At 46.5% G+C, this 288358-nt stretch overlaps 1 protein-coding gene across 1 annotated transcript; it reads right to left on the reverse strand.

Moving 5' to 3' along the window:
* Positions 1–68236: 68236 nt before the first annotated feature.
* On the reverse strand, positions 68237–213060 carry LOC142302558 (tetratricopeptide repeat protein 24-like). Its single transcript, XM_075343664.1, has 8 exons — positions 212412–213060; positions 177543–177758; positions 140334–140462; positions 129901–130022; positions 103222–103341; positions 71888–71952; positions 71676–71797; positions 68237–68277 (listed from the first exon to the last, which is right to left on the reverse strand). Exons 1-8 carry the CDS (start codon positions 213058–213060, stop codon positions 68237–68239), a joined length of 1464 nt encoding a protein of 487 aa, XP_075199779.1.
* Positions 213061–288358: the final 75298 nt, after the last annotated feature.

Raw genomic sequence — 288358 nt, forward strand, 5'->3', positions numbered from 1 at the left:
GGGTACGGATTACGGGTCCTACAGAAGTCTGTATGGGAGGTGATTATTAGTCCAACGGGAACTGTATGCAGGGCGGATGACTGGAACCAGGTACAGGTGCCAGGTAGTAACAGCAGACGGGGTCCGGATCCAGCCGTGCAGACTGAAGTAGCCAGGTGGAATCCAGGATCGGTGATGGGAACAAGCTGACGGAAGATGGCGGAAACCACAGCAGACAGTCACTGGGGCAACTCCTGGGAAACTGGCAGGCTGGGCACACTCAGGATGGCAAACGGGCACTGCGGAAGAGACAGGGTTAATCTGGGTACACAAGACAGAGGGACCTGAACACCTAGCTACAGGAACACGTTGAACAGGCACAGCCCACATGGAAAAGGAAGCCTTATATACCCTATACCTGTAATCAGATATATCCTGTTCCCGGGACACTGGCCCTTTAAGAAGAGGTGAGTGAGCGCGCCCGCGCCCCAATGCGCATGCGCGAGGCCCGAGTGCCGGAGACCAGTACAGGAAGCAGAGAGGAAGGTGAAGGAAATGAAGGGGAGCCAGGCACAGAGTCCTGGGTCGCAGCGGGATGCCGGGACTGGCGGACGGGAAGCACGGAGGACACACAGGAGGGGGAGTGAGAGGGGCAGCCATGGGCAGGAGGACCGGGGACCGGAGCGGTGAGTGACAGGCGGCGCCGGGATCCGGGGAGCGTGACAAATACAGTGATCATTAGTGACATTATACACAGGAGCTCTGTATATAGTGTATGTGCACATGTAATACGCTGACATACAGATGAAAACCCTTGGTTTTGTACTTTCAGTGGCAGAAGTGTACCTTTCCCAACTGCATATGCTTTCTCTCATCAAATCATCTTTGCTACACACTTGAGCAACAGTGGTCAGTGATGAGTATTGGGGTTGGCATAGATCCTACAGTTATAGAAGATATATTTTTAGCATCATGACAGAATGGCGAATAACATATTTTTTTCATAATTGTGCCACCTGAGCATCAGTCCTAAATTAATATCGGCCAGCTGGATGTTGCTATCCATGCCATGTTTCATATCTACAGAAAGGTAAAATCGCTTACGTCCACCTGCGACCTCCAGGGGGCAAAAATATCCTGAAATTTTGAGATCTCCTAAAATTGTGAAGGGCCGAGCACATCCCATAAACAGCCCCTACATGAGCTCATCAAGCAGAGGTATGTGAGTGTAATTTTGATCTAATAAAAAGTTGAAATTGAGTTTACTCCTTTGTCACTCTTGGTAAGGTTCAGTTTGCTGCGGGTTCTGTCCTTATTTTTCCTAACAAGTATCTCTCTCCTCTAAGCTCTGAAACCATTGCAGTGACATCATGTTTAATACTTTTAATATTTTTTTTATATCCTTATATATTGTATTATTCCCCTTCACTACATATTTTGTATAATTTTAAACATACTGCCTACTTTTCTGGATTAAATATATAAAATGTAATAGCTTTGTTCCTCTTGCTCTATAAACCTTATCCCTGAAGCCATTGGTGGTGGCACCTATTAGTTTTTCCAGACTTATTGTGGAGCTTGGAAGCAACTGTAAAGAGGTGTGTGTATATACTCGTTCCTTAGTTGTCAGTCAATTGGGTATTGTCATAACGATTGGAGGCAGTGTAGTGTTGTTCATTACAAACTGGTGGCAGCGGTGAGATATCTGCGTGATTTCCCAGGCTGTTCATGACACAATGCCTCTGTGAGTAAAAAATATATACTTGTTAATTCTTTACTGCTCTATGTCAATGTTTATATGTTTTGAGTTTCTTTTATATGCCATAAACATAAAAAGTATAGCGGATATACTAAATGAAGACACTAGTAATTAATAATCTCCTTGTCCTGTCAAAGACAAATTCACAGCTTAAAGTGAATCTTTATTTCAAACTTTGAGTTGAAGAGCTGTGATTGAGAGCAAAGCAAAATGATATTCCAGAAAAATAGCTTGAAATCTTTAATTGAATTTCATGGTCGCAGGCTCCATTGATTAGAGCTGGATTGGAAATATCATAAGAGCAAGAGGAAAAAAAAAATGAAAAATCCTCATATGCTTAACGCTTTGTTGTTGGTATTTACTTTCAAGGATGGTGTCTACATTCTCCTGCTAGCATAACGAAAAAATGAAAAATCTTCCTATAGAGATTATGCATAGTAATGTTGACCATACATGAAATAAGTAATAGTGGTAGTCATTTAAGTAGTTATTCTACGCACTTTGAGTATTTCTCCTCCAGTCTCAGTTGTGGAAATGAAAGAAATGCTGTCATTAGTATGCAGCTGAACACAGCTCAAACTAATTGTACGAAAACCCGCAGGAAGCTTCATGCTCCATGCACACAGTCTAGCGGAAGGGTTTTTTTTGCCCATTAATTCTTTTCCAAATGTGAATGTTCAAATACTGTGTAACCAGTAGAATAGAGGGAAAATATATTTATTTTATAATTAAAGGAGAATACAACTGATGCCACTGTTAGTAGCCTTTATTAAAAGTAATTGTATTATTCACCTGACCCAGTACCATTTCCATATCTTTCTCTTGCAGACACTTATCTCAACCTCTACCATGCCTACGAACTAGTATTGTTACTAGAGATGAGTGTATACCGAAATATTCGTAATCGCTATACTCGTAACGAGTCCTTTGTAATACTTGTGCATTCTTTCCGAATGGCGGGTACAATGCAAGTCAATGGGAAAAGCGAGTATTTTTCTGCTGGACCCAACAAAGATGTCTGGGGGTCTAAGGAAAAGGGCGCATGCCGTGTTATTAGGTGTGTGTTGTGTATTTTAATGGTTTTTAACTTTTACTACAAATAAAGGTTGTCTTTATTAATTATTGTTGTTGTGCTCCCCATTATGTGCGGTACTTTTCTCCTCTTGCCTGCATAGTGGGCGCATGCCGTGTTATTAGGTGTGTGTTTTGTATTTTAATGGTTTTTAACTTTTACTACAAATAAAGGTTGTCTTTATTAATTATTGTTGTTGTGCTCCCCATTATGTGCGGTACTTTTCTCCTCTTGTCTGCATAGTGGGCGCATGCCGTGTTATTAGGTGTGTGTTGTGTATTTTAATGGTTTTTAACTTTTACTACAAATAAAGGTTGTCTTTATTAATTATTGTTGTTGTGCTCCCCATTATGTGCGGTACTTTTCTCCTTTTGTCTGCATAGTGGGCGCATGCCGTGTTATTAGGTGTGTGTTGTGTATTTTAATGGTTTTTAACTTTTACTACAAATAAAGGTTGTCTTTATTAATTATTGTTGTTGTGCTCCCCATTATATGCGGTACTTTTCTCCTCTTGTCTGCATAGTTCCCCTAGAGGGACCTATGGTTTGTACATGAGCTTAGGCATAGTGCCACATTAGGCTATTTGACCCTGGTTAGCAGTTTGCAAGCCATATAATTCTAACTATATTCTGGTATTATTGGGCCGTTTTTGCCTTGTGGCTTCACGAGGGTATATGCTCATGCTATGCACTTCCCTTGGGTTGTTACGGCTGTATATAGGCTGTTTATTGCTACTATAAATATTGCAATGTACCATTAATGTTTGTATCTTACGATTCGTAATATGCATAACATTGTTTTGGAGCTGGACGGTGGGCGCATGCCGTGTTATTAGGTGTGTGTTGTGTATTTTAATGGTTTTTAACTTTTACTACAAATAAAGGTTGTCTTTATTAATTATTGTTGTTGTGCTCCCCATTATATGCGGTACTTTTCTCCTCTTGTCTGCATAGTTCCCCTAGAGGGACCTATGGTTTGTACATGAGCTTAGGCATAGTGCCACATTAGGCTATTTGACCCTGGTTAGCAGTTTGCAAGCCATATAATTCTAACTATATTCTGGTATTATTGGGCCGTTTTTGCCTTGTGGCTTCACGAGGGTATATGCTCATGCTATGCACTTCCCTTGGGTTGTTACGGCTGTATATAGGCTGTTTATTGCTACTATAAATATTGCAATGTACCATTAATGTTTGTATCTTACGATTCGTAATATGCATAACATTGTTTTGGAGCTGGACGGTGGGCGCATGCCGTGTTATTAGGTGTGTGTTGTGTATTTTAATGGTTTTTAACTTTTACTACAAATAAAGGTTGTCTTTATTAATTATTGTTGTTGTGCTCCCCATTATGTGCGGTACTTTTCTCCTCTTGTCTGCAGGGGTCTAAGGAAAAGGCTGAAATGGATGGGAAAGTGATGAAACTGAATGGGTATAGCCTGGAGAATATGCCTGCATGCATTTCTGACTCACATATGGTTTCTGGGAATGAGGATATCACAGTATTATGCCACTTTTACAGATGCGTAAAAACACCTACCAAACCTAACTTAAATTGCATTTTACAGGTGAAAAAGGTTGAGAAACAGTTTTTCCTGCATAATCAATTTTATATAAGGCTAAATAAACTAGAGAAAAAAAATATCCCTTTTAGCGTTTGTTAACACATAGTGTTTTGACTTTTGTTTTTACTTTTATAATTGGGACGACCCTGAATTATACATTTTGTAGGTCTCTCTGTCTTACATAATTTCTAGTTAGCTATTCCCCAGCACTTTTCAAGGTCAGCTAGAACGTGCCCATTGGTATGTTGATCTTTGATCTGAGGGGCTAAAAGTGGTACTGTACTTGGAGGACTGCTGTGCTATACTTTTTGGAGGAACTACTGTTACTTATACTTTTGGGCGGTCCCTCCCTCATTGAGAATCAGATGGTGGAATACATATTCCATAGCAGTTTTCAATGTACCTCAATTCAAGTTTTCAGAGGGGCTGCAGATGTCAGGACACCTGAGTTTGGTGAGCACCCAGAGGTGGCCCAGTAACATACGTTTGGGAGGGACTGCTCTTACTTATACATTTGTGCGGTCCCCCCCATATTGCCACTCACATAGGGGAATACATATTCCATAGCAGTATACAATGTGCCCATTGTAGCATTGGGCTTTACCCTCCTCCTCCTCCTCCACGTCATTCCGCGGTCCTAAATTCAAATTTTTAGAGGGCCTGCAATAGTCAGGAAACCTGGGTTTGGTAAGGGCCCTGAGGTGGCCCAGTAACATACGTTTTGGAGGGGTTGCTCTTATTTATACATTTGGCAGTCCCTCTCTCATTGAGACTCAGATAGTGGAATACATATTCCACAGCAGTTTACAATGTGCCCATTGGCTTTACCCTCCTCCACCTCCATGTCATGCTAAGGCCCTAAATTCAAGTTTTCAGAGGGCCTGAAGGTGTCAGGAAACCTGATTTTGGTGAGGACCCAGAGGTGGCGCAGTAACATACATTTGGGAGGGCCCTTGTCTATACATTTGGGAGGACCCTCCCTCCATCAGACTCAGATAATGGAATACAATTTCTGTAGCAGTTTACAATGGGCCCAGTGTGGCATTGGGTTTTACCCTCCTCTTCCTTCTCCATGTCATACTGAGGCTCTCAATTCAAGTTTTCAGAGGGCCTGCAGGTGTAAAGAAACCTGAGTTTGGTGAGCACCCAGAGGTGGCCCAGTAACATACATTTGGGAGGGACTGCTCTTACTAATACATTTGGGTGGTCCCTCCCTCATTGAGACTCAGATAGTGGAATACATATTCCATAGCAGTTTACAATGCGCCCATTGTAGCATTGGGCTTTACCCGCCTTCTCCTCTATATCATTCTGTGGCTCTAAATTCAAATTTTCAGAGGACCTGCAATAGTCAGGAAACGTGAGTTTGGTGAGGGCCCTGAGCTGGCCCAGTAACATATGTTTGAGAGGGATTGCTCTTATACATTTGGGCGGCCCTTCCCTCATTGAGACTCAGGGATATACATATTCATTAGCGTGTACAAAGCACCCATTGTGGCGTTGGTCTTTACCCTCTTATTCCATGTAATTCTGCAGCCCTAAATTCAAGTTTTCAGAGGGCTTGAAGGTGTCAGGAAACCTGACTTTGGTGGGAGCCCTGAGATGGTGCAGTAACATACGTTTGGGAGGGCCCTTGTCCATACATTTGGGATGGGCCTCCAAGCATGAGACTCAGATAGTGGAATACATATTCCATAGCAGTTTACAATGCACCCATTGTGTCATTGGGCTTTACCGTCCTCTTCCATGTCATTCTGCCACCCTCAATTCAAATTTTCAGAGAGCTTGCAGGTGTCAGGAAACCTAACTTTGGTAACAGCCCTGAGGTGGCCCTGTAACATACATTTGTAAGCTCCCTCCTCTATAAATTTTTGAGAGCCCTCTTTTGTACATTTGAGAGTGCCCTCACTTATTTATATCGTAGAGCCCTCACTCACTCATTTAACTCATTTAAGGGCATAGACTACAGAGAAGAAGGACATGTGACATAGGGTACAAAAAGGGAGCAGTGACTGCAGCCTGTGAGGCTCAGGTTTGGATGAACTCTGCCAGCAGAAAAAAATAAAGCTGCACTAGTCAACTGGATGATGAGCTCAAATATATCACTTGTGCAAGTCAATGGACAAAGGATATATAGTACCCCCCCCTTCCAGGATGTGCTGGAGAGGCTCCTCCAAATGACTCATAGTTATTTATTGGCAATATTCCCCAGATTATATAGAAAGAGATACTTGATACTCTAGTGCTTGGTCCAGTGCAGAATATGCATTGGATTTCTAAAAAATATACCTGGGGGTTGTGTCATAGATGCAGGAAGACAGCATGACAGGGGCATCCCATGACAAACATTATCTTCGTAGGACTAGTTTAGCAGTTGTGGCCCTCTATTCAAGTTTTCAAAGGACCATCAGTTGTTCATCAATAGTCATTGTAAATTGCTATCAAATATGTATTCCCTAAATCAGTCACAATGTGGCACAACCCATGACAAGGGTCTCCAATGACAAATATTAGTTTGGTAGGATTACTTCCCCGGTTTGTCAAGTGCACATTGTGAATTGTTTACAAAAATTAGCCCTATGGCCTATGGCCTGAGTCATGGTTTTCGCAGGGAGTCACCATCACAAGGGCCTCCAATGACAAATAGTAGTAACGTTAGAGTAGAAGTGATGTGCTGGTTTGTCTAACACTGCACAATGTGCATAGTATTTATAAAAACTAGCGCTATGGACTGAGTTATTGTTGACGCAAGCAGGAAACGGCTTTATATGGGAAAAGGTGGACGTTAACAGCAGTAGTCAAAATCAACATTTTGGGGGAATTTAGTTTGGCTTGCTTTCATCTGGAGGAATTACAAACTGTGGAAAAATCCAGTCCTTGTTGCATATAATCAGAGTAAGTCTGTCTGCATTTTGTATGGAAAGGTGTGTGCGCCTATATCAGTGATTATTGCCCAGGCAGAACTGAAAACATGCTCTGACATCACACTTGTAGTCAGGCAGGCTAGCACCTCCAAGGCGTATAAGGAGAAGTCAGGCCAAGTGTTCAGCTTGGACACCCAATAATTCAAGGGAAATGAAACATCAAAAAGGACTCAGGTATGGTCACTCAAGTACCCCTTCACCATGTTGTGCATCATCACCCTTCTTGGCATTGTTACAGGCACAGATAGCCCTTGCTGATGTACTGATTTATTGAAAATGGCCCAGTTTGCGTTCATTTTCACCCACCTCTGTTGGACCTGGTGTTCGTGTCTCTCCCCATTAATCCTTGGTGTTGAAAAGAGTCGGTTACTCTGCCGACAGTGTTGTCTGAGGGTGATGTTTTCATCAACTGATCTACAATGACCCTCTTAAAGGATTCCATTGTGTAACCCTTTGGTGACTCCAAAAGGAGAAAAGGAAATTTCTCCTTGTACCATGGGTTGACATAAGCGAACTGGTCGTGGTTCGGCTCGAGTTCGGTTCATCGAACGGAGGTCTCGTTCGAGTTCGGTTCGTCGAACGTTCGACGAACCGAACCAAACCGCATAGGAAACAATGGCAGGCATTCACAAACACATAAAAACACCTAGAAAACACCCTCAAAGGTGTCCAAAAGGTGACAAACAACTCACAACACAGCACAAACACATGGGAAAGTGACAAGGACATATACTCACGCGAAAACAAAAGAGCTAGACAAGGAAAAAGAGGAGGACACACAGATATATGAGTATATGCAAGGAAACGTCGATGCCATTATTGTGCAACTTGAGCCCTGCTCATTTTAGGCTTCCAATCTGGATAAATTGCCTGAGCTTGCCACGTACGCCTTGGGGATCTTGTCGTGTCCTGCAGCCAGCGTTCTCTCGGAACCTGTCTTCAGTGCTGCTGGGGGTCTGCTGGCAGATAAGCACACGTGTCTGTCCACTGACAATGTGGACATGGCTCTCACAGGACTTTTCTTCCTTGGGTCATCCAGGGGAGGCGAAAGGCACGCGTATTTTTGAGAGTGCTTCATGCAAAGCATCTGTTTCATTTTGAAAAGGGGGATCAAGTGATGCCAGTCAAGTGGGGTGTGTGTGGCCCAATTAGTGGAAACGAGGGAGACTGTGGTTGGAGTCCCCTCGCTGTGTTTGTAAAAGAACCAAGATGAACAAGTCATGGCTCTCAGAGGACTTTTCTTCCCCTGGGTCATCCAGGGGAGGCGAAAGGCACGCGTATTTTTGAGAGTGCTTCATGCAAAGCATCTGTTTCATTTTGAAAAGGGGGATTAAGTGATGCCAGTCAAGTGTGGTGTGTGTGGCCCAATTAGTGGAAACGAGGGAGACTGTGGTTGGAGTCCCCTCGCTGTGTTTGTAAAAGAACCAAGATGAACAAGTCATGGCTCTCAGAGGACTTTTCTTCCCCTGGGTCATCCAAGGGAGGCGAAAGGCACGCGTATTTTTGAGAGTGCTTCATGCAAAGCATCTATTTCATTTTGAAAAGGGGGATCAAGTGATGCCAGTCAAGTGGGGTGTGTGTGGCCCAATTAGTGGAAACGAGGGAGACTGTGGTTGGAGTCCCCTCGCTGTGTTTGTAAAAGAACCAAGATGAACAAGTCATGGCTCTCAGAGGACTTTTCTTCCCCTGGGTCATCCAGGGGAGGCGAAAGGCATGCGTATTTTTGAGAGTGCTTCATGCAAAGCATCTGTTTCATTTTGAAAAGGGGGATCAAGTGATGCCAGTCAAGTGGGGTGTGTGTGGCTTAATTAGTGGAAACGAGGGAGACTGTGGTTGGAGTCCCCTCGCTGTGTTTGTAAAAGAACCAAGATGAACAAGTCATGGCTCTCAGAGGACTTTTCTTCCCCTGGGTCATCCAGGGGAGGCGAAAGGCACGCGTATTTTTGAGAGTGCTTCATGCAAAGCATCTGTTTCATTTTGAAAAGGGGGTTCAAGTGATGCCAGTCAAGTGGGGTCTGTGTGGCTTAATTAGTGGAAACGAGGGAGACTGTGGTTGGAGTCCCCTCGCTGTGTTTGTAAAAGAACCAAGATGAACAAGTCATGGCTCTTAGAGGACTTTTTTTCCCCTGGGTCATCCAGGGGAGGCGAAAGGCACGCGTATTTTTGAGAGTGCTTCATGCAAAGCATCTCTTTCATTTTGAAAAGGGGGATCAAGTGATGCCAGTCAAGTGGGGTGTGTGTGGCCCAATTAGTGGAAATGAGGGAGACTGTGGTTGGAGTCCCCTTGCTGTGTTTTACATGATTTTCGAAGGGCATGACATGCCTAAGAGGTTGAGTTTCATCATCTGCAACTTGTTGGCAACAGAAAGGCTGCCTTTACACCCTTTTGAGACCGAGGATTTTCGAGACCTTATGCCCATTGCAGTGCCCCAAGAGCCGGTGGCCAGTCGTCACTCCTTCTCCAAGAAAGGCGTGCCCGCGCTACCACAGCAGGTCGCACACAACCTCACCGATTCCTTGAGAAACTCTGTGTGTGACAGGGTGCATTTCACCACAGATACTTGGACCAGTAAGCATGGACAGGGGGGTTACATGTTGCTGACTGGGCACTGGGTAACTATGGTGAGAGATGGAGAAGGGTTTGCTGTACAAGTCTGGCCGTCCCCACGACTTGTGTGTCAATCCTTCCTCTGTATGTACAAGTTCCTCCACTGCTTCTGCCTCCTCAACCTCGTGTGGGTCCTCCACCTCGACCCAAACCCTGTGTGGTCAGGCCACCCGCATTGTAACTGCGCCCAAGGAATCCCACACACTTCCTTACTATGCTGGCAGCAGAGCTCAAGGCCATCAGGCGGTCAAATGTTTACTTTGAAATGTAGGGGAAATGTGAGACACTGCTGAGGAATTGTGGATGGTTAGCTCTGGAGAGTGAGACCGAGTTTCATCAATGGTTATCTACACTCAACCAGCAGTCAGGGAAGGTCGGGTGCGACAATGATGCAAACCAGTCTGCGACCCTTCTTCAGGGCAATGTGACACACGTGCCTTGTATGGCTCACGTGTTGAACCTGGTTGACCAGCAATTTTTAAATCACTATCCCGGCCTACATGGCCTTCTGCAGAGGGCACGGTGTAACGCCTGCCTGGATCGACACACTCAGATGGGCTGTAAAGGATAGGCTAGAGGCCAGCCACTCACCAAGCTGGACACCCAGAACCCTGAAACCCTTTAACCCCTATACAGTGAATTGGGATTACACAGGGCCCAAGTTGATCAATACCTGTGGAAGGCTGCAGTTCCAGAGAATAGTAGTCATACAGGGTCAAAAACATTAATTGAGGAAGAGGAACAGAATGGGATGGCCAGGACTTAATCAGAAAACAAGCAGAGGTGAAATGCGGATCGGCCAACGAGGTACATAAATAGCAAGCAGGAAAAGTAGTCAGGTAACAAGCACACAAACTCATAAAACTGAACTGGGGGTAACAGTAACCAGAGGTTCATAGCTTTGTCTGGCAGTGGTCTGCAGACAGGAGGGGCCTAAAAAAGGGTGTGGTGTCTTCCCATTGGTTGTAGCTGAATGATGGTACTTCATCTGTGAGATACCCACCACCTACATTCAGCCTGTGGTTCTGTATCTGTCAAGGTAACGCAACCCAGTGGGTGACCATAACCTGCGTCCACCTGCGCCGCAGGCATCGACTCCTTTCCCGACATCAGCACTATGCAGGAAATGAACACGTTGTTACCTGGCGACCGGAGTACAAATTGATTGAGTGGACTACGTTGGTGACTTAACAGCCGTTTGCGGCAATGATGCAAACCTGTCTGCGGCCCTTCGTCAGGGCAATGTGACACACGTGCCTTGTATGGCTCACGTGTTGAATCTGATTCTCCAGCAATTTTTAAAATACCATCCCGGCCTACATGGCCTTGTGCAGCGGGCACGCTGCTATGTGCTCACTTTCATCCTTCGCACCCAGCAGCTCAACAACTTTCATCGTTCCGGAAATCTTAGGGTCTGGCGGTTAAACGCCGGAAATGCGATGTTCCGACGCGCAGGAATTGGAATCTGCACATGTTGCAGCGTGTGTGGCAGCACCGCAGAGCACTGCTGAAAAACGGTATGACGTATACCCTGGGCTAACTTGATCCAGAGGTGGTGCAGATCATGCTGCTGGAGTGGTGTCAGATCAAGGACCTATGCACCCTTCTACACAGTTTACAAATATCGACGAAGATGTTTAGCACTGGCGATGCCATTCTCAGCGTGACAATTCTGGTCATCTACAAGATGGAGCACACTGTAAGCATTATTCGGAGTCAGGTGTTGGTCCAAGAGTAAGGTGAGGAAGTACAGGAGGAGTCATATGCAGAAGGGATAATAAGATCTACAAGGTCCATACGGTGAGCGGCACCTAGGCGGCAGTCATGGTGGGGGATAGGGATTAACAAGGGTGCATAGTATCAGCAAAAATTGTTGAGGAAGGTGCAGGAGCCCATGAAGAAATGGAGGATGAACTGGCGATGGGCATGGAAGACTCAGCAGATGAGTGAGAGCTTGCTCACATTTCGGTTGTGCGAGGTTGTGGGGAGAGGGCAGAGGAAGGAGGCACGATTCTCACCTCTCTGCCACCAACACACCAAGGACTTGGTCCTCCTGGATGCACAAGACACATGAGCGCCTTCTTGCTGCACTACCTACAACATGACCCTCGGATTGTACGAATTCGAAGTAATGCTAACTACTGGGTTGCCACACTTTTAGATTCCCGGTACAAGACAAAATTTGGCGAAATAATTCCTGCCATAGAAAGGGACGCACGTATACAGGAGTATCTGCAGAAGGTGGTACGGATTCTTAGATCTGCTTTTCCAGTAAACACCAGTGCTGCACAGAGTGAATCTCAACGCTTTCTCATGGATAGGAGGAAATGGTCTTTTACTTGTCCACATCTGAGGGTCCGAGGGCTGGCTGCTGTGCTGAGATGGCATTGAGTACGGTGTCCCTGCAGAGTTGCACTTTTGGTCATATACCAAGTGAGTTGAAAAAGGACAAATGCTGGTGGAAAGGGGAACAGGTGTGTTGGAAAGGGGAAAAGAGTTTTGTCCGTGGGTTTGTTGGTTAAGCAAAACATTTGATGAAGAAACACCATCTGTTACGGTGGGACTGGCAGATTTGGATAAGGTGGTATATACTATGTTACCGCTATATAACAAAAATTAATAAGAAAAGAAAGAGAAAGGTATATATCCCCATCAGCAGTCAATGTCCACCGTGCTCCCAGATGGAAAAGGAGAGGTTGGCAACTGGAAGGTTAGGTGGAGGATACAGATCTGTGTGGCTATGAAACTAATAGTTGCCTGAACCGAGTTAGACGCTACTCGGATCTTGAGACTGGGAGCCCTGTTAGCGTCACAGGGTCCACACGCCCACCCAGCCCAGGAACTCCCTGTTAACATCACAGGGGCCATTCAGTACGCTGACCATGTGCATTGGGGCCACACCAGTGGACAGCAGGCGCAACAGCAGCAGCAGGCCTGTTAATGCCACTGGGCTGCACAAGCAGGACTTGTAGGACAGGAGCTGGTCTTAACCGTTCTGCGTTACCAACTGTGGTGGCGGCCTGCATTGACGCCCTATCCCTGCCTACCTCTGGCCTAAAGCCGCAATGGGTTCAACACATGGAGGTGTGCTCTTTCGGCGCATAATAGAAGACTGCGCACCTCCTTGTTGGCTCCAGCTCGTTTTATAACCTGGGTCCGCCCCAAACCAGGGTGGACCACAATGCACCTCCTGGAGACAAAAGCAGAGTGACACGTCATGAGTGGCATAACTAGCGTCCTATTTGGAACCGCATCTTCAATAATGACCTCATGGCTGCCACGTGTTAGGGCCAGGTGGACGGGCAGACCCAGGAGGTGGATCCACTGGGCCGAACACCTTACTGAAGGCAAGGGGTCCGGTAGCCGGAGAACTACAGGTAGCAGGACAGTCCGTTCAAAAGAGTGGAGTGGAGAAGTCCCTGGGACCACGGAGTCACTGATGGTAGTCCGGGTGACGGAGCTCAGGTTCGGAGGCCGAGATGTTGTCAGGCAGAGTCCGGAACCGATGGAGCAAGAGGACGGATCACCACAGGGATCAGAGATGGTACGGATTGACGGGATGGCAGACAGTCAGCGTTCGGGGTTCGGGAATCGTCAGGACCGGATGGCGAGGCAGGAGCGGCTCTAGAAGAGAGATAGGTAAGTATACCAGCAGACGCAAGGAGACCTGACTCCTAGCTTAGGAAACACGAAGAACAGGCCCCGCCCACTTGGACATTAAACCCCTTTATACCCTGTACCTGTGTGTTCAATATCCTGTCAGTGGATGCTGGCCCTTTAAGAGAGGGTCAATGACCGCGCGCGCGCCCTAATGCGCATGCGCGAGGCCCGGGTGCCAGAAACCAGGGCAGGGACCGGTGAATAGGAAGCAGGGGAGCCGGCCTGGAGCAGAGCTGCCGACGGGCGCCGGGAGCGGGGACCGGGCCGCCTGGGGACCGCAGGTGATGAGGGCTGGAGGCTGTGGAGCGGGGGACGCCTAACAGAGGAGCCGGGGAGCGAAGCAGGGAAGCCGGGGAGCGTGGCAGGTGAGCCGGGGAGCAGGACAGGGGACCCGGGGAGCGTGACAGTACCCCCCCCCCACGCCCTTTCCCCGCAACCGGGACAGGAAGGCACGTATCAGAGGAGTACCCACATTCTCCCGGGGCTCCCAGGACCTATCCTCAGGACCATACCCTGCCCAGTCCACCAAGAAGAACTGCCGGCCCCGTACGGTTTTCATGGCCACGATATCCCTTACCGCATAGATTTCATCATCAGCAATAGGAGGAGGAGCCGAACTGGCAGCAGCGGAGAAGGGACCAAGGACAACCGGCTTGAGCAGGGAGACGTGGAAGGAGTTGGGTATCCTCATCGTGGCCGGGAGCTGCAGCTTGTAGGAGACCTCATTTATTTTGCTGAGGACTTTAAACGGCCCGATGTAGCGAGGACCCAGCTTGTAGGATGGTAGCTTCAATCGGACGTACTTGGAAGCAAGCCAGACCAGATCTCCTGGAGAGAAACACGGAGGATTCAGACGTCTCTTGTCTGCGTGTCTCTTCATCCGCAGGGAAGCACGTCCAAGGGACGCCTTGACAGAGTCCCAAATTGTTGCAAAATCACGGGCTACAGCATCAGCAGCAGGGACATCCGAGGAAGAGGATACAGGTAATGGGACGGAAGGCTGAAGTCCGTAAACGACATGGAAGGGAGAGCTGGAGGAGGACTCAATGACGTGGTGGTTATGGGAGAATTCAGCCCAAGGAAGAAGCGTGGACCAGTCGTCGTGATGGGCGTTGACGTAGTGACGTAAGAAGGAAGTCAAGATCTGATTGACTTGTTCCACTTGGCCATTCGACTGAGGATGGTAGGCTGAAGAAAAGTCCAGAGTCACTCCCAGATGTTTGCAGAGAGCCCTCCAGAAGCAGGAGGTAAACTGAGTTCCTCTGTCGGACACAATGTGTGATGGAAAGCCATGCAACCGGAAGATGTGCTGTATGTAAGCGTCAGCGAGTTCCTGGGCTGAGGGCAGTCCAGCCATAGGGACAAAATGAGCCATTTTGGAGAACCGATCCACCACGACCCATATGACTGTGTGTCCGGAGGACAGGGGCAAGTCCGTAATAAAGTCCATTGCAATGTGTTGCCACGGAACAGAGGGTATAGGCAGAGGCAGAAGACGGCCATATGGCAGATGTTTGGGCGTCTTGTTCCTGGGACAAGAGGAGCAGGCTGAGACAAAAGAAGCGACGTCCGTGCGAAGGGATGGCCACCAGTAGTGATGTACAATCGTACTCCATGTTCTCTTCTGACCAGCATGGCCGGCTGTTTTCGAGGCATGGCCCCAGTGCAACACTTTTTGCCTGTCAGTCTCAGAGACATAGGTCTTCCCGGGCGGTATCTGGGCCAGGGTGACAGGGGCCACCGGAATGATTTTACTAGGGCAGATGATGGGCTGGGATGTCTCTTCCTCCTGCTCCATGGGCATGAATGACCTGGACAAGGCATCTGCGCGTACATTCTTGTCCGCGGGTCGGAAATGGAGCTGGAAATCGAACCTGGCAAAGAACAAGGACCACCTGACTTGCCGTGGGTTCAGTCGCTGAGCGGACCGCATGTATTCCAGGTTCTTGTGGTCCGTGTAAATGATCACGGGATACACTGCTCCCTCCAGAAGGTAGCGCCATTCCTCCAGAGCCAGATTGACTGCCAATAGCTCTCGGTCACCGATGGTGTAGTTGCATTCAGGCGCTGAGAAGCTCTTGGAGAAGAAACCGCAAGTAACCATCTTCCTGGAGGAGGACTTCTGCATGAGCACTGCTCCGGCTCCCGAGGAGGAGGCATCCACCTCCAAGGTGAACTGTCGGTTTAACTCTGGACGGTGGAGCACAGGGGAGGAAGCAAATGCCCGCTTCAGGGAGCCAAACGCGGCGTCGGCCGCAGGTGACCAGTCCTTTGGATTAGCCCCCTTCTTGGTCAAGGCGGAGAGAGGTGCAGTCAGAGCAGAGAAGTGAGGGATGAACTGCCGGTAATAGTTTGCGAATCCCAGAAAGCGTTGGATTGCCTTCAGTCCAGAAGGAGGAGGCCAGTTGAGAATGGAAGAGACCTTCTCCGGATCCATCTGCAGGTCGGTATCGGAGATTACGTAACCCAGAAAGGGAAGAGAAGACTGCTCGAAGACACACTTCTCGTACTTGGCGTACAGACAATTCTCCCTCAGTCTTTGTAGTACCAGCTGCACGTTCTCTCTGTGGGTCTGGAGGTTCGGAGAAAAAACCAGGATATCGTCAAGATACACCACCACACAGACGTAGAGGAGATCCAGGAACACGTCGTTCACCAATTCATGAAAGACTGCTGGTGCGTTACACAGGCCGAAGGGCATCACACAGTATTCATAGTGCCCATCGCGAGTATTGAACGCGGTCTTCCATTCGTCCCCAGAGCGGATGCGGACCAGGTTGTAGGCACCCCGAAGATCCAACTTGGTGAACACACGAGCTCCTCTAAGCCGATCAAACAATTCGGGGATGAGCGGCAGGGGGTATTTATTTTTCATGGTGATTTGGTTCAATCCCCGGTAGTCAATGCATGGGCGTAGGTCGCCCTCTTTCTTCTTAACGAAGAAGAAGCCTGCTCCAGCAGGAGAGGAGGATCTCCGAATGAATCCCCTTGCCAGGTTCTCCGTGATGTAGGTAGACATGGCCCTTGTTTCGGCAGGAGACAGCGGATATATCCGTCCTCGAGGTGGTGTAGTTCCCGGGAGCAGGTCGATGGCACAATCGTAAGGACGATGTGGCGGCAGTACCTCTGACTCCTTTTTATCAAAGACGTCCGTGAAGGACCAATAGGCCGAGGGCAGTCCCGGTAGGGACTCTGGAACCGGAGGTCGTCGGATGGGTTGTATAGTCTTCAGACAGTTCTCGTGGCAAGAGGAGCCCCATCGGGTGATTTCACCAGTACCCCAGCTGACTGGCGGTTCGTGTGTCCGAAACCAGGGGAGTCCCAGCAGGATTTGATGAGACATGTGTGGGAGGACGTAGGGAGCGATGTTCTCGGTGTGCAGGGCACCGATACGCAGTTCCACCGGCTTGGTGATCCACGAGATGGTGTCAGAGAGGGGTCTCCCATCTACTGAGGCAATCACGAGGGGTTTGTCGAGTGGAGTAACAGGCACCTGGTACTTGTCCACCGTGGCCTGCTGGATGAAATTGCCTGCTGCCCCAGAATCGAGGTACGCCTCGGCCGTGAACCGCGTCTCTCCCGTTGTCACTTGAACAGTCCACGTAACCGGGTCTGAGAGAGTCCCAGCACCTAGGGTGGCCTCTCCTACCAACCCTAGGCTTTGGAGTTTCCTGGCCTCTCTGGACAGGAGCGTAGAAGGTGTGTACCCTCTCCGCAATAGAAGCAGAGACCCTTGGCGAGCCGTTCTGCTCGGCGTTGTTCAGACTGCCGCAATCGGTCGATCTGCATGGGCTCGTGGACGGAGACACCAGACGACGTTGACTGAAGTACGGCGGGCTTCTGTGGAGGAGAGGAATGCCGTATCGGACGTCTCTCACGGGACACCTCTTTGGATCGTTCCTGAAAGCGAAGATCCACTCGAGTCGCTAGGGCAATCAGGGCATCCAGGGTGGACGGCACGTCACGACCAGCCAGCTCATCTTTAATTCGACCCGAGAGTCCTTCCCAGAAGGCGGCGGTTAGTGCCTCATTGTTCCACCCAAGTTCCGAAGCCAGGGTGCGAAAACGGATGGCATATTGGCCCTCCGTCAGAGTCCCCTGACGTAGCCGGAGCAGAGATGAGGCAGACGCGGAGGCGCGTCCGGGCTCGTCAAAGGTGCCACGAAATGCCTGCAGGAATTCCTGGATGTTGGTGGTCACCGGATCCTCCTTCTCCCACAAGGGGTTCATCCAGGCCAATGCCTCTCCCTCTAGATGGGACATCATGAACGCGACCTTGGCTTGGTCGGAGGCAAACAAGTGCGGCAGCAGCTTGAAATGGAGAGAGCATTAATTGATGAATCCCCTGCAGGTCTTGGGATCTCCGGCGTACCGGGGTGGTAAGGACAAACGAAGACTGGAGGCATCCGAGGAGGCTGCCACGGGAGCAGTGGCCGTGGATTGTACAGTGGAAACCCGAGATGCCGAGGATGTGGCCGCTGCTTGTAGCGCGTTCAGGCGGGTATCCACAGAAGACATGAAGTTCAGCATGCGGGTCTGGGTCTCACGCTGATGTGTGAGTTCCTGCTGCAAGGCCGCTAGTGCTTCGGCGGGATCCATGGCCTGTTCTTACTGTTAGGGCCAGGTGGACGGGCAGACCCAGGAGGTGGATCCACTGGGCTGAACACCTTACTGAAGGCAAGTAGCTGGAGCACTACAGGTAGCAGGACAGTCCGTTCAAAAGAGTGGAGTGGAGAAGTCCCTGGGACCACGGAGTCACTGATGGTAGTCCGGGTGACGGAGCTCAGGTTCGGAGGCCGAGATGTTGTCAGGCAGAGTCCGGAACCGATGGAGCGAGAGGACGGATCACCACAGGGATCAGAGATGGTACGGACTGACGGGATGGCAGACAGTCAGCGTTCGGGGTTCGGGAATCGTCAGGACCGGATGGCGAGGCAGGAGCGGCTCTAGAAGAGAGATAGGTAAGTATACCAGCAGACGCAAGGAGACCTGACTCCTAGCTTAGGAAACATGAAGAACAGGCCCCGCCCACTTGGACATTAAACCCCTTTATACCCTGTACCTGTGTGTTCAATATCCTGTCAGTGGACGCTGGCCCTTTAAGAGAGGGTCAATGACCGCGCGCGCGCCCTAATGCGCATGCGCGAGGCCCGGGTGCCAGAAGCCAGGGCAGGGAGCGGTGAATAGGAAACAGGGGAGCCGGCCTGGAGCAGAGCTGCCGACGGGCGCCGGGAGCGGGGACCGGGCCGCCTTGGGACCGCAGGTGATGAGGGCTGGAGGCTGTGGAGCGGGGGACGCCTAACAGAGGAGCCGGGGAGCGAAGCAAGGAAGCCGGGGAGCGTGGCAGGTGAGCCGGGGAGCAGGACAGGGGACCCGGGGAGCGTGACACCACGACACAAACACCTCACCAGTCATCGTCTGACCATCAATAATGAGGTGACAAGTCATAGGGGCGGGCTTCTGCAAGCCATTTGGGAGTGGCCTGGCCACATCGTCAGGACACCTGATGCCCTGTGGTCTATATGGGCCCCCCCACATCAGGGGCAGGGCCAAAGAGTTCATTACCGGACCTAGTCTCTGATGCAGTAAGTGCCTGTGCGTGGTCAGCTGCATGAAATAGAGTCTCTGAAAAAAGACTATCAGCTTTAGCATGGTGTCTAGGCACAAAACAGGACTTAAACCTGGCACGGAATGCAAGTACCTGTGCAAAGAGGCTTTTCGCACTAAGTGTGGGAGCATGCGCTGTATCCCGAAATGAAGACTTAGCCTCCGGAATGGCACAGTCAGGCTGAGCATACTCACTAGGCGAAACACTGTAGTTAGGCTGCAGCTGGGGTAAATTGGCACACGCATGCGCACTAGCTGCCTCTCCACACTTACACGTGGAGGAGAAATTGCTCTTCGGGTGTGGACTTGGAGATGCTGTCTATGAACAGAAGGAAAAGCTAAAGGAAGCCTCACATTCTATCCCTCCGAATTATCAAATGCAGCAATGAATTCCCTGAGTTTGCTATAACATTAGCGTAGAAAAATGTGCATGAGGGTGTCATGCAGAGGTGCTAGAAATAGCTTGGCACCAGTGGGGCACTAATGAAATACAACAGCCAGTTCTATGATGCCACTAAATGGCAGTATTTTTTGCTATCATTATAGCTTATTAAAAACAGAGCAGGAGGGTGTGATGCAGAGGTGCTGCACATAGATTTGCACCAGTGGGGCACTAATGGAGTACAACAGCCACTTCTTGTATGCCACTAAGTTTACTCAATATTTGGTATTATAATGTCTTAGTAACAATGAGTTTGAGTGTGCAATGCAGCCAGACGTGCTGCAAATATCTTTGCACTAGTGGGACAATACAGAAGTACAACAGCCACTTTTAGGATGCCACTAAGTTCACTCAGTGTTTGCTAGTATAATGGCTTAGTAACAATGAGTTTGAGTGTGCAATGCAGGCAGACGTGCTGCAAATATCTTTGCACTAGTGGGACAATACAGAAGTCCAACAGCCACTTTTAGGATGCCACTAAGTTCACTCAGTGTTTGCTAGTATAATGGCTTAGTAACAATAAGTTTGAGTGTGCAATGCAGGCAGACGTGCTGCAAATATCTTTGCACTAGTGGGACAATACAGAAGTCCAACTGCCACATTTAGGATGCCACTAAGTTCGCTCAGTGTTTGCTAGTATAATGGCTTAGTAACAAAGAGTTTGAGTGTGCAATGCAGGCAGACGTGCTGCACATATCTTTGCATCAGTGGGACAATACAGAAGTCCAATAGCCACGTTTATGATGCCACTAAGTTCACTCAGTGTTTGCTAGTATAATGGCTTAGTAACAATGAGTTTGAGTGTGCAATGCAGGCAGACGTGCTGCAAATATCTTTGCACTAGTGGGACAATACAGAAGTCCAACAGCCACGTTTAGGATGCCACTAAGTTCACTCAGTGTTTGCTAGTATAATGGCTTAGTAACAATGAGTTTGAGTGTGCAATGCAGGCAGATGTGCTGCAAATATCTTTGCACTAGTGGGACAATACAGAAGTCCAACAGCCACGTTTATGATGCCACTAAGTTCACTCAGTGTTTGCTAGAATAATGGCTTAGTAACAATGAGTTTGAGTGTGCAATGCAGGCAGACGTGCTGCAAATATCTTTGCACTAGTGGGACAATACAGAAGTCCAACAGCCACGTTTAGGATGCCACTAAGTTCACTCAGTGTTTGCTAGTATAATGGCTTAGTAACAATGAGTTTGAGTGTGCAATGCAGGCAGATGTGCTGCAAATATCTTTGCACTAGTGGGACAATACAGAAGTCCAACAGCCACGTTTAGGATGCCACTAAGTTCACTCAGTGTTTGCTAGAATAATGGCTTAGTAACAATGAGTTTGAGTGTGCAATGCAAGCAGACGTGCTGCAAATATCTTTGCACTAGTGGGACAATACAGAAGTCCAACAGCCACTTTTAGGATGCCACTAAGTTCACTCAGTGTTTGCTAGTATAATGGCTTAGTAACAATGAGTTTGAGTGTGCAATGCACGCAGACGTGCTGCAAATATCTTTGCACTAGTGGGATAATACAGAAGTCCAACAGCCACGTTTAGGATGCCACTAAGTTCACTCAGTGTTTGCTAGTATAATGGCTTAGTAACAATGAGTTTAGTGTGCAATGCAGGCAGACGTGCTGCAAATATCTTTGCACTAGTGGGACAATAGAGAAGTCCAACAGCCACTTTTAGGATGCCACTAAGTTCACTCAGTGTTTGCTAGTATAATGGCTTAGTAACAATGAGTTTGAGTGTGCAATGCAGGCAGACGTGCTGCAAATATCTTTGCACTAGTGGGACAATACAGAAGTCCAACAGCCACGTTTAGGATGCCACTAAGTTCACTCAGTGTTTGCTAGTATAATGGCTTAGTAACAATGAGTTTGAATGTGCAATGCAGGCAGACGTGCTGCAAATATCTTTGCACTAGTGGGACAATACAGAAGTCCAACAGCCACGTTTAGGATGCCACTAAGTTCACTCAGTGTTTGCTAGTATAATGGATTAGTAGTAATGAGTTTGAGTGTGCAAAGGGCAGGAGCGTACAGTGCCAGGGTTGTGGGTCTCTGGGTAGAGGAAAGGAAGCCTGCATTTCTATCCCTCCTAATGGGGAAATGCAGTGAGGAAATCCCTGACCTTAGCTACACAGACGCTGTCATCTTGTGTAGCTGGTAAACTCTGTTTTCACGGACCTGTCACCTATGGCTCTGACCCTGCCGGTATTAGCCCTTAAAAGGACTGATAGAAAGTGCTATCCCTATGCTGTACAGCGCTGTGTATAGAGCGTACACAGCAGTATCGGAGCTAGGCGCTGCGCCAGCACTGACTGACACCAAGGATGCAGAAGGGAGATAATGGCGTGCTGGAGGAAAATGTCCGTTTTTATAATGCAGGGACATGTGACATGGGCATCCTATCACACATGCCGTTGCTTCTCTGGCTAAAAGTCCACTTAGCTGTGTGTGTGTCTGGGATTGGCTGACATGCTGGCCCGCCCCACTACACGCGCGCGCTTAGGGAAGGAAGACAAGGAAAAAAAAAAAAAATGGTGATCGCCATTATCCATACAGCAGTGATCTGAATGCGCTGTTCCCGCACACTATACACTGAAATTTCATAATAGTGTGAGTCACAGAGTGACTTACACTATTACAGCGGAAAGCCAGCTAGTAATTAGCTGGTCTTTTTGCTGCTAGAACCGTTCTTGAACGTATCTAGAACTATCGAGCTTTAGCAAAAAGCTCGAGTTCTAGTTCTATCTAGAACAGCCGCCAAAATCACTCGAGCCGCGAACTGGAGAACCTCGAACCGCGAACCGCGCTCAACTCTAACCATGGGTCCAGAAAGGTGGCCAACCAGTATAGGTTGTTGGATAAAATGTGTATCATGCGAGGGTCTTGCCACAAACCCTTACGCATGAACTGTGCCATGTGGCCCAAGCTGCAAATAGGCAAAGGTTCTGTGTACCCACCAGAAGGAACAATACCCATCATCTCCTCAAGCTGACTTGGCTCTTCCTCCTCTACCTCCTCCTTTCCAGCCCATCCATGCTGGACAGACATGAAGCTGGGGTTGAGAGTCCCCTGTGTAGCATTGGGAATCCCCTCGGTAGCACAGAAAAACAAGCCCTCTCCCTCCTCATTCTCCTCCTCATCACCCAATGTTTCCTTAGAATATTGGCTAGGCGGGGTAGTATTGTACCCATTGTTAAATCTGGCTCCACAGCCACATGCTGGACTCTCAAAGCTTCCTCTTTTAGATTATGCAGTGATTTTTTTCAACAGACAGCAGTGGGATGGTTAAGTTGATAATAGCCTGATCACCGCTCACGAGCTTAGTGCAGTACTCTAAGTTCTCAAGAACCTCACAAATGTAAGCAATCCACACCCACTCAAGAGTTGTTATGTGTGGTGGCTAACTCTGACAGGCATGTTGAAGCTTTTATTCAGCTACTGCCCTCTGCTGCTCACTAATCCTTGCCAACAAATGATATGTAGAGTTCTACCACGTGGGCAGGTCACACATAAGTTGGTGACTTGGCAAATTAAAGCCCTTATGTAGTGCTGTAAGACCAGCAAAAGTGGTAGAGGAATGGCGGAAATGGGCGCTAATACGGGGCACCTTCTCAAGTAGGTACGGCAAGTCAGGGTATATTTTGGGAAATTTCTGAACAACTAGGTTCAGCATGTGAGCCATGTATGGCAAGTGTACCAGCTTGTCGACCTTTAAAGCCGCCAACAGGCTATGCCCATTATTGATGATGACCAGACCAGGTTGGAGGTCCAGCAGGCAGAATCACGGATCGGTCTGTTCTTTTATACCTTGATACAGCTCTGCTGCAGTGTGTGGTTTCTGGCCTAAATAGATCAGCTTCAGCAGAGCACGTTGCCGCTTTGCTGATGTGCTACTACACAGCTCCCAGCTTGGCAGTGATGGGGAGGGTAATTCAGCAGATGATGAGGAGCGTGTTGGAGGGGAGACAGGAAGTGGCATATGATGAGGCAGAAACCCTGATAGTAGTTGGGTCTGCTATTCTTGGCGTATGTAGGATGTGTCATGTTCCAGTTTGCAACTTTGTCCCAGCCTCCACCAGGTTCACACAGTGTGCCTCCTTCCCATTGAGATTGTAGGCTGACGTGATGGCAACTGTGTCTCATCATCATCAGCCTCCACCTCTGGAGACAGCAAATCAGGTTCCTCAAACTGACTTTCTTCTGGCCATAGGTCCTCAAATATTTGTGTATCAACGCATGCCACCTCCTCACATCCCTCTCCCATGCTGCATGGCGAGAGGCCAGAGCCAACCAAAGGATATGTACAAAACAGATCCTGAGAGTGGCCAAGATTTGGGTCAAATGTCTCCTCTGACTGATGAAGGGGGGAGGAAGGAGGACCAGGTTGAGGATTGGATAGGCCAGCCTTCTGTGTATCCACGGTAGACTGTGGGGTTGTGGAAGTTTGGTTGCTGCTTGACAAATGCGAAGAGGCCTTGTCTGCCATCCAAGACAGAATCTTCTCTCGATCTTCTGGCTTCCACACACGTTTACGTTCCAGACCGGGAAATTTGGCAAGGAACATAGTGGATGCATCTGTCGCGGGCGGGGAGGGAGCCGTCGCTGCTGTGCTCTTGCTGGCGCTCGGGTCCGGCGCTGCTGCAGCCTGCTGCTGACCGCTCGCTGCTCGGTGGCTCGAGCGGTGGGCCGGATCCGGGGACTCGAGCGGCGCTCCTCGCCCGTGAGTGAAAGGGGATAGTTTTTGGGGTTTGGGAAGTCGGTCCGTGACGCCACCCATGGTTTGTGGTGAGGTTGGGACACCACCGCTGCTCTGGACGGGGATCCCGGGAGCGATGAAAGGGAGCAGTCGAGATGTTTCTCTCCCCTCCATGGGTAGGGGGGTTTTGGGTGGTCCCAGGGCCCGGTGAGGTGACTGGAATGTGGATAGCAGGGTTTGGTGAGGTGCAGAGTCGCGGGGGCAGCGTGGTGCCAGACAGCACGGTGGTACTCACTCAGCCAATAACGTACATGGAGTCACTGGTAAAACAAACGGCTGGATGGACGGGTCCCACAGCCGGCTGCAGTCGTCACTCCCGGTAGGTTGGCGGTGACTGCCTTTCCCTGCACCTGTAGTGTGTTTTCGGCCCCGATGGCTTCCCACCGGTAACCCGCTCCCCAGCTTTGATAGACGCCGGAGGAGCTCCTTTTGCCCGCAGGCTCTGGCCCTGGGAATTGTAGCCTTGGCGGTGACTGTATTTCCCTTCACGGTTTGGACGGTTGCCTTCAATTGGGTCTTTGCTGCTGGGAAACCCCGGAGGTTCCGGTCGCTAACGGATTTGACCGGTTTAGCGGCGACTCCAAGCCTGGTCGGGGTCCGTAGGCCCTGCCGAATGGTGCTGGCTTCTCTTCGCTCCCCGGTTCGGTACCGGCGGGCCACTGCCCGACCCCAGTCCTACGGTTCCGCGTCGATTGGCCGCTCCTGCAGATGGCCACCACCGTCTGCCAACCTTGCTGTATGTGCCCGGGCCACGTACCCAGACATGGTCAGACTGCTCCTCACTCGCCACTTACTCCTTCACTCTCTGAACTACACTCTAGCTCTGCCCGAGCTTAACTGACTTCCTTTCCCGCCCCCAGGACTGTGAACTCCCTCAGTGGGTGGGGCCAACTGCCTGGCTCCACCCCACCTGGTGTGGACATCAGCCCCTGGAGGAAGGCAACAAGGATTTGTGTGTGACTGGTGTGCCTAACCGGGGTGTGGGGTGTGTTGTTGCAGTACCTGTGACGACCTGGCTTGTCCAGGGCGCCACATTCCCCCTTGGTTAAATTCAGACCGTCCGCGGGCTGCCCGTCCATCACCAGTTTTATTTTGTAACTGTAAAAAGAGGTAGAAACAGGTAAAACATCAAAACATAAGCATTTTTATCAATCTTCCCTTACGGGAGGCACGGTTCTTAAACGTTGCTAACGGTAGTCATTTTTATTAAAACATACGGCTTCTGCTCTCTCCCACCCAAACAACCTGGCCCTGATGCTGCCCCCAAGAAGTGGGCAGCACCCCTTGATCCCAGTCCATCACCAGGCTGCCCGAATGGGTACGGTCTCTTTCAGGGGACCCACGTCCATAGGGGACCCCTGACCCCCGGAGGATCGCCACCGGTTACGGTAGTGGCGGGCCTGGGCCATCCCTTTCCTCCAGGCCCATCCTCCAAAACAGCCTCTCCAGAGGCGGCCACGGAATAAAGGCCAGAAATTATTTACATGCCACAAGTTTGTGGTTGCCCTGCAAGTTCTCGGGCGTGTCCGTAAGTAGTTCCTTACGCCAACGGTGCAAAGGATCCCTTCAGGGACAACTTGCCGGCAACAGCCGGTTCAATCACGGTTGCTAATCAGGTTACAGTTCGGTTGATTTCTTCATTTACGCACTTAACTACGGTACTGGTGGTCCCAACGGGGACAACTTGCAGCGGAGGGACCGCTGCCTTACTGCAGGTCCACCACAGCGGCCGGAGGAGGGGGCTGGGCCGGTGCTTGGGCCTCCTGACTGCCCCTCAGTTTGGCGTCCAGGGCAAACCAGCCCCTCTCTCTGCAATGCCGCGTGTACTGGACCAAATCCCCTGGGATCAGGTTACGGCCCGGGTGGTCCTCTGGTAAGTGGGCATTAACGTACGGCGGGCTACAAAAACTTCGGCCTCCAGGCCCGGCTCATAGATGAACCCGTATCCCCGACGGACATCAAATTTTCTTACTTGCCCCTCGTGGATCGGGCCCCGTACCCGGAAGGTGGCTCTGCGGAGGCTTTCTTTTTCTTGGATGGTGTGGGCTATCAGTGCAGCCTTCCGCCTCTCCCTCTCGCAATTTCTCTGCCCAGCGGGTTCGGTTCCCTGTCCCAGTAAGGGGCTACTGCTTGTCCCTGTGCGCGGGTCGGGCCCCGCGAGACTTCCACCACGCTGCCCACCACTGGCGCTCTCTGTGGAAGATCCCGCGGTGTCATGGCCTGGGGCGCTGCCTCGCAGCAATGACCCGGCGCAGCCTCAGCCGAGGCGTGGGGGATGGGTACAGGGTTCCTCTCCCGCTTGACCTCCGCCTCCTCCTGCATGGGACGGGCTGCCGGAGTCGGTATGGGACCAGGCACGGTCACTGCATGTGCCTCCAGTACATCTCCGTTGATGGGCTCGGTCTTCGGCAGCTTCCAGGATAGCGGTTCAGGACGGTTATGGGCCTCAGCTACAGGTCGGTCCGCTTGGGTGGACGGGCAGGGTACCGCTACCAGTTGTTCGGGTAGCGGGCCTAGTGGCAGGGCGGTAGCGGGGGAGGCAGCAGGGTGAGCGGGCGCAGGCCGGGCCCCTCAGCCGCAGCGCCTGATCCCTTCGGACTACAGGGGCGTGGGTCGCTTACCCACTCCTCCAAATCTTCCTCCACCTCGCGTCTCCGTATAGCCGCCACCACATCCGCCATGTCGGCCTCCCACTCCTCCAGGAGGAGCTGCACACGGACCTGCAGACGGCTGCTTAGCTGGATGGTCCGGACTTCTACCCACGCCGCGGTACCAGACACGGGCGCGGGGACGACGGTGTTGCCGGACGGACTATGCATCGTTGCAGCGGCCTCTTCCAGGAACCAAAGATGGCCGCAGAGTCCTGGCGTCCCTGCTTTTATAGACGTGGTCTACATTCGGCCGGACGCCATCCGCCCCCCGCCCCCCTTGGTTTCTTCTCAGCACCTCCTCTTCAGGGGTGGAGCTTCGGCTTTCGCGCCTCCACTGCTTGGGAAGACGCTCGAGCGGGGAACTTTTCGCACCCAAGATGGCGGATTCTGAGATTTTTCGGCCGGACACCTCCGGCGGGACACAAGGCGCACTTCTACCATGCTGTAGAATGGTAAGATCCTGTTCGTGACGCCAAGTTGTCGCGGGCGGGGAGGGAGCCGTCGCTGCTGCACTCTCGCTGGCGCTCGGGTCCGGCGCTGCTGCAGCCTGCTGCTGGCTGCTTGCTGCTCGGTGGCTCGAGCGGTGGGCCGGATCCGAGGACTCGAGCGGCGCGCCTCGCCCGTGAGTGAAAGGGGATAGTTTTTGGGGTTTGGGAAGTCGGTCCGTGACGCCACCCACGGTTTGTGGTGAGGTTGGGACACCACCGCTGCTCTGGACGGGGATCCCGGGAGCGATGACAGGGAGCAGCCGAGATGTTTTTCTCCCCTCCGTGGGTAGGGGGGTTTTGGGTGGTCCCGGGGCCCGGTGAGGTGACTGGAATGTGGATAGCAGGGTTTGGTGAGGTGCAGGGTCGCGGGGGCAGCGCGGTGCCAGACGGCACGGGGGTACTCACTCAGCCAATAACGTACACGGAGTCTCTGGTAAAACAAACGGCTGCATGGACGGGTCCCGCAGCCGGCTGCAGTGGTCACTCCCGGTAGGTTGGCGGTGACTGCCTTTCCCTGCACCTGTAGTGTGTTTTCGGCCCCCAATGGATTTCCACCGGTAACCTGCTCCCCAGCTTTGATAGACGCCAGAGGAGCTACTTTTGCCCGCAGGCTCTGGCCCTGGGAATTGTAGCCTTGGCGGTGACTGTATTTCCCTTCACGGTTTGGACGGTTGCCTTCAATCGGGTCTTTGCTGCTGGGAAACCCCGGAGGTTCCCGTCGCTAACGGATTTGACCGGTTTAGCGGCGACTCCAAGCCTGGTCGGGGTCCGTAGGCCCTGCCGAATGGTGCTGGCTTCTCACACTCCCCGGTTTGTTACCGGCGGGCCACCGCCCGACCCCGGTCCTACGGTTCCGCGTCGATCGGCCTCTCCTGCAGACGGCCACCGCCGTCTGCCAACCTTGCTGTATGTGCCCGGGCCACGTACCCGGACATGGTCAGACTGCTCCTCACTCGCCACTTACTCCTTCACTCTCTGAACTACACTCTAGCTCTGCCCGAGCTTAACTGACTTCCTTTCCCGCCCCCAGGACTGTGAACTCCCTCAGTGGGTGGGGCCAACTGCCTGGCTCCATCCCACCTGGTGTGGACATCAGCCCCTGGAGGAAGGCAACAAGGATTTGTGTGTGACTGGTGTGCCTACCCGGGGTGTGGGGTGTGTTGTTGCAGTACCTGTGATGACCTGGCTTGTCCAGGACGCCACACATCAAGCTTCTTCTGACCTGACACAGACTCAGTGCCTTGTTGCCCACCACTGACAACACCCCACCTATGTCCACGTCGCTGTCCCCTAACAACTGCCTTTTTGTCATTTTGAGTTTTTCTGACATATTTGCAGATGTTGGTAGCCTAAGCCAAGCAAACTTTGACCCCAAAAATATTGTGGAGAAAGTACAAGTGAGTATTTTGTACTATGCAACACAAAATGGTAGAGTCCTGCTTTGTGTTTGCAAAAGCCAATAGCAACATATTAATGTGGGTGAAGTGAACGGACGGCACAAGTCATGGTGTGAATCCTAAATATTGTGGAAGCAGGAACAGTGCGTTTAGTGTATCAGGCAGCACAAAATGGTAGAATCCTGCTTTGTATTTGCAAAGGCCACTAGCAACGTATGAATGTGGCTGATGTGGACGGACGACACAAGTCAGGCTGTGAAACCCTAACTATTGTGGAAATAAGGACGGGGCTTTACTGTATCAGGCAGCATGGATTGCTAGAATCCTGCTTTGTAATTATTTGCAAAAGCTACTAGCAACATATGAATGTGGCTGATGTGGATGGACGGCACAAGTCAGGCTGTGAACACCTACAGTAAATATTGTGGAAACAGGAACGGTGCATTTAGAGTATCAGGCAGCACAAAATGGTAGAGTGCAGCTTTGTATTTGCAAAGGCCACTAGCAACGAATGACTGTGGATGGCTGGCACAAGTCATGACATTTCCAGGAGGGATTTTCCGGTCGTTGATTCCTATATTATTCCCAATTACCCTTACCCGGTATCAATAATACACGGACACTGCTTGCGACTTGGTAAAAAATGGCCACAGCAGCCCCTTATTGCCTATTGTTTACACACTAACACAAGGGGGCGCCGTCCAACGGGCGTCCCCAACATTTAACAATAGGTAATACCATAATAATAATAATACAGTACGTAATACAATACGTAACCCTGGGTAGGCCCGGTCCAGAAACCACCTTCCACCACCAAAACATGATCCCTGGCCGCAACACACACCGGGCCGGAGATGAGGTATGAATCACCTACGGATCAATACCCCCCACCTTGCAGGACCCATGCCTGCAAGATCCTTGTAACCGGAGCCACTATATCCTACAAGTGACTCTCCAATCAAATAACATTATCCGTTAAACCGCCTCTGGACCAGACCTACCCCCGCCACAGAATAGGCCACGTGACACCTTGCGTGGCCTGGACCCCCACACACCCAACGCTTGCTCCCCCAACTTGCAAGCCAAACCAACCATTAAAACCTTTCCATCTATCACTTAAACTCTGAGCATCCCATATATGCACCATCCAGCGACCCAGTCCACCTTACTGCACCGCACTCCCCTGATCCTTGGTGGCAGGAGCCACCGGGTCCCTCTGACGGCCACCATGCCCACCATGCCACAAGCTCCCAAACTATACCGGAATCCACACCATGCCCCGCTGGCCTTATTATAACCAATTAAATGCAGTACCGACTGTACCATCGTCCTCCCCAGTACCGACCAAAGAACCACTGTACAGTCACCCTGTACAGTCAGTCCTCCTCCTGTCTCCAGCTGAATTAAACCACCACTGGGGTTGAGATACAACAACAGGATGACACTCACACTGCTTATGCTACTGGGTCACTTCGCACCCCAAACCTAGTTCTCCCAGGAAACCGCTAAAGTGAAACCCCGCTGTAAAACGACTGCAATCCATAGCCGTGAAATTTCCCCTACAGCTGACCTTGCAGCTTCCCCAGAGCCAAATATCACTACTGGTCTCCCCTGACCGATTTATTCCGCCATCACACCCTCTGACAACAACAGAGGCTCGAGCTGTCTTCCCCAGAAAATCCCAAAATCTTCCCACATACTCAACTACCACACTAATGGACCTTCTTCATCCGAAATCAGGCCCACTTAATTTCAACGAGGCCCACACGGCCTAACGGAACCATGCTCCACCCCAAAATTAACACGGCCTCAAAAAACAAAACAACCGCAACCATCGCCCTGTACCCCTTACTGAGTCGAAGATATTGAAGCATTACCTTCGATCCCAAGGTCCCCAACAACACCTCCAACCATAATGCATAGTCCGCTTGCCTCTGCAAACTGGACCACGACAAGCTCCCTGTACTACAATGCCCACCGGAAAATTGCAGCCACACCACTGGCCCGATTGACTCCATATGCAACTATGGGCATCAGGAGACACAACTTTACCAAACACCATGTCCGGGCCTTTCGATCTCAAGGAAAACCTTGTGACACGCAACCCCCTTTGAGATCTCATATTACACCCCAAGATAAATTAAAACCTTGGCCACACCATAGTATCCGCTCAAAGCCGACCACCGTGGGGCGTACCACCATTTTCCCGTAACGCACAACTGCACCTTCAAACCAAATACCTTCGTGCCGTGAGACCGGAGCACCACGACTCCCTAAGCAAACCCTTACCCAGATGCCCATACCTACCACCGGGCCAAGCATTCCTTTTTTTTTTTTTTTTTTTTAAATTGTATATGAATATTAAATAGACTCCACCAGCCCACAGATGCCAGGAGTCCACCCATGTAAAACACCCAATAATACCAGATGGCCCTAAGCTATCCGACTTACACTCTATGCACCACAAGTACCCAATCCTCTAGTCCAAACCATAACTCGCATAGTCCCCACCCGTAATCACGGCTGTCCGAAGAACTCCATTATTCCGTCCGCAGCCCACCATTGCTGATTAACCGAGTTCACCCACAGCAGCCCAAAGCTGCCCAGCACCTACATTAACACCAATTCAGTCACGCTGGACTCAACATTCCTCCCAGCACCAACCTCCACAATGGGATAACATGCTGACTAGCCACAAATTAACCCCATGTTACCATTGATGCGGTTGCAAACCTACAAACCCATTACAGCAACCAACACTTCACCTTCTCCTACATTTCCGCTCTCCTTTATTCACTTATCCACAGCAACCCTCGCGCCATACCGGGGCCCCACACCTACACATCACTCACAAAAACCCCCTGAAAACTCCTCGAACACACCGTACCACGGGACCCCTCGCCCCTTTACCTTACCCACCATAATTCATCCAATAAGAACCACCATGCATCAGAAGATTAATAATGAAACACCCCAGCAAACCTTCAATAACTGCGCCGTCTCACCCGCTCACATGTGCCGCAATCATCAGCCCCCTTAACCAAGTCTCACAAGACCTAAACTGCGGTAAACGCCGAACCTCGCCATCCCCAACCTGCAACTGTAACCACCGGACCCGACGCCACCTGCACCCTCACGGCCCCGCTGCCATGAGACCACCCCGTCCGTAACTCTGCCCCTGGCCTCCAGAACAACCAACCGACCTATGAACTAACCACATGCTCCAAACCCCCCCAGCTGCTACCCATATCTCCAGACACTACTCCACTACAGCGACTGTCCCCCCCCACTACAAAAAGGCTGAAACTTAAATTGATTACCGCGCCAGGCTGCCTCCAGAGGACGCCCTCAGATCAGCCGTCACCGTCCTTTTCGCCAGTCGTCCGTCGCTGATCCCGGGACAGTCCCTCAAGCTGCAGGCACCGAATGCCCGCCGGGTTCGCCCCCTGACGCCAGGAGCACCGTGTCCACATGCCCTGTTTGGGCCGATTGTCGCCTCCACAATGCTGGGCGCTCCCCTCCTGGGGGAAGCCGCTACTGATGAGAGCTGCACCCTTGTCCCAATGCCTGCTCCAGGATAGACAGCAGGCCTCCTGTCTCCTCCTCGTCGCCACCTGCTGCGCCCAGTCCTCCGGTCCCGATGATCCAGCCACACAGGTGAGGTGACCCTGCAGGCGCCTCCTGTCTCCTCCTCGCCGCCGCCTACTGCGCCCAGTCCTCCGGTCCCGATAATCCAGCCACACAGGTGAGGTGACCCTGCAGGCGCCTCCTGTCTCCTCCTCGCCGCCGCCTTCTGCGCCCAGTCCTCCGGTCCCAATAATCCAAGCCACACAGGTGAGGTGACCCTGTAGGCAGCCGTCCTCCGCCCCCCCGTGGAGGGAGGGGGGGGTGTTGTCCATCCACCGCCGCTGGGCGCGCTCCCTGCCGGGAGCGGCCGCATCGCTCAAAAAATCCAGCCTGAGGCCTCACACCGGAAGTAGGCCCCCGGGCTGGACACGCCCCCTTTTCGGCCGTCGCGGCCCTGCAGGAGATTCCTCCCGGCAGCCAGAGCAGGCGCTGCAAGCTACCGCTGCCCACCCAGCTGCGGAGGGTCCCCACGGGAGTGGGGGCTCTCACGTTGTCCTCCTCACCCCCACCTTCCCCAAAAGACCCCGGCGAGTCCTGAAACTGCCAGCACTACAGCAAAGAGGGGGGGGGAGGGGAAGGTGCCGAGGAGACACCCAGGCAGCCTGGGTGTAGGACTGCACTACCTGGGCGCCCTGCACCGCCATGCTGACCAGATCCGAGGATTCCTCAGGACATCATGATGGAGGTTCCCCAGCCCGTCCAAGCTGCAGATCTGCGATGTCCGGATCCATCATGCTGGATGTCATGATGGAGGTTCCCCAGCCCGTCCAAGCTGTCATCCAGGAAATGTAAGAGGAGGTAATGGACTCCCACCTCCTATTATATACACCATAAAGCTCCCTCCTTTCCTTCCACCACACTCCACCCCCTAACCAATCACCTTCTTTTCCTCATTGTTAAACGAACCAACACTGTTTAACCCCATCAACTCCCTACCCTCCGGGCTGTCATGTCGCCCCTACACCCTATGGGTTCCATGGCTTTCTGTCTGTGAAACCCTAAATATTGTGTAACCAGGTCCCTGGCTAATCCACAATCTCTCCCTCCCTGCTGTGACTTTGTTCAGTGCTATTAGCTCTTAAAAGAGCTATTGTACTCTGCTTTCTGGTAGGATGGCAGTAATGAAACATACACACTGCTCTAAACACAATCCCTACTCATAAATCTGTCCCTCTGAACGCTACAATGACCTACGCTGCAGGCAGCCCTGAAAATGGCTTTTTGTACTTTTAAGAGGCCTACAATCTCCCTAGCAGCTTCTCGCTCTATCCCTACGCTAATACAAAGCAGGCTCCAGACACAGTGTGCGCAAAATGGCAGCGGAAGGTCTTTTATAAACCCTATGATGCTTAGCGGCCAGCCAATCACAGTAATGCCATAACTAAGATGGCTGCGGCATTACTGTGCTTGGTTAAGAAGCCCAGCATGTTTATTGGCTGTAAATCAGGCGCCAAAATGGCTGGTCGAGACATCCGAATATAACGAGGCGAATACGCAATTACTCGCTATATAACAAATAGCCCGAGTACCGTACTATAGTGAATAGTAATGAATACACTCACTCATCACTAAACTGCACATGACCAGAACACTCAAGGTATTCAGAGACACTTTTAGTAAAAATGTATCTGTTCAAAACAAAAAAATGCATGCAAAGAGATCCATTTGAAACTGGAACAATTGATTTTCAATTTACATTTGTTAGCATTTTTCTTTTACATTTCCATTTTTTGGGGGATTCAACTGGACTTTTACAAATGGACAAGTGAACATAGTGTTAGGCCTTGTGCGCACTAGGCGTTTTTGCTGCGTTTTTAGCGTCATTTTTTACCGCGTTTTTGCGCTGAAAACGCAGTGACATTGCTTCCCCAACAATGTCTATGAGTTTTCATTTTTGCTGTCCGCACACAGCGTTTTTTTGTAGCTGCGTTTTTGTGGTGACCACAAAAACGCAGCATGTCAATTATTTCTGCGTTTTTCACTGCGTTTTTCACCCATTGAGTTCAATGAGATGTTCAAAAACGCAATGAGAACCACATATAGCTGCGTTTTTATGACTAAAAACGCAGCTATAAACGCAAGGGGTGGGTACTAAAGTGACATGTACAGGAAGAGGATTCCTTCTGTTGGTAAACACAGAAGCGTGAATCCTCCCGGTACCATCACCGCCGCTTCCACCTCCAGTCCTGTGCATGTCAGCTCCCGTGCGGCGCCATGTCTGGGCGGGAGGTGGAGGCAGCGGCGAAAACAAGAGTGAACAGTAGAAAAAAAAATGTAATGCTCACCTGTCTGCAGACTCCCGGTGCCATGTCCGCTCCCAGCTCCTCTCCCGGTACCGCCACTCCGGCTGTGTGCAGTCTCTCCGGGCACGTACGATGCCTGCAGGACCTGGCGATGGATCACCTGATGCAGTCACCTGACGCATCACCTGATTGTAATTCTCGCGGTGTTGCCAGCTTTTTAGCGCCCGGCCGACTTAAATTATCAGCTGATCCTGCCGTCAGGAGACTTCATCAGCTGATTACCGGCAGCTCCTGCAGCGATCGGACGGGATCAGACTCCCGTCCGATCGCTCCAGGAGCTGCCGGTAAACAGCACATAAGAGAGTATTTTTTTTTTTTCTACTGATGCATCAGCTGATTGTATAAAAGCTGTTTATACAATCAGCTGATGTGTGATGTGATTCACGTCCATGAACCTGACACATCATCTGATCGCTTTGCCTTCCAGCAAACCGATCAGATGATATTGGATCCAGATTGGACGGCACGGGACCCTTGACCCAGGATTACTGCGGAGGGGGGTTCTTTATGTCAATAAAGATGGAGTCACTAATTGTGTTGTGTTTTATTTCTAATAAAAATATTTTTCTGTGTGTTGTGGTTTTTTTTATCTGTACTAGAAATTCATGGTGGCCATGTCTAATATTGGCATGACACCATGAATTTTGGGCTTAGGGCCAGCTGACAATATACAGCTAGCCTTAACCCCATTATTACCCAGCGAGCCACCCCGGCATCAGGGCAGCTGGAAGAGTTGGATACAGCGCCAGAAGATGGCGCTTCTATGAAAGCGCCATTTTCTGGGGTGGCTGCGGACTGCAATTCGCAGCGGGTGGTTCCCAGAAAGCATGGGCACCCTGCACTGTGGATTCCAATCCCCAGCTGCCTACTTGTACCTGGCTGGACTCAAAAATTGGGCAAAGCCCAAGTCATTTTTTTTAATTATTTCATGAAATTCATGAAATAAAAAAAAAGGGCTTCCCTATATTTCCACAGCAAAAATCAATAATAAAAATGTCAGTTTAGCCTAACTGCAAATTTCAATAAGGGTTATCTTCGGTCTATTTGAGGGCTAAAATAGAACAGTACTTCTATCCAATCTTCAACAAACTGGAACAGTCACTGGAAACAACAACGGCTTAGATAGTCTTAAACTAAAGATTTTTTTCTCTCCATGAACCCAGGAAAGCTACCCGATGAGGGGATCCCTGGAACTTGTGCCCCAAACAACAGGTGCAAAAGCACAAAATGGCATTTTAGACCCAAAAGCTTCTTAAAGGCCATTTCAGTTTTGCACTGGCAAATCTTCAGATATGGCCCTGGTTTGGTTGAGGTTGCTTTTGGCTGCTGGACCCCCGAGGTTTATTGTTGCACTGTTGTGTTGAGACATTTGTATGTTACTGGTGGCACTGCTCACAGGAATTGCTTTTGCCAAATCCATGGTTGATTGGGGTATTTTTTTGGGGCCAGGTCTTTTTTGGTGACTGCTGGACCCCAGATTTATTGTCGCACTGCTGTTGTGAGACATTGGTATGTTACTAAAGTAAAACTTGACACTCAGGTAAGATGAAAAAAAAACCTGGAGATTTTGTTTCGGGTAATCCAAACAAAGCAGCGCAAATGTTTTGGTCCACAATGGACCTTCATCAGTGTGCTGCAAAATACATAGTGATAAACCATTACCATACGTTGAACAGAAAGTGTACAAATGGATTTACCATGTAAAAAAAGAATATGCTAGACAGCAGAAAAAACATTTAATATCTGTCATAAAACTGAAAAATTCCTACGGGAAGAGTACGGATAGAAAACTGTCCATAATGTTGTAAAATTAAGTGCCTAGATTAAATGACTGCAAAATATAGCCTGGTGGAGGATATATATACCAAAAGGTTAAGTTCAGATAGGCACAAAGGAGTCAGGAGTATAACAGAGTGAGAGATTCAAGAGGTTCAGGGAGCATAATCTCACATGCGGCTCTAAAAGGAAATAAAATAGATATTAGTGCAATGTAGAAGAACTATTGGAAGATATTAGGGATAACATGAAGGATGTATATAGGGAAAACCTAAATCCATAACAGAAAATGACATCATGGAAATTATTATCTATATTCAGCCACAAAAGCCTTAAATGGACACAATAAGGGTGAAATTTCTACAATATTATGGCTAACAAATTGAGCAAAGTGAAAGTCTATGAATAACTGCACAAGGAACTGCATATAAAGTCCTTGTCCTTTAGGGGCCAAAGACTGAAATTAATGTTTCCAAAATTCTTCCCTGTGTTTCAGTAATGGTATACGATCCCCACCCCTATGTGGAGAATGCACTTGTTCGGTTTGGTATTTTAGTTGTGCCATTGTGTCTCCATGCATAATGAAATGGTGAGGAACTTGTAAAGGTGTATTTTTCCAAGGATAGTGGACTTGTGTTTACAAATTCTGTCATAGATTGTGTGGTTTCTCCAACGTAAATAAGTCTCCATGGGGCATTTTATGAGGTACGCCATGTACAAGAAGGTATCGCATGTACACAACTTCTTAACAGAATACAGTTTACCAGTATAGGGTTTGTGAATATTACTGCCTCTTAAAACATTACTGCATTGATGGAAATGGAGACATGGAAAGTTGCCCATTTGGGGTTTTGTAAAAGGAAATGTCCAGCCTGGACCAAAGTCGGCCCTTACCAAGCTGTCCTTCAGAATAGGGGCCCTCTTAAAACATTGGAGATATGGTTAATAGAATTCTTTAACCTGAGGATAGTGCATTCTGAGGATATTTCAGTGTTTCCTGATAGCCCTATGTAGTATCTAAGAATACAGCTGGTACACATGAACAAAAGGGACTCAGTCCGATTTCTTAGGGCATGATCTACATTCAGTAGTTAATATAGACTGTGATAGTGTTTGTAGGTAACCTCTCTACAGAAATTTCTCTATCATCTCATATGCTGTGAGAGTACTTCTGGATTACTCACAATTCTCGTATGTATGTTAGCGGTGACACTGGTTACAGAGGTGGCAGTGGCAATAACAATTTGCTGGGACAGGGTAGCTCTCCATATGGGCTCCCTAATACTGTTAGTCTCCTTTGTCCTTGCAATCAGTTGACTGCTCATCTCTCTTGGCAGAAGCTCCCAATCCTTCTGGGGCTGTTGCTCTCGCTTTTCATTTTATGCAGTAATCCTTCTTTCCCAGCCTTTGATGTCTTCTGCGATGGTGGGTTGAGTCAACCTCACCCCAAACCATCCTTTATGGCACCACAATTTCATGAAAATTGCCACCTCACCAGACTAGAAGCTGCTGATATAATGGGGTAAGATCTTTCTTTTTACCACATTCCATGAGGCAATGTGTGGGGAAGTCTTAATTCAAATAAACTATTTTTTTTCCAGTGTGTGTGTTTTTTTTAACTTTACCCTTACTGGTTTAGTAATAGAGGTGTCTGAAAGACGACTATCCATTACTAACCAATGGTCTTAATACCTGCTGACATTACACAGCTGACATCAACCCTATTACCCCAATTGCTACCACACCAGGGGTAATCAGGAAAAGCTGGACAAAGCACCAGAAGGAAAGGACCTGTTGAAGCACGATCCTGGTCATGCAAAACAGCTGTCATCTTTGTGTTCCCCGTTCCTCCCCCTGCCTTACCTATATTCCGTGATGGATTGAATAATTAAAGTTTTGTATTTTACCAATGGTGAGTTCTGCGATTTTTCCTTTATTTTTGGATTTTTAGCTTAAAGTCTTGTACTTTTAGTGCTGAGCACCAGCATTGACCCAGTCAAAAGTGCTTGAATCAAGGTCTTGAAGTGGAGAGTGTAGTCGGATATCAGTTGGTAGTGCTGGACTTTTCTTCTACTTTACTGTGCAAAACACAAGAATTGGGGCATCTCATGTGATGCACCAATTCTGGGGCAGCTGCGAGCTGGTATTATTAAGCTGGGAAAGACCAAATACCAATGGACTTTCCTAGTCTGATAATGTCAACTTGCAGCTGTCTGTTATACCATGGCTGGTTATCAATAATAGGGGAGACCACATGCCATTTTTTTTAAATTATTTATTAATTAAATTAAACCAGCCTAAAAACACCTTTTAGTGTCACATGAAAGCCACTAAAGGGTGCAAGTGTAAAACCTTGTTTCAATATAAGCTGTGTCACCTATCCTGTGTCAACTCCCCCTGAATCACACTTTGCCAAGAGTTGCGTCACTGGGTTTCATATAAGATCTGGTGATGCGATATCGCCAGCCAATCACAATAATACCTGTAGCCAAAATGGCTAAGGCATTACCATTTGCTGGCAATCCCCACATGTTTAGTGGCTGAAAATGAGCTGTGAAACATGGAGACAGGAGCATGGCACTCAATCAACCCCAATACTCTAGTATCGAGCATGTCAAGTACCCGATACTCAATCAAATAATGACCAGTGCTGAGCAAACTCGCTTGTAAGGGTGGCATGGTGCTGTAGTCAAGGGCAAAGGGGCGCTCCTGCCTCCGGGCAGCTCTCCATCGATAGTCTGTGCCCCTACCACCTCCACAGTGCAACAGGAATTAGCTTATTTGGGTTGTTTCCCTTGGGATTACACAGACACAAGGCTTATTGTCACTTCAAATGGTTCTTTATTGAGATTAACACACATTTACCAAACAGGTACATTGCGGGCATCCTTCTTGACAATGACAACACAGCATAGCTGACATTAACTTGAAATTTAGCTGCCGATTGCTCCCCTTGCTGTGCTCCTCCTCACATGAGCAGTTTCCGTCAAATCTTAACTATTTCCTGCCTATAAGGAACCAGGGAGCAGTTATTCTAAAACCCACCCATTTCACATTAAAACTCCATATACATTATCATATAACTTCAATACAAATGTCATCACTCTTATTCTCAGTAGTCAGTATCTTCAGGGCTGGGACCAAGCCCTACACCCCCCTACACACTCATCACTATTCATAACCCCTATTCCAGCCATCAAAGGAGGCTAGGATACTTTGTACAGGTCCACTTCCGGACTCAAAGTGTACAGTATAGAAACAGTTTGGCTTCCTGTTACCTTCTCTTTCCCTTCATTGGCCACACCACACTCACCCCTAGGGCTAGGGAGCAAGGTCGTCTGTGTCAGATTATCCATCCAGTATTTTCCTGCTCAACTGGCTATACGATCAAGCAGCCCCAGCATGGTGACATTATCTAACTCCAGCTGCTCCATGAGCTTGCGACTATTCTCAAACAACCCAACCACCTAGGAACTAGGAAGTAACTTTTTATGCCAACGTAACTTCTCCCACCATGGATTGACCCCATTTGTTAACCGTGTCCAATTCCTTCCCATCCATTTAAGTATTTTCAAATAACAAGACCTCTTTTGGACACTTTGCAACCCTCACCTCAGAAAAGCCTGTGGAAGTTTATAGTTAATATAATGGGAACAGTAAAACTATGCTAAATCAGACCTTGGCCTTTATAATAATATTCACAGTTTGCTTCACTATTGAGTAGGCCTGATTGTGTAGACACAGAATGATTCAATGTCAGTATCCTCCGCTCCACCATGTATTGAGAGTCACTCTGTTAGATACAATTTAGAATAATGAAGATTTGTAGAAGAAAACACACATTTTCAACACAGTTGAAACTGAAATGAATTTCATACACTATAATCTCAAGAAGCAGGTATTAATGCTCTTAAGAAAATGGTGTTCAACTACGAATTACATCACCTTTCTGATTCAGCTGCTGGAATAACAATTAATGCTTGTATACAAGTAGTAAAATTTGCATCCATTACTAACAATGGCAATAATTGCTGCCTGCTCTGGAGGCCTAAGCAAATTTTAGGGATTACCATTCAGAAAGCTATGGATTAATCAGTTGTAAACAAACCATTGTAAGAAAAAAAATGTGGTCCCTTAAATATTTACTCAGATGGGAAAAGCCTAAAAAGATGGTGAAAAAACATGATTTTTTTTTGTTAGGCATTTATGGTGTAATACCGTATGTCACAAATTCTCTTCATTACATAACAGTTCTGTTTTTGTTAAAATTAAAGCTAGAATTGTGCTGAATGTTTACAGAACATTTTAGTTAATCAGTATGTAGCGCCCCTGAAGCCATCAGGAGCTACAAGGTACTGCATCCTGTTAAAGATGCAGGGCCTACCTCCAGGGACCCAGAAGACCAGTGCCAGTAACACCAAAAACACATATATAGTCCCTGTTTTTCCCTTCCCCAAGGACTGGTGACAGACTAGGGTTGGATCCAATGGATGGCCACCTAGGGGTGGAGCCGATCTAGTCCACTAGACGACAACCAGGTAGGAGGGGTCAGACAGTCAGTAGGTGGAAGTGTGAGGAGACGTAACCGTACTGACGGGAGAGTGTAGCGGTGACCTATGGGCCCAGATGTGTGGTTGCTGGTGGACTACGGTGGAGTACTCCCGGAACCATAGCACCAATGGGGTGCAAAGCCCTAAGTCAGGCAAACGCTCCAGACAGACCTGATAAAATCTGCACAGTGAGGGGACCATCCAGGACCTCACTGACCGTAAAGTTTGGGGGCACCAGCAGTGACGGGAGAACCAGGGACCGGAACGGAACACCAACCCTACAGGGTTCAAACTGCCCACTGTATGGACTAGAGACTGAAAGACTACCAGGAGGGGACCCCCAGATGCTCTAAGCCATAGGGACCCACCAACCAGAGACAGGGGAAAGAAGCCACCAGGTTACCACACCGGCACTGGGACTAAGGGGACCAGTGGTGAGGACCAGCCTTCTTCGGGTTGCCAGCCATAACAACGCTGTGAGAAAAGAAACCAGTTACACTGCAATCCCTTGTGTGGCCTACCTTCTTTCCGTGCCTAACTCCATTACCTATCTCCCTGGGGACGAGCCCTACTTGCGGAGGGCCCAACATCCAGGCTACCATTAACACCAGGCCCAGAGAGACTGTAGCACCCGCAAGAAGTGTCACGACAAAACCTTTATCATTATTCCCCTGTACATAACCCCTTTCAAGTGACCCCCAAGGTCACGGAACTGGGCAACGGCCACCCAGTGAACTGTCTCCGTAAATACACTGCCCGGGACCGAGTACCCCATAGCCCTGGGGTGAGTCAAGTGTTTTCCTGTGAAACTCAACTGATCATCTCTGGCTATAACCAGACGATGCAACAAAAGTCATTGTCTAGGGCCAGCAGCCAGCTATGTGATGGAAAAAGGCAAGTTCAAAAGCAGAGAAAAATAGTAGGAAATATTATTTAGAAGGTATGCAATTGAGATGAAAATTAATAAGAATGAAAAAATCAGGACAAAAGTGTCCATTATAAGATGAATTCCCATATTAGGCACTTAGGGCCTATCTAAAGGATATGTCCTTAAAGGGTTTCTCAGGTGTTCTGCTAAGTCTTTAGTCACATGATGTTAGTATAAACTTCTAAATCCTTACAGTGCATGCACTATCAGGATTCTCCAGCATTGCTCCTGAGACAGGGCAGTCAAGTGATTCAAGGTATGTGGTTTGCATACTTCCAGGCCTCATTCTTACTATATGTGTTCTGTCTTGCACAATTCATTTGAGAATGTGCAAATTGAGGCGGAATGTGGCAAATATGCAAATTATGTGACTGCCCAGTCTCAGCAGCAATACCGGAGAATCCTGACAGTGTGTGATGCTCGTTGTAAGCATTTGGAAATCTGCAGTCACATAGGGTGACTGCATACTTTTAGCAGAAGACTGGACAAACCCTTTAAATGTTTTATAGACATGGATCGCACCTCTGGCTCCACAGCTATTCTTGGTTCTCTCCATTTACAACTATGGGAGTCAACATTGTTTCTTTCTGTAACTCCTATAGGAGTGAATGTGGACAGACGCACACGTACAAACTTTTTTATTCTTTTCCTCCTTGGAAGCCTCAGGCAGCCTCTAATGGTGGGATGGATCTCGGGGTGTCCCCAGTCAGAAGGTAAGTCTCAGAAATGGGACCTGCATTTGTCATTTTTGGTATATGTTAATATGCCATAGATGCCTAATGTAGGAATACCATTTTAAATTGGAAGATTCGCATATGTAATAGCAATATTACAAACTTATACATTGATAAAAAAAAATGGTTTGATATGAAAATCTTAAATGTTATTTTGTTTTTGTTGATTTTTTTTTCATTTTCTGCTAATGTAAATTTTAACACTTCTTGATTTTCCTTTCAACTGTAATTACTGTTTACATTCATTTTATAAAGATTGGATGTTGCAGCAAGAAGAGAGCTGTCACTAGAGCAGGAATGTCATTTCCAATGTAAACTTCATTGTAAAAGACATTCTTCAAACAGCTCTTGCCCTTACCAAATTGCCCCTGTCACATGTTCAGCCTCAATAACATCACAGAAAGTGACAGCTGGACAGGCGAGAGGCGCAGAACACTGCACATGGGAACAAGAGCAAAGGAACTACAAACTACATCAAATAGCTGTTCTTTATTGAAAGCACGAGAAGCAAAAAAAGACATTTAAAGAATTTGGTACATTTTGAGTTTATACAATCACACATACAGAGTTAACACACGTCAACGATTTATAAAACAATTACCGTAAGCAAAGAAATAAAAATTCTCCAAGATTTCTTAGAAAAGAAAAACAAAAAAGCAAACATACCAAATGATTACACCAAATTTTGGAAAAATATGCCCCTTCATAAATGACTTTCGCTCTTTAGGTGTTGTGATTGTAATAACTTTGTACCGTTCTTATGAAGTCGATTTGTTTCCAAGGAAGACTAATCTTATGGATTTGTGTGCCTTGGGGTTTCACTGACTACATGCTAAAAAGCTGCATTATCTGACTGTCCTTTGTGAATATCAGTTGTATTTTTCGGTATTTAAACTGTTATTAAAATAAATGTAATTTTAATTCTACTATTGTTCTTGTTCCATAGGACATGCTGTTAAGTGTCGCGAACTTGTGTAAACCACTCCAACAATTTTTGCTATATTTGTGGTGAAGCAACTTTAAAATTACAGTGAAGAAGCATAACGCCGTTGGTGAAGAAAAGTTATTTTATGCATTTTCAGTGCACAATTGGAGATGAAGACAAACTTTGAGGCCCCCGTATTTGTTGCTCATCTTGTATTACACTCCTCACAATTTGGCTTAATAGTGAACCCCAGCACATAACATTTACTGTTCTAATGGTATGAAGGGAACCAAGAGACCATTCTACAGATTGATATTTCTGTATACAAAGATTGTTGGAATAACAAGTAAAACAAGAAATTCAGTGAAATATCCAAACATTCCTTCAGCAATTAGTCTGGTCTTGCACAGCTCAGAGCTACCAGTCCCCACTTTACCAGCATCATGGACCTTGGATGCACAAGAAAATTCAGACGCTGATTTGGCTGGTAAATTCTGTGCCTGTAGTTGACCGGGAGTGGCTTAAGGAGCTTTGTTCTAAGAAAAAGGCTCCATAGGTCACTCTCGGTCAGCAATAGATCTGGAATTTCTAATAAGTGTGAGAAATTCAGTAGCTGCTGCTGACCATGAGTAACCTATGGAGCCTCATTCCCAGAAAGTTCTGAGAATGAGGCTCCATAGAATTCAATGACCGTCGTAGTATGTTACACCATTAGATTACGTTGGAAATTTGAGATTTTTTTTTAATAAATTGGTGAACGAGGGAGTATGGGGAGTCTTTATTTAAATAAACTATACTTTTTCCTGTGTGTGCATTTTTTAATAGTACACTAACAAGGTTAGTAATGGGGATGTCTGATAGATGTCTCTCCATTAATAACATCTGAGCTTGATGCCAGCTGTCAATTCACAGCTGATATCAACCCCAAAAGTATTACTTCGATTGCCACAGCACCAGGGTAATTGAGAAAAGTCATGCAAGGCACCAGAATTGGTGCAACTAATGGATGCGCCACTTCTTGGATGGCTGGGGGTTGCTGTTTTTAGATTGGGAAGGGTCAAATAACCATGGGCCTTTCCAGACTGATAATACCAGCCACAACTATTTGCTTTACCTTGGCTGGCCATCAAAAATAGTGGCTACCATACACCGTTTTGTTTTTTTTTAAATTATTTAAATAAATTATTTAAAAAAAGGGTGGGGTTCCCTCTATTTTGGTTAGCAACCTGTAAAGCCTGCCTGGATCCACAGACTTATATGGGCTGTAATTGGGAGGCTAGAGGGAAGCCACTCACCAAGCAGGACCCCCAGAACCCTGAAACCCTGAAACCCTTTAATCCCTATACAGGGATTTGGAATTACACAGGGCCCTGGTGATCACTACCTGTGGAAGGCTGCAGTCCGATGAGAGTAGTAGTCAGGCAGGGTCAAACCAGGAATTGTGGAACAGGGACAGAATCAGCAGGCAATGACGTAGTCAACAAACGTAGCAGAGGTCAAATCCGGATCGGGTAGCAAGGTACAAAAACAGTAGGCAGGAGGGTAGTCAGAAACACACAGAAGTCAGCACACAGGAATGACCAAACAGAATAGGATGTAACAGGAGCCAGGAAAATCATAACTATCTCTGGCAGTGGTCATGTGACAGGAGGGGGAATAAGAAGGGTGTGGTGTCTTCCCATTGGCTGTAGCTGAATGCTGGCAACTTCAGCTGGAAGACACATGCCACCCACAGTCAGCCAGCGGTACTGCAGATCCCAAGATAACCCAGCCCAGTGGATGATCGGAGCCTGCGCCCACCAGTGCCGCTGGCATCGACTCCTCTCCCATCACCAGCACCATCCACGGCAGGAACACGGCGTCGCCTGGCGATCGGAGCAATAGTCGCTGGAGCAGACTCCGGCGGTGACGTAACACAACCAAGGTAAAGCAGACAGCTGAGGGCTGGTTATAAAAAATGAGGGAGCCCGTGTCATTTTTTTTAAATTATTTTTTTGCTATCCACATTTGTTGGCATGGCAATTGTCCTGCTCTTGCCATCTTTATGCTTTCTTTTACAGCCCCTTAACTCTTACTACGACCAATTTACATTCATTTTATATCACTAAAGTTTGGGCCCCCAAAGCATTGTATGGGGTTTGAGGTCTGGGGTCAAGTTCGCGTCAAGTCCAGGTCCCGAACCAAACTTTTACCTGAAGTCCAGCCAAACTCTGTGAACACGAACATCCAAGGGTCCGTTCAACCCTGATGGTTGTTTCCATGGCTTCAGAACCCTTTGAATTTCGACATGTAAAGCCTGCTTTACATATTACGATTCTGCATACAATATCGTATGCGATCGTAACCACCCCCATCGTATGTGCGGCATGTTCAATTTTGTTGAATGTGCCGCACAAACGATTAACCCCCGTCACACGTACTTACCCGTCCATATGATCTCGATGTGGGCGGCGAACGTCCACTTCCTGGAGTGGGAGGGACGTTCGGCATCACATCGACGTCACGTGGCAGCCGAACAATAGAAGCGGAGGGGCAGAGATAAGCGGGACGTAAACATCCCGCCCACCTCCTTCCTTCCACATTGCTGGCCGGGATCCACAGGACGCAGGTAAGATCTGTTCATCATTCCCTTGGTGTCACACACTGCGATGTGTGCTACCCCGGGTATGATGAACAACCTGACGTTCAATTCATGAGGAATGAACGACATGCGTGCGATGAACGTTTTACTGTTCATTCGCAATTGCATGTAGCTGTTACACACTACAATATACCTTACGATGCCGGATGTGCGTCACTTACGGCGTGACCCCGCCGACATATCGTAAGATATATTGTAGTGTGTAAAGCAGGCTTAAGACACAACTTTGTTCCAATACATGTGCTCAAGAAAGGATTCTTATCTTGGTACCTCTCCTCTTAAACCTTTTAATGCCAGATACTTGTGGCTTCACCACTTTATTGAAAATAATTAGAAGAAGGCAATGCAGAAATACACACAGAAGCTTTTTTGAAGCATTTCTTGAAGCAGATGTTGAATTGGAAACAGCAAACACAATCCATGTTTATACTGGGGACTTGCATAATGTGGAGTGATTTGATTTAGACAACAACTCCCTAGTTTATTTCCATAACCTTTGCAAACATTCACAAGATTACATCGCTAGACGTCTTTTTGTTTATAATGTTGTTTTTCGTTAAACACTAAAAGTATAAATTATGTAGCGCTTTGATTCATACATTATCTAGCATGTGGATGTATAAGAAGATTAAGATTATCTTATATGCCTCTGATAGAGCTTATTATCTTAAGCCCCTGACACATATTGGATTTCTACCAATTTAAGCCATTTTTTACCAAATGTGTATAGGGCAGTTCTTAAAAGGAATTTGCCACTAGGTTTTTTCTACAACATCTGGGAGCAGCATGATGTAAGGGATGAGACCATGAAACCAGTTATGTGTCAGTTACTGGGCTACTTGCTGCAGTTTTGATAAAATTACTGTTTTACCTGTTGGAGATCTACCAATAATCTGAATGCTGAGCTCTGTATAACCCCAAACTGACTGTGCAGTGATAAAGTCCTCTAGAGGGACTAGTATAACAAAAAAAAACAAGTTTTAAAAGATATGAAAAAATAAAAAACCCTTAAAAGTCCAAATCACCCCCCTTTTGCCCCATTGACAATAATACAGATAAGAAATTAAAAAATATATACATATTTGGTCTTGCCATGTTCAGAAATGCCCGATCTATCAAACTATAAAATCAATTAATATGATCGGAACTTGGCTTGGCGAAAAAAAATTCCAAATGCCAAAAATACATTTTTTTGGTCTCCGCAACAATTTTTTAAAATGCAATAACAGGTGATAAAAAAGTATCATCTGCACAAAAATGGTATAATTAAAAATAACAGGTGAAGATGCAAAAAAAAAGCCATCACTGAGCCCTAGATCCTGAAAAATGAGAGCGCTATGAGTCTCGGAAAATTTTGACAAAAGCACTATCCTTTTTTTTAAAACATGTCTGCATTTTTTTCACCCCTTAGATAAAAGTAAAAGTATACATGTTTGATATCTACGAACTTGTAACGACGTGAGACATCATAATGACATGTCACTTTTACCTTATAGTGAATGCGGTAAATAACAGAACTCAAAAACAATCATGCAATTGCACTTTGTGTCACTACATTGGAATTTTTTCCTGTTTTCCAGTACACTATATGGTGAAATTAATAGGTTTGTTCAAAAGTACAACTCATCCCGAAAAAAATAAGCCCTCATATGGCAAGATTGACAGAAAAATAAAAATGTTATGGCTTTCGGAAGGAGGGGAGGAAAATGCATTAATATATACCCAAAAAAGCAATACAGGTCCACATGGTCCAAGGAATCAAAAACATACGTTATGGATTTTTATTCCCGTATATAGTAACATCAGTTGTTAATGCTGTTGCTTTGTACCCCACCGAGGATAATATCTGCTAGAAGTTTACATGTTCCTCCCGTATTTGTGTGGGTTTCTTCTGGGTTCTCCGTTTTCCTCCAACACTTCAAAGACACACTAATAGGGAACTAACTTAAAAAGGATACCCACATGTAGTTGCAGATAACTCAACTAGCATTTTTAAACACGAAAATAAAAGTATATTATGCCTTAAAAATATTTTTATTTAGAATCAATTAAAAAATATTTCTTTATAGTAAAAAGTTTGTGTATATCAAACAACTGCTGACAAAAACAAGCATTGATTACTCCACCAAAAATAGATAGAGAATATTTGCGCATGCAAAGTAGAAAGAAACAATGTCACTATAAATAAATATAATTATTGAAAAATTTATATATATATATATATATATGTGTATATATATATATATATATATCTCATACAATGACAAATGAAAGAAGGAACAATTAATAACAACACTTTTCTCCCTCGTAAAAATGACTATTACATTATACATTATACATATATTATCATATATAAAGTGCAGATGCCTAAAAAATATAATAAATATTTATGCAACTTATGCTGAAGGACTACAATTCCAAAGGTAAAGTGCCCAGCAGTGTGCACAAATAAATCACTAGTATAAAGTGCAAATGTAGCGCCCCACGGGGCCTGCAGGGCTACTCGTCACCGTGCCAGTGGTATTTTGGGGTTGCTGTGACTAGCCTGACCCGGCTCCGTGGCCCCATCGGCTACATGAAAAGAGGGTGCAAGGGGGATAGAGTTTTTGGTTTGCAGCGCCACCCGTGGTGCACGGCCATGGATTAACCGCCTCTGCGAGATGTTGCTCTCCTCTGGGGCGGATGTTACCGCAGCTCAGATAGTCCAGCTCCACACAGGTGGAGTGAGCGCCAGGGAGGACAGTGGCAAGGTAGGGAAGGGCCGTTGGCACCGAAGCGCGGGGCGACGGCACCAGTAATAAGAGGCTGAGGCAGCGGTTGCGGGTCCAGGTCTTTTACTCACAGTTCTTAGGATGCTGCTCTCAGGGTACCGGTCACCACTGTGCTGGGCCCCAGCCAATCCCAGATGAATCAGAGGTTACCACCGGTGTTGTAGAGCGTGTGAGACCTCCCTCCTCGTGCCTTGTAGTGTGAATCCCCGTGGTGTGAAGCTACTTGAGGACCCCAGTGTCCTTGGCTTTAGTTACCATCCCATATACAGGCAGCGCAAAACAATTATGGGGAAGACCATGGTCTTGAATCCTGTCTCTATATGCTGCTGTGCCCTGGGATCTCTGTGGTGGTGGGCAATGGGACATGAAATCCCCCTTCTCTGCAGATTCTGGTAGTCCAATGTGGAGTATGTTCTACCCTAGGGCTCTGCACCCTGACTGCGCCGGTCCCGAAGGGGCTGTTGGGGTTTACCCTCTGGCTACTAAAATTGCTCCTCTGTCTCACCACCTCCACCCAGTCGTCTCCAGTCTGCCTGGTCCTAATGGAGGGAGCTCTAAAGCATGCCCCTCCACCACCGTGGTCCTACGAGGCCATGATGTCCTGGCACTCTCCTCCTTCTCCTTTCTCTGAAGCACTCATCACGGGTGGTCTTTCTGAGGGGAGCTTATTAGCATACCATTCAGTGACCTGTTTCTTCTCCTGCATCTCAGACTGATCTCAAGTGATTTCCTGTGTGTCCCGTAACTTCCCCAGTCAGCCCCCACCTTCCTGATGACTCACCTTGCTCGGGAAAAACCCATTGCAATGGTAACCACCTATGTTGTGTAACTGTTGGCTGGCTGTGTTGTGTAAGCCATGAGCACAGGATGTTGTGTAAGCTATGAACACCAGTGGTTAACCTCTTCTTACCCGAGATAAGTACTGCACCTAAAGGCAGATGCAATATCCTGTGGCGACTGAAGCCTCAGTAGTGCCACACAAATGCCTAAACAAACAAGATATCAACTTTGATAAGTTAACATAATATTCATATTATTATTAAGGTTTTTCATCAAGACATCTAGTTTGTCTGAGGAACCCTCCCAGACGAACCAGATGTCATCGATGTAATGAATCCAATACTCTTTTGTTCTCTTGTTTAAAATACTAATAGGGCATGTAGATTGTGCGCATCAATGGGGACAGTGATGATCAAGTTTATAACATGCTGTGGAATTACTAGGGTTACATAGGTATGCAAAATAACTAATAAATTACTATCAAATATGAGCTGTGACTGTCAATTCTGTGAATGATCTACTGATATTTATGGTTTATATATTTGTTTATTTTTAGAGCTGAGCGGACCCATTGAAGTTCGGTTCGGCGGCTTCATCCGGACTTTAGATAAAGTTCAGTTTGGGACCCGGACTTGACCTGAACCTCATTGGAAGTCACTAATTGGGCAGTTTAGGCCTCTTTCCACATGCAGCCAGCAATATACAGATTCCTTTTGGGGATGGTGGCTGGAATTTTCTATTTTTGTTTGTTTGGTGCACACTACATCCGATCATGCTGTTGTTACCCCAAGTGAGAGCCAATCATTCATTGCAAGCGGCTTGTACTTTGCTGAGCACCGAGCGTACCCAAGCACCGCGATGCTCACGCGAGTGGTGTTCACAGATAAAGCACCTGAAGTCCTAATCCTAACTCTGTTTTTTGGTAAAGTCTGTGTTTTGTACGAACATCGAACCTGTTTTGTTTTTCATCTCTTTATGTTTTTCTTATATGGTACCATTAATTCCACAGTATTTTACAAACATTATCATCACTGTCTCCATTGGGGTTCACAATCTAAATTTACTATTAGTATGTCTTTCCAGTGTGAGAGGAAACCGGAGTATCCGGAGGAAAACCACACAAACTCGAAGAGAACATACAGACTCCTTGCAGATGTTGTTCATCAGTAGGATTTGAGCCAGGATCTCATCGCTGCAAAGCAATAGTGCTAACAGCTGAGTATGTTTCATATTCATACTATGTATTGCATATATGATAATTGACTACATCATATTCCCTTTAAATGGGTTTTGTAGACAATTGAAAGATACATTATAAGGAATGTCTCATCCAGATTTCCCTATATACACTATTTCAACCACCTTTCAGTTGTCCTTAAAAGCACTCGTGCACTCCTTTCAAAAGGTCATTGCCCTCTCCCCCATATTTCCTTGGTTGTAGCCTGCAACTTTATCACTCTGGCTTCCCTACTTCTGATGCTTTTCTCAGGCTGTAGAGTCAAGTGGGAATCTGGAATAATAAAGTTGAGGGAGCAGAAACTATAAAGGGAATATGGTGGTGGTGAGGGGGATGGAGAACAGTGCTGATATTGACTACAATGCTTAAAATGTGTACCGATGTGTATCAATCCGAGATCTGCCTCTGCTCCTTGATGGACATGAGTGATACAGTGTCACAGCTCATTCAGCACTCAGTGACAGACTGTATTTGCACAGTGTATTGGTGACATGTCGAAGAGCATGGAAGAAAGCTAGGACAGTCACTAGAAAGCTGTGAATTAGCAGGCACGTATTGCTGAGGGAAAAAGGGCAGGCAGATCAGAAAAGAGGGAATGACGCCGGACTTTAGAGATTGTCAGTGGGGTGTCTTTATCTGTAACAGTAAGGCCATGTGCGCACTTTGCGTTTTTTCATGCATTTTGGTTACATTTTAAACTGCACTGTATCATTGACAAGATGCATGCGTTTTGCTTCCCCAGCAAAGTCTATGATAAATCAGAAATTCCATTCGCATGTTGCTTTTTCGGCAGCATTTTGTTTGACAAATATTTATCAAAATCGTTGCCTAAAAAAAGCAGCATTTCACTTCTTCATTGCGTTTTGAGAACATTTTTCACCCATTGAAATGAATGAGGTGTGTCAAAATGCAACCAAAATGTTTAGCTGTGCGTTTGAACTGCATTTTGGTTGCGTTTTTGATGGAGTTTTGTTAACAAAAATGCAGGTCAACAAATTTTCTCCATTCTCTCTCTCTCTTTCTCTCTCTCTGTCTTTCTCCACTTCATACTCACTGATCAGCGAAGCGGCTGTCACGTCGTCTCCTGCTTCTAAATGTCCCAGCCGCTCATTTCATATTCACTGCACCCGCTTATTAGGGTCATACATATTGACTCCTTCCCCCACCCACCTATGATTGGTTGCAGTCAGACACACCCCCACACTGAGTGACAGCTGTCTAACTGCAACCAATCACAGCAGCCGGTGGGTGAGTCTATATTGTACAGTACAATATATAAATATTTTAAAAAAACGGCGTACGGTCCCTCCCAATTTTGATACCCAGCCAAGATAAAGCCTCACAGCTGAGGGCTGGTATTCTCAGACTGGGGAGACCCTTGTTATTGGGAGCCCCCCCAGCCTAAAAATATCAGCCAGCAGCTGCTCAGAATTGCCGCATCTGTTAGATGCGACAGTCCCGGGACGTTACTTGGCTCATCCCTATTATCCTGGTGCGGTGGCAATCGGGGTAATAAAGAGTTAATGGCAGCCCACAGCTCCCACTAAGTCCCAGGTTAGTGATGGCAGGCATCTATGAGACACCCCCATCACTAATCAGTAAGTGAATGTAAATAAACACGAACATTGAAAAATCTTTTACTTGAAATAAAAGACAAAAAAGCCACCCTCTTTCACCACTTTATTAACCCCCCCAAACACCCCTCCAGGTCCGACGTAATCCACACGAGGTCCCACGACGCTTCTAGCACTGCTACATCTGACACTCACAGTGAGCACCATAGCACAGACTGCCAACTGTGAGCTCCACGCAGCAGCTGAAATGAGTCGTACTATCAGTGGTGATGTCACTTAGGCTAGCCGCTGCCACAGCTGGAGTCCTCCACCTGTGACAGAAAATCACCCAAGTGACTGAAGTTCTCTTTACACATTCAGACCCTGAACTAGGAATAAGTGTTGCCTCTTGGTCACAGCCGCAATTGGCGGTGCCGTCACTGGAGTCCTTCACCTGTGACCGCAAATCAAGCCGTGAACTCGGGTGAACCTCTGATGTCACAGCTGCGGACCCCACACTACTGCCTGTGTCGCGGCACTGATGTCAGAGGTTCACCCGAGTTCATCCTCATCGTGCAGCTCTGTCTCTGTCTGATGTCAGTGGGCAGTCATGATCTACGGTGCTGTTGTGACAGGACAGGGATGTAGCAGAGCTGAATCACCGTGTGAGGATTACTTCGAACCTGCAGGGGTTGTTAAGGGTTGATGAAGTGGTGAAAAAGGGTGTTTTCTTGTATTTTATTCCAAATAAGAATTTTAGGGGTGTATGTGTTTATTTACTTTCACTTAAAAATTAGTGATGGGGGCGGGGTCTCAGACGACTGCCATGACTAATCTAGGACTTAGTGGCTGCTGTGGACTGCCATTAACTCCTTGTTACCCCAATTGTCATCGCACCAGGGCAACAGGAAGAGCCAGAATTGTCGCATCTTATAGATGCGCCACTTCTGGGACAGCTGTGGGCTGCTATTGTTAGGCTGGAAAGGGCCAAATAAAAATGGGTATTACCACCCAAATAATGTTAGTCCCCAGTTGTCTGCTGCACCTTTGCTGGTTTGAGAAAAATGGGGGGACCCCACGTCATTTTTTTTTTTTTTAAATAAATCAAATAAAAAAAAATGTGGGATCCCCTCTATTTTTCAAAACCAGCCAAGGTACAGCAGACAGCTGAAGGTTGCAGCCTGCAGCTGCTGCTGTTCCTGTGATGGATATGAAAAATGGGTGGGAGCCCACGCCATTTTTTACCCCAAAAAAATAAAAAAACAGCTGCCCAAGCTAGCTATCCCTCTATCAAGCTATTTTGTTCTTTCTTAGGCTATATGTGCACGCTGTGTTTTTTTGATGCTGCGTTTTTGTGAGTTTTTGGCCGCTAAATACGCAGAAAAATGCATAAAAACGCACCCGCGGCAAAAACACGCAAAAAAACGCAGCGGTAAAAACGCATGCATTTTTACCATTGTTTTAGTGCGTTTTTGGCTGCGCTTTGCTGTGTTTTTGATCTCTGCGAGTTTCTGCATTTTTCCAATGCATTGCATGGGGGAAAAACACAGAAAAATGCAGGAAAGAATTGACATGTCCATTTTTTTTTTAAGCTCAAAAACGCAGCTTAGAAAAAAAAGTTTTGTGCAGACAGCAAAAATAAAAACTCATTGACTTTGCTGGGGTAGCAAAGTCATGCAGTTTTGAGCCCAAAAACGCACCCGAAAAATGTGCAAAAACGCTGCGAAAAACGTACTGTGTGCACATAGCCTTATTATCTATTCTATATGTTCTTTCTATTTCTATCTATTCTTTCTATCTAATTATTCTATCTATTCTAGCTATCTATCAATTATCCTATCAGATTTTATTTCTCCTTTAAAAAATGCACTGACAAAAACACATCGAAAACGCATGCATTTTTCAGCTTTGTGTTGTCAAACGCAGTGTTTACAGTTGTCAAGTCTGCTAGAGGGTGCATTTTTTTGTCAAATCAAGAACGCAGCATGCAGACATACCCTTATTAGCATAACCAGCTATTACTCTCCATATGTCGAATCTTTACAATGTAAATATTGGACATAACTGCAGTAATGGCCATAGACAGTACAATCTTTATGATTTAAGCCTGCTTTTACACGTTGCAATTTCGCATACGATAGCGTATGCGATTTGCAACGCCCCCATCGTATGTGCGGCACGTTCAATTTGTTGAACGTGCCGCACACAGGAATAAACCCCGTCACACGTACTTACCCGTCCATACGACCTCGCTGTGGGCGGCGAATGTCCACTTCCTGGAATGGGAGGAACGTTCGGCGTCACAGCGACGTCACGCGGCAGCGGCCAATAGAAGTGGAGGGGAGGAGCTGAGCGGAACGTAAACATCCCGCCCACCTCCTTCCTTCCGCATTATCGGCGGCAGCCGTGGGAGGCAGGTAAGATCTGTTCAATGTTCCCGGGGTGTCACACACTGCGATGTGTACTGCCACGGGAACATTGAACAACCACACATTCAATTCTAGAGACATATACGATGTGTATGCGATGAACGTTTTAACGTTCAATCGCAATTGCACGTACCTGTCACACACTGCAATGTGCCTTACGATGTCGGATGTGCGTCACTTACGACGTGACCCCGCCGACACATTGTAAGATTTATTGCAACGTGTAAAGCGGGCTTTAGGCTCACAACAGTTATATTATTGACGTCTAGTATACAAGATAAAAAAAAACTATTTTTGGCTTGAGTGCCTGCCTATTTATTTTGTGCTGTTGCTATACTATACAGAAGGTAAGGCATATGCATGTCAGAACTAAGGCTTGTAGATAACATACATTAAAATAACACATTCTTTGAATACAATCTTGACAGCAGAGGCAGGAATAAAAGTTGTTGTGTTTTACTTTTAGAAAATTAGAGTGCAGATTTCCAAAGACAATTGCATATGTTAAAGGGAACCTGTCATTTCCTCATGTTCCCCGTCTGCAGGTAGCATAAATCAGAGCATGGTGTATTTTTCCTGAAATGCTCTGGCATTTCATAGAAAATAAACTTTAAAGGTCCAGTCCGGTGCCACCCCAGAATGGCTTTTCCCAAGGCTGCTGCAGGTGATTGACAGTTCTCTCCCTCATGTGCACATAGAGAGCAACTTGTCAATCACTTCTAACAGTGCTGGGAAAAGTTTACTGGGGTCAGCACTGGATTAGTCTAATCTCCGACTGTGGTCCCCGAATCTTCAATATTTATTTTCTGTGAAATGTAGGAGCTTTTCAATGACAAATATACCTGACAGCAATTGTGTGGCCAGGCTGTGATTCATAGTGACCACAGCATGAATCAGATGACAGGTTCCCTTTAACATGTCAATTTGGGACCTTTTAAGATAATGGACTAAATTATGTTAAATAATATAGGAAATGAATTTAGTCTCACAGCATAAAAAGTTCATTAGTCTTTGATGTTCAAACATTTATACAACAGAATCATTGATAGTATGCAGGTTTGTTGCTTAATTTTCGGTACAAATAAATCCACGCCTGGTCGGATCATTATGGTATTTTAGGATAGTCAGAACTATTGGAGGTCAGAAAGTTAATTCCAGAATTTTAACAGTTCTGGTCATTGTCATTTTGACAAACTTTACTTAAGTTAATAAAACAAGCTAATATTTTGCAATATATTTGCAATATACTTTTAGAGCACCATTGGTTTCATGGTGCTGTACATGAGAAGCGATTACATACAAAATACAAATATAAATTATAGTCAACAAACTAAGCCCTCGGGGGCTTACAGTCTACAGGATAACAGGGAAGGAAGACAGTAGGTTCGGGGAGTTGCAGCAGCTCTGGTGGTGGTGAGGAGGCAGCAAGTCATTGCAGACTATAAGCTTTCTTGAAGAGATGAGTTTTCAAATTGCATCTGAAAGTTCCAAATGCGGTGGATCATCGGACACGTTGAGCCACAGAATTTGTGAGTATGAGGGATATTTCTTCTCTTATGTGCCACTTCTTCTTTCAACCCGACTACTGAACTCAGAATTCATTTAGTAATACAGCTAAAATCATTTTGCTCTGGAAAAAAAGACTGCAAACTCTCTGTGGGATCACATTGCAGCTGACTAGTGAAACCTTTGAGAAGGGAATGGGAAAAAAATGGAGGAACAACGTAAGAGAGAAAGAGAGAGATGCAGATATGCACAGCTAGTGCTGGTTTCTAGTGGTTACCTAATCCTAATGGTGGAATCACAGCTGCACTGCTCAGTAGTGCTGTATAATGTCCTCTATGTCCTGAAACTGTATAACTCAGGAGAACAGGAATCGTTCATTTTTTAAAATGTATTTGAGAGACATCATAGCAGTCAGAAATGGAAAGTAAAGAGGGGAATACTGGTGAAATATGCAGGATATACAGTAGATCATATGCTAGTCAGAATCAGTGCTATTCCTTATATACATACCATTTTTCCCCAAAAATAAGACCTATCAGGAAAATAAGCCCTAGCATGATTTTATAGGATTTTTGGAGTATGGTTGAAATATTGGCTCTACTCCAAAAAGAAGCCCTAGTTACCGTCAGGGCTGGCATTTGGGGGGAACTGGTGAATTGCCTAGGGCCCCACTCTGTTAGGTGTTTCCATTCTAACGTTAAAACCGGTTAAGGACCTTTGCTGATGTCATAGTTGTGACGCCCTGGCCTATCAGGTCGTCACAGGGTATTGTGCAATCTGCCCTTCTGCGCAGTATCCACCCTCCTTGGTTATGGATCCTGGTCCTTTGGTGTTGCTAACAGCTTAGCAAATCAAAATCCTAGGAACACTTCCCACTTTAACCTACCAGACACACCATTGGGGGGCCTGAAGGGAATAGGGACGCCCACATGGGAGGGTTGGTAAGGGGAGAGTGAGGAAAGTGACAATTGAGCAGTTGAGTTCGGACAGTAGAGTTGAGAGGAGGGGAAGTGACTCTCTGGGAGGGAGAGGTCACGGAGGAGAGCTCCTGTGTACTAGGTGGCAGACGTTGGTCTGGGCCTGGTAGGAGCTGGTCACAAGGGACAGTGTCAAGGGGCACGGACTGCCGAGGAGGACAGCCGGCGGCCTTGAGCTATCACCGGGCAGGGACCAGGGCACGACGAGGTACATGGACCCCAGGCCGGAAAGTAGCTTCATGCATTCCGGTAATTTACCCGACGGGGGTGAAGACTTAAAGTGTCATCCCCAACCCGCTCCAAAATTGGGGTACTAGCGCACCGATGGGATAGGACTTTCCCACTACAGTCCAAAGAAATCCTACGCATGAACCCTGAGAGCAAGCTCACTCCATTAGCCATACGGGTGAGCGGGACCTGAAGAGTTTTATACCCATGGGTCCAACAGAGACGAAGGTGCCAAGGACAGGGGCACAGGCAAACAGCAACACCAAGGGCACGGATCCAGGTGTGCTCTCCACAGGCTGCAGTGCTGCTCAGAATTCTGGTTTACAAGCTGTCAGTGTAGATATTCTGGGACTGAGTGATTACATTGAAGACCCCTGTCCCTATCCCCCACGGCACCCAAATACCGTCTTAACTATCAACAGGCTCCCCGGGACACAAACCTCCTACCCACGGAGGGGTTAAACATCAGGCTGCCACACCATCGTCACCGGGCTCCCCAACGGCAGCGGTGGTCCCTTACATTACCACGCACCGTGGGTGGCGTCACAAACTTTCCAAAAAAAAACCTGTACATATCTCCCCCCCTTCTTTTAATTGAGTGGCCGCGCGACCCCCGGGTTCAGAGACCCCTCGAGCCACCGCGGATCCGGATCCGAGCAGCAGCAGCCCAGCTGCTTGCATGGGGGCGGTACATAGTCATGTGACCATAATGTCACCAAAGGTCCTTTACCTGCAGAAGTCTAGAGGAACTGAAGACGAGATAGGGTGGTATGCAGAGTCAGCGTTAAATGAATGATGAGGTAAATTGGGCAGTTTTACAGGGTTCCCATTCTCTTAGAGGTACCCAGCATTTCTATTCTGAAGTTAAGACTGCTTAAGGAACTTTGGTGACCTCAAAGTCATGTGACCATAAATTCACTAAAGGTCCTTTAACAGTAGGAGTCTACAGGAGTTAAAGAGTAGATAGGCTGGTATATACATGATGTGCAGTGTGTGTATGTTGCAGTGTGTTTGTGATGACATAATTAATTTGAATATATGGTTCTGTTTTAAATGCTATTATTTATTGGACACAATGTGATTGACCACACATAGTTTCTACTTTATATTTAATTAAAGGCACATATGACATGGTACTACACTGACCGTTGTGTGTCAGGTTTTAAAATATTTTACTCTTTGACATAAATTGGCAATCTATGGTCTTTACTCTTTATGTGGTGTATATATATATTTTGCATACTAATTCAACTTACATCTCCATTCCTTGGGTGATTTCTGGATTTTTATTTGATATACCTCCTCTTAAAAGAGTGGTTCACCCATATTTTCTATTTTCTAGATCGATATTATATTGAGAAACAAAGTTTCTCTCAAATACCTTATGTTGGCAATAGTGCCTGTGAGAGGCGCTATTGCAGGCCGATGTTCCCCTCGCCTGACCCCCGGGCTCCATGACCTCAGGGATACGGTAACATCACATCAAGTTTTCTTTCCCGTGACCAGCCGCAGTGTCTGTGTTGAGTGGACTGTGGGCGGTGTTTCACCGCTCATCACAGCCCATCTGCTCCCTCCTCCCTCACAGCAGAGTGCTGCAATCAGGAGACACACTGGGCTGCGACAAGCGGTGAAACACCGCCCACAGCGCACTGAATCAGGAAGACTGAGGATGGCCACAGTGTCCGTAAGTGATGAGCTGTGGGCAGTGTTTCACTGCTCGTCACAGCCCATCTGCTCCCTCACAGCAGAACGCTACAAGCAGGAGACACACTGGGCTGTGACAAGTGGTGAAACACCGCCCACAGCCCACTGACTCAGGAAGACAGAGGCCGGCCACTGTGTCCGTGAGTGATGGGCTGTGGGCGGTGTTTCACCGCTCGTCACAGCCCATCTGCTCTCTCCTCCCTCACAGCAGAGTGCTGCAAGCAGGACACACTCTGGGCTGTGATGAGCGGTGAAACACCGCTCACAGCCCAGTGAGTCAGGAAGACTGCGGCCGCCGCCGTGATCAGGAACTTGACGTGAAGTCATGAGATCGCCGTGGTCACGGAGCCTTGGGGTCACGGAGCGGGGAACAGCAGTCTGCAATAACGCCTCTCACAGTCACTATTGCCAACATAAGGTATTTGAGAGAAACATTGTTTCTCAATATAATATCGATCTAGAAAATAAAAAATATGGATGAACCACCCCTCTAATGTATTTTATTACATATTGTGATTTCATCAATTGTAATTGTATCAATTAAAGCTTTTGTACTTTTAATATAAGAATACAGTACTCCAATTTGTGGTCACATACAGGTTTATTTATTGTAGGAGTTTATTCCCAGACTATTCTATACAGGAGGACCATGCAGCCATTTTGACAACACGCTCCCTGCCAGATTATATTATGTGTCTAGTGAACTTTGTTATATTTGAATATATGTTGACTTTTTTTGTTTATGAATAAATGTGGATTGTGGAACATGGGGAAAAAAAAAAAGACATCCCTTGAAATTAAACCGTAGCCCATCTTTCGGACCAAAAAATAATATAAGACCCTGTCTTATTTTGGAGAAACAAAGTACATATGACAATTTATTCTTAAATGTTATCTGAAAAGACAGATACTTTTTAAATATGGTTCAAACAATTCCTCCTAAATAGATAAAATGCATTTTTACATGAATATAGTTTAAGTCTAAACCAGAATTAAGGCCGCTTTACACGCTGCGACATCGCTAGTGATCGCCCCCGCCGTTTATGCGTCACGGGCAAATTGCTGCCTGTGGCGAACAATATCGCCGGTACGTGTCACACCAACTTACCTTCCTAACGACGTCGCTGTGGTCGGCGAACAACCTCTTTTTTAAGGGGGAGGTTCGTGCAGCGTCACAGCGACGTCACACAGCGGCCCACCAATAGAAGCGGAGGGGCGGAGAGCAGCCGCATTAACGAAATGCCCACCTCATTGCCGGAGGACGCAGGGATGCTGTTATTTGTCATCCCCGGCGTGTCACACGTAGTGATGTGTGCTGCCTCAGGAACGACGAACAACCTGCGTCCAGAACACGCAACGATATTTGGGAAATGAACGACGTGTCAACGATCAACGATTTGGTGAGTATTTCTGATCGTTAGCGGACGCTAGTAGGTGTCACACGCAATGACGTCGCTAATAACACTGGATGTGCGTCACGAATTCCGTGACCACAGCGATATCTCGTTAGCGATATCGTTGCGTGTAAAGCGGCCTTAAGTCTTTCTTTCTTTTTTTTTTATTAAGATTCACTTTTAATTTGACCAAGATACAAAAACTGCACTAAACCTACTCTGTTTGACCAAGGTCTTTGATCTATAGACCATGCAGAGTATTATGCGGGCTTCACACGGTACGATCTATCGTGCGATTGCACGAGCGATCGTACCCGCCCCCGTTGTTTGTGCGTCACGGGCAATTAGTTGCCCATGGCGCACAAAGTCGTTAAACCGCCGTCACACGTACTTACCTGCTGGGCGACCTCGCTGTTTTCGGCGAACATCCACTTCCTGAAGGGGGAGGGACGTTTGGCATCACAGCGACGTCACACAGCGGTCAGCCAATAGAAGCGGAGGGTCGGAGATGAGCGGGGCGTAAAAAATCCCGCCCACCGCCTTCCTTCCGCATAGCCGACGGGAGCCGCGTGACGCAGGTAAGCTGTGTTTATCGTCCCCGGGTTGTCACACGCAGCAATGTGTGCTACCCCCAGGTACAATGAACAAGCGGCGCAAAGTAGAATAAATGATTTTTTAAAAATGAGCGACCTGTACACGATTCGCGATTCGTAACCGATTTGCGATCGTTTACAGAAGCTCATAGGTGGCACATAGGACGACGTCGCAAGCGATGCTTGCGTCACGAAAACTGTGACCCCCGACGATGCATCGCACGATAGATCGTCTCGTGTGACGCATTAGACTAATAGTAAATATGCATTTTATGAAATCCATTCTAGGAAGTATAATTTCATAGTATACCCTAAAATTGTAAATATGCTTATATTTTTCCTTGCATTTTTTGTTTACCATGTTAGATCAGGCTGCACTGAGCTGACTTTAATCGCATTCCATGTGAATTATTCAGATCATCGGCAGTCACTCATATCAAGAAAACAAATATTTTATTCAGTTTGAAAAATATCACTACAGCTGCAAATTTGGATCTTATATGGTAATAGTTTGTGTATTTTCTAAAAAGTAGTCTAATTAGTATACCTATTTTTGATTGGGTAAAAGGACGTCACATCAATTACCAAAGATAAAGTAATTTCTTTTAATGTCAATAAAGAATCTTGGTTCTATTTATGAACATAGATTTCACTGCCTAACTTCAAGCAAGAACTTGTATTCTGTACATTGATTTGTATTTGTAGAACAGAACACAGCTTTAAGGGTCCCCATACATATTAGATAAAAGGATAGGGAGTCTGGGAGACTATTTAAGTGTATTGGTGAATGACATATTGCCAAATTCTTTGTTCCTGTAGGAAAAAAAGTGACTGTCAGAGTTGTCTGGCATCTACTTGTTCTCCTTTTCCCACTGACCACACATGCTGAGTTAAGAGTATACTTATTTGAATGAGTCTGACACATTTAAAGTGCTTGGGAATGGCAAGAATAATCTTAAAACAATAAACTGAAGCATACTTACCTACTCCCACCTCTGTGGACCCAGAGCAGGCCTCTTGGGTGGTCTACGCAGGGATCAGTAGTGATGATGTTGAGCACCCAACTGCAGACGCCTGTGACTGGCTGCATCAGTCATGTCACTTGATCAGTATCAGATGTTTGTATGATGGTGTGTCATTCTCATCGTTTGACTGTTGCATCCAATCACATGACTACATACAGTAAATCGTCTGCCAGTCATATACTGTATCTCCACCCATCAATGGAAATACCATGAGTTCTACTGAGCCAAAAATGTATACATACTAAAAAATAAAGGCTCATAACATTTAGCAAAGCTTATCCAATGTCAATTTCCAACTTTAGTTTTATAAAGAGCTAAAAGAACTACTCTTGGATACATTGATCAACAAAGATGTTGTTAAATAAACACTGTTGGCTGTTCTTAGAGCATTTTTGTGTGCGGATTCTGAATCTGCAATCAGAATTTTCCTATTGTGCAGCAATTTTCCATAATTTTGTTTTTCCAATAATTTTAGCCTTTATTGCCCCTTCATAAACTATTTTCACTTTTTAGGTGCTGGTATTATTATAACTTTGCACTATTCTTATGACGTTGGTTTGTTTTCATACTTTGTTAACAAACAGATCTCCGGATTTTTTCCAAGGTTGACTAATCTTAGGAATTTGCGCATGTTGACGTTTTTCGGGCTACATAGCAAAAAACTTTACAGTATTATCTCACTATCTTTTGTGAATATCAGTTGGATTTTTACCAATAAGTTTTCTTTTACTTTATTGTTATTACAATAAATTTAATTGTAAATCTGTTGTTGTTCTTGTGCCGTAGGACATTCTGTTAAACATTGTCACACAGTTGTTTAAACCACCCCAACAACATTCGCTATATTTGTGGTGAAGTAACTGTAAAATCACAGTGAAGATGCATAACGTTGTTGGTGAAGAAAAGCTATTTTTGTTATTTTCAGGGCAAAACTGGAGATCAAGACAAACTTTGAGTTCCCGATATTTGTTGCTCATCTTGTGTTACACTTCTCACCAGTTGGCTCAATGGTAAACTCCAGCACATGACAACTCCCCTCGCTATTCCCTGGCCTCACCACTCTGCTAATCCCTTCACTGGCTTTCCATTGCCCAGTTCAAAACAGTAACCATGACATACCAGGCCGTCCACACCCTGTCTCCTCCATACATCTGTGATCTAGTCTCCCAGTACCTTCCTTCACGCAACCTCAGATCCTCATAAGATCTCCTTCTCTACTCCCCTCTTATCTCCTCTTCCCACAATCACATACAAGATTTCACCTGCGCCTCCCCCATACTCTGCAACACTCTACCCCAGCATATAACTCTCACCTACTGTGGAAACCTTCAAATGGAACCTGAAGACCCACCTCTTGGGACAGGCTTACAACCTACAATAACCCTCAGACCAGTACACCACTACAAAACCAGCTCTGTCCTCACCTATTGTACCCTCACCCATCCCCTGTAGACTCTCATCCCTCGAGGACAGTGTACTCTCTCCTCCTGTACCAGTTTGTTTTTGTAATGTTCATGATTGCTGTTCTTGTTTTTTATGTATACCCTTCTCACTTTTAAAGCGCCATTGAATAAATAGCGCTATAATAATAATAATTTGCTGTTCCAGTGGTATGGAAGGAGCCAAGTAACCATTCTACAGATTGTTAGGTCTGTATGACAAAGATTGTTGGAATAACAAGAAAAACAACAAATTCAGTGAAACATTCCTTCAGCAATTAGGCCAGTCTCACCAAAGCTCAGGGCTAGTTCCCACTCCACCAACCTTAGATCCAGAAGAAGATTCAGAGATTGATTTGGTTAAAGAAACTGATTAACAAGATCCTGTGGCTATAAAGCAGGTTGATATAAAAGATTTAGTTTGTGAACTTAACCTATCAAAAGTCAAGCAGAGCTTTTGGCTTTGAGGCTGGCACTTGCTAGAGCAGGGGATCAAAATATGTTATTTCTGCCAAAGGAGGTGGGAGCTTGAACACTTGTGATCAGTGGAAGAGGACCATGTTTACTGCAATGATGCAAATTCTCTGCTAAATGCATTGGCACAAGAGGACAGACCCCAAGAGTGGAGGCACTTAAAAAAAAACAGTTTAAAAGTGGCACTTCTGCATAACGGCAAAGAAAATCCATCTGTTCCTCTTGCTTATACAGCAAGTCTGAAAGAAACCAATGAAAATATGCACCTTCTGTTGTCAAATATCTGTTACAAAAACTATGAGCAGATTATTTATTATACAAGGTTTACAAAATACACGTTTTCAAAAATGTAAAGTCGTTACTCAAAAGCACGATAGGAAAATTCTGAAAGTAGATATGGAATCAAGGGACAAATTACCATAAGAAACAGCCTATTTCATGCATTTAACACAAAAAAAGTAAAAATTTGAAAGCCAGTGTTGCAGGTCAGAACAAGATATTAGTATTTAGTAATGTTATTAACAGTGACAGAAATAACTAATTCACACTTTAGTTATTAATAAAAAAAGCTAAAGAAAATAGAATGTCTGATAACAAGATAAAGCTGCAGACAAAAGCATTAGTACTTAGCTACATATATTCAGATCAGTTGAATCCATGATTTTAAAGCTTTGATCAGTTTTTAAATCGTGAGTTTTGGAAAATACAACTGGTTTTCTGTTTGATTAGTTTAGTGCTTTAGTTGGTAGGATTTTCCTTCAGATAATATAATATTGTCCTGGGAATGTGTCATCATAAAATGCATCTGTCTGTTCACATCCCATTGTGTATATGGATTCAGAGTCCGCATTGTAGTTTGATTGTTCCTTAACTTCTTCTGGAATTTAGATGAATTGTTTCTCTGTGGGCTATATGGGGTTATAGATTAACTTTCCAAAATATCTTTGTCATTACTTTGAAAATATTGAATTTTGAAGCCGGTTAGTGAATTTTATTCCTGCGTCTTAGCTCTTCTTCACTATCTGAGCTGTTAGAAGTTGTGATGTTATTGTTTAAACTGTAAAAGACAAATGTATTTCAAAATATGACTTTCTATGTCACATATTTCATTTATGTCACTATATGTCTATTTTACAACTATAAATTCTGAATATATCAGGTACATGAAGCCATGGTTCCTCTGTTTTTGAGAAAGTGAGTCTGAAGATTTAAAGGAGCCCAATTTCAATTTGTACCACTTTTAGCACTTATTTTCATGTAGTTTACGTTTAATTTATTTATATTTAAAGGGTTAATCCCATCATCATAGATGTAACCGTTCTTAAGCTATTAATCACTTAAGGACCAATGACGGAAGTAGCACATCATGACAAAGGGTCAATTTCCGCATCATGATGTGCTATGTCCAGCATGGATTAAAATTGTCATTGTGTGAAAACACAGTGACAGCTCTGTGGCGACAGCGGTCACTGACCATTGACTTGCACCCATTTCAGCAGTTTCCCTTTATGATTGCTTTGATCAATCAGTCAACCTGACTGTCAAATCACAGCTAGATCTCTATGGTTACAACCACGAGCAACTAACTGTCACTATATGAATGTATGTAACCATGAATAACTAAACTGCAATTCCCTGCACATGAGGTAAGAGACATATCTATATCAGGAGAACTGTACTACATTTCCAATTGGAAGTACTTGCTAATATTAATATTATTGCGCTTACTACATATTGAGATTGGATCTTTAAGATGGGAATAACCCTTATAATCTTGGTTGCTCTTAGTACACAAAATTTTACACAAAATTCTAAGTGTGGGCAATACTGCTGACTTGTATAGAGGCAAACTATGTTCTTGTCATAAGTTGATATGACTATTTTAAAGTCTTCATTATTTTATTTTCCATAGCAGCAGCGGCCTGTCACTGGTTATTAAACTTGACTTTTCTGTCCACTCATACACCCAAGTCTTTTTCAGTGACATTTTTACTTAGTATTTTATCATTTAGAAAATAATGGCACCATATGTTTACTCATTACAAATGCATGACCTTACATTTATCTATGTTAAACTTCTATAGCATTTTTCTTGCCCCAAGTCACTAACTTCCCAAAACCTTCTATAACAGAAAATAATCTTATTATTTACTTTGCTGAATGTAGGATCACATACAAGCATTGAAATTCTACTCTGTTTGCCCTCTACAAGGTCATTAATAAATTAAAAAGAAGAGGGCCTCATACTGACCCCTTTGGTACCCTATTGTTAAAAATAACCAGATCAGAATTAATTCCATTAATAATCCCCCTTTGTTTGCTGTAACTGAGCCAGTTGTTAACCATTTTACACATAGTCATCCCTAGTCCATTTTCTGTATCAACCTTTTAAGTGGCACTATATTGAATACATTCATAAACTCCAGATAGTGAACATCCATATCCTTTCCCTGGTCTAGTCTTGAACTTACCTTCTCATAGAAGCTAATCAGATTAACTTGACAAGACCGAAACCCATGTTTTTGCTAGGTTATGAGATTATTTTTTATTGTTAATACCTCAGTCTAGCATCATTGAGAAACCCTTAAATATTTTGACCAAATTTGAGGATAAACTTGCAGGATTATAGATTCCAGGCTTCCTTTATGACCCATTTTTGAACATTGGCATCACAATTTGCAATGCACCAGTCATCTAGAATTCTGGAATAGAACCTGTGATTATAAAATCATTGAAAGAGGTTGTCCACTACTTTAAACATTGATGACCAATTCTAAGATAGGTTACCAATGTCTGATTGGCCAGGGTCTGACACCTGACATGTTCACTGATCAGTTGTTCTTGGCACCGACTGCAGCATTTGGTGGTCAGAAATGCTCAGTTCTGGAGATTCTCTATCTTCTGATAGTGGTAACGGCTGGGTACGCACATCTTCATTTTTACCTTTCACAGTCTACCGATGGTATAAATAGTGAGTCTCTGTTCTTCTCTTGGGCATTGTGGAAAACATTCTTGAAAATATGGTGTAGACAGCTTTTCTCTAGAAATCTGTCCCTGAGGTCCCTTGATTTGACTCTGAAATAATGTTCCCTGGAGCAGTTTATTTTCATTCTTAAATTATGTTTTTTCTGGATACTTGTCTCGGGGGCATCAGATGGAAGCTATCCCATTTGAGACAGCTTAGAGTCTAAGTAGGGTTTTTATCATTGCTAGCGGAAAGGGTCCCTCTCTCATCCTTTGCCATCAAAATTTCCAAAAAAGTAATCGCGAATCATGTATTTCACTAGTAAATCTTAGACCCAGATCATTGACATTGATGCAACCCATGAAGCGGTTAAATTCCTCTATGGTTCCAGGCCACGGGATAAAGATGTCATCAATAAATCTTCACCAATATCATATAGAGCTACCATGGATTGTCCATCTCCAAATATTTCCTTCCCCCAGCACAGTGACAAATTGGCATACGACGGTACACAGGAACTTCACATCGCAGTGTCAGTCAGCTGGAGGAAGTGCTTGCTGTCCAATGAGAAGTAGTTGTAAGTCAGAATAAAAGAAAGACGTTTCAGGACAAAAGCATTGTGTTAGTTGTAGTACAGTGTTCTGTATTGCAGGAAATATCATACTGCCTCCATCCCCTTGTCATGTGAGATGCCACGGTACAGGGATTTTTCATCTACAGATGCTAAAAAGGTATTCCTATCCAGGGTGATACCCTCAGCTTTCATCAGTAAATTGGAAGTATTCCTGATAGAAGACTGGAATGTAAGGACAAAAGGGTTCATAATCTTATCCAAATAAATGCTAGTATTCTGGCTGATGGGTTTCACACAGGACACAATGGGGTTACTCTTCAATGGGTTAAGCCCTTTGTAACTCTTGAGTAAAGCATAGAAAGTAGGGATCATTGGATTGGTAGGCACCATGAAATCAAATTCATTTTTAGATATGTTTCATGTCAAGTGGCTCTGTGACGCCCCTGGACTATCAGGTCGTCACAGGGTACTGCATGCTCTTTTCGTTTAGTGCAGTATTTAAATCCCTTATGGTTCTGGGTCCCCATCTTACAGTGTTGCCTCCAACAGCAGATCAAATCCTAGGAACACCCTGCACCACACCCACCAGACACACTAGTTGGTGGCTTAAGCGGAATAGGGTCGCCCACCTAGGGGTCAGGAAGGGGAGGTCAGAAGTGAAGTAGAATTGTAAAGTGGAGGAGGTTAAGTGCGGCAGCTGTCGAGCTGAGAGGAGCTCAGAGGAGGCTGGGAGTAGTGGCTCCCAGGAGAAGCTGACTAGGTTGCAGATGGTGGTCTGGACCTAGAGGAGTCAGACCCCCGGTCGCAAGGGATTGAGGCTAGGTACCTGGACCTGTCAAGGAGGATGGTCAGCAGCCTGGTCCTATCACGGGTCCGGGATCGAAGGTACTGCGGGGTACACGAACCCTAGGTCGGGGAGAAGCTTCAGGCAACACGGCAATTAACCTGCAGAGAGTGGAGCCTTTATGGAGCGTTCCCACCAGCTGCAGAATTGGGGCACTAGCGCAATGAGGGGGATAGGGCCTTCCACATAAGCAGCCCACTGAAATCCCAAGTGTGAGCCCTGAGAGCAGGCTCCTAAACTTAGCCACAGTGGGGAGCAGGGCCCGGCAAGTTCCAGGCAACCGGGCCACTACAGTGCATCTAAACTTTGTGCCAGGAGGCAGGTCAAGGATCACCAGGCAGCACTGCAGGGGATTGAACCGGATGAGCTCCCCTTGAGAGGCAGCAGCACCTATAGACTTGGTTTACCTGGCTGTCAGTGTCTGCTTATTGGCTGAGTGAGTACATGAGTGATCTCCCTGTCACAGCACCCAGTATCATCTTCCAGAGCCCCGGGGCATACCCCTACCTGTGGAGGGTAACGACACCTTGCTGCCCCATTCCTTCACCCCGGGTACTCCCAACCACGGCAGCGGTGGTACTCCCAATTACCGCACACCACGGGTGGCATCACGAACTATCATCTCCCTGTAAATATCCCCTTTTACTTTAGAGTGTGGCCTCAAGCCCTCAGGTCCGGAGACCCTTGAGCCACGAACGGACATTGCCCACGGATCCGAGCAGTTCGATCCGCTGCTGGGGTGGCACAGCTCCACTAACAAATGAGTTAATACATCTGTGAAACAGTAGGGTCTCCATCCAAGATTGAATATGTGTCCTTGTTCTGCAAAATTACACAACACGTTTGTCTATACAATCTGTGATCTAAGATCTCCAGGTTGCCCCCTTTATTTGTAGGTTTTAAGATCATATCCTGAGGGTTTTTTTTTTTTTTTCGATAATTCACCCTTCAATGCAATTCCTGCCCCTGTGTCTCTCATGTACTTTTCTCATTTCTTCCTCACTACTTTAACAAAATTGTTCACACTGAATAAGTCACTAGATGACGGCATTTTCTGACATGATGAGGCCAAGGGCTCTATTGTGCTTCCCTTTTTCAACACATTGGTCAAGATTTGTACTCCCTTCAAGTCATCCATCTCAATCCCCCATTGTCTGCACTTGTCTTGGTCATTGTTTTTGAAAATAAATTACGCCATTTTAATTTTTTTCCAAAGAGATGGACATCCTTAACCCAATTAAAAGTGTTGAAGGGGGCAGTAAATGAGAGACCCTTCCGAATAGATACACTAAAATATCCTTGGTAAGTGATATGTCGCTCTCGCTGTCTCCCCTCTGCTGTTACTGCCGGGGCGCGGTGCAGTAAATACTCATGAGCATAATTAGCCGGCTTGGAAGCAGGAGACAGCAGAGGCCAGAGACAGCAACGCTATAGACAGGTGAGTATAAAAATAATTTTATTTCAAAGATACGTGTTTTCTCTGGTACGTGTCTCATAGATCACACCACTGTGCGGTCCGTGTGACATCAGTGATGCCAGAGAAAAATGGACTTGTTTGTGTGTGGAGCACACGGATACGCCACACTGAAATACAGTCAGTGAAAAATCACTGATGTGTGCGCAGACCCATTGATTTTAATGGGTCTGCGTATGTCCGTGATTTCTGTACGCATAAAAACAGCAACATACGTACCAGAATCACTGTGAAAGGGTCCTAATATAGTCATTGAGATTTAGTAAGCCATTTGATTAGAAGGCCGTGGCAAAAAATAAATAAATAAAAAGCTTTATGTTGACTTTTGTCCCTTTATGCATAGAAGAGACGCCCGAAGAGTATTCGTCTCTTGAGCAGTGCCTTAGGGAAGATGTCTAATGTTCCAACAAGATGATGGTAATGGGTTTAGGGAAATCTTTCACCGATTCAGAAATGAAAAACAAAGAGTAATAAGCCAGAGACTAATGTATTTTGACACAGGTTTTTGCAGCGTTTTACTGTACTAGGAAAGTGATCAAGATTTCTCAAATCTTAATGACATTATGCTTACTTTTTTTTTTTTGCAGGTTTGAAACCGTTTTATATCTGCTGCAGTCTTTTCAGTTTTACGCAGCATTTTTGTTGCTAAAGGCGGCGTTACATGCTACGATTTATCTGACGATATGTCGTCAGGGTCACGGATTCTGTGACGCACATCCGGCTTCGTTAATGACGTTGTTGCGTGTGACACCTACGTGCAACTCTGAACGATCGCAAATAGGTTGAAAATCGTTGATCGTTGACACATCGTTCACTTTCAAAATATTGTTCATCGTTTGGAATACAGCAGACATATTGGTACGTTTGACACCCTGCAAACAACAAACAACATCCACACGGCCACCTTGGTCAAACAATATATCGCTGAACGATTTTGCGTCGCTTGTGCGATCGTTACGTGTGACCGCTAATAAACGACCTATGAGCGATCTCGGCAAATCGTAACTACGATCTCGGCGTGTCACATCGCTAATGAGATCGTCAGATACATCGTAGTGTGTAAAGCGGCCTTTACACTCTAGTATTTGCAGCAAAACAATGTGATACAAATACTTAACGTGTGCACATATCCTTGCAGTGGTGCTTATGTTTTAGACTTGTCTTGGAGTAGCAAGTGTGCATCATAGGAAGCAGAATAAAGCCTTTTAATGTGACACCTAGTGGCTATCATCTGAGTGTGCACGATGCCAATCTAAATTCATCCTGCACTGTTCTAGCTGTGGATATCTGATTGTATCTCACATCCTCTAATCTGCACTGGATTCAAGTTGTAAAATAGAAAGTGAACTGAGACCACTGAAATGCTTAAGATCTTCTGACAGAATGAAACCTTTAAATCATAGTTGATCTTAGTACTGTGAGACCTAGAGACAAGAGACTTAAATCTTAAAGTTATTTTCAAGTCATCCAGTCTTTAAAATTTATTGTTTAATAGCCGTACTTCTGTAACTCACCAGGATTCATGATATTGAGAGGTGACTGATTTGCAGGCATCATTAACACAGTTGCTAGGAGATAGCTAAGACAAAAATAAGAAGTTCTTGTTTTATTGCTGGCAGCAGCATTAGCTACAATTCTTTATTCTTTTATTTTCTATTATGCTCTCTTGTCATTTATTCAATTCATATTTCTATTTTTCAATTAACTGCTAAGCTTTGTTGAAACACAGGGAGAAATTTATAATAGCAAATTAATTTCATTCATTTTCAGCTGCCCGCTGACGTAAACGTTTTCCCCTCGTGATGGGAATTCAGGCGTTCTAATTTTTACAATTGGAATGATCACTGGAAAAGGGTAAACATGATTAGATTTTTTGTCATGAAAAATCACTGTTATGCTGAGAAATATTCGCTTCACTGGTTCTAATTTTTTCACGTGATAATAAAGTAATGATATTAAGGGTTTCATTCTCTCACTTAGGAGTACTTTGCACACTTTGACATCGCAGCTGCGATGTCGGTGGGGTCAAATCGAAAGTGACACACATCCGACGTCGCTGTCGATATCGGAGTGTGGTAATCGTTTTTGATATGATTAACGAGTGCAAAAGCATCGAAATCGTATCATCGGTGTAGCATCGGTCATTTCCATAATTTCGGAAGGACTGATGTTACGATGTTGTTCCTCGTTCCTGCGGCAGCACACATCACTGTGTGTGAAGCCGCAGGAGCAAGGAACATCTCCTACCTGCGTCCTGCGGCTCACGCCGGCTATGCGGAAGGAAGGAGGTGGGCGGGATGTTTACATCCCGCTCATCTCCGGCCCTCCGCTTCTATTGGCCGCCAGCCGTGTGACGTCGCTGTAATGCCGCACAACCCGCCCCTTTAGTAAGGAGGCAGTTCGCCGGCCAGAGCAACGTCGCAGGGCAGTTAAGTCCGTGTGAAGCTGCCGTAGCGATAATGTTCGCTACGGCAGCTATAACATAATATCGGTTGTGCGACGGGGGCGGGGACTATCGCGCTCGGCATCGCAAGCATCGGCTTGCGATGTTGTAGTGTGCAAAGTACCCCTTAGATGTAGCAGGCTGAGATAATTAAATGTAGCAGAGCAGAGATGATTAGAGACACTACATCTGTCTCTGCTCTGCTACATCTCACCATCTCCCTCAGATATAGCTGGCTTGAGAAGATCAGATGTAACAGAACAGAGATGTTCAGATGTAGTAAAGCAGAGATGGTCAGCTGTAGCAGAGTAGAGATAGTCAGAGATGCTACATCTGTCTCTGCTCTGTTACATCTGACTATTAGAGAGTGTAGGTACTGTCCCAACTGGGTACACCTTGTCGCGGTGGGATGGCTTTATGCTTTTTTTTTTTTTTATCAAAAACAGTGTTTACTAAGTACCCTATGTTTATTTATGTGCACTATGCTTTTATTCAGTTACAGCAGGGTATACATCCATATTATTTTTGTCTTTGGTTTTTCTTTGTCCTATGGCCAGTGTAAACATGAGCTTACAAGCTGCAAGTATACCAACTCATACTCCGGCTCACTTGTTTGTTTTTATGACTGCCTCAGATATAGCAGAGCTGAGACGTCAGATGTCAAATGTAGCAGAGCAGAGACAGTCAGAGATGCTACATCTGTCTCTGCTCTGCTACATCTAATCGTCTCACTGAGATATAGCAGAGCTGAGACGGTCAGATGCAGTAAAGCAAAGATGGTTAGATGTAGAAAAGCAGAGAAGTTCAGAGACGCTACATCTAATGTTCTCTATTATAAAGTCACTGGCTGACATGTCAGCTGGTGGTTTATCTCCAGAAAAAAATTTACGAACAGTAGTCCAAAATCAGACATACCTTATCAACATTACCCCATCAATCATATGGCTGGCATCAGCATTTTCAGGCAACATTAGTGTAATGTGTGTGTGTGTGTGTGTGTGTTTGTGTGTGTGTCTGTGTGTGTGTGTGTGTGTGTGTGAGTGAAGGCTTTTAACCCCTTCACCCCCATGCGATTTTTTTTTTTTTCATTTTTTTTTTTTTTTTGCTTTCCTTGTTCTGAGAGCCATAACATTTTTATTTTTCAGTCAGCCTTGCCGCATGAGGGCTTATGTTTTGTGGGATGAGTTGTACTTTTAAACTAAGCCATATGTTTTACCATATAATGTACTGGAAAATGGCAAAAAAATTCCAAGTGCGGAAAAATTGCACAAAAGTGTGATTTCACAATTGTTTTTGGAGTATTTTATTCACAGTGTTCACTATATGGTAAAACTGATGTGCCCTTGTGATACCTCAGGTCTGTATGAGTTAGTAGACATGAAACATGTATACATTTACTTTTATTTAAGGGGTAGGGCTGAGCAGATCCAGACTGTAAAAGTCCGGATCCGCGTAGTTTCATTGACATCTAGGTGCCGGATCCGGGCCCGGGATTCCTGTTGCACGATCCGGATTCAGTAAATAAAGTAAAAATAAACAAAACAACAAATCAGCGTCAGTTTGTTATTTACCGACACTCGGTGTCATGGCGGCACACTGCTTCTGGGTCACGCATTCACTTCCTGTACTGTGCATGCAATCACACAGCTTTCAGTGTTTTCCCCGCCCACCGGCCGTCCTTTCATCTGTGATTGGTTACAGGCTGACGCCCCCCAGCCTGTGACAGTCTGTGCTGCAGTCATCGCTTATCATGGCTCAGGCTACACTCAGAGCAGGCAGTCTTCTCTATGGCTGCTCGCTCTGAGATGTAACAGAGCTGGATATGTCGTTGTGGGACCTTGTGTGGATTACACGGGACCTGGAGAGCTGTGTTGGGGGTTAATAAAGAGGTGAAGGAGGGCAAGTTTTGTGCTTTATTTCAAATAAAGGATTTTTCTCTGTGTCTGTGTTTATTTACATTCACTTACAGGTTGTGATGCAGGTATCTGATAGACGCCTGTGCCATAATAAACCTAGGTTTTAGTAGCAGCTGTGCGCCGCTATTAACCCCTGCTATTACTCCGATTGCCTCTGCACCAGGGAAGAGCCGGTAATGCACCGTGATTGTCACATCTAATAGATGTGGCAATACCGGGCGGCGTTATCATGGCTAGGGATGAAGATTGGTGGTGATATCCGAGGCAAAAAAACACGGCAAAATCCACAGGAAAAAAATGCATCAAAACACTGCGTTTTTTTGCCAGGAGGTGTACATTGGATGCAGAAATATGGTGTAAATATTTTAGCACCAAATTTGCATCCCTTGGCCCAAAAATGAAAAACATAAATAAATAAATTCTGCCAGCAGGTGGAAATTTGATACTGAACTCTGGTTCAGATGATTTCAGCACCAAATGTGCACCTCCTGGCAAAAAAACGCAGCAAAAATCATGAAAAAAAAACCTGCGGTAAAAAAACGCTGCAAAAACCGCAGCAAAACACCGCGTTCTTTTGCCAGGAGGTGTAGATTGGATGCAGGAATATGGTGTAAACATTTCAGCACAAAATCTGCATCTCTTGGGCAAAAAAACTGCAATTTTTCTGCTAGGAGATGCAGGTCTGTGAACTCAGTGACCTCCACCTGAGTTCAGGTTACCTGCGATCACAGGTGAAGGACCGTGGGAACCTCCAGCTGTGACCACAAATGACCTGAGTGACGTCACCACTCAATGCGCAGCTCATTCATTCTTTGGAGCTCAGAGAGCGGTCGTGCTCAATGGCCTCTCTCTGATATTCAAATGTAGCAGAGCTGAAGCGGCGTGGGACTTCCTGTGGATTACGTCGGACCCGGAGGGCTGTGTTGGGGGTTAATAAAGTGGTGAAGTAGGGGGCATTTATATTTTATTCCAAATAATATGTGTCTGTATTTTATTCCAAATAATATGTGTCTGTATTTTATTCCAAATAATAATGAGTGTCTGTGTTTATTTACATTCATTTACAGGTTAGTGTGATGCAGGTATCTCATAGACGCCTGTGCCCTCCCAAACCTAGGATTTAGGAGCAGCTGGCCGCTGCTATTAACTTCTCATTACCCTGATTGGCACTACACCAGGCCACCGAGAAGGGCTGGTATCGCACTGGGATTGTCACATAAAATAGATGCGGCAATACTGGGCGGCTGCGGGCTGAGAATACTAGCCCCTAGTCGGCATTATCTTAGGGGGAACCGCAAGTCGTTTTTTTTTTTAAAAAAAAAAAGCTGCATGCGGTTTCTCTTACATTGGAATCACACTTGCGAGGGACTCGCGCAAGTCTGCCATGGCATCATCCGGCAAAGCCTCGCACGTGTGACTGGATACACAGCACAGATACAGCCCGACAGCTGGGGCTGCAGCCGCGGTCTATATCTGTGCTGCCGATTTGTTTTATTTGTTTATTTTTTACCATGATACTGACCCACAGACACTTATACTGCTTTCCCTGCCCACCAGCCATCCTGGCTCCTGTGATTGGTTGCAGTTAGCTGACACGCTGCCACTCAGGGTGGGTTGCGTCTAGGTACAACCAATTAAACACGCCAGTGGGTGGGCAAAACAATAAATATTGAATTGTCGCCTCCGGAAGGGAAAAGCATAACCCGGAAGGAGTGTGCCGCCATGACAGCGCCTCAGTGAGTACACCACGTTCGTTCCTACCTCTCCACAAACGTTTTTAATCTTCGGATTCCGGTCGCCATTGACTAATATGGACACTGGATTACAGAGTGAATTGGACTCTTTTTAAAATCTGGCAGTGATCCGCCAGTCCCGGATTTTTTGACGTTTGATCAACTCTATTAAGGGGTTAAAAAAAATCAGAAGTTTGTTTTAAAGTGCGCCACTTTTTGCACCATTTTCAGTGACCCATAGTATTCTGATTTTTTGGTATATGGGGCTCAGTGATGGCTTATTTTTTGTGTCTCAAGCTCACGTTTTTAATGGTACCATCTTTGTACAGATACTCTGTTTTGATTGCCTGTCACCGATCAGATTAACTGATTTTATATTTTGATAGATCGAGCATTTCTGAACACGGCAATACCAAATACTGTATCTGTATATTTTTTTAACCCTTTACTTTTCAATGGGGCGAATGGGGGGTGATTTTAACTTTTAGGTCATTTAAGATTTTTAAAAACTTTTTACTTTACCTTTTTTTTTAAATTTTACTAGTCCCCCTAGGGAACTATAAGGATCAGCCGTCATTTCTCCTGATCAGTGCAGCATCACTCTGATCAGCAGAAAGACTGCATTCTTGTTACAGCTGCTGCTCTGCTGTAACAGGAACTACGTCATGATAGTGACAAGAGTCATCACATGACCTTGTGCTGCCATGGCAACCATTGGCTCTCCGTAATCCAATCACAGGGCCTCCGATGGCAGCGGTGAAAGACACTTTCCAAGCTGCGGCATTCACCGTGATTTAAGGGGTTAACAGGCGTGGGTGGATCGTGGATCCACAAGCGACTGCGAGGCACACATGTTTGCTGTTCAAACCAGCAGACATGTGCAAGGATCAACACCAGCTTACCCCCGCACTCAGTGGTGATCACCCCTTCATTATTTAGAATGTAGCATTACGTCCTAGGCAGTGAAAGGGTTAAAAATCATGAATCATGAACAAGTGCTAGATGTTAAGAATTTTTTTCTGTGTATCAAGGAAGTACTCCTTACTAGAGTTGAGCGATGTTCGATTTGAACCGTTTGCCAATTTCAAATTCGAGTGATTTTGGGCGGTGTTCCAGTCATTCGACGAACTCGAACGATTTGCTTCAAGTTCGGCAGTTCGAGTTACCATTCGATAACGGTTCGATTACCAAAAGCGTGGCTTTTCACAGTAAGGCTATGTGCACAGCTGCATATCTGCATGTGTTCTGCGTCCCCAGCACAATCCCTCTCTCTTTCCTACTCACCGATCACGAGCGCGGTGCTGCACGGCTGTCACAAAGCTCCGGCGGCTTTTCCTCTTTTGAAAATGGCTGCCGCTCGTTATTCAATCTGGTATTCCCTGCTTTCCCCGACCACCGGCGCCCATGATTGGTTGCAGTTAGACACGCCCCCACGATGAGTGACAGCTGTCTCACTGCAACCAATCACAGCTGCCGGCGGGTGGGTCTATATCGTGCAGTAAAATAAATAAATAAAAAAAAAACCTGCGGTCCCCCCAATTTTGATACCAGCCAGGATAAAGCCACACGGCTGAAGGCTGGTATTGTCAGGATGGGGAACGCCACGTTATGGGGAGCCCACCCCCCTAACAATATCACCCAGCAGCCGCCCGGAATTGCCATGGGACACACTTCTAAAATCGGAGCAGTTCACAGAATAAGGCTGCATTGCTCTCTCCTCTCTCTCTTCTCTCTCTCTCCTCTCTCTATTCTCTCTCTCTTTCTCTCTCCTCTCTCTCTCCCTCTCTCTCTCCCTCTCTCCCTCCCTCTCCCTCCCTCTCCCTCTCTCTCCCTCTCTTTCCCCCTCTCTCCGTCTCTCTCTCCCTCTCTCTACTCTCCCTCTCTCTCTACTCTCCCTCTCTCTTCTCTCTCTCTCTCTCTTTCCTCTCTCTTTTCTCTCTCTCTCAGACCTGGCGATGATCAGCTGATGCGGTCACCTGACAGGATCAGCTGACACTAAGTCGAGCAGTGAGGCCCGCTTTTTACCGCCCGGCCAGCTAAACTATCAGCTGCTGCTGTCGGACAGGAGTCTGCACAGAAGTGTGTAGTTTTGGTTTTTTTGGCACTGATGCATCAGCTGATTGTATAAAAGCCGTTTATACAATCAGCTGCTGTGTCATGTGATTCAGGCCCTTGAACCTGACACATCATCTGATCGCTTTCCCTTCCAGCAAACCGATCAGATAATATTGGATCCAGATTGGACGGTGCGGGACCCTTGACCCAGGATTACTGCGGAGGCGGGTTCTTTATTTCAATAAAAATGGAGTCACTAATTGTGTTGTGTTTTATTTGTAATAAAAATATTTTTCTGTGTGTTGTGTTTTTTTTTATCTGTACTAGAAATTCATGGTGGCCATGTCTAATATTAGCGTGACACCATGAATTTCGGGCTTCGGGTCAGTTGATAATATGCAGCTAGCTCAAACCCCATTATTACCCAGTGAGTCACCCGTCACCACGGCAGCTGGAAGAGTTGGATACAGCACCAGAAGATGGCGCTTCTATGAAAGCGCCATTTTCTGGGGTGGCTGCAAACTGCAATTCGCAGCAGGGGTTCCCAGAAAGCTTGGGCACCCTGAGCTGCGGATTCCAATCCCCAGCTGCCTAGTTGTACCTGGCTCTACACAAAAATTGGGCGAAGCCCACATCTTTTTTTTAATTTTTTTTTAATTATTTCATGAAATTCATGAAATAATTAAAAAAAAAAAAGGGCTTCCCTATATTTTTGGTTCCCAGACGGGTACAAATAGGCAGCTGGGGATTGGGGGCAGCCCGTAGCTGCCTGCTGTACCTGGCTAGCATAGAAAAACATGGCAAAGCCCCAGTAATTTTTTGGGGGGTCAAAAAAATTCTGCATACAGTCCTGGATGGAAAGGGAGGGAGCCAGCACTGCTTGTGAATGGCTTGCAACAATGAAGAAATAAAAAGTGTAATATTCACAAATTCGTTCATACTGTAAAAATTCAATGAGATTTTTTGCAAATGATTGATCAATGATTTGAGCCCCCCTGCCCCGTCACGGCAAATCGACCGCCACCATGCCGTGCACGCCCAGTGTGGTTTGCAAATTCCTTCTGTAGCCATCAAAATTCAGTTTGGTGCTTGTTCACACACAGCCACCGCCTCCTGCTCCAAGGCATCATTATTTAAACACCACCTGCCTGAACCTTGTTCCGCCTCATCCATGTTTGCTGGTCTGGCACTGTGAGGGCCAGTCCTGACATTGTGCTGGTGTGTGTGGTTCTGCCACACACACTGGCACCTGGGCTGCCTTTATTCGTGGTTGTCAGTCCTAGTAGCATGGGAGCGGTTCAGACATGTCTCAGGTAAGTGGTGTCTTCATATGGTCCTGCTCATTATATGAGACCTTATGGTACATAATAATTTATAATATAGCGTTAGGGACCCCCCTATAGAGATTTGCCGTGACGTGGCAGGGGGGCTCAAATCATTGATCAATCATTTGCAAAAAATCTCATTGAATTTTTACAGTAGGAACGAATTTGTGAATATTACACTTTTTATTTCTTCATTGTTGCAAGCCATTCACAAGCAGTGCTGGCTCCCCTCCTTTTTAGTCCTGGATGGAGTATGCTGAGCCTTGTAGTTCTGCAGCTGATGTCTGCTGTCTGTCTGTATGGAGGAGAGCAGACAGCAGCTACAGAACTACAAGGCTCAGCATCCTCTATCCAGGACTGCATGCTGGAGGGAGAGGCAGGGGGAGCAGAACTACAAGGCTCAGCATGCTCCATTCACTTGTGTATGCAGGAGAGCAGACAGCAGCTGCAGAACTACAAGGCTCAGCATACTCCATCCAGGACTGTATGCAGGAGTTTTTTGCCCACCAAAAAAATGACGTGGGCTTCGCCATATTTTTGTATGCTAGCCAGGTACAACAGGCAGGTATGGCTGCCCCCAATCCCCAGAGCTGCCTATTTGTACCCGGCTGGCAACTAAAAATATAGGGAAGCCCTTTTTTTAATTATTTCATGAATTTCATGAAGTAATTAAAAAAAAAAATGGCATGGGCTTCGCCCCATTTTTGTGTCCAGCCAGGTACAACTAGGCAGCTGGGGATTGGATTCCGCAGCACAGGTTGGCCAGAGCTTTCTGGGCCCCTCTGCTGTGAATTGCAGTCCGCAGCCGCCCCAGTCAGGCAAGTTTGACCCGGCCATTAAGAATCTCCAATAAAGGGTTAATAGAAAATACACCCCACAGAGAAAAATACTTTAATAGAATAAATACACAGACACACTTAGAGACTCCATGTTTATTACTCCCTCTCACCCCTCCAAGATCCTGGTCTTCTGTCTTCTTTCTCCTTCAACCCATGCAGCTCTGCTACATCAGACAGCACTGCATGGGAGGAAGACGCTGCTGCTCCTGTGCAGTCTAATCACTCAGTGAGTGAGCAGAGGCTGCGGGTTGTAAGCGATGACGTCACCGCCGCTACCGTTGAAATAGTAATTTGACAGGTGGGTTACTATAGCAACGGTGATCTCCGTTATTCACCGGTTGTGGCATCCAGTCCTTGCATGTGGGCTGACTCTGTAAAGAGCGTCCACATGCAGGAACGAGGAGCCAAGCATGTGCCCAAGCATCTCGCTGGTACATGGAGATGCTCAAACGAGCACCACGTACCGGAGAGATGCACTGACAGGACCTAGCATGACGTCTAGCCATGTGACCAGTCTGTAGCCAATGAAATAATACACACGTGACTGGTCACATGCTATGACGACGTTACGAAAGGTCCTATCATCAGTGCTGGTTACCGGGAGGGTGCATCAATGATCGGAAGGAAAAGCAGTGGGAGACAGAGTGCAGGACGCGTCGTGGGGTCCTGTAAGTGTAATGCCAATGTTTATTAACTGTATGTGTACATGTATAATGTGTTTGTATGTGTTTGTTTTTGCCTGCCATTGTTTTCAATGGGGTTCAAAGGTGTTCGAAGCCGCCTTTCGACGAACCAAACCGAACTCGAACACTAGGGGGGTGGCTCAACACTACTCCTTACTACCTTTCTCAAAGAGGCTCTTCAGTTCATTGTTTTCTCTGTTCATTTGTTTGCATGTAATTCAATGTGAGTTAATGATGTAAAATGAACTAATGCTTTTAAATGTATCTTTATTAGCAGAAACCAGGATTTATATAAAGAACAGCTCCCAGGAAGTGAGTCAATGAACGCTTTAGACTATAAGGCCACTTGCGACTGAGAAAATAACTAGACAGAAGATTTTGAACATTTCACCTAAAAATTTCGCCATAGAAACAGGGAGCCTGCAGCTGTGGGGGGACATGCCAATGGGGTTGCAACAGACTCAAGCCCTGTGATACACATGTAGAAGGTGGGCAACGCCATGTACCATGTTCTATAGACAGTTGAATACTATAAGATGTATGTGTATGTATTTACGGCCTCCATTTCGTTGCAAGTCAACTTTAGATTAGATGCTAGATGAGATAAGGCTAAGGTAGTGGAAAAGAGGAGTGATAGATGGTGGGAAAGAGAACACGAGGGAAGGCTTGAGAGGAAATCAATGAAGAATAGGGTTCGAGTGTGAGAAGACGTGGTCTCAGTGCTAGGGATAGTCAGGGAACTCTGAGGTAACCTCGAGAGGTTCTATTCAGTTCAAGTTTGCCAACTTCCCCTGTGTTCGCCGAAAGGCTCAACAAACATATCTGAACCTCATTGAGTTCAATTGGAGGCAAAAGCAAAGGCATAGCGACAACACCTTTATTGGGGCCCAAAAGCTGCCAAAACAGCTCAAGCCATTTTACAGTGGAGCCACACTGTTGTGGTACAACCATTAGCGTCTCAGTCAATTAACATAAGAAATATTAAGGTGGATGAATGACAGGTATAGCTCTAGTGGGCTAAGAGCCCAATACCTCATGCAACAGCTGCTTTTCTGCTCAGCCACACTCAGGGGGCTGAATATTAGCTTCCTAGACTGTTATTGCTGGACATATTTAAGGATAGTAATGGAGGTAGGTGAATGAAAGGTAGCTGCATTCATATCAGTCTGGGAGCCCTACTGCTACAGGCAACACAGGACAAGGACATCTAACTAGGAGTTCCCATCCCCATTTCCCCAAATTAGGGGCAGACAGCAGACACCAGGACAGTTTCATCAATTGCCCCAGAATACCCATAGTGTTTTTGCACAGCAGTGAGCTTAGGCCAGACCATGGGCCTCAGAGGTGGATGAGGGACAGCAGTACACCTGTTCCTCTGAGACCCCTACCTCCACAGACAAGACACATCTTGGAGACCCAACTTGGAGTCTCAGTCTCCACATTTCTAAAAATTACAGGCAGACACCAGGACAGTGGCTTCAATTGCCCCAGAGTACCCATAGTGTATTTGCACAGCAGTGAGGCATTGGCTATGCACCAGGTAGGGCTAGCCGAGACTCAGAAGGAAGCAAAAGGACAAGGAATAGTAGGAATATTAGGTGCTTCATACATATAAAAAACCGAAATTGTAAACGTAACAGCAATGGACACACCGTTTGATTGTTGCGCAACCAATGCACTTGTTAGTAACTTCATCAGCAGTAGCAGCCACAGAAGCCACAAGAAAGGTATCACAGAGTACAATAATGTGATATCAACCCAGCAAACGTAAAACTACACCATCGCTTAGTCTTCACAGTCTGAGACTGAAATGGAAAAGTCATTGGAGATCCATGACTTGTTCATCTTGATGAAAGTTAGGTGGTCTACACTTTCAAGGGATATCTGGATGCGCTTATCCGTCAACAGACCACCAGCACAGCGGAGGGGCGGAGATGAGCGGCCGGAATATCCCGCCCACCTCCTTCCTTCCTCATTGCCGGCGGCCGCAGGTACGATGTTGTTCCTCGTTCCTGCGGTGTCACACATAGCGATGTGTGCTGCCGCAGGAACGACGAACAACCTGCGTCCTGCAACAGCAACGATGTTTGAGATTAGAACGATGTGTCAACGATCTGGTGAGTATTTTTGGTCGTTCGTACGTTTCACGACGTCGTTAACGAGTAGAGATGAGCGAACTGGTCCCGGTTCGGCTCGAGGTCGGTTCGCCGAACGGAGGTCCCGTTCGAGTTCGGCTCGTCGAACGTTCGACGAACCGAACTCGAACTGCATAGGAAACAATGGCAGGCAATCACAAACACAGAAAAACACCTAGAAAACACCCTCAAAGGTGTCCAAAAGGTGACAAACAACTCACAACACAACAGAAACACATGGGAAAGTGACAAGGACATATACTCATGCGAAAACAAAACAGCTGGACAAGGAAAAAGAGGAGGACACACATATATAGGCATGGCACGCCCTTCTAAAATCATGTAAAACACCGCAAGGTGACTCCAAGCGTAGTCTCCCTTTTTTTCCAAAAATTGGGCCCCACACACACCCACCCATTCAGTGGCAGCACTTGTGCCCTAGTTGTACACTTCACAGCTAGATTTGCATCAAGCACATTCCAAAATACGCCATTCTTATCCATCCCCAGGATGACACCGGGGTAGGTAGCAAAGTCTTTCCTGATCCCAGCTCTGTTCATCTTGGCTACTTTTAAAAACACATCAAGCAAGGGTTACTCCAAGCGGAGCCTCCCTTTTTTCCAAAAATTGTGCCCCACACACACCCACCCATTCAGTGGCAGCACTTGTGCCCTAGTTGTACACTTCACAGCTAGATTTGCATCAAGCACATTCCAAAATACGCCATTCTTATCCGTCCCCAGGATGACACCGGAGTAGGTAGAAAAGTCTTTCCTGATCCCAGCTCTGTTCATCTTGGATCATTTTTAAAAAACACAGCAAGCAAGGGTTACTCCAAGCGGAGTCTCCCTTTTTTCAAAAAATTGGGCCACACAGACACCCCATCAGTGGCAGCACTTGTGCCCTAGTTGCAAACAGGATGTTTTGATTTGCATCAAGCACATTCAAAAATACGCCATAATTAACCGTCCCCAGCATGACACCGGGGTAGGTAGATAAAGTCTTTGCTGAACCATGACTTGTTCATCTTGGCTCCTTTTAAAAACAATGTAAGCAAGGGTTACTCCAAGCGGAGTCTCCCTTTTTTCCAAAAATTGTGCCCCACACACACCCACCCATTCAGTGGCAGCACTTGTGCCCTAGTTGTACACTTCACAGCTAGATTTGCATCAAGCACATTCCAAATCCACAAGCATTTACTCTCCCCCGGATGACACAGGGGTTGTAAATTCCTTCTGGATCCATGACTTGTTCATTTTGATGAACGTCAGTCTGTCCACATTGTCACTGGACAGACGCGTGCGCTTATCTGTCAGCACACACCCAGCAGCACTGAAGACACGTTCAGAGACAACGCTGGCAGCTGGACATGACAAAATCTCCAAGGCGTAACTGGATAGCTCTGGCCATTTTTCTAGATTTGAAGCCCAAAATGAGCAAGGCTCCATTTGCAAAGTCATGGCATCGATGTTCATTTGTAGATACTCCTGTATCATCCTCTCCAGCCGTTGACTATGTGTCAGACTTCTTGTCTCTGGTGGCCTTGCAAAGGAGGGTCTAAAAAAATTATGAAAAGATTCCATAAAATTGCTGTTACCAGCACCAGATACGGTCCTACTGGTACGTGTAGACTGTTGAAGATGACGAGACCGTCCCATGTTTGTCAAGTTACAACTGGGAGATTCACTCCCTGCACCTGCACGGTTGTTTGGTGGAAAAGCGGATCTAAGATCGAGTAACAGCTTCTGCTGATACTCCTGCATACGTGCGTCCCTTTCTATGGCTGGAATTATGTCACAAAATTTGGACTTGTACCGGGGATCTAATAGTGTGGCAAGCCAGTAGTCATCATCACTTCTAATTTTGACAATACGAGGGTCATGTTGGAGGTAGTGCAACAAGAAGGCACTCATGTGTCTTGCGCAGCCATGCGGACCAAGTCCACGCTGTGTTTGTGGCATAGAGGTGCTAACCGTTCTTTCTTCCTCTGACATCTCCCCCCAACCTCTTTCAACTGAAATTTGACCAAGGTCTCCCTCATCTGCTGAGTCTTCCATGTCCATGGACAGTTCGTCCTCCATTTCTTCATGTCCTCCTGCACCTTCCTCAACATCTCGCCTGCTACCATGCGCCCTTGTTGATCCCTGTCCCCCATGGTCCCATGCCTGGCGCCTTGGTGATGATGAACGTCTGGACCTTGGTGATGTTGTTGTGTCTTGCGCATATGAATCCTCCTGTAGTTCATCCCCTTCCTGTTGTCCCACCCCCTGACTCCGAATAGTTTTTAGCGTGTGCTCCAGCATGTAAATGACTGGAATCGTCATGCTGATAATGGCATTGTCAGCGCTAAACATATTCGTCGCCATGTCGAAACTGTGCAGAAGGGTGCATAGGTCCTTGATCTGAGACCACTCCATCAGGGTGATCTGCCCCACCTCTGCATCTCGTTGGCCCAGGCTATACGTCATGACGTATTGCACCAGGGCACGGCGGTGCTGCCACAGTCGCTGTAACATGTGGAGAGTTGAATTCCAGCGTGTCGCCACATCGCATTTCAGGCGATGAACCGGCAGGCCGAAAGACTTCTGGAGCGATGCAAGTCGCTCAGCTGTGGCGCTTGAACGGCAGAAGTGAGTAGACAGTTTTCGTGCCCTGTTCAGAAGGCCATCTAGGCCGGGATAGTGTGTTAAAAATTGCTGCACGACAAGGTTCAACACGTGAGCCATACAAGGTACGTGTGTCACCTTGCCCAGGCGAAGGGCCGCACCCAGGTTTGCAGCATTGTCGCACACGGCCTTACCAGGCTGCAGGTTGAGTGGAGACAACCATTTATTAAACTCGGACCGCAGAGCTGACCACAACTCCTCAGCTGTGTGACTCTTATTCCCAAGACATGTCAAGCTAAAGACCGCCTGATGCCGTTGCGCTCTGCTGCCAGCATAGTAATGAGGGGTGCGTGATTCCTTCTGCGCAGTGAGAACGCTGGTGGCCTGACCAGGCAGGCTTGGGGCGGAGGTGGAGGACCCAGATGAGGTGGAGGATGCAGAAGCAGTGGCGGAACTTGGACAGACAGAGGATTGACACACAAGTCGTGGGGACGGCAAGACTTGTGCAGCAGACCCTTCACCATCTATCACCATAGTTACCCAGTGCCCAGTGAGCGACATGTAACGTCCCTGTCCATGCTTACTGGTCCAAGTATCGGTGGTGAAATGCACCCGTTCACACACAGAGTTTCTCAAGGAAGCGGTGATGTTGTGTGCGACATGCTGGTGTAGCGCGGGCACACCTTTCTTAGAGAAGTAGTGGCGACTAGGCATCTGGTACTGGGGCACAGCGACAGACATAAGGTCTCTAAAATCCTGTGTGTCCACTAGGCGGAAAGGCAGCATTTCGGTAGCCAACAGCTTACAGGGGGATAGAGTCAACCTCTTAGCTTTGTCATGGGTCGCAGGAAGTGGCCTTTTATTTGACCACATCTGAGGGACAGAGATCTGGCTGCTGTGTGTAGACTGTGTTGAGTAGGGTGTCCCTGGAAAAATGCAGGTTTGTGAGGAAAGTGCAGGCGGAGACATGATGTTGCCTTCATCCAACGTTGGTGCTATCGATGTCTGAGAGAGCTGTACACACTCACTTGTTTCCCCTTCCAAACCAACTGACGACCTACCAAGCAAACTGCCTGTTGCGGTTACAGTGGTGGAAGTTGTGGGTGGAAAAACAGGTGTGACAGCTGTCCCCACAGTCCTAGAAGATGACGAGCGCGCGGATGCACTGGAAGGGGCAGGCGGTGGATGGTTCGCTCCGCTAGGCCGCATTGCAGCACGGTGAGCTTCCCACCGGGCCATATGATATTTATTCGTGTGACGATTCATGGAAGAAGTTGTCAAACTGCTGAGGTTTTGACCTCTACTAAGAGAACCATGACAAATTTTACAGATCACATAATTTGGGCGATCTTTTTCTATGTCAAAAAAGGACCAGGCTAGGCAAGGCTTAGAGGCCATGCGACCTGTTGATCCACCCCGAATAATGCTCAGAGGCAGAGTGGTGGCTGAGGATGCCGTTGTAGACGTGCTACCAGTACTCCGACTCTGTCCAGGAAGGCACCAGGTAACTTCGTCATCAGTTGCATCCTCCTCCACCACCTCTGTTGACCTCCTCGAGTGCCTGACTGTGGGTTGACAGTAGGTGGGATCTAGAACTTTATCATCAATTGTTGTGTTTGCACTCCCCTCCCCCTCAGACCGAGCCTCTTCTTGCCCTGACCAAATATTTAAGTTGTCATTAGTGATGAGCGAGTATGCTTGTTACTACTCGGTACTCGCACGAGTATCACTGTACTCGGGCTACTCGGCGGGTACCGAGTAATTTCGTGATACTCGTGCTTTACTCGTGGTCTTCATTTCTGCATGTTGGCGCTCTTTTGAGAGCCAGCCCTCATGCAGGGATTGGCTGGCAGACCACTGCAATGCCACAGCCCTGTTAGTTGTGGAATTGCAGTGATTGGCCGGCCTGCACAGCGTGACCGAGCCTTTATACCGGCCGGCGCGCTGTGCTCTGTACACAGCCATCTCATATTCCCTGCTTTCCACGCCCACAGGCGCCTATGATTGGTTGCAGTGAGACACGCCCCCACGCTGAGTGACAGGTGTCACACTGCACCCAATCACAGCAGCCGGTGGGCGTGTCTATACTGTGCAGTAAAATAAATAAATAAATAATTAAAAAAACCGGCGTGCGGTCCCCCCAATTTTAATACCAGCCAGATAAAGCCATACGGCTGAAGGCTGGTATTCTCAGGATGGGGAGCTCCACGTTATGGGGAGCCCCCCACCCTAACAATAACAGTCAGCAGCCGCCCAGAATTGCCGCATACATTATATGCGACAGTTCTGGGACTGTACCCGGCTCTTCCCGATTTACCCTGGTGCGTTGGCAAATCGGGGTAATAAGGAGTTATTGGCAGCCCATAGCTGCCAATAAGTCCTAGATTAATCATGTCAGGCGTCTATGAGACACCCTCCATGATTAATCTGTAAATTACAGTAAATAAACACACACACCCGAAAAATCCTTTATTAGAAATAAAAAACAATAACAAAGTCCCTCATCACCAATTTATTAACCCCGACAAACCCTCCATGTCCGGTGTAATCCACGGTCCTCCAGCGTCGCGTCCAGCTCTGCTGCATGCAGGTGACAGGAGCTGCAGAATACACCGCCGCTCCGGTCACCTCCACGCAGCTAATGAGGTGAGTATAGCGATCAGCTGAGCTGTCACTGAGGTTACCTGGATCCAGCGGTGGATCCAGCGGTGGCCGCGGGTAACCTCAGTGACAGCAGCTGATCGCGCTACTTACCGCCGCTCCGGTCAGCTTCACACAGCAACTGAGGTGAGAAGCGCGATCAGCTGCTGTCAGTCAGGTAACTCGCGGCCACCGCTGGATCCAGCGGTGGCCGCGATTAACCTCAGTGACAGCTCAGCTGATCGCTATACTCTCCTCAGTTGGTGCATGGAGCTGACCGGAGCGGCGGTGAGTAGCGCGATCAGCTGCTGTCACTGAGGTTACCCGCGGCCACCGCTGGATCCAGGTAACCTCAGTGACAGCAGCTGATCGCTATACTCACCTCATTAGCTGCGTGGAGGTGACCGGAGCGGCGGTGTATTCTGCAGCTCCTGTCACCTGCATGCAGCAGAGCTGGACGCGACGCTGGAGGACCGTGGATTACACCGGACATGGAGGGTTTGTCGGGGTTAATAAATTGGTAATGAGGGACTTTGTTATTGTTTTTTATTTCTAATAAAGGATTTTTCGTGTGTGTGTGTTTTTTAACTGTAATTTACAGATTAATCATGGAGGGTGTCTCATAGACGCCTGACATGATTAATCTAGGACTTATTGGCAGCTATGGGCTGCCAATAACTCCTTATTACCCCGATTTGCCAACGCACCAGGGTAAATCGGGAAGAGCCGGGTACAGCCCCAGAACTGTCGCATATAATGTATGCGGCAATTCTGGGCGGCTGCTGACTGATATTGTTAGGGTGGGGGGCTCCCCATAACGTGGCGCTCCCCATCCTGAGAATACCAGCCTTCAGCCGTATGGCTTTATCTGGCTGGTATTAAAATTGGGGGGGACCGCACGCCGTTTTTTTTAATTATTTAATTATTTATTTCACTGCACAGTATACACACACACCGGCTGCTGTGATTGGGTGCAGTGTGACACCTGTCACTCAGAGTGGGGGCGTGTCTCACTGCAACCAATCATAGGCGCCGAAAAGCAGGAAAGCAGAGAATACGAGATTGATTAATGACCGGCCGGCTTTTTCAAAAGAAGAAAAGCCGCAGGAGCAGTGTGAATGCCGTGCAGTGCCGCAGCAGTGATCGGCGAACGGTGAGTAAGAGAGAGGGGGGAGAATGACCGACAGACTGTGAGAGGGGGACAGACAAGACAGAGAGAGACCGACAGAGCGAGACCGACCGACGGGAGATAGAATGAAAAAAAAAATGACCGACATCGCTAGTAAAAAGCACAAAACGTGCGTTTTGGACATCGGAGTGCCACACAATGTTTATGTAAAATCTTTCATGTATTAATCTCAAAAAGTAACATACACCAGCTCTATCTCACTATTGGGTATGTGCCCTTAACATTTCCGCCATGAAAATTCATTTTGGGGTCATTTTGCAAGGTTTTCTGGTGAGTCCGTAAAAATGGCGTAAAACTCGGACAAAATTGTTCACAGCTGTGACTTTTGAGTGATAAATGCTTCAAGGGGTCTTCCCCATGCTGATGCCATGTCATTTGAGCACTCTTCTGAGACTTTTGTGACAGTTTTAGGGTTTCTCCATGCTGCCGGGGGGTCATTTCACAAAAATACTCGGGTCTCCCATAGGATAACATTGGGCTCGTTGCTCGGGCCGAGTACACGAGTATCTTGGGAGGCTCGGCCCGAGCCTCGAGCACCCGAGCTTTTTAGTACTCGCTCATCACTAGTTGTCATCCCAATCGGGTATCTGCGTCTCATCTTCATCAGTATGTTCCTCATTGTCTATAACCACAGGTGTTACAGTTTGTGACAAAGGGTCAACATTATGCTCAGAAACTTGTTCCTCACGGCCTGAATCAGAGTCACAAAGGTTCTGGGCATCACTGCAGACCATTTCCTGTTCTGTACTCACTGTAGCTTGGGAGCAGACCTCTGATTCCCAGGCTATAGTGTGACTGAACAGCTCTGCAGACTCAGCCATCTCAGTTCCACCATACTGTGCAGGGCTGATGGAGACTTCAGAGCTGGGAGAAAGCAAGTTTGATTGGGATGACAACTCAGAGGACTGCTGTTTTTTGGATGCGGTACTTGAAGTGGCTGAGAGGGCACTTGTTGGACCACTTGAGATCCATTCAAGCATTTTCCTTTTTTGGCCATCATCTACCTTTGTTCCTGTTGTTCGTGTCCGTAAAAAAGGGAGCACATCGGATTGTCCACGGTAAGTAGTAGACATCTTACTTTTGCTGGTAGATGCTCTATCTTCAGCAGATGATAATGGAGCTTTGCCACCTTCCCCACGGACAAAACCTTTTTTGCCTTTTCCACCACGCCTCTTCCCCTTTCCACCAGCATCTGTCATTTTGCCACTCATGTTGATTGCGACAAGATTGTGCACTGAAAATGTGGTAGTAAAAATTGAGAGGTGGTGTAGATTGCAGTGGTGGTCTAGCTTTATTAACAGCAGAATAATAAAGAATAAATATCCCTGACAATGCAACTACGGCCCTTAAACTGGCAGCAAAAATTGCTAGTATAATGGCTTAGTTATAATGAGTTGGAGTGTGCAATGCAGGTAGAGGTGCTGCAAATGTCTTTGCACTAGTGGGACTATAGCAAAGTCCAATAGCCACGTTTAGGATACCACTAGGCACACTGAGTGTTTGCTAGTATAATGGCTTAGTTATAATGAGTTGGAGTGTGCAATGCAGGCAGAGGTGCTGCAAATGTCTTTGCACTAGTGTGACTAGACAAATGTCCAATAGCCACGTTTAGGATGCCACTAGGTACACTGAGTGTTTGCTAGTATAATGGCTTAGTTATAATGAGTTGGAGTGTGCAATGCAGGCAGAGGTGCTGCAAATGTCTTTGCACTAGTGTGACTAGACAAATGTCCAATAGCCACGTTTAGGATGCCACTAGGTACACTGAGTGTTTGCTAGTATAATGGCTTAGTTATAATGAGTTGGAGTGTGCAATGCAGGCAGAGGTGCTGCAAATGTCTTTGCACTAGTGGGACTAGACAAATGTCCAATAGCCACGTTTAGGTTGCCACTAAGTACACTGAGTGTTTGCTAGTATAATGGCTTAGTTATAATGAGTTGGAGTGTGCAATGCAGGCAGAGGTGCTGCAAATGTCTTTGCACTAGTGGGACTATAGCAAAGTCCAATAGCCACGTTTAGGATGCCACTAGGTACACTGAGTGTTTGCTAGTATAATGGCTTAGTTATAATGAGTTGGAGTGTGCAATGCAGGCAGAGGTGCTGCAAATGTCTTTGCACTAGTGGGACTATAGCAAAGTCCAATAGCCACGTTTAGGATGCCACTAGGTACACTGAGTGTTTGCTAGTATAATGGCTTAGTTATAATGAGTTGGAGTGTGCAGAGGACAGGAGGGTACAGTGCCAGGATTGTGGGGCTCTGGGTAGAGGAAAGGAAGCCTGCCTTTCTATTCCCTCCTAATAGGGAAATGCAGGGAGGAAATCCCTGACCTTGGCTACACAGACGCTGTCTCTGTTTTCAGGACCTGTCACCTATGGCTCTGACCCTGCCGGTTTGAGCCCTTAAAAGGACTGATAGAAAGTGCTCTCCCTAAGCTGTTCAGCGCTGTGTATGGAGCGCATACAGCTGTATCAGCGATAGGACTCAGGACGGAGCTGCGACAGTGATGTCTGACACCAAAGACGCAGAAGAGATAATGGCGTCCTGGAGGAAAATGTCCGGTTTTATAATGCAGGGACATGTGACATGGACATCCTATCACACATGCCGTTGCTTCTCTGGCTAAAAGTCAACTTAGCTGTGTGTGTGTCTGGGATTGGCTGACATGCTGGCCCGCCCCACAAGACGCGCGCGCTTAGGGAAGGAAGACAAGGAAAAAAAAAAAAAAATGGCGATCGCCATTATAGAAACAGCAGTGATCTGAAGGCGCTGTTCCCGCACACTATACACTGAAATGTCATAATAGTGTGATTCACAGAGTGACTTACACTATTACAGCGGAAACCAAGCTAGGAATTAGCTGTTTTTTTTGCTGCTAGAACCGTTCTCGAACGTTTGTAGAACTATCGAGCTTTTGCAAAAAGCTCGAGTTCTAGTTCGATCTAGAACAGGCCCCAAAATCACTCGAGCCTAGAACTGGAGAACCTCGAACCGCGAACCGCGCTCAACTCTATTAACGAGGCCGGATGTGCGTCACGAATTCTGTAACCCCAGCGACATCTCGTTAGCGATGTCGTTGCATGTAAAGTGGCCTTGAGGCTTATTATATTCAGTGATGTCTGGAAGTAAAATATCCCTCCCCTTGAATCTGGGGGATTACTGTTTGCAGGTTATCCAGTTTATCTGTGCTAAGGCAGTGGGAACATAAGACTGTGGTTGCTGTAAAGCTAACATTAACCAGTATGAAGATAAAGTTGGTATGTTTCACAAATTGTTAAAAATGTGTTCAATTAATTATGTTTAATTGTTCCATACCACCAAGTGTGATCAGAAACCAACAGGTATAGCTATGCCACCTGGAGTGCAATGCAACCACCAATTTTTTAGTACCATTTAATGTGAACTGTAATCGTCAGGCATATTGTGACTCATCAGAGTTAATTGTCTCCAACTATAATGTACTTAATGTGTTTTGTAAAGCTGTATATTAAAGAGGTGAAGTCATGGGGTCAATCATTACAGGCTGTGATCATTTATTTAAGAGGGAACTGTACACCAGCTTTTACAAGTGGAATTTATTCCTTATCATAAGTAATAATACCTGCTACTAAGTGTAGAAACAAACAACCAGAGTGGTTCTGCACTACAATCCTGAGCTGACCGGTGTCCCTTTTTTAATGGATTAAAATAAAGTGTATGTCTTTAATACATGGTGAGTGTAACTCTTATTCTTCTTTTTCATATATGTGTTCATGGACTTTTACATATTTTTGAGTGTGCACCACCTGTTATGAACATGAAGTAACTACCTGTGCCTTCTTGCTAATTGCCAGAGGGGAGCTTAGCATTGTAGTGCAGAACCACTCTGGTTGTTTGTCCCTTTTTAATGGATTGAAATAGTGTGTTTTTAATACATGATGAGTGCCACTCTTTTACTTCTTTTTTTTATACCTGCTACTAAATGTACCATCGGCACGTAGTCCCCATAATATAAAATTTGAAGAGTGCTCCTATACTGTGCTGCTTATGTCGCGGGCGGGGAGGAGGGTGTCAGCACACCGCGCTCACCCCTTCTGCTCGGGTCCGGCAGCTGCTCAGTGGTGGCTCGAGCGGTGGGCCGGATCCCGGGGTTTCTCGAGCGACACTCCTCGCCCGTGAGTGAAAGGGGGTGTTTGTTGGGTGTGGGGATTGTTATAGTTCGTGACGCCACCCACGGTTGTGGTGATTGCACCACCGCTGCTCAGTGTGGGGGTCCCGGGGATGGTGATGCGGAGCAGCCAGGTGTTGTGTTGCCCCTCCGTGGGTAGGGGTTGGTGATCCCGGGGCCCGGTGATGAGATGTGAAGTGTAGGGCCTGGAGGGCGCAGGGACGTGGGGGCAGCGCTGTGCCTTGCGGCACTATGGTACTCACTCAGCCTGACACACGGACACAGTTTGTACGGTAAACCAACGGCTGGTAGGACGGTCCCACAGACGGCTGCACCTGCACTCCCGGTAGGTGACGGTGATGTCTCTCTTCCTTGCACCTGTGTTGACTGATGGTAGCGGTGGATTCCCTCCGGTTACCCGCTCCCCGGCTGCAATCTGGGCCGGAGGAGCTCTACACTTTGCCCGCAGGCGCTGGCCCTGAGAAACTTGTGCCGTGGCGGTGGCGGTGTCTCTCCAATACGGGTTGGGCTGTTGCCTTCAATCGGGACTTGGTTGTTGGGGGATCTGCGTCCCCGTCACTGATGGATTTGGCAAATCTGGCGACTCCTAGCCTTGCCGGGGTCCGAGAGGCCCCTGCCCTGGTGCTGACTGTCCTTCGGAACACTGCTCCAGACCACCGGGCACACAGCCAACGGGGTCCTTCCAGGAACTTCCAAACGGTCCCCCTCCAGACAGTCACCGCCGTTGCTGACCTTGCTGTTCTGGCCCTCACAAAGCTGGACCCTTCAGGCTGTCTTTCTCTTCTGTCACTTTACTTGCTTTTCCTACTTTCCTACTTTCCTTCCTTCACTTTCACTAAGTTGTTTACTTTAGCCCTGTCTCGACTACTCCTCCACTCCTTCCACTTCCTCCTCCCTGACTAGACTGCCTGGTTTCTTCCTGCCTCCAGTGTTGTGAGCTCCTCGGTGGGCGGAGCCAACCGCCTGGCCCACCCCCTGGTGTGCATCATCAACCTCTGAAGGAAGGCAACAAGGATTTGTGGTTAGCTGTGATGTGCCTACCTGGAGTGTGGGGTGTGGTGGTGTTGTGACCCGTGTCCCCTGGCTTGCCCAGGGCGACACATTCCCCCTTAGCAAAATGCAGACCGTCCGCGGGCTGCCGTCCTACACCGGTTTTATTTTTCTGTAAAAAGGGGGTAACAGGGTTAAGCAAACATAAATACATTTTTAATCAAAACTCTTCCCAAGACGGGAGGCACATTTACTTAAACGTTGCAACGGTATACGGTCACGGTTTCCGCTCTCTCCCACCCAAGCAACCTGGCCCTGATGCTGCCCCTAAAACCCAGGCAGCACCCCTTGACCCACAGTCCAGCACAAGTTACCCGAGCGGGATCTGTCCTTCCCCTCCAGAGGGTGGCCACCGGTTCCTTTGGTGGCTGGGCCCTAGCCTGCTCTGCTCAGGGCCCTCCCTCCAACCTGCCTCTCCGGAGGCGGCATTGCGGAAACGGTAACGGTACCCAACATATTTACAAGCCACTTAACGTTTGTGGTGCCCTGCAAGTTCACGGGCTTGTCCATGGATAGTTCCCATGCAAATTAAACTTTAAACGGTCCCCACGGGGACAACGGTGCCGGCTCCTGCCGGTTCAATCACAAGGCAAATCAACAAACAAATCAGGTGACTTCTTCGGTAATTACACTTATCATTTCAAACTTTTTAAACTTTTTCAAACAAACAACAACACTCTTACATTTGCGGACCCCTTTCATTCATAGAACGGTATCCCTGTACCTAAGTGGGGGTCTACCTAGGTTGGAACGGGTGGACCTTCGGGGCCCGGTGTCAGTGGTGCTAGACAGTGGGGTAGAGGGAACAATCGGTTCCTCCTCCCTGCTATAGTGTGGAGCAGGCGGAGGTGCAGGGGGGCTGGGTACAGGTTCATCCCTGGGCACCGGCACTGGTTCTGGCTCACGGTTGACCGCTTCCACTACTTCTTCATCCACGGGTTGTGGGAACAGTATCACTGGAAGAATCACCGCGCCGTCCTGTGTAGGCCAGTCTGCTGGGAAGTCACCCATTACAGTGTGGATTACCTCTGCTGCCTTCTCCACTGGTGGAGGAACCGGTACTTTGGCCTCTGCCTTCAGCGCTGGGGGGCATTCCTTTAGATGGTCCCGGGAAACTGTGGCTAGGGTGTCCCCTTGGTCACGACTGATCTGGTAAGTCTTCCCGTCTCCCCATTCTGTGGGTTGTATGACATAAGGGACTTGCTCCCACTGATCATCCAGCTTGTGGGTTTTCCTCTTCCGTTTCAGCACCACATCCCCTGGCTGGAAAGGACCTGCGGGCGCCTTCTGGTTGAACCGGTGCTCCTGCTGCTCTCGGCTTCGACTGAGGTTCTTCTCCACATACTCCTGGATTTGCCGGTACTGTGCCCTCCTCCGACTTTCCCACTCTGCCGTTGAAGGGAGTGCTTCTGGGGCTTCCAACCCCATCTCCAGATCCACCGGCAGGCGGCCAGGCCGAGCCCTCATCAGATACGCTGGGGTGCACTTCGTCGAGCTGGACGGGATATTATTATACATGTCGACCAAGTCAGGTAGCTTTTCCGGCCACATGTTCCGTTCTTCCAGCGGTAGCGTCTTGAGGAGCCCCAGGACCAAGTGATTCATTTTCTCGCACATGCCGTTGGTTTGGGCGTGGTACGGAGTGGTCCGGATCTTCTTGCAGCCGTACAACTGGCAGAATTCGTGAAACACCTCTGCTTCAAAAGCCGGGCCTTGGTCAGTCAGCACCTTCTCGGGGTACCCATGGGGTCGGCAGAAATAAGCCTGGAACGCTCGAGCAGCGGTTCGACCAGTTAGGTCCTTAACGGGGACTACCACCATAAATCTTGAGTAGTGGTCTACCATGGTCAATGCGTAGGTGTACCCACTTCGGCTAGGGGTGAGCTTGACATGGTCCAGGGCGACCAGCTCCAGCGGCTGATGGGTGACTATGGGATGTAACGGTGCCCTCTGGCTAGTCTCGTCCTTTCTCCTCAGTGTACAAGGACCACACTCTCGACACCAGGCTTCCACCGATTTACGCATCCCCCTCCAATAGAACCGCTCCCTCAACAACATCTCCAGCTTCTTCCACCCGAAGTGGCCAGCACCATCATGGTAGGCCCGCAGGACAGTAGCGACCTCAGCTTGAGGAACGATCAACTGGCATATCTTCTCATGGGTCTTCGGGTTGATCAGCTCACGGTACAGCCTCCCTTGGTGTAGGTAAAGCCGTTTTCGTTCTTTCCACAAGCGTTGAGCTTCGGCTGGAGCGGCAGGGTCTATTCCCATAGCACCTTGTTCTACCAGAGTCTTGACAAGGCGGACAGCCGGCGCTTGGTCCTGGGCGTCCTGCCACTCTTGACTGGGCTGCGGGTCCAGATCCACCCTTTGCTGACAGACTTGTACCCTCTCAGTAGGCAGCTGGTGAAACGCAGGCAACTTGATCTCCTCGAGGTCGTCATCCTCGCACCCCTCTTCTGACAAATGGGGCATCCGGGAGAGTGCATCAGCATTTATGTTGACACGACCAGCTCGGTACTTTATGGTGAAATCATAGTTGGCTAGCCGGGCTACCCACCGCTGCTCCAGCGCGCCCAACTTGGCCGTGTTCAGGTGAGTCAGCGGGTTGTTGTCCGTAAACGCTGTGAATTTGGCTGCCGCCAAGTAGTGGCGGAACCGCTCCGTGATAGCCCACACCAACGCCAATAGCTCAAGCTTGAAGGAGCTATAGTTCTCAGGGTTCCTTTCGGTCGGCCGGAGTTTTCGGCTAGCGTAGGCAATCACCTTCTCCTTTCCATCCTGGACCTGGGATAGGACCGCTCCTAGCCCCACATTGCTGGCGTCCGTGTGGAGGATGAACGGGCTCCCATAGTCAGGGTACGCCAGGACCTCTTCTCCGGTCAAGGCCGCCTTCAACTGGCAAAAGGACTCCTCATGCTTGTCTTCCCACGACAGTGGGGCCCCAATGGGTCTACCACCTTTGGTCTGTCCCACGAGGAGATCTTGCATGGGGGCAGCCATCTTCGTGTATCCCTTTATAAAGCGCCGATAGTACCCCACCAGACCCAGGAACTGCCTTACTTCCCTCACTGTAGTTGGTCTCGGCCAGCTCTGGATGGCAGTAATCTTCTCAGGGTCGGGGGCGACACCATCCGCACTCACCACATGCCCTAGATACTGCACTCTGGGTTTCAGCAGGTGGCATTTTGAGGGCTTCAACTTCATCCCGTACTGGGCAAGGGACGCGAACACCTCGGCCAGGTGCTCCAGATGGGCTTCATACGTCTGGGAATAAACAATCACATCATCCAAATACAGCAGGACGGTCTCGAAGTTTAAATGTCCCAGACAGCACTCCATCAACCGTTGGAAGGTCCCAGGGGCATTGCACAGCCCAAACGGCATGCTATTGAATTCGCAGAGTCCCATCGGGGTGGTGAAGGCGGTCTTCTCCCGGTCCTCTGGGGCCACGGCCACTTGCCAGTATCCGCTGGTGAGGTCAAGGGTCGAGAAGTAGTTTGCGGTTCTCAGTACAGCCAAAGACTCTTCAATACGAGGTAAGGGATAGGCATCTTTATGGGTTATCTGGTTGATCTTCCGGTAGTCCACACACATCCGCATGGTACCATCCTTCTTCTTGACCAGTACCAACGGAGCGGCCCAGGGACTACAGCTGTCCCGAATAACCCCTGCCTCCTTCATATTCCTCAACATATCTTTGGCACACTGGTAATGTGCAGGGGGAATAGGTCTATACCTCTCTTTGATAGGGGGATGTTCACCTGTGGGAATGTGGTGTTGAACCCCCTTGATCCGCCCAAAGTCTAGGGGGTGCTTACTGAAAACCTGTTCGTACTCCTGCACCACCCTGTGTACCCCGGCCCTATGATGTGTAGGGGTATCATCAGTGCCTACATGTAGCTGTTGGTGCCACTCCTTTGTGTCCCCCTGGGGTGGGGAAGTGCTGGGGGTAGGTGGGAGTGTGGATGGACTGGCTTCCTGGATAGTGTGAGGGTCCAGGGTGAGCAGCTTGGCAATGGTGGCATACCGGGGGAGCCTGACTTCTTCCTCCCCACAGTTCAACACTCTCACGGGCACTCTCCCTTTCTTCACATCTACCACCCCTCGGGCGGCCACTACAGTGTGCCAGTGCTCGGAGGGCATGGGCTCCATCATCGCAGGGTAGTCACGCCCCTGAGGCCCTACTGCTGCCCTACACCAGATCATCATCTCACTCCTAGGGGGCACAGTCAATGGAGCAACATCCATCACTCTCACTCCACCAATCTCCCCTCCTGTTGAGCTTACATGCTGGCGGTACATCAGGGCGCGGATCTCGCACTGCACAGCCCTCTGCCGGCTCCCCGCCGCTGTGGCGGCTAGCTGTTGCAATAGGTTCAACACATCAGCCATGCAGTGTTCCATCACATTGGTTCCCAGCACTATTTTCGGGTTATGATCACTGGGTTCATTCATGATCACAATCATACCCTGGTGTTGCAGTTCAGCTTGCCCCACTGTCATAGCCACTTGTTTATACCCCACCTGGGTCAATGGAAGTCCATTAGCGGCAATCAAATTTATACTATTGTCTGGAGGCGCCAGCTCGTCTGTGGCCCAATACTGCCGATACAACGTGTACGGTATGGTAGTTACCTGTGATCCAGTGTCCAAGAGAGCCATCACTGGTATGCCGTCCACAGCCACAGGGATGATAGGGCGGGCCCCGACATATCGGTCTCGCCAGTCCGGGGGGCCACGGTGTTCTACTCCTGAGGATTGGCCCGGGGCCCCAGGGGTTGCTCGTTTAACGGGCACTGTCGGTAATAATGGCCCGGCTTACGGCACTTGTAGCAGATTGGAGGTCTGCTCCGCGGGTTGTTAGCGCTTCTCCGCTGCATCCAGGGAACATCTTCGGGACTGTCAGCAAGCTGTATCTGCGCTGGAGGCTGAGATCTGGTCAGAGGTTGTAGCGCAGCAAGGATCTTGGCAAGGTCTCCGTCCAAGCGACGGACCTGGGCTGCCAGTTCTTCCACTGTGCTGCTCGAGGCTGCAGGTATTAAGGATGTTGGTTTGGCTGGGGCCGCCACCACGGGAGCTGTCTCGACGGGCCACGGGACGGGTTCCAGGACTTCAGCAGCCGGGGGCTGTAGTGCCTTGATAGCCCGCTCCTTTAACACAGCAAAGTCCACATCAGGGTGTTCCAGGGCCCACAGCCGGAGTTGTTTACGATCCTCAGGGGACCTCATCCCCTGCGCAAATTGCTCCACTAACATCTTGTTGCTATCCGCCTCATTAATAGAGCTCACCCGCTTCAGCGTGCGGAGGGCGGTCTGCAGACGTAGAGCATAGTCCCGAACGCTATCTCCAGCTCGTTGCCGGCACTGGTAAAACTGCATCCTCAGCTCAGCTTCAGTCCGGGTCTCGAAGGCAGTCTGTAGCTTCTCGAAGATGGTGGCTACAGAGAGCCGGTCCCCCTCGGCCCAGGTCTCCGCCTCCTGCTCCGCCGCACCGGTTAACTGGCCTAGCACTATCGCTGCACGTTGCTTATCAGTCAGGGGATACAGCTCTAGCAACGGGTTAAGCTTTTTCCGGAAGGCCTGTAGGGCATCCGGTTTCCCGTCATACCGCGGTAGCCAGGCAGCTCCGGGCGCATAGGGCAAGGAGAATGGCATGACCTGAGCAAACGCGTGGGCCGCGGCACCTCCCGCCGGTACGGCCGGGACCTGGGCAGGCCCATTCCCATCCGCGGGTGCCGCTGCGGCTGCGACCACCGCTCCTCCAGCGGCTCCGTCGGGCGCAGACATCTTGTTTCCGTCCCCCTTAGCTCTTTCCGGCCCCTCCTCTCTCGGGGCGGAGTTTTGGCCTTCGCGCTTCTACTGCTCGAGAAGACGCTCGAGCGGGAACTTTTCGCGCCAAAGATGGCGGCTTCTGAAATTTTTCTGCCGGATGCCTCCGGCGGTAACAAGGCGCACCTCTACCTGACGGCAGAGCGGTAGGATCCTGTTCGTGACGCCAAGTTGTCGCAGGCGGGGAGGAGGGTGTCAGCACACCGCGCTCACCCCTTCTGCTCGGGTCCGGCAGCTGCTCAGTGGTGGCTCGAGCGGTGGGCCGGATCCCGGGGTTTCTCGAGCGACACTCCTCGCCCGTGAGTGAAAGGGGGTGTTTGTTGGGTGTGGGGATTGTTATAGTTCGTGACGCCACCCACGGTTGTGGTGATTGCACCACCGCTGCTCAGTGTGGGGGTCCCGGGGATGGTGATGCGGAGCAGCCAGGTGTTGTGTTGTTCCTCCGTGGGTAGGGGTTGGTGATCCCGGGGCCCGGTGATGAGATGTGAAGTGTAGGGCCTGGAGGGCGCAGGGACGCGGGGGCAGCGCTGTGCCTTGCGGCACTATGGTACTCACTCAGCCTGACACACGGACACAGTTTGTACGGTAAACCAACGGCTGGTAGGACGGTCCCACAGATGGCTGCACCTGCACTCCCGGTAGGTGACGGTGATGTCTCTCTTCCTTGCACCTGTGTTGACTGATGGTAGCGGTGGATTCCCTCCGGTTACCCGCTCCCCGGCTGCAATCTGGGCCGGAGGAGCTCTACACTTTGCCCGCAGGCGCTGGCCCTGAGAAACTTGTGCCGTGGCGATGGCGGTGTCTCTCCAATACGGGTTGGGCTGTTGCCTTCAATCGGGACTTGGTTGTTGGGGGATCTGTGTCCCCGTCACTGACGGATTTGGCAAATCTGGCGACTCCTAGACTTGCCGGGGTCCGAGAGGCCCCTGCCCTGGTGCTGACTGTCCTTCGGAACACTGCTCCAGACCACCGGGCACACAGCCAACGGGGTCCTTCCAGGAACTTCCAAACGGTCCCCCTCCAGACAGTCACCGCCGTTGCTGACCTTGCTGTTCTGGCCCTCACAAAGCTGGACCCTTCAGGCTGCCTTTCTCTTCTGTCACTTTACTTGCTTTTCCTACTTTCCTACTTTCCTTCCTTCACTTGCACTTAGTTGTTTACTTTAGCCCTGTCGCGACTACTCCTCCACTCCTTCCACTTCCTCCTCCCTGACTAGACTGCCTGGTTTCTTCCTGCCTCCAGTGTTGTGAGCTCCTCGGTGGGCAGAGCCAACCGCCTGGCCCACCCCCTGGTGTGCATCATCAACCTCTGGAGGAAGGCAACAAGGATTTGTGGTTAGCTGTGATGTGCCTACCTGGAGTGTGGGGTGTGGTGGTGTTGTGACCCGTGTCCCCTGGCTTGCCCAGGGCGACACACTTAATTTGTTGATTCTGGAAAACCAATACATTTGCTGTGGCTTGTTTACAGTACGTTGTTACAAAGCATAACGTCTGGTAATTAATTGCAAAATCTTTATGTTAGTATTAAAGGTTTGTGCTACCATAGCAATTAGAGATTTTGGTGGGACTGAATAACCATCTAGAAAAATTTTAGGGGACCTCCTGGCATTTTGAATTTTAAATGCTCAATCCTTTTATTTTTGCAGTAGATAACCTACCACCAGACATGAATGGCAGCAGTTTACTCGCTCCAATTTCAATGAGAATACTGGCTAATCTGAATTGCATGTGTATAGGGAGGCATTTTTAGCACTAACAAAACAGATGCATATTGAAAAATATTCATAAACCATGTAGGTAATTTCGATTTTTTTTTTTTTTTCCCTCATAGAATGAAATCCATCTGTTTGCCTGTTTTCTTGCCAGTTTCCAAATGGTTTACACACTTAATTGCAATACTATGTGATACTATTTAGCACATAGTCCACATTTGAGACTAAACCAATGACTACAATACCTGATAAAACTGTCTTTTTTTAGACAGAAAAATGTGTGACCATTTCTTTATATGGTTATCTTTGAACACTGCAATCTTGAGTTTGTCTTTTAATTGAAAAATTAATTATTTGAATCTTATTCCTTCTGGATAAGTATCACATTCCAACAAACTACAATAAATAGATGAACTTTTATGTCTATCTATTTCAGTAGCAAATGTGTACAATTAATGGAATCTTAGTGAATTGGATTATTTCTATTACAATTTTTTATTCTACATTTATTTCTAATAAACGTACATCTGGTCGTGTCTTGGTAACAGTTTCAGTCGAGATTGCGGCATGTTGATGAGATATTTTATATTCAATGGTGTCTGTGAGTTTTCCTAAAATTCTTTCTCTAATGACATCAGAAGTTTCCTGCAATGAAAAATTAGACTTTGTAAAAATGAATTCTTTTTAGCATTTTGGATATTAGTTAATATTATTAATAATAACTTCCTTGTGTAATGTATATTAGCTGTCTGATAAACTATGAAGTATCATAACTAACAAATTTAGCCTGATACACTAGCATATTCTTTAACTTTTATGAAAGAAAAAGGATGACTGATAGCATGAGAGATTGAGGTTTAGTACAAACCAATATCTGCTTTCAATGAGGCTTGTTTAAAATATTTCATACAGATATAATTTCTGCTGAGGATGCAAAGGAATAGGGATATTGAAATTCATCATGCCCAATTTCTTTTCACCTTGACATAGCTGCCAAACACCACAAATCATTAGTAAACCTTGGAAAAGTAGCTTGGTTGTCATAATTTGACTGCAGGATAGCGATAGACAGGGTGCTCCTATACAGTCCCTCACGCTAGGGGACCCTAGGCTATCCCTGTCCTCAGAGTTACCCCTAATGGTGGAGATACCCGAGTCCCATGCCTGGCTATTCTCCTGATCAGAGTTAATCTCCCCCCCTCCCCCCTCAAGGAAAGGAAGAGGCAGGACTGTGATGGAAACAAAGATTCAGAGAGGAAAAAAAACAAAGCCCAGACACACTGCAAACTCACAGGAACAAACAGTAAGAAACTAAGGAGAAAAGCAAGAGAAGTAAGGCTGCAACAAAAGGACAACAAGGGTTAACGCCACAAACGCTCACAGTAATAAAGCATATTAACCACCAGTAATTCTGGATCTAACCACCTCTCCAGATCAGTATATATAAATTCTAGCTGGCACTAATGGTAGTGTCCAGCCAGCATATATGGGAGGGAAGTGAATGTGACTGGCTCTCCCATAGCATGTGACCAAAGAAGATTAACAAGTAGCCCAGCAGAGATTAACTCTTGCTAGCCTGCCTATGAACTACAACTCTGTGGGTTGATGCCCGAGTCTCCTGCGCTAATCACAGACATCAGAGAAGTTAGAAAGCAGAGTGCAAGAATCTGTAGTTTCCACAGATCCTGATGCCATCATGAAATTTGGTGATGCTTGCAAAAACCTCCTCGTGACAGTGGTTCAGCAAACTCATATTTCGTGCATATGGAAAAATTTAAGATACAAGGTTTCAGCAGGATTGGCTGATGAACATATGTTCTCAATTCACCATCTTGACTCTTCCTTGATGGTAGATGTTGGAAGAAAGACATTTTCAGATCCCTTACTCATGTAGGAGATTAGAAGGGTCTGGCAGCAGCTTTTTCTCCATTAACCAAGTGTGTATTTTTTGGGTGGAGTCAGGAGATGCATTTGTACTGTCAATGAACAAGACAGATTAAACTTTCACTTGAATGTCACTTTTCCAATTTTAGCTTTCAAACTTAATGGTATTACCCTACTTTAATTTAAAGAGAATACCACAATCTGATGGTTAGACATAATATTAGTCTTTTTTCTATTTCATATAAAACCATAAAACCAATGACAAATGTATTTACTACAGTAATGGTTGTGACAACATGAACACCCAATGCCTAGCATGGGTTAAAGTTTCTTAAAATTCAGCCAGACGTATTGTTCTTCTGTGTGCTAACTCATGTTTGCTAAACTATTGTTTCTACCAGACTCTCTGAGCATCCATTGTAATGTAGTTGTGTATTACTAATCTAATGTAAATTACCTTAGTAGCCATTGTCTAGTCTGTGACTTGCAGACTCCATGTAGATATCCTCAGTCTTTCTATCCACACCATTTAAATGAACATTATCCATACAGCTTGAAATTCATCCAATAAGAGAAGCAACCTTGTACAACCAATCCAATAAGGGCACAGTATATCCATAGGTAAGGCACGGGCTATAAAAAGGGGACTTCCTTAAGTCACCAGTTGATGGATGTGCATGATCCAGTCTAAGCTCTTAGATGCTGGCTAGAGGATCAGGATACCTTGTGGCTTCAATCTAGGGACTCCGGTTCCGATTGGAGACCATATCCACAGTCTAGGGATTTCGACTCCGGCTGCCAGGATTATATCATAAAACCAGAGACTACTTAAGGAGGAAACCCAGGTTGGGACAATCCAGTCACCTGGTACAGACTTTGCAGACCTCAGCCAGCTTCCTAAATCTATATGGGGAGATAAGGTATGCACACCAGTGACTATGTAAGGGGAATACATGAAATAGCAGAAACTGCTGTGTGAATACTGACTTGAAAAATCCAATAGCTATATGTAAGAGTGAAAATGTGAAAAATGGAATCTGCATTACTGCCATGAACATATGAATCAAGAGAAATTTAGTTACTGAATTGATCAATGCAATAGAGCCCCAACAGTACGCCAAAGTATTTCTCTACGTTGGGGTCCCTAGCTTGTGTGTGTCCTCTCATGCAGTTAAAAAACTTACCGTGTATGGGAAGCTGAGACCCAGGCTATTTATGCATATGATATGGATTGGCAATAGGTGTGGTTGGGGAGGGTTCACAAACGAAAAACTACTAACAAATAAGGAATAACGTTTGGAACACCATTCTAAACTGGATGCAAAAACCTAAAAAAACTAGCTTCCTATACACGGTTTGTGTGCTTTGCTGGTTATGTGTTATGTGCCATTAATATTTTGGGGATCCAATAAAGTCTTAGTATTGTGATTCCCTCACCCTGTTTTGTCTGAGTAGTGTTCCGCCCACGGTTAAGGAGGTTGTGCGTTCAGTTGGGATGAGACCTGAACCACGCTGTCTTTCTAAAGGCGGCTGGGCCAGCGGACAAGAGCACCCACTGAGCCCTGTGTCTCCACAATGGTTATCTGACTATCAGTGATTTTCAGTACATTGACACATTTAAAGGGTTATTCTATTCTTAAAACATGGGTAGAATTGGAAAATGTTTGTAAAATAAATCATTTTTCTAATTGACATCTTATTAAAATGTTAGACAGTTCTCAATGCATTTTATCTTTACTAGTTTATTGTTTATGGTTCATTGCTTAGGGGACCAACTATGGCTGTGGTCTGGCAGAGGTGGCCGAACATGCTTGCAAGCTGTTTAATATTGATTGAGTGTGTAGACACTGTACTGAACCTAGCTAAGTTCATTGGAATGTATTGTTAGCTCCTGATCCCAGCACTGTAGTCCTCTGTGGCTTCTTATAGCCGATTCGAAAAGCGCACATCTTGGGTCCACGGCCCAACAATGTTGCTGATCTGAACTGTTAATTAAGCAGGAGCCCCCATCCTTTACCAATCAGGAGCTAGATTCCTGAAAATTGTGCTCACCTTAAAATTTAATGATAAAACAAAATTCTTTAAAAAGCATTATTCAGTTTAATTTCTTAGCATCTGTCAAAAAATAATGTTTGGTATTAAAATAAAAACTGAATAAAGCAAAGTAATTACAGTTGGGATATGATGGTTACACTTAAAATATTAGTGTTGAATGCCTATGCTGACTCACGGATATGTAGGACGGGATGGCGCCCGAACAAACCATTTCTTCGGGTATTCGTATTGACCGTACTCACATTCACATCGGTTCCTCAGATAGCTTAACTCAGCCACAATCTCATTGTAAGAAGACTCCAGGAAAAGATGAATGTTTTAACTGAAAATCTTGTATTAATGATAATGCAGCAGGTAAAAAGACTGGGTTTTTTTCAGACAGCAGGAAGCATGATACATGTAAAGATGGCTGATACAAAACACTAGATAGAGAAGAAGGGCGGAGAATGCTGACATCACAGGAGCTACAGGGAGGAGGAATGAACAAAATACAAGGAAAGTCAAAGCTTCTGCCTAGAAACAGAAAGGCAATACACAGCAATGATAACATTGAATAATTCACAAGTCGTGGGACATGAGAATGACCATTTCATTCCTAAGTATTAGAAAAGTTGACCACTTTGCAGTATTTTATGTTATTGTCACTGTTATTTTGAATGAATTCTGCTGGGCACCGATCATAGTGATAAATAACCTACATTAAAACATACTCAGCTTTCATCCTTGAATTCTGGAATCTATGGGCAAAAGCTAAGCAATAAGACGTGTTTGGAGGTGGTTTAAGGATGTCTGTTTTTCCGAGCTATTTATTGAGCGCATTTCATCACTGTGAATATAACTCCAACTGGCTTTCTGTGATTCATGCCCTTGTGAGGAATTCTTTGCTTAGAAATCCCAGTAAATCTCTGGAATACAATTGCCAAAGAACTGATAATTACTAGGTAGTTAGTCTCTCATCTCTAAGTGGCCAAGTAAAGTGGCACCACTGCGATTTTCTTCATTTCCCTGCTACATGACTGCTTGATTAGGCATATCTTCTGACAGTAAAACCAAACAAGGCAAGCACTCTGATGCCTTTAATTCATTGCAATCCTATTAAGTATGATTTATCTGCAATGACAATGAGGATTGTTTGCTGTGTAAGATAATTCCCACCACAGCAGGCCTGTTATCATCCAGATAAGGAGCTGAAGTCTACAAATCTATTGTCAGCCATGGTTTGGTATGAAGAATACTGTGTTTTATAGCTGATAATCATGTTTTTAAATAATCCTATCAGTGCTGAAATGAAATAAGCTATCTTGATGAAATATTTATAGCATGTATTGTAGAAGTATTAAATCCGTTCTACAGTCCCTTGTTGGTTTTATCTGCAGTTCTTGGTACATTTTCCTCATTAGAAATACATCAATGAAAGTAAAAAATTAAGCAGTCCTGACAGACATTCATACTGTGCAAAGTGTACAGTTTTTCTTTCCCTCTACTGCAAATCAAAGAAAAAGGATTTTTTCGTCCACTTGATGGTATCCATACTATATGACAGTGAGTAGACAGAAAATAGAGGTATCAAAAGCAGCATGGTGACATGTGCAACTGGTGGAAATGCATAGAGACTGTGCTCTATATTGGCCATCTCACGCTCATCCAATACATACGTTATGTGATTCTTAAGCCTGCTTCACACCTTTCAATTCTGCATACGATATCGTATGCGATGTGGCACGCCCACATCGTATGTGCAACACGTTCAATTTGTTGACCGTGTCGCACAAACGATTAATTGCTGTCACACGTACTTACCCTTCCATACGACCTCGATGTGGGTGTCGAACATCCACTTCCTGGAGTGGGAGGGACGTTCAGCCTCACAGCGATGTCACACAGTAGCCAGCCAATAGAAGCGGAGGGGCGGAAATGAGCAGGACGTAAACATCCCGCCCACCTCCTTCCTTCCGCATTGCCGGTGGGAGCCGCGGGACGCAGGTAAGATCTGTTCATCGTTCCCAGGGTGTCACGGACTGCGATGTGTGGTACCTCGGGAACATTGAACAACCCGACGTGCAATTTTAGGGAAATGAACGACGTGTATGCGGTGAATGGATTTACGTTCAATCGCAATCGCACGTAGCTGTCAGATGCTACAACATCACTAAAGGCCCCGTCACACACAGAGATAAATCTTTGGCAGATCTGTGGTTGCAGTGAAATCATGGACATATTATTCCATTTGTACACAGCCACAAACCTGGCACTGATTGTCCACAATTTCACTGCAACCACAGATCTATCACAGATTTATCTCTGTGTGTGACAGGGCCTTAACGATGCCGGATGTGCGTCACTTACTACGTGACCCCGCCGACACATCGTTAGATTTGTTGTAGTGTGTAAAGCTCGCTTTAAAGGGAACTTATCAGATTTATGTACAAACCTTGGGAGTTGCGATTGCAACCAGATACATTTTACTCTTAAAACGTGGCTTTTCAGAGTAAACATGCTTTAAGAAGCAATTAGTATGTGTCTTGGCTAACTTTTCTGAGGAAGGTCATCAAACATAGTCTTTGAGTGTAAAAAAGTGCACGGCGGCAATTGAGCAATCAGTGTATAATCAAGCAGCATGAATCTGATTAAAAGTTCCCTTTAAATACTGCTTTTTTCTGATAATATTGTGTAATACTCTGAATGTGAGAAATGGTTGCTTTAACCCTTCAATGAAGAATGATGTGTTAAGTATGTTATCCATTGTCTCCCTTCAAAATTTATAACAAAGGGGAGTGTTGCAAATAATATAACCCTTTAAAAATCAATTATATTAATTATAGCTTAAAAGTATCCAATACACCATGTGCAAATACTACAGAAGAAGAAAAAGGGAGGAGGGTAAAGTTCTCACCCTAAAAGATGCACCTCCCTCCTATCCACTACCTTGCCGCGGAGCTTGGCACCCTAATGATGACGAAAATGGCGCCCCCACTCAACGATGGCTGTCCCTAAAAATTCCCTATTCCACCCTAAAAAAAGTTAGGAATAACACAGGGTATGAGATACACGGTTAGGGCACATTAAAGATTAGTGGATGGGATACAAGGTACAATCACATGTACTACAACCTGGTTTGCATACCAGATTGAGATAAGGGTAAAAACGGATTCTATTGCTCTTGGAGGGGATTCCTGGTACAAATGTATCCCCTCCTGTCCTTAATCAGGACGGGACAATGCCCCAATAGGGTATCCGGTGACCCTAACTCCAGACTAGCCTCAGGTAGTCCTAGAATGACCTGATATAGATGTGAACCAGGGGTACTAAAACACTAGTAACAAGGTGCACAATATAAGATAACTACTATGTCAAAATATTATGCATGCTTGGTAATGTGCATAGTGCATATAGTCAGCAGAATAAAGTGCTAGTGCAATAAATATATGCAACCTTTCACAGTCTATACCCTAAAATTTATAAGGTGCAGTTGCTCAGAAAATTCTTATGCTTCAGTAAACCAAGCTTCAAATAAAGTGCTAATGCATAATAAAGTGCAACCAGGTTCTGGACAAACAAATAAATAAATGAGGTAGTCAAACACTTATCGTGCAAAAGTCACATGTGCGTCCCAGCGATGCCTCAGAAATGCCTCAACGCGTTTCTCCAACAGCGGATCATCAGGAGGCTTGATATATAAACGTGCCAATTGTTAACAGGATAGCATGATACAGAGATAAGGAGGCAGGCTCACACACCTGTATTCACACCTGTATTTTTACCTGCACATGTCAGTTGCTTTAATTAGCCAACATGTGCCAACAACTGCTGTGGGTGGAGCAGCAGTCCGCCCATGGCTGTTAATCTGTTAAATGCTGCTATCAATCTCTGAAAGCAATATTTAATGCACATTGACAGGGGAGTCTAAAGCGGGCTTTACACGCTGCGACATCGCTAGCATCACCTAGCGATGTTGAGTGCGATAGCACCCGCCCCGTCGCGATATTATGTGATCGCTGCCGTAGCGAACATTATTGCTACGGCAGCGCCACACGCACATACCTGTGCTGCGACATCGCTATGACCGCCGAACAATCCCTCCCTCAATGGGGAGGTGCATTTGACGTCATAGCGACGTCACTGCGGCGTCACTAAGCGGCCGGCCAATAGAAGCGGAGGGGCAGAGATGAGCGGGACGTAATATCCCGCCCACCTCCTTCCTTCCGCATTGCCGGTGGATGGAGGTAAAGAGATGTTCGTCGCTCCTGCGGTGTCACACATAGCGATGTGTGATGCCGCAGGAACGACGTACAACATCGCTAATAAGCAAGTAACGATTTTTTGATCCAGGACGACCCCTCCGTGGCGAACGATTTTTGCCACTTTTGCGATCGACTAAGGTCGCTCGTACGTGTCACATGCTGCGATGTGGTTAACGTCGCCGGATGTGCGTCACAAACACCGTGACCCTGACGATAATACGTTAACGATATCGTAGCGTGTAAAGCTCGCTTTACTCTTCTGATCCCTCATCGGCATGCCCATGATGCAACCACTGAATAATATTGAGTTGTCATGATGGCCAGGGTTCAGCTGATGATGACCTCTGTCTGTCATCTCAGTACTCCTGTTAAAACCAGCCCATGGTTGGCATTCATAGGAAACTGTGATTTCGTCTACTGTATATACAGCATTACATCTGCTCGGTGAGCAAAAAACAATCCCTCACACAGCTCCTTATCCTAATAATTGAAATAATTACAGGAAAATGATGTCACTAGGAATATTTTTTTTCAAAATTTCAGAATTTTGTTCAACAGTTAAATAAAACAAAAACTTTAAATGTTTGGTATCTACACAATCGTGCTAAACTGGAGAATCATACTGCTAGGTCAGTTTTACAGTAAAATAAAGACTAAGTAAAAAAAAAAAAACCATCATTGCAGAATTTCACATTTTTGCTATTTCGACACTTTTTGATTTTTTTTTTCTTGCTTACCATTACATAATACTATAAAATTGATGGTGTCATTCAAAAGTACAACTTATCTTGCAAAAAACAAACTGCCACAGGGCTATATTGACAAAAACATAAAAAACATATGGCTCTTGGAATAATGGAGAAAAATTGTCTGGCCATTAAGGGGTTAACATGCCAATTTGTGTGGCCTGTCTAGAGTTTGAGGGTATGTGCGCACGTTGCTTTTTACCTGCTTTTTACCTGCTTTTTTGCTGCTTTTTCTTCTGCGCTGTTTAATGCCAAAATGGATGTGTTCTTCTATTCAAGCAAAGTCTATGGGAATTTGGGTTTCTTGTTCACACTATGTTGTTCAAAATGCTGCCTTTTTGTGGCAGAACTTTGGTCAAAAACTCAGCTTTGCAGTGCAAAACCCAAATGGCAAAAACAATTGACATGTTGCTTCTTTGAAAAGCTGAGTTTTTGACCAAAGTTCTGCCTCAAAAAGGCAGCATTTTGAACAACATAGTGTGAACAAGAAACCCAAATTCCCATAGACTTTGCTTGAATAGAAGAACACATCCATTTTGGCATTAAACAGCGCAGAAGAAAAAGCAGCAAAAAAGCAGGTAAAAAGCAGGTAAAAAGCAACGTGCGCACATACCCTTAGCCCTACTCCCCCGGAATTCAATTGGACATTCCTACAGCCTGGCTCCTTCTACACAGATATCCTTTATAAAGACCTTGATTAGGTTGAAATGTTGGATTTGGATTTTTCTGTAGTGCCGCAGAAATTCTGTGGGAATAAAAATGTTTCACTTTTTGTAGCATTTATGAACTCAATTGGTCTTAATTTGTGCTGAGGTTACATTCTGTCTAGGCTTTAATCATCACTTCATATTTTGTTTGACTTATGCCGGCGTCACACGGTACGATCTATCGTGCGATCGCACGAGCAACCGTACCCGCCCCCGTCGTTTGTGTGTCACGGGCAATTAGTTGCCCGTGGCGCACAAAGTCGTTAAACCCCCGTCAACACGTACTTACCTCCCGGACGACGTCGCTGTGGGCGGCGAACATCCCTTCCTGAAGGGGGAGGGACGTCCGGCGTCACAACAACGTCATACAGCGGCCGCCCAATAGTAGCGGAGGTGCGGAGATGAGCGGGACGTAACATCCCGCCCACCTCCTTTCTTCCGCATTGCCGGCAGGACGCAGGTAAGCTGTGTTCGTCGTTCCCGGGGTGTCACACGGAGCGATGTGTGCTGCCTCGGGAACGACGAACGACCAGAGCACAGAAGGAGGACCGACATTTTGAAAATGAACGACGTGTCAACGAGCAACTATAAGCTGAGTATTTTTGCTCGTTCACAGTCGTTCGGAGGTGTCACACGGTACTACACCTCTAACGATGACATATGTGCATCACGAATTCCGTGACCCCGCCGACATATCGCACGATATATCGTACTGTGTGACGCTGGCATAAGAGAACCATTACCTAACAACCCCAGTGTTTTCAGCTGAAACTACAAAAAAAACCTTTTTGACACTTTATTTGGCTGAGATTAAGATAGTCTCTTATTTTATTTTAAAAGCAAGATTCATGGCAAATTGGTTCTAAACAAACTCTATACTGGTGGTGTCCAGAAGGTTTATGCAATCTTCTAATGTATATGTTGGAGGAGTGTGAAGACTTTAATGTACAACCATGTAAAAAAAGATTTCCATTTCATATTATAATGTAACAAACTACTGTAATACAAAGAACGATATTGCAATGCAGAAAGTTACCACTTAACACTTAGGGGCACTTTGCACACTACGACATCGCAGGTGCGATGTCGGTGGGGTCAAATTGAAAGTGACGCACATCCGGCATTGCACGCGATATCTTAGTGTGTAAAGCCTTTTTGATACGATTAACGAGCGCAAAATCATCGTAATCGTATCATCAGTATAGCGTTGGTCATTTCCATAATTTGGAAATGACCGATGTTACGATGTTGTTCCTCGTTCCAGTGGCATCACACATCTCCTACCTGCGTCCTGCGGCTCACGCCAGCTATGCGGAAGGAAGGAGGTGGGCGGGATGTTTACGTTCTGCTCAGCTCCACCCCTCCACTTCTATTGGCCGCCTGCCGTGTGACGTCGCTATGATGCCGCACGACCCGCCCCCTTAATAAGGAGGCGGGTCGCAGGGCAGGTGAGTGCATGTGAAGCTGACTTAGCGATAATGTTCGCTACGCCAACTATCACCATGATATCGCAGATGCGACGGGGGCGGGGACTATCGCGCTCGGCATCGCAAGCATCGGCTTGCGATGTCGTAGTGTGCAAAGTGCCCCTTACTGTAGAATAAAAGCCATTGAACTTGTATAGTTTGTTGCTAAGTTGCATTTCTTTACAATGGGATATTTTTGTCATTTTAAGAAATGCCACATCTGTATATTTGGCAAAGATACATTGGGATCTTTCAGCTCTAACAGTATTGACAAGCTTAGTCTACTGCATTTTTCAATACAACTGTATACAAAAAGCATAGTCTATTGCAGATATGCTCACTCCAAACTTTAAGGGGCATTGTGACTGGAAGCTATACATAGGATTGACAACGTTAGATCAGTGAAGGTCTACCTGCTGGGACATCCACCAATTAACATATTAGAGAAACAGATTGAAGAGAATGGGGTAACCCTTTACTGTCTGGCCAGAGAGGAATGCTGTTGGATGAAGACAGAGACATGGCTAGAGTATAAAGTAAATCATTTTGGCCTGTAACCCATGTGGATCTGTAATCAACACACAGCCTATTTTAAGTGTTTTATGTAGTTGTGGTCACGCAACCCTTCCCGGCGAGCATATCTCCCATTCAATTTATACCTTTATCTAGTTACAACCCTATTACGCTATTGTCTTTCCAGCCTGTCCTCAAATATTGGGGCACTTTTATCACTGTTAGAATAGCAATTTCCAATCTCCATTCATTCTCTATGGGACTGTAGGGGGGTCAAGGCTATGCCATCCCAGCAGAAGTGTCCGGCAAACAGAAAAGTGTATTATATGTATTAATTGGCATTGTGCATTTTGGTAAATGACCACCAGGAAGCAATGTGGCTTTGTGATGGCTGTTCTGGCACTTAATTAGATAGAAAAAGGGTTAAGTGAAAGGAGGAGTATAATGTATAAATAGGGCAGGATGTAGGAGAGGCCTCAGTAGAAGACAGAGATATCAAGCCCAAGAAATTTGATTATTAAAGATCCTAAGGGTCAGCCCTTTGACACTGGATATGCAGGGTCCTATTCTTAAGAGGACTGTTGGAACTGCATCCCCAGAAAAGGGGTTGAGTCTGGTCGGTCAGGGTGGCATCCGTCTTTCCTGGATTAAAACCCCAATGAATTTCCCTGCGAGACTGAAGGTCAGTAGGCTCTTAAAGGAGAAGAGTAGGTCCTGGCCAGAAGCATGGGCAGAGGAGTGCTGTCGTAATAAGCCCCTTCAATAGCATAAGCTACTTTCCCGCAAAGCGCCGGATTGGGCCGCACAGCAAAAACCTGATGTGTGAACATACCCTAAAGGACTGTAAGGTGGGTGAGTTCCTACCCCTGAAGATACCAAATGTGTTCTTAAATATATACATATGTGATAAGATATAAAGTATGTGTATTGGCATAAGGTGTAACGTAATGTAGTATATAAAGTAGCATGCTTATTAAGGTATTATCAGTGTTACAGGTATGTGGGTGAAAGGTTAAATCTGCCCGGCAACAGACAGTTAACAGTTCGGTTTAGCCTATAGGGGAGACGATAGAGCTGACGGAGAGAAATGGTTTCTGTGGTAACGTCAGTTAGGGCTTAGCCTATGACAGAAACAGACCTCGGGTCTGAGTAGCAGCAGCGCCGCATAGTATGGGTGATTTGCGAAAGGAAAAGAAACCAAGAATCATAGAAGCGAGAATATAATTAAAGAAAAGAGCCACCTGCAAAGCAGATAGTGATTAGAGCAAGAACTTTATTCACTGAGCAAGTGAATGAACAAGAATGACTTATCCCTAAGTGAGATGCCCAGCAGTATGTCCATTAATAGCTTATAGGTCAAGAAGAGGCGAGCCTGAAAGGAAGAGGGAGCCTGCGAATAAAGAGAACACTGGGAAGCAGTTACAGAAGCGTCAGGAGGCTAATAGCCTGGTCCGGCCATATTGCCATAATCCCTAAGGGAGAAGAATATGACACAGAGCCACAGTAAAGACAGAGTGACTTTGGAGCGCTGGAATATCAGGTCAGGCTTGGTGCTGGAGAAAGCATAAGAACATTTAAGATGGAACATGCTGCAAGACTATGTCTGAAGTTACTCTTTACTGTGTCTGAAATGTCCAAAAAACAATGTGACTTCTTCCGTGTGTATGCAGTTATCAGTCATCAGCTGTTCAGTAAAGACTTTATGTTTTGTAAAGAAGTTGTTGGAGTAAAGTACCATCTGGTCTTGGTCAGCCAAAACCATCAGCAATATGCAGCCTGCCAGGATGTGTTGCTACGGTAGTGCACCACACACCCAGCCAGGACACCCATTTTCATGTAGCGTGCCAGGGTGCGGCAGATAATTACCTCACCCACGACTACCACCCTGCACCATGTTACAGGAGAGCCAGAGAAAACGGAGTACAGAGCTCTGTCCCAAAGAGAATGAGCAATGTTGCCATCAAGTATACACACAGTCTCTTTATTTTAAAGGGCATAAAAGCATCCTGCCTTCCCTGTATTTTGATTGCCAGCCAAGGTAAATCAGGCAGATGGGGGTGGTAGCCCATTACCGTCTGCTTTATCTGTGCTGAGAATCAAAAATACTGCAGAGTGCTATGTCATTTTTTTTTTTAATAATTTATTTATTTTTACAGTACTGTGATGTCAGGCAATCAAAATACAGGGAAGCCCATTTTTTTTAGTTACTTAAATAAATAATTAAAAAAAAATCTGTGGGCTCCCGCTGCATTTTCTATTGCTAGCTAAGGGTAATCCAAGCAGCTACTGGCTGCTAACCCCCACTGCTTGGGGTTACCTTCACTGGCAATGGAAAATCCAAGAAAGCCTTTTTTTTCTTAAGTTTTTTGCCAAAAAACTAAAGAAAAAAATTATGTGTGCTAGCCAGGTACAGCAGACAGGTACGGGCTGCCCCCAACCCTCAGCTGCCTATTTGTACCCGGCTGGGAACCAAGAAGTATAGGGAAGCCCTTTTTCCTTTTTTTAATTATTTCATGAATTTCATGAGGTAATTAAAAAAAAACTGACATGGGCTTCGCCCAATTTTTGTGTCGAGCCAGTTACAACTAGGCATCTGGGAATTGGAATCTGCAGCACAGGTTGGCCCAAGCTTTCTGGGTCCCTCCCGCTGTAAATTGGAGTCCACAGCTGCCCCAGAAAATGGCGCTTTCATAGAAGCGCCATCTTCTGGCACTGTATCCAACTCTTCCAGCGGCCCTGGTGGCGGGTGGCACGCTGCGTAATAAGGGGTTAATACCAGCTTTGTTTTACTAGGTAGTATTAAGCCAGAGATTCTTAATGTCTGGCAAGTTTGAGACAGCCATTAAGGAGCTCCAATAAAGCGTTAAAAGAAGGCATCACACAGAGAAAAAATACTTTTATTAGAAATAAATACACAGACACACTCAAGGACTTCATGTTTATTACTTCTTCTCATCCCTCCATGATCCTGGTCTTTTGTCTTCTTTCTCCTTCAACCCATGCAGCTCTGCTATATCAAACAGAACAGGGGAGGAAGAATGATTCTGCTCTCCTGTGCTGTGTAATCACTCAATCAGTGAGCAAAGGCTGCGGGTTTGTAAGTGGTGACGTCACCGCTGCCACCGTTGCCATAGTAACCTGATGGGTGGGTTTCCATTGCAACGGTGATCTCTGATCACCTGATTCCCAGCGCCGCTATTCATCACCGGCTGCGGCAGCCAATCCCTGCATGTGGGTTGACTCTGTAAAGAGCACCGACATGCAGGGACGGGGAGCCGAGCATGTGCTTGAGCATCTCGCTGGTACAAGGCGCTCGCCGAGTTTACCGAGTACTGAGATGCTTGGTTGAGCACTGTGTACCAGCGAGATGCAATGACAGGACCTAGCATGACGTCATAGCCATGTGACCAGTCTATAGCCAATGAGATAATGCAACATTCACACGTGACTGGTCACATGCTATGACGTCATGGAAGGTCCTTTGGTTACCAGGCAGCACAGCGATGATTGGATTTGGAAGGAGAAGCGGCGGGAAACAGAGTCTGCAGGACACGTCGCGGGACCTTTAAATATAATGACAATGTTTATTATTAACTGTATTCTTTATTTTACAGCCCCCCCGCCCCATCACATAACTGTAAAGTTCAAATTCGGGATTGAGATGCAAGTTCGCGTTATATCAGAACCTGAACGCGAACTTTACAAAACGTTCGGGCAAGTCTCCCGAACACCGAACATCAGGGGGTTCGCCCATCCCTAATCTTGAGTATTCAAATATTTAAGTACATTATTTGCAAAGTACACAACTGTGATTGGAAGGTAATTTCAGAAACACAATGGAATAGAAAGACAAGAGGGAGCACAAACATTTTGTGCAACGTGGATTTTAAGCTTTGTAGTCAAGAAGAGGAATATTTTCATTATATAGAGTAACAGAGGTTTTTCGCCAAGACCACTAATCTGGCTATCCTAAGCTATTTTTAAGAAATATAGACTAGTCAAGAGTCACTTAGAGCAGAAAGGAAAACTGCTCACAGAGAGTATGGTATTGGACTTGGAGTGCTTGGTTATATTCTGGTTTTTAATGACATAGGTTTGCAAAAAAAAAATTTGTTGTCATTTGTTAAGACCCGTAACTTTTTCCTTTCTGGTGAGCTGTGTGATGGCTCATTTTTTTGCAGGGCAAAATGAAATTTTAACTAAAACCATTTTGGGATTATATGACATTTTAATCTCTAGTTACAGAATTTTTTTGTGATGTTGCACCCATAATTCTTGATTTTGTTTACAGTATTTATCAATCATGTTATTGTTTTATTTTGGTAAGTCAGACTTTTCTGAATGTGGCGATTCCACATACAGTATGTGAATTTTTTTTTAAATTTGTTATTACTTTTATTTTTAATGGGATAAAAAGAAGGTGATTTGATCTTTGCTTTGCATTGCTGCATATATTGAAAATCACAGTCTCATTTGAAGCCCAGCCATAGGCAGGGTTTCAAAAGAGCACTGAAATGAAAAGCATGGAGGTGTTCAGTAGAGATGAGCGAACCTGTTCGGTTTGCATTCGCCAATTTCAGATTCAGTACAAGCCTTGGCCGGTTCGTGTGCAGACATTTCAGCACCAAATTAGCTGAGTGACATCCCGCTGATCGCTATGGCTCAGTCTCTGCCTGAAGTTATAGAGTGTGGGCACGATCTATAGCCGCACGCTGTGCCCACAGGTGTAGCAGAACTGCAATCTTTGTGGGACCTCTTGGAATTACATCAGACCTGTGTCTTTTGGAAGTTAATAAAATGGTGAAAGGATGGATTTTTTTTATTTAATTTCAAATAAAGGATTTATTTCTGAGTTTGTGTTTGTTTACTTTTTACTTACAGAATAGTAATGGGGGGTCTCATAGACTCCTCCCATTACTAATCTAGGGCTTAGTGGCAGCTGTGAGCTGACATCAACCCATTATTACCCCAATTGCCATCACACTAGGGCAATCAGGAAGAGCTGGGTTCCTCTTACGTGAGCCCACTCCAGACCCACTACCGACTCGCGCCACTCATGCACAGCGGATGTCATAAAGGGGTTAATATCACTGTGTTTCATAAGTACAAATAGAAAATGCGTGCTTACTAACTTCAAAAGAAAGTAAAGTAATTTCAATCATTACTTCTTAATTTGTTAATCAACACTTACAAGGAATATCTATCTTTCTAAATACAAGAATTCGATTACTTCAGGTAAAGATGCAGACGAAATCCTGTTTAATTAAAAGGTATCTGGGAAATCAGTTACTCCAGTGTTATATTGCAGATATCTAATCATTACAAAGAAAAAAAACATCACTTAATCCTTCGGTTAGATATTATTGGCACCCTAAATCCCTTTCACCCTAAAATGCCTTTCTGTCCTCACAGAACACGTTTTTCAATGTTTGTAAAGGCTGTCCTGAAAAATATTTTCTGTGTATTGTGATTAAACTGTGTTTACACATGATTTTCATTTTAATCTGACAGATTCTGACTGCTTGCAATGATAATTGCTTTGTGTACATGAGAAAAAAATCAATTCAGATGGACAGAAATTGCCGCCTTCAGTCAGAAAATGTATACAATGTAGTTTTTTAGTTTTTAAAGAAACATTGGATAAGTTCATTGTTTCTTTTTTAGTCATATATTGTAATATCACAAACAAAATGTAAAAACTGTATCAGTAGTGTTCATCTTTGGGATAAAGTTTTCAGCTGAAACAGACAAATTCTGAGACATTGTCCCAATGCCTCACGTGTATGGAGGCTTCTCAAATCAAGGGAGATGTTGGGGATATGAGGATTATACAGTCGGTTCCAGGTTACCCTATGTCACAAAAGTTTTTACTCCCAGTGGCATAACTTTAAGCTCATGAATAGCAATACAACATTTCTAATTTAGATTCCAATTATCGTGAGTGTTCAATATTACTGATCTTGAAATGTGGGTCAAAAGTACATAGGTACGAGTGCAACTGCCAACCTTGCACACACTATAGATACAACCCTGCTTACTTCCCTAATCCAACTAAGGCTATGTGCGCACTAGAAAAGTGATTTTTCTCAAGAAAATTTCTTGAGAAACTTCTGGGAGTTGAACATTATCGCACCTGCGGTAATAAACCGCACCAAAACCGCGGGAAAAACGCATGCGTTTTTCCCGCGATTTTGCCGCGGTTTTGCCGCGGTTTTTTTTGCTGAACTTCAATAAATAATATAGATAATAGATAGATAATCGATAGATAGACAGATAATGGATAGAGGGAAAGATGGATAGATGAATAGATAGATAGATGAGAAAGACCTATATAATGTCCCACCCCCCTGCATATTCTAAGCCTTGTATTTAGCAAAAAAATAAATAATTAAAAAAAAATGACGTGAGGTCCCCCCATCTTTTGTAGCCAGCTAGGGTAAAGCAGACAGCTGCAGCCTGCAGACCACAGCTGGCAGCTTCACCTTGGCTGGTAATCCAAAACAGAAGGCACCCCACGCTGTTATTTTACATTAAATAAATAATTTAAAACAAAAAACGTGGGGTCCCCCCAAATTGGATCACCAGCCAAGGTAAAGCGGACAGCTGGGGTCTGATATTCTCAGACTAGGGAGGTCCACTGTTATTGGACACTTCCCAGCCTAAAAATAGCAGGCTGCAGCCGCCCCAGAAGTGGCGCATCCATTAGACGTGCCAATCCTGGCGCTTCACCCCAACTCATCCCGTTGCCCTGGTGCGGTGGCAAACGGGGTAATATATGGGGTTGATGCCAGATGTGTAATGTCACCTGGCATCAAGCCCTGGGGTTAGTGATGTCACGCGTCTATCAGATACCCGACATCACCAACCCAGTCAGTAAGAAATAAAAAATAGACAACAAAAAGTTTTATTTGAAAAAACACTCCCCACATTCCCTCTTTCACCAATTTATTGACAAGAACAATCAAATTCGGGTCCGGCGTAATCCAATAAGGGGGGGGGGGTCCCACGATGATCCATACTATAGTCACTGTCCCAGTCAAAGAAGAACAGAAGGTTCCCCATTGGCTGGGAGAGTAATGCAGTGACCTAAGCTAACATCAATAGGCCAGCCCAGGTCACTGCAGGGGATGACGAGCGCTGCCATCAGGAGGTTAGATGAGATCATTACCTGCTGTGACGATCTCCTGCAGTCCTGCCATCAGCGCTGTCACTGCCTTCTTTGCCCGCCGCGTTCTCAGCAGTATCGCGAGAGCCTGTGACGTCACCGCCAGTGACAGTCTCGGGCCGTGGGCATAGATGGCAGTGTCAGCGGTGACGTCAGGAGGCAGGAGATCGTCACAGCAGGTAATGATCTCATCTCACCTCCTGACATCAGCGCTCGGCATCCCCGCAGCTGCACGTGTCGCGGGCGACGGGGCGCTGCGCTCGCTAACGCTCGGGTCCAGCGCTGCTGCTGCTGCTCGGTGGCTCGAGCGGTGGGCCGGATCCGGGGACTCGAGCGGCGCTCCTCGCCCGTGAGTGAAAAGGGGGTGGTTTGTTTGGGGATTTAGTTCGTGACGCCACCCACGGGTTGTGGTGAAGATGGGCACCACCGCTGCTGGTGACGGGGATCCCGGGAGCGATGGTACGAAGCAGCTGGGATGTTGTTTTCCCCCTCCGTGGGTAGGGGTTGGTGATCCCGGGGCCCGGTGGTATGACGGGGAGGCAGGGTTGGTGAGGTGCAGGGTTGCAGGGACAGCGCGGTGCGGTACCGGACGGCACTGGTGTACTCACTCAGACAATCACTGACAAAGTCTCTGGTAAACCAAAATGGCCGGATGGACGGGTCCCGCAGCCGACTGCAGTGTTGTTGTTGTGCTCTCCCCGGACGGCTGATGGTGGCTGTCTTTCCCTGCACCTTTAGAATGATGTTCTGACTCCTGTGGTTGCCCACCGGTAGTCCGCTCCCCGGCGTATATGTGCCGTAGGAACCCGTTTGCCCGCAGGCGCTGGCCTTTGGATCTCTAGCCTGTGGCGGTGGCTGTATATCCTCACGGTGTGAGCGGTTGCCTTCAATCAGGACTTGGTTGTTAGGAAACCCCTAGGGTTCCTGTCACATTCGGATTTGACTATTGACGGCGGCTCCAAGCCTGGTCCGATGGCCCTGCCTGTGTGCTTAGCTTCACTCCGTTCGCCGGTCCGGTACCGGCGGGCTGACGCCTTACCCCGGACCTTACGGCTCTGCGGAGTTCCACCAACTCCTGCAGACGACCACCACCGTCTGCCAACCTTGCTGTCAGTGCCTGGGCTCCTATCCAGACACCTCAAGTGTTTACTCCTCTCACTTTCACCTCCAAAACGGAACTCATACTTTTCCCGCCTCCAGGTCTGTGAACTCCTCGGTGGGTGGGGCCAACCGCCTGGCTCTGCCCCACCGGGTGTGGATATCAGACCCTGGAGGGAGGCAACAACGGTTTTTGTCTGACTGTTGTAACAGCCTAGGGTGGGGGATATGTATGTTGTTATGTATGTGACCACCTGGCTAGTCCAGGGCGTCACACTCCACCTTTGTAAAATGCAGACCGTCCGCGGGCTGCCCGTCCATCACCGGTTTTATTTTTCAAACTGCAAAAATATAAATAACATAGGAAAAACGGTAAAACATGAAAAATAAGCATACTTTAGGTCCTCTTAAACGTTACAACACACATAAACATTTTTAATAAGGGGCGGACGGATGTCTTCCGCTCTCCCACCCAAGCAACCTAGCCCTGATGCTGCCCCTAAGAAGTGGGCAGCACCCCTTTACCCCAGTCCAGGTTCAGGCTGCCTGAGCGGGAACGGGTACGGTAACTCGCACCCGACTGTCACTTCAGGGGACCCCACGTCCAAGGGGGGAACCCCTGACCCCCGGAGGATCGCCACCGGTTACGGTAGTGGTGGGCCTGGGCCATCACTTTCCTCCAGGCCCATCCTCCAAATCAGCCTCTCCGGAGGTGGCAACGGTAGCCATCCCACAACATTATTTAAAAGCCCACAAGTTCGTGGGTGGCCTGCAAGTTCTCGGCCATGTCTATGAGGAGTTTCTCATGTGGGTATGGGGAGTTAACTTAACAAAAGGGGCAACTCCAGTCCCAATGGGGGCGGTTCTCTTCTCGTACGGTAATCTGGTGATTTTCCGGTTTGATTAATTTTTCATCCACTCACATCGGGAACAATCAACATACGGCAGAGGGTCCTACGGGGACAACAGGGCACAACGGTGGACCGCTGCCTTCACTTTAGGTCGACTTCTTCATAAACCTTCTCCACCTCAACATCCTGACAGCAAGGTGGGGGAGGGGACTGGGACTGCACCTGGAAACTGCGGCCCTCCCTCACCTTCACATCGAGGGCATACCAGCTCCTCTCCTCGCAGTGTCGAGCGTAGACCACTAGGTCTCCCGGCAGCAGGTCATGGCCCGGGTGGCCCGTCGGCAGATGGGCATGTACATCCCGGCGAGCTACAAACACTTCGGCCTCCAGGCCCGGTTTGTATATAAAGCCGTACCCCCGGTAGGGGTCAAATCTCCGGACCTGCCCCTTGTACACCGGGCCCCGTACCCGGAAGGTGGCATTTCGGAGGTGGTCCTTCTCACGGATGGTACGGGCCACCATCTCGGCCCTCTGGCGCCCTCTCTCAGCAATTTCACAGCCCAGCGGGTTCGGCTCCCTGTCCCAGTAAGGGGCGTCTGCATGCCCCCGCGCACGGGCCGGGCCCCGCAGGACTTCCTTCACGCTGCCCACAACTGGCGCCCTTTTTGGAAGGTCCCGCGGTGACGTGGCCTGGGGTGCTGCCTCGCAGCAGCGACTCGGCGCAGCCTCAGCCGAGGTTTGGGGTTTGGGAACAGGAATCCTCACCGGCTGGACCTCCGCCTCCTTCGGGACCGGACGGACTACCGGAGCCGGGATGGCCTTGGATGCGGCCACTTTCAGTGCCGACGGCTCCTCTTCGCGGACGGGCACCTCCCGCTGGATCTTCCATGGCAGCGTGCGGGTCGTCTGCGGACATCGCTTGCAGGCTGGCCCTCCAGGGCGGATGGGCGGAGCTCCACTACTGGTGGTGGGGGTAGCGGGCCTAGTGGCGGGGTAGCAGCAACCAATACGGGTAGCAGGGGAGGCAGCAGGGAGAGTGGGCGCAGACCGGGCCCCTCAGCCGCAGCGACCGGTCCTTCTGGGACACAGGGGCGTGGGTCGCTTACCCGCTCCTCCAACTCTGTCTCCACCTCGCGTCTCCGCACGGCCGCCGCCACTTCCGCCATGTCGGCCACTCATCCTTTCAAGAAGAACTGCACTTGGGCCTGCAGGCGACTGCACATTTGTGCGGTCTGGCCTCCACCCACGCCGCTGTTCCTGGCGTGGGCTCCGGGGTTTCAGCGGTGCCGGATGGACGGGACATTTTGTGCAGCAGTGTTCCAGGAACCATATGGCTTTCAGAGTCCTTGCGTCCCCGCTTTTATAGCCTCGGTCACATGAGGCAAGACGCCATCCATCCCCCCTTGGTTCTCTTTAGCACTTCCCTCTTCAGGGGGCGGGGCTTCGCTTTCGCGCCTTCGCTGCTCGGGGAAGACGCTCGAGCGGGAAATCTTCGAGCCAAAGATGGCGGCGCTTCAAATTTTTCGGCCGGACGCCGCCAGCAAAGACTGCAAGGCGCACTTCTACCGGTAGGTAGATCGGTTCTATCCTGTTCATAACGCCGAGTTGTCGCGGGCGGCGGGGCGCTGCGCTCGCTAATGCTCGGGTCCGGCGCTGCTGCTGGTGGCTGTCTGGTGGCTCGAGTGGTGGGCCGGATCCGGGATCTCGAGCGAGCTCCTCGTCCGTGACTGAAAAGGGGGTGGTTTGTTTGGGGATTTAGTCCGTGACACCAACCACGGCTTGTGGTGAAGATGGGCACCACCGCTGCTGGTGACGGGGATCCCGGGAGCGATGGTAGGGAGCAGCTGGGATGTTGGTTTCCCCCTCCGTGGGTAGGGGTTGATGATTCCGGGGCCCGGTGGTCTGACGGGGAGGCAGGGTTGGTGAGGTGCAGGGATGCAGGGACAGCGCGGTGCGGTGCCGGACGGCACTGGTGTACTCACTCAGACAATCACTGACAAAGTCTCTGGTAAACCAAAATGGCCGGATGGACGGGTCCCGCAGCCGGCTGCAGTGTTGTTGTTGTGCTCTCTCCGGACGGCTGATGGTGGCTGTCTTTCCCTGCACCTTTAGAATGATGTTCTGACTCCTGTGGTTGCCCACCGGTAGTCCGCTCCCGGCGTATATGTGCCGTAGGAGCCCGTTTTGCCTGCAGGCGCTGGCCCTTGGATCTCTAGCCTGTGGCGGTGGCTGTATATCCTCACGGTGTGAGCGGTTGCCTTCAATCAGGACTTGGTTGTTAGGAAACCCCTGGGGTTCCTGTCACATTCGGATTTGACTATTGACGGCGGCTCCAAGCCTGGTCGGGGTCTGATGGCCCTGCCTGTGTGCTTAGCTTCACTCCGTTCCCCGGTCCGGTACCGGCGGGCTGATGCCCGACCCTGGTCCTTGCGGCTCTGCGAAGTTCCACCAACTCCTGCAGACGGCCACCAACGTCTGCCTACCTTGCTGTCAGTGCCTGGGCTCCTACCCAGACACGTCAAGTGTTTACTCCTCTCACTTTCACCTCCAAGACGGAACTCGCACTTTTCCCGCCTCCAGGTCTGTGAACTCCTCGGTGGGTGGGGCCAACCGCCTGGCTTTGACCCACCGGGTGTGGACATCAGACCCTGGAGGGAAGCAACAAGGGTTTTTGTCTGACTGTTGTAACTGTCTAGGGTGGGGGATGTGTATGTTGTTATGTATGTGACCACCTGGCTAGTCCAGGGCGTCACACACGCACTGCTGTGTGTCAGTGTCTGCCTGCGCTGCAGGGTGACAAGCTGATGATACTGCGGGCAGACACTGACACACTGCAGGGCAGGCAGCCGCGGGGCCGGAGCGGGACACAGACTGCACGGGCACCTGGAGGTCACACGGAAGTGCTTCTGTGCGGCGTCCAGGGAGTGTGACGTGTGTGTTTACTTTGCTCCGCTTCCTCTTCTGTCATAATGACATCACTTCCTGCAAAACCGCAGGCAGCAATGAACATTACCGCAGGTACATCGCGGCTATACTGAGGGTATACCGCACATCATTTGCTACCTGCGGTATACCCCCGGAATTTCGCGATTACATTACAGTGAATGGAGTGAAATACCGAGGGTATACCACAGGTACCTGCGGAAAAGAAGTGACATGCACATTTTCTCAAGAAATTTTCTCAAGAAAATCTTCACAAAGAATTTTCTTGAGAAAAAAACGCAGTGTGCGCACAGCTATTTTTTTTTCCCATAGGTTTTGCTGGGAAATGTCTGCAGGAAGATTTCAAACATTTCTCAAGAAATTTCCGCAGCAAAACCGCGGGTAAATCCGCGGGTAAAAATGCCTAGTGCGCACAGGGCCTAAGAATGTATGCATGAACTTTTAAATTAAGAGTTTATGTTTATGGAAGGGCCGGTGTAACAAGCCAGAGTATACCCACAGTCCAGACTATACCTGGGGTTTAGGTGGACTAGGCTAGATTATACTCCGGGGTATACTGTATATTGGCCTAGTCCAAAATATACCCATCAGGCCATATTATACTCCCATTAGTAGCACTGAGTGATATAAACAAGAATTACTTACTTTTTCAACATTTTATCTGGGATTCAGCTTTGTCTTGTAGGTTAAGTGAGAAAGTTTGGTGTCATGTTGTAAAAACTGAAAAAGGTTTGGTATCATAGAGCGCAGAGAGAAACATATATAACAAGTTGCAATACATAATATTAACTATGCACTGATGGGATAGCGCTATCTACTGTTAGTTCAATGTAAGAACTGTACTATTTTACATCCCCGGGTATAGGATTTATCCCCCAGGGTATACTGTGGCATGGGCCAGACTATACCTGGATTCCATATTAGATGGGTATATTCTGGCCTGGAGGGGTATAGTTTGGCCTTAGTCCTCGTGCTCCCCTCCCTCCATTCCCTCTTGTCTGTATCACCTGTCAGCATTGAAAAATAAAGCAGTCCCATAATACCGGAGAGTGCTGCCCGTCTTCCTTTTTTCTATAAGTTAGTCATCAGACAGCCAGCACCTCATACACATTTGACTATTGGCTGAATTTGTCAGTATATCCAACAATATCGCCAAGTTCAGCCAACATTAGTTGAATGTGTCTGAGAGTTTTAAACCCTTCATGACCAATGATGTACTAGTACGTCATTGGTCATGTCCCCCCAGTTACCGCGGGCTCTGGCAGCAAGCCTAAGGTAATCCACACACATATCTGCTGATATGATCAGCAGACACGTGTGGCTAACAGGTGCTGGTGGATCGGAGATCCACCAGTGCCTGTTAACCCTTTAGATTGCACTGTCAAGCACTAACAGCGTGATTTAAAACACTGCGGCAGGGATCATGCCTGGCACCAATGGCGGCCCCAAGACATGGGGCACAAATTTGTGAACATGATGACGCGGTGTCAGATGATGACCCCTGATGCTGTCATGAGTCACTTCCTGAGAAAACAGGAACACTGCATTTTACCCAGAGTGATGCTGCAGCATTGCTGTGATCAGGAGAGCCAATTGTCATGTACTTTCATATATTCCCCTAGGGGGAATAGTAAAATCAGCAAAAAATGTAAAAAAAAAGTTTTCAAAAAATATGAACCCCCCCTAAAAGTTCAAATCACCCCCTTTTTGTCCCTTTAAAAATAAAGCAATAATTTAAAAAAAAAAAAAATACACATATTTGGTGTCACCATGTTTTGAAGTGCCCGATCTATCAAAATCTAAAATCAATTAATCTGAATGGTAAAGGGCATAGCAAAAAAAAAATTCCAAATGTTAAAATTAAATTTTTTGGGTCGCTGCAACATTGCATTAAAAAGCAATAACAGGCGATTAAAAGATCACATCTACGCAAAAATAGTATAATTAAAAACTCTAGCTCCAGACCCAAAGAATAAACAGTCACTGAGCTCCAGATCCTGAAAAATAAGAACGCTACAGATCTCGGAAAATGGCGACAAAAGCGCAATTCTTTTTTTGGACAAACTTCTGATTTTTTTCCATCACTTAGATAACAGTAAAAGGATAAATATTTTGTATCTACGAACTTGTACCAACCTGAGGCATCATAATGACACGTCAGTTTTACCATATAATAAACACGGTAAATAGAGAAAAAAACAAAATATTGAGGAATTTTACTTTTTTCACAATTTGACCACATTTGGATTTTTTTCTCATTTGCCATTACATTATATGGTAAAATAAATAGTGTCATTCAAAAGTACAACACTTCCCGCAAAAAAATAATCCCTGATATATGGCTACACTGTATTGACGAAAAATAAAAAAAGTTATGGCTCTCAGAAGAAGGAGATGAAAACGAAAAACAGAAATTCGCCCGGGGGTGAAGGGGTTACATTTATGGTGTATCTGTCGCTGTAATTAGTGTTATAGCAATGCTAAAGAACACTGAGCCTAGAAATTAATACTATAAGTAAATCATCTGTTTGTCAGTCTGTAAAGCCTTTAGAATTGCAGTCAATGCTGCCGATAGGTTCCTTCAGCAGCAGAGAACTAACAAAGGACACCGGGTTTTTGATGGCACTGTCCCAATAGGCTCTGCATAGCAAGGTCTAAATGGCTGCTTATCGGTGTAATACTGACAAGCATAATTCAGTGTATTATGGAAGTGATCAAACAATTGACAATCTCTGAGTTAAGCGGGCTTTACACGCTACGATTTCGCTACAGCGATCTCGTTGGAGTCACGGATTTTGTGACGCACATCCGGCCGCTGTAGCGATGTCGTAGTGTGTGACTCCTAGGAGAGATTTTGGATTGTTGCAAAAACGTCCAAAATCGCTCCTCGTTGACATCCGCTGTCCGCTGTGGGGGTCCGCTGCCAGTTATCGCTGCTGTCACTGGGGCGAAGTTGATCCTCGTCCCTGCGGCAGCACACATCGCTACGTGTGACGCTGCAGGGACGAGGATCATCTCCTTACCTGTCTCCGGCCACAATGCGGAAGGAAGGAGGTGGGCGGGATGTTACGTCCCGCTCATCTCCGCCCCTCTGCTTACATTGGGCGGCCGTTTAGTGACATCACTGTGACACCAAACGGATCGCCCCCTTAGAAAGGAGGCGGTTCGCCGGTCACAGCGACGTCGAAGGACAGGTAAGCATGTGTGACGGGGGTGCGCGATTTTGTGCGCGACAGGCAGCGATATGTCCATCACGCACAAACGATGGGGGCGGGTCTCATGCTAGCGATATTGGGCCGGATATCGCAGCATGTAAAGGCACCCTTAGACTTTGTAAAAATAAAAGTAAGGTTTAAAGAAAAAAAATCATAAATAAAAAAACTTTCTTTGCCTTCTAAAAACTACACATGGCATTATTGAATTCAGTACTGTCTAAACTATAACATAGTGTATTGAACTATGATATGATGTGTATTTTGACCAGTTTCTACCATCTTTAATCCCAGTGTGTATGGGAACCTCAAAGTGAAAATACCTTCGATTTTCCAGACAGAGTCAATGCTTGCTTGTAATGGAGAATAGCTTGATTTGGATTTCCAAGGCAAAAATAAGTAGCACCCAACCCTTCACTGACAAGACATTGCCGTAGGGGGTCATCTGTCAACACAAATTGACATAATTTATAAATTGTAGTCAGATTGTTTGCAACCATTAAGAATATGGTATGGACTTGTTTTCTTTTGCAATACCGTTCATTTAGGCTATCTTTTATTCCATTATAATTTCCCCTTTAAAGGGAATGTATAATCCATACATGACCTTTTGTTTAAATCAGATTTTCATGTTAAATGTATTTTATAAAACATTTTGTTTTCCAATTTACCATATCAATATCTATATTAAATGGAATCTGTCACCAGGATTTTGCAATGTAAGCTGAGGACAGCATGCTGTAAGGGTTAAAAAAGAAAAAAGAAAAAACATCTGTTTGTCTTATATATGTGCCAGCTATTGTTTACTTATAAACTAAAGCATTTATTGCTCTGACATTAACGTTGGTGTGACTTTGTGCCTCGTACTCAGCAGTCCAAGATGCCTCCTACTGTGATTGGCACCTCACAGTCAATGCACAATCTCTATTAAGAGCCTGGAGTGGACGAGGACAGCTCCCAGCTCTGCTACACTCAATTCAGAGATAAAGTCAGAATGGCTGCACCCTGTAGTCTAAGTTAAACATGGTTAGTTTCAGGATCTCTTTGCCTATATTATGCAGCTCTCAGATGAAGTAGCAAAAACCTGGTGACAGATTCGCTTTAAGAAAATCAGAAATGCTGCAATTTCCAGTGTTGGCACCATGCTTAATTCTAGACTCATACCTACTATTTTTTTAGCAGCAACAATAGACTAGCTCTTACTTTTTTGACTTGTATACTACTGTAGAATTTTCTGGGCCTGATCTAAATGATGAAAAGTTCATGGTGAAAGGAGGGGGAGAGAGGGAACTCTTAGAAATCTTATTGTGAATGGTGGATTTTGTACTGTATATAGACATGTTATCTTTCAATCTAATTTTATCTGTGATGATAATGTGACTGCTGAAAAGTCTTTTGTGAAGACCAGGAAAAATGAGTTAGTATTTGTGCTAGTGGCCAGTGTGAAAATGCAAGATTTCTGGATTTGATTTCAGTTTTTAATAGATATTCATAGGAAAAATTTTAAAAATGAAATTAAACAATAGAGGCATTTTCCAATGACTGGAATAGAATAAAAAGATTAGTAGGACCTGGTCATGCTGGACCTACTAATCAGACGCCTTAAATGCGAAGAGGTTGGAGGATGATGGAAAAGTAGTGACTATTTCCACAGCGCTGTTACTGTCATTGGAAGAAAAAGGACAAAAACAGGATAAGACGCTGTTTATTGTTAACGAGTTTCGATGTGTTCCATACTCTTTCCTCAATACAAACAGAATTTGATTTGTACTGAGGAAGAAGTGTGGAATCGAAACACTCTCACAATAAACAGTGTCTTATCCTGTTTTTGTCCTTTTTGTTCTTGACATTGACAGCAGTGCAGAGATAACCATTACTTTTCCATCATTCTGATATCATTGAGCTTGGTCTATGGATTCTGCAGAAGCTGTCCCAATTAGAGATGAGTGGACCTGAACAGTAAGCATGGACTTTTTAAACAAATTAGTGTTTGAGTTCGGAGTTGGGGTGCTTTACGTATGCTGACCACTCAATAAAGCATCACTATGTTCGGGTACACTCGATGCTCAGCCCAGTGTGAGCCGCTTGCTGTGTTTGAATACCTCGCACTTGGGTAAAATCAGCTTTATATGATCTAATATATACAAAATAAACAAGAAAAAAAAGACTTCCCTCCCCTGGAAGTGATCTGTTTATGGCTGGCGGTATGTGGGTGGAGAGCTGAACTGCCCAAGCAGTGACTTCCAATGGGATTCAGGTCAAGTCCAGGTCCAGAACTTTATCTCAAGTCCGTCTGAATCCACTAAACTGAACTTCCATGTGTCCACACATCTCCAATCCCAATATATTGAGTGTCTCTTGTGTTGTAGTAACCACAACTCTAGAAGGTGAGAAAGTTATCTTGCATGTCATTAACATATCTGTTGGATAAGACCATTGTGCTTTTTTTTAAAACCTTAGGGGTACTTCTCACATAGCGAGATCGCTAGCGAGATCGCTGCTGAGTCACGTTTTTTGTGACGTACCAGTGACCTCATTAGCGATCTCGCTGTGTGTGACACTGAGCAGTGATCTGGCCCCTGCTGTGAAGTCGCTGCTCGTTACACACAGTGCTGGTTCATTTTTTGCTCGTTGCTCTCTCGCTGTGAAGCACACATCGCTGTGTTTGACAGCGAGAGAGCAATGATATGAATGTGCAGGGAGCAGGGAGCTGGCTTTTGGCAGCCTGCGGTAAGCTGTAACCAAGGAAAATATCGGGTAACCAAGCAAAGCCCTTTGCTTGGTTACCCGATATCTACCTTGGTTACTAGCGTACGCCGCTCTCAGGCTGCCAGTGCTGGCTCCCTGCTCCCTGCACACGTAGCCGGAGTACACATCAGGTAAATAAGCAAAGCGGTTTGCTTATTAACCCAATGTGTACCCTGGTTAAGAGTGCAGGGAGCCAGCGCTAAGCGGTGTGCGCTGGTAACCAAGGTAAATATCGGGTAACCAAGCAAAGTGCTTTGCTTGGTTACCCGATATTTACTTTACTTACCAAGTGCAGCATCGCTTCCACGCGTCGCTGCTAGCTGGGGGCTGGTCACTGGTCGCTGGTGAGATCTGCCTGATTGACAGCTCACCAGCGACCATGTAGAGACGCACCAGCGATCCTGACCAGGTCAGATCGCTAGTGGGATCGCTGGAGCGTCGCTAAAGTGTGACGATAACCTTAGCTCCTGATTCTACCAGGTTGGATGAGATTCGCAGCGCTCCAATCTGGCAACCACAGATATATCAAAAAGACTGACTCGCACATCCAACAGGTGTGAACAAGTGCCAGCGAAAAACACATAATAACTACAAAACATATACAGCTGCACTCAAGAATGCGAACAATGAATAAGGGAACTCTGGTATTACATTACTGTATAAGAATATTTGAAAAAAGGAGATTCTTACCTTATGTATTGGCATGTCAGCATGGTAACCAATGACAAAGTGATCTCGTATATAATGGGACCCTATCTTGAAATGCCTCTATCTGGGTTAAAAACCTATATGTCTGGGCAGAAAGGATCCAGCTTTAATGGAGGATTGACACACCCTGGTTATAGGGCGGAGTGCTCAGTCAGAATGCAACGCACTACAAATGTATCAAAGAAACTGACCTGCACATCCAACTGGTGTCAAGTTAGGGTCTCGGTATATATATATATATATATATAAGATCTCCTTGTCGCTGTTACCAGTCTCACATGCACTGGCCAATATATAAGCTAAGTATCTCTTTTTTCAAATATTCCTATAGCAGTAATGCAATACCAGAGTTCCCTTATTCAATGTTTCCACAGCTCATCTTTCACAAATTTACTGGTGACCTATAGGGCTGCTCACAATACCGAAACTTCCATTGTAAGGTCTCTTCAATACTTCTAAATGTGAGATTCTTTGTATATTTGTAACATATGCACATTTCTTGCCCCCGTAATACAGTAATAGAAAGCCTTGTGGTCATATTTCTGTCTGTAAATATGCTTACTGGATAGCTGCCACTTTAGCTGTGCCTGCTGTTCCTAGACTCAAATTGGCAGACATCAAAATGTCTCATAAAGAAAAATCATTTAATAGTGGGATTTATTCTCTGGTTATTGACTATTGTACACAGCAGTAAATACTACAAAGCATCTCAGAAAATATTGAATGTTTAGAAGAACACAACATAGCCATAATCATACAGCATGAATTCTTACACCGAGCTCGATGCCAGACAGACTAGTACAACAGGGCATAGTGATGGCGCACGCTGCTCTGTGCTCTGGATATCTTATTCCAGCCATTCTAAAGGGAGATTCACCATCATTTACTATTGATCCAAGCCGTATGAAGTTATCTGCTGAGGATTTGCTCAGCCCTGCTTGTGACTGTTGCGGAATAAAAATTGCAGTAGTCCTAGAAAGCCGTGATTCAAAGTGTTTGTTTTACTTTGCTCTAATGCTGCTAAGTGTGTCAGAGAAATTGAATGTGACACTTGTATTCTGGATGGGCTGGGCTTAATCACCAGTCACAACAGCTTTGCTAGCTGCTTATCAAGAGCCGCAACACTAGAAATTGCAAATCACTTTAGTTTTATACATGAAATGAAAACTACGGTTTCCAGAGGCACAACTTTAAGATCCAGGGCATCAATGCAAAATTTCCTCACCGATTCCCATACTGTGTAAATTCTACTATTTTGAGTGGGTGGTTCCTTCTATGTCAGCATTCTGCCAGTACTATAAGTATAGGAACTTTCTTTTCATAATTTTCAAGCATGCACTGCTCTTGTCATTGTCCAGTGGTATAACTGCCCAACCTGAAATCTTGCATCTTTTTTATGTCTGTGTGATGCTCTAAGGGGTACTTTGCACGCTGCGACATCGCAGGCCGATGCTGCGATGCCGAGCGCGATAGTACCCGCCCCCGTTGCAGCAGCGATATCCTTGTGATAGCTGCCGTAGCGAACATTATCGCTACGGCAGCTTCACATGGACTCACCTGTCCTGCGACCGTCGCTCTGGCCGGCGACCCGCCTCCTTGTTAAGGGGGCGGGTCGTACGGCATCATAGCGACGTTACACGCCAGGCGGCCAATCGGAGCGGAGGGGCGGAGATGAGTGGGATGTAAACATCCCGCCCATCTCCTTCCTTCCGCATATTCTACGGAAGCCGCAGTGACGCCGGTAGGAGATGTTCCTCGCTCCTGCGGCTTCACACACAGCGATGTGTGCTGCCGCAGGAGCGAGGGACAACATCGGACTGTCGCGTCAGCGTAATTATGGATTACGCCGACGCTGCAGCGATGATACGATTACGACGCTTTTGCGCTCGTTAATCGTATCATTGAGCCTTTACACACTACGATGTCGCATGCGATGCCGGAAGTGCGTCACTTTTAATTTGTTTAATTTTAAGATGTCGTAGTGTGCAAAGTACCCCTAACACTAGGTGTCGCTAGATACACGAGTGGAGGAGTAGTCAAACAAGCAAAAAGTCAGGAGCTGGGAGTTCATGTCTGTTACACAGGGAGCAAGCGAAGCCGAGGTCAGAATACAAGCCAAGGTTCTGAAAGCCAGGAAGATACGTCAGGTACAAGGGGAGAGAGCTGAGCCGAGGTCAGGATACAAGCCATGGGTATGAAAGAAAGGAGGACACGTCAGGTACAAGGGGAGAGACCGGAACCGAGGTCGGGATACAAGCCAAGGGTCTGGGAGACAGAGAGTCAAGTCAAGATCAGGGAGACAGGAGGAAGAGGGTACTAGGAACGAGGTAATGGCACAAGATCAGAACGGTCACTTACAGGAGCCAGCAGCAACTGCTGCAAAACAGGAATTATCATGGGCGACGCTCTGGGTGAAGTAGCTATGAGATAAAGCAGAGCAATCACCCAGAATGAGGCCCAAATGAACAGACCCCTCCCACAGGGCCCAACACTGGGAACAAGTCCTCCGGGGAATAATGCAAAACCAACCATCAGCTCTGCAGAGCAGAGCACCTCCAATCAGAATCATGACAGTCAGTATATGACTAGAAAGGCAGGATAACAGAAGAGACAAAGACTATTCCCCCACTTTCTGTAATCCATATGGTCATCTAAGCTATTAGTGATGGATGAAACTTAACATCAGGGAGTGGACAGCAAGTTTAAGAAAAGTGACTTGCACATTGTGTGGCGCCCTGGACAAGCCAGGTCGTCACAGAACAACACCTGCACACCCTACACTCCCGGTCAGGTACACCGAAGTCAGACGCAAACCCTTGTTGCCTTCCTCCAGGGGCTGATGTCCACACCAGGGGGTGGGCCAGGCGGTTGGTCCCACCCACCGAGGAGTTCACAGTCCTGGAGGCGGAAAAAGTAAGTCAGATCAGTTTGGAAGTGAAAGTGAGAGGAAGGAAAGTGGTAGAGGAGCAGACTGAAGTTGGTCCGTGTGTGTGGCCCGGACGGATCAGCAAGGTTGGCAGACGGTAGTGACCGTCTGCAGGAGAGGCCTATGGAGCTAGCCGTAAGGACCGTGGACGAGCGGTAGCCTGGCGGTACCGGACCGGTACGCAAAGAGAAGCCAGCACCATCCGGCAGGGGCTTACGGACCCCGGCAAGGCTAGGAGTCACCGTGAATTTGCCAAATCCGTTAGCGAAGGGAACCTCCTGGGTTTCCCAGCAGCCAAGTCCCGACAGAAGGCAACAGTCCAACCGAGAGAGGGAAACACAATCACCGCCAAGGCTAAAGTTCCCAGGCCAGAGCCTGCGGGCAAAAGGGGCTCCTTCAGCACCCATCCAAGCTGGGGAGCGGATTACTGGTGGGAACCCATTGGAACCGTTACAGTACATTTGTGCATGGAAAGGCAGTCACCATCAACCTGCCGGGAGAAACAACACCGCAGCCGTCTGTGGGACCCGTCCATCCAGCCGAGTGTTTTACCGAGAACTGTGTCCTCATCATTGGCTGAGTGAGTACCACCGTGCCGTGCAGCACAGCGCTGCCCCTGCGACCCTGCACCTCACCAGGCCCCGTAACCCGCCTGCCATCCATCCCTTCCCCCATCACCGGGCCCCGGGACAACCAACCCCCTACCCATGGAGGGGATAACTAACATCCAGGCTGCTCCCTGTCATCGCTCCCGGGATCCCCGTCCAGAGCAGCGGTGGTGTCACCAATCTCACCACAATCGTGGGTGGCGTCACGGACAATAACCAAATCCCCACAATCCAATCCCCACCCTTTTCACTCATGGGTGAGGAGCGCCGCTCGAGTCCCCGGGATCCGGCCCACCGCTCGAGCCACCACCGAGCAGCAGCAGCCGCAGCAGCAGCGGCTGGACCCGAGCAGTGGGAGAGCGGCCGAAAAATTGGAGCAGCCGCCATCTTGGGCGCGAAAAATTCCCGCTCGAGCGTCTTCTCGAGTAGTAGAGGCACGAAGGCCGAAGCCCCGCCCCTGTAGAGGAGGAGCCGGAAAGAGACTAAGGGGGACTGATGGCGTCTGGCCGCATTTAGCCTGCGGCTATAAAAGCAGGGACGCCAGGACCCTGCGGCCATCTTGTTGCTGGTTCCTGGAAGAGGCCGCCAGAGCCATGCTCATGCCGTCCCGCAGCACCGTAGCCCCCACGCCTGGAACCGCGGCGTGGGTGGAGATCCGGACCGCGCAGCTCCAACAACGGCTGCAGGTCAAGATGCAGCTCCTCCTGGAGGAGTGGGAGGCCGACATGGCGGAGATCGTAGCAACTGTGCGGAGATGCGAGGAAGAGGGAGCTTCGGAAGGGAGGGTGAGTGACCCACGCCCCTGTGCCCCTAGTGGCTCGGTCATCGCGGCCGAGGGACCCGATCCACGCCCGCTCACCTTGCTACCTCCCCCGCTACCCGTGCTGGCCGCCGCGGCCCCGCCACTAGGCCCGCTACCCCCGCAACCGGTAGCGGTACCCTGCATGTCCGCCCAGGCGGATCGACCTGTAGCCGGAGCCCGTGACCGACCGGAAGCGCTACCCTGGAAGGTGCAGAAGCCCGAGCCGGAGGCATCGCCCAAAAAACTTCCCGAGCCGGAGCCGATAGGCTGCTCCGTGCAGGAGGCCCGGCGGAAGAGGACCCCTGTGCCCATCCCCCACACCTCGGCTGAGGTTGCGCCGGGTTGCCGCTGCAAGGCAGCACCCCAGGCCAAGTCACCGTGGGACCTTCCACCCAGATCACCAGTGGTGGGCAGTGTCCAGAAGGTCTCGCGGGGCCCGACCTGTGCGCCGGAGCTCGCAGCAGCTCCGTACTGGGACAGGGAGCCGACACCGCTGGGCCCGGAGATCGCGGAAAGAGAGAGGAAAAAGGCGGAGTTAGTGGCCCGTACGATCCGGGAAAAGGAGAGCCTCCGCCAAGCAACCTTCCGTATCCGGGGCCCGCTGTATGAAGGGCAGGTGAGGCGGTTTGATGTCCGCCGGGGCTATGGCTTTATCTATGAACCGGGCCTGGAGGCCGAAGTTTTTGTAGCCCGGCGGGATGTCAACGCCCACCTGCCGGAGGAGCATCCAGGCCGCAATCTGATGCCTTGAGACCTGGTGCAGTATACCCGGCACTGTGGGGAGAGGGGGTGGTTCGCATTGGATGCGAAGCTGAGGGGCAGCCAAGAAGCCCGAGTGTCCACCGCACCTCCTCCCCCAGCCGATACAGAAGAATCGGAGTAAGGGCAGCGGAGTCCCGTTGCAGTGTCCCCATTGGGACCACCAGTGTTAAAAGTACCGTTTAAAAGTTGAAAATGAATGATAAGAAAGAATGATTAACCGAAGTTCACCTGATTAACAAACCTTGATTCAAACCGGTCGTTGCCGGAACCGTTGTCCCCATGGGGACTGTTTTCAAGTTTTGTATAAGGGACTCCTTATGGACAAGCCTGAGAACTTGCAGGGCAACCACGAACTTGTGTCATGTAAAGAATTATGTTGTGGCTTTCACCGTTGCCGCCTCCGGAGAGGCAGATTGGAGGAAGGTCCCGCAGTGGAGCAGGCTGGGGCCCAGCCACCACCGGCACCGGTGGCGATCCTCTGGGGGTTTCAGGGGTTCCCCATGGACGTGGGTCCCCTGAAAAGGACAGAACCCGCTCGGGTAACTTGTGCTGGACTGGGGTCAAGGGGTGCTGCCTGTTTGCTTATGGGCAGCATCAGGGCCAGGTTACTTGGGTGGGAAAGAGCGGAAGCCAACACCGTTAGCAACGTTTAAGTAAGAGTACCTCCCGATGTGGGAAGATGTTATTATGCTTGTAATATGTTTACCGTTATCTTTTCCAGTTTGTAAAAATAAAACCGGTGATGGGTGGGCAGCCCGCGGATGGTCTGCATTTTACTAAGGGGGAATGTGGCGCCCTGGACAAGCCAGGTCGTCACAGAACAACACCTACACACATGTGGATGGATACCATGTTTGGCATAGGTGGTCTCCTTGACTGGAGACTGCCCTTCCCGTGGTTGTTCCTTCCCGGTGAAAGACCTGGCTAGTTTCCTGCCAGCGTTGAGAAACATGTGATGGTGTCTCCGCAGGCCTTCTTGCTTTGAATATTTCCCAGGGGGCATTGCTCTAGAATCACTGCGTTGAGAAACATGTGATGGTGTCTCCACAGTGGTGGATGTTGATCTCCCTAAGATCAACCATCCTTGCTCACATAGTCTTTTACTAGGCAATGTCCCACTAGCCAGATTCCTACTCCACACTGATGAGGGGCAAATACCCCGAAACGGCTGTCTGTGGATGGATACCATGTTTGGCATAGTTGGTCTCCTTGACTGGAGACTGCCCTTCCCGTGGTTGTTCCTTCCTGGTGAAAGACCTGGCTAGTTTCCTGCCAGCGTTGAGAAACATGTGATGGTGTCTCCGCAGGCCTTCTTGCTTTGAATATTTCCCAGGGGGCATTGCTCTAGAATCACTGCATTGAGAAACATGTGATGGTGTCTCCACAGTGGTGGATGTTGATCTCCCTAAGGTCAACCATCCTTGCTCACATAGTCTTTTACTAGGCAATGTCCCACTAGCCAGATTCCTACTCCACACTGATGAGGGGCAAATACCCCGAAACGGCTGTCTGTGGATGGATACCATGTTTGGCATAGGTGGTCTCCTTGACTGGAGACTGCCCTTCCTGTGGTTGTTCCTTCCCGGTGAAAGACCTGGCTAGTTTCCTGCCAGCGTTGAGAAACATGTGATGGTGTCTCCGCAGGCCTTCTTGCTTGGAATATTTCCCAGGGGGCATTGCTCTAGAATCACTGCGTTGAGAAACATGTGATGGTGTCTCCGCAGTGGTGGATGTTGATCTCCCTAAGGTCAACCATCCTTGCTCCCTGAGTGACTGAGCTGTGGATGAAGATTCACTGCACAGCATAGCCCAGTATCGCACAGGCACTCTCTTTCAATGCTTTCATTAACACAGCACTGCAAGCACGCACAATGCTTGGCTGTGACGTGCAGTGAAACTCTGCTCACAGCTCAGACACGCAGTGAAACTGGGTCCCGCCTCAGTGATGGACGTTCAACTTCCAATTCCGAAAGTTGATGCAACGTCACCAGACATCAGATGCAGCTGTAGCCGGGGGTTACATAATGAGGACTGCGCAGACAGCGATAGTGCGGGTCACAGTCACAATTGGAAACAGAAGGTATTTGGGAAAAGACTTCTTTCACAGCTTTAAATCGATGTGGCCACTTTACATTACAGTGGACCAAATCTTTAATGCACTAGAGCATCACCAAATAGGCGGTTTCATGTTTGTCTATTTACCTGCATCCATAAATGCTTGATGTGCTTGCAGATAGTAAAACTCTGCCATTTCATAGTTTTTCAGTTGGCTGTAGGCATATGCCAAGTTGCTGAGACACTGTCCTTGCGCATTCCTTTCTCCTAATGATCCTGCAATCAATCATAAAAGGAGGAAGTCAGATTGAGCACAATAATTTATTCTTGTATTTAGATACTTGTGTCCATAACAGAACTACTAATAAAGCAATACCAAGGATGACCTTATAGCCTCTATGTTCAAGTCACAAGGTATTACATGAAAGAAAAGTGAATATTATTAGTGTGACGCCCTGACAAAATCAGGGTGTCACAGAAGACTGCACTCCTCTTCCAGGTGCATTATTCTCTCCTCTTTGGTCCTCCATCACAATCCCCATACTGATACACAACACCAGCCATCAAAACCCTAGTCACCCCCTATGACAATAGGGACACACCAGTGGACGGGGCCAAGCCGATGGCGACACCCACCTAGGGGTTCTGAGGTGTTATGGGAGGAGCCAGTTTCAGTCAGAGAGTGATAGTTGAAGAGAGTTGACAGTTGAGTGAGAGACGGTAAACAGGGTAGTCAGGACTTGGAGCTCCTGGGCTTCCAGATGACTGGACAACTGACTAGGTGGCAGTCGGTAGACAGGGCCATAGGCGACGGAGATCCGGTCGCAGGAAACCTTAAGTGGATCGGGGCAGGGTCATAACCCGCCAGTATTGACAGCGGGAATCCATTCCGGAGCCGTGCACAGACAGAGTGCCTGGACCCTAGGGCGAGGAGCAGCTTTAAGCCCCTTACCAATTAACTACCGTATTTTTCGGACTATAAGACGCACCGGACTATAAGACGTACCCTTGTTTTAGAGGAGGAAAAAATAGAAAAAAAAATAAAATTAAAGTAAAAGAATCTGGTCATGACACACTGTTATTTTACAGCTGACAGTGTTACTGAGGTAATAATATCCCCAAATTCTGTCCTCATATCCCCCATTCTGGGTACCTTCCAGGTATATATGACCCCCATTGTGGAATATGTATGTTCCCCATCATTATATGTGTGATCCTCCAATCTGGTGAGTGTGTGTGTGTGTGTATGTGTGTGTGTGTATATGTGTATATATATAGTTATATTGTGTGTGTGTGTGTGTGTATATAGAGTTATATACTGTGTGTGTGTGTGTGTGTTTGTATATAGAGTTATATAGTGTGTGTGTGTGTATATAGTTATATAGTGTGTGTGTGTGTGTGTGTGTGTATATATGTGTATATATAGTTGTATTGTGTGTGTATATAGAGTTATATACTGTGTGTGTGTGTGTATATAGAGTTATATAGTGTGTGTGTGTGTGTGTATAGTTATATAGTGTGTGTGTGTGTATATAGTGTGTGTGTGTGTGTGTATATAAATATATATATGATCCATCCCATCCAGGTGTACAGTAATGCCTATACTATATTATTTATTGCCTTACTTTTACTGATGTGATGCTCACCATGGGGGCATGCGGAGTAGAATTTCAATATTTGCAGATGATACTAAACTCTGCAGGGTAATCAATACAGAGGAGGATAATTTTATATTACAGGGAGATTTATGTAAATTGGAGGATTGGGCTGAGAAGTGGCAATTGAAGTTTAATGTAGATAAATGTAAGGTCATGCACTTGGGTAGAGGAAATAACATTAAGGCTATGTGCGCACGTCGCGTAAAAACATGCAGTTACGCTGCGCTTTGTAGCGCAGCGTAACTGCATGCGTCCTGCGTCCCCTGCACAGTCTATGGAGACTGTGCAGGGGCCGTGCGCACGTGGCGTTTAAGAGCGCAGCGCTTCGGCTACTGCCGAAGCGCTGCGCAAAAAGAAGTGACATATCACTTCTTTCCTGCGCTTTGCCGGCAGCTCCTGCTCTGTCTATGGCAGGAGCTGCAGGCAGAGCGCATGGAATCGGCGCTCACTACGGACATTTCTGCAGCGATCTAAAGCGCACATGTGCTCTTCAGATCGCTGCAGAAATTTCTGCAGGGCTTGTACGCAACGTGCGCACATAGCCTTATGATTATGTACTTAATTGTAGAACACTGGGTAAAACAGACACAGAAAAAGACTTGGGTGTATGGGTGGATGGTAAACTTCACTTTAGTGGACAGTGTCAGGCAGCTGCTGCCAGGGCTAATAAAATAATGGGATGTATTAAAAGAGGTATAAGTGTTCATGAAAAAAATATAGTTCTACCTCTGTACAAGTCACTAGTGCGACCGCACTTAGAATACTGTGTACAATTCTGGTCACCGATATATAAGAAGGACATAGCTGAACTGGAGAGGGTGCAGAGAAGAGCGACCAAGATTATTAGAGGAATGGGTGGGCTGCAATACCAAGACAGGTTATTAAACTTGGGGTTATTTAGTTTGGAAAAACGAAGGCTTAGGGGGGATCTAATCACAATGTATAAATATATGAGGGGACAGTACAGAGACCTTTCCAAAGATCATTTTACACCTAGGCCTGCGACTGGAACACGGGGGCATCCGCTACGTCTTGAGGAAAGAAGGTTTAATCATAATCACAGACGAGGATTCTTTACTGTACGAGCAGTGAGACTATGGAACTCTCTGCCGCATGATGTTGTAATGAGTGATTCACTACTAACATTTAAGCAGAGCCTGGATGCCTTTCTTGAAAAATTTAATATTACCAGTTATGTATATTAGATTTTATGACAGGGTGTTGATCCAGGGAACTAATCTGATTGCCGTATGTGGAGTAAGGAAGGAAATTTTTTTCCCCATTGGAACTTGTTTGCCACATTGGGGTTTTTTTTGCCTTCCTCTGGATCAACATGTTAGGCTACGGGTTGAACTAGATGGACTTAGAGTCTCCCTTCAACCTTAAAAACTATGAAACTATGAAACCATGCTTCAGTTTGGTCCTGGCATTACAAACAAAGTCTACCATATCTCAAGGACCTGCAGTGATGTAATGAAGAGGCGGGCACTGTGCTGTTCTGTGCTGCTCTGGCCCACCCCTCTGCATTACATCATTGCAGGTCGTTGTCAGCTACGGGAGACTGTTTCTAGTGCAGAGGAAGGATCAAAGTGAAAGTAATTTGAGCCCTCAGCACAGAAACTGTGGCTGTGCTGTGAAGGTATGCCGTGCTCTGGCCCGGACACTGCAGTGATCTGCACTTCCCCCGGGCCAGAGATAACTGCAGCGGCAGCCTGCTCCTGCCTCCTTCACAGCGGACACACAGTCTCCCCAGCCTCTGCAGGAAGCCGGCGTCTGGAGAACCCACGTGTGACCGCTGTTTGCATTAAACAAGTATTCATTAGCTGCTCCTCACCCCCGCTGACTGCAGAGAGAGGTGGGCAGGGAGTAGCTAATGAATATTCACTAGAGTTGAGCGCGGTTCGCGGTTCGAGGTTCTCCAGTTCTAGGCTCAAGTGATTTTGGGGCCTGTTCTAGATCGAACTAGAACTCGAGCTTTTTGCAAAAGCTCGATAGTTCTAGAAACATTCGAGAACGGTTCTAGCAGCAAAAAAACAGCTAATTCCTAGCTTGGTTTCCGCTGTAATAGTGTAAGTCACTCTGTGAATCACACTATTATGACATTTCAGTGTATAGTGTGCGGGAACAGCGCCTTCAGATCACTGCTGTTTCTGTAATGGCGATCGCCATTTTTTTTTTTTTTCCTTGTCTTCCGTCCCTAAGCGCGCGCGTCTTGTGGGGCGGGCCAGCATGTCAGCCAATCCCAGACACACACACAGCTAAGTGGACTTTTAGCCAGAGAAGCAACGGCATGTGTGATAGGATGTCCATGTCACATGTCCCTGCATTATAAAACCGGACATTTTCCTCCAGGACGCCATTATCTCTTCTGCGTCTTTGGTGTCAGACATCACTGTCGCAGCTCCGTCCTTTGTCCTATCGCCGATACAGCTGTATGCGCTCCATACACAGCGCTGGACAGCATAGGGATAGCACTTTCTATCAGTCCTTTTAAGGGCTCAAACCGGTAGGGTCAGAGCCATAGGTGACAGGTCCTGAAAACAGCGACAGCGTATGTGTAGCAAAGGTCAGGGATTTCCTCCCTGCATTTCCCTATTAGGAGGGAATAGAAAGGCAGGCTTCCTTTCCTCTACTCAGAGCCCCACAATCCTGGCACTGTACCCTCCTGTCCTCTGCACACTCCAACTCATTATAACTAAGCCATTATACTAGCAAACACTCAGTGTACCTAGTGGCATCCTAAACGTGGCTATTGGACATTTGTCTAGTCACACTAGTGCAAAGACATTTGGAGCACCTCTGCCTGCATTGCACACTCCAATTCATTATAACTAAGCCATTATACTAGCAAACACTCAGTGTACCTAGTGGCATCCTAAACGTGGCTATTGGACTTTGCTATAGTCCCACTAGTGCAAAGACATTTGCAGCACCTCTGCCTGCATTGCACACTCCAACTCATTATAACTAAGCCATTATACTAGCAAACACTCAGTGTACCTAGTGGCATCCTAAACGTGGCTATTGGACTTTGCTATAGTCCCACTAGTGCAAAGACATTTGCAGCACCTCTGCCTGCATTGCACACTCCAATTCATTATAACTAAGCCATTATACTAGCAAACACTCAGTGTACCTAGTGGCATCCTAAACGTGGCTATTGGACTTTGCTATAGTCCCACTAGTGCAAAGACATTTGGAGCACCTCTGCCTGCATTGCACACTCCAATTCATTATAACTAAGCCATTATACTAGCAAACACTCAGTGTACCTAGTGGCATCCTAAACGTGGCTATTGGACTTTGCTATAATCCCACTAGTGCAAAGACATTTGCAGCACCTCTGCCTGCATTGCACACTCCAACTCATTATAACTAAGCCATTATACTAGCAAACACTCAGTGTACCTAGTAGCATCCTAAACGTGGCTATTGGACTTTGCTATAGTCCCACTAGTGCAAAGACATTTGCAGCACCTCTGCCTGCATTGCACACTCCAACTCATTATAACTAAGCCATTATACTAGCAAACACTCAGTGTACCTAGTGGCATCCTAAACGTGGCTATTGGACTTTGCTATAGTCCCACTAGTGCAAAGACATTTGCAGCACCTCTGCCTGCATTGCACACTCCAACTCATGATAACTAAGCCATTATACTAGCAAACACTCAGTGTACCTAGTGGCATCCTAAACGTGGCTATTGGACTTTGCTATAGTCCCACTAGTGCAAAGACATTTGCAGCACCTCTGCCTGCATTGCACACTCCAATTCATTATAACTAAGCCATTATACTAGCAAACACTCAGTGTACCTAGTGGCATCCTAAACGTGGCTATTGGACTTTGCTATAGTCCCACTAGTGCAAAGACATTTGCAGCACCTCTGCCTGCATTGCACACTCCAACTCATGATAACTAAGCCATTATACTAGCAAACACTCAGTGTACCTAGTGGCATCCTAAACGTGGCTATTGGACTTTGCTATAGTCCCACTAGTGCAAAGACATTTGCAGCACCTCTGCCTGCATTGCACACTCCAACTCATTATAACTAAGTCATTATACTAGCAAACACTCAGTGTACCTAGTGGCATCCTAAACGTGGCTATTGGACTTTGCTACAGTCCCACTAGTGCAAAGACATTTGCAGCACCTCTGCCTGCATTGCACACTCCAATTCATTATAACTAAGCCATTATACTAGCAAACACTCAGTGTACCTAGTGGCATCCTAAACGTGGCTATTGGACTTTGCTATAGTCCCACTAGTGCAAAGACATTTGGAGCACCTCTGCCTGCATTGCACACTCCAATTCATTATAACTAAGCCATTATACTAGCAAACACTCAGTGTACCTAGTGGCATCCTAAACGTGGCTATTGGACTTTGCTATAATCCCACTAGTGCAAAGACATTTGCAGCACCTCTGCCTGCATTGCACACTCCAACTCATGATAACTAAGCCATTATACTAGCAAACACTCAGTGTACCTAGTGGCATCCTAAACGTGGCTATTGGACTTTGCTATAGTCCCACTAGTGCAAAGACATTTGCAGCACCTCTGCCTGCATTGCACACTCCAACTCATTATAACTAAGCCATTATACTAGCAAACACTCAGTGTACCTAGTGGCATCCTAAACGTGGCTATTGGACTTTGCTATAGTCCCACTAGTGCAAAGACATTTGGAGCACCTCTGCCTGCATTGCACACTCCAATTCATTATAACTAAGCCATTATACTAGCAAACACTCAGTGTACCTAGTGGCATCCTAAACGTGGCTATTGGACTTTGCTATAATCCCACTAGTGCAAAGACATTTGCAGCACCTCTGCCTGCATTGCACACTCCAACTCATGATAACTAAGCCATTATACTAGCAAACACTCAGTGTACCTAGTGGCATCCTAAACGTGGCTATTGGACTTTGCTATAGTCCACTAGTGCAAAGACATTTGCAGCACCTCTGCCTGCATTGCACACTCCAACTCATTATAACTAAGCCATTATACTAGCAAACACTCAGTGTACCTAGTGGCATCCTAAACGTGGCTATTGGACTTTGCTATAGTCCACTAGTGCAAAGATATTTGCAGCACCTCTGCCTGCATTGCACACTCCAACTCATGATAACTAAGCCATTATACTAGCAAACACTCAGTGTACCTAGTAGCATCCTAAACGTGGCTATTGGACTTTGCTATAGTCCCACTAGTGCAAAGACATTTGCAGCACCTCTGCCTGCATTGCACACTCCAATTCATTATAACTAAGCCATTATACTTGCAAACACTCAGTGTACCTAGTGGCATCCTAAACGTGGCTATTGGACTTTGCTATAGTCCCACTAGTGCAAAGACATTTGCAGCACCTCTGCCTGCATTGCACACTCCAACTCATGATAACTAAGCCATTATACTAGCAAACACTCAGTGTACCTAGTGGCATCCTAAACGTGGCTATTGGACTTTGCTATAGTCCCACTAGTGCAAAGACATTTGCAGCACCTCTGCCTGCATTGCACACTCCAACTCATGATAACTAAGCCATTATACTAGCAAACACTCACTGTACCTAGTGGCATCCTAAACGTGGCTATTGGACTTTGCTATAGTCCCACTAGTGCAAAGACATTTGCAGCACCTCTGCCTGCATTGCACACTCCAATTCAATATAACTAAGCCATTATACTAGCAAACACTCAGTGTACCTAGTGGCATCCTAAATGTGGCTATTGGACTTTGCTATCGTCCCACTAGTGCAAAGACATTTGCAGCACCTCTGCCTGCATTGCACACTCCAACTCATGATAACTAAGCCATTATACTAGCAAACACTCAGTGTACCTAGTGGCATCCTAAACGTGGCTATTGGACTTTGCTATAGTCCCACTAGTGCAAAGACATTTGCAGCACCTCTGCCTGCATTGCACACTCCAACTCATGATACCTAAGCCATTATACTAGCAAACACTCAGTGTACCTAGTGGCATCCTAAACGTGGCTATTGGACTTTGCTATAGTCCCACTAGTGCAAAGACATTTGCAGCACCTCTGCCTGCATTGCACACTCCAACTCATGATAACTAAGCCATTATACTAGCAAACACTCAGTGTACCTAGTGGCATCCTAAACGTGGCTATTGGACTTTGCTATAGTCCCACTAGTGCAAAGACATTTGCAGCACCTCTGCCTGCATTGCACACTCCAATTCATTATAACTAAGCCATTATACTAGCATACACTCACTGTACCTAGTGGCATCCTAAACGTGGCTATTGGACTTTGCTATAGTCCCACTAGTGCAAAGACATTTGCAGCACCTCTGCCTGCATTGCACACTCCAACTCATGATAACTAAGCCATTATACTAGCAAACACTCAGTGTACCTAGTGGCATCCTAAACGTGGCTATTGGACTTTGCTATAGTCCCACTAGTGCAAAGACATTTGCAGCACCTCTGCCTGCATTGCACACTCCAACTCATGATAACTAAGCCATTATACTAGCAAACACTCACTGTACCTAGTGGCATCCTAAACGTGGCTATTGGACTTTGCTATAGTCCCACTAGTGCAAAGACATTTGCAGCACCTCTGCCTGCATTGCACACTCCAATTCAATATAACTAAGCCATTATACTAGCAAACACTCAGTGTACCTAGTGGCATCCTAAATGTGGCTATTGGACTTTGCTATAGTCCCACTAGTGCAAAGACATTTGCAGCACCTCTGCCTGCATTGCACACTCCAACTCATGATAACTAAGCCATTATACTAGCAAACACTCAGTGTACCTAGTGGCATCCTAAACGTGGCTATTGGACTTTGCTATAGTCCCACTAGTGCAAAGACATTTGCAGCACCTCTGCCTGCATTGCACACTCCAATTCATTATAACTAAGCCATTATACTAGCATACACTCACTGTACCTAGTGGCATCCTAAACGTGGCTATTGGACTTTGCTATAGTCCCACTAGTGCAAAGACATTTGCAGCACCTCTGCCTGCATTGCACACTCCAATTCATTATAACTAAGCCATTATACTAGCAAACACTCAGTGTACCTAGTGGCATCCTAAACGTGGCTATTGGACTTTTCTATAGTCCCACTAGTGCAAAGACATTTGCAGCACCTCTGCCTGCATTGCACACTCCAACTCATGATAACTAAGCCATTATACTAGCAAACACTCAGTGTACCTAGTGGCATCCTAAACGTGGCTATTGGACTTTGCTATAGTCCCACTAGTTCAAAGACATTTGCAGCACCTCTGCCTGCATTGCACACTCCAATTCATTATAGCTAAGCCATTATACTAGCAAACACTCAGTGTACCTAGTGGCATCCTAAACGTGGCTATTGGACTTTGCTATAGTCCCACTAGTTCAAAGACATTTGCAGCACCTCTGCCTGCATTGCACACTCCAATTCATTATAGCTAAGCCATTATACTAGCAAACACTCAGTGTACCTAGTGGCATCCTAAACGTGGCTATTGGACATTTGTCTAGTCACACTAGTGCAAAGACATTTGGAGCACCTCTGCCTGCATTGCACACTCCAATTCATTATAACTAAGCCATTATACTAGCAAACACTCAGTGTACCTAGTGGCATCCTAAACGTGGCTATTGGACTTTGCTATAGTCCCACTAGTGCAAAGACATTTGCAGCACCTCTGCCTGCATTGCACACTCCAACTCATTATAACTAAGCCATTATACTAGCAAACACTCAGTGTACCTAGTGGCATCCTAAACGTGGCTATTGGACTTTGCTATAGTCCCACTAGTGCAAAGACATTTGCAGCACCTCTGCCTGCATTGCACACTCCAATTCATTATAACTAAGCCATTATACTAGCAAACACTCAGTGTACCTAGTGGCATCCTAAACGTGGCTATTGGACTTTGCTATAGTCCCACTAGTGCAAAGACATTTGGAGCACCTCTGCCTGCATTGCACACTCCAATTCATTATAACTAAGCCATTATACTAGCAAACACTCAGTGTACCTAGTGGCATCCTAAACGTGGCTATTGGACTTTGCTATAATCCCACTAGTGCAAAGACATTTGCAGCACCTCTGCCTGCATTGCACACTCCAACTCATTATAACTAAGCCATTATACTAGCAAACACTCAGTGTACCTAGTAGCATCCTAAACGTGGCTATTGGACTTTGCTATAGTCCCACTAGTGCAAAGACATTTGCAGCACCTCTGCCTGCATTGCACACTCCAACTCATTATAACTAAGCCATTATACTAGCAAACACTCAGTGTACCTAGTGGCATCCTAAACGTGGCTATTGGACTTTGCTATAGTCCCACTAGTGCAAAGACATTTGCAGCACCTCTGCCTGCATTGCACACTCCAACTCATGATAACTAAGCCATTATACTAGCAAACACTCAGTGTACCTAGTGGCATCCTAAACGTGGCTATTGGACTTTGCTATAGTCCCACTAGTGCAAAGACATTTGCAGCACCTCTGCCTGCATTGCACACTCCAATTCATTATAACTAAGCCATTATACTAGCAAACACTCAGTGTACCTAGTGGCATCCTAAACGTGGCTATTGGACTTTGCTATAGTCCCACTAGTGCAAAGACATTTGCAGCACCTCTGCCTGCATTGCACACTCCAACTCATGATAACTAAGCCATTATACTAGCAAACACTCAGTGTACCTAGTGGCATCCTAAACGTGGCTATTGGACTTTGCTATAGTCCCACTAGTGCAAAGACATTTGCAGCACCTCTGCCTGCATTGCACACTCCAACTCATTATAACTAAGTCATTATACTAGCAAACACTCAGTGTACCTAGTGGCATCCTAAACGTGGCTATTGGACTTTGCTATAGTCCCACTAGTGCAAAGACATTTGCAGCACCTCTGCCTGCATTGCACACTCCAATTCATTATAACTAAGCCATTATACTAGCAAACACTCAGTGTACCTAGTGGCATCCTAAACGTGGCTATTGGACTTTGCTATAGTCCCACTAGTGCAAAGACATTTGGAGCACCTCTGCCTGCATTGCACACTCCAATTCATTATAACTAAGCCATTATACTAGCAAACACTCAGTGTACCTAGTGGCATCCTAAACGTGGCTATTGGACTTTGCTATAATCCCACTAGTGCAAAGACATTTGCAGCACCTCTGCCTGCATTGCACACTCCAACTCATGATAACTAAGCCATTATACTAGCAAACACTCAGTGTACCTAGTGGCATCCTAAACGTGGCTATTGGACTTTGCTATAGTCCCACTAGTGCAAAGACATTTGCAGCACCTCTGCCTGCATTGCACACTCCAACTCATTATAACTAAGCCATTATACTAGCAAACACTCAGTGTACCTAGTGGCATCCTAAACGTGGCTATTGGACTTTGCTATAGTCCCACTAGTGCAAAGACATTTGGAGCACCTCTGCCTGCATTGCACACTCCAATTCATTATAACTAAGCCATTATACTAGCAAACACTCAGTGTACCTAGTGGCATCCTAAACGTGGCTATTGGACTTTGCTATAATCCCACTAGTGCAAAGACATTTGCAGCACCTCTGCCTGCATTGCACACTCCAACTCATGATAACTAAGCCATTATACTAGCAAACACTCAGTGTACCTAGTGGCATCCTAAACGTGGCTATTGGACTTTGCTATAGTCCCACTAGTGCAAAGACATTTGCAGCACCTCTGCCTGCATTGCACACTCCAACTCATTATAACTAAGCCATTATACTAGCAAACACTCAGTGTACCTAGTGGCATCCTAAACGTGGCTATTGGACTTTGCTATAGTCCCACTAGTGCAAAGATATTTGCAGCACCTCTGCCTGCATTGCACACTCCAACTCATGATAACTAAGCCATTATACTAGCAAACACTCAGTGTACCTAGTAGCATCCTAAACGTGGCTATTGGACTTTGCTATAGTCCCACTAGTGCAAAGACATTTGCAGCACCTCTGCCTGCATTGCACACTCCAATTCATTATAACTAAGCCATTATACTTGCAAACACTCAGTGTACCTAGTGGCATCCTAAACGTGGCTATTGGACTTTGCTATAGTCCCACTAGTGCAAAGACATTTGCAGCACCTCTGCCTGCATTGCACACTCCAACTCATGATAACTAAGCCATTATACTAGCAAACACTCAGTGTACCTAGTGGCATCCTAAACGTGGCTATTGGACTTTGCTATAGTCCCACTAGTGCAAAGACATTTGCAGCACCTCTGCCTGCATTGCACACTCCAACTCATGATAACTAAGCCATTATACTAGCAAACACTCACTGTACCTAGTGGCATCCTAAACGTGGCTATTGGACTTTGCTATAGTCCCACTAGTGCAAAGACATTTGCAGCACCTCTGCCTGCATTGCACACTCCAATTCAATATAACTAAGCCATTATACTAGCAAACACTCAGTGTACCTAGTGGCATCCTAAATGTGGCTATTGGACTTTGCTATCGTCCCACTAGTGCAAAGACATTTGCAGCACCTCTGCCTGCATTGCACACTCCAACTCATGATAACTAAGCCATTATACTAGCAAACACTCAGTGTACCTAGTGGCATCCTAAACGTGGCTATTGGACTTTGCTATAGTCCCACTAGTGCAAAGACATTTGCAGCACCTCTGCCTGCATTGCACACTCCAACTCATGATACCTAAGCCATTATACTAGCAAACACTCAGTGTACCTAGTGGCATCCTAAACGTGGCTATTGGACTTTGCTATAGTCCCACTAGTGCAAAGACATTTGCAGCACCTCTGCCTGCATTGCACACTCCAACTCATGATAACTAAGCCATTATACTAGCAAACACTCAGTGTACCTAGTGGCATCCTAAACGTGGCTATTGGACTTTGCTATAGTCCCACTAGTGCAAAGACATTTGCAGCACCTCTGCCTGCATTGCACACTCCAATTCATTATAACTAAGCCATTATACTAGCATACACTCACTGTACCTAGTGGCATCCTAAACGTGGCTATTGGACTTTGCTATAGTCCCACTAGTGCAAAGACATTTGCAGCACCTCTGCCTGCATTGCACACTCCAACTCATGATAACTAAGCCATTATACTAGCAAACACTCAGTGTACCTAGTGGCATCCTAAACGTGGCTATTGGACTTTGCTATAGTCCCACTAGTGCAAAGACATTTGCAGCACCTCTGCCTGCATTGCACACTCCAACTCATGATAACTAAGCCATTATACTAGCAAACACTCACTGTACCTAGTGGCATCCTAAACGTGGCTATTGGACTTTGCTATAGTCCCACTAGTGCAAAGACATTTGCAGCACCTCTGCCTGCATTGCACACTCCAATTCAATATAACTAAGCCATTATACTAGCAAACACTCAGTGTACCTAGTGGCATCCTAAATGTGGCTATTGGACTTTGCTATAGTCCCACTAGTGCAAAGACATTTGCAGCACCTCTGCCTGCATTGCACACTCCAACTCATGATAACTAAGCCATTATACTAGCAAACACTCAGTGTACCTAGTGGCATCCTAAACGTGGCTATTGGACTTTGCTATAGTCCCACTAGTGCAAAGACATTTGCAGCACCTCTGCCTGCATTGCACACTCCAATTCATTATAACTAAGCCATTATACTAGCATACACTCACTGTACCTAGTGGCATCCTAAACGTGGCTATTGGACTTTGCTATAGTCCCACTAGTGCAAAGACATTTGCAGCACCTCTGCCTGCATTGCACACTCCAATTCATTATAACTAAGCCATTATACTAGCAAACACTCAGTGTACCTAGTGGCATCCTAAACGTGGCTATTGGACTTTTCTATAGTCCCACTAGTGCAAAGACATTTGCAGCACCTCTGCCTGCATTGCACACTCCAACTCATGATAACTAAGCCATTATACTAGCAAACACTCAGTGTACCTAGTGGCATCCTAAACGTGGCTATTGGACTTTGCTATAGTCCCACTAGTTCAAAGACATTTGCAGCACCTCTGCCTGCATTGCACACTCCAATTCATTATAGCTAAGCCATTATACTAGCAAACACTCAGTGTACCTAGTGGCATCCTAAACGTGGCTATTGGACTTTGCTATAGTCCCACTAGTGCAAATACATTTGCAGCACCTCTGCCTGCATTTCACACTCCAACTCATTATAACTAAGCCATTATACTAGCAAACACTCAGTGTACCTAGTGGCATCCTAAACGTGGCTATTGGACTTTGCTATAGTCCCACTAGTGCAAAGACATTTGCAGCACCTCTGCCTGCATTGCACACTCCAACTCATGATAACTAAGCCATTATACTAGCAAACACTCAGTGTACCTAGTGGCATCCTAAAAGTGGCTATTGGACATTTGTCTAGTCACACTAGTGCAAAGACATTTGGAGCACCTCTGCCTGCATTGCACACTCCAATTCATTATAACTAAGCCATTATACTAGCAAACACTCAGTGTACCTAGTGGCATCCTAAACGTGGCTATTGGACTTTGCTATAGTCCCACTAGTGCAAAGACATTTGCAGCACCTCTGCCTGCATTGCACACTCCAATTCATTATAACTAAGCCATTATACTAGCAAACACTCAGTGTACCTAGTGGCATCCTAAACGTGGCTATTGGACTTTGCTATAGTCCCACTAGTGCAAAGACATTTGCAGCACCTCTGCCTGCATTGCACACTCCAATTCATTATAACTAAGCCATTATACTAGCAAACACTCAGTGTACCTAGTGGCATCCTAAACGTGGCTATTGGACTTTGCTATAGTCCCACTAGTGCAAAGACATTTGCAGCACCTCTGCCTGCATTGCACACTCCAAGTCATGATAACTAAGCCATTATACTAGCAAACACTCAGTGTACCTAGTGGCATCCTAAACGTGGCTATTGGACTTTGCTATAGTCCCACTAGTGCAAAGACATTTGCAGCACCTCTGCCTGCATTGCACACTCCAATTCATTATAACTAAGCCATTATACTAGCATACACTCACTGTACCTAGTGGCATCCTAAACGTGGCTATTGGACTTTGCTATAGTCCCACTAGTGCAAAGACATTTGCAGCACCTCTGCCTGCATTGCACACTCCAATTCATTATAACTAAGCCATTATACTAGCAAACACTCAGTGTACCTAGTGGCATCCTAAACGTGGCTATTGGACTTTGCTATAGTCCCACTAGTGCAAAGACATTTGCAGCACCTCTGCCTGCATTGCACACTCCAACTCATGATAACTAAGCCATTATACTAGCAAACACTCAGTGTACCTAGTGGCATCCTAAACGTGGCTATTGGACTTTGCTATAGTCCCACTAGTTCAAAGACATTTGCAGCACCTCTGCCTGCATTGCACACTCCAATTCATTATAGCTAAGCCATTATACTAGCAAACACTCAGTGTACCTAGTGGCATCCTAAACGTGGCTATTGGACTTTGCTATAGTCCCACTAGTGCAAATACATTTGCAGCACCTCTGCCTGCATTTCACACTCCAACTCATTATAACTAAGTCATTATACTAGCAAACACTCAGTGTACCTAGTGGCATCCTAAACGTGGCTATTGGACTTTGCTATAGTCCCACTAGTGCAAAGACATTTGCAGCACCTCTGCCTGCATTGCACACTCCAACTCATGATAACTAAGCCATTATACTAGCAAACACTCAGTGTACCTAGTGGCATCCTAAAAGTGGCTATTGGACATTTGTCTAGTCACACTAGTGCAAAGACATTTGGAGCACCTCTGCCTGCATTGCACACTCCAATTCATTATAACTAAGCCATTATACTAGCAAACACTCAGTGTACCTAGTGGCATCCTAAACGTGGCTATTGGACTTTGCTATAGTCCCACTAGTGCAAAGACATTTGCAGCACCTCTGCCTGCATTGCACACTCCAACTCATTATAACTAAGCCATTATACTAGCAAACACTCAGTGTACCTAGTGGCATCCTAAACGTGGCTATTGGACTTTGCTATAGTCCCACTAGTGCAAAGACATTTGCAGCACCTCTGCCTGCATTGCACACTCCAATTCATTATAACTAAGCCATTATACTAGCAAACACTCAGTGTACCTAGTGGCATCCTAAACGTGGCTATTGGACTTTGCAATAGTCCCACTAGTGCAAAGACATTTGCAGCACCTCTGCCTGCATTGCACACTCCAACTCATTATAACTAAGCCATTATACTAGCAAACACTCAGTGTACCTAGTCTCATCCTAAACGTGGCTATTGGACTTTGCTATAGTCCCACTAGTGCAAAGACATTTGCAGCACCTCTGCCTGCATTGCACACTCCAATTCATTATAACTAAGCCATTATACTAGCAAACACTCAGTGTACCTAGTGGCATCCTAAACGTGGCTATTGGACTTTGCTATAGTCCCACTAGTGCAAAGACATTTGCAGCACCTCTGCCTGCATTGCACACTCCAACTCATGATAACTAAGCCATTATACTAGCAAACACTCAGTGTACCTAGTGGCATCCTAAACGTGGCTATTGGACTTTGCTATAGTCCCACTATTGCAAAGACATTTGCAGCACCTCTGCCTGCATTGCACACTCCAACTCATGATAACTAAGTCATTATACTAGCAAACACTCAGTGTACCTAGTGGCATCCTAAACGTGGCTATTGGACTTTGCTATAGTCCCACTAGTGCAAAGACATTTGCAGCACCTCTGCCTGCATTGCACACTCCAATTCATTATAACTAAGCCATTATACTAGCAAACACTCAGTGTACCTAGTGGCATCCTAAACGTGGCTATTGGACTTTGCTATAGTCCCACTAGTGCAAAGACATTTGCAGCACCTCTGCCTGCATTGCACACTCCAACTCATTATAACTAAGCCATTATACTAGCAAACACTCAGTGTACCTAGTGGCATCCTAAACGTGGCTATTGGACTTTGCTATAGTCCCACTAGTGCAAAGACATTTGCAGCACCTCTGCCTGCATTGCACACTCCAACTCATGATAACTAAGTCATTATACTAGCAAACACTCAGTGTACCTAGTGGCATCCTAAACGTGGCTATTGGACTTTGCTATAGTCCCACTAGTGCAAAGACATTTGCAGCACCTCTGCCTGCATTGCACACTCCAATTCATTATAACTAAGCCATTATACTAGCAAACACTCAGTGTACCTAGTGGCATCCTAAACGTGGCTATTGGACTTTGCTATAGTCCCACTAGTGCAAAGACATTTGGAGCACCTCTGCCTGCATTGCACACTCCAATTCATTATAACTAAGCCATTATACTAGCAAACACTCAGTGTACCTAGTGGCATCCTAAACGTGGCTATTGGACTTTGCTATAATCCCACTAGTGCAAAGACATTTGCAGCACCTCTACCTGCATTGCACACTCCAACTCATGATAACTAAGCCATTATACTAGCAAACACTCAGTGTACCTAGTGGCATCCTAAACGTGGCTATTGGACTTTGCTATAGTCCCACTAGTGCAAAGACATTTGCAGCACCTCTGCCTGCATTGCACACTCCAACTCATTATAACTAAGCCATTATACTAGCAAACACTCAGTGTACCTAGTGGCATCCTAAACGTGGCTATTGGACTTTGCTATAGTCCCACTAGTGCAAAGACATTTGCAGCACCTCTGCCTGCATTGCACACTCCAACTCATGATAACTAAGCCATTATACTAGCAAACACTCAGTGTACCTAGTAGCATCCTAAACGTGGCTATTGGACTTTGCTATAGTCCCACTAGTGCAAAGACATTTGCAGCACCTCTGCCTGCATTGCACACTCCAATTCATTATAACTAAGCCATTATACTAGCAAACACTCAGTGTACCTAGTGGCATCCTAAACGTGGCTATTGGACTTTGCTATAGTCCCACTAGTGCAAAGACATTTGCAGCACCTCTGCCTGCATTGCACACTCCAACTCATGATAACTAAGCCATTATACTAGCAAACACTCAGTGTACCTAGTGGCATCCTAAACGTGGCTATTGGACTTTGCTATAGTCCCACTAGTGCAAAGACATTTGCAGCACCTCTGCCTGCATTGCACACTCCAACTCATGATAACTAAGCCATTATACTAGCAAACACTCAGTGTACCTAGTGGCATCCTAAACGTGGCTATTGGACTTTGCTATAGTCCCACTAGTGCAAAGACATTTGCAGCACCTCTGCCTGCATTGCACACTCCAATTCATTATAACTAAGCCATTATACTAGCATACACTCACTGTACCTAGTGGCATCCTAAACGTGGCTATTGGACTTTGCTATAGTCCCACTAGTGCAAAGACATTTGCAGCACCTCTGCCTGCATTGCACACTCCAACTCATGATAACTAAGCCATTATACTAGCAAACACTCAGTGTACCTAGTGGCATCCTAAACGTGGCTATTGGACTTTGCTATAGTCCCACTAGTGCAAAGACATTTGCAGCACCTCTGCCTGCATTGCACACTCCAATTCATTATAACTAAGCCATTATACTAGCAAACACTCAGTGTACCTAGTGGCATCCTAAACGTGGCTATTGGACTTTGCTATAGTCCCACTAGTGCAAAGACATTTGCAGCACCTCTGCCTGCATTGCACACTCCAACTCATGATAACTAAGCCATTATATTAGCAAACACTCAGTGTACCTAGTGGCATCCTAAACGTGGCTATTGGACTTTGCTATAGTCCCACTAGTTCAAAGACATTTGCAGCACCTCTGCCTGCATTGCACACTCCAATTCATTATAGCTAAGCCATTATACTAGCAAACACTCAGTGTACCTAGTGGCATCCTAAACGTGGCTATTGGACTTTGCTATAGTCCCACTAGTGCAAAGACATTTGCAGCACCTCTGCCTGCATTGCACACTCCAACTCATTATAACTAAGCCATTATACTAGCAAACACTCAGTGTACCTAGTGGCATCCTAAACGTGGCTATTGGACTTTGCTATAGTCCCACTAGTGCAAAGACATTTGCAGCACCTCTGCCTGCATTGCACACTCCAACTCATGATAACTAAGCCATTATACTAGCAAACACTCAGTGTACCTAGTGGCATCCTAAAAGTGGCTATTGGACATTTGTCTAGTCACATTAGTGAAAAGACATTTGGAGCACCTCTGCCTGCATTGCACACTCCAATTCATTATAACTAAGCCATTATACTAGCAAACACTCAGTGTACCTAGTGGCATCCTAAACGTGGCTATTGGACTTTGCTATAGTCCCACTAGTGCAAAGACATTTGCAGCACCTCTGCCTGCATTGCACACTCCAACTCATTATAACTAAGCCATTATACTAGCAAACACTCAGTGTACCTAGTGGCATCCTAAACGTGGCTATTGGACTTTGCTATAGTCCCACTAGTGCAAAGACATTTGCAGCACCTCTGCCTGCATTGCACACTCCAATTCATTATAACTAAGCCATTATACTAGCAAACACTCAGTGTACCTAGTGGCATCCTAAACGTGGCTATTGGACTTTGCAATAGTCCCACTAGTGCAAAGACATTTGCAGCACCTCTGCCTGCATTGTACACATCAACTCATGATAACTAAGCCATTATACTAGCAAACACTCAGTGTACCTAGTGGCATCCTAAACGTGGCTATTGGACTTTGCTATAGTCCCACTAGTGCAAAGACATTTGCAGCACCTCTGCCTGCATTGCACACTCCAACTCATTATAACTAAGCCATTATACTAGCAAACACTCAGTGTACCTAGTGGCATCCTAAACGTGGCTATTGGACTTTGCTATAGTCCCACTAGTGCAAAGACATTTGCAGCACCTCTGCCTGCATTGCACACTCCAACTCATGATAACTAAGCCATTATACTAGCAAACACTCAGTGTACCTAGTGGCATCCTAAACGTGGCTATTGGACTTTGCTATAGTCCCACTAGTGCAAAGACATTTGCAGCACCTCTGCCTGCATTGCACACTCCAATTCATTATAACTAAGCCATTATACTAGCAAACACTCAGTGTACCTAGTGGCATCCTAAACGTGGCTATTGGACTTTGCTATAGTCCCACTAGTGCAAAGACATTTGCAGCACCTCTGCCTGCATTGCACACTCCAACTCATTATAACTAAGCCATTATACTAGCAAACACTCAGTGTACCTAGTGGCATCCTAAACGTGGCTATTGGACATTTGTCTAGTCACACTAGTGCAAAGACATTTGGAGCACCTCTGCCTGCATTGCACACTCCAATTCATTATAACTAAGCCATTATACTAGCAAACACTCAGTGTACCTAGTGGCATCCTAAACGTGGCTATTGGACTTTGCTATAGTCCCACTAGTGCAAAGACATTTGCAGCACCTCTGCCTGCATTGCACACTCCAACTCATGATAACTAAGCCATTATACTAGCAAACACTCAGTGTACCTAGTCTCATCCTAAACGTGGCTATTGGACTTTGCTATAGTCCCACTAGTGCAAAGACATTTGCAGCACCTCTGCCTGCATTGCACACTCCAACTCATTATAACTAAGCCATTATACTAGCAAACACTCAGTGTACCTAGTGGCATCCTAAACGTGACTATTGGACTTTGCTATAGTCCCACTAGTGCAAAGACATTTGCAGCACCTCTGCCTGCATTGCACACTCCAACTCATTATAACTAAGCAATTATACTAGCAAACACTCAGTGTACCTAGTGGCATCCTAAACGTGGCTATTGGACTTTGCTATAGTCCCACTAGTGCAAAGACATTTGCAGCACCTCTGCCTGCATTGCACACTCCAACTCATGATAACTAAGCCATTATACTAGCAAACACTCAGTGTACCTAGTCTCATCCTAAACGTGGCTATTGGACTTTGCTATAGTCCCACTAGTGCAAAGACATTTGCAGCACCTCTGCCTGCATTGCACACTCCAACTCATTATAACTAAGCCATTATACTAGCAAACACTCAGTGTACCTAGTGGCATCCTAAACGTGGCTATTGGACTTTGCTATAGTCCCACTAGTGCAAAGACATTTGCAGCACCTCTGCCTGCATTGTACACATCAACTCATGATAACTAAGCCATTATACTAGCAAACACTCAGTGTACCTAGTGGCATCCTAAACGTGGCTATTGGACTTTGCTATAGTCCCACTAGTGCAAAGACATTTGCAGCACCTCTGCCTGCATTGCACACTCCAACTCATTATAACTAAGCCATTATACTAGCAAACACTCAGTGTACCTAGTGGCATCCTAAACGTGACTATTGGACTTTGCTATAGTCCCACTAGTGCAAAGACATTTGCAGCACCTCTGCCTGCATTGCACACTCCAACTCATTATAACTAAGCAATTATACTAGCAAACACTCAGTGTACCTAGTGGCATCCTAAACGTGGCTATTGGACATTTGTCTAGTCACACTAGTGCAAAGACATTTGGAGCACCTCTGCCTGCATTGCACACTCCAATTCATTATAACTAAGCCATTATACTAGCAAACACTCAGTGTACCTAGTGGCATCCTAAACGTGGCTATTGGACTTTGCTATAGTCCCACTAGTGCAAAGACATTTGCAGCACCTCTGCCTGCATTGCACACTCCAACTCATGATAACTAAGCCATTATACTAGCAAACACTCAGTGTACCTAGTGGCATCCTAAACATGGCTATTGGACTTTGCTATAGTCCCACTAGTGCAAAGACATTTGCAGCACCTCTGCCTGCATTGCACACTCCAATTCATTATAACTAAGCCATTATACTAGCAAACACTCAGTGTACCTAGTGGCATCCTAAACGTGGCTATTGGACTTTGCTATAGTCCCACTAGTGCAAAGACATTTGCAGCACCTCTGCCTGCATTGCACACTCCAACTCATTATAACTAAGCCATTATACTAGCAAACACTCAGTGTACCTAGTGGCATCCTAAACGTGGCTATTGGACTTTGCTATAGTCCCACTAGTGCAAAGACATTTGCAGCACCTCTGCCTGCATTGCATACTCCAACTCATGATAACTAAGCCATTATACTAGCAAACACTCAGTGTACCTAGTGGCATCCTAAACGTGGCTATTGGACTTTGCTATAGTCCCACTAGTGCAAAGACATTTGCAGCACCTCTGCCTGCATTGCACACTCCAATTCATTATAACTAAGCCATTATACTAGCAAACACTCAGTGTACCTAGTGGCATCCTAAACGTGGCTATTGGACTTTGCTATAGTCCCACTAGTGCAAAGACATTTGCAGCACCTCTGCCTGTGTTGCACACTCCAACTCATTATAACTAAGCCATTATACTAGCAAACACTCAGTGTACCTAGTGGCATCCTAAACGTGGCTATTGGACTTTGCTATAGTCCCACTAGTGCAAAGACATTTGCAGCACCTCTGCCTGCATTGCACACTCCAACTCATTATAACTAAGCCATTATACTAGCAAACACTAAGTGTACCTAGTGGCATCCTAAACGTGGCTATTGGACTTTGCTATAGTCCCACTAGTGCAAAGACATTTGCAGCACCTCTGCCTGCATTGCACACTCCAATTCAATATAACTAAGCCATTATACTAGCAAACACTCAGTGTACCTAGTGGCATCCTAAACGTGGCTATTGGACTTTGCTATAGTCCCACTAGTGCAAAGACATTTGCAGCACCTCTGCCTGCATTGCACACTCCAACTCATTATAACTAAGCCATTATACTAGCAAACACTCAGTGTACCTAGTGGCATCCTAAACGTGGCTATTGGACATTTGTCTAGTCACACTAGTGCAAAGACATTTGGAGCACCTCTGCCTGCATTGCACACTCCAATTCATTATAACTAAGCCATTATACTAGCAATTTTTGCTGCCAGTTTAAGGGCCGTAGTTGCATTGTCAGGGATATTTATTCTTTATTATTCTGCTGTTAATAAAGCTAGACCACCACTGCAATCTACACCACCTCTCAATTGTTACTACCACATTTTCAGTCCACAATCTTGTCGCAATCAACATGAGTGGCAAAATGACAGATGCTGGTGGAAAGGGGAAGAGGCGTGGTGGAAAAGGCAAAAAAGGTTTTGTCCGTGGGGAAGGTGGCAAAGCTCCATTATCATCTGCTGAAGATAGACCATCTACCAGCAAAAGTAAGATGTCTACTACTTACCGTGGACAATCCAATGTGCTCCCTTTTTTACGGACACGAACAACAGGAACAAAGGTAGATGATGGCCAAAAAAGGAAAATGCTTGAATGGATCTCAAGTGGTCCAACAAGTGCCCTCTCAGCCACTTCAAGTACCGCATCCAAAAAACACCAGTCCTCTGAGTTGTCATCCCAATCAAACTTGCTTTCTCCCAGCTCTGAAGTCTCCATCAGCCCTGCACAGTATGGTGGAACTGAGATGGCTGAGTCTGCAGAGCTGTTCAGTCACACTATAGCCTGGGAATCAGAGGTCTGCTCCCAAGCTACAGTGAGTACAGACCAGGAAATGGTCTGCAGTGATGCCCAGAACCTTTGTGACTCTGATTCAGGCCGTGAGGACCAAGTTTCTGAGCATAATGTTGACCCTTTGTCACAAACTGTAACACCTGTGGTTATAGACAATGAGGAACATACTGATGAAGATGAGACGCAGATACCCGATTGGGATGACAACTTAAATATTCGGTCAGGGCAAGAAGAGGCTCGGTCTGAGGGGGAGGGGAGTGCAAACACAACAATTGATGATGAAGTTCTAGATCCCACCTACTGTCAACCCACAGTCAGGCACTCGAGGAGGTCAACAGAGGTGGTGGAGGAGGATGCAACTGATGACGAAGTTACCTGCGCCTTCCTGGACAGAGTCGGGGTACTGGTAGCACGTCTACAACTGCATCCTCAGCCACCACTCTGCCTCTGAGCATTATTCGGGGTGGATCAACAGGTCGCATGGCCTCTAAGCCTTGCCTAGCCTGGTCCTTTTTTGACATAGAAAAAGATCGCCCAAATTATGTGATCTGTAAAATTTGTCATGGTTCTCTTAGTAGAGGTCAAAACCTCAGCAGTTTGACAACTTCTTCCATGAATCGTCACATGAATAAATATCATATGGCCCGGTGGGAAGCTCACCGTGCTGCAATGCGGCCTAGCGGAGCGAACCATCCACCGCCTGTCCCTTCCAGTGCATCCGCACGCTCGTCATCTTCTAGGACTGTGGGGACAGCTGTCACACCTGTTTTTCCACCCACAACTTCCACCACTGTAACCGCAACAGGCAGTTTGCTTGGTAGGTCGTCAGTTGTTTTGGAAGGGGAAACAAGTGAGTGTGTACAGCTCTCTCAGACATCGATAGCACCAACTTTGGATGAAGGCAACATCATGTCTCCGCCTGCACTTTCCTCACAAACCTGCATTTTTCCAGGGACACCCTACTCAACACCGTCTACACACAGCAGCCAGATCTCTGTCCCTCAGATGTGGACAAATAAAAGGCCATTTCCTGCGACCCATGACAAAGCTAAGAGGTTGACTCTATCCCTCTGTAAGCTGTTGGCTACAGAAATGCTGCCTTTCCGCCTAGTGGACACACAGGATTTTAGAGACCTTATGTCTGTCGCTGTGCCCCAGTACCAGATGCCTAGTCGCCACTACTTCTCTAAGAAAGGTGTGCCCGCGCTACACCAGCATGTCGCACACAACATCACCGCTTCCTTGAGAAACTCTGTGTGTGAACGGGTGCATTTCACCACCGATACTTGGACCAGTAAGCATGGACAGGGACGTTACATGTCGCTCACTGGGCACTGGGTAACTATGGTGATAGATGGTGAAGGGTCTGCTGCACAAGTCTTGCCGTCCCCACGACTTGTGTGTCAATCCTCTGTCTGTCCAAGTTCCGCCACTGCTTCTGCATCCTCCACCTCATCTGGGTCCTCCACCTCTGCCCCAAGCCTGCCTGGTCAGGCCACCAGCGTTCTCACTGCGCAGAAGGAATCACGCACCCCTCATTACTATGCTGGCAGCAGAGCGCAACGGCATCAGGCGGTCTTTAGCTTGACATGTCTTGGGAATAAGAGTCACACAGCTGAGGAGTTGTGGTCAGCTCTGCGGTCCAAGTTTAATAAATGGTTGTCTCCACTCAACCTGCAGCCTGGTAAGGCCGTGTGCGACAATGCTGCAAACCTGGGTGCGGCCCTTCGCCTGGGCAAGGTGACACACGTACCTTGTATGGCTCACGTGTTGAACCTTGTCGTGCAGCAATTTTTAACAAACTATCCCGGCCTAGATGGCCTTCTGAACAGGGCACGAAAACTGTCTGCTCACTTCCGCCGTTCAAGCGCCGCAGCTGAGCGACTTGCATCGCTCCAGAAGTCTTTCGGCCTGCCGGTTCATCGCCTGAAATGTGATGTGGCGACACGCTGGAATTCAACTCTCCACATGTTACAGCGACTGTGGCAGCACCGCCGTGCCCTGGTGCAATACGTCATGACGTATAGCCTGGGCCAACGAGATGCAGAGGTGGGGCAGATCACCCTGATGGAGTGGTCTCAGATCAAGGACCTATGCACCCTTCTGCACAGTTTCGACATGGCGACGAATATGTTTAGCGCTGACAATGCCATTATCAGCATGACGATTCCAGTCATTTACATGCTGGAGCACACGCTAAACACTATTCTGAGTCAGGGGGTGGGACAACAGGAAGGGGATGAACTACAGGAGGATTCATATGCGCAAGACACAACAACACCACCAAGGTCCAGACGTTCATCATCACCAAGGCGCCAGGCATGTGAGCATGGGGGACAGGAATCAACAAGGGCGCATGGCGCAGGCGAGATATTGAGGAAGGTGCAGGAGAACATGAAGAAATGGAGGACGAACTGTCCATGGACATGGAAGACTCAGCAGATGAGGGAGACCTTGGTCAAATTTCAGTTGAAAGAGGTTGGGGGGAGATGTCAGAGGAAGAAAGAACGGTTAGCACCTCTATGCCACAAACACAGCGTGGACTTGGTCCGCATGGCTGCGCAAGACACATGAGTGCCTTCTTGTTGCACTACCTCCAACATGACCCACGTATTGTCAAAATTAGAAGTGATGATGACTACTGGCTTGCCACACTATTAGATCCCCGGTACAAGTCCAAATTTTGTGACATAATTCCAGCCATAGAAAGGGACGCACGTATGCAGGAGTATCAGCAGAAGCTGTTACTCGATCTTAGATCCGCTTTTCCACCAAACAACCGTGCAGGTGCAGGGAGTGAATCTCCCAGTTGTAACTTGACAAACATGGGACGGTCTCGTCATCTTCAACAGTCTACACGTACCAGTAGGACCGTATCTGGTGCTGGTAACAGCAATTTTATGGAATCTTTTCATAATTTTTTTAGACCCTCCTTTGCAAGTCCACCAGAGACAACAAGTCTGACACATAGTCAACGTCTGGAGAGGATGATACAGGAGTATCTCCAAATGAACATCGATGCCATGACTTTGCAAATGGAGCCTTGCTCCTTTTGGTCTTCAAATCTAGAAAAATGGCCAGAGCTCTCCAGTTACGCCTTGGAGTTTTTGTCGTGTCCAGCTGCCAGCGTTGTCTCTGAACGTGTCTTCAGTGCTGCTGGGTGTGTGCTGACAGATAAGCGCACGCGTCTGTCCAGTGACAATGTGGACAGACTGACGTTCATCAAAATGAACAAGTCATGGATCCAGAAGGAATTTACTACCCCTGTGTCATCCTGGGGAGAGTAAATGCTTGTGGATTGGGAATGTGCTTGATGCAAATCAAAACATTCTGTTTGCAACTAGGGCACAAGTGCTGCCACTGAAAGGGGTGGGTGTGTGTGGGGCCCAATTTTTGGAAAAAAGGGAGACTTCGCTTGGAGTAACCCTTGCTTACATTGTTTTTAAAAGAAGCCAAGATGAACAGAGCTGGGATCAGGAAAGACTTTGCTACCTACCCCGGTGTCATCCTGGGTACGGTTAAGAATAGCGTATTTTTGAATGTGCTTGATGCAAATCTAGCTGTGAAGTGTACAACTAGGGCACAAGTGCTGCCACTGAAGGGGTGGGTGTGTGTGGGGCCCAATTTTTGGAAAAAAGGGAGACTACGCTTGGAGTAACCCTTGCTTGCTGTGTTTTTAAAAGAAGCCAAGATGAACAGAGCTGGGATCAGGAAAGACTTTGCTACCTACCCCGGTGTCATCCTGGGGACGGATAAGAATGGCGTATTTTTGAATGTGCTTGATGCAAATCTAGCTGTGAAGTGTACAACTAGGGCACAAGTGCTGCCACTGAAGGGGTGGGTGTGTGTGGGGCACAATTTTTGGAAAATGGGAGACTACGCTTGGAGTAACCCTTGCTTGCTGTGTTTTTAAAAGAAGCCAAGATGAACAGAGCTGGGATCAGGAAAGACTTTGCTACCTACCCCGGTGTCATCCTGGGTACGGTTAAGAATAGCGTATTTTTGAATGTGCTTGATGCAAATCTAGCTGTGAAGTGTACAACTAGGGCACAAGTGCTGCCACTGAAGGGGTGGGTGTGTGTGGGGCCCAATTTTTGTAAAAAAGGGAGACTACGCTTGGAGTCACCTTGCGGTGTTTTACATGATTTTAGAAGGGCGTGCCATGCCTTTATCTGTGTCTCCTCTTTTTCCTTGTCCAGCTGTTTTGTTTTCGCATGAGTATATGTCCTTGTCACTTTCCCATGTGTTTGAGTTGTTTGTCACCTTTTGGACACCTTTGAGGGTATTTTCTAGGTGTTTTGCTGTGTTTGTGATTGCCTGCCATTGTTTCCTATGCAGTTCGAGTTCAGTTCGTCGAACGTTCGACGAGCCGAACTCGAACGGGACCTCCGTTCGGCGAACCGACCTCGAGCCGAACCGGGACCAGTTCGCTCATCTCTAATATTCACTTACTTTAAGCAGCGGGCACATGTGGTTTCTCCAGCGCCGGCTTCCTGTAGCTGCGGACCCTCCCTGCCTCCTGTGATCCCACTGCATAGCGCTGACTCCCGAGTCCCCACAGCTACCTACCCCGCAGCTTCAGACCATAAGACGCACCCCACACTTTCCTCCCAAATTTGGAGGAAAAAAAGTGCGTCTTATGGTCCGAAAAATACGGTAGTCGGGGACAAGATTTCAAGTATCGTCCCACAGGAGGCCCAGATAGAGCGAGACGGAAGCCCAACGAGGGGGCTAGGGCTCCGCAATTGCCTGCTAAGATCACATGGGTCAGTTCTCGCGGGCCACAGCTCTCAAAAGACAGTAACACCTGGAGTGGACTTCCCCGTTTCACATGGAGTGGTTACAGTAAAAGACTTAAATACAAAGTGGAGGTGGAAGGGCTCCTGTTCTACAATACCGGGGTGTGGGATCCGAACACCCCTCTTCCAGAGGCTACCGGCTGGTGATTTGGTTTACCATCTGGACTCTGTGTCAAGTTATTTCAGAACTGTGAGTACACCAGCACCATCCGGTCCAACCCTGCAGACTGCACTCCATCACACCATCCCACCTGTACCGGGGTCCCAGGACAACACCTCCTTTACCCGTACAGGGGATAACATCCAGCTGCCCCACTCCATCAGCCCCGGGCACCACCTCCAGCGGCAGTGCCACCAATATCACCGCATACCACGGGTGACGTCACTGACAAACCTCCTTTGTATATATAATACCCCTTTTTTTTCACTTGCGGGCGACAGACAGGTGCTCAGGCCTGGGTCCGGCTTCCCCTCGAGCCACCGCAACAACCCCGGATCCGAGCGTCTCGAGCAGCCCCCCCTGCCACGGTCTGTCCCCCTGCCCGCAACAACTTGGCGTCACGAGCAGGATACTTACCCCATCCACTGACCTGGGTGAAGTGCGCCTTTCCTGGACTGCTAACCCTTGAAACGCTACAATTTTCCGGACTGCCGCCATCTTGCCCACCATTTTGGTGCCAAAAAGGACAACCTCACCATCTTCATCCCTGAAAAGAGCGCGAGTGCTGAGCCCCGCCCATCTTCCTGTGAATGTAGCCGGAGACTGCTGTTGAGAACCAAGGGGGAGGGAGAGAGAGCGGCATGTGACCAGAGTTGATAAAGTGCAGGGACGCCAGGACTCTGCAGAAACCCGTTTCTGGACACCAAGACGGCAGGATGTCAGCACTGCCCAAAAGATCCGATTCCAGAACTGCTGACTGGGTGGAGGAACAGACCAGGAAGATGTGCGGAAGATCAGGGCCCAAGTCTGCCTTATGATGACGGAGTGGACGTCGGAGATGAAGGACCTGGCCACAACTGTCCAAGCATGTGAAGCGGAGGTGGCCTCTGAGGATCAAGGAAGCAGAGACCCACACCCCTATGTTCCCCAGGAACCGGCCTGCATAGCTGAGGGGTCCAGCCTGCTTCCATCCGCCACGCTACCTCCCTAACCACCCATGCCCGCAGCGAACGTACCGACCGACCCGTTGCCTCCGCCCGTGACAGAGGAACCTGCAACATCGGGGAAGGAGGATCTAGCTACCGAATACTCAGGCCTTGTCCTTACCACCACCCCGGCACTCGTCCCGATCTCCATTCTGACTACACCACTGATGACATCCGCACCGGCTCCGAGCCAGGTCGCCACGCCAGCAATCCTCATTCTTCCCGTCCTGGCTGCGGAGCAGCCAGTGTGCTCATACAGAGAAGATGAGTGGCTCGCTGATGTTCGGGGCCCGCGGCAAAGTGAAAGGCTGGTGATCGCCTGCGCCGAGGGCATACAAGTGGACCCAGCTCCTGAGCAGGAGGAGGAGCACAAGAGCCGTGCCCCATACTGGGAGCAACAGCAGCAGCATCTCTGAGGGGAGATTGCCACCCGTGAGAAAAGGAAGGCTGAAATGATTGCCCGGACCCACCGGGAAAAGTGCAAATCAAGAAAGCCGCGGAGACACCATCACATGTTTCTCAACGCTGGCAGGAAACTAGCCAGGTCTTTCACCAGGAAGGAACAATCACGGGAAGGGCAGTCTCCAGTCAAGGAGACCAACTATGCCAAACATGGTATCCATCCACAGACAGCTGTTTCGGGGTATTTGCCCCTCATCAGTGTGGAGTAGGAAACTAAGACTACATAGGTAAAGATGGTTGACCTTAGGGAAATCAACATCCAGCACCGCGGAGACACTATCATGTGTTTCTCAACGCAGTGATTCTAGAGCAATGCCCCCTGGGAAATATGCAAAACAAGAAAGCCGCGGAGACACCATCACATGTTTCTCAACACTGGCAGGAAACTAGCCAGGTCTTTCACCGGGAAGGAACAACCACGGGAAGGGCAGTCTCCAGTCAAGGAAACCACCTATGCGTAAACATGGCATCCATCCACAGACAGCTGTTTCGGGGTATTTCCCAGGGGGCATTGCTCTAGAATCACTGCGTTGAGAAACACGTGATGGTGTCGCCGCGATGCTGGATGTTGATCTCCCTAAGGTCAACCATCTTTACCTATGCAGTCTTCTACTAGGCATTGCTCCCTCTAGCCAGTTTCCTACTCCACACTGATGAGGGGCAAATACCCCAAAACAGCTGTCTGTGGATGGATGCCATGTTTTGGCATAGGTGGTTTCCTTGACTGGAGACTGCCCTTCCCGTGGTTGTTCCTTCCCGGTGAAAGACCTGGCTAGTTTCCTGCCAGTGTTGAGAAACATGTGATGGTGTCTCCGCGGCTTTCTTGTTTTGCATATTTCCCAGGGGGCACTGCTTTAGAATCACTTCGTTGAGAAACACATGATAGTATCTCCGCGGTGCTGGATGTTGATCTCCCTAAGGTCAACCATCTTTACCTATGTAGTCTTCTACTAGGCATTGCTCCCACTAGCCAGTTTCCCACTCCACACTGATGAGGGACAAATACCCCGAAACAGCTGTCTGTGGATGGATGCCATGTTTTGGCATAGGTGGTTTCCTTGACTGGAGACTGCCCTTCCCGTGGTTGTTCCTTCCCGGTGAAAGACCTGGCTAGTTTCCTGCCAGCGTTGAGAAACATGTGATGGTGTTTCCGCGGCTTTCTTGTTTTGCATATTTCCCAGGGGGCATTGCTCTAGAATCACTGCGTTGAGAAACACGTGATGGTGTCTCCGCGGTGCTGGATATTGATCTCCCCAAGGTCAACCATCTTTACCACCGGGAAAAGGACTGTCTGCGGCAAGCCACTTTTCGGGTCAGGGACCCGACGTACAAAGGACAGATCCACCACTTTGACCCCCGAATAGGGTGGGGGGTTATCTATGAACCGGGACTGGAATCCGAAATTTGTGTGTCCCGGAGGGATGTGGCCCCTCATTTGCCCACTGGACATCCAGATTGGGATCTGGAACCTGGAGACTTGGTGAGCTACACCCGTCATTGTGGAGAGCGAGGGTGGTTTGCCCTTGATGTGTGAAGATGGGCAAAGGATGATAAAGAACCATGCCCTGCCTCCCACCGCCACCGTTATGAAGATAAGGAGCAATTTGGTAGCGGAACCCGGCTACCTCTGTTCCCTTGTTTAACCCCTTCTTATCCTTTGCTTTTATGGACCATGGCCTCAGGACTGGCAGAGGCCACCCAAAAACTTTCTTAGGCTCTTGTAAATATTACCCATTTGCCTTCTTATTCCTCTGCCTGCCAGGACTGTGACACCCACTGGAGAGGACTTGTTGGAGGAAGGGCCTATGGTGGAGTCAGCCAAGGCCCAGTCACCACCTAAACTGGTGGCTAGCCTCTAGGCCAGAGGGTTCCGGGACACTGGGACTCTTTAAGGTGGACTGGTGGGAAGGGACTTTTAGCAATGTTTAAGTGATGTGCCTTCCCTTTGAGGGCTGAAATATTTTATGTTATGTTATATCCTTTTTTTTTTTACCTTTTTAGAAGCAGTTCAATAAAAGCCAGTGGCCGGACAGCCCGAGGATGGGCTGTGTTCTACCAAGAGCGAGTGTGATGCCCTGACAAAATCAGGGTGTCACAGAAGACTGCACTCCTCTTCCAAGTGCAGGATTCTCTCCTCTTTGGTCCTCCATCACAATCCCCATACTGGTAAACAACACCAGCCATCAAAACCCTAGTCTCCCCCATGACAATAAGGACACACCAGTGGGCGGGGCCAAGCAGATGGCGATGCCCACCTAGGGGTTCTGAGGTGTTATGGGAGGAGCCAGTTTCAGTCAGAGAGTGACAGTTGAAGAGAGTTGACAGTTGAGTGAGAGACAGTGAACATGGTAGTCAGGAGTTGGAGCTCCTGGGCTACCGGACGACTGGACAACTGACTAGGTGGCAGTCGGTAGACAGGGCCACAAGCAATGGAGATCCGGTCGCAGGAAACCTTAAGTGGACCGGGGCAGGGTCGTAGCCCGCCAGTATCGACAGCGGGAATCCAGTCCGGAGCCATGCACAGACAGAGTGCCTGGACCCTAGGGCGAGGAGCAGCTTTAAGCCCCTTACCAATTAACCAGTTGGGGACAAGATTTCAAGTTTCATCCCACAGGAGGCTCAGAGCAAGACACAAGCCCAACGAGGGGGCTAGGGCTCCGCAATTGCCTGCTAAGATCCCAAGGGTCAGTTCTCGCGGGCCACAGCTCTCAAAAGACAGTAACATCGGAAGTGGACTTCTGCGTTTCACACAGAGTGGTTACAGTAAAAGACTTATACAAAGTGCAGGTGGAAGGGCCCCTGTTCTACAATACCGGGGTGTGGGATCCGAACACCTCGCCTCCATAGGCTACCGGCTGCTGGTGACTTGGTTTACCATCTGGACTCTGTGTCAAGTTATTTCAGAACTGTGAGTATACAGGCAGCATCCGGTCCAACCCTGCAGACTGCACTCCGTCACACCATCCCACCTGTACCGGGGTCCCGGGACAAAACATCCCCCTACCCGTGGAGGGGATAACATCCAGCTGCCCACTCCATCAGCCCCGGGCACAACCTCCATCGGCAGCGGCGGTGCCACCAAAATCACCGCATACCATGGGTGGCGTCACTGACAAACCTCCCCTGTATATATAATACCCTTTTTTTTTCACTTGCGGGCGACAGACAGGTGCTCAGGCCCGGGTCCAGCTTCCCCTCGAGCCACCGCAATAACCCCGGATCCGAGCATCTCGAGCAGCCCCCCCGCCACGGTCTGTCCCCCTGCCCGCAACATTAGTACTTTAGCGCTCCAATGGATTTAACCCTTTCACGACATGCATCGTACATGTAGGATGCATGTCAGATGAAGTGCGCTCACCCAATACTCACAAGGTAATGGTTGTGTATTACAGCCAGATCATGCTGCTAACAATTGTGGATGGAGCTGAATCTTCAATTGTAAATCTGTTAAATCCCACTGTCATACTCTAAAGGCCCCTTTGCACACTGCAACATCGCTAGTGATATCGCTGTAACGTCACCGGTTTTGTGACATAATAGCGACCTCCCCAGCGACATTGCAGTGTGTGAAACACATCAGCGACCTGTCCCCCGATGTGAGGTCGCTGATCGCTACACATCTCTCAGGAACATTTTTGGTTCTTTGTTTCCACTGCGCAGCATGTATCGTTGTGCTTTGACACGTCCCCAACGACCAGCTAGGTTGTTCTGCAGGTCCATATCACTGCTGCGTCGTTGGCCAGGTTTGCTTGTTTGACAGCTCAGCAGAGACTTTCCAGCGATGCTGGCCAGGTCGGGATCACTGGTGGGATTGCTAGAAAGTCTCAGTGTGTAAAGAGGCCTTAACAGTGAGATTTAACACTCGCTGACATGGGGGTGCGCCATTTTAAGCTCCCATCAGTGCCCCCGTGACTTGATTGCAGGTCACCAATGCAGGTCGCCCTGCTATTAGAGATACGTGGACCCATGAAAGTTCGGTTTGGTGGCTTCATCCATACTTGAGATAAAGTTCGGTGTGGGACACAGACTTGACCTGAATCCCAATGGAAGTCACTAATTGGGCAGCTCAGATCTCCACTAACATGCAGCCAGACATAAATAGATCACTGCCCGGGGAGGGTGGAGTATCTGCTCTTTAAAACCTTGGCTGGTTGGCTCGCCTGAAGAAGACGTCATGTGCACATACCCTCAAATGTAAAAAAAAACAACTATTTATGGAACTGGACCTTGATATAACCTTAACTCCTAAGGTCAGGTCAAACTGAATGGGGGCAGGTGGGGCATATTCTTGGGGTTCCGCCATCAGGGGGGCACCATCAAGCTATCTAATGTGGTGGTATGAGTTATCTCTCAAATGGCAGCATTTTGTTGCCTCTGAAAGTAGGATTCAGTTTTTCTCCATGTTGTTAGACTAAAGGGTACTTTACACGCTGCGATCTCGCTAGCAAGACCGCAAGCAATCGTACCCACCCCCGTCGGTTGTCCAACACGGGCAAATCGCTGCCCGTGATGCACAACCTCGTTAGTCCCCGTCACACGGACTTACCTGCCTTGCAACGTTGCTCTGGCTGGCGATCCGTCTCCTTTCTAAGGGGGTGGTTCGTGAGGCGTCAGAGCGACGTCACACGGCAGGCGTCCAATAGAAGCGAGGGGCGGAGATGAGCGGGACATAACATCCCGTCCATCTCCTTCCTTCCGCATTGCCGGTGGAGGCAGGTAAGGAGATGTTCGTCACTCCTGCGGTGTCACACACAGCGATGTGTGGTGCCGCAGGAATGAGGAACAACATCGCTAATAAGCAGAGAACGATTTTTAGTTTCAGGACGACCTCTCCATGGCAAACGATTTTGACCGCTTTTGCAATCGTTTAAGGTCACTCGTACTTGTCACACACTGAGATATCGTTAATGACGCTGCATGTGCGTCACAAACACCGTCACCACGACGATAATTCATTAACGATATCGCAGTGTGCAAAGCCCCCTTTAAGGGTACTTTACACGCTGCGATATCGGTACCGATATCTCTAGCGAGCATACCCGCCCCCGTCGGTTGTGCGACACGGGCAAATCACTGCCCGTCGCGCACAACATCACTAACACCCGTCACACAGACTAACCTTCTCTGCGACGTCGCTCTGGTCGGCGAACTGCCTCCTTTCTAAGGGGGAGGTCCGTGCGGCGTCACAGCGATGTCACACGGCAGCCGTCCAATAGCAGAGGCGGGGCGGAGATGAGCGGCCGGAACATGCCGCCCACCTCCTTCCTTCCTCATTGCCGGTGGACGCAGGTAAGGAGATGTTCGTCGTTCCTGCGGTGTCACACATAGCGATGTGTGCTGCCACAGGAATGACGAACAACATCGTACCTGCAGCAGCAACGATATTAAGGAAATGAACGACATGTCAATGAGCAACGATTTTTCACGTTTTTGTGCTCGTTGATCGTCGCTCATTGGTGTCACAAGCTGCGATGTCGCTAATGGCGCTGGATTGCGTCACTAACGACGTGACCCCGACGATATATCGTTAGCGATGTCGCAGCGTGCAAAGCACCCTTAACACTCTGCTCAGACAGAAAGTAAAAGGCCAACTTCTTGCATTCAATTGTACGCATGTCTTTTGGAGGTAAATACAGTTTAATTGCCTGCAATTCCGGAGCTGACGCAATGTACAGCAGTGTAATGAGGTCAACTGATCATGCTACTGACGTTACTCCAGCTCTGCAAAGGAATTGAAGGCAATAATGAAGTAAGCTCCAATGGTGGGTAAGAAGTGTGAGTTTTATGCAGAGAGCATAGTATAAGGGGACAATATTGGAGTGAAATATAGTGGGTAAACTGTGAAAAGGGGGCATAATATAGAGTCTAGGCAGTATGTGGGAAATTGTAGAGAAGGGGCACTGCTGGGGGATAGTGTGAGGGCACAGTTTGGAGTTTACAGTATGCAGAGGGGTAAAGTGTGATGAGAGAGCACAGTATAGAGACTGGTAGTGTAGCCATTATAGCTAATCAGGGAGGACAGTCTGACATTTTTAGCTAATAATAGCAAAAAAAGGTGTGGTTATATCTAATAAGGGTGGACAGTATAGTGGTTATAACTAATCAGGGAAAACAGTGTATCAGTCATGGCTAATTAGGGCGGACAGTGGTGTCTGCTATAATAAAGGTGGGCAGTGTGGAAGTTATACCTAATAAGGGCAGACACTGTGCGTAATACTTCAGAAGGACAAACCGTACCATGGCAGTTATGGTTCATGAGGGGAGATAGTGTTCAGGCAATATTTTATATTAGAGAATAGTGTGGAGGCCATGTACCGTAAGAGACAGAGTATGGGGAGACATATTTTATGCAAGGAGCATAGTGAGGTACAATCATTTATTCAAGGACATAGCATAGAGTAGATATAGATGTATTTATTCAGAAGCATTATAGTAACACTGTTACTTTAAAGAATACCATGTTGGGTTGAGCTGACCAAGGAAAATGGGAGTCTACAGAAACAAGTTGAGGATGAGAAAAGGCATTGGAGCATCTGAACAAGCTGGAGACGAAAAGAAAATGAATTACTCCAAAATGTCACTTTTATGATGCCTGGATATAAATATTTACTTCTCATACTGACTACCTCTCATAAGTACTGAGGCTACTATGTTGTCCACAGTCTGATGAGGGCTGTTAACAACAACTGGTATCATCTTACCAGTGATAAGGAGCTACTGAAAGTTGTAGGTTCACGTGATATAATTGTAGTTGGAGCTGACCTGACATTGCAATTAATCACAGTACTAAGCTTAATGATGTGTTCCTGTGCTGATGGTGGTTTTGGTGCTGTATTTATTTACTGATAGTAGTTCTGGTGCTGAATTCAGGTTCTAATGGTGGTTCTGGTGATATATTCATATACAGATAGTGGTTCCAGTGATGTATTAATGTACTAATGGTAGTTCTACTGATGTATTCCTGTAGTTTTTAATTAAATTAAGCATGTAGCAATTCATAACTTGTCATCTAACCTTATACATGGGTATGCTATTAAAGTATTATGCCTTCTTACAAGTTAAATAAACAGAAACTAGTTACATTATTATTATTATTATATAATTATTATTGCTGCCATGTATATTTTACTCTAAAAAAAATGTACCATTTCAGGGAAAATAAGGCTAGGAGCTCTATGTCTTGGATAACAAGTCCAAGGCAGGTGCCCAGTGGCCCCAGTCCTGCCCACTCACACAGCATAACTATGATGTCAGGTACAATTTCAGAGACAAAATCTGACACAATATTTTAGGGAACATTTAAAGCAATTTGTGGCAAAATCCTGCTACTAACCTGCGACATTTGATGCAAGCTTTAGATCTAAAAATCCACATCACACATGCTATAAACTCCCACTCACTAGCAGTATTCTGTAACTTCTCAGCACCCAAACTATGACTAACAAGTTTTACTAATGTGTGAATGGAAAAAAGAAAAACCTGAAAAATATTCAGTTTGGTTTGATGTTTTCTTGCATAAATTTGGCATCAATGTATAGCAGCATGCAATATATTATATTAGATTTTGTGTTGTATAACATTTCATTACCAATTTATTAATTTATGGGTCTGTATTTCCTTTTTTAACTAGTAATTAATTTAAAATAAGTGTAAAATATTGTTACTTGCTGACGACATCAGAAAAGTAAAGAGCAATTTAATGGAAATATTGATTAAGCGTCTAGCCTGAATTAATTAATATACACAATAAATATGATGCCGTACCGTACATATCTGCTGCTTCGGCATGGCTCCTGAGTGATTTTTCATATTGGTAAAGAGCATTGTCAACAGCTCCTAGGTTTTGGAGTAATACAGCCATCTTTCTTATCGAGAATTGCTTTCCATTACACAGGTTCAAACTTGCTGTAAAACACTTTTCTGCCTGACTAAAATATTTTAGCTCAGCATAATGCAGACCAATATGATTATATAGTGTTCCTGTAAACAGAAGATGGAAAAAATGAAAAGTTGGATGTATAGGCATGTACAGTATATACACTCTAAGGCTATGTGCGCACTAGGCGTTTTTTTCACGCTGCGTTTTTATGTGCGTTTTTGTCTAAAAAACGCACCCGCGGCTAAAAACGCGGCAAAAACGCATGCGTTTTTGCCGCGATTTGGTGCGTTTTTTGCTGCGTTTTTGCTCACTGCGTTTTTAATCAGTGCACAATGCCATTAAAGATTGTTGATGAAAAAGAAAAAAAAAAAAAGGTCTGATGTCATTTCCTTCTTCAAAATGTTCATTGTATGCAGGAGAGCAGACAGCAGCTGCAGAACTAGTGTATGCAGGAGAGCAGACAGCAGCTGCAGAACTACAAGTCTCAGCATCCTCCAATCACTAGTGTATGCAGGAGAGCAGACAGCAGCTGCAGAACTACAAGTCTCAGCATCCTCCATTCACTAGTGTATGCAGGAGAGCAGACAGCAGCTGCAGAACTACAAGTCTCAGCATCCTCCATTCACTAGTGTATGCAGGAGAGCAGACAGCAGCTGCAGAACTACAAGTCTCAGCATCCTCCATTCACTAGTGTATGCAGGAGAGCAGACAGCAGCTGCAGAACTACAAGTCTCAGCATCCTCCATTCACTAGTGTATGCAGGAGAGCAGACAGCAGCTGCAGAACTACAAGTCTCAGCATCCTCCATCCAGGACTGTATGCAGTTTTTTGCCCAAAAAGAAAAAAAAAATGACGTGGGCTTCGCCATATTTTTGTATGCTAGCCGGGTACAGCAGGCAGGTACGGGCTGCCCCCAACCCCCAGCTGCCTATTTGTACCCGTCTGGGAACCAAAAATATAGAGAAGCCCTTTTTTTTTAATTATTTCATGAAATAATTAAAAAAAAAAATGACGTGGGCTTCGCTTAATTTTTGAGTCCAGCCGGGTACAACTAGGCAGCTGGGGATTGGAATCCACAGTGCAGGGTGCCCATGCTTTCTGGGCACCCCCACTGCGAATTGCAGTCCGCAGCCACCCCAGAAAATGGCGCTTTCATAGAAGCGCCATCTTCTGGCGCTGTATCCAACTCTTCTAGCTGCCCTGAAGCCGGGTGGCGAGCTAGGTAATAATGGGGTTAGGGCTAGCTGTATAGCTGGCCCTAAGCCCGAAATTCATGGTGTCACGCCAATATTAGACATGGCCACCATGAATTTCTAGTAATGATAAAAAAAAAACACAACACAGAGAAAAATATTTTTATTAGAAATAAAACACAACACAATTAGTGACTCCATCTTTATTGAAATAAACCCCCCTCCGCAGTAATCCTGGGTCAGGGTCCCGCGCCGTCCAATCCGGATCCAATATCATCTGATCGGTTTGCTGGAAGGCAAAGCGATCAGATGATGTGTCAGGTTCAAGGATGTGAATCACATCACACATCAGCTGATTGTATAAAAGCCGATTATACAATCAGCTGATGCATCAGTAGAAAAAAAAAAAAAATAATACTCACTTATGTGCTGTGGTGATTACCGGCAGCTCCTGGAGCGATCGATTGGGCAGGAGTCTGATCCTATACGATCGCTGCCGGAGCTGCCGGTAATCAGCTGATGAAGTCCCCTGACGGCAGGATCAGCTGATAGCCGGCCGGGCGCGAAAAAGCCGGCGACACCGCGATCAGCTGATGCGTCAGGTGACTGCATCAGGTGATCAGCGCCAGGTCCTGCAAGCAAGGTCCTGCCCCGGGGAGACTGCACACAGCTAGAGCGGCGGGACCGGGAGGAGCTGGGAGCGGGCATGGCACCGGGACCCTGCGGACAGGTGAGTATATGACATTTTTTTTTTTCTACTGTTCACTTTGGTTTTCGCCGCTGCCTCCACCTCCCGCCCAGACATGGCGCCGCACGGAGCTGACATGCACAGGACGGGAGGTGGAGGCAGCGGTGACGGTACCGGGAGGATTCCTGCTTCTGTGTTTACCAACAGAAGGAATCCTCTTCCTGTACACGTCACTGTAGTACCCACCCCTTGCGTTTATAGCTGCGTTTTTAGTCATAGAAACGCGGCTATATGCGTTATTCATTGCGTTTTTAACATCTCATTGAATTCAATGAGTGAAAAACGCAGTGGAAAACGCAGAAATAATTGACATGCTGCGTTTTTGTGGTCACCACAAAAACGCAGCTAAAAAAAAAACGCTGTGTGAGGACAGCACTTCTGAAAACCCATTGACATTGCTGGGGAAGCAATGTCACTGCGTTTTCAGCACAAAAACGCGGTAAAAAACGCCGCTAAAAACGCGGCAAAAACGCCTAGTGCGCACATAGCCTTAGGCTATGTGCGCACAGTGCGTTTTTTGCGGCGTTTTTGCGCGTTTTTCGGGTGCGTTTTTGGCCTCAAAACTGCAGGACTTTGCTTCCCCAGCAAAGTCTATGAGTTTTCATTTTTGCTGTCCGCACACATCTGTTTTTTTTACCTGCGTTTTTGAGTTAAAAAAAAAAATGGACATGTCAGTTCTTTCCTGCGTTTTTCTGCGTTTTCCGCCCATGCAATGCATTTGAAAAACGCAGCAAAAAGCAGAGATCAAAAACGCAGCAAAACGCAGCTAAAAACGCACCAAATCGCGGCAAAAACGCATGCGTTTTTTGATGCGTTTTTCGACGCAGGTGCGTTTTTGTGCGTTTTTAGCGGCCAAAAACGCACAAAAACGCAGCGTCAAAAAGACGCAGTGTGCGCACATAGCCTAATTCTTGATCTATTTCTTCCATTATCTACTAACAGAAATTACTTTAATGGCACTGCACAGAAAGTTCCTATACATTGCTACCTACAATCAGATGTTAAGAGTACTAAGCAAAGTTCAATACTTACATTTTATAAACATTTGCATCATTCATGTCTGTTTTTGTCATACATGTGTTGTCAAAATGTGTGTTGGCAACACAGTATATTCTAGGGGGGGAAAGGGAACCTGTCCGGTGCAATATGCACCCAGAACCATGAGCAGTCCTGGGTGCATAGGACTAATCCCTGCCTAACCGTCCCTGTATACACTAGCATAGATAAAGAGATCTTTAGAAAAAGTATTTATAAAGATCTTTTACCGTATACTAATGAGCGAGGGGACTAGTTCCCTGGACGTTAGTTACCCTTGCTAGTCGGCTCCATTAGCATGTTAGTACACTCTTGTGGATGTACTAAAATGCTAATGAATGTGCAGCGTCACAAGATGATCTCACTCACCTCTCCGCTGCCATCGCAGCCCGACCCTGGATTTCGGCTCAGTGCGCATGACCCTGGAGTTTTGGTCATGCGCACTATGAAGCCAGATGTATGCGTCCTGGCATCAAACTGAAGTAGTGTGCATGACCCAAACTCCAGGGTCATGCGCACAGAGCCAAAATCCCCTGTCGGACGCGAAGGCGGCAGAGAGGTGAGTGAGATCATCCTCTGGTGCTGCACAGTCATTAGCATGTTAGCACGCCCACAGGGGCGCACTAACATGCTAATGGGGGCGATTAGCCAGGGGAACAATGCCCTTGAGGCTACTGCCCTCGCTAATTAGCATACGACAAAAGATCTTTAGAAAAACGTTTTCTAAACATTCCTTTATTTATGCTAGTGTAGACAGGGACAGTCAGGCAGGGATAAGAAATATGCACCCAGAACGTCTCGTGGTTCTGGGTGCATATTACACCTGACAGGTTCCCTTTAATCACAAATTAGATTTTTTTAATCAATGGTCCTCAAAATAAAAACTAGACATCCTACTTCGGTCCTATTTGTGAACCAGTCTTTAATATGTTCACTATATGGTAAAACTGACCACCTGGCAGTATGATTACCCAGTTCAGTACAAGTTTGTAGATACCAAAGATGTCTAGTTTTACTTTTATCTAAGTGGTGAAAACAAATTCTTCAGAGAATTTGGAAAAAAGAGTTGCGCTTTTGTCACCATTTTCTGAGACCCCTAGCATCCTTATTTTTTGGGTTCTGCGGCTGTGTGACGGCTTATGTTTTGCGTCCTGAGATAACGATTTTAATTATACCATTTTTGGGAAGATGGAATGTTTTGATTGCCTGTTATTGCATTTTATTGCAATGTTGCGGCGACCAAAAAAATTAATTCTGGAATTTTGATTTTTTTTCTTGCTACGCCCTTTACTGATCAGATTAATTTATATTATATTTTGATACAAGTGCATCTCAATAAATTAGAATATCCTCAAAAAGTTGAATTGCTGAAATAAATTAATACAAAAATGGAAACTCATATATTATATAGAGTCATTACAAACAGAGTGATCTATTTCACGTGTGTATTTTTGTTAATGCTGATGATTTATGACTTACAGCCAATGAAAACCCAAAAGTCATTATCTCAAAATATTAGAATATTATTTAAGACCAGCTGAAAAATGATTTTAAACTCAGAAATGTTGGCCTACTGAAAAGTATGTACAGTAAATGCACTCAATACTTGGTCAGGGCTTCTTTTGCAGCATCAATGCGGCGTGGCATGGAGGCTATCAGCCTGTGGCACTGCTGAGGAGTTAAGGAAGCCCAGGTTGCTTTGATAGCAGCCTTCAGCTCGTCTGCATTGTTGGGTCTCGTGTCTCTCTTCTTTCTCTTAACAATACCCCATAGATTCGTAATGGAGTCTAGGTCAGGCGAGTTTTCTGGCCAATCAGTGATACTGTGGTTATTAAACCAGGTATTGGTACTTTTGGCAGTGAGGACAGCTGCCAAGTCCTGCTGGAAAATGAAATTTCTATCTCCAAAAAGCTTGTCTGCAGAGGGAAGCATGAAGTGCTTTAAAATTTCCAGGTAGATGGCTGCGCTGACTTTGGTCTTGATAAAGCACAGTGGACCTGCACCAGAAGATGACATGGGTCCCCAAACCATCACTGATTGTGGAAACTTCACACTAGACTTCAAGCAGCTTGTATTGTGTGCCTCTAGATTCTTCCATTAGACTTTGGGACCTTGATTTCCAAATGAAATGCAAAATTTACTTTCATCTGAAAACAACACCTTGGACAACTGAGCAACAGTCTAGTTAAGGCCCAGGTAAGACTCTTCTGGTATTGTTTACTGGTCATGAGTGGCTTGATACAAGGAATGCAACAGTTGCAGCCCATGTCCTGGATATGTCTGTGTGAGGTGGCTGTTGAAGCACTGACTTCAGCAGCAGTCCACTCTTTGTGAATCTCCCCCAAATTTTTGAATGACCTTTTCTTAACAGCCCTACCAAGGCTGCGGTTATCCTGGTTGCTTGTGCACTTTTTTCTACCACATTTTTTCCTTCCAATCAACTTTCCATTAATATGCTTAGATAAAGCCCTCTGAACAGCCAGCTTCTTTAGCAATGACCTTTTGCGGCTTACCTTCCTTGTGAAGTGTGGCAATGACTGCCATCTGGACATCTGTCAATTCATGATTGTGTAGCCTTGTGTAGCCTACTAAAACAGACTAAGAGAACATTTTAAATGCTTAGGAAACCTTTGCAGGTGTTTTGTGGTAATTATTTACATATTCTGAGATAATGACTTTTGGGTTTTCATTGGCTGTAAGACATATTCATCAACATTAACAGAAATGAACACTTGAAATACATCACTCTGTAATGATTATATACAGTGTGTCCACCCATATCCTGTCCACCGCCATTAACTTGAGAATGGCAACACCTCTAGACATAGAAGTGGTGTCTAGATATAGTAAAGGAAAACCACACGTTTGCACAAACATCTGTGATAGGTCGTCATAGGTCCTGCAACGTTGGTGGAGGGGGTCGCATACACCTGCTGTTTAATGTGACCTCACAGAAAGAAGTCCAATGGGGCCAGGTCAGGTGAGCGTGGAGGCCACTCCATGCAGCCACCATACCCAATGACTTATAGGAAGGTCTCCATGAGGTATCACTTTACGTCTGCAGCCTTGTGAGTTTTACATGTTCTAATCATAGCATTTCTGTATGCAAGGTGTCGATTTGTATTGAATTGATGTTGCCCTACAACTTTATAATTCACTTTTTTTCTCTATCTCGTTCCGTTTTTGAGATAAAAATGCTACCTCCGTTGTTTTCCACCAGGTGGCGCTATAGGTGGTTTCATTACGTAGCGCATGGCTACTTTACTATACCTAGACACCACTTCTATGCTTATAGCTGCCGCTGTTCTCAAGCGACAGGATATGGGTGGACACACTGTATAATATGTGTTTCCCTTTTCATATTGAATTACTGAAATAAATTAACTTTCTGAGGATGTTAGAAGCCAACATTGACAATGTATGTATCATAAGGAATCACTAGACTCCATATTGTATCTATGAACTACCGATATTACCAGGACTTTATATCAAAGGACTCAGCCATTCACAGTTGCATAAACTGGGAGGGATGAAGGCCATTGTGTGTTCTGTGATGATTTCACGTTTGTTCTATCAACACAAGTTAACGGTTGCATCTTCATGTGAATTGAACAGACTGCCTTTAGTCTCTTGGAAGATACATAACTCCTCTTGTGTTCATGAATTGGATGTCTTGTTTGTGGCCTATTGTAATGTACATTGGTAAACAATCCCTTGTTCCAGTGGAATACAAGCCATTATTCTGGAGGTGGATATCAAGTCTCCAACCCAACTGGAGTGTAAACCTGTCCTCAGGCCTTTTGATATGAAGATTTTCACCTAAATACCAAGACACCACCCACAGAAAGGTGAAAACATTGCACATACATTTGTCAAGACTTTTGATTCTCGTAGGACCTTTTTACACCTCCGGTATTTTGCCGGAGGCCGGATACGGCACATATGCAGTAAAGTTACATTCATTTACAGTGGAAGCGCGACACCATGTGGTTGTGTGCTTCATACACAACTGCATGTGTCCGCATGGTGAGGCGCTTCCGCTGTAAATGATTGTAACTATACTGCATGTGTGCCGGAGCTGGCTTCCGGCAAAGTACCAGAGACGTGAAGCGGCCCTAACCCATTCTTGATTTAAGAGAGCCATCTTCAGGAGAACATCGACATCAGCAGTCATGTGCATGTTCCTGGACAACTCAAAAGACTGTGACCTGATTGGATGGTACTATTGTGACGCCCTGTTAAAGTTAACACCTTCCCTCATTAGGAAACACACAGCCAACCAAAAAATCCCAGTCACCCCCCTTAGGGAAAGATAGACACACCAATGGGCGTGACCAGGCTGTTGGGGCATGCCCACCCAGGGGTCTAGACAGCCCGGGGTGGGAAAACAATGAGTGAAGCTCTGAAGTTCACTTTGGAGAGGAGTGTGGGCTGGAGCTAAGTGTAGCTCTAGCAGGAAAGGTCCAAGTTGAACGGTACCAGGGTAGGAGCCCTGGTGCCACTGGCTAGGAGGCAGACAGTGGTCTCCGTCAGCAGGAGACGGGAAGACGGCTTGGCAAAACCGAGGTGGACCGGGACAGGGTTGTAGCCCACCGGTACCGACACGGGGAACCGACCCGGCAACCGGAGCACAAAGGGGGGTACTCGGACCCTGAAGCCAGGACCAGAACCAACTGGAACTGGTTAATTAACCGATTGAGGCCAGGACTAGAGGTCCTGTCCCACCCAAAGTCCCTCATAGAAGACAACAGCCCACCGATTAGGAATAAGAGGTCACTGTCAGGGCCCATAGATCCCACGGGCCAGCGTCTGCGGGCACAGCTCCTTAGGCCACATCCAGCCGGGAGCGGACTCCTGAGTTTCACACTAGGAAAGTCCACCTTACACAAAGCAGTGCAGGAAAAGGATAGAGACCACCAGCCGGGACGGGGACCAGAACACAACCGGCCGCGGCACCGGCCACCATCACCTTGGTTTACCAGAGACTTGTGTGTTTTACTAACAGTGAGTACACCAGCACCCCCTGCAGTCGCCATCCCCTGCACCAAGCCACCAGGTCTCGGGGTCACCATCCCTACCCACGGAGGGGTTAACAACTTGCTGCACAACATCTCCCCCGGGTGCCCCGTAACAGCAGCGGTGGTGTCCCACCTCACCACACACCGTGGGTGGCGTCACGAACTTACTATGGCTTAGCCCGTACATCTACGTCCCCCATTTTATTCGGCATGTCCGTGAGACCCCCGGGTCCGGAGACCCTCGAGTCACCACCCCTGAAGGCTCGGATTCGAGCAGCGCCGGCTGCTGGCACGGGGGCGGCACACTATCATGTGGAATTGTTACAGGGATGGGCACTGTATGGGCCATGTTTGATTGTATGGCTGATATAAAGGTAGCATACCAAGCAAGTCAGCCTCCCCACTTCCATTCTTCCACCACCCTATCCATATTCCTTTTCATTGTACCTTTTCTCTTAGTTAGGTTTCCCTTATGTATTCATTGTAAATACCCATTTGTAATATATCCCCTTTAAAAGATCCAGTAACTCTTGTTAATTATTATTAACTGGCACCCCAAAACTCAGCAGATTTCTACAGAGGATATTCTAGTTTATTGAGATGCACTTGTATATCGAGAATTTCTGAAAGCAGCGATACTAAATATGTGTGTATTTTTAATTTTTCTTAATTGTTTTATTTTCATTGTGGAAAAAGGGAGGTGATTTGAACTTTTGTATTTTTTTCATATTTTTTAAACTTTTTTTACACTTTTTCTTTTTTTTACTAGACCTTTTAGGGAACTTGAAGCTTACACACTCCAATCACTTCTGCTGTTCAGAGTGATGCTTCAGCACAATAGAAATGCTGATCTACTATGAATACCGGCGTTCAGCCGCCATTCATAGGAAGTTCATTATAACAGTGACAAGGTTCATCAGCTAACCTCCGGATGTCATGACAACCCATCAGGTAACAAGGCCAATGATGCCAGTGGGGAATGATGCGTTCCTCGTTGGAACTCGTTAAATCGCACTGTCAGAGATTGACAGCGGAATTTAATTGGTTAACAGGCACGGGTGGATCTTGGATCCACCCGCGCCTGTTAGCTGCAGATGTCAGTTGATCAGATTAGTTGACATTTGTAGAAAAACATGCGGGCTCCATGAGCAACCCCGTATTAAAGATAAAGAGACGGCTTATGACGTACTGGTACATCATAGGTTGTCAAATGGTTAATTCTTGAAATAGTTGGGTTCACATTATGAAGAGTGCTGGAAAAAAGGAACAGAGTACAAAGGTAAATTTTTTTGTACTATGGTTGCCTAACTGAAGGAATGGATATGTACATTTAAGTCCAGAAATATTTGGACAGTGACTGAATCTTTATGATTTGGGCTCTGAATGCCAGTTTATTATTTAAAATGAAACAACTGAGATACAATTGATGTGTAGACTTTCGGGGTTGAACAAAAATTTCTTGTGAAACATTTAGGGATTGCAACCATTTTTCTCCAAGCCTCCTCATTTCAGGAGCTCAAAAGTAATTGGACTAATCTACTTTACCGTAAATAAAATGTTGATTTTTAAGACTTTGTAGAGAATCCTTTGCAGACAATGACCGCCTGAAGTTTGGAAGCTATGGACTTCTGTAGAGAGGTGATGGGATTCCTGCCCCTGAAGACACCAGCATATATCACTGTTTAGAGTGCATATAATAGAATTGCAAATGAAATACAAATCTAAAGAGTAGGAGTGCTATGTAGAATGTAGTATGAAATGTTGCCATCTAGTGGCTGGTTTAGATAGAGTTTGTAGAAATAGGTAACAGTAAGGATAAGCAGTAAAGTGTGGGATCAGCCCACTGAGGGCGGAGATAGTCTCTAGGAGTAGAGGGCAGACTCCATCTTAGTTGAGTAGAGAGTAGTGTGGTAACAAGGGAAAATCTGTAGAATATCAAGGGCACAGCTGGCTGGTGATTGTGGCAACAGAAGGCATAATATAAACTGGACAGAAAGAATTGAGCTCCTTTAAGGATTCAAGAAGGGGGGACGTAAAGAGAACTAACTCCATCCAATAATAAGGTACTCCAGGCCCTGGACTCTAGAAAAACACTACTGTCTCCAGTAGTGTGAGTCCTCCGGATGACATTCAGCGTAGACCTGGGTGAACAGGTCGATACAGTATTGACGTTAGTCTGGCTGAATAGTCAGTGTACTCCAACCTCGAGCTGACAGGGACTGAAAAGGCCCTGACATGTTAGAGTCTGAAGCTAAGCCATGTTGTGAAGTATGGATCAGTATAGAGAAGAAGCGGCAGCTCACTCGGGTAGTCGGTAAAGATTTTTTATTCTGCGGCTGTAGACGTGGTTACAAAAATAACGGGGAGGGGGGGTGTGCGGGACGGCAGACGGAGAACAGCCGTTTCGCGCTGTGGATAGCGCTTTCACTCGTCAAAGCGCTATCCACAGCGCGAAATGGTTGTTGTCTGTCTGCCGTCCTCGCACTCCCCCCCTCTCCCTGTTATTTTTGTAACCATGTCTGCAACCGCAGAATACAAAATCTTTGCTGACTACCCGAGTGAGCTGCCACTTCTTTTCTATATTGGAATTCCGGAATCTTGACCACTTTGTCATCAGATCACCAGCCGACACAGCGATATAAGTCCTGGAACAGCTGATTGCTGTCAACTGTGAGTACGGCTCCACTATACAACTTTACGCTGCAGTGCCCGACTGCCTGTTTTATGTGAAGTATGGATCAGTGACATCTGCGGTGACAAAGCCCAAGGGAAAGTATGCTCTGAAGTGAAATGTACCATAAAGAACGTGTTCAATTGTTGCGCCCAAAGTATTGAGTGTTTACAGTAGTGTGCATAGCATTAAGTAAAAGACTGTTGAAAAAGAACTCCAAGTTTGTGATGGTGACTCCCATGCTGACGGATCCAAGTTCATTAGACAGCCTAACACAAGGTACGACTTGCACCCTGCAAGACCACACACCCAGCCAGGACCACCACAGGCATTAACCCCCCTTCTCTGTGGGAATGGCAGGGCACAGACTATAGGAAAGATCACCTCTACTGCAACAACCACCCTGAACTAACCTCACGTCACCAAATGGTGGGTTTTCTCCTTTTTGATGTTTGCCAGGGTTTTACTATAACTGACTTCAGTTTTTGCGTCTTCCTGCCTTAAGCTTTGGCTTAATCATGTGAAATATATGCTTGATGGGGTTGAGATCTGATGATTGACTTGGCCATTTCAGAATATTTCTACTGCTTTGCCTTAAAAACGTCTAGGTTACTTTTGCACCATTTTTTGAGCCATTGTGAAGAACAGTCTAATCAACCTTGCTGCATTTGTTTGAATCTGAGCAGAAAGTAAAGTCCTGTACACTTCAGAATTCATCCTGCTGCTTCTGTCTTCAATTATATTGTTACGGGGCTGCCTGGTATTATATATAATTACTAGTGATGAGCGAGTATGCTTGTTACTACTCGGTACTCGCACGAGTATCACTGTACTCGGGCTACTCGGCGGGTACCGAGTAATTTCGCGATACTCGTGCTGTACTCGTGGTCTTCATCCCTGCATGTTGGCGCTCTTTTGAGAGCCAGCCCTCATGCAGGGATTGGCTGGCAGACCACTGCAATGCCACAGCCCTGTTAGTTGTGGAATTGCAGTGATTGGCCGGCCTGCACAGCATGACCAAGCCTTTATACCGGCGGGCGTGCTGTGCTTTGTACACAGCCATCTTATATTCCCTGCTTTCCCCGCCCACAGGCGCCTATGATTGGTTGCAGTGAGACACGCCCCCACGCTGAGTGACAGGTGTCTCACTGTACCCAATCACAGCAGCCGGTGGGCGTGTATATACTGTGCAGTAAAATAAATAAATAAATAATTAAAAAAAACGGCGTGCGGTCCCCCCAATTTTAATACCAGTCAGATAAAGCCATACGGCTGAAGGCTGGTATTCTCAGGATGGGGAGCTCCACGTTATGGGGAGCCCCCCAGCCTAACAATTTCAGTCAGCAGCCGCCCAGAATTGCCGCATACATTATATGTGACAGTTCTGGGACTGTACCCGGCTCTTCCCGATTTACCCTAGTGCGTTGGCAAATCGGGGTAATAAGGAGTTAATGGCAGCCCATAGCTGCCACTAAATCCTAGATTAATCATGTCAGGCGTCTCCCCGAGATTCCTTCCATGATTAATCTGTAAATTACAGTTAAAAAACACACACACCCGAAAAATCCTTTATTAGAAATAAAAAACAATAACAAAGTCCCTCATCACCAATTTATTAACCCCGACAAAGCCCTCCATGTCCGGCGTAATCCACGGACCTCCAGCGTCGCGTCCAGCTCTGCTGCATGGAGGTGACAGGAGCAGCAGAATACACCGCCGCTCCGGTCAGCTTCACACAGCAACTGAGGTGAGTAGCGCGATCAGCTGCTGTCAGTCAGGTAACTCACGGCCACCGCTGGATCCAGCGGTGGCCGCGATTAACCTCAGTGACAGCTCAGCTGATCGCTATACTCACCTCAGTTGCTGCATGGAGCTGACCGGAGCGGCGGTGAGTAGCGCGATCAGCTGAGCTGTCACTGAGGTTACCTGCGGCCACCGCTGCATCCACCGCTGGATCCAGGTAACCTCAGTGACAGCTCAGCTGATCACTATACTCACCTCAGTTGCTGCATGGAGCTGACCGGTGCGGCGGTGAGTAGCGCGATCTGCTGAGCTGTCACTGAGGTTACCCGCGGCCACCGCTGCATCCAGGTAACCTCAGTGACAGCTCAGCTGATTTCGCGGCTGTCTTCAGTTGCTGTGTGAAGCTGACAGGAGCGGCGGTGTATTCTGCAGCTCCTGTCACCTTCATGCAGCACAGCTGGATGCGACGCTAGAGGACTGTGGAGTACGCCGGACATGGAGGGTTTGTCGGGGTTAATAAATTGGTGATGAGGGACTTTGTTAGTGTTTTTTATTTCTAATAAAGGATTTTTCGTGTGTGTGTGTGTGTTTTTTAACTGTAATTTACAGATTAATCATGAAAGGAATCTCGGGGAGACGCCTGACATGATTAATCTAGGATTTAGTTCAGCTATGGGCTGCCATTAACTCCTTATTACCCCGATTTGCCAACGCACTAGGGTAAATCGGGAAGAGCCGGGTACAGTCCCAGAACTGTCGCATATAATGTATGCGGCAATTCTGGGCGGCTGCTGACTGATATTGTTAGGCTGGGGAGCTCCCCATAACGTGGAGCTCCCCATCCTGAGATTACCAGCCTTCAGCCGTATGGCTTTATCTGGCTGGTATTAAAATTGGGGGGACCGCACGCCGTTTTTTTTAATTAATTAATTATTTATTTCACTGCACAGTATACACACACCCACCGGCTGCTGTGTTTGGGTGCAGTGAGACACCTGTCACTCAGCGTGGGGGCGTGTCTCACTGCAACCAATCATAGGCGCCGAAAAGCAGGAAAGCAGGGAATACGAGATTGTTTAATGAGCGGCCGGCTTTTTCAAAAGAGGAAAAGCCGCCGGAGTTTAGTGAACAGCTGTGCAGCGCCGCGGCAGTGATCGGGGAACGGTAAGTAAGAGAGAGGGGGGAGACTGACCGACAGACTGTAAGAGGGGGACAGACAAGACAGAGAGAGACAGACAGAATGAGACCGACCGACGGGAGATAGAATGGAAAAAAAAATGACCGACATCGCTAGTAAAAAGCACAAAACGTGCGTTTTGGACATCGGAGTGCCACACAATGTTTTACGTAAAATCTTTCATGTATTAATCTCAAAAAGTAACATACACCAGCTCTATCTCACTATTGGGTATGTGCCCTTAATATTTCCGCCATGAAAATTCATTTTGGTGTCATTTTGGAAGGTTTTCTGGTGAGTCCGTAAAAATGGCGTAAAACTCGGACAAAATTGTTCACAGCTGTGACTTTTGAGTGATAAATGCTTCAAGGGGTCTTCCCCATGCTGTTGCCATGTCATTTGAGCACTCTTCTGAGACTTTTGTGACATTTTTAGGGTTTCTACATGCTGCTGGGGGTCATTTCATAAAAATACTCGGGTCTCCCATAGGATAACATTGGGCTCGGTGCTCGGGCCGAGTACACAAGTATCTTGGGATGCTCGGCCCGAGCCTCGAGCACCCGAGCTTTTTAGTACTCGCTCATCACTAATAATTACGAGTAACAGGCAGTCAGGGCCCACCGTGCAACTGCTGCTAGTGACAGCAGAAAAGGGTGTCTGTACCACAGAAGTAGTACTTGTTCCTGTTACTTCACAGCAACACTAGGACTAGTACGACACACCCTGTTTAACTCACAGCGAGTACCATATTAGCATAAACTAATATGTGGTAGCAAATAAATAAGTTAGGGCGACTACCCTATACGAATAGGAAATACCTCTGTTACTTCACAGAAGTAAGCTAGTAAATTAACAAAGCATAAACAATGCTCCTAGGTGAGGAGAGAATGCACAGGTCTCCTGTTAATGGCCACAGGCAAACCTAAGAACTAACCTCTATTATGCTCATAGAGGAAGTGTAATATGACAACTGATAACAGAGAGCAATAGCTTTCTCTGAAATGGCTCAAGTGCAAGTCCCTGTCCAAGCCCCGTGTGCTAACTGCACTATAAGGAGTCAGGGAACTTTCTATGCTATCTGCAGAGAGTAAACAGGAGTGAAGGGGGAGAGGTTCCTACCTAGCCCGACTCCCCTAAAGCATGGGAAGCGGGTATATTTTGCAGACTCACATGGAGCGTCTACTCCCACACAACCACATGTAACGACTGAGCACCGAGAGGTGGGCTCCAGGGCCCTTTATAAACTTGGCTCCGCCCACAAGATGGAGGATAATTAACAGGAACAACCCTGGGCCAATAGTAACGAGCAACGACAGAAGTGACGTCACCCTCGGCCAATCATGTAATGCCACGTCACATGCCGAGGACCATGTGATCCCCGCATCATCTGTGACATCACACACGGCCAATCATGTAATGCAACGTCACATGCCGAGGACCATGTGATCCTCGCATCATCTGTGACATCACCCACGGCCAATCATGTAATGCCACATCGCAGACATGCTCAGAACAGAGTACACACTCAAAAATGACTAAGTCCGTGAGCATGCTTAGTAGCTCAAAATTGGGACTTAGACTCAGGAAACTAAGAAGTTCCCAAATGAGTGGAACGACGCAAACGAGAAGCAGAAGGGGAAGAAGGGGAACGTGGAGCAACAGACCCATGGGCCGTAACACATATCATCAATTAGGAGGGCTTCTTCCATTGCTGCTAATCGACCTAGGGCCACATTATTGATGGACCGTCCTACACCCCCTAAGATTGGAGATCGTGTTACATTTTCAACACCTTTCAGTACAGATTTCTTTAAAATCAGACAAACCCTCTTACGTTTTGTTCCCTTACTTTGTCAGGATGCCACCTTAAGTCACATTCTTCAATCAGGTGTTAACATAGTAGCCAGGAAGGCAAATACTATAGGTAACTCAGTTGCGCCCAGTAGATATGCCCCCAATAAATCTGGTAAATCGGGCAAAAACTGGCTCAGTATCCAGGGATCCTTCAAATGTGGATCCAATCGCTGCGGACTTTGCAAGTTTATGCTTAATAATAAATTCATTTTGGGTAGCGATGGGGAAAATTTTGATATCAGGACTTTCATCAATTGTTCTTCTACACACATTATTTATGTAGCAACATGTACTTTATGTTGTAAGAATTATGTGGGTTGTACCTCACGTACCCTAAGGACAAGGATTTCGGAACACTTACGTATTCCAATGGCTGCCCAGGATAAAGCTTCTTTGAGCTATGCTACACTTGTCAGAAAGCGTTCCCTATCAGGATTGACTAGACACTACATCGAGAACCATGCAGGAGATTTTTCTACACTCAGGATTACGGGCATTGAACATATTCCTAGACCCCCACGTGGAGGTGATTGGTTTAAAGCCTTATTACTGGCAGAGGCTAAGTGGATTCTTAAATTAAATTCCAGATACACTAACGGATTTAATTATCGCTCCGACCTGAGGTTTATTTTTTAGCAGACAGATACGCCCGTGCACCCATGATCCTGAGTTAGTGGGGTATTATAATTATGGGGATTTTTTGTTTCCTGCACCTGTAGTTCCTCCTGTCACAGCTCAGGACCTGTGTATAATGTGTCCTGCACTGGTAGTTCCTCCTGCCAGAGCTCAGGGCCTGGGTATAATGTGCTTTGCTCTTGTAGTTCCTCCTGTCACAGCTCAGGACCTGTGTATTATGTGTCCTGCACTTGTAGTTCCTCCTGTCACAGCTCAGGACCTGTGTTTAACGTGTTCTGCTCTTGTAGTTCCTCCTGTCAGAGCTCTGGGCCCGGGTTTAATGTGTTTTGCACTTGTAGTTCCTCCTGTCAGAGCTCAGGGCCCGGGTATAATGTATCCCGCACTTGTAATTTCTCCTGTCAGAACTCAGGGCCCGTGTATATGTGTCCTGTACTTATAGTTCCTCCTGTCAGAGCTCAGGGCTGTGTATAATGTGTCTTGCACTTGTAGTTCCTCCTGTCAGAGTTCAGGGCCCAGGTATAATGTGTTCTACACTTGTTGTTCCTTCTGTCACAGTTCAGGACCTGTGTATAATGTGTTCTGCTCTAGTAGTTCCTCCTGTCAGAGCTCAGGGCCTGGGTAAAATGTGTCCTGCACTTGTAGTTCCTCCTGTCAGAGCTCAGGGCCCGGGTATAATGTGTCTTGCATTTGTAGTTCCTCTTGTCAGAGCTCAGGGTCTGTGTATAATTTGTCCTGCACTTGTAGTTCCTCCTGTCAGAGCTCAGGGCCCGGGTATATTGTGTCCTACACTTGTAATTCCTTCTGTCAGAGCTCAATACCTGTGTATATTGTGTCCTGCACTTGTAGTTCCTTCTGTCAGAGCTCAGTGCCCGGGTTTAATGTGTTCTGCACTTGTAGTTCCTCCTGTCAGAGTTCAGGGCCCGTGTATAATATGTCCTGTACTTGTAGTTCCTCCTGTCAGAGCTCAGGGCCCGAGTATAATTTGTCCTGCTCTTGTAGTTCCTCCTGTCAGAGTTCAGGGCCCGGGTATAATGTGTCCTGCACTTGTAGTTCCTCCTGTCAGAGCTCAGGGCTCGGGTATAATATGTCCTGCACTTGTAGTTCCTCCTGTCAGAGCTCTGAGCCCATGTATAATGTGTCCTGCACTTGTTTCCTTATGTATTTTCCTACCTATATTTCCTCCCCCCCCTCCCCTCGTTTGAACCAAGGGGAGATTCATTTATACACATATAACTAATGTGGATCCCCGTATGGTGGTGGAATATATTTATATCCATTCTAGATTATGTGAAATGATTTAATACAACTTTGACACATTGGACATATAAATTTTACATTTTTGGAACATTAATGCCCACCAGATCAATTAATACCAAATTCTTTGTTATTTTTACATCTACTTTTATTCCTATTTATATATATTTCTTTATATTTATTTTCATTTCATTAGTGACTCCATTAACTTTGACTTCCACCTGATGTTTGCATGTAATTAGCACATTTCCACTCCTCCCTCCTACTCATTCATCAGATTAGTCTATTTCAGTAGCTCTGCAGTGTTCATGAGACACTTATGATTAAGGACTTTTTTTGCTTTTATAACTGTCCGAAACGCGTAAAGTTATCATGACCTCCATGCTTTCCATCTGAGTGGATACTTGGTCTTCACGCTATTTTTAATTATGTTTCAATAAATTTTGGATGTTTTTACCAAAGGAGATTTTGTGCCGGATCATCCTTTTCCTTTCACTCCACGTTATCATCAATATACGCCAGTGACCCAATTCCATTGGAAGCCATGCATGCCCATGCCATCACACTGCCTCCACCATGTTTTACAGAGGATGTGTGTGTGATCTGCTTTGGACCATGAGCGATTACAGGCATTTTACATAATTTCTCCTTCCCATCAGTCTAGTACAGGTTGATCTTAGTTTCATCTGTCCAAAGAATTGTTTTCCAGAACTCTGTTGCCTTCTTTAGATGTATTTGGCAAAGTTTATCTGGCCTTTCTATTTTTAAGGCTGATTAATGGTTTTCACCTTGTGGTGAACCCTCTGTATTTGCGCTCATGAAGTCTTCTGTTTATGGTAGACTAAAGGCCACTTTACACACTGCAGTCTCGCTAGCGAGATCCCTAGCGAGCATACCTGCCCCCGTCAGTTGTGCGTCTCGGGAAATCGGTGCCCGTGGTGCACAACATCGCTAGTAACAGTCACACATACTTACCTCCCTAGCGACGTCGCTGTGACCGGCAAACCGACTCCTTTCTAAGGGGGCGGTTCATTCGATGTCATAACGACATTACTAAGCGGAGGGACGGAGATGAGCGGGCCGAACATCCCGCCCACCTCCTTCCTTCCTCAATGCCGGCGGCCGCAGGTAAGGTGATGTTCCTCGTTCCTGCGGTGTCACACATAGCGATGTGTGCTGCCGCAGGAACGACGAACAACCTGCATCCTGCAACAGAAACGATAAATGAGAATAGAACGATGCATCAACGATAAGGTAAGTAATTTTGATTGTTAACGGTCGTTTGTGCGTTTCACACGCAACGACGTCGCTATCGAGGCCGGATGTGCGTCACGAATTCCATGACCCCAACGACATCTCGTTAGCGATGTCGTTGCGTGTAAAGTGGCCTTTAGTTTCTGAAACACCTACTTCCTGCTGAGTGTTTTTCACTTGGGTGGATGTTATCAAGTAGTTTTTCTCTACTATGGAAGGGGTACTGTAATCATTCTCAATTATTGACCTCCATAACCGTCCAGACTTTTTTGAGCTCCCAAGCTCACTGGTGTGCTCTTTATTTTGCAAAATGCAGCAAACTGTTGATATGGATACTGCTAACATTTCTGCTATCTCTCTGATGAATATGTATTTTTTTCGGCCTAATGATGGTCTATTTCTCATCCATCGAGAGCTCCTTTAATCACATAAGGGTTCACAGCAGCAACTTCCAAATTCAAATGCCACACCTGGAATCAGCGCCACAACTTTTAGCTGATTAATTGATGATGGATTAATGAGGGAATAGCCCATGCAGCCCACTAAGGAGCTTTTGAGATAGCTGTCCAATTACTTTTGGTCCTTTGAAAAAGAGGCAGCTACGTATTAAAAAACTGTAATTGCTAAATCCTTACTCCAATTAGGATGTGAATAATACCCTCAAATTAAAGCTGAGAGTCTGCACTTTAAGCCCATATTAATTATATAAGTATATCTTTAATATGTGTTGGTAAACAAGCAGCTAAAATTGTCACTGTCCAAATATTTCTGGACCTTAGAGTATATGGTACATGTAAATACCACTTTTTGGTACTCAAATTTAAGCCCCTGATGAAATGCTCCACATAGAGAATTAACAATGAGAATGTGCAGCTAGTTGTGGTTCTCATCATGATTTAGCTTCCAATCAAAGCGTATCAAAGCATACTTTTTAGGATGATAAAAAAATGAACATTTAAAGCAAGATTGTTCAACAATGACTTCTTCTTGCCACTCCTCCATAAAGGTCAGATTTGTGGAGTATACAACTATTAAGAGGAAAAAATATTGGCACATCCAACGTAAAATTATTTCTTTCTTTAATTTCACATAATGTTAAAAAAGTCCATCCATATTCAGAATACCCTGACGCGTTTCCGACGCAAAAGAGCATCCTTAATCATAGCCTATGATTAAGGACGCTCTTTTGCGTCGGAAACGCATCAGGATCTTCTGAATATGGATGGACTTTTTTAACATTATGTGAAAATAAAGAAAGAAATTATTTTACGTTGGATGTGCCAATATTTTTTCCTCTTATTCAAGTTACAGTCCACCTGGCAGACTTCATATTGTTGAACTCCATGGATGTGTGGTGACTAGTGATGAGCGAGTACTAAAAAGCTCGGGTGCTCGAAGCTCGGGCCGAGCCTCCCAAGATACTCGTGTACTTGGCCCGAGCAACGAGCCCAATGTTATCCTATGGGAGACCCGAGTATTTTTGTGAAATGACCCCCCGGCAGCATGGAGAAACCCTAAAAATGTCACAAAAGTCTCAGAAGAGTGCTCAAATGACATGGCAACAGCATGGGGAAGACCCCTTGAAGCATTTATCACTGAAAAGTCACAGCTGAGAACAATTTTGTCCGCGTTTTACGCCATTTTTACGGACTCACCAGAAAACCTTCCAAAATGACCCCAAAATGATTTTTCATGGCGGAAATGTTAAGGGCACATACCCAATAGTGAGATAGAGCTGGTGTATGTTACTTTTTGAGATTAATACATGAAAGATTTTACGTGAAAACATTGTGTGGCACTCCGATATCCCTGAGAAGAGACGTACATGAAGGCCTCTTGAGTCTAATGTGCCCATTTTGAGGAAGTGAGTCTTTGTAGTATTTTCCTTTGCCAGGGCAGTCCAAAATTGTGAGGTTCACCAATGCCCCTGCATACAGACGTGCATGAGGGCCTGTAAACCTGAAGTGCCCATTGTAAGGAAGTGGGTCTATTGTAGTATAGCCCTTAGGCAGGGCAGCCAAAAATTGGGAGGCTCCACGTTGTCCCTGGGTAGAGACGTGCATGAGGGCCTGTAAACCTGAAGTGCCCATTGGAAGGAAGTGGGTCTATTGTAGTATAGCCCTTAGGCAGGGCAGCCAAAAATTGGGAGGCTCCACGTTGTCCCTGGGTAGAGACGTGCATGATGGCCTGTAAACCTGAAGTGCCCATTGTAAGGAAGTGGGTCTATTGTAGTATAGCCCTTAGGCAGGGCAGCCAAAAATTGGGAGGCTCCACGTTGTCCCTGGATAGAGACGTGCATGAGGGCCTGTAAACCTGAAGTGCCCATTGTAAGGAAGTGGGTCTATTGTAGTATAGCCCTTAGGCAGGGCAGCCAAAAATTGGGAGGCTCCACGTTGTCCCTGGATAGAGACGTGCATGATGGCCTGTAAACCTGAAGTGCCCATTGTAAGGAAGTGGGTCTATTGTAGTATAGCCCTTAGGCAGGGCAGCCAAAAATTGGGAGGCTCCATGTTGTCCCTGGATAGAGACGTGCATGAGGGCCTGTAAACCTGAAGTGCCCATTGTAAGGAAGTGGGTCTATTGTAGTATAGCCCTTAGGCAGGGCAGCCAAAAATTGGGAGGCTCCACGTTGTCCCTGGATAGAGACGTGCATGATGGCCTGTAAACCTGAAGTGCCCATTGTAAGGAAGTGGGTCTATTGTAGTATAGCCCTTAGGCAGGGCAGCCAAAAATTGGGAGGCTCCACGTTGTCCCTGGATAGAGACGTGCATGAGGGCCTGTAAACCTGAAGTGCCCATTGTCAGGAAGTGGGTGTATTATAGTATAGCCCTTAGGCAGGGCAGCCAAAAATTGGGAGGCTCCACATTGTCCCTGGATAGAGACGTGCATGATGGCCTATAAACCTGAAGTGCCCATTGTAAGGAAGTGGGTCTATTGTAGTATAGCCCTTAGGCAGGGCAGCCAAAAATTGGGAGGCTCCACGTTGTCCCTGGATAGAGACGTGCATGAGGGCCTGTAAACCTGAAGTGCCCATTGTAAGGAAGTGGGTCTATTGTAGTATAGCCCTTAGGCAGGGCAGCCAAAAATTGGGAGGCTCCACGTTGTCCCTGGATAGAGACGTGCATGAGGGCCTGTAAACCTGAAGTGCCCATTGTAAGGAAGTGGGTCTATTGTAGTATAGCCCTTAGGCAGGGCAGCCAAAAATTGGGAGGCTCCACGTTGTCCCTGGATAGAGACCTGTTAGGTTCTTAGTGCCTCCGTGCTTGCATTTAAAAACCGCACGTGTGTGCCTGTTGGTGGCAGCTTTCCGCTGCATTTGTGTGAGTTTTGCAAAAACTTGGATATAACACACAAGTCTAGTGAATACACATCAGCACAGCATTGCAAAATGCGCAAGGGCGTTGTCAACGAACAAGGAAGTGGACGTGATGGTGGTGCAGGCAGAGACCGAGGTTGTGTGCAAGCTCTAATTTCGCCACAACAAAGGGCCACATCTAGTCGCTCGCACGTCCTGTCCCAAATTCTTGGGGACCGCAGCAGTACACCGCTCTTGAACCAAGACCAGTGTCAACAGGTTGTTAGTTGGATAGCGGATAATGCTTCCAGTCAGATTGGCACCACCACAAACACTCTGTCTTCCACACGGTCAAGTGTCAGTAGCCGTGATACTGCACCGCACATTTCAGAACCTGATCCTCCTTCCTACCACCAGGCCGAGTACACGTCCACGGACATTACTGATCCCACACTTGGACACTCGGAAGAGCTGTTCGTTCACGTTTCCATTCACAAATTCTGGCCTCTCGCCAGCTCCTGTTGAAGTGGGCCATGACGAGATTGTATGTACAGATGCCCAAATATTTGAGCAGCCACGTTCTCACGAAGTTGGCAACGTGTCTCAACAAGGGGTGGACGATGATGAGACACAATTGTCAGGAAGTCAGGAGGAGGAGCAGGGTGCGGAAGAGGAAGACGACGTGGTGGATGATCCAGTAACTGACCCAACCTGGCAGGAGGATATGCAGAGCGAGGACAGCAGTGCACAGGGGGAGGGAGGCGTAGCATCCCAACAGGCAGTAAGAAGCAGAGTGGTGGCCCCAGGCAGACGTCAGGCAACTGTTCCCCGGAACAACATGACACAAGGTGCCTGTACAAATGTTAGGTCTTCCCGAGTCTGGCTGTAATACTATTGTATGTATTGAGGATTTCGATTGCGTTAGGGCAATGACAACCAGAGACGAGTTCTTGGTGCAAGACGTTTATAATATGCAACCAGCAAATATGTACTGTGAGGTAGCGTCGTCAGCTGCGCTGCAGAAGACACGGGATCCAGGCACCAAGGTTCACAGCACACGGTTTATTCCAAAGAAAAAGTCCACAATAGTACATATGTGCCTTTCCGGCAGAGAACTCAGGGAGATGTGATCACTCCCTCACACCCGGCACACCTGCCCTCGTTCCTGAATCTATTTAACCCTTCCTTCAGCCTGTAGGGAAACAGCATTAACCCTATAGTGGATTATCATGGAGTGAGCACAACCGGGGCGAGACATACCGGCCGTCATAGATAACCCCGGTCACAGTCTCACATACCTCCCCCCCTCAGTTCAAGCGTGCGGGGTTGAACTCCTGCCATCAAACACGGGCCGCGGGACAAGGCATCGGCGTTGCCCTGCAACCTACCGGCCCGGTGTTCAACCGTAAACCGGAAGTTCTGCAGAGAAAGGAACCACCGGGTAACCCGGGCATTCCGTTCCTTGGCGGACCTCATCCAGACCAGTGGAGAGTGATCCGTCACCAAGCGAAACTGACGTCCCAGCAGGTAATAGCGTAGGGACTCCAAGGCCCACTTGATCGCCAGGCACTCCTTCTCCACTACGCTATAATTCCGCTCGGGAGGGGTGAGCTTCCTAGTCAAGAAGGTGACGGGGTGTTCCTCCCCCTGAACCACCTGAGACAGCACTGCCCCCAGGCCGACTTCCGAGGCGTCAGTCTGTACTATGAACTCCTTCCGGAAATCAGGGTTGACCAGAACGGGCTGTCCGCACAGGACCTCCTTCAGGGCCCGGAAGGAGTCCTCGGCCTGCGGAGTCCAGCGCACCATGACGGACTTCTTGCCTTTGAGAAGGTCCGTCAAGGGGGCTGATAGTACCCCACGATACCCCACGATACCCAGGAAGGCCCTAACCTGCTTCATGGTCAGGGGTCTAGGCCACTTCTGGATCGCCTCGACCTTGTTAATTTGGGGCTTAATCACTCCTTGGCCTATCACGTAGCCCAAGTAGCGGGCTTCCGTGAGTCCCAATGCACATTTCTTGGGATTGGCTGTCAATCCGGCTGTTCGAAGCGCGTCCACCACCGCTTGTACCTGTTCCAAGTGAGTCTGCCAATCGGAGCTGTAAATAATGATGTCATCCAGGTACGCTGATGCATACGCCTGGTGGGGTTCCAGCACTATTTCCATCAACCTCTGGAACGTGGCCGGAGCGCCATGTAACCCAAAAGGCAAGACAACATAGTGGAAGAGACCCTCCGGCGTAACAAAAGCGGTTTTCTCCTTGGTGGACTCCGTTAGTGGCACCTGCCAGTACCCCTTGGTCAGGTCGAGCGTGGTAAAATATCGCGCCTGTCCCAGCCTATCAATCAGCTCATCCACCCGGGGCATGGGGTAGAGATCAAACTTGGATATTTCGTTCAATCTCCTAAAGTCATTGCAGAATCTTAAGGAGCCATCGGGTTTTGGTATTAGGACAATCGGACTAGCCCATTCACTCCGGGATTTTTCGATGACCCCCAGGCGTAACATTGTCTTTACTTCCTCCGATATGGCTTGTCGTCGAGCCTCCGGTACCCGGTATGACTTCAGGCGTACCTTCAGGTGGGGCTCGGTGACAATATCATGTCGTATCAGACTGGTCCTACCGGGCAGCTCAGAGAAGACATCGGGGTTCTGCTGAACCAACCGTCTGGCCTCTCGCCTCTGTTGCTTGGTGAGGGCTTCTCCAATCCTTACTTCCGGTTCGTCCTCTCCGGAGGTCGCTGGAGCCGGATGTGAACGACCTGAAGAGGAGGGAGGTGGGGAAAAAACAGCCATCAGGCTTTCCCGTTCCTGCCAAGGTTTTAATAGGTTGACATGGTATATTTGTTCAGGTTTCCGCCTACCGGGCTGCAATACCTTATAGTTGACCACCCCGACTCTTTCCTTTATCTCGTAGGGGCCTTGCCACTGAGCCAGGAATTTACTCTCCGCCGTGGGGATTAATACCAACACCCGATCCCCGGGTTTAAAGGTCCGCACGGTGGCTTGTCTATTGTAGCGGCCGCTTTGCGCGGCCTGAGCCTCCTGTAAATGCTCCTTTACAATTGGCATGACCGCGCTTATGCGGTTCTGCATACCCAAAATGTGTTCAATCACACTTTTATGGGGGGTGGGCTCCTGCTCCCAGGTTTCTTTTGCCAGGTCCAACAATCCCCGGGGATGTCGCCCGTATAACAATTCAAAAGGCGAAAACCCCGTGGATGCCTGTGGCACCTCTCGTATGGCAAACATCAAATAGGGAAGCATCATATCCCAGTCTTTCCCGTCTTTGGAAATCACCCTTTTGAGCATGGTTTTCAGGGTTTTATTGAATCGTTCCACTAAACCATCCGTCTGAGGATGATACACAGACGTACGCAACTGCTTGATCTGGAGTAGCCGGCATAGCTCTTTGGTCACTTTAGACATGAATGGGGTCCCCTGATCCGTAAGGATCTCCTTGGGCAACCCCACCCGGCAGAACACAGCAAACAACTCCCGAGCTATAAGCTTGGCTGCAGTATGTCTGAGAGGTATCGCCTCTGGATACCGGGTGGCATAGTCAACGATCACTAGGGTATGCTGGTGCCCTCGAGCAGACTTTACGAGGGGCCCCACCAGATCCATCCCTATCCGTTCAAAAGGGACTTCTATAATGGGTAACGGTACCAACGGACTGCGAAAGTGGGTCAGGGGTGCGGTAAGCTGACACTCCGGGCAGGTTTCGCAGAACCGTTTTACCTCCCCAAAGACCCCGGGCCAATAGAACCTTTGCAATATTCGCTCCTGCGTTTTCTTGACCCCTAGGTGACCACTCATCAGGTGTTTATGAGCCAAGTCGAGGACCCGCCGGCGATACGGCTGGGGCACCACCAACTGCTCTACCCCTACGCCCCGTATTTCATCTACCCGGTAGAGTAAATCCTGCTTAAGAGCGAAATGGGGGTATCTTACCTGGGCACCAGGCAGCTGTGCCACCCCGTCAACTACTGTCACCCGACTCCGGGCATGTATTAATGTAGGGTCCTGGAGTTGGGCTGTCCCAAACGTATCCGGGGACGCCTCCAACTCCGGGATGGGCTCGACCGTCTCAGCCTCTCCTGCCAATACCTCTAGGGGCGACCTATCAGGTTCACATCCTGTCCCTATCATGGGGACCCCTACGGCAGGCGTCCCGGATTCAGGATTGTAGGGCTCAGGTCCCGGACTGACCAATTTCTGAGGGGACTTAGGAGGTCCCTTCCATAAAGTCCAAAAATAGGGCAGATCCCTTCCTAGGATCACATCATAGGGAAGAGTATTAATAAGTCCCACCTCATGTTGCACCTGACCGCAAGGTGCTGTGATGGTGACTATCCCCGTGGAATAGTCACGGCGGTCCCCATGTATGCAAACCACCCCCACGGTACGTCCTGTGGCCTTTACTTTAGCCCTTAGGGTTGATCGCACAAGGGTCACTAAGCTTCCGGAATCCAACAAGCCTGTAACCGGACATCCATTCACCTGAATTTGGCACAAGTGGGGCTCAGTCTCTGGGTAGACCAGGTCAGCGGTACACACCACCTGAGCATACATTGAACCCCGCCGGGTAACCCCACAATCCATGGGCTCCGTGGTGAGTGGACACTGGGCTTCCATATGTCCCACCCGCTGGCACCGCCAACATCTAATAGGGAAGGACACCCCCTTGACGAGTTGTCGTTTAGGGTACATAGTTTTCCGGACCTCAGGGACGGAGGGTGCGGCCTCAGACGGGACGGTAGCGGACTCCCGCACCAGTGTCCGCGGTGGGTCCTTGGCCCCAGGCTTGGAGGGGCCGGACCGACGGGCGGTACGCAAAGTCTCAGTGTCCCGTATCAAGTCCTGCGTAGCCACATGCCGCTCTACCAGGGACACTAATTGGTCCAGGGTACTCGGGTCACCCTGTCCGACCCACCGTTGAACGGTGACGGGTAAAGTGCGCACAAAACGATCCACTACTACCCTTTCCACCATTTGCGCCGGGCTCAGAGTGTCAGGCTGCAACCACTTTTTTACAAGATGTAACAAGTCATAGGCCTGGGAGCGTACGGGTTTGGCTTCCTCAAAGAACCACACTGATTTACCCGCTGAGCCCGTACATAGGTATTCACCCCCAACCGAGCCAGTATTTCGGCTTTCAGGGTCACATAGTCAATGGCGTCCTCGGTACAGAGGTCCAGGTAGGCTTTTTGGGGTTCCCCCGTCAGATAGGGTGACAATACCTCAGCCCACTGCGGGGTCGGCAGCTTTTCCCGCTCGGCCACCCGTTCAAACACCGCCAGGAACGCTTCCACATCATCACCCGGGGTCATCTTTTGCAACGCTTGTCTCACCGCTTTCCGGACGCTGCCGTCGTCACCCGGTCCCTGGGTTGTTGCTGCCAATCTGGCACGGATCGACTTGGCCAGGAGAACCATCTGTTCTTGGTGCCTTTTTTCCTGCAATTGCAAGGCTTGCTGCTGACGTGCATTGGCCTGATCCATCTGTTCTTGGAATTTTTTTTCCTGCACTTGCAAGGATTGGAGCAGGTGTGCATTGGTCTGTTGCTGCTGTGCATTAGCCTGTTGCTGCTGTGCATTAGCCTGTTGCTGCTGTGCATTAGCCTGAGCCAAATGCTTTAATATGTCCTCCATGGCGTCGCCGGGTCTGGGCTGTAGTATAGCCGCTCGAATCCAGGACATGCGCAGCTGGGTCACCAGGGATGGATGCTACACCTCACCGGCTGTCATGCCCGCCGATTCTCCACCATATGTGAGGTAGCGTCGTCGGCTGCGCTGCAGAAGACACGGGATCCAGGCACCAAGGTTCACAGCACACGGTTTATTCCAAAGAAAAAGTCCACAATAGTACATATGTGCCTTTCCGGCAGAGAACTCAGGGAGATGTGATCACTCCCTCACACCCGGCACACCTGCCCTCGTTCCTGAATCTATTTAACCCTTCCTTCAGCCTGTAGGGAAACAGCATTAACCCTATAGTGGATTATCATGGAGTGAGCACAACCGGGGCGAGACATACCGGCCGTCATAGATAACCCCGGTCACAGTCTCACAGTACATAAACGGAACAAAAACACAGTAGAACATAAATACAGGAAATACCTTCCAGGGACGGAGCGAAAGGGAATTCCCGGGACCGCGCACCGGACTCCCCCAGGGAGACCACCAAGAGCGAACCCCTATACAGGGACTGTCTGGCAATCACCCCAGAAGCCCTAAATGCGCAGCAGCCGGGACACAAAAGGGCAATAGGTAAGTCCAAAAATGTCCGTACGTGATGTGAGTCCAGAGTGCTATTAAACGGAAGGAACCGGGCAGAAGTGCCGACCAAAGACGGCAAACGGAGTCCGGGCACAGCTAGATGATACCAGATGAAGTCCAGAGTCGGTGTCGGTTGTTTTCCAAGAGGATCCGAATAACAATCAGGAACCAAAAGCAGCAGGGCAGGAGCACACAGGAAGCAGTATACTCAGGCACTGGACTAAGCTTTAGGGGCGGCTTTTAAACAGATGGACAGGAAGTAGGGCAACAGAACAGAAAACTCCATGTTAACAAAGGGCAAGCTCTTTCAAAAGAAAACTGGAAAACCCGGAACTCTGACACTGGCAGTTTTTTAAGTTGGCTCCAGATGATTCTAAAAAGGCCATTTGCAACACCTGCCATGCCAGCATCAGCAGGGGTACCAAAACTAGCAGCCTGACTACCACCAGCATGATCAGGCACATGTCAGCCAAGCACCCGACTTTGTGGGAAGTACAACAGAGTCGAGGAGCAGTGCTTGCTGATGTCACTGCTACGTCTTCGCTGGTTGTGCATGCGAGCCAATCCCCTGTCCATGCTGCCTGCGAACAAGCCTCCTCCGGCCATGCACCTGCAGTTGCCCACGCAGAAATAACACCATCATCAAGCACGTCCTTGTCCCAGCGCAGCGTTCAGTTATCCATTCAGCAAACCTTTGAACGCAGGTGCAAATACACTGCCAACGCCCCACATGCCACACTTCTAAATGCTAACTTTTCGCGACTGCTTGCGCTGGAAATGTTGCCTTTTAGGCTGGTTGAGACAGAAGCATTCCGCGACCTGATGGTGACAGCTGTCCCACGTTACTCGGTCCACAGCCGCCACTATTTCTCCCGGTGTGCCGTCCCCGCATTGCATAACCACGTGTCACAAAACATCACACGTGCCCTGAACAACGCTGTTTCAGCCAAAGTCCACCTAACCACAGACACGTGGACAAGTGCATGTGGGCAAGGCCGCTACATCTCGTTGACGTCACACTGGGTTAATATTGTGCAAGCTGGGACCCAGTCTGAGCGAGGGACGGAACACGTCCTTCACACACCAAGTTTTGCAGGCCCTACCTCAGTCAGGGTTTCACACACACTCTACAGCTCCGGAATGTCATGCTCCTCAGCCTCCTCCTCCTCCTGCGCATCCTGATCCACTTTACCCTCCACACCAGTCCCAAGCTGGAAGTGTCGCGGGCGGAGGAGGGGACGGTGCGCTCTCCCACTGCTCGGGTCCGGCTGACGCTGCTCTACGGCTGCTGCTGCTCGTTGGCTCGAGCGATGGCCGGATCCCGGGGACTCGAGCGGCGCTACTCGCCCGTGAGTGAAAAGGGGTGGTTTGGGTTTTGGGGATATTGTCCGTGACGCCACCCACGGTTGTGGTGATTGTGTGGACACCACCGCTGCTCTGGATGGGGATCCCGGGAGCCTGTGACAGGGAGCAGCTTTGTTGTTATTTCTCCCCTCCGTGGGTAGGGGGGTTGGTTGTCCCGGGGCCTGGTGATGGGGTAGAGATGGATGGCAGGCGGGTTGCGGGGCCTGATGAGGTGCAGGGTCGCAGGGGCAGCGCTGTGCCGCACGGCACGGAGGTACTCACTCAGCCCAATGATGATGACACAGTTCACGGTAAAACAAGTGGCTGGATGGACGGGTCCCTCGGACGGCTGCGGTTGTTCCTCCCTGCAGGTTAGTGATGACTGTCTCTCCCTGCACCTAAGTTAAGTGTTGGTAGTGATGGTTTCCCAACGGTAACCCGCTCCCCGACCTGGATATGGGCCGGAGGAGCCCCTTTTGCCCACAGGCGCTGGCCCTGGGAGATGGTTGCCCTTGGCGGTGGCGGTGTCTCCCCTTCACGGTTGGACGGTTGCCTTCTATCTGGACTTGGCTGTTTGGAAACCCTGAGGTCCCCTTCACTAACGGATTTGGCAAATTCACGGCGACACCAAGCCTTGCCGGGATCCGAAAGTCCTCTGCCAATGGTGCTGGCTTCTCTTTGTATACCGGTCCGGTACGGCCGGGTCACCACCCGTCCACGGTCCTTACGGCAGACTCCAATCGGCCTCCACTGCAGACGGTCACCACATCCTGCCAACCTTGCTGTCCTGTCCGGGCCACACACCCGGACCAACTTCAGGCTCTTTGCTGTCACTTTTCTCCTCTCTACTACTTTCCTCCTTCCACTTCCTTAGCTTAAATCTCACTGCCTGTGTTTTCCCTCCTCCTCGGTGGGTGGAGACCAACCGCCTGGCTCCACACCCTGGTGTGGACAACAGCCCCTGGGGAAGGCAACAAGGATTTTGTGTTTTGACTATGATATGCCTGCAGGGAGTGTGGGGTGTTTAAGTGTTGTGCTCTGTGGCCCCTGGCTTGTCCAGGGCGACACAGAAGCACTGCAGCACTGCCTCGGCGAAGCGGCAACAGGCAGTGCTGAAGCTAATCTGCATAGGTGACAAACCCCACAATGCAGAAGAGGTGTGGACAGCTCTGAAACAGCAGGCAGATTACTGGCTCACAACTCTGAACCTAAAGCCAGGAAAGGTCGTGTGTGACAATGGCCGGAACCTGGTGGCGGCTTTGAGGCGAGGCCAGCTGACACATGTTCCATGCGTGGCCCATGTGCTCAACCTCGTGGTTCAGCGGTTTCTAAAGTCATACTCAGAGCTGTCTGATCTGCTGGTAAAAGTTCGCCGCCTGTCTGCACATTTTCGAAAGTCACCTACTGCTTCAGCCGGCCTTGCCGGCTTAAGACGCCGTTTGCATCTTCCGGCACACAGACTGGTGTGTGATGTCCCCACGCGTTGGAATTCAACTATGCACAAGTTGGTCAGGATATGTGAGCAGAAGAGGGCAGTTGTTGAGTACCTGCATCACCTAAGCCGTCGGGAAATGGGTCAAACTCCACACATAACACCTGAGGAGTGGAGATGGATGTCCGACCTATGTACCATCGGCCAAAACTTTGAGGACTCCACCAAGATGGTGAGCGGCGATGACGACATTATTAGCGTCACCATACCGCTTCTCTGCCTTCTAAAATGGTCTCTGCTCAAAAAACAACCATGATGCATTGCAGGCGGAGCGCGATGAGTTTGAGCAAGAAACAGTAGTGGGTGTGGGTGATAACACACAGCCCAGCCTCGTCTCATCACAACGTGCAGTGGAGGACTATGACGAGGAGGAGCATGAAGACATGGAGCAACTCTCTGGCCAAATTGAGGATATGACATGCAGTCATATCCTCGGTTCAGCGTGGCTGGCCAGAGGACAGGGTAGATGATGAGGAGGAGGAGGAGGAGGACAGCATGTTCAGTCATCGTGTTGGTCAGGATACTGAAGTGATGGCTGTTAAGAGTCTGGCACACATGGCTGACTTTATGGTAAGCTGCCTGTCTCGTGACCCTCGCGTTAAGAACATCTTGGCCGACAATCATTACTGGTTGGTAACACTCTTAGACCCACGCTAAAAGGAGAACTTTATGTCTCTTATTCCCGAGGCGGAGAGGTCAGGCAAAATGCAGCAGTTCCAGAAGGCCATAGTCACGGAAGTAGGCAAAGCATTCCCCTCACAAAACGCTAGCGGCATAGGTCAGGAATCAGTGGACAACCAAGGCGTACAGCCGAGAGGGGCACAAGTCCAATCGGCCAGAGGTAGGGGAACAGTCTTTAAGATGTGGGACAGTTTTCTCAGCCCCTCACATACCACAGCCCCTGAGGTGAGGGGTAGTGCCACAAGAAATCCTAAGTTTGGCCAGATGCTCAAGGAGTACCTTGCAGATCAAACAACTGTACTCCGACATTCCTCTGTGCCTTACAATTAATGTGTATCCAAGCTGGACACGTGGCATGAATTGGCTCTCTACGCCTTGGAAGTCCTGGCCTGCCCTGCCGCTAGCGTTTTGTCAGAGCGTGTTTTTAGTGCCGCAGGTGGAATCATTACAGATAAACGCACCCGCCTGTCAACTGTAAATGCTGACAGGCTGACTCTGATCAAGATGAACAAGGGTTGGATTTGGCCAGACTTCACCACACCACCAGCAAATGACAGCGGAATTTAAAGTTTGTAACGGGAATTTGCCATGTACCTCCACTCACCCATGGTAACACACTTCTGGACTTTGGCTAATCGCTGGACTGCTCCTCCTTCTCCTCATGCGCCATCATGGTGACCGTTACAATAGTTAAGCCGTTGTTTCAGGTATACCCCCAGTGGTAAATTTTTTTGCCCATTCTTTCTGAATGGGCATTACAACGACAGGAGACCCGCTCCTTTGCAATGGGAACAATGTTTTGAGGCCCTCATGCACATCTCTATCCAGGGACAATGTGGAGCCTCCCAATTTTTGGCTGCCCTGCCTAAGGGCTATACTACAATAGACCCACTTCCTTACAATGGGCACTTCATGTTTACAGGCCATCATGCACGTCTCTATCCAGGGATAATATGGAGCCTGACGCTGCCACCGACTGCCACACACGTGCTGTTTTTAAATGCAAGCACGGACGCAATAAGAACCTAACTGGTTTTTAGGAGCGACAATTACTGAGAAGTATGACACTATCAGACACTGCTGACTGACGTGTATTATACACTAGACTTGTGCGTTATATAATAGTTTGTGCAAAACGCGCACCTGTACGCTGCCACCGACAGACACACACGTGCTGTTTTTAAATGCAAGCACGGACGCAATAAGAACCTAACTGGTTTTTAGGAGCGACAATTACTGAGAAGTCTGACACTATCAGACACTGCTGACTGACGTGTATTATACACTAGACTTGTGTGTTATATAATAGTTTGTGCAAAACGTGCACCTGTACGCTGCCACCGACAGACACACACGTGCTGTTTTTAAATGCAAGCACGGACGCAATAAGAACCTAACTGGTTTTTAGGAGCGACAATTACTGAGAAGTCTGACACTATCAGACACTGCTGACTGACGTGTATTATACACTAGACTTGTGCGTTATATAATAGTTTGTGCAAAACGTGCACCTGTACGCTGCCACCGACAGACACACACGTGCTGTTTTTAAATGCAAGCACGGACGCAATAAGAACCTAACTGGTTTTTAGGAGCGACAATTACTGAGAAGTCTGACACTATCTGGACTGTTTTAGACTGTGTACACCAGCCCCAGATATGATGAAGGCTGGTATACGGTCACCACTAGGAATGGCTATATACCCTGCCTGCCTGCCTGTATACTGCTACAATAGTCCTGACAAGGACTCTTCTGGTCACTAGCCTGTATTCCGACCTGGCTATACCCTGCCTGTATATAGCAACAATAGTCCTGAGAAGGACTCTGCTACTGTACTCCGACCTGGCTATACCCTGCCTGCCTGTATACAACTAGAATAGTCCTGAGAAGGACTTCTGGTCACACTGTTTGCAGCCCTGCTCCGGAACTAACTATAAAGGGCCGCAAAGCTTTCCCTGAATCAGCGACACTCTCCCTGCACTGACTGTCTGGATAGCTGTGAGCAGAGCACAGCGCGCCGGCCGGTATAAAGGCTCGGTCACGCTGTGCAGGCCGGCCAATCACTGCAATTCCACAACTAACAGGGCTGTGGCATTGCAGTGGTCTGCCAGCCAATCCCTGCATGAGGGCTGGCTCTCAAAAGAGCGCCAACATGCAGAAATGAAGACCACGAGTACAGCACGAGTATCGCGAGATTACTCGGTCCCCGCCGAGCAGCCCGAGTACAGCGATACTCGTGCGAGTACCGAGTAGTTACAAGCATGCTCGCTCATCACTAGTGGTGACCTATTCCATTGGGCGTGTCAAGCTTTCCTCCACTTCGTCTGTTGTTATACAACTATTAGTTGTCCTGTGAACAGATTCTCCCACCCAAGCTGTGGATCTTTACAGCTCCTCCAGTGTGATCATGGATCTCTTAGCTGCTTCCCTAATTAATGCTCTCCTTGCTTGAGATGTTAGTTTAGGTGGACGGCCATGTCTTGATAGGTTTGCAGCTGTGCATCCTATTTTTAGATGATGAATTGAACAGTGCTCCAGGAGAGGTTCAGAGCTTGGGCTATTTTTTTTTTTCATAACCTAACCCTGGTGTAGTCTTCCCCACAACACTTTATCCCTGACCTTTCTGGCATGTTCTTTGGTTTTCATAATGCTGTTTGTTCCCTAATGTTCTCACACCTTCATTGAACAGCTGCAATAAATTACACACAGGCGGACTCAATTAACTAATTGGTGACTTACTGGAGGCAATTGATCACTCAGGATTTTATTTAGGTATATCAGACTACAGGGGGCTGAATACAAATGCACGTCACAATTTTCAGATTTATATTTTTAAAATATTTAGAAAACCATGTATCATTTACTTTACACTTTACAAACGTGCTAATTTGTGTTAATTTGTGTTGGTATATCTTGTAAAATCCCAATAAAATATATTTAAGTGAAAAAATGTGGAAAAGTCCAAGAGGTATGATTACTTTTTAAAGGCACTTTATATGAACATTATAGTGAATGCCTTTCCCCATTCATTCCTTTAACTAACTGAAGTTATTTAAGATAGAAAATACACTTACCCAGCAGTTGTATGTCAGATATACTTTTCAATGACTCCACACAAGAATTCAATGTCTGGAGCACTGCAGCCTGGGGAAATGCTTGACTGTTTATCATGTATTTAGCAGCCTCTCTCATGGCCATAGCTGCATCTTCCATTTGGTGGTTTTTCATGTACGAGTTACCTGCTAGTCTGAATGAATGTGCAGCAGAAGAAAGGTCACCAGTCATGACAAAACAGTACCCCAGCTTAATAAGGGCATCGGCAATACTATTGAGTTCCTCGTAACCATACTCATTGATGGCCCTTTCATAAAACTTCACAGCTTTGCTATACTCTTTCATTTCATCATAAGCAGCGCCTATATTAAAAAACAGATCACCATCTCTTTCTTCCATTCCACAGATTCTGGATTTTATGAGACACTTTAAAGCTTTTTTGGGTTTTCCAACACAAATATACGAGGCGCCAAGATTGAATAAACAAGCTTTCTGAATTTTTTCTTCCGGTATCTTGGAGGAAAGTATAAAGGCTTGTTTGAATATTCTCAGGGCTCCATTAATATCATCATTATTTAATAACTGGCTTCCATCTTTGCACAATGACAATATTTTTGATTGAATGGTATTTTGCTGCTGTGGACTTTTTGAAGCCTTTGACTCCGCCATGATGTGTTAAAACCTGTTGGAAATAAATGCAAAATAAATGCAATTTTCTCATTTAAAATGATCAGAATTATACTTAAAACGGATTTCATAGAAATGGCAGTGGTGGAATAATGTTCTATATTTACTGGTGGACACATGGTTGGTTTGTTGCTAAAACTGGTTCAAAAACACAGCTTATAAAGAAATACAAACAAGGCCATGGTGAGACAATGTCGCATGCATTTCCTACTTGTGCTGCAGTTTTTTCCAAGGATCATCTCTCCATTCTATTTTATGGGAGCTTCAGTGCCAAGTGTACTAAATTACTTTTAGAATTTCCATGAATATGAATAGCGACAATCACATACAGACAGCCTACACTCCATTGCTGGAAAGAGCAAATACTTGGCACTCAAATAGTTGAAGAAACTGGTATTTTATTGAGTAAGCTTGACCAGCTACAGCACAAACGTTTCGGTCTAACATAGACCTTCATCAGTGTGCAGTGTAGATGTTCTGCTCAGCTTGTGAGTGAAAGTAGCACTGGTGTAGCTCACGGTGTCCACTGGTGTGTGGCAAAAACACCGGGACTGGATCCTACTTGAAACCTACCACTCAGAAGTGCCATGTTTATCCACAACATTACACTCCATTGCTGTCAGTTTGCAAAGTAGCCCTATTCTCGAAATACATGTGAATTTTACTGGACATTATTGGCATATCCTCACAATGCCATAAATGCCTCAGATGGGAACTCTAATTTAATTCCATCATATTGAGAATTATAGGATAATTATTAAAGTACAAATAAGGAATAACGTTTGGAACACCATTCTAAGTCTGAACTGGGTGCAAAAACCTAAAAAAACATCACTATGGGGAGATAAGGTATGCACACCAGTGACTATGTAAGGGGAATACATGGAATAGCAGAAACTGCTGTGTGAATACTGACTTGAAAAATCCAATAGCTATATGTAAGAGTGAAAATGTGAAAAATGGAATCTGCATTACTGCCATGAACATATGAATCAAGAGAAATTTAGCTACTGAATTGATCAATGCAATAGAGCCCCAACACTACGCCAAAGTATTTCTCTACGTTGGGGTCCCTAGCTTGTGTGTGTCCTCTCATGCAGTTAAAAAACTTACCGTGTATGGGAAGCTGAGACCCAGGCTATTTATGTGTATGATATGGATTGGCAATAGGTGTGGTTGGGGAGGGTTCACAAACGAAAAACAACTAACAAATAAGCAATAACGTTTGGAACACCATTCTAAGTCTGAACTGGGTGCAAAAACCTAAAAAAACATAAAAAAACCTAAAAACATTTACATAGTCAATGGTGTGCATACCTTATCTCCCCATAGTGATTTTTTTTAGGTTTTTGCACCCAGTTCAGACTTAGAATGGTGTTCCAAACGTTATTCCTTATTTGTTAGTTGTTTTTCGTTTGTGAACCCTCCCCAACCACACCTATTGCCAATCCATATAATACGCATAAATAGCCTGGGTCTCAGCTTCCCATACACGGTAAGTTTTTTAACTGCATGAGAGGACGCACACAAGCTAGGGACCCCAACGTAGAGAAATACTTTGGCGTAGTGTTGGGGCTCTATTGCATTGATCAATTCAGTAGCTAAATTTCTCTTGATTCATATGTTCATGGCAGTAATGCAGATTCCATTTTTAACATTTTCACTCTTACATATAGCTATTGGATTTTTCAAGTCAGTATTCACACAGCAATTTCTGCTATTCCATGTATTCCCCTTACATAGTCACTGGTGTGCATACCTTATCTCCCCATAGTGATTTTTTTTAGGTTTTTGCACCCAGTTCAGACTTAGAATGGTGTTCCAAACGTTATTCCTTATTTGTTAGTTGTTTTTCGTTTGTGAACCCTCCCCAACCTGACCTATTGCCAATCCATATCATACGCATAAATAGCCTGGGTCTCAGCTTCCCATACATGGTAAGTTTTTTAACTGCATGAGAGGTGTGCATACCTTATCTCCCCATAATTATTAAAGTACAGTCTTTCCTGGAAAATAAGACAGTGTCTTATATTATTTTTTTGCTTTGAAAGATGCACTGGGGCTTATTTTCAGGAGATGTTTTCTATTTTCCCATGAACAGCAATCCACATTTATTCTTGAACACGAAATCAACATTTATTCAACTATAATCATGTCATTACATTCTGGAACATGATTTTGTGTTAATGAGACGGTACTGCTACCCAATCTGTTTGTGAGAGCTGCGTTGCAATGCAGCTGGAACAGCAAGGAACGTAACAGTGATGCAGATCTCTGTGTGAGAGCCCATCCACCATCGGCACTTGCCAACTGTAATTGTTTGGGGTCTGGAGAGTGTGATTTTTTTGTGGGGGATTCTTCTCTTTTAGGGATGTCTGCTTTTTTGGGAATGTTTGCTTTCTTTGATTAAGAGTCCTTCTGTGGTCGTTAACTTTTTTAGCTGCTTGGACACCTTTTTATGGAACCGTAACTAGGTCTTATTTTTGGAGTAGAGTTTATATTTTAAGCATACTCCAAAAAGCTGAAAAAAGCCCACTAGGGCTTATTTTTGGGGTAAGTCTTATTTTTTGGGGAACAGGGTAGGAACTATTATTCTTCAAAATCCTAATGTGTGTAAATTATAACCTTTTTAGTGATGAATATTAATCCAGTTACTCTATTCTAAATTGCTGCAAGAGTTCCCGCTCAGAAACCATCATTTTATTTCAGAATCTTAGATTTAGGAGATGTGTGTCCGTTGTGTATAATGGAAAAAGACATATTGGTGACTTAACATTACTCATAAACCACAATCTATCTTCCTCCCAACCTTCTCAGCACTTAATAGGCACAGATGACATGGATCACATACTGAAGACAAAAGTAATTTAGCTGCTTTGAAACAAAATGATAAATGGTAGAGGTGAGAAGACATTGAAAACTAGGGAGCTGTTTCTGTCTGTTACAATATTCTCTAAAAAGAGAGAATCACAGTTACCAAATGTGAGCTATGAGAGTAACACACAGAGACAAAAACATTGTAGTTATCAAAAACTTGTTTTTTGGAATTAACAACAAAATATTTGGTGCAAACGATTTACTGAAAATTGAAAAAAAAGATGTAGCGATATAAATAACATGGCGACTAATATTTTTTTCATGTAAAAGTGCATTTTCCTCTAAAAATAGCAGAATATCAGAATTTGGCTCAATATGTATTTAATCATTCAAATTGCAGCTTTCATTTTATGTAACACAGTGAAAATGAAAACCACGCATCAATATTTTCAAGCAATGTTTTCCTGGAATTATTTCTGTAACCTCTTCCCAACACAGCTCATTTTTTTGTTTTACTTTTTTGTTTTTCCTCAGTCTTCCAAAAGTCGTTACTTTTCTGTTTCTCTTTTCCCATAGATTTATGAGGGCTTGTTTTTTGAAGGATAAGAGGTTGTTCTTTTAACATTTTTTTCATTTCACCATAACGTGTACTGGAAATGGGGAAAAAAATTTAAAGTGTGGTGCAATTGCAAAAAAAAAAAAAATGCAATTCTAACATTGTTATTTTGGGATTTATTTTTACGGCATTTATTGAGTGATAAAAATGTCCTGGCAATATGTTCTCCTTAGTACAATTACAGGGATAACAAAGTTGTCCATCATTTTTTAATACTACTACTACTACTACTACTACTACTAATAATAATAATAATAATAATAATAATAATAATAATAATAATAATAATAATTGTTATTATTATTTTAGTGGTGAAAAAAATTTAAAGTTAAAAAAAAAAAACAACAAAACAAAAAACTTTTTAATTGTGTCACAATTTTCCTAAATCTTTAACATTTAAATTTTTCCTCAATTGAGTTTACAGGCCGAGACAATGTTTTTTATTGATACCATATTGGGAGAGATATAACATTTTGACTGTTTTTTACATAATTTTATTGCAGTGTTGATTTGACCAAAAAATGTGGGGTTTTTTTGTAGTTTACAGTGTTTTTACCAATTGGGTTAATTTTATATTTTGATTAATTTGACTTTTATGGGGTTTTTTAACGTTCTTTTTTTTTTTACAGTACTTGTTCTATTGTGTAATTGGTTGTGATATACGGTATACAGCAACACCTCAGTATTGCTGTATAGAGCAAACAACATGGTCTTTTTTGAAAGCCAGTTTCCGACTAAGATTCAAACGAGCTCAATTATAACAGGTACAGAGGTCTTTAATAGCATCCCTGATGTCATAGTAACCCATTAGTAACTCACGATCACAGCACGGGGCAGCCAATGGATGCATAGGGCAATGCGCCCCCCATGCTGGTGTGCCGCCCCCCGGTAGACCTGTGATGTCAAGGTGGTGGCTTCTAGTGGTGATGTAGTTGTATCGGGCATGAGCGACAGGTTTTTGTAATGTGGGATAAAAATATTATTTAAAAAAAGGAGAAAGAAAATAATAAAAAAATAAATAAATAAATAATACAAATAAAGAGTTTGTGATGCCAGTTGGAATTTTCGGCTGTGGTGGCTTGGCACTGCTGGAGGTCCCCAGGAGTTACGTGGTGATGCGCAGTGCCAGAGGGTTGTTCTCTTGCTCCCCCAACTAGGGCTGGGTCCTGGGAGATGTTGAGGTAGGGATGGTGCAGCAGAGAATAATTCAGCCGGAGACAGGACAGGGAGCTTTTACCTTTTTACTGTCGCTCTGCAGAATGTTTATCACAGCATTTAATGATGGGTGTACTTCCTGCCCTGATGAGAGTTGATTCCTCTGCTGTATGGTGATAGTGAACTCTTCCTCTGCTACTAATTCCCTACCTGAAAATGGGTATCTTGGTATCCTGGAATTTCCAAGACAAGTACAATCTGGATTTGTAATCCCTTCTGGCGAGCATGTAACTGGAATCCAGAAGGAAAACTCTATTTCGTCTAGACGTTTCCAGATTCACACATGCCACTGTGCTCACAGGAAATTCACTGCTCCTCATAAAAAGGCTAATAGCAGTCTCTCTGTTTGCCACTGACCTTGCAAGTCCTGGTGGCCTAAGGACTGCCAATATGTAGCTTGCCCTCCAGAGATTTAAGCAGTTACCTCAGGACTGGACCGCCCCCATGTTGGTTCTGACTGAAATTACCTCAGAACTAAGCTCCTCCCCTATCTCTTTCTAGGTCTCACTCTTAGGGTAAGTTCACACAGTGCGTTTTTCGCGGCGTTTTTGCGCAGTTTTCGGGTGCATTTTTGCTCAGAAAACTGCATGACTTTGCTTCCCCAGCAAAGTCTATGAGTTTTCATTTTTGCTGTCTGCACACAGCGTTTTTTTTCAGCTGCGTTTTTGTGGTGCCACAAAAACGCAGCATGTCAATTATTCCCTCCTCCAAAATATGTGAAACCACACAATGGAATATAGTTATCCAAAAAAATTTTTTATTCATTAAATAAACACACACAGATAAAACAGGAGTGCACACATATACTCCTGGTTTCAAGTAATCATCAAATAGGAGGACATTATAACCTCACCAACGTGGGGACCAAGACCGGACAACAGGTATAGAAACCATGCCTGGGAAAATGTAAGGCTAATTGCCACTCAAATAACCCATAGGTTATCCCCAAGCATAGCAAGTAAACTCCCTCCACCTAGCTACGATACCGGGTAATAGAAATAATCACCCGGGGTGCTCAAGGGCCAAACCGAGTCTATCAATGTTGAGGGTACATACCGGAGATCGAGGTAAGTAAGGGAGCCGGTCCAGGGTCCACGCCCGACGCGCGTTTCGGGTACCTTTTTCAGGGGCACCACACGCTGTCATGGACTCCTTTCCCACTCCCTTAAGTACCCCGTGGCCTCCAGGTGATCCATCCGTGATCCAATCCATCCCAAGGACGGGAAGTTTTACATGCGGCGATTGTATTACATGCAAGTCAGGCAACATCATCAGGGGCAAGGAGTTTACTTCGGCCGATGGCAAACAACGGTTTCATATCAAGAAGTACATTTCGTGCAGTAGCACGCACGTAATATACTATGCTAAGTGCCCCTGCGATTTAGTTTATGTGGGCCTGACCACAAGACCATTCCGCATCCGTATACGCGAGCATGTTCGCGACATTTTGAGGGCGCCTGCCGTGACGGACCTATCGCTGCTGAGGACTCTCCCCAGGCACTTCAAGGTCCACCATAATTGTGACCCTGGTGGGCTGAGGGTGGTGGGGATAGACCTCGTCGGCGGTGGGATCCGTGGGGGTGACCTCAAGACGGCCCTCTCGAGACTGGAAAGTAGGTGGATCTTCTCCTTGGGGACCCTTGCTCCGGCAGGGTTGAATGAACAACTTAGTTTCGCTCCATTTTTGAATACCTAGACCCCCTGAAGGAGGACCTTTGTTCTTCAATCTGTTATAAGGGTTATGTTTCTAATTTCGTCCTATGGACGACCATGATGCATTATCTTCTGATTGTCGTGCTGCTTTTTAATTGCATGTTGTTTTATTCCAGTAACTTTTCATCTGAGGAATTGTGGACTTCCTGCTTCCCCTCTCCTTTCTCGTGTGTCCTCCTGGTGATGGGATATGATCTTGGAATCAAGCATAAGGATGAAAGACCTGATGGCTGCCTTATGAAGCATTATTGGACATTACCATTACACTCAATGTGGTTTCGCGTTGCTGTCTACCTATACATCAACATTTATGATGATAATTAAACTCGTATTTGATGTGTTGAGAGGATATCCATAATTTTGAATGGGAGTATCACCTTTAAAGGGTAAAGAGTGGAAATCTTGGTTCCCATTATGGTTATTGATTTGAAACCCAATATGGATGTGCAGCCTTTTCATCTTGCGCCGTGATGTTTGGTTTGATGTATTTGGATGTGGCCATATCGGGACCTCTGACTGTGTCTAGAGGTGTCTGACTGTGGCCACATCCACATATATGGATTTAATGCATATGGCTCCAATTATGGATGCTGATTCGAAATCCAATATGGATGTGCAGCGTTTTTTCATCTTGCGCTTTGATGTTTGGTTGGATGTATGTGGATGTGGCCATATCGGGACTTTTTGACTCTGTCTAGAGGTGTCTGTATGTGGTCACGCCCACATACATGGATGTGATGTATATGGTTCCAATTATGGATATTGATTCATAACCCAATATGGACGTGCAGCCTTTTTCGTTGCCTTGATATATGTGGATGTGGCCATTTCGGGACTTTTGGCAGTGTCTGGAGGTGCCTGATTGTGGTCACATCCACATACATGGACTTGATGTACAGGCACACTGACTCGTTAATATGACGAGTTTTCTTATTGTGTGACTATGTAGCGCCATTGGTTATAACTTTTCATATGCCAGTATATTTATGTGTCCATCCGAATGTATACATGTCCACATGGTGGAGCTGTGATTCTTCTATGGTTTAGCCAAGTGGATGTGCTTCCGATGTGACTGTGATATTCAGCTGAGCCGGCCTGTGTTAACATGTGAGACGTCACATTGCTGTCCAACTATGGATACAGACCTTGCATATGATCAGCGTATATATGCTTACGATCACTGTTTTTACAGTCTACAATTATGCATAATAAATAAAAAACCTTATAAGGTGACTTATGTGACTTGATGAAGGCTGTACCCTATAGTGTGGATGAGGCACGCCTGTATTCTGAGTTACCAACACGATATGTAACACGTGATGTATCTGTTACCTTGGACCGCCCATCTGTGATGTCCTTCCTGACCCTCCTAGCGCACCGTCCAGACGAGAGTCTTGGGTGTATGCACCCGGCGGCATCCTAGACGGCCATGCGCATGCGTCAAAGACGTCATCGGAGAATTTTCTCCAACGCATGCGCAGTTGGGTCGCCGCTGACCGCCGGTTTGCATACGATATTTCCATGACGCGATGTACGCGTGCGCACGACGGACGGACGAATGGACATCACCTGGAGGCCAAGGGGTACTTAAGGGAGTGGGAAAGGAGTCCATGACAGCGTGTGGTGCCCCTGAAAAAGGTACCCGAAACGCGCGTCGGGCGTGGACCCTGGACCGGCTCCCTTACTTACCTCGATCTCCGGTATGTACCCTCAACATTGATAGACTCGGTTTGGCCCTTGAGCACCCCGGGTGATTATTTCTATTACCCGGTATCGTAGCTAGGTGGAGGGAGTTTACTTGCTATGCTTGGGGATAACCTATGGGTTATTTGAGTGGCAATTAGCCTTACATTTTCCCAGGCATGGTTTCTATACCTGTTGTCCGGTCTTGGTCCCCACGTTGGTGAGGTTATAATGTCCTCCTATTTGATGATTACTTGAAACCAGGAGTATATGTGTGCACTCCTGTTTTATCTGTGTGTGTTTATTTAATGAATAAAAAATTTTTTTGGATAACTATATTCCATTGTGTGGTTTCACATATTTTGAAGTTAGATTGGAATGTTCCTATTATATCTAAATCCTACTCATGGGGATTATTGTAGTCAGATGACATTTGTCTGACATGTATTATTACAGCACGTTATACCCCTTTTTCTCTATGAAAATTTGTTCAATGTCAATTATTCCCGCGTTTTTCACTGCGCTTTTCATCCATTGAGTGCAATGGGATGTTGAAAGACGCAATGAGAAACGCAAATAGCTGCGTTTTGGTGCGTTTTGGTGCGTTTCTAAGACCAAAATAAACGCAGGAGGTGGGTAGTAAAGTGACATGTACAGGAAGAGGATTCCTTCTGTCAGTAAACACAGAAGCGTGAATGCATGTATGCTGCCGTGCGGCGCCATGGCCGGGCGGAAGGTGGAGACGGCTGCAAAATCAAAAGTGAACAGTAAAAAAAAAAGTTATACTCACCTGTCTGCAGACTCCCGGTGCCATGCCCGCTCCCAGATCCTCCTACCGGTACTGCCGCTCTGGCTGTGTTCAGTCTCCCCGGTTACGTATGACTGCAGGATGCAGGACCTGGCGATGGATCAGCTGATGCAGTCACCTGACGCATCAGCTGATCGTAAGTCTCGGGGTGACGCCGGCGCCCGGCCGGTTATCAGCAGATGCGTCAGGACTTCATCCCTGATTACCGGCAGCTGCTGCAGCGATCGGACGGGATCAGACTCCTCCAATCGCTCTAGGAGCTGCCGGTAATCAGCACATAAGTGAGTATTTTTTTTTTGCACTGATTCATCACCTGATTGTATAATCAGCTTTTATACAATCAGCTGATGTGTGATGTGATTCAGCCCCTAGAACCTGACACATCATCTGATCGCTTTGCCCTCCAGCAAACCGATCAGATGATATTGGATCCGGATTGGACGGCGCGGGACCCTTGACCCAGGATTACTGCGGAGGGGGGGTTCTTTATTTCAATAAAGATGGAGTCACTAATTGTGTTGTGTTTTATTTCTAATAAAAATATTTTTCTGTGTGTTGTGTTTTTTTTTATCTTTACTAGAAATTCATGGTGGCCATGTCTAATATTGGCGTGACACCATGAATTTCGGGCTTAGGGCTAGCTACACAGCTAGCCCTAACCCCATTTTTACCCAGCTAGCCACCCGGCATCAGGGCAGCTGGGTAAAAAGCGCCATTTTCTGGGGTGGCTGCGGGACTGAAATTCACAGCGGGGGTGCCCAGAAAGCATGGGCACCCTGCACTGTGGATTCCAATCCCCAGCTGCCTAGTTGTACCCGGCTGGACTCAAAAATTGGGCGAAGCTCACGTCATTTTTTTTTTTTTTAAATTATTTCATGAAATTCATGAAATAATTAAAAAAAGGGCTTCCCTATATTTTTGGTTCCCAGCCGGGTACAAATAGGCAGCTGGGGGTTGGGGGCAGCCCGTACCTGCCTGCTGTACCCGACTAGCATACATAAATATGGCGAAGCCCACGTCATTTTTTTTGTTTGGGGGGGGCAAAGAAATCCTGCATACAGTCCTGGAAGGAGGATGCTGAGCCTTGTAGTTCGACAGCTGCTGTCTGCTCTCCTGCATACACTATTGGATGGAGGATGCTGAGCCTTGTAGTTCGACAGCTGCTGTCTGTTCTCCTGCATACACTATTGGATGGAGGATGCTGAGCCTTGTAGGTCTGCTCCCCCTGACTCTCCCTCAAGCATACAGTCCTGGATGGAGCATGCTGAGCCTTGTAGTTCTGCAGCTGCTGTCTGCTCTCCTGCATACACTATTGGATGGAGTATGCTGAGCCTTGTAGTTCTGCAGCTGTCTGCTCTTCTGCATGCACTAGTGGAGAATGAAGAACACATTGAAGAAGGAAATGATATCAGACCTTTTTTTTTGTTCACTGATAAAAAAACGCATAAAGACGCAGTGAGCAAAAACGCAGCAAAACTCAGCAAAAAACGCACCAAATCGCGGCAAAACGCATGCGTTTTTTAGCCGCGTTTTTTTGCCGCGGGTGCGTTTTTGTGCGGTTTTGCCGCAAAAAACGCACAAAAACGCAGCGTCAAAAAAACGCAGTGTGTGAACCTAGCCTTAAGTATTTGTTTTACCTGAAGAGAACAGCCCTAGCAAGGGATTGTATGCAAATGTGTGTTTTGTAGTGAACAGCAGAGAAAACCATATCTTATCAAAGCTAACAATACATGTTATACAGATTCAATTATACATGTGGTTATTATCTGTGGCGACTAGGCACAAAGCGTCACATTCGTGCCCTGTTAATGCTGCTGTCAGAGATTGACAGTGGAATTGTGCAAGTTATCAGTTGCAGGTAGAGCACTGCTCCACCAGCTGCTGTTAGAGGGCGAGGCAGATTCTGGCTGTATATCACAGACATTATCTGTCAGGTATGGGGCGGACTCAACCTATAAGCCCGCTTCATACATCGCTCCCGACTTACACAGTGCAGGTACAGCGTATGTTGACAAAGGGTTAAAAATATATATTTTAAATTAGTTATGAAATTGCTCAAGGTCAGTATATTTTGAGTGTGAGTGCACTGAAATTTCTAACCTCTGGCACTAAAGAGTCTACAAAATTCCAATATGTGTACCTTTTGTCTCACTGACTCTTCCATACACTAAAATGTTTGGCTCAACTGAGCCCTTCCATGTTCTTTGTGTCATACGAGTCTAATCTCCAGGGAGAGCAAAAGGATTGGCCATTGAAAATCAACAATAATCAATATTAGCAAACTGTGGGACTTGGCAAATGCCACAGGGTTTTTTAATTGCTTTTTGTTTAGTGCTGGCTTTTGGGCACTGATTCGACCATGGAGGCCATTTCGAGACAGAAGTCTACAATCTGTTCTAGTTGGCACAGTGACTTGAGGTGACCAGGCCTGTTGGAGCTCTCCTGCAGTGGAAGAGGGGCTGGCTTTGGATTTTCTAACCAACAAACGTTCCTCCTGAGCAGTTGTCTTGTGGGATCCGCTTACTTGGGCTTGTCAGAAACATCTCCAGTCTCTTCAAATCTTTTTTCAATTCTTTGTACTTGACTCTGAGACACATTAAAGATGCCAGCCACCTCTTCAGTGGATCTGGTCTTTAGCCTCTTGATAATCAAGGCTTTGGTCGCAGGGTGGATTTTTGGCATGTTGTCAGAGGTTAAGTTGCAGTTACATAGTTACATAATTACTTAGGTTGAAAAAAGACCTAGATCCATCTAGTTCAACCTTCCTCCACCAGTTCTACATTTGGTCATTAAGTCATTTATAACGAACGATGTTGTGTGTACTGAGGAAATCATCCAGCCCTTTTTTAAAAGCTGTTATAGTATCTGCCATTACTACCTCTTGTGGTAGGGCATTCCACAGTCTGACTGCTCTAACTGTAAAGAACCCTTTCCTATTTAGCTGCCGGAATCGCTTTTCTTCCACTCGCAATGTATGCCCCCTTGTCCTTAGTATTGTCTTTTGAAGAAATAAGTCATGTGCCAGTCCTTTATATCGACCACACTTGTATTTATACAAATAAATGAGATCTCCTCTGAGACGTCTATTTTCTAAGCTACACATATCTAACTTTTTCAACCTGTCATCATATGGGAGTCCTTCCATTCCTTGTAGTAGTCTAGTTAGCTGCCTTTGAACTGACTCTAACTTCTGAATGTCCTTTTTAAAATGTGGAGCCCAAAACTGGATCCCATATTCCAGATGTGGCCTTACAAGTGATTTATAGAGGGGTGACAATACGTTGGGATCACAGGATCTAATCTCTCTTTTTATACACCCTAAAATCTTGTTTGCTTTAGCAGCTGCTGCTTGACATTGAGTACTGTTGCTCAGCTTGTTTATAATAAGAATACCCAAGTCCTTCTCCTGTTCTGTAGTCCCGAGTTTACTTCCATTTAATGTATATGCAGTTATAGGATTATTCCTCCCTAAGTGCATTACTTTACATTTATCAACATTAAATCTCATTTGCCAAGTATCTGCCCATTCAAACATCTTATCCAGATCTTTTTGTAATATTGTACTATCAATGTCAGTTTTTAATATCCTACATACCGTTTTTTTTCCAAAAATAAGACACTGTCTTATATTTTTTTTGCCCCCCAAAACAGCACTAGGGCTTATTTTTGGAGGAGGTCTTATTCATGGAGAAACACGGTTGGGGTAAGTTTACCCCCCAAAAAAGCAGACCCCCCCACTTCCCAGGAGACTCATACTCACCAGACCCGGACGTCTGCGTGGTTCCCAGGTCCTCCTTGTGATCTCCAGTCGGTGCTGCACGCCGTTCTCCCCTGCTGCTAGCTGACACGCTGACACACACATAAGATCCCAGACACACACAGCAGATCACACACACAGCAGATCTCACACACACACACACACACACACACACACACACACAGCAGATCACAGATATACACAGCAGATCACACACAGCAGATCACAGGCACACACAGCCGATCACAGATACACACAGCCGGTCACAGGCACACACACACAGCAGATCGCAGATATACACAGCAGATCACACACAGCAGATCACGGGCCAACACAGCCATCACAGATACACACATCCGATCACAGGCACACACAGCCGATCACAGATACACACAGCCTATCACAGGCACACACAGCTGATCAGATACACATATCCTATCACAGGCACACACAGCCGATCACAGATACACACATCCGATCGCAGGCACACACAGCCGATCACAGATACACACATCCTATCACAGGCACACACAGCCGATCACAGATACACATATCCTATCACAGGCACACACAGCCGATCACAGATACACACATCCGACCGCAGGCACACACAGCCGATCACAGATACACACATCCGATCACAGACACACACAGCCGATCACAGATACACACATCCGAATGCAGACACACACAGCTGATCGCAGAAAAACACAGCCGATCGCAGACACACACACAGCCGATTGCAGACACACACAGCAGATCACACACACACACACACACATCACATCACATCCAGCACTTACGGCAGCAGGGAATGAGAGCAAGTCACGTGTCCGGCCGCAGGTCCTGTTCTTCGCGCTGCACTGAACTGCCTCTCAGGATTCTCCCGGCGAGAAGAGATCGGTGTCACTGGATGAGGTGAGTGTGTATGCGATCTGATGTGTGTGCGATCCGATGTTTGTGTGTGTGTGTGTGTGTGTGTGTGATTTGATGTTTGCTTGTGATCCGATGTTTGTGCGATCTGATTATGTGTGCGATCTGACTGTGTGTGCGATCCGATGTTTGTTTGTGAGATCTGGTGTGTGTGTGTGATCTGATTGTGTGTGTGTGTGTGTGTGTGTGAGAGCTTATGTGTGCAGGTGTGTGATCACTGCAGGTCCTGCTGCTCAGTGTCGGGTGAGTGTAATTGCCGGGTGCCGCTGTGTATAATGAAGTGTCCTGCAGTATCTGTAACTTTTTTAGCTGCACGGACACTTCATTATTGATCCGGGACTAGGGCTTATTTTCAGGGGAGGGGTTATATTTAAGCCTTTCTCCGAAAATGCTGAAAATCCCTGCTAGGGCTTATTTTTGGGGGAGGTCTTATTTTTGGAAAAACACGGTAGTTTGGTGTCAAAAACTGACACATTACTATCAATCCCATCCACAAGGTCATTAACAAAGAGATTAAAAAGAATCGGTCCTAGCACAGATCCCTGCGGTACCCCACTGCTGACTATAGCCCATTTAGAGTATGTACCATTTATGACTACTCTTTGTTTCCTATCTTTTAGCCAATTCCTTACCCAGCTGCATATAGTTTCCCCTAGTTCTTGCTTCTGGAGCTTTAGTATAAGGCTATTATGTGGTACAGTATCAAATGCCTTTGCAAAGTCCAAATAAATCTCATCAGCTGCATTACCATTATCCAGGTTTGCACTTACCCCCTCATAGAACTCCAACAGGTTGGTTAGACATGACTTATCTTTCATTAATCCATGCTGTCTGTCAGTTATTATAATATTTTCTGCAATATATTTTTGCATGTCATCCCTTAAAATGCGCACAAAAACTTTGCATACTACTGATGTCAGGACGGTAGTTGCCTGGATCTACTCTCTTACCTTTCTTAAATATCGGTACCACATCAGCAATCCTCTAATCCTGAGGCACCAACCCTGTTACAAGCGAGTCTAAAAAGATGAGATACAGCTGATTACGGAGCTCAATCCCCTCAATATTCATGGATGAATGCCATCTGGCCCTCGGGATTTGTCAATGTTTAATTTACTCAGACGTAGGCGTACTTCTTCTTGTGTTAAATTAATTATATCGGGTGGTGAACTTTGATTTTTCACTTGTTGAATGATCCCTGGTACAGTCAGTTCCTTGGTGAACACGGATGAGAAATGCCTATTTAATATCTCAGGCTTTTGTTTGTCCTCTATAACTAACTTGTTATTATTTTTAAGGGGCCAATACTATCCTTTGTTTTCCTTTTAGCATTAATGTATTTATATAAGATTTGGGGATTTATTTTAATGTCATTGGCGATTTTTGTTTCAGTGAATAATTTTGCTTGTTTGATTTCTTTTTTATATTTCCTATTGATATCTTTATACTTCTGAAATGCTATTTCTGTATTCTCAGTCTTTAAGATTTTAAACACCCTTTGTTTTTGTCTTATTATACTTTGTACAGACTTATTTAGCCATAGTGGTTTCTTTTTATTCCCAGACAATTCAAGTGAAGGTCTGGGGTGCTGGGTTTCTTTTCATACACACCCACTAATTAACTGATCATTTAGTGAACACATTTGAGTATGTAAACTAGGATTGGGTGCATCATATGACAAGGCAACAAAACTGTTGTCTTGCCAAAAGCTGACCTTTCTGTGTTCATTAAATGATCAATATTTCAACTTTGCAGCTACTTTATTTTTATAACCTAAACCAAATTTGGGAGGGTTTCAGCTTTCAAAAAAGTAATTTATAAAACCAATGGATGAATTTAAAGTCAGGTTATAAGCTTTTATTTACATAACATGGATAAGCGACAGAACTTCTGTCAGGGAGTGTAGTAGCCGGAAAGGAGATTTTATGCAAAGAGCAGAACCTGCTATGAAAAAGCTCCAGACATACGATATACTTTGAAGGAGCTCCAACAGGTGACATAGAGTGTCATCTAAGTCCCGTAGATGGAAAGACAAGGCTGCACTGCTAATGGTAACAAAAGATTAACACAACAATGAGGGTGCAAAGCCTACAAGGGTAATGTAAGAGAGAGAAAAGAGTAGGCAAAAAAGCACTCAACTCATCAAATTACAAATATTTATTAGGAACATGAAAGTGCAAAACACCGTTAAAACCACTTAAAAACACATGGACACCTGTCCCATGGACCCCACAATACGGCACTAATACATACAAAATGTACATCCATACATGATAATACAAGATGTTACAGAAATCTAAAGGGCAAATGAAGGTAACAAGACCTGGAATAACCTAATATAGATCTCCTAAAGGAGCATTGCCCTAAAACATGCAAAGGACCATAATAAGCCACCAAACAAGAGGTCCAGAGGGGAACACTTACAAAAGTAGAGGCAAAAATTCAGCCATGATAAGGTGCCAGACAGATAAGCACCGACCCTACGCGTGTCGCCCTAATACAAGGGCTTCATCAGGGGAAGGTAATGGACAAACAAGAGAAAGCACACATATAAATACAGGAAAGTTAATGAGACAATCAAATACCGGTGTTCCCGTGCTCAAATCAAACTGTGTGTTCAGCTGACACGCCGGGCGAAAGTGGCCAATGGACCGGAAATACATCGGCGTGTAAGAGGAAATTTCTTCCCCTATTGCGCCGAAAATCCACAAATGCGCATGCGCGAAGAAATACCATGTAAACAGGCGATATAATAAAGCGCAGGCGCCCATACAGCTAATGGTGCCGAAATCAAGAGTGAATATATGCTAGCGCTTAAGTTTAAAATGACCCTATAGACTTGGAGAGCAATCAGCATTTAGAAAAAATGTGTATATTTTGCAGAGAGCAGAAAAAAAAAAAAAATATATGTATACTATTATCAATGAATAAAGTGAAAGTATCTACTATTGAATAGGATTTTTGCAGTTCTTTACAGACAATATGCAAGGGCAGAACAATCTTTACAATTCACAACTGTAGATTAGTCCATGGGACAGGTGTAATCATACATATGGCATTTCCCAAGTACATGGAATGTAGTAAAGGCAAACAGGACACCCCAGCAACACATTTGTGAACCCACATAGCACTCAATGGAGGACATTTTTGATGAGTTGAGTGCTTTTTTGCCTACTCTTTTCTCTCTCTTAGGCCCCCTTCACACGTCCGTGAAAAACACGCACGTGTGTTACGGGCCGTTTTTCGGGTCCGTGTCCCGTTTTTGTGTCCGTTTTTATGGTCCGTGTGGCACCTGTGTGAATTGCGTATGCTAGCCGTGTTTGTGTGCAGAACGTCCGTGTGTGCGTGTGGAATTAACGTGTATGTGTACGTGTAATGTCCGTGTGTAATGTCCGTGTGTGTGATGCACAATGTCGTTTATAAATGTCGGCTGACAGCAGACAGAGTTGCGCGATGAGAATGAACTCGGGTGAACTTCACCCGACTTCATCCTCATACCGCGGCTCTGTCTGTGTCGAGTACTGATTAGCGGTCACCTGTGAAGGATTCACCGGTGACCACTAATCCCCCGATTGACTGAAGTGTCCCCCCCTCTCTCATACTCACCGATCCCCGATCACCGGCGCTGCACGGCATTCACACGGCTGCGGCGGCTTTTACTATTTTGAAAAAGCCGGCCGCTCATTAATCAATCTCGTATTCCCTGCTTTCCCCGCCCACCGGCGCCTATGATTGGTTACAGTGAGACACGCCCCCACGCTGAGTGACAGGTGTCACACTGCACCCAATCACAGCAGCCGGTGGGCGTGTCTATACTGTGCAGTAAAATAAATACATAAATAATTAAAAAAAAACGGCGTGCGGTCCCCCCAATTTTAATGCCAGCCAGATAAAGCCATACGGCTGAAGGCTGGTATTCCCAGGATGGGGAGCTCCACGTTATGGGGAGCCCCCCACCCTAACAATATCAGTCAGCAGCCGCCCAGAATTGCCGCATACATTAGATGCGACAGTTCTGGGGCTGTACCCGGCTCTTCCCGATTTGCCCTGGTGCCGTTGGCAAATCGGGGTAATAAGGAGTTATTGGCAGCCCATAGCTGCCAATAAGTCCTAGATTAATCATGTCAGGCGTCTAGGAGATACCTTCCATGATTAATCTGTAAATTACAGTAAATAAACACACACACCCGAAAAATCCTTTATTTGAAATAAAAAACACACACAAATTCCCTCATTACCAATTTATTAACCCCGACAAACCCTCCATGTCCGGCGTACTCCACGGTCCTCCAGCGTCGCGTCCAGCTCTGCTGCATGGAAGTGACAGGAGCTGCAGAAGACACCGCCGCTCCGGTCACCTCCACGCAGCTAATGAGATGAGTAGCGCGATCAGCTGCTGTCACTGAGGTTATCCGCGGCCACCGCTGGATCCAGCGGTGACCGCGAGTTACCAGACTGACAGCTGCTGATCGCGCTACTCATCTCATTAGCTGCGTGGAGGTGACCGGAGCGGCGGTGTCTTCTGCAGCTCCTGTCACTTCCATGCAGCAGAGCTGGACGCGACGCTGGAGGACCGTGGAGTACGCCGGACATGGAGGGTTTGTCGGGGTTAATAAATTGGTAATGAGGGAATTTGTGTGTGTTTTTTATTTCAAATAAAGGATTTTTCGGGTGTGTGTGTTTATTTACTGTAATTTACAGATTAATCATGGAAGGTATCTCCTAGACGCCTGACATGATTAATCTAGGACTTATTGGCAGCTATGGGCTGCCAATAACTCCTTATTACCCCGATTTGCCAACGGCACCAGGGCAAATCGGGAAGAGCCGGGTACAGCCCCAGAACTGTCGCATATAATGTATGCGGCAATTCTGGGCGGCTGCTGACTGATATTGTTAGGCTGGGGGGCTCCCCATAACGTGGAGCTCCCCATCCTGAGAATACCAGCCTTCAGCCGTATGGCTTTATCTGGCTGGCATTAAAATTGGGGGGAACCGCACGCCGTTTTTTTTTAATTATTTATTTATTTATTTTACTGCACAGTATAGACACGCCCACCGGCTGCTGTGATTGGGTGCAGTGTGACACCTGTCACTCAGCGTGGGGGCGTGTCTCACTGTAACCAATCATAGGCGCCGGTGGGCGGGGAAAGCAGGGAATACGAGATTGTTTAATGGGCGGCCGGCTTTTTCAAAATAGTTAAAGCCGCCGCAGCAGTGTGACTGCCGTGCAGCGCCGCGCCGGGGATCGAGGAACGGTGAGTATGAGAGAGGGGGGGAAACTGACCGACAGACTGTGAGAGAGGGACAGACAGACAGAGAGACCGACAGAGAGACAGAGAGACTGACCGACGGACTCAGGGAGATTGACCGACATACACAGAAATAGAAAGAATAGCCGACATCACTAGAAATAAAAACACCAAACGGACACGGACTATAGGTATATGCATACGTGTTTACTAACGTGTGTGCACATACCCATAGACTTTCATTGTGTCCACGTGTGCGTGCTCCGTGCAGATAACGGACATGCATCCGTGCCAAACGCAAACACATACGGATCACGGACACGCACACACGGACATAATGAAATAACGGACGTGTGACCACAATCATAGATTAACATTGGTGCACGTTTGGCCGTGTCTCCAGTATATACGGAAACGGACCAAACACGCACGTGTATCACGGACGTGTGAAGGGGGCCTTACACTAAGTCCCGTAGAGTCGCATTTTAAAAAAGATGTATACTGCATAGTATACATTTTTTAGGGTATTCTGAAAAAACCCAAATGACAAGATTTTCGCTTTTATCAGGCCAATTAGAAGTTTTAGACATGTCTAAAGCGTTTCAGAACAGATACTGCAAAAATGGCACAACCTATCAATGTAAAATGGCCACCCATTTTCCTTTGCTTGACCTAATTCCCATTAATAGTACTTGTATTTCTCGAAAAGGATATTTTTCTGTATCTGTTCCGTTGCGTGCTCTACATACTCTATATTTTCAATTTCACCTTTCCTTCCAAAATAGTCTTCATGGAAACTATCAATCATTGTAGCAAAGCTATACTTATTGATCATTAGTATAATTGGAAACTCGGTGAACCAAAGGAACTGACTTATGTAAAATAGGGATGTAGTTATGAAAAGTTAATCTTATTTTCACTGTTAAACCAGGTAGATTTTTGGACAATATGACATTTTTAATAACAGTTGTCTGACAACTGGAGAACACACTTTGACTTCTCCTTTGATAACTGTTATTATGTAATCCAATATGTGACATCTGAAAACATTAAATAAATCCTCTTACATTGAGGACCTGCCTAAGTGTAGTGTATAAACTCTACTCTGCCGACTCTGCAGAATCCATTGTGATATTAGATACCCAGGGAGCTCATTAGCGCCTCATTAAATGTTTGATATAAACATACCACATTTACGGTGTTAACTCTAAAAAGATTCCATAGCCATTCACCACTGAGTCATGCATTGCGAGATAAACTGTACAAGTGGCTGCATAATTAACGTAATATAATTGATAAGAAAAATAAATATAAAAGCGACAACAGATTTCATTGTTCCCTTATGACTAAATTTAATTTTGTATTAACATAAAACAAAGCACTATAGCTCTTGTGATGCATTAAAACAGCTTATTGCAGCTCAATTTGCCTTTTAATGCCTCTTCTTGCATTATGGGTTATCCCAAATGTATCATTTTGCAGCTAGTTCAGCTTGGCTCTGGTTAACCCAGCGCAATGTGTATAATATATAGAGATTTTTCGTATTTTGATGAGTCTGTAAATAGCTTGGTGGATTGCTCAAATCTCATTTCAAACTGCTATGTGAACGGCAGATGCAAAACAGGTTCCTGCTACCTAGCTCCTAATGACTTTGGCTTTATGTATATAATTGTGACTACTCATTCATTTCTAAGTCTTTGCTAATTACAATGTCCCCATAAATAGACATAGCTTAAGTTTAAATATTGTAGGTAAAAAAAACAAAAATTCTAGATCACAGATTTCTTTGCATTGAGTCTATAGTATGTATTGCTTACATATTAACTAATGTGAGTAACAAGCAAAGGAAATACAGATAGGATAAAATAAAAAACTGAACAAATGTGTGAAACACACATATGACATCATGGACTTTTACCTGCCTGATCCTCTTGTTTAGGCTGGGGTCACAAGAGCGTATGGCACCCAATGAGAGTGCATCAGATGCGATATGCTAATGATCCTCGGCTCCCGCTGTACTGTGAGTGTAAGCTAAATGTCATGCCACTGTGATCCGATCCTGCAATATCAGATTACAGCTGCGGAGGAGGGGGGGCGCTGTGGAGGAGAGGGAGTGATTAACCTCCCTATCTCCAACATTGCCAGCTGATGCGATTATTGCATTGCACTCTGGTGTCATCAGAGTGCAGTATGATGTTTCACTCGCAGCCATAGACTTGTATGGTTGCGAGTGAATACGGATCGGATTCCACCCGCAGCATTCTGTGACTGTTTTTTCGGTCCGATTGGGGCTGAGAAAATAATTGCAGATAGGAACGGCCCCTCCAGAGTAACATGGGTCTGAGAGGAATGTGATTTTTTATCGCATTCCACTCGGGCCATTTTACTCGTCGTGTGTCCTTACCTATACCCCACAGATAGCACCAAGGGTGCCTGTAAGTCATACATATACATTGCTACAGGACACAGGAACAGGAGGTATTCGTCAACTGTTAATAGGGCTTTTACAATCAGACTTAGCATAAGCCAGACTGTTAACAGGTCCCATGGACATTGTAGTAGTCACACTTTTACCCCATACAGGACTTTGACCTTCATTGCAGAGGCCCCTATGTAGCACGAATGGAATATTTAATCGAGAGCACAGTGAGCTAGGTCAGTATAACAGAGCAAGGGACAATAGCAAAACCAGTAGTCAATGTTCTGGGTCAATTCAATAAGACATTCAAGGGGTAAATCAACATAGTTATGAGTTCAAGAGTCAGATTAGAAAACAGGATCAATCAGTATAAAGCATTGTAGAATAAGCATGAATAGTGCAATAACTGTGAAAGGACAGGGGCTTCATGTGGGATTCAATAGGGTGTTATTGTTAGCCACCAGACCTATTTTGCCATTGGTCAACTGACCAGCCCCAGCTATCAGCTAGGGAGCAGGTCCTAATCTACACAAAACATATATATCTAACTGGCTGGGCATTGATGCCAGCAAAATAAGAGCATTTATGGAGTTATGGAGTTTATGGAGGCTTGGAGAGATAACTCCCTTCCTTAGAATGTGTCAAGCTTGGTGATTGCCTCCTAGCCATTGCCACCTCCCCAGCTGTCAGCACTATCTGCTCTACACTTAGATCCAATTTGTGGTATGTAGCCGGGGCATAAAAGTCAGATTTACAGCTATTTTTTTCCAAATATGAAACTTAAAAATTTGATCAAGTCTTGTGGAATGATTGTGTGGTACATCCTGTTCTTTAACATGACAGTTATCGGTGGCACAAGCACTGATGAAAAAAAAATTCAATCTGCTCATGTGCCGCCGCTGCTCATATTAGTCTTTAGTGTCTTTTATTGAAGATGTCACACTAGCAATGCCTACATGCCGCGAACATGGGCAAATATCAGTGGGAGCACAAAATTTAAATACAGAAAAGGAGGCAAGGCAGCAGGAAGAATCATTAGAGAGAACCCAACCACCAAAGTCCTGCCATGATACTCAAGCCAATGCACCAATGACGTAATTTCTGAAGTTTTGATACAGGATTTTTCTTCAATCAAGTGTCAGATCTCTAAACTGAAGGTATCATCTGAAAAATCTGCTAGTTGGTTACCTTGATTAATTTGCATGCATTTAGTGTGACAGAACATTCCTCAGGCAACCATCAATAAACTGAAAGCATGCCAAGGTGGGCAAGTGCATCAAGTCATGACGCTTTGCATTTGACACTCAAGCTCGGCACCGAGCAAATTGAAATGTTTTCAAAAATTTGATTTCCACACATCATTTGCATATCATTAACATAACTATTAATCCTGTGATTTTCACTTCAGTACTGAAATGTTAATTTTGAGGAGTGTGTAGATAAACACAAACACACACACACACACAACACACACACACACACACACACACATTTACACTGTTATGCAAGCTGTACACTGACCAATTTACATTGTATCAAAGTGTCATATCATCTGTGTTGTTCAATGAAAGGATATAATAAAATATTTTCAAAATCAAAAATGTGTGACGGGAGTACTCACTTTTGTGACTATATATATATATATATATATATATATATACATATACTGTATATTATACAGTATGTCATAAAAGTGTATATATATATATATATATACAGTATGTATACAGTGTATATACATATACAGTATGTCACAAAAATGACTCCTCACACATTTTTGTAAATATTTTATTATATCCTTTCATGAGACAACACTGAAGATATGACACTTTGATACAATGTGAAGTAGTCAGTGTACAGCTTGTACAACAGTGTCAATTTGGTGTACCCTCTAAATAACTCAACATCCGGACATTAATGTCATAACTGTGGCAAGAAAAGTGAGTACACCCCTAAGTGAATATGTCCATATTGTGCCCTATTAGCCATTTTCCTTCCTCTATGTCATGTGTCTCATTAGTGTTACAAGATTTCAGGTGTGAATCGGGAACCGGTGTGCTAAATTTGGTGTTATCACTCACACACTGTCTCACACTGGTCACTGGAAGTTCAAAATGGCAAATCATGGAAAAGAATTCTCTGAGGATGTGAAAAAAAGAATTATTGCTTTACATAAAGATGGCCTAATCTTTAAGAAGATTGCCAACACTCTGAAACTGAGCTGCCGAACGGTGGCCAAATCCAAAAGTGGTTTAATAGACAGGCTCATCTCAGAACAGGCCTCACCATGGTCGACCAATGATGTTGAGTGCAAGTGCTCAGCATTATAGCCAAAGGTTGACATTTCAAAATAGATATAGGAGTGCTACCAGTATTGCTGCAGAGGGTAAAGGGGTGGGGGGGGGTCAGCCTGTTCGTGCTTAGATCATAAAAGGCACTCTGCATCAAATTATTCTGCATGGCTGTCTTCAAGAGACCAAAATAAACTTATTTGGTTCAGATGTGTGTGGCAGCAATCAGGTGAGAAGTACAAAGACAAGTGTGTCTTGACTACAGTCAAGCATGGTGGTGAGAGTTTCCGGGTTTGGGTCTGCATGAGTGCTGCTGGCTGTGGGGAGCTACAGTTCACTGAGTGAATCATGAATGACAACATCTACTGTGACACACTGAAGCAGAGCATGATCCCTTCCCTTCAGAAACTGGGCATCAGGGCAATATTCAAACATGAAAATGACCCCAAATAGACCTCCAAGACAAGCACTGCCTTGCTAAAGAAACTGAGGGCAAAGGTGTTAGACTGGTTAAGCATGTCTCCAAACCTAAACCCTATTGAGCATCTGTTGGGCATCCTCGGAAGGTGGAAGAGCACAAGGTCTCTAACATCCAACATGATGTTATCATGGAATAGTAGAAGAAGATTCCAGTGGCTCGTGAGAAGTTCTAGTGAACTCCATGCCCAAGAGAATTAAGGCGGTGCTTGTAAATAATGGTGGCTACACAAAATATTGGCACAATTTATCCGTTTGGACTTAGAGATGTACTCACTTTTGTTTAGATATTAATGGCTGTGTGTTTATTATTTAAAGGGCACACCAAACTTACACTGTTATACAAGGTGGACACCAACTACTGTACATTGCATCAAAAAGTAATATCTTCAGTGTTCTTTCATAAGTATATATAATAAAATATTTGAGGGGTGCACTCCTTTTTGTGACATATATTTACTGTATATATATATATATATATATATATATATATATATATATATATATATATATATATTATTGTGGAACATCAATGTGGATAAAATATTGCTACGGCCCATTTGCTGACCTGTGGCTGCCCTTATGTGGAGCCGGTCTTACAATGCCTTTTTCCATAGATTACTACAGGATATAACTTTAAACCACTCTGATGCAGTTTTCAATCACATCAAGCACTGGCAGTAGTAATAAGTCTAATGTGAGTTCTAATATGTCTAATACTTATAGTATACTTACATAATTACTTTATTGCAACCAATACATTTCTATATTATTAAATATGAATAAAAATAAAGTTCTATTCACCATGAAATCTTCACACGGAAAGTAGAAATATCTTGACTATTACGAGAGCCGTATATTGTCATGTGCTCCAGAGCTGCCTTGCTCTATGAATTGTTTGGAACTGCTACCTTAGTAACTAATGATGGAGTGTTCTCAGCGAGCAGCAAAACAAAGCTAAGCATACCTGTCCGAGGAGTGGGCGGTCACATGGATGTTTGCTTCGAGCAGACTGTGTCTATGTAGTGATGTGGGAGTAAAACAAGTATTATTATTGCTTCCTACATCTATTCAGTAATTATCCGCAGCTTTCTAATGTTATAATTAGTCCTTTAGTTATCAAATTGTGGAGCTGAAGTCACTTACAAAGCTAGGGTAATGTGATACAGATTCAATCAGCTTTCTGATGATTTTCAATGGAGAGAATGTGCATAAATTATTAATATTGGTCAACTCATTGTGCAATCGCAGGAATATCTTATACAGCTGGGGAAAATTTTTCTAAGTAAATATATTTCTAAAGGTGCTATTGACATGAATTTCTCACCAGGTATTGGTACCAACCCATTCAATCCACACAGGCAAAAAAATCAATATCAATCCATAGATGTCAATAAATTTAGTGATGTGTAATAATGAGAAATGACAGGGAAAATATTTTGAACTCGCTTACAGAAATTGATTTAATACTTTATACAAAAGCCTTTGTTGTGATGAGAGCTTGAAGACGCCCCCTGTTTGGAGAAACTAGTCACATGCATTGCTCAGGTGTGATTTTGGACTATTCTTCCACACAAACACTCTTCAAATCCTGAAGGTTCAGTGGGTTCCTTCTATTAACTTTGAGCTTTAGTTCCTTCCATAAATTTTCATTTGCATTCAAGTCAGGTGATTTATTGGGTCATTCTAGCAACTTTATTTTTACTTTTTTTTTAAACAATAGAGTTTCCATGGTTGTGTGTTTGGGATCAATTTCTCGCTGAAATGATCCCCTTCATTTCATTTTCATCATCCTTGTAGATGGCATCAGATTTTTATCAAGAATGTCTCTGTACATTTGCCTATTCATCCTTCCTTCAATTATAAGAAGTTTGAAAATGCCATACTCTCAAAAACAGCCCCACAACATGATGTTCCCACCTCCAAACTTCACTGTTGGCATGGTCATTTTGGGGTGATATGCAGTGCATTTTGGCCTTCAATCAGGGTGTATATTTTGGCATCCAAAGACTTCCTTTTTTGTCTCCTGTTCTCCCAGTACTTTAAAGGTGTGTCTAAATGTTAATGAGCAAACTTAGGCTATGTGCACACGTTGCGTTTTTTTCAGCGCGGAAAAAAAACGCACCCTCTGGCAGAGGGGAGAATTGTAAACAATGCGTTTTGGGAAAAACGCATGCGTTTTTCATGCGTTTTTCATGCGTTTTCCATGCGTTTTTCATGCGTTTTCTTCAGGTGCGTTTTTGACCACATGATCCAGTGACAGTGCCACAGTACATCCAGTACACAGTGCCAGCCTTCCTGCAGAGATGTGAGTGTTGTCCACGGGAGAACGCAGCTGCCCATGACCACGATTTGGGTTCAGGCTGCTGTGGAGCTCTATGCTACCTGCAGAGAACACTCTTGTCTCCGCAGCATAAATTGACATGCTGAGGCTCAGAAGCTGCGCCACAGGTCAGTTTATGCTGCGGAGAAGAGAAGCACAGAGGGCACGGGATTTCTAAAATTCCTTCCACTGTGCTTCTACTGCACAACGCAGCGTTATGGACACAGGGAAAACACTCTGCGCCCATAACGCTGCAAACCCTGATTGTGGGTACACAGGCTAAAATGTGTCAATGGATGTCAAACATATATATAACGTCCCACACCCCTGCATATTCTAAGCTGGTGCCCTTTAGTGCCTTTCATGTGGCACTAATGGGTGCCTAGCCTTGTATTTAGCCCAAAAAAAAAAAAAATAATTAAAGTAAATGACGTGGGGTCCCCCCTATTTTTGATAGCCAGTCAGGGTAAAGCAGACAGCTGTAGCCTGCAAACCACAGCTGACAGCTTCATCTTGTGTGGTGATCAATTTGGAGGGCTCCCCAAGCTGTTTTTTTTTTTATTTATAAATAATTAAAAAAAAAACGTGGGGTCCCCCCCAAATTAGATCACCAGCCAAGGTGAAGCTGACAGCTGGGGTCTGGTATTCTCAGGATGGGAAGAGCCATGGTTATTGGACTCTTCCCAGCCTAAAAATAGCAGGCCACAGCCGCCCCAGAAGTGGCGCATCCATTAGATGCGCCAATCCTGGCGCTTCGCCCCAACTCATCCCGCGCCCTGGTGCGGTGGCAAACGGGGTAATATATGGGGTTGATACCAGATGTGTAATGTCACCTGGCATCAAGCCCAGCAATTAGTGATGTCACGGCATGTATTTGATACCAGACATAACTAATTGACAGTAATAGCAAAAAAAATTGACAAACAAAAAAAAATTTATTTGAAAAAACACTCTCCAAAAACATATCCTCTTTCACCAATTTATTGAAAAGAAAAAAAAATTGGGTCCGCAGTATCCATTTTTGACGTCCCACGTCGCCTCTGGACCTTCTAGAATATGGGGGGCACGCTCAGGGAACGTGTCCCCCATTTTCTAGTAGTGCAGAACCTCCATTTGAGGAGAGTGGGTGCAAAGAATCTGCACCCACTCTCCCCGGGTCACAGCTGCACAGTGCCGAGCAGCAGCAGCCAGCGCAGCTCACACTGAACACAGGAAGCTGTCAGCTGCTCGGCACATGTGACCGGCGCGCACTGTGAAGGAGGGGGCCGCGGGGGATCAGCGCTGTGACAGGTACGGGGGTTACCGGGGGACACCGCAGGGAATAGGGGGTGACCTGGCAGGGCCTGGGGAGCAGTTTTCTGTCGCATGTGTTATTGCACATGCGACAGAAACAGAGGAGTAGGGCGGCCGGTGCGCTGCTGTGCGCGCGGCCATGTTGGATTTTCAGGAGGGGGGTCGGGGGTCGGGGCGGGCACTTTGGCGACACCGGGGGCTTTCCTGAACTTTGCCAGGAAGTGAGGTCAACAGGAAACCTCTTCACCTCACTTCCAGGTAAATGCCTGCATTCTGGCATGCCGACAAAGCCCGCGGACCGCAACAAAAAAGCAGCTCACTGCGTTGTAGCTGCGTTCATAATTGATTTCAATGGGGGAGAGAATGCAGCCCCAACGCACAAAAGAAGTGACATGCTGCTTTTCTTTCCGCACTGATTTTTGGCATCCAAAACGCTGCGTTTAGAAATGCAGCGTGTGCACTGATTTTTCGGCTCTCTCATACACTTTGCTGGGAAAGCTGAACGCATGCAATTTGCCACTGAAACGCTGCGGTTCTAAACGCAGCGTTTCCGCAGTAAAAAACGCAACGTGTGCACACAGCCTAAACATATTTGGATATGCTTTTTGTTCAGCAGTAGCCCGGTGCTTCTAGTCAGAGGAACGGTGCAGGGAGCAGTTTCAGTCACCATTCATTATACAGTGAAAATACTCCCCGTCACATAGTTTGACATGACAGTTTGCTCTGCACACACACTCGGCATACACTGCAGAGCAGACTATCAATCAAAGTTCTGGGGAGTTACAATACTGTATATTTAGCAGTGACTCTAACTGTTCCCTGCACCTGTCTATGACTGCAACTGGAAAGGAGCGACTATAGCGAAGATATAATTTCATATTCTCCCTGTAGCCATTGCTTCAATATGGCAGCTTAACGCTACATTCCCACAATGAGTATTTAGTGGGACTTTCATGTTGAAGATTTATGCAGCATTTCTGCATCTATTAGGTGGCTTGTTTTTTTTTCTAATTGCGTTTTAATTACGTTTTTTTCTCATGCATTGTATCACTTTTTTATGCTTTTTTTGGTATGTCATGGTTTAACACCTTGACTACTCAGGGATTGTTTGTTTTTGTTTTTTTCTCCCTTTTTTCGAGAGCCATAACTTTTTTATTTTTTCATCAACATAGCCATATGATGGCTTGTTTTTACCAGGATGAGTTGTACTTCTGAATTAAATTTTTCATTTTAAAATATAATGAACTAAAAATGGAAAAAATTCCAAGTGTGATGAAATTGCACAAAAAGTGTAATTCAACAATTTTTTCTTCCCACCATGTTCACCATTTTGTAAAACTAATCTGGCAGTATAATTCTCCAGTTCAGTACAAATACGTAGACATCAAACATGTGTGCCACCCCAGCGTCAGCATTCGAGACTGCTCAGATCCGGGTCCGCGGTGGCTCGAGGGGTCTCCGGACCCGGGAGGGGTTGCGTGGACACTCAAAATAAAAAGGGGGGTATTTACAGGGGATTTTGTGTTCAGAGTTTGTGACCCCACCCATGGTGTGTGGTAAGGTGGAGTTGGGAGCGCCCGATGGCGATGGGATGGCAGCCAGGTGTTCAACCCCTCCATGGGTAGGGGGAATGCCCCGGGGCTTGGTGATGGTGAGAATGAGACGCCGTTGGGGAGTTAAGGGTCACTGCGTACTCACTCAGTCCAATAACGCTAACATTGACAACTTGTAAACCAAATTTCTGAGCACTGCTGTAACAGGGAGGGAGCACGCTTGGATCCCGTGCCCGATGGTGTTGCTTGTTAGCCTGTGACCTTTCCCTTGGCACTTTCTTTACTGGTTGTCCCCTGTAGTATAGAACTACTCGGGTCCCGCTCACCTGTATGGCTAACGGAGTGAGCTTGCTCTCAGGGTTCACGCTTGGGATTTTTTGGACTGTGTATTGGGAAAGTCCTATCCCCCTCGTTGTGCTAATATCCCGATTTTGGAGCAGGTGGAGAACGAATCTTGAAGTCTTCGGCCTCGTTGGGTAAATTACCAGGACTCTTGAAGCTACTTCCCGTCCTAGGGTCCACGTACCCCGCCGTGCTCTGGCCCCTGCCCGGAGATGGCTCAAGGCCGTCGGTTGCCCTCCTTGGCAGTTCCGTGCCCCTTGACATGATCCCCTGCAACCGGGGTTCCAGCTCCTACCAAGCCCAGAACAATGTCTGCCACCTAGTAACTGAGGAGCCCAGCTCCTCACCTCCTCCAACTGACTTGTGACCTCTCCTCACGAGAGTCACCATACAACTGACTACTCCTGACACTCCTGACCCTTCCTAACCAATCCCCCAAGTGGGCGGCCCTATTCCCTTCAGGCTACCCATTAGTGTGTCTGGTGGGTGTGGTGCTGAGTGTTTCTAGGATTTTTGATTGGCTGGTTCTCAGCAACACGAAAAGTCAGGGACCCGTAACCAAGGAGGATGTGGATACTGTGCAGAAGGGCATATTGCACAATACCCTGTGATGACCTCATAGGCCAGGGCGTCACATTCCCCCTTGGTTAAACGTAGCTCATCCCTGAGCTACAGGACACCAGAGGTTTTTTTTTTTTTTAACTGTAGAAAAAGGTGGAAAACAAGTTAACATTTTTATTTGCAATTTTCATCCCTCGCAGGGGAGGTACTTTTCTTAAACGTTACTTAACCTTTACAGAGTTCATCGCCCAACGATGGGACGCTACCGGTTTTAGTGGTAATGGAGGCTCAACCTGCTCCGTTGCAGACCCTTCCTGTGACAGTCCAGTCCCAATGTCCCGGGTCCCAAGAACCCGCAACCCAAACAAACCTAAACCCCAGGAAACCTATCCGCGGGTCTGTAACCAGGTTAAGGTCCCGGGTGTGGTCTTAGACGACTCTGGTTGGCACAGGAGGTGCAACTATATACAATACACAAGTTCGTGTTGGTCACGCCAGTCCTATGACCATGGTTCATTTTACTTATATATATATTAAACGTAACGGAGTCCATGTACCGGTTGTACACTCTGTAAAGGAATCTGGTTGTTAATCAGGTAACTTCTTCGTTCATTTGCAATTGGTTACTCAAGCAATCATTTGCTAACATTTCTACATGAAAAACAAACTGTGGAAAATAACCGAAAACACTGATATTAACAGTTCTATGGCATCATAAAACTACTGTCATTATAACATTTTTCAACACTCTTCTCTGTACCTCCATGGAGGCTGACCAAAGATAACACGGTTTGATCTCCTTAATGTTAGATTCTCATCCCCATCTGATGACATGGCTACACTCCCTGCAGGTTCCTTGCCCTCAGTGTTGGGTGTTACTGGCAAGAGCCTACGTGTGCGTGGCAAGGCGACAGGCGCTACTCTAGGTGCTGGAGTGGGTGCAGTGTCAGTAAGCCTTTCCTGTTCTGGTTCTTCCACGGATTGTGGGAATGTTAACACAGGGACTATTACTGCTCCATTCTGCATAGACCAATTTTCCAGAATTGTATGGATCACTCTCTTCCTTCCACCACTTGAGACTGAGGCTGAGGTTCTTCCGTCCTTCTTAAAGGTTCTGGGCATTTTTTTAGATGGTCCCGGGATACCGTAGGCATAGTTTTCCTGTGATCCTTGCTGATTAAGCAGGTCTTTTGGTTGTCAAAGTTGGACGGCTGTATTATATACGGCTCCTTCTCCCATTGGTCATCTAACTTGTGTTGTTTCCTTGTTTGTTAAAGTTCCTTTCTTGCCGTTCTTGGGTTTGGTTCAAACTTTCTTCAACACACTTCTGAATCTGCTTGTACTGAGCTTGACGACGTGAGTCCCAAACTTCTCCGGGTGCGTAGGTTTCAGGCAATTCAACCTCCATCTTCAAGTGCACTGGGAGTCTTCCAGGTCGAGCTCTCATCAGGTAGGCTGGGGTACACTTGGTGGATCCCACCGGAAGGTTGTTGTAGATGTCTACCAGGTGTGGCAGTTTTTCAGGCCACTGATTCCGCTCTTCTAGGGGAAGGGTTTTCAGCAGATTAATCACCAGGTAGTTCATCTTCTTGCACATCCCGTTCGTCTACGCATGGTAGGGTGTAGTGAGGATCTTCTTGCAGCCGTACAAACTGCAGAACTCCTGAAAGATCTCAGCTTCAAATGCAGGACCTTGATCCGTAAGGACTCGGTCGGGGTACCAATGCGGCCTACAGAAGTGGGCCTGGAACGCTTTTGTCACAGTACTGGTAGTCAAATCTTTAACAGGCACCACCACCAGGAATCGTGAGCGCATATGTGTACCCACTTCGGCTGGGGGTCAGCTTGACATGGTCCAGAGCTATGATCTCCAGAGGCTGTCTGGTGACAATTGGATGAAGTGGTGCTCGTGCTCGCTGACTAGTGCCATCTTGCCTCCTCAAGGCACAGGGGCCACAATTCCTACACCAGGCCTCTATGGAGTCTTTCATTCCTACTCAGTACAAGCGACTTCTTAGCAACAACTCCAGCTTCTTCCACCCAAAGTGCCCGGGTCCATCATGGTATGCCTCTAGCACCACTGGGATGTATGACTTGGGAACCACGATCTGGTAGATTCTCTCATGGGTCTTGGGGTTAGTCAAGCTCCTGCATAGCTTGCCTTGGTGCAGATAAAGCAGACTTCGGTCTTGCCACAATTTCCTGGCCTCCTCTGGGGCGCCTGGTCCAAGACGGGCAACAGCTCTGGCCAGCAACACTTTGACCAATTTGATCGCATGGTCCTGATCCTGGGCTTCTTGCCAGCCGTGATGAGGCAACGGGTTACAGATCATCTCCTGCCGGTGAACACTGGATCTGGACCGCTCTTCGGGTGGGGGCTGATGGAACGCAGGTAGCTCCACTTCTTCCAGGTCATTTTCATCCTTCCCATCATCGAACAAATGGGGCATCCTGGACAGTGCATCTGTGTTAGTGTTCTTGCGGCCAGCCCTGTATTCGATAACAAAATCATAATTAGCTAACCGTGCGACCCATCGTTGTTTCAAGGCTCCCAGCTTCACCGTATCCAAGTGAGTCAATGGATTATTGTCTGTGTACACCGTGAACTTGGCGGCGGCAAAGTAGTGCTTGAATCTTTCTGTCACAGCCCAAATGAGTGCCAGAAACTCCAACTTGAAGGAGCTATAATTTTCTGGATTCTTCTCCGTAGGTCTTAACTTCTGGCTGGCATAGGCGATCACCTTCTCCTTGCCCTTCTGCACCTGTGACAAGATGGCTCCTAATCCCACATTACTGGCATCCGTATACAACACGAACGGGAGACCATAATCGGGATAAGCCAGGATTTCGTCCCCGGTCAGGACAGACTTCATCCGTTCAAAGGAGTCTTCTTGTTCCTTGCCCCATTTGAATAGAGGCCCTGAGGATTTACCGTGTACAGTCTGACCCACCAGAAGTTCCTGCAAGGGGGCTGCCATTTGGGTGTACCCATTGACAAACCTCCGGTAGTACCCCATCAGTCCCAGGAACTGCTGCACTTTTCTGACGGTAGTAGGCCGCTGTCAGTTCTTTATGGCTTTGATCTTCTCGGGGTCCGGTGCCACGCCTTCAGCACTCACCACATGCCCTAAGTACTGCACCTCCGGCTTCAGTAAGTGGCACTTGGATGGCTTGAGCTTCATTCCGTATTTGGACAGAGCGTCAAACACCTCGGCCAGGTGCTCCAGGTGTGCTTCGTAGGTCTTGGAGTAAACGATGATGTCATCCTGATACAACAAAATGGTCTCAAAGTTGCAGTGGCCCAGGCAACACTCCATCAGCCTCTGGAACGTCCCGGGGGCGTTGCACAGCCCGAATCGCATGCTATTAAATTCACATAGGCCCATCGGAGTAGCAAACGTGGTCTTCTTCCGGTCTTCCTCGGCGACTGCCACCTGCCAGAACCCAGTGGTGAGGTCAAGGGTAAAAAAGTAAGTAGCAGACTTCAAAGCGGCTAACGATTCTTCAATTTGGGGTAAAGGGTAGGCGTCTTTGTGTGTGATTTTATTAATCTGTCGGTAGTCTACGGACATCCTTATAGTCCTATCCTTCTTTCCTACAAGTACCAGCGGGGCGGCCCAGGGACTGCAGCAGTCACGGATCACTCCTGCTTCTTTCTGGCTTCTGAGCATATCTTTAGCACATTGGTAATGGGCAGGTGGTGTGGGTCTATACCTCTCCTTGATAGGTGGGTGAGTGCCTGTGGGTATGTGGTGTTGTATCCCTTTAATCCGCCCAAAGTCCAATGGGTGTTTGCTAAAGACCTGCTCATACTCCCTAACAACCCTGTAGACCCCCTGTTTATGATGTGTAGGTATAGAGTCAGTGCCCACGTGTAACTCCTGACACCACTTCTCTACTGGGCCTTGGGGTCTAGCCCTGGGAAACTGTCTAGTTTGTCTGAAGAGTCTGTTGCATGGATGTCATCTGTGTTTGCCGTGAACAGCTTGGTAAGCAGTGGTATGCCACTATGGTGGCATATCTTGGTAGTGTAACTTCCTTCTCCCCACAATTTAGTACTCGCACGGGCACGCTCCCTTTCTGGACATCAACTAGCCACCTGGCCGTGAACACGGTGGGCCAATGCTCTGAGAGTAGCGGTACTACCACCGCCTGGTAATTCTGTCCCCGGGATCCTACAGCTGATCTGCACCATATCAACATTTCTCTTCGTGGGGGCACTATCAGAGGGGCTACATCCATTACCCGTACACCACCTATCTCTCCTCCAGAGAGATTTACCTGTTGCCGTTGCAGGAGGGCTCGGATCTCATGTTGCAGGACTCTCTGTTGCCCTGCTCCTGCAGTCTCAGACAGCTGTTGACGCAAAAACAGTACTTCCCCCATATAATTGACAATTTGTGCCTAGAATGATCTTTGGGTTCCGATCACTAAAGTCATTTTGTACTACTATGAGGCCTTGCCTGGGCAATTCTGAATAACCCACCTTAATGGTCACCTCCTTGAACCCAATTTGGGTCTTGGGTAACCCGTTGACAGGATAGATGGTCAGGCTGTCGTCCGGTGGGGTCAGATCATCATCAAGCCAGAATTTCTTATATAGTATATAGGGAATAGTCGTTACCTGGGAGGCGGTATCAAGAAGTGCAGAGATCGGGATCCCATCCAGGGTGATGGAAACCATGGGCCGTCCCCCTACATACCGCTCTCTTCAGTCTGCTGGGCCTTGGAAATTTATTCCTGGGGATTGGCCCTTAGCCCCAGGGGTTGCCCTTTTAAAGGACAGCTTCTTGCGTAGTGGCCGGTCTTGTTGCACTTGTAACAGACAGGTGGGCCATACCGGTCGCTGCTCCTTCCTTTGTACGCTGAGGTCCGCTTTCTCATCCAGGGGATGTCTTCAGGGTGGTCGGCCAGTTGGATTTCCCTTGATGAAGTAGTCTTGGACTTGAGCTGCATTGCCTCTAATATCCGGGCGACGTCTTTACTTAATTGCTGTACTTGGGTAGACAAATCGCTTGTTCCGATTCCGGACGTTGTTTCAGGAATGGGTTCCGGCAGTGCCAGGGCAGGAAGCTTCACTTGCATTTGGGATGTCCCGGCTTGCCAAGTCGGGAGCGGAGAGTTAGGTGCCTCCGGGGGCTGCAGGGCCTTGATTGCCCGTTCCTTCAGGATAGCAAAGTCCAAAGTAGGATGTTCTAGGGCCCACAGCCGGAGCTGCTTTCAGTCCTCCACTGACCCTAGGCCTTGCAGAAACTGCTCCACCAGCATCTTGTTCCCTTCCGGCTCTCCAATATCGTTAGTCAGCCTCAGGGTCCGCAGCGCTGCTTGCTTTAAGGCGTAATCTCTGATGCTGTCTTGGGGCCGTTGCTTGCAGCTGTAAAATCTCGTCCTCATCTCCGCTTCAGTGCAGGTCTCAAATGCAGCTCCCAGTCTCCTGAAAAAATGGTGGCTACGGATGTCCGATCTGCCTCTGTCCATGTCTCCACTTCCTATTCAGCAGTGCCAGTCAGATGCCCGAGCACCACCGATGCCCGCTGCCGTCCGTTCAAGGCGTACATGTCAAAGACGTTGCAGATTTTTCTCTTGAATCCCTGTAGCGCGTCTGGTCGGCCATCATACTGTGAGAACCAGGCAGCGCCCGGTACATACGTCAAGGTTATCGGCATTATCAGGACAACCGCCTCGGGTCCCGATGCCGCCTCTCCTGCGGCCGGAGCGACGTCCGCCGCACCAGCGTTACCCTGGTCGGGTGGAGGCAGCGCCGCCACACTTCCATCATCTGGAGCTGACATCTTTGCACGCCCCCTTGGTTTTCACTCAGCCCTCTTTCGCACACTGTGGCCCTCTGGGAGCTTTCGATTGCGGCCTCACACGCAAGTCGAAGGGCGGGGCTTAGGCTTTGCACGCTTTCACGGGAAAGATGGAGTTTTGGCGCGAAAAGATGGCGTAAAATGGTGGAATTGGCGGGAAGAGGAATTTTGACTCGTGGTTTTCGGCTCTAAGGCGCACGTCACCCAGGTAAGTGGGTCCTGCTCGTATCCTGTTCGTGACGCCAGAAGTTTCGAGGTGTACCGCCCCAGCGTCAGCAGCCAAGACTGCTCGGATCCGGATATGCGGTGGCTCGAGGGGTCTCCGGACCCAGGAGGGGTCGCGCGAATACTCGAAATAAAAGGGGGGTATTTACAGGGGATTTTGTGTTTAGAGTTCGTGACGCCACCCACGGTGTGTGGTAAGGTGGAGTACCACTGCTGCTGTTGGGAGCGCGCGGTGGCGATGGAATGGCAGCCAGGTGTTTAACCCCTCCGTGGGTAGGGGGATAATTACCCGGGGCTCGGTAATGGTAAGAGGGGGATGCCATTGGGCAGTTAAGGGTCACTGCATACTCACTCAGTCCAATAACGCTGACACCAACAACTTGTAAACTTAAATTCTGAGCACCGCTGCAGCAGGGAGGGAGCATGCCTGGATCCCGTGCCCGATGGTGTTGCTTGTTAGCCTGTGACCTTTCCCTTGGCACCTTCTTTACTGGTGGGCCCCTGTAGTATAGAACTAGTCGGGTTCCGCTCACCCGTATGGCTAACGGAGTGAGCTTGCTCTCAGGATTCATGCTTGGGATTTTCTGGACTGTGTACCTCGATTTTGGAGCGGGTAGAGAACGAATCTTGAAGACTTCACCCTCGTCGGGTAAATTACCAGGACGCTTGAACCTACTTCCCGGCCAAGGGTCCACGTACCCTGTCATGCCCTGGCCCCTGCCCGGAGATGGCTCAAGGCCGCTGGCTACCCTTCTTGGCAGTTCCATGCCCCTTGACACGATCCCCTGCGACCAGGGTTCCAGCTCCTACCAGGCCCAGACCAACGTCTGCTACCTAGTATTAACAGAGAGCCCAGCTCCTGACCTCCTCCAACTGACTTGTGACCTCTCCTCACGAGAGTCACCACACAACTGACTACTCCTGACACTCTTGACCCTCCCAAACCAACCCCCCAAATGGGCGGCCCTATTCCCTTCACCTACCGATTGGTGTCTGGTGGGTGTGGTGCAGAGTGTTTCTAGGATTTTAATTCACAAACACTAACCTCTGATTCTCACACCCGGTCAGCGTAGGGGTAATTATACAAACACTATTTGCCCAAAGGGCAACAAGAGGTATCCTAACTAAAGACCTAATCAAATAAACTTTATTAAATTATATAAATGGTCAAAACTTAAAATTGGCACGTGGGAAGCCAATACCGTATCAGATAAGTGCGGCCGCGGACCGACACTACTCTGGATAAATTCCTAACGTAATATGGCTGGCTATCACCTACACTGCCTGTTAAAAACTAACAGCTAATAGCCTCCCCATAGGCTATTAGCTGTTAGTTGATTACTGCATCATTTTCTCCACACTCCACGATATCTCCAACACTCACATCCTTATCATACTCACCTCATTCTGTTAATCCCTTTTTACAATATCATCCCATACTGCTCACATGACTTTCTTAACTCCTTCCTTCCCTTTCCACCCCCTTTCTATTAACCATGTAGTCCTAAGTGTATATGCTGATCTTCCTTTTCATTCCAATACATGACACTAACAGAATCCCTCTTTGCTTCCTTTTTTTCACTCATTTCTCCTCTCTTTTCTTTTGACATTTATCTTCTCCTTTCCCTCATTCTTTTCTTTTTTATCCTCCTCTCCTGCCTCTTTATATCTATATATATATATATATATATATATATATATATATATATATATATATATATTTATATATTTATTTTATATTCAGTTTTTTTGTACTTTTGATCCATTTTTTTGACCCAATATGAATTTTGAATATTGTGAATAATACAGAATTGACACATGTATGTCATTTATTACCACTGTTTGTATGTTTTTTTTCCTCTTTGTTGTATACCATTTATTTTGTATTTATTTTTGTATTTATTTATTTCTGTATAGTGCTACTGAGGAAGGTCCACATAGGACCGAAAACGTTTTTGTTACGCACATGAATACATTTTTTCTTTAAATTTTTTCTTCAAATCATCTTGGGAGTGCCTTGTATACTTCTCACTGTTTGGCTTTGGAACCTGAAGTGCACCCCAATATCTCCGACGCATATATAGGAAGTGCCATTCTCTTCTTGCTATAGTTTACAATACTATGTCCGCACCCATACTCCTTGCTCTCCAATACTGTGTCCTCATATATCCCCCCTCACTCCCCATACTGTGTTTGCATCCATCCACCCCTCTCTCCCCACACTGTGTAATCATAGATCTCCCTCAATCCCCATACTGTATCCTCATGCTCCCTCACTCCCCATGCTGTGTATGCATCCATCCCTCGTTCATTACCCCTACTATGGCTCTATACATTCCCCTCACTACCTATACTGTGTCTGCACCAATCCCCTACTCACGTACCATACTGTGTCTTCATACATCCCCTGCTCACTCCCCATAGTGTATTCTACTACATCCCCCTTGCTCCACATACTGTCCTCACCTATCCACTTCCTTGCTTCCTAAAACGTGTCCTCAAATCCCCCCCTTCACTCCCTATTTTGTATTAGCACCCATCTTCCCCTCACTTCTCCTTTTTTGTCAGCTCCCATCTTTCCCTCCCCTTGCTTCCCAAGCTATATGTGGCGCCCCTGACCCAGTCAGGCACCACTGAGTACTACACCCATGCTGGGACAGTACTTCCAGGTAATCCTAAGGGCCAGAACGAGGTGTGTATGCACAGACACGTAGCAACCAGTTCTCCCACACCAGTAGATGGGACCCTTGGGCAGTCTCCAGTGGAGGCTGGCCTTCAAATGTTGTCAAGGGGTGAAGCAGAGGGGCTGGAAGCTAAAGTGCAGAGGTTGTCAGGGTAGGGAGGAGAGCCAGTCTGGTGGTGGTGAGCGGTGGTCGCGAGGTAGATATGCGGGCGGCCACTAGCCAGACCCTGCACGGGGTAGTAATGGTTAGCGGGTGAGAACGGTTACCTGGTAGAAACAGTACGGTGCTCCTGGTGACTAAGCACGTACGGGGTACAGGTCCCTAGAGCAGACTCCAGTTTAACTACCTGTTAAACCTGCCAGTGAGGGAAACTGCAAGTACCTCACCAACCTCACAGAGTCCGAGCCTCAGCAGCAACGCAGGGACCCATAAGGGGACAGAGCCTGGAGCCATCTCACTTAGTCCACGCTGCCAGCAAAGGGGCTGAACACAGGGGAGAAAAGGCAGTAGTGACTCCCTGGATAGATTCCCATGGTACTTCATGTCAGGGGGTTAACACAGAGTGCTAGGAAGGCGAGCTAACAGGTTACTCTCAGACTGACACAAAGAAACCCTGGTCTTACCTGGTTAATCACAGCAATGCCGGGTCAGCTCACAATAACATCAAGAGTGAGTAAAAACCAGTTAAAAAACTTTTGGACTCAGCCTGTGTTATTCTGGGACCCGCTATCCTACTCACTCAAGTCCCTGGGACCTGTCTCACTCATGGGGCTACATCATCTGGCTGCAGACCCCATCAGCCCCAGACGCTTGTAAAACCTTGCAGCGGCGGTCATCCACGTCCCTGACCGCAAGCCGTGAGTGGCGTCACGACATATAAAGAAAACTGCCATTACCTTTTTGCCATATTGAATAAGCCCTGTGGTGTCCCCGAAAAGGATCAGCCCCCCCTGGGGCAAAAAATCTTCTTTTGGCATCACAAACAGGATCAGCACCCCTGGGGCGACACATATATCCTCAAATAAAGCTTCAGCTCTACGGGAGCACTTACAATCAATGCTGTCTGTGATGGCGAGTGGCGTGAGCAGCATGATCAGATGATCTGATCATGCTGCTGTCATCGCCCTGACCAAGAAGTGTTGGCAGTCAGGACTTCAATTGTACACACATCTGATAGACACAAGTACAACTGATCACTGTGAGCTAGTGCACCACATTTCTCTGAACTGCCTGTTAGCTTGATAGCTGGCTCAGAGAATGGCCAAATCCCACTATGGTGGATAGCAATATGTGGCCCGGCAGTGACCCCATTCTGGTTGCGCTCAGGGAAAATGCCCTTCCTTGTCCCACTGTCCCTTTAACGATGTCCATTCCTCTCAGTGTTGTGGAAGACAAATTATTCTTGCATACAGTTTCTGTAACCAGGACATATCTACAAGGAACCATTAGACACAGCATGGGCAGAATTTATAATTCAAAAACATGTGCTCCTACCTCTGCATGTAAAAAATGAAAGAGAATTAAAAACTATGCTTGTAAAAGATTTGAAAGTAAAATGTAATTACATAAGTAGTTTCCAAAGATATAGGCCTAACATCGCTGATACATTAACATTTCATTTCACTTATTTAAAGAGTGTTACCTGCGAGAGTTAGCAAATTTGAGCAATAAACGTGCAATTCACTTACTCTGTAGGGCTTTTTGATTGCAGCAGTATTCCTACACTCAAAATAGCCAACTTTATTATCACACATATTTGCTGTGTATAAAATACTACAAATCAAAACTTTTTGGTTCCTACTTATAAAACTTACTTCACATTTTGTTCATTTAGTTTCTGTACCTTTATTGTACCTCTCATGAAATTGTGTCAAGGAAAGTATGAAAAATAAACTTGTAGTCGCCATGGTTAGCTGTGTGGTTGATCTCTAGGGATCTGCTTGTAAAGGCTTTTAAAAAATCAGTGAAATATTTTTCGCTTTATAAGACGCACTGGATTATAAGAAGCACCCCAAACTTAGGTAAAAAAAATAAAAAGGGTTTGTTTTATACTCCGGTGGTGTCTTACCGGAGGGGGGCAGCAGTGTTTGTGGAGTGGGATCACAAGAGACAGGGGCGGTTCTGGAGTAGAGCGATGCTGCAGCCATTGTGGTGGGGGCTGTGCTGGCTGTGAGCGCTGTGCTGGCTGTGTGTAGCAGGGCGGTGCGGTGGGTGTCACAAATGCAGTCGGCAGTGCGGGCTTCAAAGAAATCTCATTTGCGTACACGCCACTTCCGGGAGCCATTTTCCTTAATTCGCTGCTGGGAGATCAATGGGTCTGAGGCGGCGTGTGTGCAGATGAGATCTTGAGCCGAGAGCTCCATCTGCGCAGGTGCCAACTCATTATTTGAAACCCGCGCCACCAACATAGCATCTCACTCGCCGCACTGCCCTGCTCCACACAGATACCACGGCACCAAGCACGGCCCCCACCGCAGCAAGCACAGCACCCATTCTCCACCTCCCGGTAAGCTACATTTGCATTATAAGACACACTCCTCCTTTTCCTGTCAAACTTTTATGAGGAAAAGTGCATCTTATAATCCTAAAAATACGGTATATTTTGAATTCGATTGCTGTTCGCTTGCCAAGCAATTCACACATAGACAACTAACGGATCAATACATGTGAATGGGTTAAACAAGATAACCAGTTTTACACGTTGTTAGTACTTGGTCTTGTAACATTTTTTAATCATTGATGTATAAAAATGCATTGATGGATGTCATCTTGATTTAAATTAATTGGACATATGTGTGACATATGGATGACAACATGGGTGAAATATTGTTCATCTTGTCTGAATGGAAAACATATGGTTTTACATATACTGATTTGAATATGGCCTGGACTGTACAGCTCTGATCAAAATAAATGCACAAGGTATCAGACCGCTGATAGTCCCCTAGGGGGACTAGTAAAATAAATAAAAAATGTAAAAAAAAAAGATTTTAAAAATATGATAAAATAAAAAAACCTTAAGGTTCAAATCACCCCATTCATGCCAATGAAAATAAAACTGTTAAAAAATTAAAGGAACAGTGCATTTTTTGCTGATCAGAGCTATGCAGCTCTTATCAACAAATGCACAAGTGATCAGACTGCTGATCTATAAAGTCCCCTAGGGGCAGGGTTGAGTGGAGGGACAGGTACATCCCCCTTTTCTCTTGACTGTGGAGCATTTCTATTACAAATATACCACTGCACTTCTGTCCTATATTGTAAACCCTGAACACCTTTTGTACCCAGTGTGCACTGACCACACAAAGCACGTTTGTTGTGTTATTTGTCTGTCCGATTGTGGTTTTATGTATTAACAAATAAAGTATCTATTTTATGGGTGGTTAAATTGAGAATTTGGTCTCACAACTAGTAAAATAAATAAAAGCAATGTAAAAAAAGGTTTTAAGAATATGACAAAATAAAAAAACCTAAAAGTTGAAATCACCCCTCATTTGCCCCATTGAAAAAACATCAAAAGAATAAAAAATATACACATATTTGGTATCACCGGGTTCAGAAATGCACGATCTAGCTAAACATAACATCAATTAATCTGATTGGTACACGGCGTGGCGAGAATAAAATTCCAAATGCCAAAATTACATTTTTTGGTCGCTGCAATTTTTTTTAAACTGCAATAATAGGCGATCAAAATGTAGCATCCACACATAAATGGAATAATTAAAAACGCCAACTCAAGGCGCAAAAAAGAAGCTGTCACTGAACCTGAAAAGCCAAAAAATGAGAACGCTATGGGTTGCAGAAAATGGTGCCAAAAATCACAATTCTTTTGTTTTTTTGGACAAACTTCTTAATTTTTTATATTCACAAATATAGCATGAGAAAATACACCATATATTTTGTTATGCAATTTCTCCTAAGGCCAAAGTCACACTTGCGAGTAACTAGCGCAAGTCTCGCATCAACATCAACTGACACGGCCGTACACTCCCCGGACAGGAGTTCATAGGCTGCATGTATTTCTTTGCAGCTGAGAGGCTCCTGTCCAGGGAGAGTGTGCGGCCGTGTCGGGTGATGCCAATGCGAGACCCGCGTGAGTCACTCGCAAGTTTGACTCATCCTTAAGTATGACAATACCCTATATGTTTTGTAAAACTACTGTTTGGGCGCATGGAAGGTCTTGGAATGGAAGGAATCTATTAGAATTTTGGAGTGCAATATTGGCTGGAATAGATAGCGGACATCGTGTTGCATTTGTAGAGCCCATGATATGCCTAAGCAGTAGAGATGAGCGAACCGGTCGCGGTTCGGCTCGAGGTTGGTTCGCCGAACGGACCTCCCGTTCGAGTTCGGTTCGTCGAACGTTCGACGAACCGAACTCGAACTGCATAGGAAACAATGGCAGGCAATCACAAACACAGAAAAACACCTAGAAAACACCCTCAAAGGTGTCCAAAAGGTCACAAACAACTCACAACACATGGGAAAGTGACAAGGACATATACTCATGCGAAAACAAAAGAGCTGGACAAGGAAAAAGAGGAGGACACACAGATATATGAGTATATGCAAGGAAACATGCCATTATTGTGCAACTTGAGCCCTGCTCATTCTTGGCTTCCAATCTTGATAAATTGCCTGAGCTCGCCACGTACGTCTTGGGGATCTTGTCGTGTCCTGCAGCCAGCGTTCTCTCGGAACCTGTCTTCAGTGCTGCTGTGGGTCTGCTGGCAGATAAGCACACGTGTCTGTCCACTGACAATGTGGACATGGCTCTCAGAGGACTTTTCTTCCCCGGGGTCAGCCAGGGGACGGGAAAGGCACGCGTATTTTTGAGAGTGCTTCATGCAAAGCATCTTTTTCTTTTTCAAAAGGGGGCTCAACCGATGCCAGTCAAGTGGGATGTGTGTGGCCCAGTGAGTGGCAACGAGGGAGACTGTGGTTGGAGTCCCCTCGCTGTGTTTCTAAAAGAACCAAGATGAACAAGTCATGGCTCTCAGAGGACTTTTCTTCCCCGGGGTCAGCCAGGGGACGGGAAAGGCACGCGTATTTTTGAGAGTGCTTCATGTAAAGCATCTTTTTCTTTTTCAAAAGGGGGCTCAACCGATGCCAGTCAAGTGGGGTGTGTGTGGCCCAGTGAGTGGCAACGAGGGAGACTGTGGTTGGAGTCCCCTCGCTGTGTTTCTAAAAGAACCAAGATGAACAAGTCATGGCTCTCAGAGGACTTTTCTTCCCCGGGGTCAGCCAGGGGACGGGAAAGGCACGCGTATTTTTGAGAGTGCTTCATGCAAAGCATCTTTTTCTTTTTCAAAAGGGGGCTCAACCGATGCCAGTCAAGTGGGGTGTGTGTGGCCCAGTGAGTGGCAACGAGGGAGACTGTGGTTGGAGTCCCCTCGCTGTGTTTCTAAAAGAACCAAGATGAACAAGTCATGGCTCTCAGAGGACTTTTCTTCCCCGGGGTCAGCCAGGGGACGGGAAAGGCACGCGTATTTTTGAGAGTGCTTCATGCAAAGCATCTTTTTCTTTTTCAAAAGGGGGCTCAACCGATGCCAGTCAAGTGGGGTGTGTGTGGCCCAGTGAGTGGCAACGAGGGAGACTGTGGTTGGAGTCCCCTCGCTGTGTTTCTAAAAGAACCAAGATGAACAAGTCATGGCTCTCAGAGGACTTTTCTTCCCCGGGGTCAGCCAGGGGACGGGAAAGGCACGCGTATTTTTGAGAGTGCTTCATGCAAAGCATCTTTTTCTTTTTCAAAAGGGGCCTCAACCGATGCCAGTCAAGTGGGGTGTGTGTGGCCCAGTGAGTGGCAACGAGGGAGACTGTGGTTGGAGTCCCCTCGCTGTGTTTCTAAAAGAACCAAGATGAACAAGTCATGGCTCTCAGAGGACTTTTCTTCCCCGGGGTCAGCCAGGGGACGGGAAAGGCACGCGTATTTTTGAGAGTGCTTCATGCAAAGCATCTTTTTCTTTTTCAAAAGGGGGCTCAACTGATGCCAGTCAAGTGGGGTGTGTGTGGCCCAGTGAGTGGCAACGAGGGAGACTGTGGTTGGAGTCCCCTCGCTGTGTTTCTAAAAGAACCAAGATGAACAAGTCATGGCTCTCAGAGGACTTTTCTTCCCCGGGGTCAGCCAGGGGACGGGAAAGGCACGCGTATTTTTGAGAGTGCTTCATGCAAAGCATCTTTTTCTTTTTCAAAAGGGGGCTCAACCGATGCCAGTCAAGTGGGGTGTGTGTGGCCCAGTGAGTGGCAACGAGGGAGACTGTGGTTGGAGTCCCCTCGCTGTGTTTCTAAAAGAACCAAGATGAACAAGTCATGGCTCTCAGAGGACTTTTCTTCCCCGGGGTCAGCCAGGGGACGGGAAAGGCACGCGTATTTTTGAGAGTGCTTCATGCAAAGCATCTTTTTCTTTTTCAAAAGGGGGCTCAACCGATGCCAGTCAAGTGGGGTGTGTGTGGCCCAGTGAGTGGCAACGAGGGAGACTGTGGTTGGAGTCCCCTCGCTGTGTTTCTAAAAGAACCAAGATGAACAAGTCATGGCTCTCAGAGGACTTTTCTTCCCCGGGGTCAGCCAGGGGACGGGAAAGGCACGCGTATTTTTGAGAGTGCTTCATGCAAAGCATCTTTTTCTTTTTCAAAAGGGGGCTCAACCGATGCCAGTCAAGTGGGGTGTGTGTGGCCCAGTGAGTGGCAACGAGGGAGACTGTGGTTGGAGTCCCCTCGCTGTGTTTCTAAAAGAACCAAGATGAACAAGTCATGGCTCTCAGAGGACTTTTCTTCCCCGGGGTCAGCCAGGGGACGGGAAAGGCACGCGTATTTTTGAGAGTGCTTCATGCAAAGCATCTTTTTCTTTTTCAAAAGGGGGCTCAACCGATGCCAGTCAAGTGGGGTGTGTGTGGCCCAGTGAGTGGCAACGAGGGAGACTGTGGTTGGAGTCCCCTCGCTGTGTTTCTAAAAGAACCAAGATGAACAAGTCATGGCTCTCAGAGGACTTTTCTTCCCCGGGGTCAGCCAGGGGACGGGAAAGGCACGCGTATTTTTGAGAGTGCTTCATGCAAAGCATCTTTTTCTTTTTCAAAAGGGGGCTCAACCGATGCCAGTCAAGTGGGGTGTGTGTGGCCCAGTGAGTGGCAACGAGGGAGACTGTGGTTGGAGTCCCCTCGCTGTGTTTCTAAAAGAACCAAGATGAACAAGTCATGGCTCTCAGAGGACTTTTCTTCCCCGGGGTCAGCCAGGGGACGGGAAAGGCACGCGTATTTTTGAGAGTGCTTCATGCAAAGCATCTTTTTCTTTTTCAAAAGGGGGCTCAACCGATGCCAGTCAAGTGGGGTGTGTGTGGCCCAGTGAGTGGCAACGAGGGAGACTGTGGTTGGAGTCCCCTCGCTGTGTTTCTAAAAGAACCAAGATGAACAAGTCATGGCTCTCAGAGGACTTTTCTTCCCCGGGGTCAGCCAGGGGACGGGAAAGGCACGCGTATTTTTGAGAGTGCTTCATGCAAAGCATCTTTTTCTTTTTCAAAAGGGGGCTCAACCGATGCCAGTCAAGTGGGGTGTGTGTGGCCCAGTGAGTGGCAACGAGGGAGACTGTGGTTGGAGTCCCGTCGCTGTGTTTCTAAAAGAACCAAGATGAACAAGTCATGGCTCTCAGAGGACTTTTCTTCCCCGGGGTCAGCCAGGGGACGGGAAAGGCACGCGTATTTTTGAGAGTGCTTCATGCAAAGCATCTTTTTCTTTTTCAAAAGGGGGCTCAACCGATGCCAGTCAAGTGGGGTGTGTGTGGCCCAGTGAGTGGCAACGAGGGAGACTGTGGTTGGAGTCCCCTCGCTGTGTTTCTAAAAGAACCAAGATGAACAAGTCATGGCTCTCAGAGGACTTTTCTTCCCCGGGGTCAGCCAGGGGACGGGAAAGGCACGCGTATTTTTGAGAGTGCTTCATGCAAAGCATCTTTTTCTTTTTCAAAAGGGGGCTCAACCGATGCCAGTCAAGTGGGGTGTGTGTGGCCCAGTGAGTGGCAACGAGGGAGACTGTGGTTGGAGTCCCCTCGCTGTGTTTCTAAAAGAACCAAGATGAACAAGTCATGGCTCTCAGAGGACTTTTCTTCCCCGGGGTCAGCCAGGGGACGGGAAAGGCACGCGTATTTTTGAGAGTGCTTCATGCAAAGCATCTTTTTCTTTTTCAAAAGGGGGCTCAACCGATGCCAGTCAAGTGGGGTGTGTGTGGCCCAGTGAGTGGCAACGAGGGAGACTGTGGTTGGAGTCCCCTCGCTGTGTTATACATGCTTTTAGAAGGGCATGACATGGCTTGGAGGTTGACTTTCATAAAATGCAAACTGTTGGCTACCAAAATGCTGCCTTTCCAACAACTGTGGTTATAGGCAATGAGGAACATACTGATGAAGATGAGACGCAGATACCCGATTGGGATGACAACTTAAATATTCGGTCAGGGCAAGAAGAAACTCGGTCTGAGGGGGAGGGGAGTGCAAACACAACAATTGATGATGAAGTTCTAGATCCCACCTACTGTCAACCCACAGTCAGACACTCGAGGAGGTCAATAGAGGCGGTGGAGGAGGATGCAACCGACGTCGAAGTAACCTGGCGCCTTCCTGGACACAGTCGGAGCACTGGTAGCACGTCTACAACTGCATCCTCAGCCACCACTCTGCCTCTGAGCATTATTCGGGGTGGATCAACAGGTCGCATGGCCTCTAAGCCTTGCCTAGCCTGGTCCTTTTTTGACATAAAAAAAGATCGGCCAAATTATGTGATCTGTAACATTTGCCATGGTTATCTTAGTAGAGGTCAAAACCTCAGCAGTTTGACAACTTCTTCCATGAATCGTCACATGAATAAATATCATATGGCCTGGTGGGAAGCTCACCGTGCTGCAATGCGGCCTAGTGGAGCCAACCATCCACCGCCTGCCCCTTCCAGGGCATCCGCGCGCTCGTCATCTTCTAGGACTGTGGGGACAGCTGTCACACCTGTTTTTCCACCCACAACTTCCACCACTGTAACCGCAACAGGCAGTTTGCTTGGTAGGTCGTCAGTTGGTTTGGAAGGGGAAACAAGTGAGTGTGTACAGCTCTCTCAGACATCGATAGCACCAACTTTGGATGAAGGCAACATCATGTCTCCGCCTGCACTTTCCTCCCAAAGCTGCATTTTTCCATGGACACCCTACTCAACACCGTCTACACACAGCAGCCAGATCTCTGTCCCTCAGATGTGGTCAAATAAAAGGCCACTTCCTTCGACCCATGACAAAGCGAAGAGGTTGACTCTATCCCTCTGTAAGCTGTTGGCTACAGAAATGCTGCCTTTCCGCCTAGTGGACACACAGGATTTTAGAGACCTTATATCTGTCGCTGTGCCCCAGTACCAGATGCCTAGTCGCCACTACTTCTCTAAGAAAGGTGTGCCCGCGCTACACCAGCATGTCGCACACAATATCACCGCTTCCTTGAGAAACTCTGTGTGTGAACGGGTGAATTTCAGCACCGATACTTGGACAAGTAAGCATGGACAGGGACGTTACATGTCGCTGACTGGGCACTGGGTAACTATGGTGATAGATGGTGAAGGGTCTGCTGCACAAGTCTTGCCGTCCCCACGACTTGTGTGTCAATCCTCTGTCTGTCCAAGTTCCGCCACTGCTTCTGCATCCTCCACCTCATCTGGGTCCTCCACCTCCGCCCCAAGCCTGCCTGGTCAGGCCACCAGCGTTCTCACTGCGCAGAAGGAATCACGCACCCCTCATTACTATGCTGGCAGCAGAGCGCAACGGCATCAGGCGGTCTTTAGCTTGACATGTCTTGGGAATAAGAGTCACACAGCTGAGGAGTTGTGGTCAGCTCTGCGGTCCGAGTTTAATAAATGGTTGTCTCCACTCAACCTGCAGCCTGGTAAGGCCGTGTGCGACAATGCTGCAAACCTGGGTGCGGCCCTTCGCCTGGGCAAGGTGACACACGTGCCTTGTATGGCTCACGTGTTGAACCTTGTTGTCCAGCAATTTTTAACACACTATCCCGGCCTAGATGGCCTTCTGACCAGGGCACGGAAACTGTCTGCAGTGCTCACTTCCGCCGTTCAAGCGCCGCAGCTGAGCGACTTGCATCGCTCCAGAAGTCTTTCGGCCTGCCGGTTCATCGCCTGAAATGCGATGTGGCGACACGCTGGAATTCAACTCTCCACATGTTACAGCGACTGTGGCAGCACCGCAGAGCCCTGGTGCAATACGTCATGACGTATAGCCTGGGCCAACGAGATGCAGAGGTGGGGCAGATCACCCTGATGGAGTGATCTCAGATCACGGACCTATGCACCCTTCTGCACAGTTTCGACATGGCGACGAATATGTTTAGCGCTGACAATGCCATTATCAGCATGACGATTACAGTCATTTACATGCTGGAGCACACGCTAAACACTATTCGGAGTCAGGGGGTGGGACAACAGGAAGGGGAGGAACTACAGGAGGATTCATATGCGCAAGACACAACAACATCACCAAGGTCCAGACGTTCATCATCACCAACGCGGCAGGCATGGGACCATGGGGGACAGGGATCAACAAGGGCGCATGGTAGCAGGCGAGATGTTGAGGAAGGTGCAGGAGGACATGAAGATATGGAGGACGAACTGTCCATGGACATGGAAGACTCAGCTGATGAGGGGGACCTTGGTCAAATTTAAGTTGAAAGAGGTTGGGGGGAGATGACAGAGGAAGAAAGAACGGTTAGCACCTCTATGCCACAAACACAGCGTGGACTTGGTCCGCATGGCTGCGCAAGACACATGAGTGCCTTCTTGTTGCACTACCTCCAACATGACCCTCGGATTGTCAAAATTAGAAGTGATGATGACTACTGGCTTGCCACACTATTAGATCCCCGGGACAAGTCCAAATTTTGTGACATAATTCCACCCATAGAAAGGGACGCACGTATGCAGGAGTATCAGCAGAAGCTGTTACTCGATCTTAGCTCGGCTTTTCCACCAAACAACCGTGCAGGTGAAGGGAGTGATTCTCCCAGTTGTAACTTGACAAACATGGGACGGCCTCGTCATCTTCAACAGTCTACCCGTACCAGTAGGACCGTATCTGGTGCTGGTAACAGCAATTTTATGGAATCTTTTCATAATTTTTTTAGACCCTCCTTTGCAAGGCCACCAGAGACATCAAGTGTGTCACATAGTCAACGGATGGAGAGGATGATACAGGAGTATCTCCAAATGAACATCGATGCAATGACTTTGCAAATGGAGCCTTGCTCCTTTTGTGCTTCAAATCTAGAAAAATGTCAAGAGCTCTCCAGTTACGCCTTGAAGATTTTGTCGTGTCCAGCTGCCAGCGTTGTCTCTGAACGTGTCTTCAGTGCTGCTGGGTGTGTGCTGACAGATAAGCGCACGCGTCTGTCCAGTGACAATGTGGACAGACTGACGTTCATCAAAATGAACAAGTCATGGATCCAGAAGGAATTTACTACCCCTGTGTCATCCTGGGGAGAGTAAATGCTTGTGGATTTGGAATGTGCTTGATGCAAATCAAAACATCCTGTTTGCAACTAGGGCACAAGTCCTGCCACTGATGGGGTGTCTGTGTGCCCAATTTGGGGAAAAAAGGTAGACTCCGCTTGGAGTAACCCTTGCTTGCTGTGTTTTTTAAAAATGATACAAGATGAACAGATCTGAAGGCAAGATGAAGGCAACATCATGTCTCCGCCTGCACTTTTCTCACAAACCTGCATTTTTCCAGGGACACCCTACTCAACACCGTCTACAGACAGCAGCCAGATCTCTGTCCCTCAGATGTGGTCAAATAAAAGGCCACTTACTGCGACCCATGACAAAGCTAAGTGGTTGACTCTATCCCTCTGTAAGCTGTTGGCTACCGAAATGCTGCCTTTACGCGTAGTGGACACACAGGATTTTACAGACCTTATGTCTGTCGCTGTGCCCCAGTACCAGATGCCCAATCACCACTGCTTCTCCAAGAAAAGCATGCCCGCGCTACACCAGCATGTCGCACACAACATCACCACTTCCTTGAGAAAATCTGTGTGCGACAGGGTGCATTTCAACACAGATACTTGGACCAGTAAGCATAGACAGGGTCATTACATGTCACTGACTGGGCACTGGCAAACTATGGTGAGAGATGGAGAAGGGTCTGCTGTACAAGTCTTGCCGTCCCCACGAGTTGTTTCAATCCTTGTTCTGTATGTAGAAGTTAATACACTGCTTCTGCCTCTTCAACCTCGTGTGGGTCCTCTACCTTGGCGCAAACCCTGTGTGGTCAGGCCACCCTTCCTTGCAACTGCGCACAAGGACTACCACACACCTCCTTACTATGCTGGCAGCAGAGCTCAATGCCATCAGGCGGTCAAAGTTTTACTTTGAAATGTATGGGAAATGTGAGTCACACCGCTATTACAGAGAATAGTAGTCAGGCAGGGTCAAAACATTAATTGAGGAACAGGAACAGAATGGGACGGCCAGGAAAGAATCAGAAAACAAGCAGAGGTGAAATGCGTATCGGCCAACAAGGTACATAAACAGCAAGCAGGAAAAGTAGTCAGGTAACAAGCACACAAAATCATAAAACTGAACTGGGGGTAAAATTAACCAGAGGTTCATAGCTATGTCTGGCAGTGGTCTGCAGACAGGATGGGCATAAAAAAGGGTGTGGTGTCTTCCCATTGGTTGTAGCTGAATGATGGTATTTCATCTGTGAGATACCCACCAGCTACATTCAGCCAGAGATTCTGCATCTGTCAAGGTAATGCAGCCCAGTGGGTGAGCATAACCTGCGTCCACCTGCGCCGCTGGCATCGACTACTCTCCCATCATCAGCACTATTCATGAAAGGAACACGTTGTCACCTGGCGACCGGAGTACAAATTGACGGAGCGGACTCCGTTGGTGACTTAACAGCCGTGTGCGGCAATGATGCAAACCTGGCTGCGGGCCATCCTCAGGGCAATGTGACACACGTGCCTTTTAGGGCTCACGTGTTGAACCGAATTCGCCAGCAATTTTTAAAACACCATCACGGCCTACATGGCCTTGTGCAGTGGGCACGCTCGCTATGTGCTCACTTCCATCGTGCGCACACAGCAGCTCAACAACTTTCATCACTCCGGAAGTCTTAGGGTCTGGCAGTTAAACGCCGTAAATGCGATGTTTCGACACGCAGGAATTGGAATCTGCACATGTTGCAGCGTGTGTGGCAGCACCGCAGAGCCCTGCTGAAATACGGTAAGACATATAGCCTGGGATAACTTGATCCAGAGGTGGTGCAGATCACGCTGCTGGAGTGGTGTCAGATCAAGGACCTATGCACCCTGCTACACAGTTTTGAAATGTCGACGAAGATGTTTAGCACTGGCAATGTCATTCTCAGCGTGACAATTCTGGTCATCTACATGATGGAGCACACTGTAATTATTATTCGGAGTCAGGTGTTGGGACAAGAGGAAGGGGAGGAAGTACAGGAGGAGTCATATGCGGAAGGGATAACAAGATCTACGAGGTCCAGATGGTCAGCGGCACCTATGCGGCAGTCATGGTGAGGGAGAGGGATTAACAAGGGCGCATAGTATCAGCAAAAAGTGTTGATGAAAGTGCAGGAGCCCATGAAGAAATGGAGGACGAACTGGCGATGGGCATGGAAGACTCAGCAGATGAGTGAGAGCTTGCTCACATTTCGGTTGTGCGAGGTTGGGGGGAGAGGGCAGAGGAAGGATGCACGATTCTCACCTCTCTGCCACCAACACACCAAGGACTTGGTCCTCCTGGATGCACAAGACACATGAGCGCCTTCTTGCTGCACTACCTACATGACCCTCGGATTGTATGAATTTGAACTAATCCTGAATACTGGGTTGCCACACTGTTAGATCCCCGGTACAAGACAAAATTTGGCGAACTAATTCCTGCCATAGAAATAGACGCACGTATACAGGAGTATCTGCAGAATGTGGTACGCAATCTTAGATCTACTTGTCCACTAAACACCAGTGCTGCACAGAGTGAATCTCAACGCTTTGTCATGGATAGGAGGAAATGGTCTTTTACTTGTCCACATCGGAGGGACCGAGGGATGGCTGCTGTGCTGAGATGGCGTTGAGTACGGTGTCCCTGCACAGTTGCACTTTTGGTCATATCCCAAAATGAGTTGAAAAAGGACAGATGCTGTTGGAAAGGGGAACAGGTGTGTTGGAAAGGGGAAAAAAGTTTTGGTCCGTGGATTTGGTGGTTAAGCAACTGTAACATTTGCTGAAGAAACAACATCTGTTACAGTGGGACTGGCAGATTTGGATAAAGTGGTATATAATCTGTGACCGCTATATAACGAAAATTAATAAGAAAAGAAAGAGAAAGGTATATATCCCCATCAGCAGTCAGTGTCCACCGTGCTCCCAGTTGGAAAAGGAGAGGTTGGCAACTTGAAGGTTTGGTGGAGGATACAGAGCTGTGTGGCTATGAAACTAATAGTAGCCTGAACCGAGTTAGGCGCCATTCGGATCTGGAGACTGTGAGCCCTGTTAGCGTCACAGGGTCCACATGCCCACCCAGCCCAGGAACTCCCTGTTAACAACACAGGGGCCATTGAGTACGCTGACCGTGTGCGTAGGGGCCACACCTGTGGACAGCAGGCGCATCAGCAGCAGCAGGCCTGTTAATGCCACTGGGCTGCACAAGCAGGACTGTTAGGACAGGAGCTGGTCTTAACCGTTCTGCGTTACCAACTGTGGTGGTGGCCTGCATCCACCACCCGATCCCTGCCTACCTCTGGCCTAAAGCCGCAATGGGTTCAACACATGGAGGTGTGCTCTTTCGGAGCATAATAGAAGACTGCGCACCTCCTTGTTGGCTCCAGCCCCTTTTATAACCTGGGTCCGCCCCAAACCAGGGTGAACCACAATGCACCTCCTGGAGACAAAAGTAGAGTGACACGTCATGAGTGGCATAACTAGCGTCCTATTTGGAAACGCAACTTCAATGATGACCTCATGGCTGCCATGACCCAAACACCTCACCAGTCATCGTCTGAGCATCAATAATGCGGTGACAAGTCATAGGTGTGGGCCTCTGCAAGCCATTTGGGAGGACACCTGATGCCCTGTGGTCTATATGGGACCCCCACATCAGGGCCAGGGCCAAAGAGTTCATTACCGGACCTAGTCTCTGATGCAGGAAGTGCCTGAGCATGCTCAGTAGCATGAAATACAGTCTCTGAAAAAAGACTATCAGCTTTAGCATGGTGTCTATGCCCAAAACAGGACTTATACCCGGCACGGAATGCAAGCACCTGTGCAAAGAGGCTTTTCACACTTAGTGTGGGAGCATGCGCAGTATCCCGAAATGAAAACTTAGCGTCAGGAATGGCACAGTCAGGCTGAGCATACTCACTAGGCGAAACACTGTAATTATGCTGCAGCTGGGGTACATCGGCACACGCATGCGCACTAGCTGCCTCTCCACACTTAGACGTGGAGGGGAAATTTGTCTTGGAGATGCTGTCTATGAACAGAAGGAAAAGCTAAAGGAAGCCTGACTTTCTATCCCTCCGAATTATGAAATGCAGCAATGAATTCCATGAGTTTGCTATAACATTAGCGTAGCAAAATGTGCATGAGGGTGTGATGTAGAGGTGCTAGAAATAGCTTGTCACCAGTGGGGCACTAATGGAATACAACAGCCAGTTCTATGATGCCACAAAATGGCAGTATTTTGTGCTATCGTTATAGCTTATTAAAAACAGAGCACGAGGTTGTCATGCAGAGGTGCTGCACATAGATTTGCAGTAGTGTGAATTGACAAAAGTACAATAGCCACGTTTAGGATACAACTAGGTACAGTGAGTGTTTGCTAGTATAATGGCTGAGTTTAAAAAAGTTTGAGTGTGCAATGCAGGCAGATGTCCTGCAAATAACGTTCCAATACTGTGAATTGACAAAAGTACAATAGCCACGTTTAGGATACAACTAGGTACAGTGAGTGTTTGCTAGTATAATGGCTGAGTTTAAAAAAGTTTGAGTGTGCAAGGCAGGCAGATGTCCTGCAAATAACGTTCCAATACTGTGAATTGACAAAAGTACAATAGCCACGTTTAGGATACAACTAGGTACAGTGAGTGTTTGCTAGTATAATGGCTGAGTTTAAAAAAGTTTGAGTGTGCAATGCAGGCAGACGTGCTGCAAATAACGTTCCAATACTGTGAATTGACAAAAGTACAATAGCCACGTTTAGGATACAACTAGGTACAGTGAGTGTTTGCTAGTATAATGGCTGAGTTTAAAAAAGTTTGAGTGTGCAATGCAGGCAGACGTGCTGCAAATAACGTTCCAATACTGTGAATTGACAAAAGTACAATAGCCACGTTTAGGATACAACTAGGTACAGTGAGTGTTTGCTAGTATAATGGCTGAGTTTAAAAAAGTTTGAGTGTGCAAGGCAGGCAGATGTCCTGCAAATAACGTTCCAATACTGTGAATTGACAAAAGTACAATAGCCACGTTTAGGATACAACTAGGTACAGTGAGTGTTTGCTAGTATAATGGCTGAGTTTAAAAAAGTTTGAGTGTGCAATGCAGGCAGACGTCCTGCAAATAACGTTCCAATACTGTGAATTGACAAAAGTACAATAGCCACGTTTAGGATACAACTAGGTACAGTGAGTGTTTGCTAGTATAATGGCTGAGTTTAAAAAAGTTTGAGTGTGCAATGCAGGCAGACGTGCTGCAAATAACGTTCCAATACTGTGAATTGACAAAAGTACAATAGCCACGTTTAGGATACAACTAGGTACAGTGAGTGTTTGCTAGTATAATGGCTGAGTTTAAAAAAGTTTGAGTGTGCAATGCAGGCAGACGTGCTGCTAATAACGTTCCAATACTGTGAATTGACAAAAGTACAATAGCCACGTTTAGGATACAACTAGGTACAGTGAGTGTTTGCTAGTATAATGGCTGAGTTTAAAAAAGTTTGAGTGTGCAAGGCAGGCAGATGTCCTGCAAATAACGTTCCAATACTGTGAATTGACAAAAGTACAATAGCCACGTTTAGGATACAACTAGGTACAGTGAGTGTTTGCTAGTATAATGGCTGAGTTTAAAAAAGTTTGAGTGTGCAATGCAGGCAGACGTGCTGCAAATAACGTTCCAATACTGTGAATTGACAAAAGTACAATAGCCACGTTTAGGATACAACTAGGTACAGTGAGTGTTTGCTAGTATAATGGCTGAGTTTAAAAAAGTTTGAGTGTGCAAGGCAGGCAGATGTCCTGCAAATAACGTTCCAATACTGTGAATTGACAAAAGTACAATAGCCACGTTTAGGATACAACTAGGTACAGTGAGTGTTTGCTAGTATAATGGCTGAGTTTAAAAAAGTTTGAGTGTGCAATGCAGGCAGATGTCCTGCAAATAACGTTCCAATACTGTGAATTGACAAAAGTACAATAGCCACGTTTAGGATACAACTAGGTACAGTGAGTGTTTGCTAGTATAATGGCTGAGTTTAAAAAAGTTTGAGTGTGCAATGCAGGCAGACGTCCTGCAAATAACGTTCCAATACTGTGAATTGACAAAAGTACAATAGCCACGTTTAGGATACAACTAGGTACAGTGAGTGTTTGCTAGTATAATGGCTGAGTTTAAAAAAGTTTGAGTGTGCAAGGCAGGCAGATGTCCTGCAAATAACGTTCCAATACTGTGAATTGACAAAAGTACAATAGCCACGTTTACGATACAACTAGGTACAGTGAGTGTTTGCTAGTATAATGGCTGAGTTTAAAAAAGTTTGAGTGTGCAATGCAGGCAGACGTGCTGCAAATAACGATCCAATACTGTGAATTGACAAAAGTACAATAGCCACGTTTACGATACAACTAGGTACAGTGAGTGTTTGCTAGTATAATGGCTGAGTTTAAAAAAGTTTGAGTGTGCAATGCAGGCAGACGTCCTGCAAATAACGATCCAATACTGTGAATTGACAAAAGTACAATAGCCACGTTTAGGATACAACTAGGTACAGTGAGTGTTTGCTAGTATAATGGCTGAGTTTAAAAAAGTTTGAGTGTGCAAGGCAGGCAGATGTCCTGCAAATAACGTTCCAATACTGTGAATTGACAAAAGTACAATAGCCACGTTTACGATACAACTAGGTACAGTGAGTGTTTGCTAGTATAATGGCTGAGTTTAAAAAAGTTTGAGTGTGCAATGCAGGCAGATGTCATGCAAATAACGTTCCAATACTGTGAATTGACAAAAGTACAATAGCCACGTTTAGGATACAACTAGGTACAGTGAGTGTTTGCTAGTATAATGGCTGAGTTTAAAAAAGTTTGAGTGTGCAATGCAGGCAGATGTCCTGCAAATAACGTTCCAATACTGTGAATTGACAAAAGTACAATAGCCACGTTTAGGATACAACTAGGTACAGTGAGTGTTTGCTAGTATAATGGCTGAGTTTAAAAAAGTTTGAGTGTGCAAGGCAGGCAGATGTCCTGCAAATAACGTTCCAATACTGTGAATTGACAAAAGTACAATAGCCACGTTTAGGATACAACTAGGTACAGTGAGTGTTTGCTAGTATAATGGCTGAGTTTAAAAAAGTTAGAGTGTGCAATGCAGGCAGATGTCATGCAAATAACGTTCCAATACTGTGAATTGACAAAAGTCCAATAGCCACGTATAGGATGCCACTAGGTACACTGAGTGTTTGCTAGTATAATGGCTTCGTTATAATTAGTTGGAGTGTGCAACGCAGGCAGATGCGCTCTGCAAATGTCTTGGCACTAGTGGGACTATAGCAAAGTCCAATAGCCACGTATAGGATGCCACTAGGTACACTGAGTGTTTGCTAGTAAAATTGCTTAGTTTAAAAAAGTTGTAGTGTGCAATGCAGGCAGACGTGCTCTGCAAATGTCTTTGCACTAGTGGGACTATAGCAAAGTCCAATAGCCACGTATAGGATGCCACTAGGTACACTGAGTGTTTGCTAGTAAAATTGCTTAGTTTAAAAAATTTGTAGTGTGCAATGCAGGCAGACGTGCTCTGCAAATGTCTTTGCACTAGTGGGACTATAGCAAAGTCCAATAGCCACGTATAGGATGCCACTAGGTACACTGAGTGTTTGCTAGTAAAATTGCTTAGTTTAAAAAACTTGGAGTGTGCAATGCAGGCAGATGTGCTCTGCTAATGTCTTTGCACTAGTGGGACTATAGCAAAGTCCAATAGCCACGTTTAGGATGCCACTAGGTACACTGAGTGTTTTCTAGTAAAATTGATTAGTTTAAAAAAGTTGTAGTGTGCAATGCAGGCAGACGTGCTCTGCAAATGTCTTTGCACTAGTGGGACTATAGCAAAGTCCAATAGCCACGTATAGGATGCCACTAGGTACACTGAGTGTTTGCTAGTAAAATTGCTTAGTTTAAAAAAGTTGTAGTGTGCAATGCAGGCAGACGTGCTCTGCAAATGTCTTTGCACTAGTGGGACTATAGCAAAGTCCAATAGCCACGTATAGGATGCCACTAGGTACACTGAGTGTTTGCTAGTAAAATTGCTTAGTTTAAAAAACTTGGAGTGTGCAATGCAGGCAGATGTGCTCTGCTAATGTCTTTGCACTAGTGGGACTATAGCAAAGTCCAATAGCCACGTATAGGATGCCACTAGGTACACTGAGTGTTTGCTAGTATAATGGCTTCGTTATAATTAGTTGGAGTGTGCAACGCAGGCAGATGCGCTCTGCAAATGTCTTGGCACTAGTGGGACTATAGCAAAGTCCAATAGCCACGTATAGGATGCCACTAGGTACACTGAGTGTTTGCTAGTAAAATTGCTTAGTTTAAAAAAGTTGTAGTGTGCAATGCAGGCAGACGTGCTCTGCAAATGTCTTTGCACTAGTGGGACTATAGCAAAGTCCAATAGCCACGTATAGGATGCCACTAGGTACACTGAGTGTTTGCTAGTAAAATTGCTTAGTTTAAAAAAGTTGTAGTGTGCAATGCAGGCAGACGTGCTCTGCAAATGTCTTTGCACTAGTGGGACTATAGCAAAGTCCAATAGCCACGTATAGGATGCCACTAGGTACACTGAGTGTTTGCTAGTAAAATTGCTTAGTTTAAAAAAGTTGTAGTGTGCAATGCAGGCAGACGTGCTCTGCAAATGTCTTTGCACTAGTGGGACTATAGCAAAGTCCAATAGCCACGTATAGGATGCCACTAGGTACACTGAGTGTTTGCTAGTATAATGGCTTACTTAGAATGAGTTGGAGTGTGCAGAGGACAAGAGGGTACAGTGGCAGGATTGTGGTGCTCTGGGTAGAGGAATGGAAGCCTGCCTTTCTATTCCCTCCTAATGGTGAAATGCAGGGAGGAAATCCCTGACCTGGGCTACACAGACGCTGTTGCTGTTTGCAGGACCTGTCACTTATGGCTCTCTGACCCTGCCGCTTTGAGCCCTTAAAAGGACTGCTAGAATGTGCTCTCCCTAAGCTGTCTAACGCTGTGTATGCAGCGCATACAGCTGTATCGGCTATAGGACTCAGGAGGACGGAGCTGCGACACTGATGTCTGACACCAAAGACGCAGAAGGCAGATAATGGCGTTCGTGAAGAAAATGTCCGGTTTTATAATGCAGGGACATGTGACATGCAGATCCTATCACACATGCCGTTGCTTCTCTGGCTCAAAGTCCACTTAGGTGTGTGTGTGTCTGTGATTGGCTGACATGCTGGCCCGCCCCACAAGACGCGCGCGCTTAGGGAAGGAAGACAAGAAAAAAAAAAAAAAATGGCGATCGCCATTATAGAAACAGCAGTGATCTGAAGGCGCTGTTCACGCACACTATACACTGAAATGTGATAATAGTTTGATTCACAGAGTGACTTACACTATTACAGCAGAAACCAAGCTAGGATTTAGCTGTTTTTTGGCTGCTAGAACCGTTCTCGAACGTTTCTAGAACTATCGAGCTTTTGCAAAAAGCTCGAGTTCTAGTTCGATCTAGAACATGCCCCAAAATCACTCGAGCCGCGAACTGGAGAACCACGAACCACGAACCGCGCTCAACTCTACTAAGCAGTGGAAATTCCCCAAAAGTGACCTCATTTTGGAACTACGGTGTTTTCCCAAAAATAAGCCCTACCCCAAAAATAAGTTCTAGCAGGAATTTTCAGCCTTTTCAAATAGGCTTAAAATATAAGCCCTATCCCGAAAATAAGCCTTAATTGCGGTTCAAAAATGAAGTGTCCATACAGCTAGAAAAGTTAAAGAATACAGCAGGACACTTCATTACAGAAAACAGACACCCTCAAATGAGAGAAGACAGCCCCAAAAGAGAAGACAGACTCAAAAGATGAAATACAAACCCAAAAGAAAACAGACATCCCCACCGAAAAATCGCGGTCACCAGACCCAAAAAGCTACAGCTGGCAAGTGCCAATGGCTCTCCCACAGAGATCTGCATCATTGCCAGATCTGCTCACACACACACACACACACATTGGGTCCACAATCCCTCTGCTCTCTCTCACACACACACACACACACACACACACACACACACACACACACACACAGTGATTCTGTACTGTGGAACGCAATGAGGACCTGCTGTGGAACTCATTGAAGACCTGCTGTGGAATGCATTGTGAACCTGCTGTAGGACACATTGAAGGTCTGCTCTGCTGAGAGGACAGTTGTGGAATGGATGAGGACCTGCAGGCAGCACCTGCGGTGCAACGCGGCAGGACCTGGGAGCGACTCAGATGTCTCGTATCTCGTATCTCTCCACCCCATACGTGTTGGAAAACTACTCTTTTCGGGCACAAAAGGACTTGAAAGGGAAGGAGCTCCATTATTTTGGAGGGCAAAATTGGCTGGATAGATAGCGGATGCCAAGCTGCTTTTGGAGAGCTCCTCATGTGCCTAAACATTGGAAAGAGGAGGAGAGGCCACTTGATGCAGCACTTGCAATCCACTGTAGCACATGCTCTTTATGGCCTTCATCTATAAGTCATACAGCTGTGCGGCTGCCAAAGAAAGGGAGTGAAGTAGCCCATTCAGTAACAGAAGTTGTCATTTCTCTTTGGCTAGGACAAGCCAGTTTTTGTTCATTAGAGCTTTCAGAAACTTTAGCACCTACCCCACATACACCTCGAACACTATGCTTATTCCCCCTTCCACCATGTCCTCAGGATTTCCCACTCATGTATGATATATGCTTTCCCTCTTTTATGCAGCTGTTTCACAACCCTAGCCACACAACTGTCAGACACGTAACACTAAATTAACAATCACTATTTAGGTGATTAAATAACAACTTTCACCTGAAGTACATATTGTGCAGTATGTATATGCAGAACTAGCAGTTTGGAGCTGGAACACAGATGTGGCAATATTTAGATGCGCAAATAAAAATTTGGAGCTGGAGCACACAATTAGCTATCACTAGATGAGGAAATGTCAATTTGTGGCACACAATGTTCCACAATGTGTAGCCATACCATACAGAAATAAAAGAGCTAGGAACAGGAGAAAACCAATGTGGCTAAATAAGGATGTAAAAGGGGCAATGAATAATAAGAAAAAGGCATTTAAAAAGCTAAAACAAGAAGGCAGTGAGGAAGCATTAAAAATATATAGAGAAAAAAATAAAATGTGTAAAAAACAAATATATTTAGCAAAAGTAGAAACTGAGAGACTCATTGTAAAGGAAAGCAAAGCAAATCCCAAACTATTCTTTAATTATATAAACAGGAAAAAGATTAAAATTGATGGTGTTGGCCCTTTAAAGAATAATGAGGGTAAAATCATAGAAAGCGATGTGGGAAAAGCAAATGTTTTAAATACTTTTTTCTCAACTGTGTTCACACAGGAAAAGCATATGCTAGGGGAAATGCAGAGTGATCATGTAAATGCCCCATTAAGTATGACCTGCCTAACCCAGGAAGAAGTGCAGAACCGACTTAGTAACATTAAAATTGACAAATCACCAGGCCCTGATGGCATTCACCCTCGGGTATTAAGGGAGTTAAGTAATGTGATAGACAGGCCTCTATTCCTTTTATTTAAAGACTCTATAGAAACTGGGTCTGTTCCACTGGATTGGCGGCTAGCAAATGTGGTACCAATATTCAAAAAAGGGTGCAAAAGGGAACCTGGAAACTATAGGCCGGTAAGCTTAACATCTGTTGTGGGTAAAATGTTTGAAGGGTTTTTAAGGGATACTATTATGGAATGTCTCAATGTTAATAACTGTTTAACTCCATATCAACATGGATTTATGAAGGATCGCTCCTGTCAAACTAACCTGATCAGCTTCTATGAGGATGTAAGCTCTCACATGGACCGAGGAGAATCATTGGATGTCATTTATCTCGACTTCGGTAAAGCATTTGACACTGTCCCACATAAAAGACTGCTAAGTAAAATGAGAAAGCTTGGGCTCGGGGAAAATGTGTGTAGATGGGTAGGTAGCTGGCTTAGTGGTAGAAAACAAAGAGTGGTTATTAATGGTGCATACTCAGATTGGGCCAGGGTTACTAGTGGGGTGCCACAGGGGTCTGTATTGGGCCCCCTACTATTTAATATATTTATTAATGATCTGGTGGATGGTTTACAGAGTAAAATATCAGTATTTGCAGATGATACAAAACTATGTAAGGTAGTTAACACAAAGGAGGACAGTTTGCAACTACAGATGGATTTGAGTAAATTGGAGAATTGGGCTGAAAAATGGCAAATGAGGTTTAACACAGATAAGTGTAAGGTTATGCACATGGGAAGGAGAAACAGATGCTACGATTACTTACTAAATGGGAAACTGCTGGGGAAATCAGACATGGAAAAAGACTTAGGCATCTTAGTGAATAAGAATCTAAATTGGAGTGCCCAGTGTCAGGCAGCAGCCACCAAAGCAAATAGGGTGATGGGATGCATTAGAAGAGGTCTGGGGGCACGAGATGAAAACATCATTCTCCCTCTGTACAAATCACTAGTCAGACCACACTTGGAGTATTGTGTGCAATTTTGGGCGCCGGTGCTGAAGAAAGACATTACTGAACTTGAAAGGGTTCAGAGGCGGGCTACTAAAATAATAAATGGAATGGGTGCATTACAATACACGGAAAGGTTATCAAAATTAGGTCTATTTACTCTAGAAAAGAGAAGACTTAGGGGAGACCTAATAAATATGTACAAATATATCAGAGGGCCATATAGAGATCTCTCCCATGATCTGTTTGTACCAAGGACTATGACAAGAACAAGGGGGCATTCTTTTCGATTGGAGGAAAGAAAATTCCTACATCAGCATAGAAGAGGGTTCTTCACGGTAAGAGCAGTGAGGCTCTGGAACTCTCTTCCTGAGGAAGTGGTGATGGCCAACTCACTGAATGAATTTAAGAGAGGAATGGATGCATTTCTTGTTAGCAAAAGTATAGAAGGTTATAAATAGCATAATCTTACAGGTAGATAGAAGAGCGACCAAGATTATTAGAGGAATGGGTGGGCTGCAATACCAAGACAGGTTATTAAACTTGGGGTTAGTTAGTTAGGAAAAACAAAGGCTTAGGGGGATCTAATCACAATGTATAAATATATGAGGGGACAGTACAGAGACCTTTCCAAAGATCTCTTTACACCTAGGCCTGCGAATGGAACACGGGGGCATCCGCTACGTCTTGAGGAAAGAATGTTTAATCATAATCACAGATGAGGATTCTTTACTGTACGAGCAGTGAGACTATGGAGCTCTCTGCCGTATGATGTTGTAATGAGGGATTCACTAGTAAAATTTAAGCAGAGCCTGAACGCATTTCTTGAAAAATATAATATTACCAGTTATGTATATTAGATTTTATGACAGGGTGTTGATCCAGGGAACTAGTCTGATTGCCGTATGTGGAGTCAGGAAGGAATTTTTTTCCCCATTGGAGCTTATTTGACACATTGGGGTTTTTTTGCCTTCCTCTGGATCAACATGTTAGGCTACGGGTTGAACTAGATAGACTTAGAGTCTCCCTTCAACCTTAAAAAAACTATAAACTTTTAACCCTCAACTGGTGAGTTGGGGTTTTTAACACCCCAGGGAAATTTTGTTCAGCTGGCATTCATTGGAAAATGCAGGTATGAATCATCAATGTATTACATTTTCCAATACTTGTGGGTGCCAAAAATTTGGTACACTCATATGTAATCAATCGCCAATAAGAAAATGATTAAAACAAATTTGATCTTTGCATTTTCTGTAAAAGTTAGAGATTTCTAAACCCTGGGGTATAGGAAGCCCCACATCACCAGTTGCATGCCAAAAATCCCACCTCACCAGTTGAGGGTTAATAATGATTCTGGAATAGATGATAATTAATACAAATTCCCTACACCGCACTTCCCAATTCTACACTATCGCCCTACGTCCTAATTATCTCATTTACCTATGATTAACCCCTTGCTAAGCTAACTGTCTAGCAGCAGCAGCACCATTCCTAAGGTTTAGCAATCACAAAATGGTGTAGATGTTGCATGTCCACATTTATATGCAGAGGCACATGTAACTAAGGCAGCCAGTGACATGTCTGTGTGTCTGAACGTTGTGGATGTTTTCTGCTCCCTGATTGGCTGCCGAAAAATCCACACATAATGTTAATAAAAATAAATCTGCTGTTCCTCTGACCTCTCTCCACCCCCTCCCCTCATCAAACATGTCCCACTGCTTATCATACAGTACCATTATATTAGCCAAAGTAGTAGTAAAGTATTACAAAATCCGCAATCAGTTTTCGAACAAAATAAACATTACTGAGTTTTAGGGGAAGTGTTCGGATTACCGAGTATGATCCGGCCAAGGCTCGCACCGAATTTGAGAGTGGCAAACCTTTATTGAACCAGTTCGCTCATTTTTAGTCGCAGTATGCGATCACATTAGAAAACGTAACCACTCAATGCAGGCTTCAGAGACACCCTGATGGAGCCACAGTGGTAGCAGTTACATCACTAAGATCACCTTACGTCACAACTGACAGTTCCCATGGTACCCCAGCTGTGTCCTCAGGTGATCTGACCTGAGGTGAACTTGTTGAACTCAATCTGTCATTACCAGATTGAGTATTTGGTTGGAAACATTTCTACACTAATTGCCACCACACAAGGGCAATTGGGATGAGCACGGTAAAGTGCTGGAATTGTCACATTTAATGGATGCAACAATTCCCTGGTAGCAGCAGGCTGTTAATTTTAGGCTGGGGGGCCCAATAACCATGAGCATTTCCAACCTGAGAATACTAGCCCATAGCTGTCCACTTTATCTTGGCTGGATATCAAAATTGGGGAGGGACGGCATGCCATTTTTTAAAATAATTAATGTATATAATTTAAAAAAAAAAAGACGATCATAGATGCTGTCACAGAGAGTAGGCAGGGAAATCAGTGAATATGCATGAGATCTAATGAGGGGACCCGGAAGCAGTGTGACATCCGTGCGAGAGACTCAGCAGGTATCTTTAACCGTCTTGCTTTGCAGACCTCTAGCACTTTCTACCACTATTTTACAGTACAATGTTTGGGTTCCCATATACCAATATGGGGTTCGACGTCTAGGCAGATGTTCGGGGATAAGTCCGGTCCCAAACCAGCCTTTTTTTTTTAAGACCCGCTGAACTCGAACATCTGCTGGTTTGCTCATCTCTTCCAAATAGTCTTCATATTATTCAGCACATGGGCCCTGGCAAATTTTAGGCAGGCTTTTTTGTACATGGACTATAGGAGAGGCTTCCATCTTGGACGACACCCATGCATGCCATTCCTCGGCAGTGTATGCTGCATTGTGTGGTGGGAAATGTTCATCCCAGTTTGGCTTTCTACTTCTTTAGCTAACTGCAGTGAACTTGCATGTTGATTTTCTTCAACCCTTCTGTTCAGAAGACGCTCCTATTTAGGTGTTAACTTTTGTAGTCAGCCTGCACGTCTCTGTGAGATTGTTGCAGTTCCAATTACTTTTGGTGCAGTATTCTGATTAGTAAAGCTTTGTTGGTCTTCTTGTAGCCTTCTTTCTTGTGTAAAAAATATTATTTCTTTCACTGGTCTTGTGACATTTCTCTTCCATGTCATGTCATAGCTGACAGCAAAAAATGGGATGTAGCTTTATTTGTTTTATAGTCAAATGTCTCATGGACACCCGATTAATGAGCAATTAGACTTACCTGTAGTTGAATTCTTGTTAAGGGCCCATTTAGGCCAGGTTCCCACAATCAAAATTAGCAGCGATTTGGGCTCAGCGTATTTCCATTTTGAGTCCAAAATGCTGTATTGCACTTTACAAGTATAGTTGATGGGATTTATAGAAATCCCAGGCCTACTCTGCTTCAATTGTATGCAGTGTAAACTTCCCTCCGCCGCATGTCTGCATGACATGTATGCTTGCAGAAACGCAAGTGTTCTCAGTGGGGAGAACATAGCAAAATTCCACTGCTCCCAGAATCCTGATCATCGGCATGGACCACTGCATTTGCCTGCAGACAATACTTCAGATCTTTCAGATCTTTATTTTTATATAGCACTATTATATTTCGCAGCGCTTTACATACATCAGGAACACTGTCCCCATTGTGGCTCACAATCTAAAAGTCCCTATCTGTATGTCTTTGGAGTGTGGGAGGAAACCGGAGTACCCGGAGGAAACCCACGCAAACATGGGGAGCACATACAAACTCCTTTCAGATGGAGTCCTTGGTGGGATTTGAACCTAGGAACCCAGCGCTGCAAGTCTGCAGTGCTAACCACTGAGCCACCGTGCCGCGCAAAAACACTTGCGTCTCGGCAGTAGGGATGACAGTGCCTCTAGAACGCAGTGACATTTGGATTGTGTGGACTTACCCTTAGAAGTCCAATCTCCACATATGAGAAAAATTGAGTAATTTTGTTATCAGACTTATGAGCTTTTGATCAGAGTGTAGTACAAGTGTCATCAATTTTTCTCATTTCTCTACTTTCTCTAATCTGTCAGTCTATTAAAATGATGTCTGTGATGACATCCGAGTGTGGTCCAATGTTTCCATAGACCCATAGACTCTCAAATAGCATACGTGCATAAAAATCGGACCTCTGAATGATCCCTAGAATTATGTAGTCTAAACTTTAGAAAAATAGCAAAATAGTAAAAAGAGAACTAAATATCCTCCACAATTTAGAATACTCACAGCAGGATAAAGCAGTGGTGAACTGCTCAGGCCAAGAAAAACTAATGCACTAACAGAGGACAGTGAAACCCCAATAGATGGAAGTATCACAGGTGCAAGAGGAGTAAATTACTCACACAACTCCAGTTATGTGAGTGATTTGATCCTCTTGCACCTGTGATACTTCCATCCAATGGGGGTTTCGCTGCCCCCTGTTAATGAATTAGTTTTTCTTGGCCTGAGCAGTTCACCACTGCTTTTTCCTGCTGTGAGTAGTTTAAACTTTAGCTTTGCTCCTTAAGGCCACTTTACACGCTACGACATCGCTAGCATTTGCTAGCGATGTCAAGCGCGATTGCACCCGCCCCCATCGCACGGCCGATATGTGGTGATCGCTGCCGTAGCAAACATTATCGCTACGGCAGCGTCACACACACATACATGCTCTGCGATGTCGCTGTGACCGGCCAACCGCCTCCTTTCTAAGGGGGTGGTTCGTTTAGCGTCACAGCGACGTCACAGCAGTGTCACTGAACTGCCACCCAATAGAAAAGGAGGGGAGGGATGAGCGGCCGGAACATGCCGCCCACCTCCTTCCTTCCTCCTTTTCCGGTGGACGCAGGTAAGGAGATGTTTGTTGTTCCAGCGGCATCACACATAGCAATGTGTGCTGCCGCAGGAACGACAAACAACATCGTTCCTGCAGCAGCAACAACAATTGGGGATAGGGGGGCATGTCACCGATGAGCGATTTTGAACGTTTTTGCGACGATTCAAAATCGCTCATAGGTGTCACACGCAACGACATCGCTAAAGGGCCGGATGTGCGTCACAAATTCCGTGACCCCAACAACATCGCTTTAGCGATCTCGTAGCGTGTAAAGCCACCCTAAGACTTTCATTGGGGTGTATTCATTTTTTCAACATGGTCTTGAATTAATTTGTTAAGAAAATTAATTTTTTAGTGCGCAAAGTAAGAATCTTGTTTGCAACCAGTGGCCCACATTTGTATTTTGGGAGTATTTTGTAGTATGGTATCCCATAGAAAAAGTTATTGTGAAAGGAAGCTAAAGCATTTCTGGCAAATTTGTCATAGAATCATAGAATGGTAGAGTTGGAAGGAACCTCAAGGGCCATCGGGTCCAACCCCCTGCGAGTGCATGCTTGTTGGGGATTACTCATTTATTTAGATCACTCTATATAAATACATACATATGTTAGAAAAGTGACAAAGTGGGGGAAAAATGCACAAGTTGTGAAAGCTGGTGCAAAAATATGTAAGATTAAAAGCACAATTGTGGAAACATAGATTCATAAATTCCTACTCCCCACCCCTGAATCTTCATTGTGCAATAGAGGAAATTTTACAATAAGATCATTTATATAGACAAGTGTATTTATTTTATTTTACACCAATCTACTAATTTTGAAAAATAATTTTCTCATATGATATAGATCAAAAATACAGTAAGACTGTGTAAATGTGCTCTAAAGCTGGTTGGTAACAAAACTCTGAAGAGTAATTCTGGAGTCTTACATTTCTTGCAGGTTACAGCAACCCTGCTACTTCAGATTAATCCCACATCATTACATTATGGTTAATAAAAAACATGACAGAGGAAAACTGAAAATATTAAGGGCGAAAAACTTTCTTTTCTTTATTGATGAAAAGGACTTCGCAGCTGCAGCTTTCAAGTGGAGGATTTTCTCATTTTGTTCAGTTAAATTCAGAGTTGCAGAAAGCAATGTCCAGGAATCCTGGAGACCTTTGTATGGCACAACTTGTAATACTAGAACAGACTAGAAGAGCAGCTTTCCCTGGAAAGACAGGTAGAATTGCGAAATATGTAGATGTGCCGCTCTCGTGCCAGCAGCCTGCCGCTGCTTGGGTCCGGACCTTCCGGCGGGTGGCTCGAGGGTCTCCGGACCCGGGGGATCCCGCGGACACTCCGAATGTAGAGGGGGGTTTGGCGGTGGACGTATATGTACGGGCTGAGCCGTACTAGGTTCGTGACGCCACCCACGGTATGTGGTGATATTGGACACCACCGCTGCAGTTACGGGGCACCCGGGGGAGATGTTGTGCAGCAAGATGTTAACCCCTCCGTGGGCAGGGATGGTGGCCCTGGGACCCGTTAGGGTTTGGTGGTGCAGGGAGATGGGCGACCGCAGGGTGCTGGTGTACTCACTATTAAGAAAACACACGAGTCTCTGGTAAACCAAGGGGATGGTGGTGGGTGCCCGCAGCCGGCTGCGTTCTGGTTTCGCCTCCCAGCTGGTGGTCTCTGTCTTTCTCCTGCACCTGTTTTAGAACGGTGGACTGCCTGTGCTTGCAACTCCAGGAGTCTGCTCCCGACTGGATGTGGCCTAAGGAGCCCTTGCCCGCAGATGCTGGCCCGTGGGATCTCTGAGCCGTGGCGGTGGCCTTTTATCCCCCTCGGTGGGCTGTTGCCTTCAATCAGGACTTTGGGTGGGACAGGACCTCTAGCCCTGGCCACAATCAGTTAATTAACCAGTTCCAGTCGCTTCTGGACCTAGCTTCAGGGTCTGAGTACCCCCCTGTGTGCTCCGGTGTCCGAGACGGTTCCCCGAATCGGTACCGGTGGGCTACAACCATGTCCCGGTCCACCTCGGTTCCATCAAGCTGTCTTCCCGGCTCCTGCAGACAGAGACCACCGTCTGCCTCCTAGCCAAAGGCACCAGGGCTCCTACCCTGGTACCTGTCAGTTTTCCTTCAGGCCTGCGACACAGGCCTGACCTCCACTCTCCTTGAACTCTAAAACTGGACTCTTTGTGTGTTTACTTTCCCTGCCCTCGGGCTGTCTAAAACTCCTAGGTGGGCGTCTTCCAACTGCCTGGTTCTGCCCCCTGGTGTGTCTATCAAGCCCCGAGGGAGGTGACTAGGGTTTTAAGGTTGGCTGGTGTCACCTGTGAGGGAAAGGTGTGATGCGGGGCCTTATTTGTGACTACCTGGCCTGGCCAGGGTGTCACACTCCCCCTTGGTTAAACACAGACCATCCGCGAGCTGTCCGACCACTACCGGTTTATTTTGTTTAACTGAAAAAGATAAAAAGATTTTAGAACATATACAATTATAATAACATATTTACAGAGTATGAATGCTTTGGTTTCTTCCCTTAACGGGAGGCAGATCACTTAAATGTTGCATAAAACACTTTTATTAACCGGGATGGGACTGGACCGGGTCCTTTTCACCTTGACCCACCCAAGCAAACCTCGCCCTGATGCTGTCTCTCAAAACCAGGTCAGCACCCCTTTTCCCCAGTCCAGGAAACGGGTTCGGGTCTGGGTGTTGCCCACACGGGCCGGGTAATAAGTTCCTTACCCGGAAGTTTCTCTCAGAGGCCCCACATCCAGGGGACCCCTGACCCGAAGGGTAGTTGTGACTAGTCAGGTCGTCCCAGGTAGTCCCATGCACACACACCCCCTCCCTAAAAAGGTGACAGCAGCCAAACTTCAAAACCTTGTCACCACCCCCCAGGTTTGATGTCCACACAGGGGGGGCGGAGCCAGGCAGTTGGCTCCAACCACCGAGGAGTTCACAGGCCTGGAGGCGAGAAAAAGACACAAGTTCAGTGTGTAGTAGTCTAGTCTTGACAGTGAAGGAGAGAGGTCGAGTTCAAGGGCAGACCTGTGACCAGGCCTGCCAATAGTCTACTCAGGTGGCTGGGTTGGAGCCCAGTCACCTCTGGCAAGGAGGCAGATGGTGGTGGGGTGGCTGCCTGCAGGAGCTGGGATTACATCCGGTGGAACCATAGGGACCGGGGTCTGGCGGTGGCCCGCCGGTACCGAACCGGGGAACCGATTGGAAACCAGAGCACAAGGAGGGGTACTCAGACCCAGTACGAAGCCCCGAACCAACAGGGCCAAGTCAAATCAACTGATTGGACTGGACTTAAGGACCTTTCCCACACACGACCCGTTAGAACACAACAGCCCAACCATACCGGGTAAAGCCACCGCCAAGGCATAGAGACCCAAGGGGCCAGCGTCTGCGGGCAAACGGGGATCTTCCAACACCCGGCAAGCCAGGGAGCGGACTACTGTTGCTTAGGCATAGGAGTCAAACATTTACCCAAAGAGGTGCAGTAGAAAGGAGGAAACCACCAACCTGATAAGGGAGAAGTTGCAGCCGGCTGCGGGCCCCATTCATCATCCCGTTTGGTTTACCAGAGACTCCAGTGTATTGTGTCATAGTGAGTACACCAGTGCCTTTGGGCCGCGCACCATACCAGCATCCAGCATGCACCTGTCCCCACGCCTCAGCACCTCCCTCGGGCCCCTGGGACTATCACTTCCCTACCCACGGAGGGGTCAACACCAAGCTGCGCAACACCGTCCCCGGGAGGCCTAGTTACCGTCAGCGGAGGTGTCCATCCATTCACCACAACCCGTGGGTGGCGTCACGAACTTACATCCTTTCCAAACCATTGTGGCCCCGGCCATGGAACTCCCCACTAGAGATGAGTCACCCCCCTAGAGTTTGAGTTTGGTTCGTCAAACGGTGCCCCGTTCGATGAGCCGTTTGATGAACCTCTCAAACCCCATTGAAAACAATGGGAGACAATCACAAACACATAAAAACACATTATAAATGTACACATACAGTTAATAAACATTGCCATAAAACTTACCTGTCCACGTGATGCGTCCTGCACTCTGTCTCCCACCGCTTTTCCATCGGTAATCGCTGCGTCCTCCCGGTAACCAGCACTGATGACAGGACCTATTGTGACCTCAAAATAGCTATGTGACCAGTCACGTGTCTATTTTCTCATTGGCTACAGACTGGTCACATGGCTTTGACGTCATGCTAGGTCCTGTCATTGCACTCTATACGGTGCACGTTTGTATATCGCCATGTACATGCTCTGGCACACGGTCGACTCCCCGTTCTCCTTCCCTGTTACGTTATTGACCGGCTGACACAGCGGTCAATAACGGAGATCACCATTGCCATAGCAACGCGCCTGTTAGCGGTGACGTCATCGATTACAGCGGCATCGGGAATCACGTGAATGGAGCACCGTTGCTATGGTAACCCGTCTGTTAGTGGTGACGTTACCGCTAACAGCCAGCAGCACTGATCACTCACAGAGTGAAAAGCCTGCACGGGGAGCAGCAGCGGCTTTCTCCCATGCAGTGCTGCTGATGGAGCAGAGCTGCATGGGCTGAAGGAGAAAGAAGACAGAAGACCATGGATCGTGGAGGGATAAGAGGGAGTAATAAACATGGAGTCTCTTATTTGTCCGTATATTTATTTCTTTCTATTAAAGTATTTTTTTCTCTGTGTGGTGTCTTTTTTTAACCCTTTATTGGAGATTCTTAATGGCTGGGTCAAACTTGCCTGAAATTAAGAATCAATTACTTAATACTAGCAAGTAAAACAAAGCTAGTATTAACTTATTATTACCCAGTGAGCCACCGGCATCAGGGCAGCTGGAAAAGTTGGATACAGCGCCAAAAGATGGCGCTTCTATGAGAGGGCCATTTTCTGGGTTGGCTGCGGACTGCAATTCGCAGCCCGCAGCAGAAGGGCCCAGAAACCTCGGGCTAACCTGTGCTGCGGATTCCAATCCCCAGCTGCCTAGTTGTACCCAGCTGGACACAAAAATGTGGCGAAGCTCACGTCATTTTTTTTTTTTAAATTATTTCATAAAATTCATGAAATAATTAAAAAAAGGGCTTCTCTATTTTTGTAGTTCCCAGCCAGGTACAAATAGGCATCTGGGGGGTTAGGGGCAGCCCGTACCTGCCTGCTGTACCTGGCTAGCATAAAAAAAATATGGTGAAGCTCACGTCATTTTTTTTGTACTTTTTTGGCAAAAAAAATAAAAAATGCTTCCCTGGATTTTCCATTGCCAGTGAAGGTAACACCAAGCAGTGGGGGTTAGCAGCCAGTAGCTGCATGGATTACCCTTAGCTAGCAATACAAAAAATGCAGCGGGAGCCCATATATATATATTTTTTTTAATTATTTATTTAAATAACTAAAAACAAAAAGGGCTTCCCTGTATTTTGATTGCCTGACATCACAGTGCTGTAAAAATAAATCTTTAAAATAAATGACATAGCGCTCCGCGGTATTTTTGATTCTCAGCGCAGATAAAGCAGACAGCTACGGGTTGCCACCCCCATCTGCCTGGTGTTACCTTGGCCGGCAATCAAAATACAGGGAAGCCCATTAATTTTTTTTATTTAAAAAATAGTTAAAAAAAATGATGTTGGGTCCCCCCATTTTTGATAGCCAGCTAGGGTAAAGCAGAAGGCTGTAGCCTGAAAACCACAGCTGGCAGCTTTACCGTGGTTGGGGATCCAATATGGAGGTCACCCAGGCTAATTTTTTATAATTATTTTATAAATATTAATAATTACAAAAAAAAGTAAAGTCCCCCCCAAATTGCATCACCAGCCAAGGTAAAGCTGTGGTCTGGTATTCTTAGGGTGGGAAGGTCCATAGTTATTGACCCTTCACAGCCTAAAAATAGCAGGCTGCAAGCGCCCCAGAAGTGGCGCATCCACTAGATGCACCAATCCTGGCGCTTCACCCCAGCTCATCCCGTGCCCTGGTGCGGTGGAAAACGGGGTAATAAATGGGGTTCATACTAGCTGTAAGGTCACCTGACATCAAGCCCAGCAGTTTGTGATGTCATGGCGTCTATCAGATACCCAACATCATAAACTGTCAGTACTAACAAAAAAATAGACAAAAAAAATGTATTTGAAAAAACACTCCCCAAAACATTACCTCTTTCACCAATTTATTGTAAGGAAAAAAAATAAGGGGGTCCCACGATGACTCTGGACCATCTAGAATATGGGGGACACGCTCAGGGAACGTATCCCCCATTTTCTAGGAGTGCAGACCCTCCATGTGAGGAGTGTGTGTGAAATGAATCTGCACCCACTCTCCCCGGGTCCACAGCAGCAGAGTCCATGTCATAACTGTTGCTACCAAAGCTGCAATGCCCTGCTCATGAGGTAAGGTGTTATGATCCGGAACCCTGGAAGACCACCACAAATCATTGGCAAAAGGTGACAAGAGCATTGGCAACTAATCTGGCCGCCATCCCCTTACTAACCATCACAACTAGAAGTAGCCGAGGGGTGAACTAACATCCTGTGCACCGCGAACCCAGCCGGAAAACTAACTATCCTAAAGGTAGGAAAGATGAATAACTCTCTGCCTCAGAAAATAGACAAAAATAGCTAGCCCCCCACATTCAAAGACTGAAGTGATATAGGTAAAACACAATACACAGGTAGATGACAGGATTAGCAAAAGATAAGGCCCCCGCTGACTAAAATAGGAAAGGACAGGAAAGGGACTGATGGTGGCCAGAGAAAAAAACCCTGCAAAATACCAACTTACTGATAGTACAAAAAGGCCCTCAGATCGCACGATCTGAACTCCGTCCTATACCAGGTGCCCTTGTCATACCAATGAACAGAAAACAAGAATCATAACAAAGTCAACAAGCCACAAACACATGGACCCAAAGGAGCTATACTCCACACAGAACTGCAGGGAGTTCCTCAACAATCCACTAAGGGGGAAAATCCCTGCAAGCAAATAAATTGAAAAAAACCACAGCAAATGACAAACCCAGATAAGCAAAAGAACCAGACAATAAATAAAGAGCAAGCACTTATCTAGTGGGGAAGATGTGGCGTAGAGCAGGATTAAGCAGGCTGGAGATACAAAGAACAACTGACATCCGGCAACAGCCTGCAATCAGACCAGGATTTATATAAGCAGAGAGTTAGCAAAGGAAACACCCACTGCACAACATACCTGGTTCAAGTCCAAACCATTCCTGGCTACCAGAGGGAGCCTCCCAGCAGCCAAAACATAACTAACATTCACAACAGTAAGGGCAAGCCTAATCAGGAGAACTATACTAAATTTGCTAATATAGGTATGTCCTAATATTATTACTATTCAACCTACTATATATTGGGGATAGGGTCTTGGAGATGGAATACCCCTTTAAGTCCAGTTATCCAGCTGAATGAATACTAAACAACAGATCTCGCTATTTAGACATGTTTTCTTGTGGCGTATAACGGACTGTCATGTTTGGTAGTCATTCAGCAGGGCAACTATAAAATCAAATACCTCCATTTGGAAATGTAGTATAGCTCTCCTGATCAACTATGTTACTTACCTCATGAGCAGGGCATTTCAGTAGCTTACAGATGCATGGTTACCGCCACTCACTGTGTCTGAACACAGGAAGCTGTACTGACAGCCGCTCTGTGCATGCGGCAGCGTCTATTGTGAAGGAGGGGGCAGCGGGGAATC

The sequence above is a fragment of the Anomaloglossus baeobatrachus genome, chromosome 4 (assembly GCF_048569485.1).
Source record: "Anomaloglossus baeobatrachus isolate aAnoBae1 chromosome 4, aAnoBae1.hap1, whole genome shotgun sequence".
Lineage (NCBI taxonomy): Eukaryota > Metazoa > Chordata > Amphibia > Anura > Aromobatidae > Anomaloglossus > Anomaloglossus baeobatrachus.

Excerpts from the sequence above, each read along its gene's own strand:
- LOC142302558 (XM_075343664.1), bottom strand. The coding sequence starts at position 213,060 with ATGGCGGAGTCAAAGGCTTCAAAAAGTCCACAGCAGCAAAATACCATT. Across the intron at positions 103,342-129,900 it reads CTCTGTCTGGAAAATCGAAG|GAAACTTCTGATGTCATTAG; the intron begins GTATTTTCACTT and ends TTTTCATTGCAG. Across the intron at positions 71,953-103,221 it reads TTACCAAGACACGACCAGAT|CTATCTCCTAGCAACTGTGT; the intron begins GTACGTTTATTA and ends TTTTTGTCTTAG.